We start from the raw sequence: 288358 nt of genomic DNA on the forward strand, positions 1-288358 counted from the left end.
TGATGGGTTGTACAGTTTGAGATCTGGGGGGGAGGAGGACTGCAGGCAAACCGAACGCCACACTGTCCCCACCACAGTGACTGCCATTTAGGGTCCATTTACACCAACGATTATTGTTTGTACAAGTAAACGATTACAGATAGCGGACGTGGACCCACTGTGCTAAACAACCAGTCTGGCTTTTGGACCAGACCTGGTGTGGCTGACAGCTGACCCCAGAGGTTCCTATGGTGGAACCATTCTGGGGAAGATTCAAGGCTTGTCATTGAGAACTTTCTTTGCAACGCCCCCTTGAAGAACCCCATCTAGGACCAAGCTGTCCATGACTCTGCTTTCAACGCCTGTTATGGCCAGGGGAACAGGGGGAGTTATTCGGTTGCTTGGAAGGAGTGACTTCGGAAAATCGATGCTTCCTTCTAGGTGAGCGGAGAGGAGACAAAGCATTGTCGTGATTGACTGGGGATACCGTAACAAAGAAGAATTCTCTGGCAGACCCTGGAGATTTTGAGGTACCGAGTAGCAACAAACAGGTTGTATGGGAAGCAGGCACTTAGAATGGCAGGATAACCCCCAATGTAACACCCTCCCAGAGCACCATTCCAAGGTGGGTTTATGCATATAAAGCCAGAGCAGGCCTAGAAACTGGGTACGGGTGGATCTCGGAAGAACGAAAGAAATTTTCTCTGAGCGGAGAGTATCTGCTTTCAGATCCAGCAGCTCTGTGACAAACTGAATGGTCTCGAAAAGGGTACCTCCACTCACAGTTGTCACCACCAGAGGTCTCTCCAGACGTTGGTTAGGAATCTGATATTGGTCTGCCAAGGCCTAATGCATGAAATTCCCTGCCAAACCAGAATCCAGACTGCGTACCGGAGATGGATAACATCACAGTTATATACTATTCTGGAGAGGACTGGTTTATACCTAGGATAGCCATTCCTACTGACCCTAGGCTCGAGAGTCTTCCCGATTTATAAGGACAGGTACCGACATGATACCTTGGAGCACCACAGTACATACAAAGCTTTTTAGAACATCTGCATATGCACTCCTCCTCTGTTCATTTGAGCTGATCAACCTGCATGTGTTCAGACTCAACAGATAGGAAGGTAGGCAGGACAAAAAGCAGTCTCTGGTACTTGGGTGGATTGATCTCTTCTCCTGCATAGCCTCCTTAGTCCTCTCCTGAATCCAGAGATCAATTCTTGTGGCTAGGCAGATTAACGTATCCAGGAAAGTCGAAACCTCGCGACCAGCCAACTAATCTTTGATGTGACCTGCCAAGCGTATTGAAAGTAGAAGAAACAAGAACATTTATACAGAAGGAGCAGAGCAATGCGAGAGTCCGCCCGGAACAACAAAAGGGCCGCAGACACAGCAGACCTAACACAAACGATGTCCAAGTTCTCTCGTGCAGATACATTCTTGGCTAGTTCACATTGCATCGCACTCAAATACATTGCACGCCGTGCGATACTTTGCTGGCCCCATTGAAAACAATAGGCGAGGAAATGCTGAAAGATAGGACATTAGAGATGAGCGAGCGTACTCGGATAAGTACTACTCGCTCGAGTAATTGGCTTTATCCGAGTATCGCTGTGCTCGGGGCTAAAGATTCGGGTGCCGGCACGGAGCGGGGAGCTGCAGGGGAGAGCGGGGAGGAACGGAGGTAAGATCTTTCTCTCCTTCTCTCCCGCCCGCTCTCCCCTGCTCCCCGCTGCGACTCACCTGTCAGCCGCAGCGGCACCCAAATCTTTAGCCCCGAGCACAGCGATACTCGGATAAAGCCAATTACTCGAGCGAGTAGTGCTTATCCGAGTACGCTCGCTCATCTCTATAGGACATGCCATAAAAAAATTATTGCTCATGTGTATAACCCATTCAAAATAAATTGTGTCTTACAACACATAAATCTCGCGTGATTATCTCAGCCATGCGAAAGAGGCCTCAGTGAGTGAAAATGATAGCACGATCGGTATTTAAACTGAATAAGTGAATGGGCCAATAATGATTTTATGCTGCACAAAATTATTATCACTTACTGTAGCTTGTTTGAATGAGTTTTTGAACAATAATTGGTCCATCTAAGAGGGCCTTGGGGCGGCTTCAGATGACCGTATTCGCGTATTTTTGCGATTGCAAAATATATGTACACAATACACAGAGAATAGAGCCTATCTATATCAATGGGTTGTTTCATACGAATGATTTTTTTGTGCGCATTTTGGCTGTGTGAAAAAAAGGGCTTTCTCTATTTTGCTGACACGTGCTCCATAGAAGTCTTTGAGAGATGCGCAATTCTGCAGACCAAAGAACACATCTTGACCTTATTAGGCTACATAGCCTTTTAAATCACAGTAGGGGTGTGTTGCACGCGTGTGAACTGCGCCTATATGCGCAAAAAGTACAGTTCTATGTCCCAATACACACGAAATCTACTTTATCAATCATCGTTCACTGCGCAAATACGTTGCGCTGAAGTGTGTGTGATTACGCTGTCATCTGAAACTGCCTTTAAAGGCGGCTTCAAACAACCATATTTGTACACACAAAATTTGCATGCGCAATTTGTAGAAAATAGAACCAAATTTCAATGGATTCATTGTCATTACTCATTTTTGTGTGCACGAAAAAAACTAAACAGCCAGCTGTATTTTTATACGCATTGGCATACTAAAAGTCCTCATAACAGTTTATGTACATGTAAAATACGCAGTACACATGCATGTACGTGTTAAACTTCCATAGCCTGTACAGGTGCATAAGGGCGGAATCACATGGGCATATTTGCACGCGCAATATGTAGAGAATAGAATCCCTTTTTTTTCCAATGGGTTCATTCTCATGTTCCGTTTTTATATGAGCATTTTGCGCTCGCAAAAAAAAAAATCAGTATGCTCTATTTTAGTGCGCAGTAAAAAGCCCCATAGGAGAAGTATTGCACAATTACGCAGGAAATCAAACACATCTGGTACTAATTATGCTGCACAGCCTTTCAAATCACAGCGTGGGTGTGTCCCGCGCCAATGTTAATAGTCCCTGACAATGCAAAAAGTAAAGAAAAATGTGCAAATATGCACGCATTAGCGGGACATTCACGGCACAAAGACGTCGCGCTATCATGTGCATTTTTTGCACATATGCTTGTATGAGGCCACGCTAATACGCATCAAAACAGGACATGCTGCTTTTTTTTTTTCACTCACATAATATATGGGTGAAAAAACCACAGGTGTGAGCAGGCTAATAGAAGCAACTGGCTTTTAGCACGTGTATTACGCATCAGCCATACGCCCGTGTGAGTTCGCCCTTAGGGCTCAGTCACACGGGGGTTTATTGCCGCGAATTGCGCATGCGCATGCGTCCGGCGATTTTTTAAAACCATTGCTTTGCAATGGTATCGGACACATGAGCGCTTTTTATGCGCTCGTCCGATAAATTAGAGAACAGAAATCGCAGATCGCACCTATCTGCGATCTGCGATTCCTGTTCTCTTCTCTATATGCGCTCAATGGGGCCGGCGGCAGCAGCGCCGACCCCATTGAGAACATATAGAAGACAAATCATTCTTCTCTGCCACAGCTGGAACAGCTGTGGCAGAGAAGAACGATGTTTGCCCATTGAATTCAATGGAGACGGCAATACAGCCGACTCCATTGAAAGCAATGGGCTGCCGGCGTGCGCGGGATGAATTGTCGGGAAGGGGTTAAATATATAACCCCTTCCCTGCAATGCATCCTGAAAAGTGAACAAATAAAAAAAAAGGATGTACTCACCTGCTCCCGGCAGCCTGAGATCCCCGCGGCCGTCCTGCAGTGGGTGTGAAGGGGGTGTGACTCAGGCTTGCCCCTGATTGGCTCAGCCTGAGCCAATCAGAGGCTGATCTCAGTCACACCCATTCATGAATTCATGAATGGGTGTGACTGAGACTTGCCTCTGATTGGCTCAGCGCTGAGCCAATCAGGGGCAAGCCTGAGTCACACCCCCTTCACACCCACTGCAGGACGGCCGCGGGGATCTCCGGCTGCCGGGAGCAGGTAAGTACATCCTTTTTTTTTATTTTTTCACTTTTCAGGATGCATTGCAGGGAAGGGGTTATATATTTAACCCCTTCCCGACAATTCATCCCACACTCGCCCGCAGCGCTTGCATTCAATGGAGCCAGCTGTATTGCCGGCTCCATTGAATGCAATGCGCTGGACAGCTCCGGCCCGTTTCTAATGAAACGCGGCTAGGAGCAGATTTTCGGCCGATTTTTCGGCCAATCTTTCGGCGCCAGTCACGCGATTTGCGCATGCGCATCCGTCATGCGATGCGCAAATCGCGTGAAAAAACGCCCGTGTGACTAAGGCCTTAAGCTTCTGGTCTGAAACTACACACTATCCTAGTTACATTTTTGGACAGGTTTCTCACGGGTTGGATGATTACCTTTTTCCATTTCCTCTAAATACTGGTCATGAAAAAAAGTGTCTTGAGGTCCTCTGTTCCTATAGTGCAATCACCTATGGTCTTACAGGAAAGTTCTCCACGGCTTCTGGCCATCCTGGTGGCGAAATGCCAAGGGGACACCAAGAAGTTACTGCATAAAGGGGGCATTGTGGTCTCAGAGGCAGAGCATTACCTGGTCCCACCATACAAGTCCTTCTGGCCGCCATACCCAAGATGCAAGATCTGGCCAGATATATGGGACCAGACGAGTCCTCGGCACTGTGCTGTTATTGTAACTGAAAAGTGAGTTTGCATTAAGTCCGGCTCACAGGAGCGTATGCGTATATACTCAGTGTGTTACCTCTGTGGGAGACGGCATTTTTTGCTGCATCTGGCAGCGATTTTAGACTGCGCATGATAGCGTATCTCATGCACAATGTCATACACATCCTACCTGGTTCCTTTTAAATTTCCCACTCTGTCGCTTAGCAATGGTGCATATAAACGCCGCACATACGCAATGAAATTGCATATCTACCCATTGTGAACAATAGGGCTCTATCACACGGAATACATGGTAAAATCAAACATGCTGCATTTTTTTACACAATGTATATATGCAAATGTGAATGGATCAATGAAAATCAATGTACTTGCACTGACTCCATTCACCCCGTATTATGTGCTCGTACACCATTACCCTCGTGTGCGCTCGCCCTTGTATAAACTTCATAGCACAGCAAGCAACGCTTTCTTTTGTAGCTCACCACCAGCACAGCTGTCTGTACTACGCCGCATATGTATTTCCCATTCCCGTCTATAGAGTTACAACATATCACAGGGGACTCATCTGCTCCTATAATCCCAGCCATCTGGGTGCTGCAGCCAACAGGGCATGCCGAGTCAGGACAGGGTCATCCTCTGAGAGGAGAATATCCTTTTTAAGGGCTTAAACAGATGAGCGTATATCGCAATACACTCGCTCCTGCACAATTTTTTTGGCGTTGAACGAGTAAATTTTGTGGGCGTGTATTTGCGCAGGCATCGCTTGTTCAAACGGGCAGGGGAATCCCTGATTTAAATGGCTAATTAGCATAACGCGGTGTCTGTGATCGTAGGTATGCGCAACATTTAGCGTATACCCACGCAGGCAGATGTGCGTGTTTATGCACCTCCCATGGGGTTCTTTGATGCGTGAATACGCACAAGACAGACTTATTTTTTGTGCCCATGAAAACAAGAAGTAAGAATGAATCCATTGAAATCAATCGGTTCCATTCTCTGCGTTTTACAGGCGGGATGTTCACACACGCAAAATCGCAGTAAGACACACTCATCTCTTTAAGCCCTAAACCACATGCTGAAGAGCACAGGGAAGTAAAAGTAGTTTTATTTGATTTATAGAATTGATTAAATTCATCTGATTTGGAGAAGCTCCCTCCGTGTTTAAATGTCAACAATATTTAGATATAAAATTACTATTAATTGAATTGAATTAAGTGAATTTCTCACAGTATTATAACATAAATACTGATGGCAAGCAGAACTTCCTGTCACACTGAACAATGCTGTCACTGAGCCATAATGAAGGGTCACTAACCAATGACATAGAATGCGAGGGCACATCTGTTAATTGTATCAATATCTGGTTGATATAGTAATTACCAAATAGGCTAGTAATGTATAGAAGCAGTTCTTCTACTTTAGGCCGGTATCACATGGGCATATCATCATTGCACATTGCGCACACAATTTTTCAGTGCGCAACACGCAATGCCGATAGCCCATTGATTTGTAATGAGCCACTCACATATGCAATTTACTCATACAAAAAAAATCACAGCATGTTCTATCTTGGCTCATATTGTGCACGCATACACGCCAAGATAGTGCATGGGGATTGGCAACACACAGCAAGTACGCATGTTATTATGGACTTGCTGCATGATCGTGCACAAGAGATACATGCACGGCACGCCAGCACACAATGTCGTGTGAGACGGGCTTAGGGCTTCTTCACAAGGACGTATTTGCATGTGTTTTTGCGCAGAAAATATCCACAAGCCAAACACAGAGAATAGAACCCATGGATGTCAATGGGCTCATTCTCATGAGCATGTTTTGCACACACAGTAAAAAGTAGGACCTGCTCTATCTTTCTGCATTTTGTACAGGAAAAGTTCCATAAAAGTCTATGGGAAGTGCACAAATGCGCCAAGGAAAGGGTGTGGCACTACGCAAAATGTGGAGAAAAAAAACACATCTGGACCTCATTAGCCAATAAATCCACAGAAAGAATGTGACAAGTATGCATGTGAACTTACCCTGTGCAAACAAAAAGTACAGTAATATGTGCAGAAGTACGTAAATCTACCTTAACAACCTCATCCATGCGCCAAAAACGTCATGCATAGGCTCATGTGAAGTTGCTTTTAGTGCCTGATGTAAATTCTACTATTCACAAAATGCAAATCACTAGAACATGGTAAGTGCTCCTATCCACGGGCAAATTTTCGCTGCGTTACACGCGGCGATAATCCGGCCACGGGGAACGCAGTGAACACTTTCCATAGCATTGCTATGGAAAGTGCAACCCACCTGTCTACGAGCGGAGAATATAGCGATTCTCTGCTCACGGCAGGCAACGGATATTGTAACGCTCATGGACAGGCAGCCTTAAAGTAAAGCTTGGAGATTTCAATTTTGATGTCTGCTGAGTTGTGAGTACAGCTCTGGATTCTAATAGTGCTGTAGATTGGGATCAGTACAAGCAGTGTGACTAGAGTGCTTAGAACCCACCAGTGAAAATTGTTCTGGGGCCTGTTTGCATATTCCCCATTGACGAATTCTCAAAACACTTAGGTGGAAAGGTGGCTGTATTTGCATGAGGCCAGGTTTCCACTGAATGTATGGAGAATGCGGTGGGTAAAAATTGGTGAACACTCCGTTACCCAGTAAGTAATTGGTTTGAGGGATTTGCACAACTGGAGGTGACAAGATAGAACCGAAGCATTAACCGATAATACAGATCTTTTCGAACTAGTGAAGAATATCAGAATAAAGTACAGAGAACTTTATAGACTGATTGTCCAGATCCACCCAAACCAGACTGACCCCTCAAGTGCAGCATCTGCCCCAAAAAGGGCAACCCCACTACAGGAGAGGGACAATGACCGGTCTGAGACTAACTGACAACAACTACCTTGGGCCCTAAACCACTCAACCTAACTAATCTGAAGTAAAAGACTAACTAAACCTAATAACCGAGTCCTAAAATAATTGGGTATTTTAATATCAAACTTTCAGGTACAAAGAGCATAACCAGCACCTTTTGAACTAAATACAGTAGCAACTGCTAGGCTACCTGGGTTGAGACAATCCAGCCAACCCATGAACAACAGGACCAGAGAGGGATGTTACTCCCTCAGTGTCCAGCACTGAATGACAGCGCGCATGCACCACCCGGCCAAATCACGTGGCCCAGGGTTCTGTGCTGACATCACACTGGACCCGCCCGAGGACCAGAAAGTCACAGCGCGGTCGGAGCAATGATAGTATAGTCCTGTAAGACCCCTTAAAACTCGGCTCCAAAGTTTTTTAATGAAAACCTTTAATCAAACGCTCAGCATTGACATCTGCCAATGGTATGTTCTTTCCTCTGCATATCTGCACCAATGTACAAGATACTGTAACAAATTGTAAATATGAGATTCCAAAATTTCCTGGAGGACAAGAAACTGTGTCATTAATTGGAGGATGATATTTCTTAGGGTTTATTCACACGTCCGTATATCGGCCGGGTTTTCATGCCCGGCAGATATATGGTGTCCCTTTCTGCAGGGAAGGAGGCGAGCTGGGCTGGGAGCAGTGCACTGAGCTCTCGCCCCCTCTCCTCCCCTCACCACTGTTTACAATGTGAGGGGCAGGACGGGGGCGGGGCTAAGGTCAAGCGAGTGTCCCTTATCTTATCCCCCCTCAATACCTAGACAGGGATTTCCATTCTGGGGCAATTCACCCAGTCACCCCAAATCGTGTCAAATTTCCTCAGGCATTCCCTGGCAATATATGTCAGCATGTACATTGGATTGTAGAATTTAAAAGCTGGATCCATGCAGTAATAATCGGTCTCACAGGGTGTTTCAAGTTTAGTAAAACTACTTTTTTGGAATAAAAAAACTGTAGTTTATATAAGGTGTGGGCTGCACCAGCCACAGGGTGCGTAATCCTCTTGCCCCCAAATGTGACTCCATGAATGTGAGAACGTCTCTCCAATAGTCTCGCAGGATAACTCCCAAAACATAGTCCGATCAGTAATTAAGCACTGTAGGAATATCGCCGAGGGGAGAAGACCCATAATGTGCAGTCTGGAGAGGGTATAGTATATGCAGTACAGGAACTTGACCTGGATGAGTCTGTCTCTAGTGCTAATCAAAGGAGGACCACAGCGTTTTAGAATGTCTCCAACCTCCCCGAATAGCAGGTCGGGGATGTCAGTAACCCATTTCTGTGCAGCCTTCTCACTCAAGGGGGCAAGATGTTGCATTAAATGGGCATAGAAGTTAGACAATGGTTCTACAAGGTTATGCATCTGCGCTAAGCCTTTCAGCCGTGTGAGAGACAGTGGTATGGATAGGCCACAAACTGAGCCCTGATTACATCCCGTAGCTGGTAGTACCTAAAATAGGAGTGCTCAGGCAGGTCATGGATTATCTTCAGCTGTAAGAAAGTGCAGAAGATACCCTCACTGCCAATGTCAGATAGGACATTTCAACGTCCGAAGTCTCCAAAAAGCAGATCCTGTAAAACGCTGCAGGTGCGGAACATGTGGATTTTTCCACAAGGTAGTATGGTTCTCTCTTCAGGTGTCAGTTGCAAGGCCCGGTGCCAAATTTTGCACGTTGCTAGCATAGGAGTGGGCAAGGGGACAATAGAAGAGGAGGGGCCACACATCAGAAGCCCCTCAGGCTCTGGTCAGAGCCCTCCACCCTGCGCTCTAGGCCCACCACCAGGTTATAATCTGACGAAGACATCCAACATACACCAACTCAGATAATACTAATAAAAGGGGGTAAATCTAATCCTCCCCAGATCTTCGGGGTGCACAGGGTCCTTAATCCAATACTGGGAGGGGTGCCCCTGCACGAAATGCCTAGTACAATTACATCAAGCATGGTAAAAAATTTGTTTGGAATCAGGGTATGGGAATTATGCAAGACATACAAGAATTTTGGCAATTGTTTCACTTTTAACAGGTTGATTCTGCCTACTAAAGTAATCAAGATAGAGGCCCAGCACACTGATATTTTCTCAGCTCAAAACCAGGAGGGGGACTAGATTAAGGTCGTAAAAAGTAGAGACCTCCGCTGACACCTTTATACCTAAATAAGTTGTTTGAGTTGTCCAGTTGTCCTATGGCAAGGGAAGCTCAGTTGCTGCAGAATCCACTGCCAGAAGGTGGGTTTTATCCCAATTAACCCTAATGACAGAGTGCAGGCCAAATATGTCAAAGATGGCTAGGGCGGAGTCAGGAGAAGACTCTGGTTCTTGGAGAAAGAAAAGAGTGTCGTCCACGAATAGCACTATGCGCTCTTCATAGTTATGCAATTTAAATCCCTTTACTGCAGTTGATGTCAGACCTGGATCGCAAGGGGCTCTATACCAAGGGCAAACAAGGCAGGGTATAGAGGGCAGCCCTGTCTCATGCTTCTATCCAAGGGAAACTGGGCAGAAACATGGATATTGGTTTTAATATTTGCAAACTGGAGAGTCATACAGGATCCTAACCCATTTAATAAAGGTTGGCCCCAATCCAAACCTTTGCATCACTTCCCAAAAGTATTTCCAGTTTACTCAGTCAAAGGTCTTCACCTGGTCTATAAACACCAAGGTGCTCTTCCCCCAGTTAGAGTGTACATATGTCAGATGGTTGAAAAAGTCGCCTTTGATTGATTTATGTCTGTACTTTTGCCAGACATGAAGCCAAACTAGTCAGTGTGTATGATCTCTTTAAGAACTGAATTTATACACTTTGCCAGTATTTTTGCAAAAATTTTCATGACATTATTAAGGGGTGAGATGGGGCGATAAGAACCACAGTCTGTAGGGTCCTTTCCAGTTTTAGGGATCATGACAATTAGGGCCTTGGAATTGTATCTGGCAGGGCACCCTCTCGCAGGATGGAGTTATGCACTATGAGGAGTCGGGGGGGGCAAGAATTCCATGATATTTTTATATGACTCCCCAGGAAACCTATCCACACCCACGGATTTCCTGTTGGGGAGCGATTTGTTGGCATCTATTATTTCATCTATACTCAGGGCACAATCTAGGTAGGTCACACTAGCCGGGCTCAACGTAGGGAAAGGGATATTATTAAGATAGGCTATTTGCTGTTCATCAGAACAGCTTAGTTTGGAGGTGTATAGGTCCCTATAAAATTGGGCAAATGTTTGGTAACAAGTTTGCGGTCATTTCTTAGGGCACCCGAGGCATCACGCACCACTGTAATTGGTGCAGTGACTCATCTTCTTTAATCAAGTAGGCCAGTAGGTGGCCGTTCTTATCTCCCTGGTCAAAGACCTTGTGCCAGGAATAAAGAAGCCTCTATTTTGTGTATTCAGTAAGTAGCAGTTTATATTCCCATCACAGGTTATTTAAGTCCAAGTAAGTTTCTGGGAAGGGATCTGCTATGTGCTTGGCTTCTGCTGAGTTGAGGCGGCACTCCAAGTCTAATCGGGTGGCCTGAAGGGACCCTCTATGTTCAGCTATGGTGGAGGTGAAGGACCCTCTAGTAAAAGCCTTAAAGACATCTATTACAACTAGCTCTGAGGCAGTCCCCTCATTAACCCCCCATTACATTCCAGCTTCTTGTTAAATGTACTCATGCACCTCCTTCTGCGCCAGCCACAGGGGATTAAGTCTCTACAAAGGGCGACAACCATCTACTCCAAGGTCGAGGACCAATTGAAGCCGAGAATGATCTGGTATGCCTCTGGGGAGGTAAGATTCATCATGCACCATGGTGAGACGGTTCAAGATGATGTGTGAGATGAATAGGCAGTATCATGTGGGTGTCGCAGGTGCCATATTTCCTATAGTAGAAAGGAGTTAGCTCACGTCGGCTAGCTGGAGTGAAGCTGTCCCGCACTGGATCCAGGATTAGATTGAAGTCTCCCATAAATACCATTGGGGCCAGCAAGAAGAGAACCCCCGGAAGGGAGGAGGTAGCGCAGGGATGTCAAACTCATTTTCACCAAGGGCCACATCAGCCTTATGGTTACCTTCAAAGAGCCGATTGTAATTGTAAGATTGTATAGTAAGGGCTTCTTCACACAAGCGTATTTTCAGACATAATATGCAGTGAATTTCAATGAGTTCATTCACATGACTGTATACTTTTACACAGCATGACCTATTTTGTTACATACTACGCACCCCAATAGGCCATTGAAGTGAATGGGCCACGCAAATACATGGTGAATGCGCAGGAAACCTATGTATTCACTGCTTATTTGCGCACCCTTTTTAGTGCGTTCTTTTTTTGCGTGCCCAAATATGCAGTCACAAGCCCGAATAGTGTGAACAAGCCCGAATAGTGACCCCTATAGTGGTCGCAGTAGTAATAGTGACTAGAGATGAGCGAACGTGCTCGGCCACGCCCCTTTTTCGCCCGAATACCGCGATTTCCGAGTATTTCCGTACTCACGCGAAAAAATTCGGGGGGCGCCGTGGCGGCACGGGGGGTAGCAGTGGGGAGTGGGGGGAGAGGGAGAGAGAGAGGGCTCCCCCCTGTTCCCCGCTGCTACCCCCCGCACCGCCACGCCTCTCCCCGCCCCCCGGCGCCCCCCGAATCTTTTCACCCGAGTACTGAAGTACTCGAAAATGGTGGTACTCGGGTGCGTAAGTACTCGAAACGAGTACGTTCGCTCATCTCTAATAGTGACCCCTATAGTGCTCGCAGTAGTAATAGTGGACCCTATAGTGGTTGCACTAGTAATAGTGACCCCTATAGTGCTTGCGGTAGTAATAGTGACCCTTATAGTGCTCGCAGTAGTAGTAGTGACCCCTATAGTGGCCCCAGTAATCATAGTGACTCTCATAGTGGCCCCAGTAAAAATAGTGACTCTCATAGTGGCCCCAGTAATAATATTGACCCCCACAGTGGCCCAATTAGTAATAGTGACTCCCACAGTGACCCAATTATTAATAGCGACCCCCACAGTGGCCCAATTAGTAATTGCGACCCCCACAGTGGCCCCAGTAATAATATTAACCCCCTCAGTAGTAATAACCCAACACTAATATTATCCCCCTCAGCAACAATATTACCCCCTTCACCTATATTAACCCCCCAATAGTAATATTAACCCCCCTCAGTAATAATATTATCCCCGTTGGTAATATTAACCCCTTTCAGTAATATTATCCCCCTCAGTAATATTAACCCCATAGCTATATTAACCCCCTTCAGTAATATTAACCCCCCCTCAGAAATATTAACCCCCCCCCTAAGAAATAATAACCCCCTTCATGCTGCGGGCCACATAAAATGAGGCAGCGGGCTGGATTCAGCCCACGGGCCTTGTGTTTGACACCTGTGAGGTATGGGGAAGGAAGGAGAAAGGGAGGGGGTGGTAAACCACCCTCAGGAGTTGCAATGCAAAAGAATTAGTAGGTCGGCCATCGCACAGACTTTTAGTGTCTCAAAAACATAATTCAACTTTGTTCAAGCCAATTTAGGACATCTCCCAGACTACCGAAGAAATAGGAGCGATTGTCTTTGATCACCTTCAGTCTAACAAGATATAACATGGCATGAACAAGCTGTTTTGAGCGAAGCACTTTCTTTGCTTCTGTGAACTTTTGTCTCCTCTGCTGCACCTCTAAAGGAAAGTCCAGGAAAATACAGACTATTCAGCAGGTTCTTCTCACAGTTAAATTCCATGATTCCATGATGATGGTCCTCCAAGTGTCCGGGCTCTAAATGGGATACGGTGAGCCCTCTCAATGCAGAATAGAGGTGAAAACGAGTTTGGACTGTATGCCTGCCTGCGATTCCAGGAAGTCACAGGGATTTTTGCCCTCAGCTCCCTCCGGCAATCCTATAAATCTAAGGTTGCATTTTCACAGTTGATTCTCCATATCATCTAATTTCTTCTGCTGCACTGCGAAACTGAAGTTAAGGGTCTGCACCCGGTCTGAGAGCGGTGTAGTGGTGTCTTCTAGGTTAGAGACTCGTGTCTTGATCTCGACTGTGCGTTCCAATGTTAGAACGTCTGCCCACAACAGACTGAAGTTTGATTGCAGGGCATCAATTTTCTCTGTGAGGGCGGAGCAGGATTCCATGATTGCTCTTAGAACGTCAGCAATGGTTGGGTCAGATACAGGAGGCAGGGGCGTAACTATAGGGGATGCAGATGATGCAGTTGCACCCGGGCCCACGAGCCTTAAGGGGACCTTAAGGCCTCTCTTCTCCATGTAGGAAACCCAGTACTATGATTAAAGCATTACAGTTGGGGGCCCTGTTACAGATTTTGCATTGGGGCCCAGAAGCTTCAAGTTGCGCCTCTGATCGAAGGTGAAACTGTTGCGGCCCCCTCAGAGGATGCGCCATGTGGGCTGCAGAGTTCATTAGATCAGGAGTCTGTCGAGGTGCTGGGTCAGGCGTACTGTTGAAGCTTAATAACCAATTTAGCTTGTTTAGTGGGAGCCATCTCGCCGGAAGTGTATAGTAGGAGATATCTTCAGGCTAAGATTCATAAAGTATCACAGGGGAATTCACATGTAGTTTAATCTCTAATGCATAGCTGTTAGGGTACAGACATGATGTACTAACACCAGTGGACCGTCGCCACACCACCACTAGATGGCAGCCCAGGAGAGGCCAAGAAAGAGTGTATAGGTATATATTGAGCAGTCCTTGCAGTTTGTAGAGTAAGAAAACTACAAGTGCAGATGAGGCTGGGTCTTTCCCTCTCTATCGCACAGTCCCTAGTTTTATCAGGCAAGTGATTAAGTAAGCAGGTAGTAGTGATCAGCTTCACTCCTCTGCACTGGGGTATTAAACTTTTAGGGGCATTCTATTCTAGTGTGCTTCTCCTCCTTTTCTTCTCCTACACTGCTTTTCTCCTCTTCTTGCTTCCATCTCCGAGCATCTCCTCTTCTCCCCCTCTATTTCTCTGCAGCCATGGAGTCTTGGACAAGGAATTATTCCTCCCAGTCTCCCCGCTCTAAGATGGCAGCTGCCCGACAGGGGTGGGTGGCAGGGGGGGCCTCAGATTACTTCGGGACTGCCTCCTGGTGCGGATATCGTGGCTGCCTGGTGGGAAGTGTATACCAGGGGGCCTCTGGGATTTTTACACTGCCCCCAGACCGTCCAGGTAGCGTCAGCCTCATTACGCAGTTGGGGCCAGACAGTTTGGGCCCGCAAGCCAGAAGCCGTCAGGTCGGGAGACTGCTGGAGCCGCTGCCGCTAGTGGCGACAGTGTCACTCACCCGGACCTACAGCTGTGGAGGGCAGGCAGTAGCTTCACCCTTGTGGGGTCCCCCGATTCACCCCCTGCTCCAATCTGCTGAGTGAAGAGAGAAGGGGCTCCAACCAGGCTCTTCCAGATGTATTATATTCCAAGTTCAAATCGTTGGGAGAAAGTGTAACAAGATTATAAATCCATATGTAACACATCCGTGGTATGTGCGAGTACTTTGGTCTGATTGATGTCTTAAAATTAATGATAATGTTTATGATAATCTATGAATATTTGGTTATGGTGACTGGCTGAATATGGTAATTTTTGGTAACTTATGAATACCTAGTGAATAAGGTCAATTAGTTGGCACCTATGTGTCCCTTAATGGACTGTTATTCCACATTAGGGTCCCCCATCCTTGGAGAGGTGACACTTTGATGACATAGATTCTCATTATCCCATATAGACATATAGGCTTGGACTATACTGGTTATAGTTTATTGGTGTGATCCATTTTAGTGATCATTTCTTCGGTACGTGTAACTGACTGGTCTTTATCTGCTGTTTTGTATCATAGATAACAATGACAGTATGTATCGTCACTGCACTCGCTAAATTGTTCCCGTGCATGCGCAGTGCGCTATACTGAGGGAGCCACTCAACTCTCGCATGATTTTGGCACTCTCTGACATGCGCAGTTGGTGCTTCCAGACACCACTGACCAGTCTTGAGAGTGGAGCGGGACTCGTAGGCGATTGAATACCTAATTATGTGACACCTGTAGGCGTTATGTATTCTGCCTGATGTAATCAATTTTATTGGTTGAATTGTAATTAAGTGGGTTGTGACTCTAGATATAGTTTGCACACTGTGTACTCACAAGCAGCTTGAGGGTGCATTCACACGAACGTATATCGGCTCGGTTTTCACGCCGAGCCGATGTACGTTGTCCTCGTGTGCAGGGGGGGGATGGAAGAGCCAGGAGAAGGAACTGAGCTCCCGCCCCCACTCTGCCTCCTCTCCGCCCCTCTGCACTATTTGCAATGGGGAGAGGCGGGGCGGGGCTAATTCTCGGCCCTTAGCGCCGCCCCATCCCGCCTCCTCTCATTGCAAATAGTGCAGAGGGGCGGAGAGGAGGCAGAGAGGGGGCGGGAGCTCAGTTCCTGCTTCTGGCTCTTCCATCCTCCCCCCCCCCTGCAGAGAGAGACAACGTATATCGGCTCGGCATGAAAACCGAGCCTATATACGTTCGTGTGAATGCACCCTAAGAAAGACTCTGGAAATGGAGTTGAAACGTCCCTGCTGGTCTTTTGAGGAAATAAAGGGATCCCAACTGGGGTTAAATTTGCACCTATTTTGCTGCCGGATATTCTTCCTTTCCAATATTCCATTGGATGGTATGGGAAGTGTACAGATGACCCATCCTAATTTGGCAAGGACCCTCCAAGAGCATACCAAAATGTTGCAATTACAATAATTAATACAAAGACAATTTATCTTTTGTATCCCATACACACCCAAATGCCATCGCTTTCTTAGAGGTTTCTCTTACCACATTTATAAATCAGGGCTACCATCCCACCTCAATTGATGACCAAATCACCAGAGCCACCAGGATACCCAGAAATCAACTACTCCAATACAAGGAGAAGGAAAGAAACAATCGTGTGCCTCTAGTAGTGACCTACAATCCGCAACTAGAGGTACTAAGGAAAACCGCAAGAAAACTCCACCATACCCTGCACAAGGATGACCGTCTGAAAACCATATTCCCGGACCCTCCGCTTCTGTGTTACAGGCAACCTCCTAACTTGAGGAACTTTATAATCAGGAGTGCATTACCCTCTGACACACAAAAAGGAACTTATCCCTGTAATGTAAGGAGCTGTAAGACCTGCTCACATATACTGACTGCGGACAGGATACGGATCCCCAACACACAGCAGGACTATAAGATCCCGGGGACATTCACATGTTCTACGTCCAATGTTGTGTACCTGATCATGTGCAGTAAATGTCCTGTTGGGGGTCTTTATGTTGGAGAAACAGGACAGAAACTGAAAGCCAGGATGAGATCTCATCGCCACACGATTGAACACAGAAAAAGGGAATTATCTGTGGCCGAGCACTTCTCTAACCATGGACATGACATAGGAGATATGAGAGTTTTGATATTGAAGGGTGGTTTCAAGTCACAAAACCACAGAAGAATTTGGGAATATAAATTGATAACAACCTTTGACACGCTGAATACTGGGTTAAATTATTCCCCAGGATTTATGCGTGAATGGGAAGTGTGAGACTTGATTGCACAGATAAGACCCCCATCAACAGTAATTCAGGGACCATAAACTTTCACTCCCTTATCAGTGTTTAGCTAAAAATGTTTGTGTATCTCTTGTAGCAATTCTAGCCTGCCGACCTTCCCCCCTCCAACAATAATTTAGGGACCATAAAACTTTCACTCCGCTATCAGTGCCTAGACAAAAAAAGGTTGTTTGCTGTTGCAGAATTCCTTTTAAGTGCGAACCAATCACATCCATATCTGTGCCTTGTCATAAGTATGTATGTTATAAGTGTGTATAAATATGCATGCCTCTTCAGATCCAATCCATAAGCCTGAAGAAGAACCCTGCGTTGGTTCGGAAGCTCGCTATTATTACATCATGTATTTTTGTTAGCCATTAAAAGGTATCATATCTACAAGATTACGTCGTTTCTCTTGCTGAGAACAATCACATTTTGCTCTACTGGCTAACACGGTACCAGATCTTTGTTTTCAACTTACCAGTGATTGTATTACCAGTAAAATACATACTAAACTGTTCAGAAAACTCTCAGCAAAAAATACTCTTTTACACAATACTAGCTGCCATCCTACTCACGTTATTAAAAACCGTTCACATTGGCTAGATTTTATAAAATGGATGTTATAAATGTGGTTTCCCGCTATGTGGATTATGCAAATAACCAAACTAAAGTATTTATGTCCAATAGTACAAATCAAGCGTTTCATAATAATACTTGTATAAACTGCAATAGTAGTTATGTAGTTTATTTAGTAGAATGCACTTTATGCCTTTAAAGGGGTTGTCCCGCGGCAGCAAGTGGGTCTATACACTTCTGTATGGCCATATTAATGCACTTTGTAATGTACATTGTGCATTAATTATGAGCCATACAGAAGTTATAAAAAGTTTTTTACTTACCTGCTCCGTTGCTGGCGTCCTCGTTCCCATGGAGCCGACTAATTTTCGTCCTCCGATGGCCAAATTAGCCGCGCTTGCGCAGTCCAGGTTTTCTCCTGTTCTCTATGGGGCTCCGTGTAGCTCCGTGTAGCTCCGCCCCGTCACGTGCCGATTCCAGCCAATCAGGAGGCTGGAATCGGCAATGGACCGCACAGAAGAGCTGCGGTCCACGGAGGTAGAGGATCCCGGCGGCCATCTTCACCGGTAAGTATAGAAGTCACCGGAGCGCCGGGATTCAGGTAAGCGCTGTGCTGTTCTTTTTTTCAGTCCCTGCATCGGGGTTGTCTCACGCCGAACGGGGGGGGGGTTTGAAAAAAAAAAAACCCGTTTCGGCGCGGGACAACCCCTTTAACAATATGTTGGATGCACATCTCGCAGGTTAAAAACTTATTGTAGAATACATAACAGGTGCTTCTACTACCAATAAGGGTGGTTTCACATCTGCTTTTGTCCTTCAGTCTTTGTTTTCCATCTTTTTTTTTTAATTTAAAAAAAACTGAAGCAAACTGGACCTGTAGAGAGCAATACATTTTTTTGCTCTCAGTTTGGATTCAGTTTGATTCCGTTCCATTCACTTTCAGTTTTTCTGAATGACAAAAAAAAAAACCACAGCTTGCAGCATTGTTGTTCCCATAAAAAACCACGGAAAGTAAACGGAAAGCACCTTTCAGTTTTGTTTTTTGTATTAAACTCATGACAAAGGGAAGCGAATAGAGATGAGCGAGCATACTCGCTAAGGGCAATTGCTCGAGCGAGCATTGCCCTTAGCGAGTACCTGCCCGCTCGAGAGAAAAGGTTCGGCTGCCGGCGCGGGTGACAGGTAAGTTGCGGCAGTGAGCAGGGGGAGCGGGGGGGGAGAGGGAGAGAGAGATCTCCCCTCCGCTCGAGCAATTGCCCTTAGCGAGTATGCTCGCTCATCACTAGAAGTGAACTGTAGGGCTTCTGTCTGCCATCTGTGATGAATGGATCCATTTTATCAGTACACTGTAAAGCAAAACAATAGGTGACCTCAGAGGGAGAGGGAGGTGCAGGGGGAGGGAGAAGTCCAGCCACCACCCATCAGCCAGGAATATGTATTGTGCTAGCTTAGAGGAAGACCTCCCAGAGATAAATTTGTGGAGTTTGCAGTGATCTGCATATCCAGTAATCAGTCCATATTCAATTAAAAACTAATTCGTTTTAAAAGGACTCTAAACGCAGGTGTGAAATCACCCTAAGGCTTAGGCCTCATGTCCACGGGGAAAATCAGGCCCGCTACGGATTCTCCATGGAGAATCCGTAGCGGGTCCCTCCTGCCCCGCGGACATGAGGCATAAAAATAAGAATAAACTCACCTCTCGCCCGCTCCGGATCTTCCCTTCGCCGCGGCGTCATCTTCTCTGCGTCGCGGCCGGATCTTCTTTCTTCGGCCCGGCGGATGCGCAGAAAAAGATCGGCCGCGACGGAGAGAAGATGGAGCCGCGGCGAAGGGAGGAACCGGAGCGGGTGAGTAAATTCCGATTTTTGTCTCCCGCGGATCCGGACGGCTTCCATAGGCTTCAATAGAAGCCCGCGGGAGACCCGCACGAAAATGGAGCATGGTCTAGATTTTTTCATGCTCCATTTTTTTTTTAAATCACTTTTATTGACCATCCGGGGGTATTTATCTACCCACAGGTGGTCAATGCATCCCTATGGGGTGCGGATCCGCGTGCAGGAGAAGAGTTAAAATCCGCTGCGGATTTTAATTCTTCTTTTGCCCATGGACATGAGGCCTTACAGTAGCTGAAACCTGTCAAAAACTGTGTGAATTGGTGGTTTTATGCTTTTTTATTTCGGTCTTAATAAAAGAGCTTGCTTTTCTTTTTTAAACATTAAGTTTTTTATTGAAAAAATATGAAAGCAACAAGTTACATATAATTAACATGTGAATATAGAGTTGTATACATAGGTAAATAATTGTAAAATACAATAAAATACTTTGGGTAGCAAAGCTAAGTAAAATAAGTAAAACAAATAACACAAGTAAGACAGGGCTCAGTTATGGTCAGTGTTAATAAACTTTTCAGGTGAAGAGATTGGTGGATTGTCCAGTATTTAAGAGAGAAGGCATGTAGCACAGAGTATTTTGGAGCCAGGCTGCCTAATCCTTTCTATTTTTTTAAAAATATATATTAAAGGCACTTGCGCTCATGTATTTGAACAAGCAGTTATTATTTACTAATCTGGTTATTTCATATGTGGAAGGAATAGAGTTGTTTTTCCAATGGCAAGCAATAGTTACCCTAGAAGCAATGAGAATGTGAAGCATGGGGAGTGCGGAGTGGACTGGGCAGCTGATTCATATCTATGTAAAACCATAGCAGCATTAGGATGCAGTTAAATGCTGCTAAAGGTCGACATCAGCTAAAAGACCTGCTTTCAGGGAGGTCAGAACATGCTACACCATAAGTGTAGCAAGGTACTGTCTGCTAAGCCACACCTCCAACAGTGGTTAGAGAAATGGAGTGAGATTTCATTAAGGATATGAGGAGTGTGATACCACCTATATTGGACCTTGCAGGAATTTTCTAAATGATTTGTACATTTTGAGATCGAGAGAACTGTAGCGTAGGCGTTGTACCATTGGTCATCTGAGAATGTAGTTTTTAGGTCACTTTCCCGTTTTCTATTCAGGTTAAGCATGTGGTCAACTGAGGAGGAATTTCAAATTTGGTAGCGGGTAGAGAGGCCTTTATTAGAATCCTGGAGGAAAGTCAACGAGTTACCCAGTTATGAAGGCACATTGATTCCCCCGAGGAGGAGGGAAGGATTTTAGTAGATGGCCACCTTGAAAGTATTTGAGGAGATCTGATTTAGGAATATTAAATCTGAGAGTCAAATTAGCAAAAGATATAAAGGATTCCCTATCCCATAGTCGGTGAATATGTGATAGGCCTGCATTCTTCCAGTTTGACAGTGTGATGTTCCCGATTGCAACTTCTAATAAATCTAGGTCATATTTGTGAATATGAAAAGAAATCAATGCCTTGTTATGGGTTGCCGTATTCCAGACATTTGAAATAGCCTGTAGGGTAACTGGGATGAACTGGTGATTGGATTTAAAAAAGAACTGGGCTAATAACTAAAATTTTAGTGGGATTTTTCCCTATTTAAAATTTCCAATTGGGACCGAAGCTTTAGATAGACCTCTATGGCTTGATGACCTACGTTGATCTAAAATAGTTGCTCTGTAGTAATGAGTAATTGCTGGAGAACTCACTCCACCATCTTTCCAATGAAGGAAAAGCACATCAGTTTTAATTCCTAGTTTTCTTCCCCCCCCCCCCCCCCTTCCCCTATGAACGACTGTAAAAGAGTTTGAATATTTTTAAGATATTGGGTTTGGAGTGGTATGGGAACATTTCGAAAGTAATATAGTAGTATCATTTTAGGAAGAATAATCATTTTTATTGCTGAAATTCTGCTCAAACAAGAAATTCCATAAGTTTTCAGTTTATTAATTTCTGCTTTAATAGAGTCAGTGGTTCAAAATTTGTGTCAAATAATTTAGTAGATGGTTGGGTTAGGTAAAGACTAGAGATGAGCGAACGTACTCGTCCGAGCTTGATACTCGTTCGAGTATTAGCGTGTTCGAGATGCTCGTTATTCGAAATGAGCACCACGCGATGTTCGAGTTACTTTCACTGTCATCTCTGAGATGTTAGCGCGCTTTTCTGGCCAATAGACAGGAAAGGCATTACAACTTCCCCCTGCGATGTTCAAGCCCTATACCCCCCCCCCCCCTGCAGTGAGTGGCTGGCGAGATCAGGTGTCACCCAAGTATATAAATCGGCCCCTCCCGCGGCTCGCCACAGATGCATTCTGACATAGTTCAGGGAAAGTGCTGTCTTGCTGGAGTTGCTATAGGGAGAGTGTTAGGAGTTATTTTAGGCTTCAAGAACCCCAACGGTTCTTCTTAGGGCCACATCTAACCGTGTGCAGTAGTGTGGAGGCTGCTTTTTGCAGTGTTGCACTTTTGGGGTTTTTTTGTATATCGGCCGTGCAGAGCATTGCGTCCTGCAGTAATTTTACATAGTCCAGGGCCAGTAGTGGTGAGGCAGGGACAGAAGACATATTCAGTGTATATAGGCAGTGGACCTTTCCAAAACATTTGGGAAAAAAAATCTATTTGGGCTGCCTGTGACCGTCCTCAGTGTACTGGGTCTCTGCTGGGGGTAGTTGTCCTAATTCATACGCAGCCAGCTAAGTGTTACAGCAGGCTTGCGCAAAATTCTTTCCTGGCTCTGTGTTGCCTGTTACATCACCGCTGTATTCCTGTCCACAGTGAAACAGTCTGCAGTAATTTTACATAGTCCAGGGCCAGTAGTGGTGAGGCAGGGACAGAAGACATATTTAGTGTATATAGGCAGTGAGCCTTTCCAAAAACATTTGGGGAAAAAAATCTATTTGGGCTGCCTGTGACCGTCCTCAGTGTACTGGGTCTCTGCTGGGGGTAGTTGTCCTAATTCATACGCAGCCAGCTAAGTGTTACAGCAGGCTTGCGCAAAATTCTTTCCTGGCTCTGCTGTGCGTTCCGTAAGCGAAGTCAGCCTCTAACCACAGGCCAATAAGCGGCACATTTAATTACAGTGTTCTGTTTCTGCACTACTGGTAATACAGCATGCTGAGGGGTAGGGGTAGGCCTAGAGGACGTGGACGCGGGCGAGGAGGCGGAGGCCCAAGTCAGGGTGTGGGCACAGGCCGAGCCAGTGCGGTGGCCAGGGGTAGAGGCAGGGCCAGACCAAATAATCCACCAACTGTTTCCCAAAGCGCCCCCTCACGCCATGCCACCCTGCAGAGGCGAAGGTGCTCTAAGGTGTGGCAGTTTTTCACAGAGACGCCTGCCGACCAACGAACAGTGGTGTGCAACCTTTGTCGCGCCAAGATCAGCTGGGGAGCCACCACCACCAGCATGCGCAGGCATATGATGGCCAAGCACCCCACAAGGTGGGACGAAGGCCGTTCACCGCCTCCGGTTTGCACCACTGCCTCTCCCCCTGTGCCCCAACCTGCCACTGAGATCCAACCCCCCTCTGAGGACACAGGCACGAGTGCCTACCGGCCTGCACCCACACCCTCACCTCCGCTGTCCTCGGCCCCATCCAGCAATGTCTCTCAGCGCAGCGTCCAGACGTCGCTAGCGCAACTGTTTGAGCGCAAGCGCAAGTACGACGCCACGCACCCGAATGCTCAAGCGTTAAACGTGCACATAGCCAAATTGATCAGCCTGAAGATGCTGCCGTATAGGCTTGTGGAAACGGAGGCTTTCAAAAGCATGATGATGGCGGCGGCCCTGCGCTACTCGGTTCCCAGTCGCCACTACTTTTCCCGCAACATTGTACGCGCCCTCACCAACGCGGTTACTGCCAAGGTCCACTTAACAACGGACACGTGGACAAGCACAGGTGGGCAGGGCCACTATATCTCCCTGACGGCACATTGGGTGAATTTAGTGGAGGCTGGGACAGAGTCAGAGCCTGGGACCGCTCACGTCCTACCCACCCCCAGAATTGTGGGCCCCAGCTCGGTGCTGGTATCTGCGGGGGTGTATGCTTCCTCCACTAAACCACCCTCCTCCTCCTCCAACGCAACCTCTGTCTCGCAATCAAGATGTGTCAGCAGCAGCAGCATGTTGCCAGCAGTCGGTGTCGCACGGAGTGGCAGCACAGCGGTGGGCAAGTGTCAGCAGGCCGTGCTGAAACTACTTAGCTTAGGAGAGAAGAGGCACACGGCCCACGAACTGCTGCAGGGTCTGACAGAGCAGACCGACCGCTGGCTTTCGCCGCTGAGCCTCCAACCGGGCATGGTCGTGTGTGACAACGGCCGTAACCTGGTGGCGGCTCTGCAGCTCGGCAGCCTCACGCACGTGCCATGCCTGGCCCATGTCTTTAATTTGGTGGTTCAGCGCTTTCTGAAAAGCTATCCACACTTGTCATACCTGCTCGGAAAGGTGCGCCGGGTCAGCGTACATTTCCGCAAGTCCAAGACGGACGCTGCCACCCTGCGGACCCTGCAACATCGGTTTAATCTGCCGGTGCACCGACTGCTGTGCGACGTGCCCACACGGTGGAACTCTACGCTCCACATGTTGGCCAGACTCTATGAGCAGCGTAGAGCTATAGTGGAATACCAACTCCAACATGGGCGGCGTAGTGGGAGTCAGCCTCCTCAATTCTTTACAGAAGAGTGGTCCTGGTTGGCAGCCATCTGCCAGGTCCTTGGAAACTTTGAGGAGTCTACCCAGATGGTGAGCGGGGATGCTGCAATCATTAGCGTCACCATTCCGCTGCTATGCCTCTTGAGAAGTTCCCTGCAAAGCATAAAGGCAGGCGCTTTGCACTCGGAAATGGAGGCGGGGGAAGACAGTATGTCGCTGGATAGTCAGAGCACCCTCATGTCTATATCTCAGCGCGTTGAGGAGGAGGGGGAGGAGCATGAGGAGGAGGGGGAAGAGACAGCTTGGCCCACTGCTGAGGGTACCGATGCTGCTTGCCTGTCATCCTTTCAGCGTGTATGGCCTGAGGAGGAGGAGGAGGATCCTGAAAGTGATCTTCCTAGTGAGGACAGCCATGTGTTGCGTACAGGTACCCTGGCACACATGGCTGACTTCATGTTAGGATGCTCGGGCCAAATTTCATGTTTCTATGACACCAGAAAGTGAGAAAATTAGATTCCGTACGTAAAATTTAGACGCTAATTCTTTTGCGCATAGAATTGAATAATCGAGTTGGGACCCATAAGCTTTTACTATTTATGACATAATCAATGCTCGTGCCAAATTTCCTGTTTCTATGACACCGGAAAGTGAGAAAATTACATTCCGCACGTAAAATTTCGACGCCAATTCTTTTGCGCTAGAATTGAATAATGGAGTTGGGACCTATTAACTTTTCCTATTTATGACATAATCAATGCTCGTGCCAAATTTCCTGTTTCTATGACACCGGAAAGTGAGAAAATTACATTCCGCACGTAAGATTTGGACGCTAATTCTTTTGCGCATAGAATTGAATAATCGAGTTGGGACCCATTAGCTTTTCCTACTTATGACAATCAATGCTCGTGCCAAATTTCCTGTTTCTATGACACCGGAAAGTAAGAAAATTACATTCCGCACGTAAAATTTCGACGCCAATTCTTTTGTGCTAGAATTGAATAATCAAGTTGGGACCTATTAACTTTTCCTATTTATGACATAATCAATGCTCGGGCCAAATTTCATGCTTCTATGACACCGGAATGTGAGAAAATTAGATTCCATACGTAAAATTTGGACGCTAATTCTTTTGCGCATAGAATTGAATAATGGAGTTGGGACCCATTAGCTTTTACTATTTATGACATAATCATTGCTCGTGCCAAATTTCCTGTTTCTATGACACTGGAAAGTGAAGACATTACATTCCGCACGTAAAATTTCGACGCCAATTCTTTTGCGCTAGAATTGAATAATCAAGTTGGGACCTATTAACTTTTCCTATTTATGACATAATCAATGCTCGGGCCAAATTTCATGTTTCTATGACACCAGAAAGTGAGAAAATTAGATTCCGTACGTAAAATTTAGACGCTAATTCTTTTGCGCATAGAATTGAATAATCGAGTTGGGACCCATTAGCTTTTCCTATTTATGACATAATCAATGCTAGTGCCAAATTTCCCGTTTCTATGACACCGGAAAGGGAAGAAATTACATTCAGCACGTAAAATTTAGACGCTAATTCTTTTGCGCATAGAATTGAATAATCGAGTTGGGACCCATTCGCTTTTCCTATTTATGACATAATCAATGCTCGTGCCAAATTTCACATTTCTATGACACCGGAAAGTGAGAAAATTACATTCCGCACGTAAAATGTGGACGCTAATTCTTTTGCGCATAGAATTGAATAATCGAATTGGGACCCATTAGCTGTTCCTTTTTATGACATAATCAATGCTCGTGCCAAATTTCACGTTTCTATGACATTGGGAAGTGAGAGATTTAGATTATGTACGTAAAATTTTGACGCCAATTCTTTTGCGCATAGAATTGAATAATCGAATTGGGACCCATTAGCTTTTCCTTTTTATGACATAATCAATGATCGTGCCAAATTTCCTGTTTCTATGACATTGGGAAGTGAGTGATTTAGATTATGTACGTTAAATTTTGACGCCAATTCTTTTGCGCTAAAATTGAATAATTGCGTTTTTTTCTTCAGGGGTCTATGGGAGTTGTAATGTTAAAATTGCGATCACGCAAAATAGCGATTTTAACATTACAAGTCCCATAGACCCCTACAGAAAAAAAACTGCTGCGAGTTTCGCAGTGAAAAAAAACTGTAGTGGGTAGTCACCCTTAGGGCGCCCACCCACTGGCGATTTTTTTTCCTTTGCGTTTTGCGTTTTTTCTCAAGAGCAATTAGTTTTGAATGTACTCCTGTCCACTGGCGTTTTTTTTTTCAGTCCGTTGCAATTTTTAACATAGGAACTGTCAGTTGCATATGTGTCCTTATTTTTCTCTTAATGCAGCCATGAATGTCAATGTAAATTAACGGAAAAAGCCGCGAAAATGCCGCGAAAACACCGCAAAAAACGCCGCCGAAAACGCTGCGTTTTTCACGCACGAAAATCGCAAACGCCAGTGGGTGGGCGCCCTTAGGTAGAAGCTAATTTATCCCATTATAGGGAAAAAATTATTTCCTGACTCCAAATGTGGCAATCAGAATAACTCCTTGGATCAGCAACCCATCTGAAGTAATCGGTGACCATAACATGTAATATTATTAAACTGCAAGGCATCCAGGCCACACTTAAACTATTTTAGCGAGTTCGCCATCACCACATCCGTAGGCAGAGAGTTCCATAGTCTCATTGCTCTTACAGTAAAGAACCCCCTTCTATGTCGGTGTAGAAAACCTCTTTCTTCCAGACATAGAGGGCGCCCCCTTGTCACAGTCCTGGGTATAAATACATGAAGCGAGAGATCTCTGTACTGCAGTAGCGTAACTATAGGGGATGCGGTTGCACCCGAGCCCAGGAGCCTTAGGGGCCCATAAGGCCTCTCTTCTCCATCTAGTGAGCCCAGTACTGTGAATAAAGCATTATAGTTCGGGGCCCTGTTACAGCTTGTGCATTGAGGTCCATGAGCTTCAAGTTACACCTCTGTGTTAAGGGGTTAAGAGAAGTTGGGGGTCCTCGAAGATAAACTTTTTCACCCGGGTCCATGAACCTTTAGTTACGCCCCTGCTGTACTGACATATCTATACATAGTTATTAGAGCGCCCCCTTGTTAGAGTCCTGGGTATAAATAGATGATGAGGGAGTACTCTATACTGACCCCTGATATATCTATACATAATTATTAGAGTGCCCCCTTGTTACAGTCCTGGGTATAAATAAATGAAGCGAGAGATCTCTGTATTGTCCCCTGATACATCTATACATAGTTATTAGGTCGCCCTTCAGTCATATTTTTCTTAACCTAAATAGCTCCAACTTTGATAACACCTCTGGGTATTGTAGTCCGCCCATTACATTTATTACTTCATTTGCCCACCTTTGAACTCGCTCAAGCTCTGATATGTCCACCTTTAATACCAATGTCCCAAAATGTACACATTATTCTATATGTGGTCTGATCAGTGATTTGTTCTCATCATGTCTCCTAATGCACCCCATAATCCTATTCGGTTTTGCAGCAGCTGTCTGACACTGTTTGCTCCAGTTAAGCTCACAGTTGACTAAAATCCCCAAGTCCTTTTCCATGTCAGTGCTTCCCAGTGGTTTCCCATTTAGTGTGTAATGACATGTATTTCCCTGCCCATGTGCAGAACCTACATTTATCAGTGTTTCAAGTAAACCTCATTTGCCACTTTTCTGCTCAAGCCCACCACTTATCCAGATCCTTCTGCAACGGTATACTGCCGTGTCTTGTTAATTACTTTACATAGTTGACTGTACAATTCCTCCACAATATCATAAAATATATTTAGAAGAATAGGGTCCAATACTGCCCCCTGTGGTACCCCCACTAGTAACAGTGGCCCAATCAGAGTTTGTATCATTAAAAACCACCTCTCTGCTTTCTATTACTTCGCCAGTTACTTACCCACTTACAAATATTTTTCCCCAGACCGAGCATTCTCGTTTTATATACCAACCTTTTATGTGACACAATAGTGGATGCATTGGAAAAGTCAAGATATACAAGATCAAAATGACTCCCCAGGTCCAAGCTGCATTTACTTCCTAGTAGAAGCTAATCATATTGGTTTCACAGGAGTAACCCTTGGCAAAGCCATGTTGATTTGGAGTTATACAGTTTATTTTTTTGAGGTCCTCTAGGATAGCATCTCTTAAGCCCCATTTACATGCAAAGATGATCGCTCAAAATTAGTTCAAAAGATAGGAAGAATGAGAGTTTGAGCGATCATTTTGCATAAGCTGCTAATGAGCACTAATGCACATTAGTAGCTTATTAGCTTCAGTTGCATGTAAATGAGGCTCCGTTTGCTCTAAGCAGATAACAGCAGATAGTCTGTTATCTGCATACAGACCCTTTGTTGTGCTGCAGGACTGCAGTTGGAAGCAAAGTTATCAGAGCTCCTGTGGAGAATCACAGTGTGCGGTCCCTGCTATCAGCTAGCTGGCCAAATGATAGGATTTTAAACTCAACATAAAATCATCGCTCGGCTGAAAAGCGAACAATGGTAGCATTTACACGCAATTATCATCACTCAATATACATCGTTTAAGCGAATTTTGAGTGATAATAGTCACGTGTAAATGGGGCTTTAGAAACCACTCAACATTTCACCCACAATAGAAAACTAACTGGCCTGTAATTTCCAGGTTCTTTATCTGATCCTTTTTAAATACTGGCACCACATTTGCTATGCACGTATCCAGTGAAACAGACCCTTTCACTTCTTTAAATATAAGGATCTATCACATTACTTAATTCCCTTAGGACCCAGTGGTCTTTTTAAGCCATTAAGGACCAAGCACAGTAAATTTACGGCACTCGGTCCTGGGCCTTAAACCCAGACGATAGTAAAAATACGACGGACGTTTAAAGCCTCTGCTTTTGCAATCAATCAAAAGCATGTCGGGTTGTCAGCTGTAAGTCACTAGTAAAGAAGCTAAGAGTTAAGGTCTACTATAATATATATATATATATATATATATATATATATATATATATATATATATTCTGTATTTTATTATTATACATCCCGATGTTTTGCTTAGCGATCTAAAGGGCACGTTTTAAAGCGCTCATAAAATTCCTGCATTATAATGACAAACACGCAGTGCGCCCACTCAGTGTTGACCCCAATTATGATCGCTTATATAAAAATCAGGCCAGTAATAAAGCACCCCTGAGAAAAACACTGCTGTAGATGAGTCCCTGGTGCATTTCAAAGGGAAGCTTAAACTCCACCAATACCTGCCCAGTAAGAGGGCACAGTATGGTGTGAAAATGTACAAGTTGCATGAGAGTACATCATCGTACATGGAAGTTCAGAATTTGCGAAGGGAAGGACACCAGAACCGAGCCCCCAGAATCCCTCCCTTCTTGGGAATTACAGGATAAAGGTTGTATGGGAATTGGTGTCCCCACTACTGGACCGGGGAACCACCTCTACCTGGATCATTTTTACACCAGTGTTCCCCTATTCCAGATTTTCCGTCCATGTATGGCAGACTTCTAAAAAACTGCAGAATTTGGGTAATAAACTTGCTGTGTTATACAAAAATTGGTTTTAAATTGAGAATCTGCAAAAAAAAAAGGAAATGTTCTAATATCTGATCTCCCATGAAACATCTAAACAGGGTTAAGCAATTTATTAAAGGGGTTGTCTCACGCCGAAACGTTTTTTTTTTTTATTCAATAGGCCCCCCGTTCGGCGCGAGACAAACCCAAGGGATGGGTTAAAAAAAAAAAAGTTTATTACTTACCCGAATCCCCGCGCTGCGGCGACTTCTTTCTTCCTTTACCAAGATGGCCGCTGGGATCTTCACCCACGATGCACCGCGGGTCTTCTCCCATGGTGCACCGTGGGCTCTGTACGGTCCATTGCCGATTCCAGCCTCCTGATTGGCTGGAATCGGCACACGTGACGGGGCGGAGCTACGAGGACCAGCTCTCCAGCACGAGCGGCCCCATTCACCAGGGAGAAGACCGGACTGCGCAAGCGCATCTAAAAACGCCAGAAGACAGCGAATTTAGATGGATCCATGGCGACGGGGACGCTAGCAACGGAGCAGGTAAGTGAATAACTTCTGTGTGGCTCATATTTAATGCACGATGTACATTACAAAGTGCATTAATATGGCCATACAGAAGTGCTAAACCCCACTTGATTTCACGAGACAACCCCTTTAAGTGCCATTTTGAATACTTTGAGGGGTGTAGTTTTTAAAATGTGGGTGATTCATGGGGATTTTATGATCTATTGACTTAAAATCCACCACACAACTGAATGGGCCCTTAAAATGTCAAAATGTCAGCTTTTGAAATTCGTTAGTAATTAGTAAATTTGAAAAATTACTGCTAGATTTATAAACTTCGTGGAGGGATAAAAAAAATAACACTTAAAAAATTATTACAATATAGATGTAGGCTTATGGTAAATGTTAATTAACTATTTTGTGGTGTATTATCTGTATTAAAAGTAGAAAAATTCCAAAAAGTTGAAAATGTTAAATTTTTCCAAACTTTCCATAAACGTTTTTTTTTTACTACGACAAATTTTATTGAAGACTGTCTGTCGCTCTCGTTCGTTCTGTCCGTCTGTCGCTCTCGTTCGTTCTGTCCGTCTGTCGCTCTCGTTCGTTCTGTCCGTCTGTCGCTCTCGTTCGTTCTGTCCGTCTGTCGCTCTCGTTCGTTCTGTCCGCCTGTCGCTCTCGTTCGTTCTGTCCGCCTGTCGCTCTCATTCGTTCTCTCCCTCTGTCGCTCTCCTTCGTTCTGTCCGTCTGTCGCTCTCCTTCGTTCTGTCCGTCTGTCGCTCTCCTTCGTTCTGTCCGTCTGTCGCTCTCCTTCGTTCTGTCCGTCTGTCGCTCTCCTTCGTTCTGTCCGTCTGTCGCTCTCCTTCGTTCTGTCCGTCTGTCGCTCTCCTTCGTTCTGTCCGTCTGTCGCTCTCCTTCGTTCTGTCCGTCTGTCGCTCTCCTTCGTTCTGTCCGTCTGTCGCTCTCCTTCGTTCTGTCCGTCTGTCGCTCTCCTTCGTTCTGTCCGTCTGTCGCTCTCCTTCGTTCTGTCCGTCTGTCGCTCTCCTTCGTTCTGTCCGTCTGTCGCTCTCCTTCGTTCTGTCCGTCTGTCGCTCTCCTTCGTTCTGTCCGTCTGTCGCTCTCCTTCGTTCTGTCCGTCTGTCGCTCTCCTTCGTTCTGTCCGTCTGTCGCTCTCCTTCGTTCTGTCCGTCTGTCGCTCTCCTTCGTTCTGTCCGTCTGTCGCTCTCCTTCGTTCTGTCCGTCTGTCGCTCTCCTTCGTTCTGTCCGTCTGTCGCTCTCCTTCGTTCTGTCCGTCTGTCGCTCTCCTTCGTTCTGTCCGTCTGTCACTCTCCTTTGTTCTGTCCGTCTGTCGCTCGCGTTCGTTCTGTCTGTCGCTCGCGTTTGTTCTGTCTGTCGCTCGCGTTTGTTCTGTCGCACAGTGTAACACAGTGTCAGCAGCACTCCTCTTAGGTCACACAGTTCAGACAGAACAAGATTGATAGCCAGACAGACAAACAGAGAGAAAGAGAGACAGACAAACAGAAAGAGTCCAAAAGTAACAGTGTCAGCAGCACTCCTCTTAGGTCACACAGTGGTGAAAAATTATGTTCGCCCCGCTCGGAAAGGATTCAAGTTCACATGAGTCCAGAGAAAAATAGATACGCAGGACAGCAGGTTATTGGTGCCAAAAAGACAAAAACATCCAGAGTATGTAACTTTATTTACTCACTATTATGCAGGAATAGCGAGGTTTTGACTAACACCTGTAGTCTTTGACAAGCTTGACAAAGACTACAGGTGTTAAGCCCCATTTACACAGGACGAGTGTCGGCAAACGATGCCCGACACTCGTCCCTGTGTCTCCGCACTCCTGCACGGGAGCTAGCAGATCTGTCACACTCACACAGCGCCCAGCAGGGGGGTGGGGCAGTGCAGGCGATTTCTCGCTCCCCTAGCCCCCTCCATTCACATAACATACTTTAAACTGCATGATCAGCAATGAGCTTCATTGCTGATATTTCATGCTGCATAAACATTGAGCGATGAAGCTCATCGCTCATCGTGCAGTTTAAACAGCCGCCGTTTAGTAGCGGCTGTGTTATGTGAATGGAGGGGGGAGCGAGAGGAGAGAAATCTCCTGCACTGCCCTGCCCCCCTCCTGGCAGCTCTATGAACCAGCCAGCACTGCTAGCTCCCGTGCAGGAGCACGGAGACACAGGGACGAGTGTTGAAAAGATGAAATATATTAAGCAGCAATTTGATGCTAAAGCTGAGGTGTTGAAAGCAGGAAAACTGAGCAAGTATAGAATCTAATGCAGTTTTTGCCACTGATTTAGGCCTCTCTAACACAAATGTTGCTTGGCAGATCGCAACGGAAAATGGAATGAATGGGCGATTTCCCGCAAACAAGTCGCAAGCCTCATTAACATTTTCTTGTCGATTCACAAGGCCGGGTATGACATTTTGCCGAAAAAAAAATACGCTCGGAATTCCCTTGGATCGGCAGAAATCTTCCTAATGACTTTTAAATGACTAAATAGAGCCAGATGTGTTCTTTTCCCAGTGTTGTACGCAGCTAAACTCCCTCCCCCTCCCTTTTTTGCATCTCCAATAGGAGCCCCCAGCGTTTTTCAGTCTAAAGATAGGGCAAGGCCTATATTTTTTAGCAGCATGACATTTCGGTATTATGTATTTTTTCTGGTTGGACATTTTGCATGGCAAAAAATGGTTCATCTGAATGAATACATTAGAAACCAATGCTTCAGAGGATTGCAATTTTTTTGCTTGGGTGAATGGGGCCTCAATATTGCAAAAATATTGTGGACTTGAAAAGGGTGAAATCCAGAACAGTAATTGACATACTATGTATTTAATTTATGATGCAATTTTTTTGTCAGCATGTGAATGAGATTCCTTGAAATCTCATCCCCATTACTTGTAACATGCAATGCTGTGGATTTTCAACATGTAATTCCACTGCGCACAATCCACATCATTCACGCTGTGTGTGGACGTATCATAAAAATCTCAATGACTTTGACAAAGGCCAAATTTTGATAGACAACCGGGTGAGTGGATCTAAAAAATGGCAAGTGTTCCCAGTACACAGTAGTTAGTACCTACTATAACTGCCTCAAGGATAACCAGTGGACCAGCAAAAGTTTCATGAGCGCATAAGGCTCACTGATGTGTGTGGGGAGCGAAGGCTGGTCTGAACAGTGCAATGCAGTTTGCTGTATAAAGGCCCTCTTATACGCAACAATTATCGCTCAAAATTCACTCAAAAGCCATCTTTTGAGCAATTGGTGAGTGTAAATGTGCCCGTCTTTCACTTTTATGCCGAACAACGCTTTTATTTTCGGCATAAAATCCATCGTTCGGCAGAAGAGCTGATAGCAGGGACTTCCCGCTGTTTTCTCCGTGGTGAGAGCTGACAACATTGCCTCAGCTGGCAGCCCCACAGCAGAACAAAGGGAATGCATTCAGAGAACAGACCACGTGCTGTTCTCTGAATATAGCTCTTGGTGGCTCACACGCAAAATGTTCGCTCAAAAGCCATCTTTTGAGCGATCATCTTTGTGTGTAAAAGGGCCTTAAAAGTCAGTGTATCCACAGATTGGGCGCGATGCTCACATTGAACTGTCCACCACCGAAAGTACTTACAATGGACATAGAAGCATCAGAAATGAACCATGGAAAAGGTGGCCTGGTCTTCTAAATTTTACTCAATTACACAGTGCATATATATTCTGCAGCACAATACATTACATGATACGTTATCACCTTTGGGACTCACATTCTAAATGCACCTATTAGTATTTTTTGGAGTACGGGAGGAAACCGAAGCAAACACAGGGAGCAATATTAGCATGCAGATGTTGTCCTTGGTCAGACTTGAACCCAGAACTCTAGAGCCACTGAGCCGACAATGATTCACATTTTCTTTTACACCATGCAGACATGCACCAATGGCAGTGGCCTCATACAGCAGAAGAATGTGCCCTGACGAACTGCAGAAAGTATTCAGAAAAGATGGTATTACACTATTTGAAGTGTTTATTACACAGGGAAAACACTGAAGGATTGTGCTCTGCAGACAAACCGAATATTTTTCGGTTTGATAGATCTGGAAGAGTGTTGATGACCATTCCCGCTATTGTGTGGGACGCACCTGCAAGTTCCTTTCTATGGAAAGTGAAAAGGAGATAATGCTTGGACTTGTAGTGCTCGTTTTTTCTACATTGAGCGGTGAGGTGTAATTTCTAGATCTTCTAATAAAATGGACTCCAGTTTCTGATTGCCCCTGCTCTGTGGGTATTTAAGCTATTCTGCTCCAGCTGACATGTCTATTCTACCGTGTTTCCCCGATAGTAAGACACCCCCGATTGTAAGACGTATCGGGGGTGTCAGGGGGGTCGGCCAATGTAAGCCGTACCCCGAAAGTAAGACATACCGTAGAAAAAAATAATAATTACTCACCTCCCCCGGCGTTCTGTCGCGCTCCGGCAGGATGTCGCTCGCTCCTCGTCCCCGGCGCAGCATTGTTTTCTGAATGCGGGGCTTGAAATCCCCGCCTCCAGAAAGCTAATACACACGCCGTCAGCCAGTTACAGAATGGCTGTGATTGGCTGAAGGCGCACGTGGCTTCAGCCAATCACACTATTCAATGACATCATTGAATGGCTGTGATTGGCTGAAGGCGCACGTGGCTTCAGCCAATCACACCCATTCAATGATGTCATTGAATAGTGTGATTGGCTGAAGCCACGTGCGCCTTCAGCCAATCGCAGCCATTCAATGCTGTCATTGAATGGCTGTAACTGGCTGACGGCGTGTGTATTAGCTTTCTGGAGGCGGGGATTTCAAGCCCCGCATTCAGAAAGCAATGCTGCGCCGGGGACGAGGAGCGAGCGACATCCTGCCGGAGCGCGACAGAACGCCGGGGGAGGTGAGTAATGATTTTTTTTTATTATAAGACATACCCCGAAAGTAAGACATAGTGGGGCTTTTGGGGATAAAAAGAAAGTAAGACACTGTCTTACTTTCGGGGAAACACGGTAGCACACAACTGTGTTGCCTATACAATAATTTGGGAGCACTTTTTCTTAGAGCTCTATGCTTGTCATTTCTCTCACTCTTGACAAGGCGAAAAGTGACAACCATATGGAAATTTATTTACACTTTTCCAAGAGGAATAACAGATACTGTCTGTTTAAAACAGAGAAACGGCACAATACAGAGTTCTAAAAAGATGCTTCAAAGTAATTATTTCATGGAGATCCACTTACACGTCAGGAGTGTGGACAGATCCTAAAAAAATAAACAGGAAGGTGCTAGCCGATGGCTCTTTTAGAACATTTAAGAATTTCTTGGCAAACAATTTTGAGGATAAATTGCATTAGTAGCAGCCTACATGATTTGTTACGTTGCGGTCTTTTTTTCCTTTAAAATAAACATTTTTGTACTTTCCACAGAGACTGAAGTAAAGTTACCATTAGAACAAATTTGAAAAAATATACATTCAAGTGCAAGCCTTTTGGCTGGAAAAGAGACCTTAATAATAACATTTTAATATTTCATACAGTTTCATAATTAACAAAAATATATTTATTTTTTTCTTTAACCTTCAAACAAGGCTGACCAAGATCAAAAAACAAAAATAACAATGGCTTTACAGTTTAGCACAGGACATATAGCACTACTTAGAAAAGCTCACGCACCAAGGAGAGAGGCAGCATGCTTATAAGGCTTACATCCAGCAAACAAATGTAACCAAATACAGAGAAAGTGACTGGATCATGATCTGCAGCCCAAGAGCGAGCGGTCTACACATCTCAGGCTTCAACAGTCAAGACAGTAACCCAAAAAACATACTTCTAAAGTAAGAGAATAAGAAAAACAGCTTGAGTAGAAGGGGAACTCTGGAAAGATGTTCCACTGCAGTAAGAAACATTTGTAGAAATATTTGCATTAACTTGATGCTGGTTTTTAAATCTGCTCAAACTTTGGAGGGTGAGAACACGCGGAGGAGCTTGTGCACTAGAAGCGCTAGTAGCAGTTTGTTTTCCCTTAAACATTGGTGCTCGGCAAACCCAAGACAAAAGAACCACCACAATACTGTTGTCTCTTATCTTAGGCCTGTGTCACATGGCTGAATTTACACACGGAAATTGAACCCATTGATTTCAATGAGTTTGTTCACAAGAGCATATTTTGAGTGCGCAATTGCATCACGCCGAAAAAAACAAATGCTGCATACTTCATTTTCCTGGAAATAGGAAAAGAACACATCTTGAACTCATGAAATTAATTGGCCACTTCATTGTGGTGCATTTCTGCATTTTTTTTTGCATGTGCAATTGCGTATGACTTTTGTATGCAAAAAGTACAGTAAGAATGCTGTTGCGCACACAAATACACAAACCCAATGCACAAAAAAATGGCACAAATGTGCTTGAAAACACGCATACGCTCGTGTGACACAGTCCTTAGAGGAGGAATTCATGCCGAATTTTCTGTGATGAATTTTCCACCTCTTTTAGGCACAGTTTTTGGCATGAATCAGTGTGGAGATTTAACAGTCAATGGGCAAAATCCGCATGCAGAATTCCAACATGGAAATGAGCATTTCCGCATCAAGAAGGGATATGTCAATTTTCTGCAGTGAATTCTGCCATGTGGTCATACCCAAAGACCGATTAAGCTCCCTGTGTCTCCCCACAGCTATAGGGGTTCTCCCAGAGTATCTGCAGGTAAATGGGGTCAGATGTTCTAAGAGGAGTTCTCCAGAATTGTAAAAAATTGCCTGCATTCTTCATGAAACAGCACCACTCTTAACCATTGGCTGTGTCTGGTATTGCAGTTTAGCTCAATTATTCAATGAATTAAGATTGATCAGTGACATGCAAAACAGCCCATGGAAAAGTGCATGACGGCTGCGCATTTAGACATCAAAAGATGGAAGATGAGCGAATTTTGAGCGATAATCGTTGTGTCTAAATGGGCCCCAAGTATGGCTCTGCTTCTGTGAAAGAGACAAATCTCTTACACTAATCTCAGTAATTTAAGTTCACTACTCTGATGGGGTTACTTCTACTAAAGTCAGTGTAAACAGTACCTCTATCACAACTGCATGCGCATCCACTGCTTTACACAGAGCCCAAGGTTCTGTCAGATCACTCTTGTTCCCGAGAGCTGCTGTTTTCAGCATCAACCACAATGGTGTTGTGCAATTCAGGAGCAATTTAAGATGCTATGAAGAAATATTCTCCAGTTATCATTCCAGTTATCCTCCCTAAATAACTTCCACAAAGTTACTGCAAATAAAGAAGTTGTCAGCCAAATGCTCATTTGGCCAACAGCTATTCCTGTAGATAGGGAGACTGGGGGAAAAAAATCGCTGTGGGACCCCCATGGCACCAGCTGTTCTCCTGTAGAAACAGGAGTATGCCTCCACCACCACTACTGTCAAAGGAGTCAGGAATTGGTCGCACGCATTAGTCATCCTATTCTGGTGAAATGAATGATTTTGGACAACTTATTTGTTTTCCACCTGATTTGACTATAAGAGGCTAGAAAGCAAAAAACACTCAGACAGCAAGAGTGGTCTGCATATTTAAAGAGACTATAATCTCCTATGACAGAGTCCTTCTAGTCCTCTCATTATGAGCACATGCCCAAGTAGTCTGCGGAATACACAGAGTGGCGGCTGAGGAAGGAAAGCATAAGAGAGAGATCCCTGGACTCAACACTGCATCTCCTATCAGCAGTTTATGGGGATTATGCTCTGGCTATACAGTATTCTTTACAATGGTGCTTGAAATTTGGTGAACCCTTCAGAATTTTCCATATTTCAGCTTATAGTTGACCTAAAACTACATCAGATTTTCACATGAGTCCTAAAAGTAGATAAAGAGAACCAAATCAAACAAAGGAGTCAAGAATATCAAACTTGGTCATTTATTTAAAAAAATGATCAAATATCACGTGAGTGGAAAATTTACGTGAAGCTTTAGCATTAGCAGATAATTTGAAGGTGAAATTAAGTTGTTCTACAAAAAGGAGAATGAAGTTAAAACTTTGGAATGGTCAAGTCAAAGTCCTGACCTTAAAGGGGTTGTCCCGAGGCAGCAAGTGGGTCTATACACTTCTGCATGGCCATAATAATGCACTTTGTAATGTACATTGTGCATTAATTATGAGCCATACAGAAGTTATAAAAAGTTTTATACTTACCTGCTTCGTTGCTGGCGTCCTCGTCTCCATGGTGCCGACTAATTTTCGCCCTCCGATGGCCAAATTAGCCGCGCTTGCGCAGTCCGGGTCTTCTTCTTTTCTGAATGGGGCTCCGTGTAGCTCCGCCCTGTCACGTGCAGATTCCAGCCAATCAGGAGGCTGGAATCGGCAATGGACCGCACAGAAGCCCTGCGGTCCATGAAGACAGAGGATCCCGGCGGCCATCTTCAGCAGGTGAGTATGAAGACGCCGGACCGCCGGGATTCAGGTAAGCGCTGTGCGGGTGGTTTTTTTAACCCCTGCATCGGGGTTGTCTCGCGCCGAACGGGGGGGGGGGGGGTTTAAAAAAAAAAAAAACCCGTTTCGGCGCGGGACAACCCCTTTAATGCTATGGAGTGCTGTGGAAGGACCTGACATGAGCCGTTCACCAACATAACAGAGTTGAAGCCGTTTTGTATGGAGGAATGGGCTAAAATTCCTCGAAGCTGATGTGCAGGACTAATCAACAACTACCGGAAATATTCATTAGTAGTTATTGCTGCACAAGGGGGGGGGGGGGGGGGGGAACAACAGATACTGAAAGCCAAGGTTCACATACTTTTTTCTACTCACAGACATGGGATCATTTTCCTCAATAAATGACCAAGTCTAATATTTTTGACTCATTTGATTTGTTTCTCTTTATCTACTTTTAGGACTTGTGTGAAAAGCTGATTTACAACAAAAATAAGTAGAAATATGGAAACTTCTGAAGGGTTCACAAACTTTGAAGCACCTCTGTAAAAAGAACACTAAGAAAAAACAACTGCTGTGTTATGCCAAGTGCAGGGCCTACGGTGGTGACACTGGGATTCTTTCTACCCCAGTCATGCAGTGCACCACTAGGCATAACACAATGTAGCAATTACCTGGAATGTTCCTTTAGAGGCAATGATCCATAACAATTTTAGAGGGGGTTTTCTTGTAGCGGGCAATCGTAAAAACAAGAAAAGCACATACTCTCCCTGTCTCCAAACCCAGGCACGGCATCTCATGGTCTCTCCACCGGCTCAGTTTACAAGCTGCAGTCCGTGACATTCCATATAGAGAGTGATCACTGCAGTTAATCACAGGCCTCAGCAATGTACCGTCACTGGCTACAGCTGTTAGCCTGCATAAGAGACATCACAGACTGGTGCTTGCACAACAAAGCTGGCGAGCAGAACAGGAGCTTTGGTGCTGCAGTAGTGGGGGTCCACTCATTGTTTTTCCAAGATTGCCTGCTTTTTAACCCACCCCAACCCACCGGAAAACACCTTAAAGGGCTGCGATTAACACACTTTGTGATTGGGGTAGCACACCATGTGATATAATGCGTTATTGATAATGAGATTAGTTTATGAGAGCACATTAAAATTAGAGCCACAAAAATTTCAACATTGTATTTTTTGCCATCTCAAAATCACTGGCACATGAAGTATGTACATATGAGATTTCAAGCCTAGGCTACAATTACTGGCAAGAACATGTGATATTGCAGCTATGTACTGGTATCACAAAGTGCTATAATGACAGGTCATTATATTTCTGAGGGCCTTGGGACTCAAAGGGTGGAAACCGTCTTTAAAAATCAGACTAGGACATCTCCGTTCGCAATAATTCACCTTGGGAGAACATTTTATGAAAGAAAGAAGTATTAAGACGACTGCTAAAACACACATTGAGAAGGTCACTTAGAGAATGTCAGTTGCATTAAGGAAGTCTGCTTAGCAGTCAAATCTGGGGCAGAAGACATTGTGATGAGTATTTCATGAACAAATAGTAATCTTTTAATAAAAGTACTACTGAACAGAAAGCATACTGTAATCTCTGATGGATGATGGTCCCCATCGGTGCTGTGAGAGATCAATGTACTTGGTGTTAGTGGGTTTGGTGCCGAAATAAATTAACAAACAGATAAATATTATACTAGCACACAAATAATGTGAGGTCAATTTGGAGAAGGAGAAAATGTAAGCCAACAACAATAGAGTGAGTCTATGTCCTTTAATGACAACTGTAAGTCTGCATTGGATTCCATTGTGCAGTTGCTGCAGTTAGGGAAGAAGGTGTAAGGATGCTGGTAACTGCAAGGGCAAATCACCGCCTCATGTACGATCCGTTGAGGGACTGCTTGGGCATTGGAGTGTTCATATAACCATGATGCCCAGGGTTGGAGTACATCATGTTGCTGTGAGGGCGGGTCTGCATTGACTGCTGCGCATAAGGCTGGTTGCCCATCATGCTCATTTGCATTGGGTACTGAGGGCTCTGGTATCCATGGTTGCTGTGGTACCCACTATTCATCATCGACTGAGACATTCGATAACCACTCATTGCATTTAATGTATTTACTGAGTTTACATTGTAAGCAGAAGCTGGCATTAGGTTGACACCCATGTTCATTCCATGCTGCATGGTGAGAGATCGGGAGGGCGGCTGCATGGCCACAGTCTGTGGAGGAGGAGCATGACCATACAATTGTGAGGGATGGGGGCCGGAGGGGGCTCCTGGAGACAATGCAGATACTTTGGACCGCATGGACATATGAGTTTTGCCTCCCATCTGTGTCTGCAGTCTTTGACTGTGAGCGAGACCCATCTGCCCACTGGACATGGACCGTTGAAGGAGAGGAGGTGGCAAATTCATTGGTGGTGGTGTGAGGTTTGCAGGAGATGTCATTGTGGCTTGGGATTGCGAAGTAACAGAATGTGGTGGCTGTGTGAGCTGCACCATGTTGCTTAGTTGAGAAGTAAGAGAGGCACCATTTGCATAGGATGTTACAGCCTGTGCATGGCTATAAGGCAGGGAGTGATCCATTAAAGTGTTTGTCAGTTGTTGAAGTTTGGCAAGGCTGAAGGTAGCAGAGGGTTGAGAATAGTGTCCAGATCCAAAATCCCCTTGTCCTATTCTATCATACAACCCTCCAAGGCTACCACCTCCAGCTTCAGGGATATCTGGTAAAGCAAAACCTGTGCCAGCCATTCCACAAGGGGCAAGTTGCTGCTGCTGCTGTTGTTGACCGCTAGTTGGAGGTCTCTCCACTGCACAGGCCTGTGGGGACTTGACATTGCAAGGCCGCTGGGCAGGTGGAGATGCAATCATGCTGCAACTACTGTTCATAGCAGACATTTGTTGGGTTATAGCACAACTACTTTTTGTCAAGTTAGCTGATGTCATACCTACACTGAATGAACAGCAATTTTGAGAGGGTAAGGTGCCAGCTCCAATACTAGAGTCATAACTGCTAGGGTTATCATAGTTCTCTGTAGTACTTTCAATACTACCCAAGTCACTGAACCCACTATCCACAACCTGCTGTGAATTTTCAGACACAGATGATACATCCATCATAGGGCTAGTTTCAATGTTCTGTAATGAAGGAACAGAGATTACCGTCTGCTCAGAACTGATTTGAGCATAATTGCTTTCCAGAGAGGGGGCACAGGGGCTACTTGCAGACCTGACAGAGTGACTTGGATGTGAATTAGCAGAGGACACTGGGCTGCTATGGCAGTCTTCAGAAGCAACAGCCGAAGGACTCTGTGTGTAACTCTGAAGATTATGACATGCTTCCTGTGTTTCAGAACAGCTTTTATAGGCCTCCTCTTGCTCCTCGCTTTCACGGGTGAGAGACTGGACAGCTTGGGCAGTTTCGGAATCTATGTCTAATCCGTCCCCAGCATCACCAGTTAGTTCTGATGCCAATTCAGCTCGGTGAGTTTCAACTGGAACAATGGCTTGCTCCTCTGCTTCAGTTGGTTGTTCACTTGCTGACTGTACAGTTTGCTTTATCTCAATTATTTCATCACAACTACTGCCTAAAATACCAGTCTGACATGTATTATTTTCTATATCTAGCTCTAAAAACCTCTCCTGTTCTCCTAAAGTCTCCTTAAAAGGTTGTTCGGGTAACTCCTTTTCTGAAGTATCAAAGTGGCTCTCATCTTCATCATCAGCATCATGATCTTCGTTATGAGACTGGTCTTCATCATCTTCTTCGTCATCATCTGGCACTGCAAGCTCACACACTTGTTCTGACACGGAGTTTTTCACATTTTCCAACAACTTGTCTGACTCATCTAATTCTTCTTGCACATCTTTTTCCTCCTGTAGCCCAACTTCTGTGCTCTTCTCTGTGTCCTGCTTTACCTCACCTTCTTCAAGTTTTAGATCTTCATCATCTTTCTTTTCTTCCTCTTCCTCTTCCTTTTCCTTTTCTAGATTGCTGCTACATGGACTTGGACATGGTAGCTCTACCACTGAAGTTTCAGTTTCTTCAACTTGGCTTTGAATTTCCACTTGCACAACTTTGTCCTGATGTTGATATTTTTCCTCTTCAGTCTCTTCCTTTTCCTCTTCAACTTTTATTTCCTCAGTCTGAGCCTGATAATCTGGCTCCATGGGAGTCTCTGGAGGAGTGTACAAGTTTAGTTTAATGCCAAATTTTTTGTCCACACTATGTTTTTTCTTAGAAGGCCCTCTCTTCAACCCCTTAGGCCAGCCCTGTTTTCTTAGAGCTGGTTCCAGAGTCTTTTCTTGGGCATTATGGTTATCTACCTTCTTTGGAGGAAGTTCTTCTATATGATCTGTACAGACAGAAATAATATTAATTGATTCAGTTTATTCATTGCACTTGTAAATTACTACAAGTCAATTACAGTAATATACCACATATGCAGCAGAACTTAGTTGGTGATTTCTTAATCCCTTAAAGACAAAGCCTGTTTGCGCCGTAATGAATAACTAATTTCTCAGGCTTTTTTTTATAGTCGCATTCCAAGAGCCAGAATTGATTAATTTTCCTATCGAGATCGCAATGAGGGCTTGTTTTTTGAAGTACTCTGTGCTGATTTTCAGTATCAAAAACTTAGACAGACGAGACTTGTGGACATAAAGACTTTGTAATGATTGGTCAACTATAAAATATCCTAATAAACTCGATTTGCTATGTAAATCTTAATCCTTAGATTATGCTTATTCTCAGAGAAACCAAGTAATCTTGTAGATATAAGACCTTTAAATGGCTAACAGAAAGCGATGTTACAGCAAGCTTCAGAACCTACCTAGGGTTCTTTCTCAGGCATTATACATATATATTACACATATACACACTTCTTCAGATCGATCCTATTATGCCTGAGGAAGAACCCTAAGTAGGTCGGAAAACTCGCTAGAACATCATATTTTTTGTCAGCCATTAAAAGGTCTCAAATCTTCGAGGTGAGTTTGTTTCTCTTACTGAGAACAATCATATTTTGCTCTGCTTGATAACACCATACAAAAATTTAGTTTTTTTAAAATTTACTATAAGCAAATCAATGCTTCTGAGCCATTTCAGCCAATTTGTTTAATACATCTAAGTAAACCCTATCAGCACATTTGTTTGGCTGAAAATGTGTAGCTACATTAATTTGTATCCTGCATACCAGATAAGATAATTCTATTTAGTGCATGCAAATATATCCATATACCAAATTTTCCGGTGTATAAGACGACTGGGCGTATAAGACGACCCCCAACTGTCGACTTATACCCCGGGAATACGCTGTAGAAAAAAAAAATTTATATTCACCTCCTGCGGCGCTGCTGCAGGCTGTCGCTCCCTCTTCCACGCCAACAGAGCATTGCTTTCTGGATGCGAGACTTGAATGCCTTGCCTCCAGAAAGCTAATGCTCTGATTGGCTAACTCAGCACGGTGTCAGCCAATGAAGTGCGGCACTGCGTTAACCAATCACAGCCATTCAATGAGGTCATTGAATGGTGGTAATTGGTTAACCCAGCGTCAGCTTTTATTGGCTGACACCGCGTTGAGTTAGCCAATCAGAGCATTACCTTTTTGGAGGTGGGGCATTCAAGCCTCGCATCCAGAAAGCAATGCTCTGTCGGCGTAGGAGGGTGCGACAGCCTGCAGCAGCGCCACAAGAGGTGAGTATTAATTTTTTTCCTACAGCGTATTCCCAGGGTATAAGACGACCCCCGACTTGGGAGAAGATTTTCCTAGGTTAAAAAGTCGTCTTATACGCCGGTAAATACGGTACTTCTCTTCGCCAAGAGATTTTAGAAGTGTCTTACAGGCTCTGGCCAAAAACAGAAAACCTTCAGAATTTTAATATATTAAAAGTCATGCCTGCCATAAAAAGAGTTAATTATCTGAATTTATCTGGCTCCTTAACTTGGTGACAACAAAAGCCGTTACAATTTCTAAAACAAGAGTCTCCCTAACTTGTACACTGTAAAACCAGTAAATAACGAATTTGGACTGTATACAATTGACATACTTGTATTAGTCTCTTCTTGTTTGCAAGGTAACTCTGCATTTCTGTTAGCTGCATGTTTTTCTTGAGGGTCTCTTCGGGCATCACCTTTTTGGTTCATACTGTTTTTAGAGAGCTCAGTGTGGTCTTGGTCAGAATCTTCAAATGGCTCATCTAGGACTTCAGTGGTCTCCGAGATAGTTTCTGTAGTGACACTGCTGTTTAGCCTCCGGCGTTTTCGTCCACACCTTCTCTTTAGTGCAAAGGCTTTCTGTCAAAGGAACAACATATTTTTAACCTGCACGGGTTGTTAATGAATTTTGCAAGTTTTGAAAACTAATAATCCACAAATAAAGAGGAATACAGATAAATCACTTTAAGGCCACCTGCACACGGGCGGATTTGCATTGTGAAATCTGGAGTGGGGTTCCGAAATCCAGCCCATAGCATGTTCTGACAATATGTAATTTCCTGCCCATGAGCAGAAATCGATTGCGATTTTACACTCGCAAGGGAGAAATCGCAGCACGCTGTGATTTTGTGCGGGCTATGCACGACCAGCTTACATTGAAGTCAATGGAAGCCTTGCGTCCCGTGGCCATTCTGCAATCATCATCATTGCAGAATGGTCGCGGCAGCCACGTCATGTGCCAGCCGGCACATTAGCAACAAAGGAGAAGACGATGGAAAGGTACACTGCGGGCACCGGGTCGAACTCCACTGCGGGAATCGCGCATACGGGGACCGACCCGCCCGTGTGCAGGCGGCCTAAGAGGAGAGGAAAGCTAGAACAAATGTACGTAAACATCCTCAACATGTAGGAAATTTATAATTCAGTTGTAGAACATAATATGGCATATAAATAATCAAATCATGAAAAAATTATTTTATAAACCAAAACAGAAATATTAACTCCGCTTATTAAGAAGTCAACTGTTAGGATGAGCCTTCAAGAGATGACATAAAGGCTTCTAACTACATAAAAGAGGGATCGAGAATTCCTTAAAATAATTCTGAGCTCATCATTGGCTTTTATCCACCCCAATTTGAAAAAAACTCTCACTAGACTTCATCAAAAGCAAATTCTAGACTACAGACAATTTGGCTACCAAGAAAAAGTAATATATTTTCTCCTAGCTTTGAGAATATTGAAGATAGGAGCGTTCAAAGGAAGCAGTTTATGATTTTTTTTCCTGAAATTAACTCCAGTAAACGAAAGCACAAGATGATAAATATGAATCCAAAAACTATATATGTTCAGGCATTCGCACAAACATGGAACATTGTCCTATTTCTGCATTTTTCTAACACATATTGGAAAAGCTGTTAAATAAATTTGAGAGTCCAGTGGAGACCAAGTACCACGTCAATAAAAGCTTTCAACATGCTTCTGCTAGGGACATAAAGAAAGGTTTGCTGTGGATAGAGCCAAAGCCCAATCAGAGCTTTCTACTGTTGTTTCTAAAACAAATTCCCACTGATGCCTGTATGGTGAATTACCAGAGTGATGAAAGACTGCAAAACAAAGAAGAAAGTGAACCCCTACTTCCCCACTGAACTAACACAGATTCAAAAGGAAGATCTCAAAGTGATGCTTGTCTGAAGGCAGCAGAAATCCCCAACATAATAACTTATTACAGATGAAAAAAGAATTAAAACAAATTATTAAAAAACATTAGAATTTTTTTTTTACCAAAGTTGGATCTAATTGATATTCCTTAGATCGCTTCTCCCACAATGATCAACAATTCATGGGAGATAAAAATGGGTTTAATTGATGCTCTTGATTTTTCCACCCCATAGTGAATAACTTTTGGGAAATAAAACTATAGTACCTCGTGTGCTATACGTGTGGCAGTGAAATAAATGCAAACAACTGACATTGAACTTTGGCAAAACGTTTAAATATTTTTGATAAAAGTTGTGCTTTAAAAATGCTCTTTTCATCTGAGTAATTACTGAAGATTAGTTACGGCACAGCCTATCCCTTACCAAAAGTGGGGAAATACTAGGATAACACTGCTGATGGTTTTTAAACAGAGCTCCTTTCACTCCTCTAACCCACAGTAGGCAATCTCAGATTGTGCCTTTCCAGCTGCTGTGTGCCGTTTTCCACGACAGAGAGGCCGGCTAGTCGGCGCTGGCTCACACAAAGTTGATAGGTGTAATGAGCAAATGTTCCAGCTGGACAGGACTGTTTGAGCTTTACACCCGGCACTTCATCAGCTCTGTACAGAACAAGGTTGGCAGAGCCCATTTACATAAAAACCCACAGGTTGCCCAGTTATCTCTGGGACAACCTCGGCCACCAGTAATGTATCCCACTATGTGACCTACATCTTCAGAAATATGTGAAAGGTTAACCTAGTTATCTTAAAAATTCGGATCAGCTCATTCAAGAATTAAGTGTACTGAAGTGGGAAGAGGACTACATATATTTCTAACTCTGGATGTGGTTTCACTTTCTATCAATGACGTACTGTACTGACCTAACAAAGTGCCCGGCTCAGAACATGAAACACCCTCTCCAGCTATGGCTTTGTACTTCTACATAATAAATAGGATATTAGCCAAAGTAAATAATGCCTAAAGATGTCAGATTTAGGACATAGAAATATTTGCGGACTGCAAGAAATGGCATTTTATTCCCTTCCTGCCCCATGATGTACATGTACATCACAGGAAGGAAGCAGTCCCTGAAAAATTAGGTAGATATACGACATATTAATAACGCGGAGCCCATGATACCCGCAGCGAGAGCCGGCTGTAACTGACACCTGGGTTTTGCTGCAATGGCTGGGGTTGGAGCTAACCCCTTACGTGTCACGATCAAGGTTTACTACAGCATGTAAGTGGTTAACAGAGGGAAAGAGCTCCCTTTGTGACATTGACCCTCCACTATCCAATCGCCGAGGGGCTATGGGTTGTCATGGCAACTGAAGGCCTAACAGTGGCCTCAGTGTCTCCTAGGGCTAGTATTAAAAAAGACAGACAGATGGTACTTTGCAGAAGAATGGTATATACAGTATAGTATCTAAGGGATCACAGGATCGCAGGTTCAAGTCCCCCGCAGGGACACAGGAAAAGGTACTTTCTCCTTTGTAAGCTGTTTCTGCACTTAGAAACCTATTTGAGGACACCACTCAGTTTTCTTTGTCCTCTGATCTCCTGCTGACATTACAGCTTCACACATGGCTGCCACCTACTCACTGTCATTTGTAATGAGTCACACAAAGAAGAGCCTTGCTCCTGGCACCCGGCCTCATGATCATGAGTATACTGGTCTGGATATCAAACAGTATTTCTGGTGCGGCCACATAGCCACTTCTCGGATATGCTTAAAGCAAGGTTTCAGGAGAGGGTGGATTGCTACACCACAGAAATAAAGCTACCTATTCTTTCAGAAGAGACAGCCAAGGCCTAAGCTGAACCCTTTTTCATGGACCATATCTTGGATACTGAAGTCCATGTCTCCTGGCAAGAGTCTGCGCCCTGATGATTTTACTCCTTGTTTTTATAAAACAATTTATTTATCAACTTTCCCCTATTAAGCTCAAGGTTTTTAATGGTGTCTCTAACAAGCCCTCTTACTTGTCAGGTCTTGGAGGTGTATATCACCATACTCTCCAAACCAGGGAAAGACCTAGCTACCTGTGGAAGTTATCGCCACATTTTCCTTAATAAATGTGATGTTAAAGTCTACTCCAAAATAATCGCTGATCACCTGCTTACACGACTGATCCATAGGACCAAGTTGGTTTTATTAGAAGGCAGGGAGGCAAGAGACAATACTTCTAGACCCTTAACCCTGGTTTCCCATGCTAAAACTGTAGAACACCTTTTGTCTTTTTTTAATCAAATGATCATGAAAAAGTGTTTGATTGGGTGCGCTGGGGGTTTTTGAAGGCCACCCTTTGGCAGATCGTGCTGGGAGTCGGCTTACGACAAAGATACCTCAGTATTAATGCTGTATAAAAGAGTAAGGGGTGAATGAGGGGGTAATATCTAAAGAAGAATATAATGCCATCAGCAGAAACTGTAGGGCAAGTGTCAGAAAAGCTAAAGCGAATAATGAATTGAGGGCTTGCAACATAGGCCAAAAGCAATAAAAAAGATTTGGGGGGTATGTCAAAGGCAGAAGAAAAGTCAAAGATGCTATTGGATGAAAATGGTGAACTGGTTAAGAATGATGTTGAGAAGGCCGAATTTTTAAATTTCCTATTTTGTATCTGTTTTCTCTCAGAAAGTAGATGGAACATCAACTGATCTTCCCTGTGCTATTGGGGGAATAAAAGAATGCAGGCTATCTGTAAGCAGAGAGATGGTGATGGGACGGTTAGCTAACTTAAATGAATTCAACTCTCAAGATCCAGATGAATTACATCCTAGGATACTAAAGGAAGCAGCAGAGGTAATTGCTGAACCACTCGCCATAATCGTTGAAAATTCCTAGAGAACAGGAGAAGTCTCAGAAGATTGGAAAAGGGGAAATGTTTTCCCTATCTTCAAAAAAGGGAAGAAGGTGGATCCAGGAAACTACAAGCCTGTGAGCCTGACTTCTATACCAGGAAAGATATTTGAACAAATTATTAAACAGAATGTATGCAAGTACTTGGATGAAAATGGAGTAATTAACCAGAGCCAGCAGTGGTTTGTAACATATACATCATGCCAGACTAATCTAATTTCCTTCTATGACAGTATCACCAACTGGGTTGATCAGGAAAATGCGATGGATATAGTTTATCTTGACCTTAGTAAAGCATTTGACAAAGTATCTCATATTATACTTATTGAAAAATTGACCAAATATGGGATTGACAAGGCAACTGTTAGGTGGATTGAGAACTGGCTGAGTGATCATACACAAAGAGTGGTCATAAATGGCAGTACATCCAAGTGGACGAATGTATCAAGTGGGGTACCACAAGGCTCTGTCCTGGGTCCAGTGTTGTTCAATATTTTTATAAATGATCTGGAGGAGAGAATTGATGGGAAACTGATCGAATTTGCTGAAGACACAAAGCTAGGAGGGATAGCTAACACTAGGGAAGAGAGAGAGAAAGTATTCAAAAAGATCTAGAAAAACTTGCACAGTGGGCAGTCAGCGACTAACAGAATAGTATTTAACAAGGAGAAATGCAAAGTCCTACATCTGGGCAAGAACAATGAAAAAAGCATATACAGAATGGGAGGAATTGAGCTAAGCAGCACATGTGAAAAAGACTTGGGTATACTAAAAGATCATAGACTGAACATGAGTCAACAATGTGATGCAGCAGCCAAAAAGGCAAACACAATTCTGGGATATATTAAGAGAAGCATAGAGTCTAGATCATGTGAGGTCATTATCCCCCTCTACTCTTCCTTAGTCAGACCTCATCTGAAATACTGTGTCCCGTTCTGGGCACCCCACTTTAAAAAAGACAGACAAACTGGAGCAAGTTTAGAGAAGAATTACCAAGATGGTGAGTGGTCTCCAAATCATGTCCTATGAAGAACGGTTAAAGGATCTGGGAATGTTTAGCTTGCGAAAAAGAAGGCTGAGAGGAGACTTAATAGCTGTCTACAAATATTTGAAGGGTTGTCACAGTGCAGCGGGATCAGCCCTATTCTCATTTTCACAAGGAAAGACTAGAAGCAATGGGATGAAATTGAAAGGGAGAAGACACAAATTAGATATTAGAAAAAAATTTCTGCCAGTGAAGGTGATCAATGAGTGGAACGGGTTACCACGGGAGGTGGCGAGTTCTCCTTTAACAGAAAGTGTTCAAACAAAGGCTGGACAGACATCTGTCTGGGATGGTTTAGTAAATCCTGCACTGAGCAGGGGGTTGGACCCGATGACCCTGAAGGTCCCTTCCAACTCTACCATTCTATGATTCTATGAATGGAGTATTACCTAATCCTATTCAGACTAGAAAAGGGACTCTATAGGAGTCCCCACCCCTCACCCACCCACCCCTTAGAAGTAAAAAAAGGTAATCAAATCTTTTCTACCTTCTTCACCCTTCAAGATGGACTCTGTTACTGCCATTGTCGAGGCAGGTCTATTTTGTCTAATTGAGATATCTTATAACGCACAGGATTGGCGCCTTTTCATCGAAGTTTTACCAAGAGCCTGAAAGCAGTTCTGCTCCACAATGGAAATCAACTTCCATCCCTTCCACTGGCTCATTATGCACATCTCAAGGAGGAGTACAGTAGTGTCAAATTCCTGTTGCAAGTTCTGAAGTACAATCAGTATGGTTGGGAGTTAATTGAAGACCCATTAGGAAAGCAACCATCTTGAAGTCTTCAAGGTGGTTCCACAGAATTTCCTTGCTATATTTGTCTTTGGGATGGCAGAGCCAAAACTGAACACTACCATCGACGAGACTGGCTTGAACGTACTGACTGTCGGACGAAGCAACGTCAAGTGGGAACCTCTAGTGCAGTGTTTCTCAACTCCAGTCCTCAGGACCCCAAAACAGGCCATGTCTTCAGGATTTCCTTAGTATTGCACAGATGATGTAATTATTGTCAGTGCCTCAGACATTGCTACCAGTGTTCTTACTATAGGCCATCTTGAAAACATGACCTGTTGGGGGTCCTGAGGACTGGAGTTGAGAAACACTGCTCTAGTGGATCCTAAGATGATTCTGATGCCAACTCTTCACATAAAACTCAGGCTTATAAAACAGTTTGTCATAGCTCTAGATAAAGAATCTACAATGACAAAACATCTACTAAACTTATTCCTGAAGCTGACTGAGGCAAAGGTAGAAGCTGGCATCTTAGTGGGACCACAAATCAAGAGGATCATAGAATGGCAGAAATTTCCTGACATGCTCACAGAAGTACAGAAAGCAGCTTGGAACAGTTTTGTTGCCTTGGTTAAGGGGTTCTTATGAAATCACAAAGCAGACAACTATGTGGAGTTGGTGGTAACGATGGTGAAGAAATACCACGCTATAGGCTGCAGGATGTAGCTCAAGGTTCATATCCTGGATTCTCATCCACATAAATTCAAGCAGAACATGGGAGCATATTCTGAGGAACAAGGAGATATGTTCCACCAAGGTATGGAGCAGTTTGAGCGTCGCTATCAAGGATAATACGACGAGAATATGATGGGCGACTACATCTGGGGCTGGTACATGAAAGTGACCAAATACACAATCGTCAATCCAAAAGAACCAGACATTTTTATTAATTTAGAACCGTATGGATATACTCTGTGTTGTATAATAACTTTGGCTCATGATTGTAAGCAATTTCTTTTCTCACTGTTTATGTCCTTGAAATGAAAATTATTTTCCAATATATTTTTCAAATAAGCTAACCGGAGCAAAAAATCTTTTCTTTGACACAAAAATCGCATTGCTTAGTAAAATGGGAAAAAACAGAAGGGCTGTGTCCTTAAGGGGTTAAAGAGTTGAAGCGGTTTGGCCATGTTAGTAACTTGAAGGTCAACTATTCCAAGACAGAGGCCCTTAATCTTTATTATTCTAGAGTTATTGGTATCCAACTTTCCGTTTACATGGCGTTTCTCCTATTTTATGTATTTGAGGGTTCAGTTCCTATCAGATTTGGGGTCTCTGTAGGGCCTTAAAGAGAGTCTGTCAGCTTAAAGGGGTTGTCTCGCGGCAGCAAGTGGGGTTATACACTTCTGTATGGCCATATTAATGCACTTTGTAATGTACATCGTGCATTAAATATGAGCCATACAGAAGTTATTCACTTACCTTTCCTGCGCTGGCGTCCCCGTCTCCATGGCTCCGTCTAACTTCAGCGTCTAATCGCCCGATTAGACGCGCTTGCGCAGAAGGGTCTTCTGCCTTCGGGTCTGCCCGGCGGCAGCAGCGGCGTTCTGGCTCCGCCCCCTCCTACGCGTCATCGCGTAGCTCCGCCCCATCATGTGTGCCGATTCCAGCCTCCTGATTGGCTGGAATCGGCACACGTGACGGGGCTACGCGATGACGCGTAGAAGGGGGCGGAGCCAGAACGCCGCCGCTGCTGCCGAACCGAGCCGAAGGCAGAAGACCCTTCTGCGTAAGCACGTCTAATCGGGCGATTAGACGCTGAAGTTAGACGGAGCCATGGAGACGGGGACGCCAGCGCAGGAAAGGTAAGTGAATAACTTCTGTATGGCTCATATTTAATGCACGATGTATATTACAACGTGCATTAATATGGCCATACAGAAGTGCTTAACCCCACTTGCTTTCGCGAGACAACCCATTTAAGCATGCTGTCCAAGCTGCAGGCATCATATTATAGAGCGGGAGGAGTTGAGCAGATTGATATATAGTTTTATGGGAAAAGATTCAGTAGAACTTGTATTTTATTCATTTTAAACTTTGTGGATTCTGAACTGAACAGTCCAATCATATCAGTGATTGTGTATGACTGTACATACAGTGGTAGCTGTCACCGTCTACTGGACTGTTCCGCTTAGAATGAGCAGAGATATAAAAAATGAACATATATAGTTTTATAGGGAAAGATTCAGTGTTACTTGTATCAGTCTGCTCAGCATCTCCTACTCTATGAAATGTCTGCAATTTGGACAGCGTGTTTGAGCTGACAGATTCCCTTTATAAGGTAATCTGTAAGCAATGTTGAGCCCCATTAACTAAGTTTATGGGCTCCAAGTACTTGACCCACAGAGTCTAGGCATGTAAGTTTTACACTTGTCTTCCCCCCCTGTCAGCCCTCAAAGCTGCCTGTGAATGCATTGAGCAGACTACACGGCGTGTGCTAAGTAGTCCTCTTAGTCTATGTGTAAAATGGGAGGAATACTTGGCGCTCACCATGTAGTCAGCTCAATGCGTTCTGTGACGGATTAGAGTGCTGACAATGGGGAAACGGTGGGCAGGTTAAGTATACAACGCACATCGCCGGACTCAGTGGATCATCTACTTTGAGACCATAAGCTTCGCTTGTAAGGCTTAAAGCAGCAAACAAGAGTCTCTAATTTTTCCCCCTTTACTGCGTAGGTCTTTGGGCGAGCTGGAAGGGTATCAAAAGAGGTTCGAAAGAATAAATGTACTAAAGATGGAGGTCCTGTCAAGACTTTGTTTTTGCTTCAGACACTTACAATCGCTCTGCCCTCCAACTTCTTCCAGCAATTGTCCTCTACCTCTGTTAGATTCATTTGGGGTAAACACAGACCATGTACGGCTATAACAAGACTCACGTGTTTATCTAGGGGAGGTACTGGCCTCCCGAACCTGAAGCTATATCACTAAGCCTGTTTCCTTAATCAGTTGTACATGGTCCTTCTAAACAGTGGATGTCCTTGAAAGAAGATATTAGCCCGATACCCCTACGCTCCCCTTCATGGTTGGATGTCTCTCACAGGCCAGAATCTTCTGTCTTGCAGTTTCTGGTGCCTCCTGTTCTGCATCTCTGCACCAAGATCCTTAGAAAATGGCCTCTCATAGACCCAGCCAGCTTACCCCTTTATTTAATAACCCTAGCTTTTCCCCTGGAATGCATGCTTTGCGATTCTTGAGCTGGGAATCAGGAGAGTCAATTCAACTTAGACATATTATGCCTAATGCTACCCTCAATGACAGGACTCTCAATCTCAAGCTGACCTACAGTTATCATGGCTGTCCTATAGCCAGCTCTGATCTTTTCCTCTACTCCTTAGACACCTGAGCTCACCATGTTCAAAATGTTCCTCACCATATCTGACTAGGTATTTTATTTGGTGTCCTTTTTATGGTTTGCTTCTTCCTCCAACAGTCCTGGAATACCCCCAATTCATAATAAACGGAATAGTGGTTTGGAGGTGCACATAGATGATTCTGTCAAATAGAAGATCTGTACGATCTCGCATTTCTTGATGGCTAATTGCCAAGCTCAGGAGAAAAAAGTTTCAAATTGCTGTCTCGTAGGAATCGTTGCCCAGTTAAAGTTCATTTGTTTGCTTCCATGGCTCCCCATATTTGTGGCACTGTAATATGGAGAAAGAGACGCTTCTACAAATGTGCTGAGACTGTCTTTTGATTTGTGCCTTCTGGAACAGGGTTTTGTAAACATACCACAGGGTTAGCGGAATTGAAGTGTCCACTACACGAATGAAAACAGTCTTTTGTGGTTTTTCCTCGCTGCAACTCATGCTGCGATTTCTTGACACTAGAGATCTAAAGATGTTCCCTCTCTAAAAGAATGGGTGCAAGAGCTAAAACACCAATATGCAGATGGAAGAACTTTTGTCAGAGGATCTGGATGCTCAGGAATGCTTTCTGGACATCTTGGATTTTATTTAGATCCTTTGATGGCTTTCTGGTCATCCTTTAATTCTGCCCTGGATTTGCAGTCAATGGGTTGTTGATAGGAGATTGTTACAGTCTTGATATATCTGGTCTGCTTGCCCCCTCCCCCCCAATACGTGTTTATGCAGATATGTATATAACCCCCCCTCCTCTTTTTTTCCCCCTCTTTCCCATCTCCTTTCTTCTCTATTCCTTCCTTTCTCCATCCTGTACCCATGTGGCCCTTCGCTGTTAAACAGTCTCGAGGTCTACGCTTTAAATAGCAATGCTGCCGACATTTAGATAATTTAAGAATCCTTTCTTTTTTATTCGGGTTCATTGATTTTTGGAGGCATTTGCTCCCTTGTCTGCACTTTGTCCTCTCTGTTTTGAAACTTTAAAGGGCCACCCCTATGCAGCTATTTCCCATTCACTATGCAGCTATTTCCCAGGATATATAGGTGAGCTGGTGTCATCTTGCTTACATTTGTCTTTCTATCTGAAACTCCCAGCGTTTTTTCCTTAGATGGTCATGTGATCTTAATTGTGGCCAGCTCAGATTTACTTGGGGTTATGGACTCATTACTTTTCAGTCTGTTTGATGCAATTACATGGACCTCACCACAGAAACTACCTAGGGGGGATGCAGAAACTCTCATCATAGTTACTGATGATGATCACACAGCTCCCGTCAGTTATAACAGAGGAGATCACAGGTCATCCTCCTGACTGCATATTTATGGTGTGTAGCTTATTTAGGTGAATGTAAAAAGGTAATGATAATTAAACAGTGGGTCTAGCAGGCAAGAAAATATAGCCACTAGCTATGCATCATGGGATTGATTTGAAAGTGAAACTAAAATATCTCATCATCAAGAAGATGCCTGATAAGCACCAGACAGGGGGCTACAGTACATGGAAGTGGTTGCAATATACAGAGGAGATTTCTAGAGAGTGACAGGTAATCAGATGATGAGAGCAGAGATTGAAAAATGTGTTTTCATCAGAGTGGCCCTTTAAAAAAAATTGATTACACACAAAAATGTGATGTTAGGAATGTATCTCTATGTATTCTAATAAGAATCCAATAATGAAAAAAAATATTAGTTACACTAATTAAAGAGTCTTCCTCTGCAAATTTCACAATAAATCCACACTGAAATTCCTATGTATTAGGCCGCCTGCACACGGGCGGAAATCCCGCGGCGGGATTTCCCGCGGGATTTCCGCCACTGAAAGTTTGCATAGGAGTGCATTACTAAACGCACTCCTATGCAGACGGCCGCGGTTTGGCCGCGCGAAATCTCGCGCGGCAAACAAACCGCGGCATGTCCTATTTTTGTGCGGGGCACGCACTCACCCGGCCGCCGGCTCCGGTCTGCGCATGCGCCGGCTGCGCGGCAGCCGGCACATGAAAGAGCCGGGGCCGCCAGGCATGGGTGAGTACGCGCTCGTCTCTGCAGGCGCTCGGGTCGGGTCCCGCGGCGAGAATTCTCGCTGCCGGATCCGACCCGCTCGTCTGCAGGCAGCCTTACACAGATTTTGGCATAGATCCTGTTGGGGATTTGCATTGCAAGGTGTGAAATCCGCTGTTAAAATCTACGACATACTGACATGATGTGGATGAAGAATTCCACAGCGAGCTTTTAATCCTGAGCCGATTGTTTTCTGTATATATGAACGCGGGTTTTAAAAGTCCACACACATGTAGTGTGCTGTAAACTGCTGCGAATTACCAGTTGGATTTGGCAACAATGCGGCAGTGTGTAATTTCACCCAAAAAACACTTAGTTTATAATAGGCTTATGATTTTTAAAGTGCCATTGCCTGAAGTCCAGAAATACTTCTAGGTTTTAATCTTTAGGAACCAAATCACGTTAGAGTTACATGTAATGTTAATAGTATTTATGCTGCTAAACATCATAAAAATACCAGCTTTAATCAGTAGACCCTCTGGGCTTGACTCTTCACATCTGACGCAACGTGGGTATATTTAATATCTTGGTGAAAACCTCCTTCGTTTATGAGAGGTCGATCATGTCAGACCAATTTGATCAGCTTCTACAATGAAGTAAGTTCTAGGCTGGACCTGGGAGAGTCTATTGATCTTCTATATCTGGATTTTTCTACAGCATTTGACACCGTGCTGCATAATAGGTATATGTATATAAAATGAGACAGCTTGGACTGGGTGAAAAGTGTGTATCTGGGTAAAGATTTGGCTCAGAGATAGAAAGCAGAGGGTGGTAATAAATGGTTCATACTCTGATTGGACAACCGTTGCTAGTGGGGTACCACAGGGTTCAGTATTAGGCCCCATTCTGTTCAATATATTTATCAACAATGTTGAAGTGCTTGAGGGGGTTCAAAGAAGAGCAACTAAATTAATAAACGGAATGGGAGAATTGGAATACCCACAGAGGTATCAAAATTGGGATTATTCACACTGGAAAAAAGACGGCTAAGGGGTGATCAAATGACTATGTATAAATACATTAGGGGACAATACAAGGATCTCTTCCATGATCTGTTTAGTCCCAGGACTGCGACGGTAACAAGAGGGCATCCTTTACTTCTAGAAGAAAGCAGGTTTCATCACCAACACAGAAGGGGGTTCTTTACTGTAAGAGCAGTGAGACTGTGGAAATCTCTGCCTGAGGACATGGTGATTGCAAAATCAATAGAGGAGTTTAAGAGGCGACTAGACGCCTTTCAAGAGCGCTATGATATTACAGGATATGGCATTAGGCAACCAGCGAGGTTGTTGTTCCTTTCCTTTGAGTCAGGTAGGAACTCAAACGTTGATATGGGCATTATTCTGACTGCCATTATGGAGTTGGGAAGGAATTTTTTACTCCAAATGAGCTAATGTCTTCATTCAGTCTAACATACTATGTTACTATGTGTAAAACAAGATCAGAGGAAGAGCCCTGGATGACCACACCGTCCATCCGACCCGGCACAATTCTGTGCTGGTTGGAGCAATTCATCACAAATCGTTTAGTCGGCATAGCAGCAGAAAGTTTATAACTGCAAGGATGAGTGTGTGATGTACTGGTAGTGGCACACTGCAGCCAGTAGAGGTCACTCTTTACTTGAGTAACGTTTAACAAGTAAGACTGGCCTAAAACATATCATGCAACTAAATGCATGGACATTTTCAAAAATCGTATTTATGTCATAAGAATTCCAAGCCACCTAACACAGAGCTTAACGTCACTCATTAATCAACTGTCTTTGCTAGAAGCTAATAGGATAGGAGGGGGTCACATAACACTAATTTGACAACCAGTGTAAGAGATAATTATGCACTTTTATTCCTGCAACTTAATATAAGTTTTTACTTTGTCACTGAGCATTGAGTGAAATACAATATCCCTGCATTTCCTATCAGTCTGTTACCTTTCTCTTCATTGTGAATGTCTGGGGTTTGGTCTGCGCTGGCAGTGAAGATTCAGGAGACCGTTCCTCATCTTCCTTCTCATCACCGTCTTTTCTTTGCTCTGTCAGGTGTATCTCAGCAGGTGGTAAAGAGGTAACGCTTGTAAGAACTGGACATGCGGCAGCAACAATATCCTCCTGGGATGGCGCCCGCTTGGGGTCAGTTTGGGGGGAGTGCTGGTGTTCCCTCTCTGGACAGCTTGTCTCTTCCTTAAGTTCTGCCTGTTGAAGTAAAACTAAATCTTGCATGACTGATGTACAAACCATAAAGCAATCTCTTTAATACCGGATTTTACTAAACTGCTGCACCTATGCAGCTTCCTTCTTCCCTTCCCAAGTCCATCATCAAGTAGTAACTACATTTCAAGGGATTAGCCCACACATGTGAAGACACACAGTGGAAGGATATGGATGTACCTGCCAGCTGGAAAAGTACGCAACTTCAATCAAACAATTCAATATTCACTAAATAGACAGAGAAAACACAAAGTACCAGCAAAAAGGAGAGTGAACCCTTTATTCCTAAAAACACAAAACCACATGTACCTTCAGGAAATCTTCTGAGAAAGTAGACCCATCTACACCTCAAGAAAGAACTTTCTTTGAGCCTCCAGTTACTTACCTTTTTAACCAATAATTGTACATTGTTTAACTCCTTAACGCTTCAGGACGTACATTGACGTCCCGGAGGTTCGGGGTGTGTATGAATGGGGCCGATCCTTTTTCATATGATGTGGGTGCCGGCTGTTTCTTACAGCTGACACCCGCTTGCAGCAGCTCCGATCAGAACTTCCGCCGATCATAGCTGTTAACCCTTGGTGTTCAGGGGTTTCATTTGGTTGCCATGGCAGCCAGAGGCCTTATGAAAGCCCCCAGGGCTGCCATTGCAGATTGACTATCAATAGCATGGCTTAATAGATTGACCATCAGATTGCGGTATAATGTAATACTGTGGTATTACATCAAACTGCAGGAGCAATCAAACTATTGCTAGTTGTTGTCCTCCTATTGGAACTAAAAGAAAAATGTAAACATCTGTTATTTATTTTTTTAAAAAAAGGCACTAAAAGTTTAACCCCCTCCCTTTTGCCATACTTATAATAAAAAAATCTAAATAAAAAAAAAGCTAAAAAACATATTTGGTATTACTGCATTCATAAAAGTCCAATCTATCAAAGTAACGCATAATTTACCCCGCACTGTGAATGTTATCATGTAGAAGAAAAACAAAAAGCCAGAATTACACTTTTTTGGTCACCCCATGTAAACTAGTACAGCAAAAAAAATAACTATAAAAATTTGTTATTGTAGTAATCTTACTGACCCACAGAATAAAGTTATGTCAATTTTGCCACAGTGTGTACAAAGTAGAAACAAGATCCTCCCCTAAAGATGGTGGATGTTTTTTTTCACTTCACTTTTTTTTTAAGTTTTTCAGTGCATTATATGATACATTACATAACACAATTGAAGAATAGTACTCGTCCTGCAAAAAAACAAGCCCTCATACAGCTACGCTGATGGATAACTAAGAGTTACAATTTTTTTTAAAGTGGGGAGGAAAAACCAAAAATGAAAAAACAAAGCAAAAAGGGGCGGACCTTATGGGGCTAAGGTCTGTGGTCCTCTAAACAAGACTTGGGCTGGGTTAACACAGAGCGGAATTGCCGCAGAATTTCTGTGCAGACTCTCCACACAGAAATTCTGCTGCATTTACAGTAGCAGCAAAGTGGAAAAGATTTTAAAAATCTCGTTCCCATGCTGCAGAAATAACCAGCACAAAACTCGTGTGGAAACTTCCCTCCACCGAGGAATTCAAATCCGCAACATGTCAATTATGATGCCGTCTCCGCTGCGGAACTCACCCCCTCTCAATGAGGGGGTGAATTCTGCACAGGAATTTGCGATGAAATGTTCTGCAGCAGGATGTCCGCTGCGGACATTCCGCTGGAAATCAATCCCGTGTGAGCGCAGCCTACAGTTTATGGTGCCAACTTCAGACTTCCTATGTTAAAAAGGTTCAAACCGTATCATTAAAGAGGAGCCACCAGCTCTCCTGACGAGTCTGCTTCAATAAATACTAGTATTTTCTATTACATAATTCTATGATCTCTGTGTTGAGCCTTTACTCTGTTAATCCTTAGAAATGTATTAATAAACTGACAACTGGGTGTTACCCCTTTGTAAAGGATAATGGTGTGTCCCTACACAGTCTGATATGGTCAGCTTTGAATGGACAATGGCAGAATTTACACACACCTTACTGGTAACACCCAGTTAATTTATTCATACATTTCTAGCAGAAATATAAAAGAGGATAATCTATAATTCTAAGAAAAGATGCTCTGGAATTGTTAGATGATCTTTAACAGCTGATCATCACATATACAATATGTCTTACCCCTTTTCCATCTGGTTATTTGGCCTGACTTCATGATTAGGCACTCTATAAAATATGAAAATCCGGCTACCTATTATAAGCAGCATGACATTTAAGCATTTATGCGACTCTCACAGGGGCATTTTTTTCTGCGTTTAACGCTGTCAATCACTACCATTATTTAAATAGGGGTTCTCAGGCAAGTGTTAAAATGCAGCATTTTTAACGCTGCAATTTTTAAGTGCTGTCTGTTCTATTTTCATGCGTTTCTGCATTTTAAAATGTGATCCTTTGCCCACTGAAATGAATAGAGTGCATTTTCAGTGCTGCTGAAAACACGGTAGAATGTGGTTACAGCATTTTTGACTGCGTTTTCAGTTCTGGCATTATCAGCTTGCTTGGCTGCGTTTATAACTGTGCTTAAAATGCAGTAAGCACAGCATTAAAAAAAAACACAGAGTTTCTACAAGCACATGTGTGAGAGTGGGCTTTTGTCAGTGTTATGTCAGAGTTATGCAAAAATACTTTATTATTGTAACATTTCTGCTATTCTTTGTTTCGACAACTCCTAACCACTAAAAATCTCTGCTGGTAGTCTGTGAATGGAAACTTGCAAAAAAAAGGACCTTTCTGACTTCAGCATGAAATGGCTCACTTTCAGGAATATCAGATATTGGGTTTGAAACACCTTTTCAACAAACTGAGTATGGCCCATTTGAGTTCTGCTGCTGGCTTATACTGGTGACCTGTGATTACATGGTTTACAGAGTACAGATGATTGCGGCTCCCTGCTGCTTCATCTACCCTCTGCTGCCGTCTTCTTACCTATTGACATTATTGTCATCGTTGCATTAAAAGTTGGCTCTTATATCTAATAAAGTATGCTTTTACGGGATGTAGTTGGTGCAGCGATCTCTTGATATGAAAACATTCCAGTAACCTGTAAGTGAAGGTAATTGAGTTTTGCTGCACATCGTGAGCCATGGAGCCCTATGCTGAATATTAGTTTTAGTGTAACAGAAAATAACCACATCAGAAGAGGCTACCTATGAAGTAAGAAATCATTACCTCCTTTTCCTCCTCCTGCTCTTCTTCAGACAATGCAGGGTTTGATGAGATAACCGGTGTCCACCTGAGACACTCTGGATCCACCTCATTGATCCGAGGGCGAGACTTCACTTTTAACATGTAACTTTCCATGAGTTTTTCCCGCCGGATAATAACAAAGCTGTAATGAAATATTTATATTGCATTAGAAAATAAAGAATTGTCAGACCGTCCCACCAATCCTATACAGCAGTTTCCTAGCGTCTTGCATCCCTACGCCATATGCTGCTCTCACGGTCAAATCTCCTGCCCAGTGGACCAACGAAGGGACAAGGACACAATGATGTCCTATAACCAAGACCAATAGACAGGCAGCCTCAGCCGTCTCCAATTGACTTGGTACACCCATTAAAAAAAGTAGGTTGAGCCTTTGCAAATTTCCGAGCTTTTTGAGCTACATTAGCAAGGTTCAGACTATGACAGCTCCTTAATCCTCTGCCTGACCCCGCTTTTTCCCTCAGACTCTTCTTGTTCAGTTATTTTCCATATGTCATCTCCCTCTTGGTTTAAAGGGGTTTTCCAGTCACATATTCTAAAATCAAAAACCCCTCCGTTACCTCAGTTCTGCCCCATACATACAAATACCTCTGACCAGCCCCACAATCACTCTATTCAGCTCTTCATCTATGTGGTGATCACTGAGCTTGTTTAGGAGCCAGCACTCAACAATACCAGGATATATGGCTGAGATGGATACATGCCCAGAGCCAAACAAGAAATGATAGACCAAGCATATAGGGAGTGGAGTGGTGAGCCGTGTGGGTTGGCACCTGTAAACTGGGGACTTAATGTGGGAGAGGAGTAGAAATAAAAAAGATATAACGAAGCACGTACTTGGTATATATAAAGTTTATTAAATAAGATAGAGTCATTTACAAGATTGCTATGCTGAAAAATAAATTGGAAAGGATTAATGGGGCAGGATAGGAAAGGATAGATTGGAGAGAGAGAGGCCAAACAATGAGCAAAGGTAAATGGCTGCCCCTTGTAAGCAGCAATAACAACTACCCCTGAACCAAAAAAGAAGACAGAAAGAGAACACAAAAGAAGACAAGCTACAAGAAGACTAAAGAATAAACGTTTGTTCCAGGAACCGTTACTATTGTTCATGTTGAAGGACTGTGAATACGCAGGGACCTGTCATTCAAAGGACTAAATGTTGAGAGAGAGACCTCAGGGGCCGTGTGGGGGGGGGGAAACAGTTGTATGCAAAAATGCTATAAAGATATGTAAAAGGTGGAAAAGCTCAATAAAAAATACATTTAATTAAAAAAAAGAGCCAGCACTCTTCCTTTGTGATGCACCGTTCTGAGACATGACAGGAAGAACGGCACGTCACTGAAAGAAGAAACAAGGGAGAATGGGATCACATGACGAGGTGCCTGAACAGGGGGATCAGTGTGTATAAGAACGGCAAGTACACTTATGATCTGTCAGCTTCACCAAGTGGATGAGAATTTTAAATAGTGCAAAAGTAAATGGGAAACCCCTTTAAACTTCCCTGCATTTAAAGTTTGAGGGATGCTTGAAATGCTTCCTTATATTAGGCTCCCTATTTTCTCTTGTTTTGTATTACAAGAGATGTTCTCTACTGATGAGTTAAGGTACCTTTAGGGTGGCTTCATACTGGTGATAGCCTATCTTGCGTTGCAAGAGTGAGTAAAAACACATGAAAATTAAACCAATGATTTTTCAATGGTTTCATTCTCATTTGCGATGCTATCGCCCATTGTGAAAGCATAGGGAGTACATCGCGCACCCCTGACACAGCTGTGACAGCTATGGCAGGGGATGCCTTCATCCCCGCGGGGACCAGGTCTGCGATGTTATCCAAATGCTTTCAATGGAGCCAGCGCTGCTGCCGTCCTATTGAAAGCAATGAGTTGCAGGCAACCCCCGCAGCGATGATTTTTTGGGGAAGGGCTTGAAATTTAAGCCCTTCCCTGAAAGTTATCCCTATCTGTAAAGAAAAGTAAAAAAACAAAATGTAACTCTCCTAGACGAGCTGTATGTCTCTTCTGTCCGTCCCCGGCAGTCATCTCCTGTCTTCTGGAGGCCGGGGATTAAAAAATCCCCACCTCCAGAAAGCGCTGCCTCTGATTGGCTGAGCACTGTAACCAATCAAAGGCAATGCCCAACCGCCATTGAATGACAGCTGAGTGCTGCCTGTGATTGGTCACAGCGCTCAGCCAATTACAGGCAGCGCTCAGCAATTCATCGATAAACGGCTGAGCGCTGCCTGTGATTGGCTTAGCGCTGTGACAGCAGTCAAGTGTCATTCAATGATGGCTTTTTTTCTTAGCACTGTGAGTATGCAGTGAAGGCATCGCAAATGAGAATGAAAACATTGAAAATCATTGGTTTCATTTCCATGCGTTTTCACTCACTCTCACAACGCAAGACAGGCTATCGCCAGTGTGAGGCCGGCCTTACATGGGTAAACGAGTGATTTTAGGTGACTGTCGGCCCCTGTACATCCAGCCAGCGACAGGGCATTGAGCGAGAAGTCGTTCGCTAGTTGCTTATTTTCTGCTCCCTGAAACGCAACAATTGCTGAGTGGCTTCTCGCTCCATGCAACAGGAGTCGCAGAATACATGAGCGACTGCCTCTTCACAGTGAATGGAGACGGATGGACCGGAACGATACCCAACTCACTCCACTCCATTCACTTGGACGACTATCACTCCTGTGTAAAACACAAGAGTGATAGTCGCTGGTTCGGCTGTCACATACTTTTCATTGTGAAGACATTCTCAGACTTAAAGGGGTTGTCCCGTGCCGAAACCTAAAATTTTTTTTTTCCACAGACCCCACCTTAGCAGACAGTTAAATTACATCCATTTGTTATTTAAAAAAAAAAAATTCACTTACCTGGATCCCCGATCTGCAGCTTTGAAGATTCTTCTTTCAAAGATGGCGCCGCTGGTCTTCTCCCACGATGCACCGCGGGTCTTCTCCCATGGTGCACCGTGGATGTTCTTCTCCAGTCTGCGTTCCACTGCCGATTACAGCCACCTTATTGGCTGATCGGCACCAGCTGAGGCGGAGCTACGATGAAGCGGAGAAGAGGGAGGAGCCAGGACGCAGCTCGTGAGCCCGGACACATCCAGCAGAGGATTCCTCACTGCGTAAGCCCGACTGTTTGTGCGACCAGAGAAGAGGTTTGATCGTCGCCATGGAGACTGGGACGCCAGCACCGGAGGGGGTAAGTGTATAACTTCTGTATGGTCAATATTTAATGCACGATGTATATTACAAAGTGCATTAATATGGCCATACAGAAGTGCATAACCCCACTTGCTGTCACAGGACAACCCCTTTAAGGTACCTTTACACTGCATAAGCACCTGACAGCTGTACTGGCGACTATCGTTCATGAGTTTTACACAGGAGCGAAAGTTATTAAAATAAATGGAGTGGAGTGAGCTGGGTATCGTTGCGATTGTCCGCCTCCCTTCACTATAAACAGGCAGTCGCTCATATATTGTGCGACTCCTGTTACACAGAGCGAGAAGCCATTCAGCAGTTATGTTTCAGTAAACTGAAAGGGGACGACTAGCGACTTCTCACCACGGCCAACAGTGAACAATTATTCAGGCTACTGCATGTGTAAAAGTTATCTTTACTGAGTTTTGTAAACCAATACTGTCACTTTGTAGCGATTCCCTGTGCCAATATACATAGATGCTTGTATTTGTTCGTGCACATGATTACAAGCAGCATTGCCTCAGTTTTCTGAAGCTTTTTATTGTACCTCAGTGGGTTGGAGATCTATTTTTCTAAATTTCAATAAAAAGAGATTACAGAAAGAATGGGAAGTGATACATCATCTCTACCCTTGTCAATCACCTGTCTTCCCTTCTGTGTATCATGTTGAGGTGTTGCAGTGTAGTAGTGATGTCATGTGGACACATTCCGGTTGCCTGACTCAGACCTTTCATGCTTATCTGCTTCTCGGGATGAGTAGACAAATAATCTATGAGAACGCTCTTCCAGTAAGCCAGATAGGATAAACGCCCCAAATCTGATAAGGGTTTTTCAGGAGAGCCGGCTTGTCCCTCGCAGCGGGATAATAAGTAACCTGCAGAAATATTGAATACATGAAAAGTACAGTATTAGTTACATCATTCTGCCTCATAACCGGCTAATATCCCTTCCGATTTCATTGTTTCAAGGAGAATTTTTACTGCCATCAGAAAACTCCTTAGAGTTCAGTGCATCCTGGTTTTAGGCCAAGGCAAATAGCAGGGAGCTTTCTGATAAGAGCAATTCCTAATGTGCTATTAGCAATATCAAATCATTGTCTACTTCATTGACAACATCCTAGGGCACTCATGTTGAACTGTCCGGGCTGGGTAATGATAATCTACCTGCAGAATGCAATAAAAGGGAACTCCAACCCCCCTGCGATTGGGCCTAAATGTTCTGGAAACCATAACATGGCAAATTCAAAATCAGCCTAACAGCCTTAGGAATATATTACATTATTATAAGGCATTACAAAAAAAAGACGACTAAAAATTACATTATACAAACAGATCAGTCCTGGTAGCAGTCCAAATATAAAAGTGAAGGACTATTCCAATCTCAAAGTGGTGGCAAAACAGTAGGCTATGCCCTCAGTTTATGACCAGTGAGGGTCTGACCTCTGAGACCACAACTGATCCTGTGTAGGGCAGCGGTCACTTCCGTTTTTTTCCCCTGTACAACGGTGCTCCTGCATACCCAGCTGCACAGAGAATGGCGGCCTGCGCCATTCATTTGACTGGAGCAGTGCTGTAGTTCCCCTACTCAGTGGGCTGCTGAGCCGCGACTACACTGGATAAAGGCCCCTTTAGATGTACTAATTATCGTTGGAACAATTGTTATAGCGACCAAAAGCACGTGATAATCATTACATCTAAACATGAACGATCGTGCATTTCTCGTTCATCATTCAGTTTCAGCCAGCGTAAAAATAAACTGCGTCTTGTTCTCATTATATTTAATCTCTCCTTGCCCATTGTTTCACAAGAATATGAGCACTGAACGATTCTCAACGATGATCAGCTTGTCTAAACATTCTTCACGGGCGCGAACGATTGTGAATAAGTTAGCGGTGACGTCACTCGCTCATTTGGGCCATAAGCCTCTAAAATGAGCCACAACACTGAATCCGTGCTGTGTCTCCATTTTTAGGATCGCGGGGGTTTCTAAAAAAAGTTAGAACCCGCTAACCATAAATGACTATCCGTTACAAGATGGTCATTTATACGATGCAAGTTTTCCTGATCTTAAGTAAAGGTAAAGTCCCCTGGTGCAAGCACTGCGTCATGACTGACTACTAGGGTTTTCTTGGCAGATTGTTTTTGCGGGGTGGTTTGCCATTGCCTTCCCCAATCATCTTTTATCCCCCAGCAAGCTCATTTTATTTATCCTCGGACGGATGGAGTGAACCTTGAGCTGGCTACCTGAACCATGCAGGGGTTGAAGCCACAACCTCCAGGTCATGAGCGAGAGCTTAGGACTGTATTTCTGCTGCTCTAACACAATCATCTTTTATCCCCCAGCAAGCTGGGTACTCATTTTACTGACCTCGGAAGGATGGAAAGCTGAGTCAACGTTGAGCTGGCTGCTTGAACCATGCACGGGTTGTATCCACAACCTCTAGGTCATGAGCGAGAGCTTAGGATTGCATTTCTGCTGCTCTAACACACTGCGCCACATGAGGCCCTTGATCTTAAGTGCCATTTTTTGGTTCAGCAGAAATTAGCTTTCTGGGTCAAAACTTAGCAGTATATTTGAAACATGAAGTCCTCAACCATCATAAGGTTGGCAGCGTAACTCCTGCCATTTCCAGTCCCCAAAAAACTCTACTGCTGCTTACCGCCATATACTGCTATTTATATGTACAACCATTGAATGCCAATGTCTCTATACATGGAACACTGGACATATCCCTCAAGGAGGCTATAACAGTGAAGAGCTTCAGAAGACCATCTAGAAGGATTTATTCTCTTCTACAAGCTGCACAATAAGAAAGTGTAATAGGAAAGCATAGCTCCCATCGATTTCAAGTGATTTGAAGCTACTTCTCCCACTTCCTCCCAAGATCAGTGATGATGATATCCGGCCCGCTGTCAGACGATAGGTCATCAGTTAAGAGAAGCCCAAACAACCCTTTTGATGTCACATGCTGATGAGAAACCGTTGGACCTCTTCAGCAGAACATCTGCTATAGTAGATTCTCCAAGGTAAGCATAACTAAACTTACACACAATCATACCAGCTACCTGAAAACACATTCTATTATCTAATGAGATAAGCCCCCCCCCCTCGCCCCCTCGCATAACAATGCTTTGAATATCGCCTTTGTTACTCCACAAGTTTTGAGGTGAGAAACTTACTGAAGTCAATGAGCAACCTTCCAAATCCCTGCCGCTGGTACTGAGGCAATATCATAATGCAGGACACATTGTATTTCTGCTGGCAAAGTTTCTCCTGTAAAGAAAATAAAGCAAAAATCACGTTGAGGCCAGTAACACAAATGACCGCCGACTGCATTTATGCACCTATAACATGGATGAGTGATCTAGATGAGTGCCAGCATCCCGGCTCAAACTTTGGACATGGTAAATGCCTATGGAACTTGGGGTACGGGTCAAGATACCCGCAGTCAGCCATGGACACGCATCCAGTAGTATGGAGACGTAAATGCAGCCCTAAGACACACGTGTCACCGGCCTAATTTAGTTGAAATTGCTTAAGATCATAGTGGAAATCTGCTTAAAAACAATAAATTTAACTCTTATTTTAAATGCCCCTCAATAATTAATGGTTCTTAAAAAATCATCTGTTTTATTCATATTTGGGAGATATTGTGGTCAGTCATTTACAGAAAACAAGGAAGAGTAAAACGCTGGCATTGATATTTCATGGCATAGTAAGTGCGTCACAGCGCAATCTCAGAAATAGCGAAACACGCGTGGCAAAACTAATGCAATTTCTGTCCATTTGCCATCCGTTCTGGTCTTCTAGCCGTATGCGTAAAAAATGCAGCAGATTTGCATGTACCATCCGTGTTTGCGTCTCCCATAGACTTTGATGGCCGATTTTAGTCCAAAGAAGGTCATGCTGCGATTTGTTTTGCATGGAACATTAGTCCACATAGAAAACGCACATCCGCATACACCAGATTACTTTAATGAGTTTGTGTGCTGTCTGTTTTTAGCCAGTAAAATCTACAGACAGAAGATCTTCCCGTGTGAACGGGACCTTATAGATGAACCAGTTTATCACAGCGGCTCACACTGCATGATACACTTGGTGCATCTTAAGACATTTCTAACTTTATACCGCATTTCAGTTGGCAGAGTCCATGTCAATCTGTGCACACAATGTCATTTAGGCCACACACCCTTTCCAATGAAGCCGCACCCCATTTCAGACATGGCAAAATGAATTCCTGAAAGTATCTAACACACATCATAAATGTGATGCAAAGTGTGCACAGATGAAGCAGTCATTAACATGACAGGAGCATCACGATAACTACAATGAATTGCAATGCTGTAAATGGGGTTACGTTCAGAGCGCATTAAATATGAAGTGAACATTTGCTACCAATGTAAGGCAGCTTTCTAATTCAATGTACGACAGAAAATTGGCGTATTTTTAATAAGTCTGCCCATTGAAGGATATTGTCTCTGCAAAATATGCCACATTTTTGGAACAAAATAGTGTTTTTAAAAAGTGCCAGAAGTATTGTCTTTGGTTTTTTTAACTCATTCAAAAAGACTTTATGTAATGTGCTTACACAAGGGGTACAGGGAAAAAAAGGGGGGGGGGTGATGGGGGAGGAGAATACTAGACAATACCACAAGCAGGATTCACACAGATTTAAAAAAAAAATTCATGACATTTCCATGACAAAATCCTGACTTTCAATGACACTCGAGGAACTCGAAATACACAGAATCAAAGGTTTGGGGCTCCTTCAAACTGGCATTCGCAATATCGCTGCATATAAATCGATTTTTGATTGTCAGAGTTGCTTTTTCTTGCAAAAACATGGCTGCCCCTTTGCAATTTTGCCGCAATTCTTTAGTGCGAAAGTCAATAGGACTTGCTAATGATGAAAACGCATTGCACGAAAATCGCAAGTTCCTGCTTTGCGATGCAATAAAAAGGAGGCTCCATAGGGAACCATGGGGAAAGAAAAAAAACGCGAAATGCACAAAGATAGGGCATGCCGTAATTTTTTTTTTCTCGCAAACATCGCAAATGTGAAGGAAACCATTAAAAATCATTGGGTTTATAATTTTGCACTTTCACTCATTCTCGCATTGCTCAAATAATGTGCAATTTTTTCGCAAGTGTGGAGGCAAAATAATAAAAGACACACCCTGCTAAGTCAAGCTATTTCCAGTTAAATTTATTTATCTATCCATCTATCTATCTAAAATTCTTTTTTATAAAAAATCCCCAACCACGACAGGCCAGTTAAGAACAAAAACTTCAAAATCTGAACATTTTTTTATATTTCAGGGGATATGGTGAAGTAGCAGTCTATTTTTTAGAACAAAGAGAGGAATCAAACTACTAAAGACGACTTGTCGGTTATATCTATGTATGTGTGTGGGTGCTTCTCATGCTCCACCCCTGGTGATGTCATCGCAGGTCCTACAGCGTAGTAGAGCTACGTAGTAGAGTTGTGTGTGTAATTTGTGGGAATCAGCATGGATGTAGTAGAGCTGTGTGTGTAATTTGAGGGGAATCAGCATGGATGTAGTAGAGCTGTGTGTGTAATATGTGGGAATCAGCATTATGTAGTAAAGCTGTGTGTGTCATTTGTGGGAATCAGGATGGATTTAGTAGAGCTGTGTGTGTAATCTGTGGGAATCAGCATTATGTAGTAGAGCTGTGTGTGATGTGTGGAGATCAGGATGCATGCAGTAGAGCTGTGTGTGTCATTTGTGGGAATCAGGATGGATGTAGTAGTGCTGTTTGTGTAACATGTGGGAATCAGGATGGATGTAGTAGAGCAATTTTGTGTAATGTGTGGTAATCAAGATAGATGTAGTAGAGCTGTGTGTGTAATGTGTGGGATTCAGCATGATGTTATACAGCTGCGTGATGTGTGGGAATCAGCATGATGTAGCAGAGCTGTGTGGGAATCAGCACGATGTAGCAGAGCTGTGTGTGATGTGTGGTGATGAGGATGCATGTAGAAGAGCTATGTGTGTCATCTGTGGGAATCAGGAGGGATGTTTTAGAGCAGTTTGTGTAAGGCGTGGGAATCAGGATGGATGTACTAGAGCTGTGTGTGTAATGTGTAGGAGGGAATCGGCGTGGATGTAGTACAGCTGTGTGTAATGTCTGGCCATCAGCAATGATGTAGTAGAGCCGTGTGTGTAATGTGTGGGAATCAGGATGCATGTAGTAGAGCTGTTGGTGTCATGTGTGGGGGTCAGCATGGATGTAGTACAGCTGTGTGATGTGTGGGGTAAGGATGGATGTAGTAGAGCTGTGTGTGTGATATATGGGGATCAGTATGGATGTAGCATGTAGCGTAGCCACCAGAAACACTGGTACTATAATTTCCTAATAATTACTAGTAAGATCATATATATGTCCTGCATACAGGAGAAGATGTAAAGTCTATTTATGGTAATTCTGCCATGTGATAGTATGTGCCACCGCCAAACCTTTGACTTCTGCTTCCAGTTTCTTCTGTGCACTGCAGGAAATGTATTTCTATTAACCAATCTGTAACAGTGGGAATGCAGGTACTTTTCGAAAGTCTGGGAAGCAGAGAGCTCTTTGTAGAACCTTTAGTGAGCCTGGCAGCATAGTGGGTAATGGAGGTGGAAGGTACTCAGTAGTAAGTCACCTCTAACAAATATCCACTACTGACCAGAATGTATAAAGAGGAGGACATTCCCACCATATATGTGTCATAAGTTCTCCTAGGCCAGCCACAGAGTCAACACAGATCTGAAACAGTTGGCTAAAGTGTGTGGAGTCGGGTTAGGACACTATAATATTTGGTCAAAATCTTGGCTTTTTTTTCTTGTGCCTTGAAAGAGAGAATATTTTTCGCATAGGAGGTATACAATAGTCCACTCAGAATCTGAGAGAGTGTGGCTCAGTTATGTCTGCCAACTAGTTTAATAGGAGGATGTGGTCGCATATGAAGATCGTAAGAAAAGGACAAATATTAACTATATGGTGTTAGAGGATGATCTCTCACCAATACCTTCTAGATTGTGAGCGGTCTGGGAAACTGCAGCAGATGGTGGTATGTTTTATAAGTGCTGCAGCAAGCAATATTGTAGGATCCTAGTCAGGCCCCGGTGGGCTCGGAGACTACTTCAGTAAAAGGTTTTAAGGAAGAGGTATTAAGAATTTGGTTGATAATGTAAGGTTTGCCAGGTGGGACAGTGAGGAATAAAGTATTGGACACACTAAAGGGTGAATCCAAATTGCCTACTACTGGTATAAAGGGACCATTTGTTGTGGTGACATAGACCATTAGGGGCTATGTCATTAGGCGGACTCTGGTCCAATGCGCTAGCTGTGTTCAGGAGAGGGCTGTGAGAAGAAAGCAAGAAATGGAGGATTCTAAACTGACCCCATAGCTTATCATTGCCTGTGGTGAAACCAGTCAACTATTCTGGCAGCAATGTAGCGTGAGAGGGCATCTGGCAGAGCCAAACAGACCATCGATTTAGGTCACATAAGGAGCTTTGTTGCTGTTCTGTCTCATTAACAAACCCAGATAAATTGAGAAAAGAGTTGGAAAAGAGCTATGAAAAATGAGTGAGGTATTGATAGGGAGATAGCTTGAAATAGACGTAGAAAGTTCATTTTAATTGTGTTAATCTGTTCTATCCATGAGAACGCTTTATATTCCCATTTCCATAAAGTGGAATAGAGGGGTGAAATTTAATGCTTAAGTGTAAAGTGGTTCAGAGGGGTACTGACTCACAGATACTTGAAAAATTTTGTTCGCAAGGTGAATGAAAAGTTGGAGCGACTATCAACTGCTGATGGTTCCATGGAGATGTTGAAGGCAACACTGACAGGCTATTTTGAAGCTTACCATCTGGACGGAGATGTGGTACTGCCAGATACATGGTCTGATAGAAAATGTTCAATTGAGGATTTGAGCTCTGATAAACAAAGTCTTGGAGAAGGGACTCATTTGGTCACCAAGTGAATTCCCTGTGTGAGCTAGTTAGAAATGTTAAATAACTGTGGATAGGAATGTGGTCTGAGTGCATACTGTCAATAAATGAGGTAGAGGGATGGGGATGGAGAGCGTGTTGCATGAAGATTTAATCAATTCTACAATGTATTCCATGTGCTTGCGAAAAATTAAAGTGTAATCCCTATCACCAGGGTGCATTAAGCACCACAAATCACATGCTTGCATAGATTTACAACAGTTTCTTGATTTTCTTGAGTTTGTTATATACCACCCTTATTATAGTGGCCTAAAGACATGTCTAAGAAGGAATGAAGTACTAACTCAAAATCTCCACATATTAGGGATTCTTGCACAAAGCAAGTACAGTACGTTCATTAACCAAAGTAGGAAAGGAAGCATTCTCCATTTAGGGGTGTATACTATACGATGGCAACTGTATATCCACTTGAAGTGAGAGAATCAAGTGGTGGCGCTAGAAAGAAGTATCTAACATGGCTAGTGGGATTTGTCAAATTTATGAGTGCAACATTGTGATAAATTTGGCATAGCTTCTACTTGACATTTACGGGCTTGATTTAAGACCGCATTAATAACAGGAGTTAAGGATTGGTGCAAGATTTTGTCTTTGGTGTTCTGTAACTATGGTCATGCTCCACTGCAACAGGCCTTGTACTGGATATAATAGAGAGTATGCGGTGTACCTGGATTTGCAACCCTACCTTTGAGAAGTATCCAACCAAATGACAGCCCTTCTTGTCATTTTTGGTGAGGACATAGAAAAGGAAAGGCTCAACATCATAGTAGAGTGTTTTATGATCCAGGAAGAGCTTGGCTAACAAACACAAATTTTGGCAATAGATTTTGCTGATGTTCCCATCAACCTGAAGGGAAAAAAAAGGACTTTATTTCAAAATGTGAAATTGTAGTAGTTACATTGCAATATATTGCATCTCCCATGAACATGTCCAAAACACAACTGCTTTGCTTTATACCTACTGTATGTAATAGCATTTCTTGATTAAACGGTCACTGGTACAATATAAGAAATTTTATAACATATCTCATTCCACTTATTCATCTTTGTCCACTTATCAGGTTCCTCTCTCCATCCCCATTCCCTCCTAAACTGTCCAATCACTCAGGAAAATGACTAAAATCCATCTTAGTAGACAAGATGGACTAAGACCTCACTGACTGATCAGATTACATGCTGCCTAGAGAAGTGTATGGAGACACGGACAGACAGACTGCTGCAGTTATTAGTAAATGATTAGCCGTCTCACAGCTACTAGAATTACATCTACATTGCTCCATACTTCTATATAAAGTGCTTCATGCTGCTGCTGCTTCTCTGTATATGAGACGTAGGGCTTGAACATCCTCACTTTTGTGTGTACTGTGTATAATAGACATCACAGCAGCTAGTCTCCATCCACTAGCCTAGGAAAAGACATATCAGAGCTTGAGCGGGTTCAAAGGTGGCCAATTAAAGTAATAAATGGAATGGGTGGACTACAATACCCAGAGAGGTTATCAAAATTAAGGTTATTTAGCTTAGAAAAAAATATATCAGGGGACAGTACAGAGATCTCTCCCATCATATATTTATGCCCTAGACCAGTGGTGGCGAACCTATGACACGCGTGCCAGAGGCGGCACGCAGAGCCTTCCCTGCTGGCACGCGCCACATCGGCCGCTCACCACTTGTGAATACCAGCAGGGGCCGCGGCTCCCCTGCCGGCATTCACAAACGGCACTGCTAGCCGCGCTGATCCCAGCACACAGTGACTTCAGTGTGCAGCTGGAATCCCTCTCCCCCCTGCCCCGACGTCTCCTACTACTTGGTTCCGCCGGGAGGGGGCGGTGTCCAGCAGCGTGTGTGTCAGAATGTGTGCCGGGAGCATATTAACACTTTCTTCCCCACTTCTGCAGCAATCAGCAATTCCCAGCAACCTGATTGGTTGCTTGGTTTGGCTGATTCATGAAACAACCAATCAGGTTGCTGGGAATTACCTATTGAGGCAGAAGTGGGGAAGAAAAAGTTAATATGCATGCCGGGACCATCGCTGACCAGAAGAGGAGCTGAGCTTACAGGAGGAGGGGGAGGAGGAGGAGGAGGAGGTAAGTATGTGGGTCTCGGGAGGGGCACTGTGGGGTGTCACTAATGCACGAGGGGGCCGCTGGGAGGGTGTCACTAATGCACTGGGGGGCCGCTGGGAGGATGTCACTAATGCACGGGGGGGCCGCTGGGGGGTGTCCCTAATGTACTGGGGGGCCGCTGGGGGGGGGTGTCACTACTGCACTGGGGGGCGCTGGGGGGGTGACTATTATCGCTGTGGGGTGGGGGACACGATTACCGCTAGGGCCGCTGTGGGGTGGGGGTCACTATCACCGCTGGAGCCGCTGTGGGGTGGGGGTCACTATTATTGCTGCAGCGTGGGGGTCACTATTACTGCTGGGTGGGGGTCACTATTATCGCTGGGGGTGCTGGGGGGTGTCACTATTACCGCTGGGGGTGGGGGTCACTATTACCGCTAAGGCTGCTGTGTGGTGGGGGGGGGTCACTATTATCACTCTGGGGGGGGGTCACTATTACCGCTAAGGGCCGCTGTGCGGTGGGGGTCACTATCACCGCTGGGGCTGCTGGGAGGGTGTCACTATTACCCCTGGGGCTGCTGTGTGGTGGGGAATGTTTACATGTGGCGGACATGGGCAGGGCCGCTTCAAAATAGACAGCGTGCAGATTTTGACTACTTTTTGGATGCGGAAATGCTGCAGAATTTTCCACAGAAATTTCCCCTGAGGACATTCTGCAGTATTTCCGCATCCAAAAAGCAGTCAAAATCTGCACGCTGTCTATTTTGAAGCGACCCTGTCCTTTTTAGAACGACGGGGGTAAAATCATACGTCGTGATAAGCCCCGCCCCCTGACGTATTGGCACTTTGCGATAAATAAGTGGGTTTTAGGTTGCAGTTTGGGCACTCGGTCTCTAAAAGGTTCGCCATCACTGCCCTAGACTGTAACAAGGGGGTGCTCTAATAACTATGTGTACATATATCAGGGTCAATACAGAGATCTCTTGCATCATCTATTATACCCAGGACTGTGACTAACTATGTCTGGAAGACAGAAGGTTTCTACACAACATAGAAGGAGGTTCTTTACTGTAAAAGCAGTGAGACTATGGAACTCTCTGACTGAGGATGTGGTAATTGAAAACTTGATAAAAGAGTACAAGAGGGGCCTGGATGCCTTTCTTGATTGTAATATTACATGCTACTGTTTACTAAGAATGGTTGTTGATCTGGGGATTATTCCAATTGCTAGATTAGAGTCAGGAAAGAATTTTTTCTCCCTAAACTGAGGAAAATTGGCTTCTACTTCATTTTTTTTGCCTTTCTCTGGATCAACAATGTGGGGTAACAGGTTGAACTGGATGTACGTGTCTTAAGGCCCATTTACACTAGCAGATGATCGCCCAAACGACAGTTGGAGTGACAGCTTTGAGCGATCATTTTGCATAAAGTATTAAGTAGCTATTCCTTTACTAAAGTACCAATTAGGCATGCAAATGAAGCCTTCCTTGAAGGGAGTTAATAGGGCTATTATCTGAGCTCAGATCCTTTGTTCTCCATGGGGAAACAATGCTATCAGAACTCCCCGTGGAGAACTGCTGATAAGAGTATAGGATGATTTTTAGGTTAGCTTGAATTTAACGATCAGCTAGCAGTGCCCGAAAAGCGCGCATTTACACGCACCGTTTATCGCTAAAACAATCAGCGATTTTTTTTTTTAGCGATCATCGGCTGGCGTAAAAGGGCCTTTGCACACTGTTATATTACTATGTATAGTGGACCACAACTTCCCCACTGAAAACTTTTTTTGCTTAGAGTTTTTGTCTGTGAGACAATGTACATAAGACAATTAATTTAACACATGTTTAATTGAAGTAAAAATGTACAGTGTCAATGGATAACAATTTAATATAATTATTGTAAAATAAACAATACTTAAACATATTGCAGTATATTTTTGTAACAGCAAACAAAACATTAAATATGATAAAAAGGTACAAAATGAAGAGAATTACTCACTTCAAATACAGACAGGTCATCTTTCCGGTAGATCTCATTGGCAGGAGGATGGAACCAGCCACACTTCTTTAAATGTCTCAAAAGGATAGTCTTACTTTTCATATACTTCAGACAGAACTCACACAGGTAAAGCTTAGGCAATCTAATGAAAAAAGGGTAACATTCTGTGTTTTATATAAATCAAAAATGCACAATATCAGCCATTTGTCTTCTAACCAGGCCTTGGCCATCAGAAATGCAGTACATTAATAGGATGCCTTTTTTTCTCATTCTTTGCATGCTCCTTTAGAATTCTGCCCCAATATTCAATATACTACTATATGATCACTGACAAAGTGGCAGTAATTCACTAAGAAGAATCTGAAAATGTAAAATATATATTTTTTTTAATTTTAAAAAAGGTGTTATCCAAGTCAAAAAATAAAAATAGAATCCCCCATGGCAAAAAATAACAAACAAGTTTATACTTAAATTTCCCAGATTCCCGCACATTCTGTGTAGACAGCTCCAGGTCCCCCTGTGATGCACCGTTTACAGGCTGCTGCAACCAATCACAGAGCTAGATGAACAAGCGCTGAGTTCTGCAAATGACTGCAGCAGTCTGTGACATTCCGCATACAGGCTGCTACACGTAAACAGAGGAGACCTGGAGCTGTCAGTGCAGGGTCCTAGTACAGTATAAGCTTGTTTATTTTTATTTTTTTATTGCGAACATCCCCATTAGGTCTCCACATGCTTCAATCATCAAAATCAGCTTAGGGAACCATTTAACTTAAAATTGTATTTCGAAGACCTCATCTCTGATGGTTCAGTGGGTCTTGCATGTGAAATCAATCTTTGCAAATATAAAACAATTTTCTGTTATGCGCTGTTACATGGAACTGCGCCCCATAACCCATGCAAAGTCAGTGTTGTCACCTGGTTGCTACATGACGGGTCTTCAGTAGTTCTTTACTTGGACAATTGAGCATGAGTAGTTCATTCACTACTTGTCTAGGGCAGTGATAGTTTGTGCATATGTGGTTTTCCCATCCTCACAGCACAGGGCAAGCATACACACAGAAGACCGCTATGTCTTTGTGCTTTCCTTATAAAACACAATCTCCTATATTCACTCTGTACCACCTGGTATACATTATATACTTTTACTGAGAAAATGCAAATGAGCTATTCTACCATGGCTATAGTCCTCTCTGCACTGCTGCCATTGCCATTAAGTTCAAAGAAAGATATACAGGAGTGTTAAAAGTGAGCAGAATTTAATTGATCTCAGTAAGGCCACCTGTCCATGGGCAGGGCAGATTCTCGAAAGTGGATTTCCGCAACGGGAGATCATTTAAAGTCACTGCGATGAACCTATCATTATGATAGGTTCATCGCGAAAAATCACGTCATCCTGTGATTTTTAGACATGAGTGGAAAATCCTGATGGATTTCCCACTCGTGTACATCGGGCTGCGCTTTCCATAGTTATCCTATGGAAAGCGTTTCAAGCGTAATCTGGGTGCGACTTATTGCCACGGCTCACATTATGAGTCATCGCCCGTGGACAGCTAGCCTAAGAGAAACCAGTAAAACCTCTACTAGCATTGACATATTCTAAGGCCGATTTCGAGCAAGGCTGGGTTTTTTAGCCCAAATTTTGTCTCTAGTAACATTGGTTGCCTCTACCACCACCGGTGTGTGCCGGCCCATGTGACTTTGCTGCTGAACCCACGTGATCCCCTGCTCGGCGTCTCCTCCTCCTGCTGCTAATGCAACCCACTCATCATCATCGGCGACGGGTAATACACTAGTACAGTAAGTACTGTACAATTGTACTCCAATGTAACAGCACAGAGAACACAGTGAAAACGCTGAGGACAGATGATGTACTGTAGTACAGCAGATGTCACCTGCAGTCCTATGTAACAGCACAGAGAACACAGTGATAAAGCTGAGGACAGATGATGTAGTTGATGTGACCTGCAGTCCTATGTAACAGCACAGATAACATACAGTAACATGTTCAATGTGTATTTATTCTTTACAATAGGTAAAAGGTATCATATCTTCATGATTATTTGGTTTCTCTTACGGAGCACAATCACATTTTGCACTACTGACTAAACACAGTACCAAACCTTTCTTTCGTTTTACCTAAAAGTGAGCAGTGCACAGAAGAAAACAGAGACGTCAGAAGACGACACTGGGCGTTTCTGGAAAATGTACATTTTCCAGTATATAACAGGAGCCACATGTGCTGATCATTGTGAAAAAAACGCAGAAGAAAACCGCATTGTAAAGTGATATATAGATGTAGAAGTATATTTCAAATGTATTATGAAGGTACAGGGCTTTAAAACAAAGGAAAAAAGGCGGGCTTAGCCTAAATGTTTTAATCCAGGCAGCGGATAATGGCTGGAGAAAGACCATAGATGTTTTGGTCGAAACGTCGCATGTTGATTGGACTACAATAAAGATTTGATTCCTTTTTATGAAAAATTACTGGTAAGAAGACTGATTCCCACGTGCTGCCTTACTCCTGTTTTTGGACCTGTCTATATATTGATGCCTGGAGTCTGGCGTCTGGATAGGCGTGCACAGGTGGACTGTTGTCTCCCTCAGCGATTGCTGTTTTTCTATGCTGTTGATCTTCCATAATTATTTAATCCAGGCAGTGGTCTAAATCACTATATATAGAGATCATTATTAATTTTATGTGAGATCAACGTACGACAGTCTAGTGATAGTAGTAAAAGGCTCACCTAATGTCATCTCTTTTTATGGGAAACAAAGTAACAGCTACAATTAAAACTGTGAGATGAACTTGAGGCATCGGGTAGAGTTATTTCAATTCATCGACACAGAAGTGAGGGGATGTTTAAACCTGACTCTTTGCAAACTGCACCATGGTTTTAATGAGAACCAGTCACCAGGCCACATAAATTACTGGCATTAACAGTGAAATATACAAACATATTTCAGAATGGATGTCAGTCAAAGAAATAAGAACAACTTTCACAAAATAAGAATTTTCCTTCCTCCTCCGCTAAGATCAGTACTAACTTTTGTCCTAATACAATATTTATACAATGGATGTTACTTAATCTGTTAGTCTGATCCAATTCTCATATGTACAGTACTGCAGTATGTCACATGGTGTAGCATTGAAATAATTGGTTTAGCCAAGTAAATTGCATGCCCATTGAAGTCACACCTTGCATATTCCTGTGGGTAAGGCGAGGAGTACCATGTCTGAATTTCATATTTTCCAAATTCAATGACTGATGGATATCGTCCAGTCTGGTCACAGAAAGCTTTGCATCCTATTTTCTAACCAAGATGGAATAAGAATAAATTAGAAGGTCATAAAAGATAAGTAAATGCATACAAATATTGCAGTATGGAACAGTCATTGCTTCTCTAAAGTATTTTCGTATAGCAAAGTTATAACAAAAGCTTGGTGTTTAATAACCCTAACACCTTTGCTTTGGCCTTCTCTCCTTTGACTTGTCTTAGGTCTGCCTGTACCGGTTACTAAAGTCCTCTTATTAACAGGGCATCCGCTTACTCGATGTCTACTTTTATTTTCCAATGATATGTTCGACATATATTGTGATATACTATTCTGTTTCTTTTCCCCATTTGTCTAAAACTGGAAGATTCTCTTTTCTAGTTTTGGAAAGTTTGTTACTCTGCTCATTGACATGTTAAAGTAAAACATGAAAAAGTAGATATATGTGTACTATGTTAGAGGAAAAGCCAAAAAATGTTTTGGAAAATGTTAACACCCAGTCAGAAAATCATTAATATTTATAAAATTATAGGAATTTTAATGAACCCCCCCCCAACCCGCAAAATCAACATTATATCAATTACGTGCGTACATGTCATATGATATCCGCCCATATACATGGCTAGTTAGAAACACACAGTATAAATCATCAGCAATAGCGAAACAAATTGGTGATAAAGGCACAGGGATAGAGTGTGCCTGGAAAGATTAGAAGGTCATAGCGAGCTCTTCATTAACATAAGCAGTTTATCTCAAGTTTCATATTCCAATGGGCACTGCAATGTCTTACAGCATATAATATACCGCTGGTGAGGTGCTTTGTGGAAAAGGGTAGTTTTGTAAATTGTATTCTGTATTTGACGGGCAGCCAGTGCAGTGACCGGCACAGGGCAGAGGCGCCGATTAAGCGACTGGACAGGAGGATAAGACTGGCTGCCACATTCAGGATGGATTGGAGGGGGTAGAGTCTGGAGCAGGGGAGGCCTATCAGCAGTGAGCTGCAATAATTGAGCAGAGAAGGAGCGTTTTAGCATGTCCACGGTGAGAGAAGGGTGTATTCTTGCGATGTTCTTGAGGTGCAGCTGACATGTTCGGGCGAGAGATTGGATGTAGGGGGTGAAGGAGAGATCGGAGTCGAATATAACCCCAAGACAGCGAGCATGCTGTCTGGGAATTCTGGTGGTGCCACACACTGAGATGGAGATGTCAGGATGAGGTCAATTAGTAGAGGTCAGTTTTTGAAAGGTTCAGTTTTAGGTAGAAAGAGGAGATAGTGTTAGAGACAGCAGACAGACAGTCGGTGGCGTTCTGGAGGAATGTTGCTGTGATGTCACAAGAGGAGGTGTATAGCTGGGTATCGTCAGCATAGAGATGGTACTGAAAGCCAAATCTCCTGATAGTCTGTCCAATGGGGGCTGTGTAGATGGAGAAAAGGAGGGGGCCGAGGACCAAGCCCTGGGGGACCCCAACAGCAAGGAGAAGAGGAGGGAAGGTAGAGCTCCCCAACAATGCTCTAAGTTATTGAAACTGCCAATTGGTTTCACGACTTCAAAATGTTCTTTCCCTCCACAAATGCACAGGAAAATGGAAATGCTGTGTATTTTTCTGCATGACCAAAATGTGCACACAAAATACTTGCATGTGAATGAACCCGTTGAAATCAATCGGATCTATTTTTTGTGTATTGTGCAAGCAAATACGCTTGTGTGAATCCAGCCTTAGAGTTCGAAAAGAAGGAATTACTTACCGGTAGTCTTTTTTATGGGAGTCATCACGGCAACCCCATTACATATAGAGTATGCCCTCTGACCTCCATAGGCACAGGAAGAGCTTTTAAAAGCACCTCCCCTCTACCATCTCCTCAGTGAATTTCAAATTATTACAGTGGACAATGTATACTGAACCAAAATTTTCCATTTATTCTGTATTATTTTACATTGAGAAAAATATTCTATAGGGGAGGGAACTATGGGCCGTCATGATGACTCCTGGAAAAAGGACTACCGGTAAGTAATCCCTTCTTTCCCCAGTCGTCTTCACGATGGCCCCATTACGTATGGCGCAATACCAAATTATAAGTATTTTTAGGGTGGGGCTACTGCCTGAAGGTCTTTCTGTCCATATGCCAAGTCTTTTTTAAATTGCACATTGACCCTATAATGCTTGATAAATGTGGGCAGACTGCACCAGGTAGCCACTTTACAAATTTGTTCAGTGAAGGTCTGTGCTTTCTCTGCCCACGAGGAGGAAAGGGATCTTGTAGAGTGGGCTTTGATATTTTCAGGAGGATCGAGGCCCCGGGCTTTGTATGCCTCCTGGATGGCAGTCCTGATCCATTTTGCTATGGTACCCTTAGACGCTGCCTCTATGCCTCTGCCCGGCCCCTGGAATTGGACAAAAAGGTTATTGTGTTTTCGGAAGGATTGGGTAGCCTTTAGATATGCTAGAACAGCCCTCCTGACATCCAAATTATGTAATGCTCTTTTTTTGTCATTACGGGGATCTTGGTAGAAAGAGGATAGGGTAATTGCCTGTTCTCTGTAAAAATTAGAGCCGATTTTCGGAAGGAAATCGGGGTCTAAGTTAAAAACAATTCCATCATCTTGCACTATCATATGGGGTTCAACACAAGATAACACCTGTAATTCTTCCACTCTCTGTGCTGAGGTTATGGCCACCAGGGGAGAGACCTTACGTGTGAGTAATCTTATGGGAAGTTAGGAGAGTGGTTCAAAGGGTGGCTTACAGAAACTGTTTAGGTCCCAGGTTGAAAAGGTTTCCCTGATAAAAGGCCGGAGTCTGTCAGCCCCTTTTAGGAACCTGCGGACCCAGCAATGTTCTGCTAGGGGAAAATCCAGACTGGGCCCCAACGCTGCAACTTGCACTTTTAGGGTTCTTGGGCTTAAATCCTTCTCCAGGCCTGCTTCCAGGAAGTTAAGAATTATGGGTATATCTACGCTTACTGCCTCTCTCAGATCTAGGTTGCAGTATTCTGAGAATTTCCTCCACCCTTTGCTGTTTATAGCTGTGGTTACAGGTTTGCCACTTTTACCCAGTGTTGTAATTACTTTTTTGTGAGAGGCCCTTTCTCCGAAGTATTATGCCTTCAGCATCAAGGCTGCTAACTTCAGCTTCTCGACTCCTGAGTAGGTTAGTGGACCCTGGAATAGGAGATCTTGTTCGAATGGTAACCGAAGCGGACCCTGGATTGCTAGGGTTTTCAGTAAGGATACCAAGGCCTTTTGTCCCACATAGGGGCGACTAGAATTACCGCTGCTCGACTGACCTGAACCTTCCCGAGGATATGAGGGATCAGAGGAAAAGGAGAAAGGCATAAACCAGGTCTACATCCCAATTTTGAGACAGGGGGTCTATCCCGCGTGGATTGTCCCTTGGATTAAGGGAATGAAAGTCCTGGCATTTTTGAATTTGTCCTTGAGGCAAACAGGTCGATTTGTGATTGCCCACACTGACGTGTTATGAGATTGAAGGACTGTTGACTCAGACACCATTCTCCTGGGAGGACGCTTTGCCTGCTGAGAAAGTCCACAATGATATTTGTAGATCCCTTCAGGTGGATTGGTGAGGGATAGTACCATAGATTCTGCCATGCGTAGTATTGTTGCCGCCAACTGTTGAAGGTGGGTATGCCGTGTACCACCCTGGTGATGAATAAATGACAGGGCTGTCGTGTTATCTGTCAGGATTTTGACATGCCTTCCTCTGAGGTGGAGTTCTGCCACACAAATACTCTCCCATATCGCCCTTAGCTCTCTATAATTGCATGAGCATGAAGCTATTCGGGAGTCCCAGGTTCCCTGAAAAGTTAGTTCAGCTAATTATGCTCCCCACCCTCTCTTGCTCGCATCCGTCGTAACGGATATGTAGGGTTCTTATGACCAAGGGGGGTACCTTTGCTAAGGTTGTTCTGGGAAGTCCACCAGCATAGGGACTGTTTAACCTGAACGGACAGGCTCACCTTTTTATCTAGCGAGGTCTGCCGTTTGTCCCAGTGGGCAAGGATAAAGCGTTGCAGCTGAGTATGAGCTTGGGCCCATGGGACTATCTGTATACAGGCTGTTAGTAGGCCAAGAAGTTTCATTGCATCCCTAATGCAAACTCGCGTTGCTTGGCATAGGGACGATACTGACTGGATGAGGTCCTTTCCCTTGGAAGGGGGGAGCCGCGATTCCTGGGTGTGGGAATCTAGGAGTACTCCTAGATATATTTTCTGTGTATCTGGCATCAGGTCTGATTTTTGTCTATTTACTATCCACCCCAAATTGGAAAAGAGTACGGAAAAATCTGTGCGCATAGTTTCCACTGATTTTAAAACCAACAAGAAATCATGCAAATAGGGGAAAATAAGGTAGGCTATCATTTCTACAAATACTTTTGTGAATACTCTAGGGGCGGTAGAGATACCTAAAGACAGAGCCCTAAATTGGTAGTGATGAATTACATTGCCTATTTGCAAAGCAAATGTTAGGTATTTGTAGTGGGCGGCAGTTATTTGGATGTGATAATACGCAGCTTTAAGATCTATAGTGCACATGACGCTCCCGGGATTTATTAGGGATATGATGGACTTAACGGTTTCCATTTTTAATTTTCTATAGGAGATAAATTTGTTAAGGGCCTTGATGTTAAAAATAGTTCTTATAGAGCCATTTGTTTTGTTTTTTATCAAGAAAAGGGGGGGGGGGAATAGAAACCTCCACCCCTTTCCTGTTCAGGGAGTTGCATAATGACCCCCAGGTTATTTAGTTCCTGAATGCACTTTATCAAATTTTCTTGTTCTTGAGGGGATCCCGGGAAGGTTAAGAAGAATCTTTTGGAGGGTAGGGAATTAAACTTGATCTGATATCCGGTTTCAATTATTTGTAATACCCAGGGGCTGGACGTTACCCGCCGCCACTGGTCTATATATCGTGATAGTCTACTCCCCACCGTTGGGTCAGAACCTTGTTGTGTTGTCTTACGCCAACCTCCTTTGGGGTATGACCACTTCCGTTTTCCCTTTGGTATCTGGAGGTGGCTGCAGTGTCCTTCTTGAGGAGGATGGTCTTCTGTACAACCTTCTATCCGGAAGAATTTTATTCTTATACCCCGCTTTTTCGAGGACTTTATCCAGGACAGGGCCGAACATGTACTCTCCTTGAAAGGGAAATGCACAGAGCTTATTTTTAGATGTTATGTCTGCCGACCACGATTTCAGCCATAGTGTCCGTCTTGCGGTGTTGCTCAACACTGCATTTTTTGCGCAGTATCTCACTGATTCCACTGAAGCATCTGCTAGGAACCCCATAGCCATCTTCAGGAGGGGAAGGCAGCTTCCTCTCTGGGAGCCCACTCTTTTATTGAGGCCTCCATTTGATTTAGCCACAGAACCATGGATCTGGCTACTCATGTTGCCGCAATATTGGCTTCTATGGTGAAGGAAGTCGCTTCCCACGATTTTTTCATCAACCCATCAACCTTCTTAGGGGTCTGAAAGTTGTGATGCGTCCTCAAAGGGTAGCAGGTTTTTTTTTAGCTACTTTGGCTATCTGCATATCCACTTTCGGGGTTTCCCTATACATGTAGACATCTTCTGGCGCGAACACCAGTCTGTTTTTGATTTCTTTTGCGACTACAAGCCTTTTCTCTGTATCTTGTCATTCTGAGACGACTTGCTTTAGGGTTTTATTTATTGGAAAAACAGTTTTCCTTCTGGACCGAAGCCCCCCAAACATTTTATCCTGGATGGTTCTTGGTGGGCGGTCCTCTTAGACGTGCATGGTCTCTCTTACTGCCTTAAGGAGATATTCCATGTCGTCAGAAGAGAAATAATATTTTTTTTGGTCCCCAAGTTGTGGCAATTGATCCTCTAATTCCCCTTCTGACAGGGGTTCCAGAGATGCTTCTGAGATTGAACTCAGCGACTCTGCTGGCCTCGACCTTTTAGAGGGTCTTGACGGACCAGGCTGCGTATGGGGGAGGGATGCCCTGGAGACTTGTAATTTCTCCTTTATCATACTCCTAATGTCCGCCTTAAAGGCCGCTCTTCTGCCAATATTTTCCCCGTGCATTTTTTGCATAATGATTATTTTTAACTATCATCCAATCTTTTATTTCAGAAAGCGCATTTTTTGTCCCATTTTTTGGGGTCCATTTTAACCTTCAGACCCTCTTTATCAGTCTGAAAAAACATATGCAAAGAATGGGGAAAGGAAAAAGTATGCATTTAAATCAACAGTGACATTTTTGGCTTACAGCCACTCACAGTTTGCAGGAGGTCCGCCTCTCCTTCACATGCTGCTAAACTGTCTCGCGCTGACATGCTGGAGCATTTCCTCTGACTGTAGGATAACCTCCAGCAAATGTAAAGCCTGTCAGTGGAGGCAGATTTTTGAATTTTGGTGCCATTTCTGAGTCCCTGGTAGCCACGCCCCCGGCGTCGTGCGTGTGACATCACTGCGTAGTCTCCCGGGTGACGTCATCGTTGTGCGCCCCGGGTAAGATGCCGGCCCGCCATGGAGACCCGCGCTGCGCGGCGACTGGCGGCTGCATGGCGGTGCAGGCAGGGGATGCAGGGACCGAGCGGTGTGCAGACCCGGCCTCTTCCCTCTAGGGGATCTTCGGCACGGAGCGCCTCGGTGAGTATTGTCCCCCGGAGCTCGCTCCTCATCTGGCCACCATAGTGACAGTAAGACACTGAGGAGATGGTGGAGGGAAGGTGCTTTTAAAGGCTCTTCCTGTCCCTATGGAGGTCAGAGGGCATCCTCCATATGTAATGGGGCCGTCATGATGACAACCGGGGAAATAAAGGATTATTCAAACATCACAACCAATATGACTGTATTTCCCCTTTTGCACAAAATGGGAACCAGAACTAAATAGCAAAAAATGACAATACCAATGTTAAAAAAACAATTACCAAACATTGACCATCAGACTATTGGGTTACTATTCTATGGCCATTCTACACTGTGGATGGCAGTCTTCTTTAACACCTTAAAAACAAAAGTTTTTCGGTCCTAAAAGGAACAGACATTTTAACGACTTTACCGACATGGTGGTTTTAAGGCTCTATTTTAATCCTGACCTGCCAAAATGATTTTTGCTGCCGTTTTTTTTCCGTCACATATAGGGCTATTTTTAATACCTTTTTTCACAGATTTTTAAAAATGTTTTGTAGGTTATTAGAGATCGTGTATATAAAGGTTTCCAATGTTTTGATATACAATTTATATAATCTCGGGTTGCGGGGCGAATACGGTGACTGTTTAGGTTGGCGTCGGGTCATTTTCTTTAATAAATATATTTTTATTTAATTCTGTAATTTTTTATAACTTCTTTTTTTAATATCTATGTGCGCCATCATGTTATTATAAGACTTCAGTTTGACATTCATACTGCATTTATTTTAATTTCACACTTTTTCCACTGTAATTAGAGCATTCACAGGAGTTTGACTGTAGTCACTGTCAAAGCTGGTCAGGGCTTTGCCAAGACCCTACAGCTCTGACATGCTGGGGGTCGCTGGGTCCCGTGTATGAAATGGCAATGGTGCTTCCTGCATTCTCTGTAGCTTGCAAAAGGAGAAGTCAGAAGCAGTTAAAAACCACTCCAGTCGTTTCGTTCGGGTCCTCGACTGTATCTGATAGCAGAGGACCCGACCTGCTCCTGTTAGATTGCAAAAGCTTTAATTCGTTGACGTATATTTTCTTTCGGCCAGGAATAAAGCCCAGAACCATAATGGGTTAATGACATGGCTCAATCAGCCAGAAAAGTTACCTATGCTGAAGCAATGTAATGTAGATTGTAATGCAAGAAATTCTCACCTCGAAAGACAACTCCCGAGCCTGTCTGAATGTGTCAACATCTTCCTGGGTGACAAAGTCTGGCCTTTTTGGAACACAAATCAAATCCCAGATGTCTTGCTTCATACTCATTTCCGGGTCAGTATCTGATGTACAGAAGGAAAATGATCACTGAAAAACTAGTAAATTAAAATCCTTGCATTGAAACAGGTGAAAATCATTCTGACAACTAAACTAGCACTTCAAAAACAGATCTAGACCAATTTACACGACCTGTAGTGGAACGCCGGCTGCAGACAAAAACACCACGGAGCGACAAAGTAGAATGCACAACTCAGAGGTCTTATGTACAAAAAGTACTAAAAATTACCCAAATACTACTAATAGGTAACGATTCAGACTACAAAGCCACACACTTCTCTTCTCCCCTAATCTGCACTCCATAGAGGAGGAAACCATCATTTGTCGCTCTCCATTGAAGATAATGGGTCTTGGGAAACGTAGGCTGCTAACTACCCGTCCCATAAACTACAATGGAAAGCTGCGTGCATAGATGGAGACGTCCGATTCATATACTCCTTCCTACAGAGGTCAAAGAACCCCGTTCTTCTGCTACACGGGGGCTCAGAGATAGCTACACAGTGCACCATTAGTACTTGCCGTCCCTGCTGCCGAGCGGTGCGCCAATCCTCTTCTCGGGCATGGAAACTACAAGTGAGAATACTTGTCACTAGCATTTCTGTGTCCAGATGGTTAGGGGCTGCAAAAAATGTCATCACGGGTTGCACAGAGCAGGTTGTGCCCCCATGATTTATAACATTTGGAGGCTAATTTCTTCTGGAAAAAACAATTGTAAAGGGAATATCATCACACTTGGGCATTGTCCCCGAGCAGTAAGCCAAAGCTGTTAAAATGACAGGTGTAATACTTCAGACTTTTCTCCCAAAGTTACACTTACTTGAACAGCACTGTCTCAGGCAGCAGCATAACAAATACTCCAACTGTCACCTATAGAGTGAGGCTGCTCCTCCGCTGCAGCGCACGGCAATGCTCCTGCCGCCATGTTGTCATGGCCAGTACAGGCTTCAGCTGTGCTCAACAGAAGATCCTCATTCACAATTGTGTGAAACTTTGGATGAAGAGCTCCACAATGCAACTGAATTTTGATTCAAGTAGAAACTGAAAGGTCAACATTTATCCAAATTATCCCAGACTACAACTGTGTGTATATATTATATAATATATATAGCTAAAGATATTATCCAAGTGCTAAAAGAGTAATAAGACCACAACAAATTCTATTTTTTATCATTATATACATAAAGTCTCAAATGCTGCCGTTTCAAAGGGATATCCTCTCCTAGGAGCCAAATCTCTAGAGGTGAATAACTCTATAAGGCACATCACAATAATGACAATACAATCGGAGGTCTACGGAGCTACAGTAAAGCTCCAAAGAAGGCTACGGATGCCGTGTTGTGGCTCTGTCCAATCTGGAGGTTGTAAAGTCGTATTATGGTCCTGTGCATTAGCAAGTAATAGTAAGATTAAGGAAGAAGGCAGGACAAGAGAAAAATGACAAATCTACACAAGATAATGAACAATGTATACATTAATAAGTTACATACAATTAGTGATGGTGTTAAACACAAAAATATATTGGAGATGAAACTGCTAAACAATGGAAGAGAGTAGAGGCGGAGGGGATAAGAAGCAGAGGTGGGAGAGGCACTACCGATTACATAAATGGACCAGCCAGTGGAAGGGGTGAAGTTGACTAGACCAGCCATGCCAAAGAGCCAGATGAAGAGAGCTACGAGGTACTAAGAATTGGGCTAAAAGGATAGGATAAGTGGAAATATAAAAGTTAACCTGTTCAGAGTTTAAGTAATATATGAAAAAGGCCAAATGTATGAGTCAAGGATCAGCACTTCTTTCTATTAAGAATGTCACAGAAGGAAAGCCAGATGAACATTTTTAGCAGGAAGATTCTACAGGACATTACTATTGTAAGGAAATCAAAGGATTAGGGTTCAAGCGTGCTTCAGTTATTACTGACAAACACAGAGGATGATTGGACATCCAACCTCTATAGTGGACATACTGATGGGAAATACTTGAACAAAGTGGATTAGTTTAACTGTACATTTGCAGGCAATATTTAACCACCTCTATACATACTACTTTATAACAGGCTCACACATACAAAAATGTATCTGTCCGACGCAAGGAAGGATATGTTCACATTGCATTTGGGCAACAAGTCTGATGTTTCATTTGTACTCCAAAAACTTAAGAGGAAAACTTCGGGGGGAGGGAGGAGTGGCGGGGGAGAGTATGCAAACATATAGTAAGTGGTCTATATCTGCACAACAAAAAAAGTTCATTCCAGCAATTGCTTAAAAAAAATCAATAATAATGATAGAAGGAATGTATAACCAAATTTTTTGCTTATGGAAAACCCTTCTGCCTCTACAAGGACGACTAAGGTCAGAATTATAAACCGCTGCTATATACTCTGCATTCTAGCACCGTGGTTCTTAAAGCAAATATTTGAAGGAAGTCCGCCTTTAAAAATAAATATCTGATCGGATACACCGGTTAAGTGTTGTCCACTAAGGAAGTAGGATAGAGCGCTCTAAAATTTTACTCTAATAATGCTGAAAGTGAAGGAATACTGTCGCTGCAAAGATGGTAATCAGGGGTTTAAAACTTTTTTTTTTTTTTTTAAATGTACATACGTCTCTCTACTCAGTACGACTTCAGCGGGGCTGCCTGGATACACAACACTTCCTCACAGCCCTGGCTAATTAGAGACAAGATAAGTCCTGTCTCTAAAGGCCCCTTTAGACGGAATGATTATCATTCAAAAAATTGTTAAAACGAGCGAAATCGAATGATAATTGGTCAGTCTTAACGCAGCCAACGACCGAATGATAATGGCTCGCTTTTTGATAGTCATTCGTGCCCTATTTTCTTCCTGGTTTGCCAAAAATATTGCTGCTGTGTTTTTTTCTCCTATCACATACTATATTTTAATACCTTTTTTTCACTGAAATTGCAAAAAAAAAACAAAAAAAAATCTATTTTTAAACTTTTGTTTGTGTTAAAATAAAGTATAGGAATGGGTTTGTCATTTTGTTTCGGACTATTAAAATCTAGGATTACAGGAGAGTATGGCGTCTGTATATATTGAGGTCAGCGATGGGTCGCTTTCTTTTTTTCTTATATATATATTTTATTCTGTAATATTTATTTTTTAAGATCTATGACCCCCAAGACATCATATAAGACCACTGGGGGATATTCACACTTTAATTATTTTACACTTTTGCACTGTAGCTGGGGCGTCCATAGGAGCAGCATCCACAAGAGCCCCAGTTACAGGGGAAAACCTCGCCGTAGTGCGACAGTAGTTACTATAAGAGCTAGTCAGGGGTCTGCTAAGACTGTGCAGCTCTGATATGCCGGGGGTCTCTAGCAATCACGTAATCGATAGATCCCATTTCCTGTATTTTCTACATAGCACTCACTATAAAGCTTGTAAAGGAAAAGGCAGAGGTGGTTAAAAACCCCTTCTGTCTAATCCTTCGGGTCCTCTGCTGTGTCTGACATCCAAGGACCTGACCTGCTCCATCGAAGGAACTATAAACCTACGCTGAATTTTTACTATCGACCTGGATTTACGGGGCTTGGCCCTTAATAGGTTAAAGTAAACTAATCTACGGGGACAATGTGTTGGTGTTACTTTAAGAAGTACCATGTATGCAGCCTGCAAGTTGTTTTTAATCTGACAAGACACGCTGGATTTTACAACAGTGGTAAGATCATTAAAGATACAAGCAAATTTATCTGAAGAAATACTAAAGTCTTAGAGCAAGGACTGAACAAGACGGGCTACGGTGATTTATCTTAATCCTGTGCTTACCATCATCCTGGGTGGGCTTAGTCTTGCTGTCTGCCAGATTGATCTTTTCTGATGTCATGTCTCGTGCCCCTACAGATCCTGCTTTATACTTTATCCTACCTAGCATCCTGTGCTTTATAAGGAACGATGAACGTTTGAACTGAGCAAATGCTTTAAAAGCTCGACCTTGGGACAATGCCAAGCCGGACTGGTTAGGGTGCGGGAGGAGGAGTCTACTCTTAGTTTCCCTTTTGCCAAAGTAGTGACTTGAATGGTAGAGTCTGCCTTTGCGATGAATGCGATTTGGTGGTGCATAGCTTGGGTGGCTTTTTTGGCGTGGCTGGCCCTGGGTGGCATAGATGTGGGACAGTCCATCAAAGAGCCCCTTCAGTTGGCTGCTACTGGGGAGGCTTCTGAGGGAAGGGGCACTGGAGTGGCTTGATGAACTCTGAGGGGAACTGGAAGTGGTAGAGTTGTTGGATTTCTGGGAGCCTGGGCTATAGCCAGGCATGGAGGTGATATGTGAAAGAGGAGGAGGAGCAGCTGGTGAAGGCTGCGAGGGACGGCTTAGCTTGTGTGTAGCACCCATGTCATTAAGTTTCTTCCTAGGCCGATAGTGCACAGAGAAGTCTACAATTCGCCTGCAAAATCTGCGTCCTTCGGGTGATGGAGTGAAAAACTTAGTAAGGCCATCAATAAGCCCTTTAGTTTTCTTGTTAACTTTGAGGGGAGAGCAAGTGGAAGTGAAGGTGGAGCAGATGGAATGGGGGCCAGGCAGAGCACGGTCAGTCGCAGCAAGGCTGCAGATGGGGTCCTTCACAGATGCAGCATGACCAGATGGCAGAGTGGTGGTACACATCTTAGTTTGACTCCTACCAGATGGCCCCCTTCTTGGGAAAGAATTCAGAGGAAATTCTTCATTGGACAAACCCCTGCAAAAATTATAAAGTTGTTAAAGGTTGATCAAGTAAGAAGGAAGAACATTTCTAGTACAACAGACATAGAAACTGGAGATCGTTAAATCAGACCTGACACTTTGAAAAATAAACCTTCATGTTGCATTCACAAATGCGCAATAAGCAGGAGGTGTAGCTACTGGGCTGGTGGGAGTGGGGAGCAAACGGACAGCCGTCCGAACACACTCGCATGATGGGGTCCAGTGTCCCAGATCCCCAGGTAAGCACCACATTGTATTAGCACCTTGCTTTATCATTTTGTAACCTGCAGTCAGTTTCAGGTCAGTGAACTAAAAGGAAGCCAGTCAACACCATAGACCCTTCAGTGTCCTAATGCAGGCAGCCTGATGTTGTTATTGCATTGTGTCGCAACAATGGCACATACAGGAGGCATCATTATTTTCAAGGCAAGATTATTACTTTCTAGGGGGCTATCACTACGTAGTTCTGCCCATCGTTGTAAGCCTTACAATATGGGGACAGTAAATGTGTATTACTACTTTGGAAGCACAAAGGGGCAATATTGTGAGGCACTAAGAGAAGCAGTGTTACTGTGAGATGATCACTTGTTTTGAAGCTAAGGCTTCACACTTTCCACAAAAAAAAAATGTTTCATAATAAAAAATTTAAGTTCTTAATTTCAAGGTCAAATGATGTAAACTTCAACCTTGAAAAAATGGACATTGAATTTTTGGTGGGAATATAGTGTAATATAACTAAAGCTCTCCTTGGTGTAAATTTCCCTTGTACAAAGCAATCCCCAAATGAAAACTATTTTTTTAACGCTTTTGACCTAGCAGTTCAAAGCACATAAATCACATACATTTTACACCTGTTTTCATGCTTGTATCCCAGCTGCAGAGTAAAGGGGCATTTACATAAGACGTATGTTGGGCAAACGATGCCTGACACTCGTCCCTGTTTGTACTCGCTCCCGTGCTGATGAACAGGAGCATGTATCGCTGGCTCGCTCACAGAGCAGCCAGCAGGGGGGGTGGGACGGCTGGAGGAAATTTCACTCCTCACTCTCCACTACCCCTGTCCATTCACTTTAAGCAGCGGCCGTTCAGTACTGAACCGCTGCTGTTTACACTGAACAAAAATTGTCCAAGATTTTATGCAGCTTAAAATCCTGAACGATGATTGTTCAGTGTAAACAGCAGGCGTTCAGTACTGAACGGCCGCTGCTTAAAGTGAATGGAAAGGGGTAGGGGAGAGTGAGGAGTGAAAACTCCTCCAGTCGTCACGCCTCCCTGCTGAGTAAGCCAGTGATACTCGCTTCTGTGCGGCAGCACAGGAGCGAGTGCATGCAGCGAAAAGTATCGGGCATCGTTTGCTCGACATTCGTCCCATGTAAATGGACCTTTGCTGCACTTTTAAAAAAACTTTTGACATGTCAAAAGTTTTGATTAATGAGGGACCGGGTGCTGAGAAAACGGTGCCCCCTTGGCTGTCCTTGCCGCCTGTTAGCTCCTCTCAGCGGTTGAAGACTGACGTCTGGACTTTTATAGACATCTATATGGCTCCTCTCGGCGTCTGATGACTGACAACAGGGACCTAAGACAGCTGAAGGGGCGCAGCACTTGATTGATGCTGCAGCCCCACGATTTCAGTGATCAGAGGGGATCTCAGCCCAAGGACCCCCACTGACCAAATAAGTTTTAGCATGTCACTCTGGCATGTCAAATAATTTTTTAAAAGTGCAGTTAGGGCTCCTTCACACTGGCGAGGGAGATATCGGGCCGTGAATCAGTTATTTGCAGTATTCAAAACTGAATTATTTTCTGCTAAGGGAACTGCTAATTCAATTACAGTCAAATGTATCTGACAAGAGTTAAGTGTTTATCCATGTACAGGTCATACAATCTCTCCCAAAACAGGCTAACAAGGCTTGAGCTCAGGGACCCCATCAAGCACTGCCGAGATGAGGGAACTACAATATATTTTCTCTTGGAACGTAATTAATATTTCTACAAGTAGTTTAAACAAGAAAATGTAATAATCCCAGGAGTTGTTGTAAATGTAGCAAAGACCCAACATAGTTCTAATATTAATAAGTGGTTGAATACTAAATTGGAAACATACAGAAAGTCAGCTGACAGATCAGGTAATCACATGGGAGGTGATGACCTAGTCCCAGCTGTTATGAACATACAACTATACAGTGGATATAAAAGTCTACACACCCATTATAATGACAGGTTTTACTCATGTGAAAAAAATCCCCCAAAGATGGATTACTTCAGATTTATTTCCGACCTCCATGTGACTCGTTATCTGTACAATTCCATTGGAAAACAAACTGAAAACTTTTAGGCCCCCTGTCCACGAGTGTTGCGGGAGCCGCCGCCGATTCTTCACCAGTCACCCCTATCTGATAGGTAGGCTGACCGTGGAGAATCGGGGCAATTCGCAGCATGCTGCGAATTCCCCGCCGCGAGCGAGAATTGCAATGATTCTCCGCTCGTGGAAAGTGTGAGGGCGCTTTCCATAGCAGTGCTATGGAAAGCTTCAGAGGGCGTGATTCACTGGCTGTTTACCGCAGGAGAAATCACGCCCGTGGACAGGCACCCTTAAAGTAGAAAAAAAAACAAAACCAAAAACGTGTTTGCATAAGGCCGCTCTCACACATACATTCCCAAAATGCCACGGTCGAAACCACAATTTCACGCAGCATTTTGTAAACGCATTCCACAGCGTTTTAACGCACCCCATCATTGTGATGGCTGATGAGGTTTGTTAAAAAGTGCTAAAACGCACGAAAAAAAGAGAAGACGGCGCTTGACAATTGCTCGTCTTCGAGGCCCTATTAAAATCAATGGGAGCATTCTACATTACCTAGCGCAGCGTTTAAAACGCCGTAGTAAACATTGTAAAAAGCAGGCTGTATGAGAGCAGCCTAAGTGTGAATACCCAAAAGATATGTTTGGTGCAAAGGCAACACAGCACATCACTAGAAGACCACCAGACCAGTGAAGATGGTGCGGGCAGCATTATGTGGGGGGCTGTTCTGCTGCTGGAGACGGGGCTTTGGTCAAGGTGGAGGGAATTCTGAACAGTTTCAAATATCAGTCCATTTTGACCCAAAACCTTCAGGTCTCTTCTAAAAAGATAAAGGGAATTTCATCTTTCAGCACGGTAACAACCCAAAGCAGACCTCCAAATCACCGAGAGAATTTCAAAGTTTTTAGAATAGCTCAGCCAGAGCCCAGGCCAGAATTGTAGATCTGTGGGTAAACTGAAGAGGGCGCTACACACCAGATGCCCTCACAAACTGACAGATTTGGAGCGATTTTGGAAGGAAGCGTGGTCAAAGTTTGCCAAGTCAAGATGTGTCATGCTGATAGACACCGACCCAAAAAGACAGAATGCTGTCATAAAGTCAAAGGGTACAACAACAAAGTATTAGGCTGGGTCTACAAGGGCGGATTTCCAGTGGAATATCAGCACCGGGCATTTCACGACAGATCAACCGTGGAAAGCCTGCCTCCAAACTCACACTATTTGGTGTGGGCTTCATCACGAAGTCCTGTGCAGAATTCACCCCCATCATAAAGAGGGGGTGAATACCGCACAGGAAACAACGATAAAATGGACATGATGCAGATTTAAATTTTGTGCCGAAAGTCAATTTCCACATGGGTTTTGTGCAGGTTATTTCCGCAGCTTGTGGACGAGATTTACAAAATTTCATCCACTTTCCTGCTAATGTAAATGCCGCAGAATTTCGCTCCGTGTGAACCCCATCTTAGTATTAGGGTGTACATATTAATTCTGTTTTTCTTAAAATCAGAAAAGACTTCAGTTTGTTTTTCAATGGAATTGTACAGAGAACGGGTCACAATGTAGGTGGAAATACATCTGAAATGATTCATCTTTGCTGCAATTTTTACCATGACAAAAACATGGCATTATACCAGGGATGTGCAGACCTTTTATATCTACTGTAGATAAATTAATGAAGGACAGGTAAGGGTACAGACGCAGATCTGCAAGTATCAATCCAATACTTTTCTTAGCATAATTTCTAGCCTGCTGTCTTTGATTAATTATGTTTTAGCCATTTACTTGTCAAGATTCCTCATAGACATTCTGGTTGTGAACTGAGTTAAAGGGGTCAGCTCATTAATCCTATCCCTGGCGAGGATGCATTTCCTTCATCCTTGCAGAGTCTCACATCAGTAACCAAGGTTGTGCAAGATATGTCATTGCTTTAAAACAACTGTCAGGATGTATTGCAGATAGCTTTGGCTGTAGTCCCGTCTTTAAGCTCAAAAACTTCATTTTAAAAAAAAGGACAAGATCAAGGCTCTATCTGCACTACAGCCCAAGATACAGCCCTTTAACCCCTTAATGACGTGGCCCCTTTTTCTTTTCCATTTTCGTTTTTTCCTCCCCCCTTCAAAAAAATCGTAACTCCTTTATTTATGCATCGACGCCGCTGTATGAGGGCTTGTTTTTTGCGGGACGAGTTGTATTTTTCAATGGTGCTATTTAAAGTACCATATAATGTACTGAAAAGCGTTAAAAAAAATTCTAAGTGGAGTAAAATGAAAAAAAAAGCGACATGATAACTTTATTCTATGGGTCGGTACGATTACAACGATATCAAACTTGTATAGGTTTTTTCTTACTATACTACTCTTTTTTTTCAAAGACATTTAATTTTTTTCAATTATTTTCTGCGGTCAATTTGTGCGCACAATAACTTTTCTATTTTTCCGTCAATGTACTTGAGCAAGGGATCATTTTTTGCGGGATGTCCTGTAGTTTCCGATAGTATGAATTTGGAATACATACAACTTTTTGATTGCTTTTTATTGCGTTTTTTTCTGGGAGACAGGGTAACTTACTATACTACTCTTTTTTTTTTTTCAAAGACATTTCATTTTTTTCAATTATTTTCTGAGGTCATTTTGTGCGCGCAATAACTTTTTTATTTTTCCGTCAATGTAGTTGAGCAAGGGATCATTTTTTGCGGGATGTCCTGTAGTTTCCGATAGTATCAATTTGGAATACATACGACTTTTTGATTGCTTTTTATTGCGTTTTTTCTGGGAGACAGGGTAACTTAAAAAGTGCATTTCTGGCGTTATTTTTTTTTTCGGACGACGTTCACCGTGCGGGAAAAATAATGGGCTACTTTGATAGATCGTACTTTTACGGACGCGGCGATACCAAATACATATTTTTATTTTATAATTTAGATTTTTTAATAAGAGAAATGGCAAAAGGGGGGTGATTTAAACTTTTATAACTTTTTTTTTTTTTTTTTTTTTTACAATTAATTGATTTTTTTTTTTACTTTATTTTAAAGTCCCCTTGGGGGACTTTAACATGCGATGCTTTGATCGCTTTAGCAGTATGACGTAATGCTATAGCATTACGTCATACTGCAATTTAGCAGGCAGTCTATCAAGCCACCCCACAGTCTGGTAAGGCATCCCTGGGGCCTTTCATTAGGCCCCCGGCTGCCATGACACCTGACTAAGACACTGCAAGAATGGAGGATCAGGCAAGTACGAGACGCAGCTCCCCGGACTCCCACACCTAAACTATTAGCACTATAAATTTATCATACATTTCTAGAAGGTCTGGAAGTCTGCAAGCTATTGAATGCTACAAGACCACAACGCTGACACAAGTCTCTAGTATGATAAATATGTTTGAATATGAAGAAAACAGTGGCTTATTTTATGAAGGTTAGTAATAGGTAGAAAAGTTCACATACTTTTAGCTAGGAATATTAAACAGGTAGAAGCTATTTGTTAAAATGTGAAAAGACTTACAACATTCGCTGTTTTAGTTTGGTTTTTGGCCGGCCCATTGGTTTCGCATATCGCCTCTTGATCTGAGCAGCTTTTTCTTGGAGGATCTTACAGCCCTTCTTTTTTGGCTGGCAAACTTGACAAATCCATAAACCTACCAAAGACAGATACAGAATTACGTCATTGTGTAGATAATCATTGGCATGCAACTTACTGAAGTTTAACCTATAACTGTCATTTAGAGGGGTATTCTGTGTAGTGGGGATTAGACCACTAGTACCCCCACTGAGCCCAACATGGTTGGGGCCAGGGTCTGTTTGTATGCGGTTTCAACGGTGTGGATTTTTTGGAGGAGTTGAGATATTTGAATTGCCCCTTCTTTCTTGAGTTTCGTACCATGTTTTATTAAAATGCCCTAAGGACGTACTTCAGAGCCTCCCATTGTGTGGGTATATGTACTATCTGAAGAGTGAGTGGCAATAAGAAGATTGATATGTGCCTTGCTGTCCGCAATGCACACAGTGTCATTCAAAAGGTTATTATTTAATCGCCAAGACCAATGACGATCCATCTGGTCAGGGAGTGAGACTCAAAAATATCGGAGAATGGTCTGGCCAAACTATATCCCCAATAGTCTGCCTAGACAAGGCCTAATGGCCAAGCAGGAAATAGTCAATATGGCTATACAAATTATGTGGGTGTGAGTATAAAAGTATAATCCTTGTCTTAGCGTGTAGCACGTGCTAGATGTCTACTAATTACAGGTAGTGAAGCAGATGTTTGAGCGATCTTCTATGTCTAGTAGGGACTGTGCCGCAGCCCGTCGAGGTATCAATGATAGAGTTCAAAGTAAGGTAAAGTCCCCTCTGACAACAAGCACCCCCTCAATGAACTCAGCCAGCTCATGCAAAAACGAATGGCAAGCTGCAACCGGATGTTGTTTTGGGGAATACCAGTTAGCTACAGTGAGCTTGGTTGATCCAATAGTAAATTTAATAAATGCAAAACAACCCTGTGTGCCTAAGTGTTTATTAATCAAAAACCCTCTTTTTTGCAAACTTTCCGCTATTAGCATAAAAAATGCTTATTTTGTTCATTTTGCCTATAAAAGTGATTAATAAAAACCCGATGTACCCTAAAATGGCAGCAATAAAAACTACAGCTCCTCATGCAAAAAACAAGCCCTCATAGATCTCTATCGATGGATAAAGAAAGCTATGGGACTTTGAATGCTACAATGTTTAAAAAAAAAAAAAATGGCCCCAAAAAATTTATTGTGCAAAATTGCTAAGACCTAAAACAAAAAAAATATTTTGGTATCGTTGTAATCAAAAAATATCATGCCACATGTGCTACATGATTAATAAAGATTGTCATTTTTGCTAATTATGGCGAGCAATTCACACCTATGACTCTTTGGTCGGTGTTATAGGCAGCCGGATTTATTCTGACAAGTGGTGTCAGCCTAGGTTTTTGTGTTCTCTGTGTTTTTATGAATGTATGGTAAGGAATAGACCAAGTTGAACAGACATCAGATGGATAATGTAAGCACTAGCAACACCTCTATAAATTATAAAAGCATTTTATAATTTTTACATCGCATTGAATGGCTGTGATTGGTTCATCGAGCACCGCAGTGATTGGCTGAGTCAGGGAGCTGGAGAACCAATCAGAGCAACTGCTTGCTGGAGGTGGGGTTTACAAACCTTGTTACCAGCAAACGATCATCTGTCGGCGCTGAGAACTGCAAGGAAGCCTGCTGAAACTGCAGAAACCAGCGGGGGGACACCTGGACCGCGCCTGCTAGGCAAGTATTTTTTTTCCATGTAGTGTAACTAGGGTCTTATTGTATCTTATTTCCAGGGAAACACGGTATGACTAATGTGAGTAGTAGTCTGCGATAAGAAGTTACACAAGAGCTCAGTATTCTAATACTCCTGACAAAGCCCTTAAGGTGCAATACGTGTAGGATTCATGGCCCCTCTGGAGAGTCAGAAGTGCCTTAGGCCGGTTTAACGCAGCAGAGATTCTTGCGTGAGACTTGTGGTTGTGAGACGCACAAATACGAAACCATTCTGTTGAATGGGGTCACACACGAGTTATTCCTCCCCCCATCACATGGTGGGAATAAAATCGCAGCGTGCCCTCACATCACATCGCCCATTATTTTCAATGGGGCAGGCGGCAGCATCGCACCCCGTTTTAGGTGCACACCAATGTGACTTGAGGTGTCCCCATTGAAAACAATGGGAGAATCTCTGCAATCCTCCGTAGGATCGCTAATTCCCAGGTGCGATTGTCTACTTATGTACATTTTATGTTACTTCTGGGGGGCAAGAGAGTTGCAATTTTGTGCAATTTATACATTTTAGACTATTTCAGATTATTATTTATTAGAAGCAGCTCCTCTTGTTAGCCATTTTTATAGTTTCCTTAAGAGGTTTGGCGCGTACATGTGAAAGGGGTTGTCTCGCGAAAGCAAGTGGGGTTCAGCACTTCTGTATGGCCATATTAATGCACTTTGTAATATACATCGTGCATTAAATATGAGCCATACAGAAGTTATTCACTTACCTTCCCTGCGCTGGCGTCCCCGTCTCCATGGCTCCGTCTAACTTCAGCGTCTAATCGCCTGATTAGACGCGCTTGCGCAGAGGGGTTTTCTGCCTTCGGCTCTGCCCGGCAGCAGCGGCGTTCTGGCTCCGCCCCCTTCTACGCGTCATCGCGTAGCTCCGCCCCATCACGTGTGCCAATTCCAGCCTCCTGACGGGGCGGAGCTACGCAATGACGCTTAGAAGGGGGCGGACCCAGAACGCCGCTGCTGCCGAACCGAGCCGAAGGCAGAAGACCCTTCTGCGCAAGCGCGTCTAATCGGGCGATTAGACGCTGAAGTTAGACAGAGCCATGGAGACGGGGACGCCAGCGCAGGGAAGGTAAGTGAATAACTTCTGTATGGCTCATATTTAATGCACGATGTATATTACAAAGTGCATTAATATGGCTATACAGAAGTGCTTAACCCCACTTGCTTTCGCGAGACAACCCCTTTAATTGTAATTTTTGCAACTTCTGTTTGGCGGCACAGCCGTGTTCAGAAGGAACGGAGCGCAGATTTTGCTAGTATAATGTGTAACACTATTTTATGGGTTAGATGTAATCTGGATTTTTGATATATGGTACCTTTTGGCATTCGTGCCAGTGGCGGGTCGCAGCACTCCATATGGAATCCTCTATCACAGGAATCGCAAAAAAGCATATTATCCTGAAAGACATAAGGCAATTTTTTCAAATAAATAGTGAATTTAGTGCATTCCAATTTTCTTCTCAGCAACGGCGCGGGATAAACTTACGGCATTCTTCCCCTGGATCCTACAGGCACTGCAGGTTTTGCACTCGATGCACTGCCACCTCAATGCTTTTACATTGCTGGTGAGCTCCGGGCAAAACTTCAGACAGGATGGATGACCTGCAGGGAAAAAACATGTTTGTAGTTAAGAAAGGAAGCTTCACGGAAGTGTGCAAATATGTTTGGGCTGACGGTAACCTAAAACCAAGCTTTTTTTTTTGTTGTACTACTTTGAAATACACAATTTAAAAAAAAAAATACTTTCTGCTGTCCAGTCTTCAGACTAGCATATTTTTTTTTAGTTTTCTGTCAATTTTTTGTACTACTTTGGGGTACTTTCAACTTTTTGGTCGCTTTTTATAACAAACAAAACAAAACAAAACATGCAATTCTGGCATTGTGCTTTTTTCTTACATTTAAAAATAACTAAATAAAAAAATATATTAAAATGATTGTCCTGTTTTTTCGGTCCTTGTGGGACATTTGAACTTGTGATCATTTGAATCGAGGAAATTGTATTTGAGCAGGCAAGGTTTACCTAATAGACAAACATCAATGGCAGCTCCGGACCTTCAGAAGGTCACAAGCCATGATGGATGAATGTCCTCCCTCCTTCGGCCCATTTAAATGTCACTGTCAGAATCACCATCAACATCTGTATAATTAAGGCGGGTGACCCTGCGTACCTCCCTTTACTGTACTACGGATGAGTGCGGCGGCTCGTACAGCACAGTTTTGTGTTTATTTGTATTTCCCACATTCGCACAGGTGTGAAAGGAGCACAATTTGTACAGTGTATCACACCTTTTTGCTGTGTGTGTTTTTTAACATATCAATAGAGTTAAACCCTTAAATATAAAAGTTATAAGATCACAAACAGTATATGAAGTGGGCTCAGGAGCGGGGCCCATCCATACCCAGCTGCATTTAACTCTGATTAGGTGCCATTAAAAGAAAAAAAAGTTTACAGCTGCAATCTCTGAAGAAGAAGTTAATGAATAGTGATCAAAAAGTTGCATTTACCCCCAAATAGTAATGCCTTATTGATGGCAAAAGAAAATAAATATGGGTGTCAAAATATAAGCCATAAAATAAAATTTGTAAAAGATTTTTTTTACAACATATGAAATAAAAAAACTATATACATTCAGCATCATCATAATCAAAGTGAACCATAGAATAAAAGTAAACATTTTTACTACACCATGAGCATCATAAAAAGAAAAACCATCTCAAAAGTTGTATTTTTTTTAAATAATAAAAAGCTTTTCAGTACATTGAATTGTTACAATAAAAATACAATGCATCCTGCAATAAAACAAGAACTATATAGAAAAATAAATTCATGGCTGTTTGGAGACTATGAAATAAAAAAATAAAAACGTAAAAATCTCTGGTCTTGAAAGGCTAAGGTCACGATTCTGACATGGCCATTTTAAAGCAGAAATCATATTTTTCAACTTTTGCTGATTTGTCTGCTTCGGGCCATTGTCATGCTACATTACCGGATGTCTCTTCAGCATAAGGTCATGGACCGCTGCCCTTACATCCTCTTGTAAAATGATTTGATATGCCTTAGAATTCTTTGTTCCCTCAATGATCTATAAGGCCTCCAGGTAGCTAAGCAGCCCCAGTTTATGATGCTCCGCCATGTTTCACAGCTGGGATGAGGTTTTGTTGTTCGTGAGCAGGGTTCTTTGTCCGCCACATGTAGCTTTGTGCTATGCTATTTGTGCTAAGTTCCACTTTTGTCCCATCAGTCCATAGAACATTTTCCCCAAAGCATTGTGGGGCATCCAAGTAGTCTGGGGCACATTCGAGAGGAGCAGGGCCAGCTCACTGCCTGCAATAAACCTCCATTCCCTCTGGTGCACAGACTCCACATAGACAAGATGAGAAACACCAAAAGTAGAGAAGTAATCCAGCTCTTTATACGGTATATAATTGAACTTGCAGTCGTGAGACCCCCAACAGACCTGCAGCGGCTTCCTTCGTGGTGCTCTTCTTGTTCAGTATTTTTCTTAACAGCTGTTTTTGCAGTTTGCAGACTCTGTAGGTGTTTTGCTGTTACCCTTGGGTTCTTGGCTTTGAGGAATGGTTCACAAATCCATCTTTCTAGAGAACAAATTTATCAGAAACCAGGCTGAGTCTTTATTTAATGAGCAAAGCACCTGTCAAACCCACACTTGCAATCTATTCTCCTTACTTGAAACCCCTTTTGCTTATGAGCAAATCATTACAGGGGCTGTATGGGGAATAAAAAAGCAATTTCAGTGAAAACATTTTTCCATCTATACATCTGATTGTCACACTCCGTGGTATACTGTGCACACTTCCATGCAGTGCGGTCTACTGTCTGATGCTTATAAGGCACTATCTTTATGCTGAGATTCCTGCTATTACTATTCTATACCATCAACCCCATGATGCAATGATTCCCAACCAGGGTGTGGTGAATTTTTCTTTTTTGAAAGGGTGCCATTGGAGACTTTTTGGGACGAGGTGTGTCATGAGCCGAAAAAGTTTGGGAAACACTATTACGATGCATCAGCACAGCATTACATGAGCAGATAGGGACTGTACCATCTATGCTGCAGGGAAAACACTGCTATTACATTCTGTATTCCCCTAAATAAGCTACAGACCCCAAATATACAGTCAATATAGCTGTGTGACAGGAGTCACTAATCATGAGCTGTAACTGCTAGGAATGTCTCTGTCCCTCTGCAGAGGTTCTGTGATAGGCTGTAATATCACCACTAGAGATGAGCGAACGTACTCGTTTCAAGTAATTACTCGATCGAGTACCGCGATTTTCGAGTACTTCAGTACTCGGGTAAAAAGATTCGGGGGGCGGGGGGAGGCGTGGCGGCACGGGGGTAGCAGCGGGGAACAGGGGGGAGCCCTCTCTCTCTCTCTCCCTCCCCCCCCCCCCCCCACTCCCCGCTGCAACCCCCCACTCACCCACCGCACCCCCCGAATCTTTTCGCCCGAGTACGGAAGTACTCGAAAATCGCGGTACTCGGGCGAAAAAGGAGCGTGGCCGAGTACGCTCGCTCATCTCTAATTACCACAGAAATTATGCTGAATGAGAAAATGACTGGTTTGAGAATACATAAACCCAAATAAATCTGAGCCGGTCAGAATTGAGATCGCATGACCCACCTGAGAAAGAAGCGAGGAGTCTCCAAGAGAAAGGAACAACTCACCAAAGGTAAAGTCAGCTGATTTACATATACTGGGGAATAGTAACATAATGTTATGTACATGTTCCTCTATCATGCTCCATCATTCTAGGGGATGGCGGGAGCTGATCACAATCGGCAGACTGACGCCTTGAATCAATACTGCACATTCAGATACAGGACTCTTGGGTGCAACGAGGAACAGAGACTGTAGTCAAATTAAAAATATGGGGCAATGTTTTTGTGAAGACACAACACACAGAGGTTAACTTACCTTTTCTCCCTGCACTTTGGATGTTTGCCCAATATAAGACAAACAGTACAGCGGTTTGTGTGTTATTACGGTAGTTTACTTATGCCGGGCTCACACTGTCGTAAGCGCAAAACACAGCGTTTTATAGCTCTGGAGGCAAAATTGTACTGCACAAGACAGCGCATCTCATGCACACAGTCATGCGCAGTATACCTGCCTTTTGTTTATATGTAATTGTGTATGGGCGTGTGTATATACGTACCCATAGAGAGCAATGGTATCTATCTCGCGTATATATGTGGCAACATGCTGCGTTGTTTTTTATTAGTTTATCTCGCTTGGAAGATGAGGAACTGTAGCGCCGATCAAGAATGACCATGACCGAGAGCATTGTTCCATTCAGTGTTGATGTCGGAGAAGGTACAGTTGCCTATCTGCTGCACCCACGAGCGCCGCGGACGACCAGGAGGCCTCCGCCATCCAGCAGGGGGTCATCTCTCGATTTTCCTAGCAATTCCTGCAGTTAGAGCACCTTGGGCCGAAACAGCTTCTGACAAGCGTGCAACATGACCAAAAAGTGCAAGTAGTCTCCTTGTTATTGCTTTTGTGATTGACTCAAGCCCAGTGCAAGCCTGTATCTCACTGTTTCTGATGAACTCAAACCAACGGACACAGAGAATCTGGCGTTGGCATCGCAGGTGAAAGGATTCCAGACGCTCAGTGGTTTGTGACAGCAAGGTCCAGGTCTCCGGGCCGTACAATAATATTGGCATTACGCAGGTCTGGTAAAATCGAATCTTGGTCCTGAGTGTTATGTTCTGCCTCCGCCAGAGTTTATCCAGGGACCTTATCGCCGAGGCTGTCAGCGCCCTCCCATCTGTGTGCTGAACACTTCCGAGGTACATGAATTTACTGACACAGCGTTGACTCTCCGGCCGTTTACGTCTAGGTCCAGGGGGTTGGTGCCAGCTCCTAGATTCTGCAGCTTGTCTTTTTGCCAGGAGATGTGAAGCCCAAGACAGGACGCCTCAAAATCGAACTGTTCCAATGAGTGTCTCAGATTATTAGATGAGACATCCAAGAGTGCAACATCATCGGCGTAGTCCAGGTCAGTGAAGCGGTACTCCAGAATAGTGATCCCATTACATTGGTCAATACGCTGAAGAATCCAGTCCATGGCCCTGCAGAAGAGTGCAGGAGCCAAGACGCAACCTTGTCGAACACCAGACGAGGTCTCAAAACTAGCAGAGGTTGAACTGTTGATACAGACTTTGGCTGATGTACCTGGATGCATGTCTTTTAGTAGGTTTAGAAGGGATGTGAGGATGCCAAAACCACGCAATGCCTTCCAGAGGGCTTCTCTGTCGACCGAGTCAAACACCGCCTTGAGATCAACATACGCGACGAGGAGCGGTTTGTTAAATTCTCTATGTATCTCTGAGAGGAGCCAAAAAACAAGTATGGCATCTATGGTGGAGCGGCCTGTCTTGAAGCCTGACTGCTGGGGTCTCCGCTTGGAGGTCAGGAGTGGTTGTATCCTTGAGAGTAGAAGACCTTGCCGGGAACCAAAAGGAGCGTTATTGGCCCTGCAGCTAGTGCATGCTGTTTTTGGGCCCTTCCCCTTGTACAGGGCGAGGATGATGCCCTCCTTCTATTCGACGGGGACTTTCCCACAAGCAGAAATAGCTGATGTAAAGCAGTGCTTATCGGCTCAATTGCACATTTCAGCAGTTCAGGTGGAATGCCATCTGAGCCGGCGGCGCGTCCGTATCTAATTTTCTGAATAGCAGAACGGACCTCTTCCCGTGTCAGAGCATCCGTAGGCGCAGAATGGTCATCAAGGTCATGGCACGGATTAGCCGGTGAATGGTTTAGGACGGATGAGAAGTGTTCACGCCAGCGTTGAAGAGTCTCGTCATGGTTGGTACAAGGGCTGCAGTCAGATTTGTAGATTGGCGTATGCCGGCAGGTCCCCAAGAACCCTTAGATTCTGGCGACTGCTTTGTATGCTGCTCTTAGATTGTTTGATTTCAAACCCTCCTCAGCTTCATCAGCCACAGCATTATAGTACTGCTCCCTGTCTTTCTTGGCCTTTGCCCGGAACACACCCTTTAGCCTCTTACATTCTGCTTGGTAGTTTTTAAGGCGGGCTTTTGCCTTCGCTTCAAGGACCTGCATAGTGTCATCCGTTAGCCAGGGCTGCCTACGGGGATGCCGGTATCCGAGAACGGTCTTTGCGGTTTCATGTATAGCATCTCTTGTGAAATTCCAAGCTGCTTCTGGTTCATCTGGGAGATTGCCCAGAGCGTGCAACTGGTTTTTGATTGCGATATTGTATTGACATTCGAGTGCTGGATTTTCCCTCATGGAGTCAACGTTTAATGGAGGTTGTGATCTGGTCTTATGGGGCGGACGGAGTGGAACTGCTATTTCGGCAACAAGTAAACGATGGTCTGTGTTTGCTGGAGCTTCTTCCCCACGGTATACTCGACACGATTTAACAGAATTGCGATGACGAATGAGTATATGGTCTAGTTTCTTTTTTGTACGTCCATCGTTGGATATCCAGGTAAACCTATGAATGCTACGTCTCTGGAACCAGGACCCCGCCACTGTGAGGCCCATTGAGGCACAGAATGACAGCATCTGGTGTGAAATGTCGTTGGTTGGGCCTTCGCCAAAGGGTCCAACGACGTCTTCGTAGCCAGGAGTCAAGAGACTTGGGTTTGCATTCAGGTCGCCGAGCCCGACGAGCTGGGCATAAAAGGCATCTTTGTCTGCAGCTGTATGTTCTTCAGTTAGTGCATATGCCACAATGATGGACATGTAACCATGACGATGAACAAACCTGGCGTACAGCAGACGAGGAGAGATCGGATGTTATTTTTTATGCTTGCGTATTATGCAATTTTGGCCAAGAGGGCTGTTGTCTCTCCTTAAGGAGAGCACCCAAAAAGTGTGTGGCGACACCTAGGGTATGAGTGGGTCGGAGGATGGCAAAGTCTCTCCCCAGGTAGAGCACCCAGAAGGGGTGTGAAAAGGTGCCTGAAAGGTGAGTAAGGAGACTTATACGGCCATGCACGCTCCTCTGGGTAATTTATGTGATTTCGACACGCTACGATCAGGACTGCGTTACCGTGCATCACACAGGCATACTGTGCCCGCACAATACATGGTAATTATACACCCTGCCTTAGATTATGATTGTCTATAATTCTGACCACATTTTATTAGAAATAAATACATACAAAGATCCAAGTAATTCCAAAAAAGTTCACTTAATTTTTCTTGTGACTATATGTGAAAGTTGAAACATGTCACTTAAAAGATTTTACACAAGAGTTAATGGCAGTGAATTAAGAGGACACTTCTGGGTCTTTCAAGTATCTTATACACTCTTTATAACAAAAAAAAATGCAGCCTCTAGAAGAAGTTGTCATTTTGCGCAGTTATATCTCAGGCAGAGATGATGCAGAGAAGAGATTTCACCGTTAGAAGCTGGATGGTTGTGCCGAAAGAATTGTCCCCATCTGGGCCATTCTGTCCAGACTGTTAGAGGTGTTGGGACCAGTGGATATGTGAGGACACATACGGCAACCGGGCTCAGGACACCCCCAACAGACCACCAGTAGAGAGAACCATCTGATCGTCCGACAAGCACAAGCAGCTCTAACTGTCTCATTGTTCGCCATCCAGAGAAAGGTGGCGCCATTGTAGGTGCTTGGCTAAAGGACATTTGGTGTCATGGCGCCCATTACATGTACGGCCTCTGACCCACACTGATGTCTCCCTTTGCAGCGGTGTCATGAACGATGCAACTGGACGCTGCGGAGTGGAACTGGGTTGCCTTCAGCGACGAATCTAGGTTTAGTTTGTGTTGTCTCTGATGGTGGCTTCCAAGAGGGAGCAGGATAATGTTCGGCTGCACACAAGAAGATCACAGGAAGCTCCTACAACATTGTCACACGTCTGTGGCTGCTCGGTCGTCAGTTTTATTTCCAATAGAACATGTCTGAGATGTAAACTTTGATAGCCAACGAGTTTGCACAATCTGGGGCTCCAGCAAATGTGTAGCACTATGCTGCAGGATACCATATGGAAGCTGTGGGTCTCTACGCCTTTCCATATCACATCTTGTATCCAGGCTAGAGGCAGTCCAACAGGGTACTAGAGCCTTCATGCCTGCCTGTATTACATCTTGTATCCAAGCTAGAAGTAGTACAACAAAGGTACTAGAGCCTCCATGCCCACCCGTATCGCATCTTGTATCCAAGCTAGAGGCGACCTAACAGAGTTCTAAAACCTCCATGTCCACATACCTCACATCTTATATCCAAGCTAGAGGAAGTACAACAGGGTACTAGAGCCTCCATGGCTGCCCCTATCACATCTTGTATGCAAACTAGAGGCGCCCAAACAGGGTTCTAGAACCTCCATGTTCACATATCTCACATCTTGTATCCAAGCTAGGAGGCGGTACAACAGGGTACTAGAGCCTTTATATCCATTCGTATCACATTTTGTATCCAAGCTAGAGGCAGCCCACTAGAATAATAGAGCATCCATTCCCATCCATATCACATCTTGTATCCAAGCTAGAAGCAGTACAACAAGGGTACTAGAGCCTCCATGCCTGCCTGTATCACATCTTCTATCCAAGCTAGAGGTGGTGCAACAAGGTACTAGATCCTCCATGCCCTGTCGTATCACATCTTGTATCCAGGCAAGTGGTGGTACAACAGCCTCCATGCCCGTCTGTATCGCATCTTGTATCCAAGCTTGAGGCGGCACAATAGGGTACTAGAGCCTCCATGCCCACCTGGATCACATCTTGTATCCAAGCTAGGAAGTGGTACAACAGTGTACTAGAGCCTCTATACCCATTCGTATCACATTTTGTATCCAAGCTAGAGGCAGCCCACTAAGGTAATAGAGCCACCATGCCTGCCCATATCACATCTTGTATCGAGGCTAGAGGCAGTACAGCAGGCTTCTAGAACCTCCATGTCCACATATCTCACATCTTGTATCCAAGCTGGAAGCAGTGTAACAGGGTACTAGAGCCTCCCTACAAGTGATCAGTTCTCCACAATAAATAATCCTTTTGCTCTGATATTGTAATCACTTATATCAACGTTACAATCACACAAAGTTTCATCTCCTCCGACTACTTCTGGGGTGGGGAATCAGTCTTTAGACAAGGAGTGGATAGATCTGCTCTCCTGAGACTTCTGTACAGCGAGTGCTTATTAAGGAATAGTGTGACCTGGTGGACTCGGAGACAGCTTCTACAATGTTGGGGCCCTCTTACATAAAACGATCAAGGAATCGTTGAATCGTGTGAGTTTGAACGATAAATGTTCAGAGTAAACACGGCCAGCGATTGGAGGACAAACAAGAATTCTTGTGCTTTTCGTTCAACTTAAGTAGGCATGTCAATAAATCGCTCATTCGCACATCGTTGCATGTGAACAGCGATCATTTACCGGTACAGTGAATGTAACAATTGAACGATTTGTGATAGCCATACTTAACAATATTGCGAATGATCTGCCTGTGTAAACAGGCTGCACAAGTTAGCGAGAACTCTGTCATCATTTGTTTGTGCGAACGATTGAGCACTCCGTTTCGATGGAGCCTTAGTCAGAGTCCCAGGGGGTGAGGAAGCTCCGTAGGATGGACTTCGAGCTACTCAGTAAACTTGTCTTCGGAAACGTTCTGATCTCCCCAGGAAGGTCAGGCATGTTATATGCCTCCCATAAGAAGTGATTACCGCCGCATGATTATCCTGAAGCTGCTGCTTTACAGCATATTACTGGGACATCGGAGGAGCTAATTAAAGATAATTTGATGTTAATGAGGCAGAGCGAGGATCAGCTGCTAATGGGGAGGGAGGCTGATCCATGAAAGTCCCAGGGAGAGGGAGCTATAAAATAGGCTGTGTTTCAGCACCTCATACCTTAACCCCTAAGGGCTGCTTCACATGGGTGTATGCAAATTTCAGCCCGTGAATATATGGCATATTCACGGACAGCGTGCATTTCAGTCCCTGTGGGTTTTTTGTACACTAAATATACTGTATATTTACATGTGCCAAAAAAGCATAAGAAAGCCCATTCATCTTTGGTGTGAATACGCATTCAATATTCAGGTTTCATGCGTATTCATTCGCACTAAAATAGGACATGCTGCTTTTTTTTCATGCAACTGAAAGTTGTGTGAAAGATACTCTTGTTTGAAAACCCCAGTGTAAAGTCAATGGGCTTTTAACCCCTTAATGACGCGGCCCCTTTTTCTTTTTCGTTTTTTCCTCCCCCCTTCAAAAAATTCGTAACTCCTTTATTGATCCATCGACGTCGCTGTATGAGGGCTTGTTTTTTGCGGGACAAGTTGTATTTTTCAATGGTGCTATTTAAAGTACCATATACTGTACTGAAAAACTTTTAAAAAATTCTAAGTGGAGTAAAGTGAAAAAAAAAAAAACGACATTTCGCCATCTTTTAGTGTGTCTTGTTTCTACGGCGCACAAACGGCAACAATAGCGACATCATAACTTTATTCTATGGGTCAGTACGATTACTACGATACCAAACTTGTATAGGCTTTTTCTTACTATACTACTCTTTTTTTTCAAACACATTTAATTTTTTTCAATTATTTTCTGCGGTCATTTTGTGCGCGCAATAACCTTTTTATTTTTCCGTCGATGTAGTTGAGCAAGGGCTCATTTTTTTGCGGGATGTCCTGTAGTTTCCGGTAGTATCAATTTGGAATACATACGACTTTTTGATCGGTTTTTATTGCGCTTTTTCTGGGAGACAGGGTAACTAAAAAAGTGCATTTCTGGCGGTCTTTATTTTTTTTTTTCGGGCCACGTTCACCGTGCAGGAAAAATAATGCGCTACTTTGATAGATCGGACTTTTACGGACGCGGCGATACCAAAAACATATTTTTATTTTATAATTTAGATTTTTTAATAATAGATATGGCAAAAGGGGGGTGATTTAAACTTTTATAACTTCTTTTTTTTTTTTTTTTACAATTAAAAAAACTTTATTGATTTATTTTTACTCTACTTTGAAGTCCCCCTGGGGGACTTTAACATGCAATGCTTTGATCGCTCCTGCAGTATGACGTAATGCTATAGCATTACGTCATACTGCAATTTAACAGGCAGTTTATCAAGCCACCCTAGATAGACAGTCTGGTAAGGAGGATTTAAGTGCCACTGTCAGAATTGACAGCAGCATTTAAATGGTTAATAGCCGCGATCGGCTATTGCTCGCGGGTGTCAGCTGTTATAAACCTCTCTTCATACTATAATTTCCTAATAATTACTGGTATTGTTATGTAGAGGAGAGACTGTGGTAATGTATGCCATTTATCTTTACTGTTTATGGATACATGTCAATGTTCATACTTTAAGACTTCAATAAAGTCTTTTTGAACAAATATACATTTTTTTTATTGATAATTTATTTATAGGTGACAACTTTTGGGTTGTTAGCTCATCAGATCGCCATCTTTCCTCCACCAGATAGATCGTCGCACACTGGTAAATCATGTCCATGCCAGACGTTTTATTGTGGTAAATCAATAGCAAACATAGCATACTGCTACTACTCACCATATACACAAATACATACTATCCCTGGCCATCTGCTGCTAAATAACATAGGCTTAATCAGGTCTATCATTTAGGCCTAGCACCTTAATGCATAGCATCAGATTCCATCACATCATACCCATCCACACTGTCAACCTAGCAGCAGGAGCTCTCTCCCTAGTGATCTCCAATGAACCTGGATAGAACCTCTCCAGAGACACAAAGTTCAGGAACTCAGAGGTATTTCTCTTGCAGTCGCACCCATACCTGTGTCTGCTCATTAATTAACTGAAAGAACCCTTTACTTGCTTGAGATCTTTATGCAACCTGCCTATAAACGCCCTAATGGCCAACACTGACAATCCATAGCTACATATCTCCTCCTCTGATAAAGGCAGTAGGACTTTTCACTTTTATGCCCACCTCCTGGGTCAAAGCTTCTACTCTGGGGAATTCTGAGCCCTGAATACTTAAATAGGTTTCTTGGTACAGCTCAGCTATGTTCCATCTATCTCGCTCCGCCTGCATTGTCTGGAAGACTTAGGCCTTTCCTTGGCTAGAGCACCAGCGACTCTGTCCTTATACTTTTACTAGAACACAATCTGGGCGCTTCTGCCTTTTTTCTTTTCTTTGTGACTTCCAGGCTTCCCTTTGTCTCAGGGGTTTCCACTTCAGTCCTTGCCACTTTTAAAGTCACCCGCCAAGTCTTCTCTGTTCAACTTACAAATAGCTTCTATAGGATTTTGGCTTCCCACCTTCTTCCTGGCATCTGCATATGGCCTAGTCACTGCCAGCACATGATCACCGTCTTCCAGACTTTGTAATAGGCATTTGAACAGCGAGTTTACCGTTACTGTAATCTCTTCTCATAAGACCGTCACCTTCATCTGTATGCAACATTTTAGGTCTCTGTCTGCAAAGTCCACATGATGAAAGATGTTGGTCACTGTCGCATCCGCATAAACTGTAACATCCGCATAACTTTATTCAGGAGTAAGAACAGACTTTAAGCCTTTCGGTACCATGAACATGCCTGCCTCGCCTTCCTATCCACAGGAATTTGCTTAGACCCTTAGTTGCGAAGCCTGTTTGTGCTTTAATGACCAATTAACTTACTCGAGTATAAGCCGACCCGAGTATAAGCCGAGTCAATAAGTTTTACCACAAAAAAACTGGTAAAACGTATTGACTCGAGTATATACGGTGTGTGTATATATTATATATATTTATACACATATATACATACAGACACTGTCTATACAGGAATATGGGGTCTGACACATATACTCTCAGATATATATATATTATATATAAAATTTATACACACACACAAACATATATACACACACACACACACACAGACTGTACAGTGTAGTATACAGACATATATACACACATACATAGTATACAGACATATATACAGCCATATTCCCCCCATATGAACAGACTACACATATATACACACATACATAGTATACAGCCATATACCTTTGATATTGACAGACTACATACATACATACAGCAGGATGAATCTTCCCTCCTTCGGGCGCAGTAGAAGCTCACCATTATCTTCTCGGGCAGTCTGTCCGGCGGGGAGGAGGACTGGCAGCAGCGCTCAAGCGGGGGATGGGAAGTCCCGGCAGCAGAAGGAGAAGACCGCCCGCTACTCCACGGCTGTGACTCAGGAGAAGCAGCCAGCGCTGTGACTGGATCGAGCGCCGGCCAATCACAGCCAGTGCTCGATAAACCAATCATAGCCATTCAGTGACATCACTGAATGGCTGTGATTGGTTTATCGAGCACCGGCTGTGATTGGCAGGTGCTCGATCCAATCACAGCGCTGACGGCCGGGGAATTGAACGAGCCAGGGAGATGACAGCAGGGAGAAGAATGAAGTAGCTTGCCGCACCGCCGGGGAGAGCATCACGCCGGGGAGAGCGACGCCGGCTGAGAGGTGAGTATTGCGGGGTTTTTTTGTTTTGTTTTTTAACACCTTACTCGAGTATAAGCTGAGGGGGGCTTTTTCAGCACATTTTTTGTGCTAAAAAACTCGGCTTATACTCGAGTATATACGATGTGTTTTTTTCTTTGTCACATTCCAGGAGCCACAACCTTTTAATTTTTCCATCAACAGCCATATGAGGGCTTGTTCTTTGTGTTTTGTAATGGCATAATTTGTGGGTACATAGAATGCATTGTATAACTTTTATTACTTTTTTTTGGGGGGGGGGGGGGGGGATTGGCTTATATTTTTGTTTTTTATTTTTACAGCATTCAAAATAAATAATGTTATAACATTCTGTAGGTCGGCATGATTGCTTGCGATACCAAGTTTATATAGTTTAATGTTTTGCTATTTTTGTACACAAACACTTAAAAAAAATAAAAATGGGGGTGGGGGGGTGTACTAAGGTGAGGTTTTCACTTTTTTTTTACTTACTTTTTCCATTCTCATAGTAAACTACTATACTTCAGTATAGCAGTGTATTATAAAGCCCATCAAGCTCAGCCAGAGGCTGAACCTCATAGGTCACTGTAGTTGGCAGACCCGGAGGCCATATTCAAGCCTTTGGCTGCCATAGTAGCTCACCGTGACACCACATTTTCTCAACCATTGCCAGGTATCACCTGCGTTTACATGTGCCGCCTGGTAATTGTCGGTAAAACACGAGCGCTAGCGTCTTACTCTAATAGCACCCTTAGGCAAACTCTGGTACCATATCAACAGTCAGTAGCCACTTAAAACATGAATGAGCTGCAGCTTTTAGCACACAGCAGTGAATCGCTTGGTGGTGCCATAGTTAGTACTTTTCAGTCAGTTCAGAAAAAAATTAAATACAAAGATTAAAATTGAGAATCATCTATAAATTTGAGAAAAATTAAGATTTTAATTTTAGACAAAACCGCCCAATCCTACTACCCCTATCTAAAAGTATGAGTGATAAGTATGTGATGAATAACATAACTTTATTAATACTCAATATGACATCATCCATAACTTGAAATGGTTACAGGTATTGAAAAAAAATGACAGCGCCTATCAATTTCTATCCTTTTAATCATATATCCCATGACCCACTTTCCATTGAAGTTGCTTGGATGGAATCCAAGATAGTGACCACCAAAATGCCCGACAGGCTCCACCATAGTGCCAAAAAGTTTTCTCCTACCCAACAAAGTATCCTACTTGTATGTCTTTTCGTTCAGAAGATATTCTGCGTGGCCCCGACTTTTGAGTCACGCTATATTATATGAACCTGAACAATTTCTTAAAATAGATACATTTTTGGGATTTCACAAGCCTGGCCAAAAATGCCTACTTACCACTGCTACCACAGTCTGCACATGATATAAGCTCTTCTGGCTTTTTTTCTCGATTGGATTCCTTGGTCCCAAGACAAAAACTACAGATGGGAATAGGATCAGCTCGAGGCTGCAAACAAAGACACAGCAATACCAGAGTTCAGTGTAATATATACAGTGGAAGCCATTACTATTACAGTCATTTAGAAAAAAAGTGTTATTTGCAGTACAGTCTTGTATATCAAACAATTCAAAATCTACTATTTACCAGGTGGCAGCGAAAGGATTTCAATGATGTATATAGTTGTGAAGGAAAACCTCAAACCAAAGCTTATATTTAAGGTATCAGAATGTAACAATGGAGTAATCAAGGTAAAGAGTTTAATAGTGGTATTGTACACAGCAGAGTCTTGTGTGACGCAGAGTGTTAAGGTAGCAGAAATGCAGTACTAAGCTCTCGCTCATGACGTCAGTGTTCAATCCCCATGTGGTTCAGGTAGCTGGATAAGGTAAAGTTTCCTGGTGCATGCACCAATCATGACTGACTCCTTGGGTTATGTCACATTGTGACATTTTCTAGGCAGACTATTTGTGGGGTGGTTTGCCATTGCCTTCCCCAGTCATCTTTTTACCCCACCCCCCCAACAAGCTGGCTACTCATTTTACTGACCTCGGAAGGGTGGAAGGCACATGGAGTGGAAAATTCAGCGATAAATCCACACCAAAAATCTGCATCATTTCCGTGTCAAAAATGGAACTACTGGTGCAGATTTGGACATGGATTTTGGTGAGGTTCTGAAGCCGATTTCATCATTTCAATAAAAGATGGAAATCCGCTGTGGATCTGCAACAATGGCACGGATTTTGACATTGTTTTTGAGGCAGAAATGGTGCTGCTTTTCCACTGTGGAAAATCTGCTCCATTTTCCGCTACATGTGAATGTATCCCAAGGTTTTATTCACGTTGTTGTCAGCAGCATTTGTAACACAAAAGCAGGAGTTAAATATTGACAGAGAAGAAGTATACTCTAGAGCAGCGGTTCCCAAACCGTGCTCCACGGAGCCGTTAGCGCTCCGCCACCGACAGTCAGGGGCTCCGACCGAGGGTGCACACGTGCCGACGGCTGCTTACCACTGTAGTGATTACCAGCGTGGTGCCGCAATTCCCTGCCGGTAATCTTGCAGCGACACTGATCCTGGTGCATACTATGACGTCAGTGTGCACCCAGCATCTTCCTCCCGAGTCCTCTCCTCCTTGGTTCCACAGGAGAGGACAAGGGATGAAATATTCCGGCTCACACATGGACGTCCATGGGCACCAGGGATCAGTGCAGAGCAGAGGAGGAGCGGCGCTGACTGCAAGGAGTAGGTAAGTATATGGGTTGGGGGGCTATTGCTGTGGCTATTGTGGGGTTAATATTACTGGGGGGGGGTTAATATTAATACTGGACGCAAGAGAATAAGACTAAAAACTGGCAGTGGAGAAGGTGCAACACTCCAGGTTAAAACAAGTAGGAAGTGACCAAAGGTGTGGAAAACGTCTCCTTTTATTTATTAAAGTACGTAATTAGCTTACGAAAACGTGTTTCAGGGATAACCCCTTCATCAGTTTAGCTGGTGTTTAAAATATACAAGCTATAAAGTACACATTAGAAGGCAGAGTAGGAGGTAAAAGAGAGTAGAGTATCATATTTTGGAACTTTAAACTTAATACACTTACACCCATAGGCCTTAACGAAAGCCTGAAAAACATCTTTGAAGGTTAATTGCGCACTCCAGTCCCTGTTAGCTACCCCCCTTTTAAACCCTACCCCCCATATATCAATTTTTTCCCCCTTCCCACATGCCCTATTATCATATTACTCCTCCCTCCTAACCCCCGTCCATTCCTTCCTTCGCAAATTTCACCCAAACGCCAAAGCAGCCAATGTTCCAGTTTTTATGCCATTGTAATTTTCAGATTTCCCTGCCCTTACACTCCTGATCTTTCAACCATTCTGGTTCTTTGTTTCCCCAATAGCATTATCCTTCAGTTCACGCTCCACACTTTCCCCACATCCCCTTCAGCTTTTTTTTTCCCTCCTTTCATTCAATTCCTTATATCCCTGCCCCTTTAGATCCAGGACCAATTAGAATGCAGGGACCCAATTCCCCGCCCTCTTACCCAGCATATATATACTCACTGTCTCCCTGCATACCAGAACTTCTCCTGCCCCTGCCCTGGCTGACCCTCACTACACAGGTAAACTACTAAGTAGTCTTATTTAATCTCTACCACCTCTCCTTTTTCCTTTCTCTCTTTCCAGCTCCCCCATGCAGGCATATGACATTCCCAAGTTACCCCCCTGCTCGTTACTGGAATAATTCACACCATCCATCCATTCCCTCATTTTCTATCCAGATACCCTACAGTGGCCCCAGTAGTAATAGCGACCCCCACAGTAATATTAATCCCCTCAATAGTAATAACCCCACATTAAAATTATCCCCCTCCGCAATAATATTATCCCCGTCAGTCATATAAACCCCCCCTCAATAATAATAGTTCCCCCCCCCAACCCATATACTTACCTCCTCCTTGCTGTCAGCGACACTCCCCCTCTGCTCACGTTGATCCTCGGGTGCACACCGACATCACGCATATTAACTTTTTCCACAACACTTCTGCCCTATTCAGAAATTCCAGCAACCTGATTGGTTGTTTGGTGAATCAGCCAAGCCAAACAACCAATCAGGTTGCTGGAATTGCTGAATAGGGCAGAGGTGGTGTGGAAAAAGTTAAAATGCGCCCGACACGCTTCCTCCCAGAGTTCTCTCCTGCGGAACTGAGGAGCAGGGGACTCAGATCCCGGCTGCACACTGACGTCAGAGTGTGTGCCGGGATCAGTGCTAACAGTGATTACCAGCGGGGAGCTGCGGCACCCCAGCTGGTAATCGCTTCAGTGGTGCACGGCCGTCGGCATGCCGCAAGCCACATAAAATGAGCAGCAGGCCGGATTCGGCCCGCGGGCCTTGTGTTTGACACATGTGCCTTATAGTGAGCACAATACACAGCCACAGCAGTATTCCCTGCCCGGTACAGAGACCCCCAATCCAGACTGCAGCCTTGATTACAACAGGTACATGGGAGTAGTTGACCTGTCAAGATCAAGTCCTCAGGCAGTATAATGTCATGCGGAAAACAAGAGTGTGGTATAACCAATTGTCTCTGTATAATGCCTACGTGCCACATTGGCACTTTCTTTAAATTCCAGGTGGAGGTCATCAAGGCCCTAATATTTGGGGACCAGGAAGTGGGGCTGGGGGGGGAAGGTAGTCAGTACTTCTGGAAGCGAGGCCACATGTATTGTACCAGGGCAACACTTTCCTAGTGAAATTCCCTCCACTGGGAAGGACCCAAAATTGGTGCAGAGTCTGTCAGACTTGGGACAAAGGACACCATACATCACTGTGAAATCCCATTGCGCCTGTGCATAAGATTGCTTCACAATATACCGCTCGTCCTGGGATTATTATTAATGGCTTGGACCGCTGTTATACGATTTCCCCGATGTTATCCATATAGTGTATACATAAAGCCATGCACTGCTCCTTCACTTCTGAGGACGCCATGTGCCCAAACAGCAGTTGACATCCATATATGGGGCATTTCCATGCTTGGGAGAGACTGGGAGACTTTTTCTCCTTTTGCCCCTGGCGAAATTATAAATCTGGGGCTAAACCTCCATAATTACTGGAAACATTGATGTTTTTTGTTTTCAAATAAAAATTATTGAAAAAAATCCAAAAAAAGGAAGAAAAAGAAAAAAAAATCACATCACCTGTGGGGTCTAATCACTCAGTACACCCCTCAATGAATTTCCTCAGGGGTGTAGTGTGCGTCTAAAATGTCAGTTCTTCTGAAACCACCTGTCAACATGATTTCTTTCACAAGATGATTTCCTGGTGATTCTAGTTTGATTTCACCTCCTGAATTCAAATATGTAAGAATTTTTATATCAGGGTTTATTAATGACACATTCATGTTTTATAGAATTAGTTCTGTAAGTTGACATTATGTGACATCCAGTTTACGCAAATTCTACGCTGATGTTTAATGGAAATATTCTGCTTGTGTAAAGTTGGTGATACGGATAAGAATCAGGCCGACAATTATGCGGTTATCATGCGTTACTTAAGGCCCATTTACACGGGACGAATGTCGGGCAAACGATGCCAGACACACGTCCCTGTGTCTCCCCGCTCCCGTGCATGGGAGCTAGCAGAGCTGTCTTGCTCACGAAGCAGCTAGTGGGAGGGGGGGGGGCAGTGCAGGAGATTTCTCTCCTTCTCGCTCCCCTGGCCCTCTCCATTGAGATAACACAGCTGCTGTTCAGTGCTGAATGGCCGCTATTTACACTGAACAATGAGCTCATAGTTTCTAAAAGATCAGCAATGAGCTCATTGTTCAGTTTAAACAGCAGCCTTTCAGTGAACGGCCCCTGTGTTATCTCAGTGGAGAGGGGCGGGGGAGCGAGAGGAGAGAAGTCTCCTGCCCTGCCTCGCCCCCCAACAACCCACTGCGCTAGCTCCTATGTGACAGCACAGGAGGGTGAGCACACAAGTTTCAGGCATCGTTTGCCCGAAATTCGTCCCGTGTAAATGGACCCTTATTGGTTCGGAAGCCGGTACACATAATCTGCCATGCCGATGATTTGGAGGGAACCGAAAGGAACACTTAACAGATTGCCATTTCTGATTAACTGATATTAAAGGAATCACATCCAAAATAAAATGTACAGTTAATTATCCCAATTTGCAATCTGCATTGAGGCCTTAGGTTGGTCATTGTTGCAGGGTTGTTTCACATTGGCGCAGGGATTCTGCTTTCCTTCTCCGTTCAGGAAATCTCCACAGGTGAGCAGTTCTATCTTTGGACTGAACCGAACTGCGCTGGACGGACCCCATTAACTATAAGGGGATCCGCCTGCTTTTCCCCAGCTACCTGGCTTTTGGGTGGAAGAAAAAGAGCTGCATGCTTTTCTTCCGGCATTTTCAGCCACATCTGTGACCAACTGGAGACAGAAACGCAGATGTGAAACCGGCCCTACATAGTGAAGGTTATCCGGTACCAAGTGTCCAGAATTTGTGACCGTAAGTGACAGCTCTGACTGAGCTCATTCATGCAGAAGAGGAGACATACAGCAATATGAGAGGTGATCCTACATTTGAAGTAAAGTCCAATTTACACACAATGAGTATCGCTCAAAATTCATTCAAACGAACCAATTTGAGTGATAATCGTTTAGTGTAAATGCGCAAAAATATCTCACTGGTCATTCGTAGTAGTTTTAAGTGGACTTTTCAGTCAGCTTTTTAAAAAAAACTCATTTGCTTGCTGGCTTCTTGTTATGGGAAGCGCTGGGCGTTTACACGTAGGAGGTGGAGTGCCGAGCGAGAAGCCCGCAAGCTGCTTGCAAGTCTCTCTGTGTTAACGCTCTGCACAAGTGCTGATGACCTTAACGGGGCCCTCAGCATTGCTGCAGTCGTTTGAAAGACTGTCCGCCCGTGTAGAAGGGACAATAGTTGTGGATCCCAATCTCACATCTTATCTCAAAAGCTTATCCGGGATTTAAACTCATCAACAATCAGAAATTCTAATGTCCGACTTAGACGGGACTAGTGCGGACGTCACCGCTGGTCATTGGCGCTTGCGCAGAGCGTTAAGACAGGCAGTAATCGCCACTGGATCGCAGGCTTCTCGCTCAGTGCTTCATCCTCTATATGAGCAGGGAGCATTTGCACAGAGTGAGAGGCCCGCCATCCAGCGACAAAGAAAAGTGAATGATTTATTTGTATTACACTGGACTAGTATTGCTCAATTTAATTTGAACACATTTTGAGCGATAATCGCCCCCTTTAGTTCCAGGCTCAAAGGATGGAATCTGCTCCACAAACTCTTACAAATACGCAAATATTGCAGTCGCGAGAGTGATTGTAAACAGTACGTTTCTGAAGACAGGGGTGTAGTAATGTTTCTTCTCTTCTGGAGGCCCTTGGAAATCAGCAGCGGGCAGAGGAGTGGTGATTGTTCATAGACTCATCAAAATAATAAATATTTATATAGCGCCAACATATTCCACAGTGCTTACAAAACAGGGGAGAACAGATACAAAAAACACTGTTACATGTATTAATCGACTGATGGAAACAGTAGGGTGGGGGCTCCAACGAGCTTACATGCTATAAATAATGCGGTGATACAGAATGTAAAGGGGCTGGAGATGTGCACAGTATGGCAAGGTGAGAGTGAGGGATGCTATACACAAACAATGGTCAGGTTGAGCGGTAGAGTGGACGAATCTGTATAACTGCATAGGGTGGTTGATTGCGGCTAGCAGGAATTGCAGTCAGTAGGTCAGGGAGCATGTTATCAGGCGGAATAGAGGGGTTTGGTTTAGGAGATGTGGTATGCCTCCCTGAAGAGGTGCGTTTTTAGAGCACGTCTGAAGTTGTGGGTGTCTGAGATGGCCCAGATAGTTTGGGGTAGTGCATTCCAGAGGACTGGTGCTGCTCTAGAGAAGTCTGGGAGGTGGGAAAGAGGTTTGAATTTAAGGGACACAGTCTGATTTCATTAGTGGACTGGGTGGTGGATTGAGATGAGGGAGGCAATGTTGGACGGCGTGGTGCTGTGGAGAGCTTTATGGATGAAGGTAGCGAGTATGAATTGAATTCTGTGCTTCTGCATATTGCTAACCAATGGTGTCCAGTCAATCCGTCGCACATGCTGCCGATGTGCAGGAGACATCCGGAACCATGAAACTGTTAGGAAAAGAATCCAGTATGAAAAATAACTGCATGCAAAGCGATGACCCTCAGATATTCCAGCTTGGGTTGTTGAATTCAGCAGTTTCTTCTGTGAACGGGCCAGAGTGACAGGAAGTCTCCCTATATTCCAAAACAACGGCATAAACGCGATTCTCTTATCCCTGGACAAAAAAGTGTCACATGTCCCCGTAGTGAATCCTGAAAGTGTATTTAGCTCCTCTCTGAATAAAATTGGGATGATGAAACAACTTGTAAGAACAATTCATAGAAATTCTGAACCATTTCTGAATTTGAAATCCAAAATTGCCCAAAGTTAAACTGGTTTTACATGTGGGAGATTTGTGCGAATATGAACCCCATTCTTTTGAACGGAGTCATATACATGAGCGATAGCTTTCAGTAAAACACATTCTCAGTGGCAGACTGCATGCGGGTGACAATGTTCTCTGCATTAGCAATAAGCACAGTATCCCGTATGAGGAGAATATAGTTACTCAGAGAACCTCTGCAACACTATCTGAGCAGGGCAAAAACCAGACTCAGAGCTAGTCTCCGCCGGCCTCTGTAAAGCAGTTCAGTTAGAGGGGCAGAGAAATGGGAACAAAATAGAAACATTTAATTCAGTTTTTATTTCCATTTGCTTTCAATTGCTTTTTATTAAAAATGGAAGGATTTCTGTTTTGCCAACAGGACCAATAGCGCAGTCAGGCATTTGGTGAATTGATGTTCCTCTTGCTAGACCCCCAACAACAGTTAGTGTAAGCCATTATCATCATGTTGATTTACAAGCTGGTGTGCAGGGTATAGGTACACAGGAACAAATCTGCATCTAGACAGATATATTAGTGCTTGTACAGTTCAGTATCTGAAGGAGGACTGGCTTCTAACTGGTCATTTCTGGACTGAAGGAAAGTACTAGCTCACTTGACCAAATCCTTTATAATAGTCAAATAGTGATCTGTATATCTGTGCACTCAAGATCTAAGAAATGTGTTCTCCAGAAGAAAGTCTCAAGGTCCAGACATTAAGCTGGCTGCCCGTCTTCTTGGCTCCGTGCCACTGATGACCGCAGGCTGCCAGTTGTCCTACAGGAGGCAGTCTGGGCCGCCTTGCAGATGGCAGAGAGCTGGGATGGAGAATGAATTATGGCGAAACCTTTGTCATTCGTCCTTGTTGTGAGTTGGCAGCTGCTCTCTCTACAAGTCTGTTATAAGAGGTTCAGCTTTTGTTCACTAGAGATTCTGTGATTCCCACAATGAATGTGGTGGCAAGATGAGGAACCATCCGTTCTACTCCTGTAGCGTCACTACATGATGACAGTAAACGCTTCTGTTTAGAAGAGCTCGGAACAGAATGTCACCACAGCAGACACCCCCGAGAGTCCAGGGGGCTGGAGAGCGCACTCCAACCAGGCTAGAGGGGTCTACACAATGCTCCATACTAACTGAGCCCTTCACACCAAATCAAATCAATCTAAAATGAGACGCTCTCACTTGCCAAATGTAAAAAGGGACATGACAAGTGGGTGTGGTCTAAGGGGTTGCTCCAAGAAAGCCTGAAAATAGTGTAACATGACAACTCTACATCTGCTCATAGTAGGTGCCAATTTGATTTTCTGACTGGCAGACAAACTCAACTGCAAGAATAAGGCCGCCTGCAGACGAGCGGGTCGGATCCGGCAGCGAGAAATCTCGCCGCGCGATCCGACCCCAGAGCCTGCAGGGACGAGCGCGTACTCACCCGCGCCTGGCGGCCCCGGCTCTTTGATGTGCCGGCTGCCGCACAGCCGGCGCATGCACAGACCGGAGCCGGCGGCCAGGTGAGTGCGTGCCCCGCAGAAAATTAGAACATGCCGCGGTTTGTTTGCCGCGCGAGATTTCGCGCGGCCAAACCGCGGCCGTCTGCATAGGAGTGCGTATTGTAATGCACTCCTATGCAGACTTTCAGCGGCGGAAATCCCGCGGCGGGATTTCCGCTCGTCTGCAGGCGGCCTTACACGTGTGTTTTTACAGACCTTGCATTTATCCCTGTTAAATACCATTCTGTTAGTGGCCACCCACTGTGCAAGATTTTTTTCTTTTTTAAACTCCTTTCTTCTTTAATGTTACAAGGCTAGGAGGAATAGTAAACACTAGAGAAGATAGAAAGAATTAAGAAAAGCAAAACACCTACACAAGCTTGAACAGCGGGTGGCAACTAACAGAATCGTATTTACCAAGGAGTAATGCAAAGTCCTACATCTGGACAACAGAAATGAAAAAAAGCACATTACAGAATGGAGGGAATTGAGCTAAGCAAGAACACATGTGAAAAAGACTTGGGAATACTAATAGATCACAGACTGAATATGAGTCAACAGTGTGATGCTGCAGCAAAAGAGGCAAACAAAATGTATTAAGGAGAGGCAGTCTAGATCACGTGAGGTAATTATCCCACCCTCTACTCTTCCTTGGTCAGACCTTACTCGGAATACTGTGTCCAGTTCTGGGCACCACAATTTAAAAATAACAGACAAACTGGAGCAAGTTCAAAGAAGAGTTACCAAGATGGTGAGCCGTCTGCAAATCTTGTCCTATGATGAACAGTTAAAGGGTCTGAAACCAACAGGAAACAGCCAGCATCCACGTTGTATGGAGTGCGATCGCCCCGAAATCTCCCTTTATACATACCTCAAACATGCAGGATGTAACTGTATGTCCTATAGCGTTAAAGATTAAGATCATGCTCCCCCACTCTCTCTCCTACAGCCTATACAAACTATATTTCTTAAGTCTTACCTGATAGGTCTTGAGACCTCCCTCCATTTCTGTAGCCCATCCTTGGACTTGTTCTATCTTAGCAGTAGATAAAAAGTCTTCAGAACTGAACACAGTCTTCCAAAGATGGTTTTACTAGAGATCTATACAGCAGGATCACAATCTCCCTCTTTCTACTGGTTAGATTTCCCACTATGCAGCCGAGTGTCTTACTTGCTTTCCTGCTGCCTGACCGCAAAGGACTCATTTTGAGGCTGTCAGAAATCAGAACCTCTAAATCCTTCTCTTCTGAAGTCCTGGGTAATGCTGAAGACCCAATAGGATACTCTATGCAAGGATTTCTTCTCACCAAGATGAGACTGCAAGGTGCCATATGGTTGCCATGGCAGCTTGGGACCTTTTGAAGGCAATCAGCCATGGAGGCCTATGAAGCTATTGACATGGCTTAAAGGGGTTGTCCCGCGATGACAAGTTAAGTTAAACACTTCTGTATGGCCATATATATGCACTTTGTAATATACATCGTGCATGAAATATGTGCCATACAGAAGTTATATATTCACCTTCCCTGAGCTGGCGTCCCCGTCTCCATGGTGCCGTCTAATTTCAGCGTCTAATCGCCCGATTAGACGCGCTTGCGCAGATGGGTCTTCTAACTTCTGGTCGGTCCGGCCACGAGCGACGTTCTGGCTCCGCCCCGTCACGTGTGCCGATTCCAGCCAATCAGGAGGCTGGAATCGGCAATGGACCGCACAGAGCCCACGATGCACCATGGGAGAAGACCCGCGGTGCATTGTGGGTGAAGATCCCGGCAGCCATCTTGGAGGAAAAGAAGGAAGAAGTTGCAGAGAGGGGATTCGGGTAAGTAAAATTTTTTTTTTTAATTTCAACACATCCCTTGGGTTTGTCCTGCGCTGAACGGGGGGGGGGCCTATGCAAAAAAAAACAAAAAAAAACATTTCGGCGCAGGACAACCTCTTTAATAGTTTTATCCTGCAGTATAATCTGACAGTCTATCGCACATTCAAGTCACTTGTTGGAACTAAAAGTAAAAAGTTTACAAAAGTAAAGTTTACGACTTTATTAGAAACTTTTTTTTTTTTAATTTTTTTTTTTTTTTTTTTTAAGTATAATTAGTATTTTAAAAATCTATTCCTGCCACCCCCCACCATAAATGCCATACATGTAATATCTTGTGTTGGTGCGCTGTGCAAAAGTGTCTTGTTATTCTGTTATGTGTATTGCACAGCTGCAGCAAGTGAGGAGTTAAAGGGGTTGTCCCGAGGCAGCAAGTGGGTCTGTACACTTCTGCATGGCCATAATAATGCACTTTGTAATGTACATTGTGCATTAATTATGAGCCATGCAGAAGTTATAAAAAGTTTTATACTTACCTGTTCCGTTGCTGGCGTCCTCGTCTCCATGGTGCCGACTAATTTTCGCCCTCCGATGGCCAAATTAGCCGCGCTTGCGCAGTCCGGGTCTTCTGCAGTCTTCTATGGGGCTCCGTGTAGCTCCGTGTAGCTCCGCCCCGTCACGTGCCGATTCCAGCCAATCAGGAGGCTGGAATCGGCAGTGGACCGCACAGAAGAGCTGCGGTCCACGGAGGAAGAGGCCATCTTCAGCGGTGAGTAGAGAAGTCACCGGAGCGCGGGGATTCAGGTAAGCGCTCCGGTGAGCTTTCTTTACCTCCCTGCATCGGGGTTGTCTCGCGCCGAACGGGAGGGGGGTTGAAAAAAAAAAAAACCCGTTTCGGCGCGGGACATCTCCTTTAAGTGTTTGTATGAGCCTGGGAGATGCTTGCAATGTATCAATGTGTCTTGTCCCATGGTAGGAGTGAGAATATAAATAGTGTGTGAGAGCGAGAAAGTGGCCATTCTTCTGGGTTCCTGAGAGAGAGTGCCAGCCACATGGGGGTGCCTTCAAGTCCCATGTGGTGAAGAATTGAGGAAGAGCGGTTCCTGACTACCTGTGTGACAACGGTCGGGTGGGGTTTGGGGAGAGTGTGAGAGAATAAAGCCATGCCTATTGCAGAGGTAATAAGTGATTATTTTTCCTACGCGGCCATCCCCTGAAGGCCTGAAATCCCCGCGTTGAGGTACACCCACTTGTTTTCACATCCGGCCGTCCTGAAGTCTGGGAGCACCGGCTGGAGGTACTCTCAAGTCTTCTTTACCTGCACTGCCAATGTGTGTAAATTGTACCATCTTCTGGAACAAATGTTAAGTAAAGTTTTGCCAGGCCCTGACTGTTCCCAGGGAATGAGGTACGTTACTCTTGTTACTCTTGTCTGCGGCTCCATTATTTACCACCGAGGGTCATACCGGTGGATAACTGAATGGTGGCGTCACCCGTGACACCCGCTATCCCTATCCTAGGGGTGTCCGGAAGAGGCCCAGTGCTGCTCTGGCCGAGGCTACGTGTGTCCCTCTGGGCAGGAGCCTGGTAAGTGCCACTGTGACAAGTGACCACTCTATCCTCCCAGCTCCTCAACGTGTGCCTTGTGTCTGGGGTCACCCTACGAGATGCTGCAAATCCATAAAAGTCCGCTCTAGTAAAAGTAATGCATTATTAATCCTGCACAGTGAACATGGTCCAGAAAAAAAAAAAAAATACACAAATAGTGAAATATTTTCCATTTGAATTTCCTGACTGCAGACGTTTTTATTCTGTTGTCTGGACATGACTGTAGGGGCGGCCATCTTTCCGGAGCTACATTTACAGCATTTACACAGTGGAGAGGAGGCCCGCTGACTTGTATGGGAGACTGTATTTGACATGTTCATGCAACCTGATAGATGGGATCCACTCTTCACAGGAAGTGATCAGATGTAACAGTTATCTATATATAGGCGTCACCTCTCAGTGTAATCCTGCCTGTGATGTCAGTAAGAGGAAAACTGAGAAGTTTTGTCTACAGACCAGAAAGAGACAGATTAGTATTCAGCTTTATGGTCAGTAGGAAAAAATGTCATTGCAATTGGACAGCTTGCGTTAACTTCAATGGAGGAAGTCTGCGTGGAATCCGCGCTAGATTAGAACATGCTGCAATTTTTTTTCCTTCGTGAATGGAAAGTCGCAATTGACTTCTGCTCATGGACATGTAAAAGCGATTTTGCATAGCATGCTATGGGCAGCATTTGCTGTGGTATCCGGAGGCGGACGCCCGCGCCAGATTCTACAATGCAAATACGCCCGTGTGCATGGGCCTAACACAAAAATGTGATTTATATAAATAGCTTATCTTCTGATGACACCTTCCCCATAAACCTTCTCCGGGTGATAAACCTATTAAAAATGACTACGCCCCCAGGCAGACCCTTGTGGTCACCACTTGTAACGCCTCTCTGTAACACCGCTGATATATCTTAGTGGACTGAGGATCCACCGGTTTATCAGAGGATGTAATACAATTTTCAACAAATTCTATAAACTTTTCATGTGGAAGTGTAGCAAAGCAGGGCTTCAGATGGTAGCCAAAATAGTTGCAAGTGCCACCCAGATTTTACAGTTGGCATCATATTGTGTCACTAACTGCGACTAGCAGCACTGCCATGTTCTATGTGGAAAAAAAATAACACAAGCTCTCAGCCCCGAGCAAACCCTGTCTGCTAGAAGAGCCGCCTCCAACACTTCCACAGCCAGTCGAAGGGGTCCAAGCAGGTACCACTGAACGTGGCAGCAGTACAGCCACGCAGATCCTGCTCATCGCTTTGGAGCTGCAAGTGAGCCTCTGAGCGCTGCCCAGGCTATTTCTTCAATGCCAGCAATGAGATATTGCTGGCAGAGGCTCCACCCACAATAGGCATCAGTAGCCATAGCTTCAATGGGCAGCTGAATGAGTGACTCAACAGCAAAGTATGTATGCTAGCGCGTAGGAAGATAAAAAGCAGGATGCTCAAGGCACGGCAAGATGATGGAGTAAAGATTTTATTCAGATGAAGGGTTTCAGTGCCGAGTGGGAGGAGCCTTCAACAGATCATGAACAATAAGGAGGAGCACTAAAATACGGATACATAATATAAAACGTCTTGAACGGTCCTGACTTTTCATCTTCTTAAAGGAGATTCCACACAAGTAGAATATTTTCGGAATCGGCACCTAAAGACGCTGCTGTGCATCCCCATAACCTGCATGCATAGACGGGGATGTTTGTGCATCTTTCGCAGCGGATTGTGGGAACAGCGGCCCTACTGCCCTGTTGTCACAGGGTTTCTCTCAGTCTGTTTCCAGGACAGGTAGCAGCTGATATTTACATTGTCCAGGCGTGGCACGGTTGTCCACAACTATGGCCATATTCTTATCCGCCACAGAAGTTCTATTTGGAGACTCGTGCGCCGATCCAGCAGAAAAGGGTCAATGAGATAGCGAATCATGTAGAGCAGTTTCATCCGGTACAATGCCAGTGGGAACGGCAGAAGGATCTCGTTACAGTCAATGGGTTCTATTCAACACTGTTTGGCTCCGCCTATTTGTTACTCAGCCCAGAGAACAGAGCCAAACAAAAAATGTTGTATTTTGAGAGAGTGAAACCTTTGCCGCTACTGTAAATGCAGCAGAACTTCCATGTGGAGCGTTCACTTGGCTATTCCACGCTGTGGGAACCCAGCCTTATTGGTTGCATAACAAAAAAAAAAAAAGTGCAATTCTGGTATTGTGCATTTATCTTAAGGCCTTCATCGTATGGAATAAATAATGCATTATTTTAATAGATGGACACTTTTCATTATAACAACTAAAATGAAGCAGGGAAGGAAAAAAAGTTGTATTGTACATCATATAAGAGCTTGTTAAGTGGACGAACGCTTCGAACAAATCTACAGTTCTGGTCCGATTTGAGTGAAATTTTGCATGAGCGTTCTTCAGCATCAGGCGACGAATACTGGTGGGATTAACCCTTTCCAATCAACTGTCTGACGTCTGAAGACATTAGGATTTAAGGCTGTACAGCTCTGATGTTGGAAGATGTCTGTCGGGGTTCTCTTACTGTATATTGCCAGCCTCTCTGCTGTCGGAGCCTATCTAATGTGTCACCTCATGCAGTACTGGCTTTAGCCAGCCTATAGCACCATTGTATAACAGCAGAAAAATAGTAAGCCCCCCTAGGAAAACCAGGATACAAATTGGATTGGAAAGGGTTAAAAAAAAACTCAGACTTCCCCTGTAATTTGTTTTCAACAGCAACCAATCATAGCTCAGCTTTCAATTCTTATACGAGGTAAAATGAAAGGTGCGCTGTGATCGGTTGCTGTGGGCAACACAGATTTCCTTTTGGACCTCTTTCACAAGAGTGTGGTGCTCGGCTCATTTTATTATGTAAAAGAATGAAATAACTTTGAAAGCCCAATTTTCAATAACCAATCCCTGCGCTTATAGCGCCGTACAACGCACGGATATATCCCCTAGTAATACATAAAATATGAAAAAAAAGACACCAAAGCACACTGCGTCACAGTAGTCATCCACCACTGCCGCGCCATGCTGCTGGAAGCTGCCCCCGATGTGTTGACACGCAAGAAAGTGGGAGAGCTTTCTTGGACCCCACACAACCAAACATTGTGCTCTATGAAATAACAACTGGTCAGGAGACTGTATAAAGTGTGAAATTATATATATCAGCCTTGATTGCCTCATCTACAAACATAATATTTTGGTTTTATAAGTTGAGGGTTATATTTTGGGCCAACCTACAGAACCACCGGCCACATGTGCCAAACAATGTTCTGCCGTCTGGTGTCGTCAGATGTACTTCAATAGAGGTTTTCCTTCTGTCATATTGGAAAGAACGGAGACACTTAGCATGTAGAGCCACCGGTCGGCAGCAGATTCTATGGGGCATTCCACCAAGCCTGCATCAGGCGACACTTGGCTACACAAGCAATACCTGGTTTCAGGATAGCAGAACAGGTGGCGTTTTGCTCATCCCTGTTCTGACCACTATAATGAAATTCATATTCCATGGGGTAGAGTTGTAGGGACATGTGCCAATGTGGCTGCAGAAAAACCCATAACCCATGCCACACATTTGTTGTCAGGGGCTGTCATGTAGGACATGTAGTCATCCTGTCAGGGTTATTTTCATTGCAGGGTAAGTTGAACCCCAAGGCCCAGCGTCCACGGCAAAATATTATAGCTATATTCTGCTGTGGAGGATGAGCGGCAGGGGGCGGGGAGAGCAGATGCGCGATTTAGGTCCCCCGAGCGGCGCTGCACTTTCCATAGATCGCCAGTGGATCATTGCCCGTGGACATGCAGACTTAATAGGACCTATGCATAATTTTAAATAAAATCTCCCTTGATCGTTCATTAATAACACCTTTTCAAACCAAAGTCCATTCTTCCAGAATTTTATTACAAATATCCCAGTCAGGTACAAGTTTGGCCAAGGTGTCTAGGGTAGCGGTTGCCCTCTTGGTGAGGGAGTTCTTGGAGCTGCCAGTATAATGAGGTAATTATGACAGAGAGAAAGCCCAGTATTTCATTGTTTGGCAAACTTAGAGAAAGAAGTAATAAAGAACAATCTAGAACCGAGAAATGAGCGTAGTTGTAAAACGAGGAAGAGATGGGCCTTCGTAGCCTAAAATGAGAGACCATCTGTGTAGGACTTCCATCTTTTTGCATTAAGTTTTCGGTGCCTTTTATACCCTTTGCCGACGGCTGCTGATCATGCTATGCAGCGCTCCCCTCCCCTCTTCCGAAGGATTCCCACTGTCAGCGACCCCCGGATTCTGGTTCCCAGCAGATTTTTCAGGTGATGCTGCTCAGGTTCAGCACTGCTGGTTAGGGGAGGCCACTACAGGCTATTGGGAACCAGAAGCCGGGGAGTGCTGACAGCAGGAAGCCAACAGAGGTGGTGAGGGGAACGCCCCTTAGTGTGAAATCAGCTGCACCAATGGTACTCCAATGCTCCAGCTAAAAAAGAAAAACACAAAAGCATTCCTCAGGTATCCATTTTGAAACAGCCCTGTCCTTTTTATAAGGACGGAGGTAAGAAAAAAAATAAATAAATCATACGTCATGATAAGCCCCGTCCCCTGACTTGTTGGCACTTTGCGACAAATAAGTGGTTTTGGGGCTGCATTTTGGGCACTAGGTCTCAAAGGTTTGCCATCACTGCTTTACTACATCTCACATCAATGTGTCAACAAGATCAGGATTGGTTGGAGCGGTTAGAGCAGTTTGGGGAAGGTCAGCCTAGATTCTCCCCCCTCTGTAATTCCCATTGAGTCTTTTGGAGTAGAGGGTGATGACTGGGTCAGTAGACCATTAGGTGTATGGCCCATTTCTATATTTCAGCTCACTACGTATGATTAACCAGGTTTGGTGATAGAGACCCCCAGCTGAAGCTTCGGCGATGCTGCAGATGCTGGTTTAATTCTAGCATTTCACTTCTTGAGGCATGTATATGAAAGTCTGGAAATGATCTGAATCAAACTACTAACAACCACTTGTCCGTGAGTATGTGTGTGGGTGCTTCACATGCTGGTGACATAATCACAGTTCTTACAACATGAAATATGCAGAGCATGATAGCAGCAGTGTGCTCACAAGCACTTAGCTCTGGCCCCTGATCACATGGCGGTGATGTCATCACAGTTCCTACAGCATATATAAAACAGAGCCTGCCAGCAGCAATGTGCTCAGAGGACCTGTGGTGATATCACATCATGTGATCAGTCACCTGTGTGGGAGGAGTCCAGGGGGCATATTTTCAATTTCTGCTACAGCTCTGCCCTAACAACCAATCAGTTTGAATCAGCCAAGCCAAACAACCAATTAGGTTGCTGGAATTGTGAATCAGAACCAATCTGGTTGCTGGAATTTTTGAATAGGGCAGAGATGTTGAAGAAATTGATAATATGTGTCCAGGGGTCACATGTAAGTGACGTCACAGATCCTACACCAGCAAAGGCCGACAAACAATGTATGTAGCACAGCTGTGTCGGTGAGGAGCGCATGTCATGTAGCACAGCTGTGTGTGTCTGTCAAACACCCATGTAGCAGAGCTGTGCATGTGTGATGTGCATGTAGCAGAGCTGTGTGGTGCATTGCGACACCAGAAACACTGGTACTATATAATTTCCTAATTACCAGTAATTGTATATGATCTAACGTTTGCTTGAGATTCGCTTGGGGGTTACATGGAAATAGAATATCATCTACGAATATCTTAGTAGATCAAGTCTGGTCAATGCAGGGAAATCTGTTTTTCCATTTTTGTAAAAAAGAAAAACAAATTATACATATACACACACACACATATATACATATATATATATATATATATATATATATATTAGTTACTATTTTTATTCTTTGTAGTAATTTAAAAAATCTTTACTGAACCAATTTTTTAAAACTTTTTTTAGCTATTAGGCTCCTTCCAATATACTGTATTTTAAATAGGCAATCTAAGCCCTGCCACATGCAAATCTAGTTCGGTGGGCCTACAGAAGACCGCAGGCTACCATGGTGTACAAACAGTTGCCCAAGATCTCGTTGAAGGAGAGCAATTTGGTGGACTGAGGGAACTCTGGCACAAAAAAAAAAAAAAAGGCGCGCTAAACCTACCCAATATAAAGATTTGACTTCAAGTAGTAAGTAGATGCTGTTGCCAGCAGCGCGGCTTAGAGGCAGCACTGCTACACCATAGGTTTGTATTTGACCAATGAGACGCACTAACCTTGTACATTCTCCACGTGTTCGCAGGTTTCCTCTAGATGCTCAAATTAATCAGCTTTCTTTGAAATTGACTTCAAGGCTAACTTTAAATGGGCAAGCGCGATATAGGGCCACGAATCCCACCCCAATATCGCGCTCGCCATCCATGTGAAATCCCCGAGGATGCAAGGTGTTTTCATGGGAAAACAAACAGTCTATCACATCACTGCGGGGCTGAAGGGCATCCCCACAGCGACTGTCACAGTACCGGCAGAGGATCACAGAGCTTTTCCCATTGCTTTCAACGGGGCCGCTGCTACGAGATCACGGAAAATAGACTATGTCGTGATTTGTTTCCCGCAGCACGGTGCAATGCAGGAAAACATCACTCGTGTATGAAACCAGTCATTTGAATGGGTTCCTACACACAACACACAAATCTCATGCGATTTTATTGCTCATGTGAAGACCGACTAAAGGCTGATTTAGACACAATTTTTTGCTCAAAAATTGCTCAAAGCCATCTTTTGAGCGATAATCGTTGTGTGTAACTGCACTGACATCGTGAGGTTGTCATTAAAGGGGTTGTCTCGCGGCAGCAAGTGGGGTTATACACTTCTGTATGGCCATATTAATGCACTTTGTAATATACATCGTGCATTAAATATGAGCCATACAGAAGTTATTCACTTACCTGCTCCGTTGCTAGCGTCCCCGTCTCCATGGATCCGTCTAATTTCGCTGGCTTCTTGCTTTTTTAGACGCGCTTGCGCAGTCCGTGCTTCTGGCTGGTGAATGGGGCCGCTCGTGCCGGAGAGCTGGTCACCGCGTAGTCATCGTAGCTCCGCCCCATCACATGTGCCGATTCCAGCCAATCAGGAGGCTGGAATCGGCAATGGAACGCACAGAGCCCATGGTGCACCATGGGAGAAGACCCGCGGTGCACCATGGGAGAAAACCGCAGTGCATCCCTGGGAAAGGACCGGCAGCCATCTTAGGGAGAAGATTTTTTTAAAGTCCTTATTTCGTCGGATCGGTGAGTAGCAAGCGGTTTAAAAACCGCTTTAATTTGCTATTTTATGCCAGTGGGGTGACAGGGGGAATGGGGTAATGTTAAATTTTGATGCTTGCTGCGAGACAACCCCTTTAAGCAGTCGCTGATCGTGGTCTTTCAGCATGCTGAAGGACAATGATCATCCTCATCAGGAATTCACAGCGGGATACAGCTGATACTATTGTTTCAATTGTATACCGTTCTCTAAACACAGGCAGTGTATGAAGCGCTCCAGCTGTGTTCTGCATACCCCGCTCAGAGCGCTCAGCTGTATTATAGCCGGGCGCTCCGAGCACAGAACAGCTGGATGGAGAAGACAAGCGGCCCAGCTTGTCTTCTGCATCCCCCGCTTGGAGCACAAAGTGATCGCTCAACGTTTGAGCGATCACCTTACGCGATAATCGTTGTGTCTAGACTAGCCTTAACAAGTATTTGAGATAAGGTGATGATGTAGCTCTCCCCCAGCACACACAAGTCCACTAGGGTTAGCTCATCATTTCACTCTATCTAAACCTCCAGGCCTCCTTGTCTTCTCAAATTAAATTAGTTTCTAATTCTATATGATGTTGTTACATGCACCTACCGCACAGGACCTTCCTGTAGGGGGGACACAAACCCTCCTGTCACAGTTACCGATGATGATCACAGCTCATCCCCCTGACTGTAGCTTATTAGCAGGCAAAAGTATAGCTGTGCTGATGCATTATGAGATAGATGTAAAGGTGAAACTATGAACCAATCAGAGCCACCGCATTGAATGACTGATTGGTTCATAGAGCGCTGCAGTGATTTGTTCTTGAGCGACGTGGCTCAGCCAATTAGAGTCAGCACTTGCAGAAGGAGGAACCCCCTAACCAGGAAGCCCCGGCTTAAAACTACAAGCAAGTGCTGCCGAACTGCCAGAGAAGAAGTGAGGCAAAGAAGACAGTGCCTGTTTTTTGTTTGTTTTTTTAATACAGCCAGGGCTTATTTTAGGGACAAACAGGAGGATTTCCTACTGAACCAAGTTGCATCGCACCTCACTAAAACCACAATTTAGTGCTATGCAACACAAAGGAAGGCTCCATAGGGAAACCGGAGCTATAAAACATAGAAAATCAAGGCAATACTCAGCATGACGCAAGTTTTTTTTCCTTGCAATGTAGCAACCTACAAAACATCACTAATGTGAAGGAACCAATAGGAAAGCATGGGCTTCACATAAATGAGATTTGTAGCACTGTTGCATCGCCAGAAACTTGTGTGATTTTGTCACCCGTGTGAAAGCAGCCTTAATAACAGACTCATAACAGAGTTTCCAATGCTTTCCACCATATACAAGGACGTGTAGTTATGTGAAGTCATCACTTTACTAATGCAGCCACCAAGCAAATATCAATGAGAGAAATCTGTAAATAAATATAGTTTCAGTACTATGAACCCAATCAATATCTATAGAGCACCTGCACTTTCACGTTGGAGCGCTCCTGCGCCGTCGACTGTTTTAGGTTCCTTTCATCAGCTGAAGACTGCCCTATATAGCACTACATAGGGCCATCTTCAGCTGCCGGGAGGAGCCAAAAACAATGCGCTCCAACGTGAAAACACGGGTCCTTATTAAGGACACCATGAGCCAGCCAAATAACAGAAAGCATCAAGTTGTTTAGTGAGACAGACAGACGACTGCGTTTTACAGAAGTGCAAACATGAATTCTACTCATGCACTTACTTGGTCTTTTTCATGAGGGAGAAGGCCGACCAGCAGGAGAATGGAGGTGGGAGAGCTGTAACATCTGGAGGACCCTTTCCTTTCCAATCCTCCATAGTTAATCCTATACTGAGGACCATCTTTTAGCAGCCTTCCATTGTTAACAGCCCTTTTAGCTGCAAGACGTAAACGCCTTTGGAAAATAGGATTCGCAATAATTCCAGTCAAATCACTCTGGCTACGCAAATACTTCTCGATGTTCTTCAGTGATGACCCATTAGATTCCTGCAGTCCTTCCAGTGCCCTACGAAGGAGTTTATTCCAATCCACACTTCGCAGGTCTGCAGCAGCGGGAGGTCTCCCCTTCATTAGTGTGGTGGTTGTAAGGCGTCCGGGGTGTTCGGGGTCCTTGTAGGAGGCCGTGCCTTTGTTAAGAACTTTGAGCACAGAGCCGTCCTGTACGCTGAGCTCCAGCTGCTCAAGGACAAGCCTTTTATCAAGCCCATGAGAAACACACACAGCATGACAAATCCGCTCCTCCGACGGACGTTGCTTTTGCCTTTTTACCTTTTGTATGGCTTCTAAAATCCACTCTGTGTACAGAGGGTTGGCAAGTTTTACCATGGCTGAAGAACTGTATCCAAGGAGCAGCAGCTGCCCATAGAGGTCATCCGCGCACCGCCAACATCCCACCGGCAACAATGTATCCCAGGTCCTACTCCAGTAACACACATCCGTCTGCAGAAGGGCTCACATCAAAAGGAACAGCTGCAACGCACTAAATCCCCCTCATAAAACCAAATCTGAGGAAAGAGAGGAAACAGATTTCATTGCAAGGATCAAAGAAAGGGACGTATTACTGAAGGACACAACTACCAAACCGGAGCCCCAAGATGGGCAAACTAACCCGGGAATAGGACATACTGCAGAGGTTAACAGAGTATTAGTGACGAAGAACTTATACAGGACACCAAGATGGCCACATAGGCAATTATCGGGAACACGGCAGGTTAACCCCTTACTGACCACCCATACACCTTTTTACAGTGGTCACTAATGGGCTTCATTCAGCTGCATGTGCTTTTTTACAGCGCTACATGAGAATATCAATACAGTTCTCCCATTCATTGAATGGCTGCGATTGTCTCATCAAGCGCAGGCACGTAAAGCCGCATCCCTCCAGCTTTGTAATAGGAGTCATCACAATACATTGCAAAGTTATCGCCTTATGAAGCATATGACTGTGAATTGCTGGAATAACCTGTTAAAGGGGTTTTCCCCAGGTACTAAATGGAAATTCTGAAAAGGCTGAAGTCTAAGCGGTACAGCTAAGTGGCGGCAACCTATACCTGTTATCCGCCGCTCTGGACCCTCTCCTCCATCCGAGCAGCCGCTGATCTGCCGCTGTGTTTATATGCATCACTTCCGCAGTAAACACAGCAACAGACTTACCTATAACTCCCAGCATGCATAGAGCTTGCTTAATGACCAGCACTGTAGCTCCGCCCACAGCTCACAGGTCCTACAACTTACCAGCATCAACCCACCTTTAAAAAGGTGCATTTACACATAAAGAGGATTGTTTAAAAGATGGCTTTTGAGTGATCGTTTTTTTATAAACTACTCATTGGTACTAATGCCTATTAGGAACGTGCGAGCCGCCAGGGCTGAGAGATGAGATAATGAATTTAGCGCTCCCCGGGCAGAACACAGCGGTACTGCTCATCAGCTATTCTGCTGAACGATGGATTTCAAGTCGAACTGAAAATAATTGTTCGGCAGAAAAGTGGAAGATGGGCACATTTACACCCAACGATTAACGCTCAAAAGATGTTTAAATGGGCCTTTACTCAGAGTGCAGAGAAAGCTGCTGAAGCAGACAGACCGGAGCTTCCAGCACTCTGAACTGCACATGAGCCATACAATGCAATGCTTCTCTGCAGGTTGTGAACCCCGACAATCGTATTATGTTCCACTATGTTGATGCTGTAAAACGATTTGCTGTCTGTGAAATAAAAGCTTCCAGACACCAGAGTTGACGTAATTCTGTGGTCTTCAGCCTTTATGTGTGTAGTGTCATATTCATATTAACTAAAGTCAAAAAACCCCACCTTTCGCCCTCTACTATGTAAAAAAAAAAAAATGAAAATCCCCACAAATTTGTTATTGCCATATTCATAGCGACCTACGTAAAACAGTCAGTACAGTAGTGCCATGCTGTATCAGGTAAGTACTGGTTGCTAAGAATTATCCCACAATCCAAAATTGTGTGTTAACCCTGTAACGCTCCAGGGCAATCCCATCTGTTACAGCTGACACCAATGCACACAGTTATTGATCGGAGCCATTAACCCTTTAAATGCCAATTCTGACAGTGGCATTTAAATGCCCTGATAAGATTACAAGGTGCCGAGGGAGGAAAAATCTGTTTAAAAGAAAGTAAATTAAAGAAAGAAAAAAAAAAAGAAGTAGATCCCGACCCCGTTTAAGAGTCTTGGCCAGGAATTCCCAGTGGACCCCGTCAAAGGCTATCTCTGGGTCTACAGAGAACAGGTTGTTTCGGACCCATTCTGGGCCTTGAATGTCAGAAGTGGAGTTTTTCTGATATTAGCCCCTAGTCTCTCTCCCTTTCACAATGCCCAGCTGACCCGTGTGTATAATGGAAGGGAGACGAGGAGAAAGTCTATTAGCCAATGTTTTAGAGAAAAGTTTTATATGGACAATTAATAATATGGGTCTAGAATTAGTGGAGATTGTGAGATCTTTGCCAGGTTTTGGTAAGATACTGATATGTGCCTCTAAAGATTGTCGTGGGAAGATCGTGGAAAAGATTCCAGCCAAAGAAGGGGTAAGCTGCTGCTAAAAAATTAAAAAGTAGGTGTAAAACCATCGGGGCTCGGGTCCTTCCCTGCCGGAGTGCCCTTCACAGGTAAAGACTAGAAGAATATAGTTTATTAGAAACTCTTAAAAACATATACGGGCTGACTAACAGTACTAACATAAATTAACACAAAAAAGAGAAGATATATTTAGGTGCAAGTTTGAATTATGCATCCAATGTCTCCAATGTAGATAATGGTCACAATAGCATGGTCAGTATAAGTGGATAACTTTAGTGCATATACAGAGTTCCTGCACTGAATGACTGGTGACAGTCGTATGTAGAGGTCGCAGAGAACTACGGCTCTGAATGACTGGTGAAGTCACAGAGAAATACGGCTCAACGCGTTTCTCCGCTCGCTTTAGAGCGGTTCATCAGGAGCCACAGATGTATATTTGACCAAAAAATCTTTAGTGGGATTAATAGCGTCAATCATTTAATTGACTAAGCTATCTTCCTCTTTTAGGATATATAATCAGTAGGATTAAATTGGCAAGAAAGTGGGTTGTCTGCGAAGATGTCGCCAACAGGTGTGTATGTATATATATATATATATATATATATATATATATATATATATATATCAGACACCGTTAGACAAAAAGCCAGCAGGGTACGATGGTATAGTGGCTACGTTGGTAAAGAAGGAAGGAGGACTCGGATAAAGAACTTATGCACTGACAGTAGTCACAAGTCAGATGCGTGTTCCCTGCCGGAGTGATTTCAATAACCACCTCTAGCTTGTCTTCTGTAATATCTGTGTAATGATCTGGATCAGGGTTAAAGTCCCTTTGTCATAACCGATGCGGATTGGTAGCGTAGACAAGAAAGCCAGAGGTCGGTACATGGGTAGGCATCAGTTGCAGTACAAAAAGAGCAGGTGGATAGTTAGGTATGTCAGGTAGCAGTATGGAGGAGCAGCTGGTGGGAAAGCTTGACCACTGGCTGGGAGCACAATAATCACACACCGAGGGAGAGACAGGTTTATATAGTCTAGCTAACCAGTGCAGGTTGGAGCTGGGTTGCAGGCGCAAGAACTGGACAAGGCTAGGCAGGGGAGCTGTCCAGCTCACCAAGGAGAGATGCCGCCTGGAGCATAAGGCCTCATGTCCACGGGGAAAATCAGATCCGCTGCAGATTCTCCATGGAGAATCTGCAGCGGGTCCCTCCTGCCCCGCGGACATGAGCGCCGAAAATAGGAATTTAAAGTATTTACCTATCCGGCGCGGGCGGGGAATGTCAGCTGTTCCTCACGGCCGGATCTTCATTTTCGGCCGGCGGATGAATTCCTGACGCCGGCGGCACGTCGCCGGCACGTCGTCGACGTGCCGCGCGCATGCGCCGGGCACATCCGCCGAGCCGAAGCAAGGAAGATGCGGCCGTGAGGAACAGCTGACATTCCCCGCCCGCGCCGGATAGGTAAATACTTTAAATTCCTATTTTAGGTCTCCCGCGGATCCGGACGGCTTCCATAGGCTTCAATAGAAGCCCGCGGGAGCCGTCCCCGCGGGAGACCCGCATGAAAATGGAGCATGGTCCAGATTTTTCCATGCTCCATTTTTTTTAAAATCCCTTTTATTGACGATCCGCGGGTATTTATCTACCCGCGGGTGGTCAATGCATCCCTATGGGGTGCGGATCCGCGCGCGGGAGATCCGCTGCGGATATTAAATCCTATTTTCCCCGTGGACATGAGCCCTAAGAGTTCCCATGTTTAAACCCTGATACTGGGTTCCCACACGGCGTATTCCCGGCGGCAAAAACCCCCCACGAGATTGCAGCTGGGAAAGCGCTGCTTCAAAACCTTCTGCACATAGCTGCGGGTTTTGAAGTGGCTTGGCCATATGCTTTTCCGTTGCGACTGGCGCTCCCATAGAGGGGAGCACGGCCGCAGCAGAAAAAAAAAAGAAGAAGAAGACAATGGACATGCTGCGGACGGCGAACCCATGCCGCACTGCCGGGCATTGGCGAGACAGATTCGCCATCCTGTGTGGACAAGATTTCTGATTAGCGGCCGCAAGCCAAACAGAAGTTCGTCGGCAAATCCGCAATGACAATCTGTCTCGAGCGTCTCCCTATATTCAGCAAGCCTGTCTCTGCTATGTACCCAGAGATGTGTTCCTGTAATGCAGATGGATTCAGATCTGTTAATTGTCCCTTTTATGTCGTACAGTTGAGAATAATAGTTCTGAAGTATCTCCAAAGCCTCGTTAGCATTGTGGATGTTAATGCCTGCCGCGTTCTTCTTGCGGGGGATGTAGGTTTGTGTGGCTCTTGGGTTTATCAGACAAGGGCTTGCCTGCTTTATTAAAATATTCGTAGTAAAAGGTTTGCGTTGGTCTCCAAGGCCACTTTCACACGGCCAAGAAAATCTCACAAGATTTGCGTGTTGCGAGACACATGAGCGATTCGTTCCTGCATCGCAGTATGGGAAGAGAAAAAAAGAACATTTAAAATGGCAGCATGTCCCATCTTTGGGTGTTCCTGTGGAATGCCGGAAAACACACCGCGCCGGAGGATCAGAACTGTACTGACTTCTAAGATGGAGTTCAAGACATAGTAAAGAGTTTCCTCCAAGTTTTGTTGCTCAATTTCTCGAGAAATGACCTGTGTTCTAAGGTTTCTCCTCCCCATCCAGGGGATCCATCATATATTGTATTTGAAATGGATGAGCATATAGTCAAGATTCCTGTGTGCTCACTATTTACTAGATCAGCCGGGGAAGTCGTATCTCGGTATGAACAGAGGCCCGCTGTGTTCTAGGAGTTCTCCAACCTAGAGCTATAAGCCTCCATGTCCTCCTTTGTAGGTATAGCCTTACTATGTGAGCTAAGAGCCCTAACCTCTGCTAGAGCTGGTTCACCTCATATGGGAGGAGGGGTGTGCTGGTGGCCATGTTTAATGCAATCTCCTTGCCCGAGGTGGATGGTGAGGAAGTAGTGAAGGCCGGGGTGGTAGGAATTGGTGAGTTGGAGCATACAGAAGAGAATCATCTGGTACCTGTAGCAGAGCGGTCACAGTGTTATCAGTGGGGCTTCCCACTGCAGTATATTGTTCCGGCAGGCGCTTTGTCGTGGGCACCATGTTTGGCAGCGTTCGCCATTCCTTCATCTGCTGCCAGCTGGCGAATATACCCTACAAGGCTAAAGCTCCTGCCGGGGAGGAGGTGAGCAGGGACACCTTCCTCCTGTTTCCTATATGAAATGGTTGAAATGCCTTCCGGTAGTGTGAAAATGGCCGTTTATACCAAAGTAGATGGGAGGAGATATGGGACAATAAATATTACCGCTGTAAAATAGAACTCTAGCAGCAAAAAAACAACCTGCAGACAGTTAGGTTGATGGATAAAAGTTATGATTTTTTTTTTTTTTAAAGGAGGGGAGGGGGGGGGGGTGCATCCTTCCCAACATCACTAAGGAGAATTCCACGAGCCCAATTGGGTTTACTGTGTGCCTCATTATGTAGTTGGACCGTTACTCCTGTTAGCTATGGTTTCTTCACTGAACAAATGGGGCGGTCCTTCTGCTCAGTCACATGACCAGCAATTGTAACATGGAAACTACAGTTCCCAGAAGCACCTGCAGCACCTCCCACCTCTATACTTACCAGTAACACTACTCCACCTGTGTACTGAAAGGCAGTGTGTACGGGTCTCAGCGGTGGTAAGTGGCCAGGTGATGAGTCATTTCTTGTACAACCCCTTTAACCGTTAGTCAGAGGAGGGAGGGCAGAACTTACTAAAGGAGACAGCAGACACAGGTGGAGAGTTATGGAACAGTCTACAGCACGAATGGTCTGTCGCCCAAATCAACCAATCACAGCTCAGATTTCATTTCTCATAGTGCGTTTCATTCGAAAAACGAAAACTGCACTGTGACTGATTGCTACGGTGAACAAACACAATTTTCTTGTAGGGCCCGTTCACACGTAGTAGATTTCATGCGGACTGACACGGATCCGAAGCAGACTTCACCACTTCAATCGAAAAGGAGAATCCGTAGCAAAATACACCTAAAAACCTGCACCAAAATATACGAGGATTTATTTATTTAGTTTTTCTTTCGATACATGTCCGCCTCCATACGCCGACTGTCTGTCCACACAGCGGACTCCTTTAGGACGGACACACACACGTAGGTCATAAGGAGCGGGCAGGGTCACCCCGAGTACACTGCGTGCGCAGAGCGTCGGCTCTGTGGGCGGATAGCAGGGGGACGGGCCAGTATAACCCCTCTAGCTTATAAGGCTCCAGATGACATCCAAAAGGGTGGCCAACGTGACTTTATAATTTGCAGATGGCAACAAGACTTTAAAGTCTTGTTGCGAGTTGCGCCTAGCCCTGCTGCGGATCCACCTCCCTCTCATCCACCCGCAGACGTCCCACATGGCCCTTCAGGCTCTATATGCAGAGGACGATCTGCCTCCCTGTCTCCGGGCATAAGGCCTTGTTCATACAGGCGACACGGCATCGCTGCGAGAAAATAAATAAATAAAAGAAATTCTTAAAATTTTTTAAAAAACGCAGCAATATCGCATCGCTGGCCCATGTGATATCGCCACAACTTAGCACAGTGCTACTGTGACTTTGTAGCGCTACATGCAAGGATTTTTGGGGGAGACTTGAAATATAAGCCCTTCCCTGAAAATAAGCCATAGCTGAAGAGAAAAAAAAAACAAAACACACACATCACCTCTCCCGCGCTGTCAGCCCAGCCATGTCTGCTCCCCGAGTCCCCGACAGCGATCATCCACAGCCAACACTCGATGAATGGCTGTGATTGGTTCAATCACTGCCATTCATTGAGTGCTGGTTGTGATTGGCTAAGCATCAGCCAATTGTAGCCAGCGCTCCCAGAAGGCGGGGATTTTTGAATCCCTGGCCAGAAGAGAAGATGATGATCACTGCTGGGGACCCGGGAAAGATGCGGCCGGGCTGACAGCGCGGGAGAGGTGATGTAGGTTTTTTTTTTTTTTGCAGCCAGGGCTTAAATTTTAGCTTTGACAATAGGATTGCCTCCTGTCAAAGTTGCATTGCACTGAACGAAAATCACGTTTTCATGCGATGCAACAGAGAGGAAGGCTCTATAGGGAAACATGGGCTATAAAACCTCACGTGTCGCGGGCATATAGCGGGACCCGTGAGGTTTTTCAGTCTGATTGTGGCATGCTACAAAACATTGCATGTGTGAAGTAACCCATAGGAAAGCATGGGCTTCTCATACATGTGATTTGTAGCAACACTACAAAATCTCGCGACTTTGTCACCTGTGTGAACGAGGCCCAAAGTACATACAGAAGAAGGGGAGGAGCCAGGATTTCCTCAGCAGACCGCTGACGAGCTTCATACTAGTGTCTGGGAGTGAGACATCACATCCAGAGGAGAGGGAGACTAGGCCCAAGTGATCTAATGTGGGGGAACCACTGTACTAATTGGGCCACAGGGGGTACTAGTACTAAGAGGAGTCACAGAGAGGGCATGCATTTAGCGGCAGCAGCACTACTATGGGGGCACAGAGGAGGAGGGCATCTCATCGTGGGGGATCTATACCAAGTCATTCATTTTAAGTTTTAGATTCATTTCCAAATTTGGAGACCAAATACGACTCCACAGTTATGTGCAGGCTTCTGCCGCTCGTCGCCACTGAAATCATCACCACCTCTTTCTGGGGCAGATCTCTGCCGTAGCAACACACTCACCATTTACTAGCAGCTGCCAGGCTGCACTTAGACCGGGTACACTGCAAGGGTCACACTCAGCTGTGTATTAGCACCCTTAGGACCAATTCACAGGCCCATATCACAAGTGCCCATGTGGTTAGCCTTAGGGCGGTACTACACAGCTGCTGACAAGGTCTGCTGGGCCGCACCGCTAACAGCTCTACACTGCAAGTGCCAACGGCGGCCACTAGCAGAATTCACACAGGCAAATGCAAGAAACGCGCCCTGATACCACGCTTGCCAACGTGCGTTTTACATGCCAATGCCAGGAGCTTTTCATTCAAAAAAAATCTCCTATCACTTCTAAAAATGCTGCCCTCCGGCATGCAGGGACGCATTACACGCACTTCTTCGGCAACTCACAGAAGTGCGTGCAAAGTAGCGCCCTCAGGCACAGTCACGGGGACGTTTTTTCTTTTTTAGCGTATCACGTTCGTAATACACAGTGAGCGCCGCCCGTCCATCTCAATGCTGCGGATTGTTCACACAACTTTTGGTCGCATAATAAAACCGTGGCGCGTCCGTCCTTGGTGCGTATTCTGTGTTACCTGCATGTTTAGGCACTAAAGACTGCCGATCAGCAGAAAAACCCAAAGCGACAGCGCACATCCGCCCGTGAATCTGCTGCGTGGTCATGAACCGCCTACACTCGTGCGGATGTACCCATATGTCAGCTCACATGGCTGTATGCGGAAACCACTGTGTAGGTTTACCGCTGGGAGCCACCGGTGGGTCATCTATGGCAGCGAGTCTGCATCTCACGCACAGCGCCATGCGCAGGCCACCTGTTTGTAGGTTTTTTTCTTGTTTAAATCTCCCGTGCCAACCCTTCACAACGGTGTGTATGTACACCGCCCAAACGCAATGTAACACTGCCATAGACAACAATAGGCTCTTGCGTGTAATGCACCACAAAACAGAACATGCTGCGTCAGGCAATGCATACACGCAAATGTGAGCGAAACAGCGTGAGGCGATGTATGTGAATTACCACATAGCGCACGCGTAATACATGGTCATACACGGTCATCTTACTCTCGTGTGAGCCCGACCTCAGGCTGCCTACACACTGGCGATACAACCATGCGATGCGAGAACGCAGAATTACGAAGCCAATGATTCTGAATGGTTTCATTCTCATCTGCGAGGTTTTCACTCATCCCATCATTCTGCGCTTTGACATTTTCTTTCTAGCCCACGTTTCCCCATGGAGCCTTTTCATGGCATTGCATCGCACAAACTCGTGATTGTCGCACGATGCGTTTTTAACATTAGAAACTCCTATTTACTTTCACAGGAAAATCATGAGGAAACCGATCACGGGCGGCCGCGAGGCATGAAAAAGACACGCTGGCGCTCAAAAATCACCTAAGCAAAACTGCGATTTTCTCATGGTGATAACGCAATCTCCAGCGTGAAGGAGCCCTTAGAGTGATGTGGTACAGCTTATCAAGACGCTGCCCTCCTGTGGCTGTATTGTGTAACTACACGCTCACCATCCCCATAGCATCTACAGGGCGGCCACGGACAAGTAGAGGACACCACACTCTAAGGAAAGCTAAGATCTGTACTTGTTGCCACTAGCAACCAATCACAGCACAGCTTTCATTCCTTGTACTGCTCAGGTAATATGAAAGCTGCGCTGTGATTGGTTGCTAGGGGTAACAGCTGTTCTCTTAGATGGCTTCCCTAATAGAGTATTGGTGGTAGTGGACTCCTCTGCGGTGCGACTATTACTAGTTCCATAACTTCCCCACGCCGGAGAGTTACAGGCCGCAGCCACCTGCTAGTACGGAATAACACTGACCGCCCCCAGAATCAGGGCCAGACGATGACCCACCACCAAGAGTGCCCCCCGCTGGTCACCAGTGGACAATGCTGTGCAGCAGCTTCACCAACATGGCGGGTCATGCCCTGTGCAGCGGCAGACTAGGTGAGAAGTGTCCGCAGACGGCGTTTCCCACAAGTCACGGTTTGCACGGACGTATTTAAGTGCACGTCAAACAGTCAACAAACAATTCCGCCAGTGCGACATTTACATCCCAGCGGCCGCGCTGCGTCCACCGACGGATGCTGGCGGTAAAACGTCACATGAGGCCGGCTGGCGCACAGCTCCGTTATCTGTGATCGAGCCACATGGGGGGCATCCTCTGAGGCCGCTCTCACACATCCGTTTTCATCCGCAGGTTGCGGGGCACGACAGCCAGTTTTAGCGCCCCCATTATCGTTATGAGTGACAAGGTGCGCTTGAAAATCATGGGGCTAGAAACGCCGCGTCCGAGCGCGGTCTGCGAGGCGCCATTGAAAGCAAAATGCCGCAGAAAAGAAACGGGTGCGTGACAGCGGCCTCACAGTCTTACTTCCGTAACGCGAGTAACCAGCGCCAGATCACCACCTACATGCTGCTGTCGCACAGACGGGCACCGCATCCGCACCCCGCTCCGCACCGACGCAGGAATCGCTGACCGCTTATCCGCAACAATTTCCAAAAATCTATTAAAAAATAAATAAAGCGCTGCAGTCGCCAAAACCTACAGCAGCACCAGACCGCCCGCTGCGCTGAGGGATCGCTCCACTGTGTCAGCTCCCATTCACTGACAGCAAGCAGAGGTCTTCGGGACTGACTACTTGCAGAAGTTCCGGGAACTCCCCGGCGGAGCGAACAGATCTCCGCCGGCGCCATAGTGACAGCACAGCGGCCGGGGAAGGCTTAACGCCGCTCAGTGGCGCCCCCAAGAGGCGGGGCTGGCAGGTGGAAGGATGGAGTCGCAGAGGGAGGGACGGCAATCCCAGCCCCCCCGCATCCCCATCCCGCACACCGGCGCCTACATACCGGACAGACAGACCGGTGACGTCACCGCCGCATCACCTCGTCATGACGTCATACGCGACAACCCTGGCACTCCGGCCGCAGCACCCCAGCCAGTGCCGGCCGTCACTCACACGCCTCTCCGCTGCACTCACCCGGTCTCCAAACCATCATTAAGACTACCGCCATTTTGTTGCGCCGTGTTCCGGTCCGACATGACACTGATTACACCGAGCCTCATTACACCTCACCTACCTTGCCGGCCCCGCCTCTCGCTATGCTAATTGGCCCAAGTGCCTGTCAGTCATACATTTCCATAAATCCTTGCTGCTTTAGGTGGTGGGGGCGGGGCTAATACGCTAATAATGCGCCCGTTTGTTACCGCCTTCCCTGAGAGCTTGTTGTGGGATTGCGGCGCTGTGATTGGAGCAAGCGCACGGCGGGGAGGAGCTAGGTGGGAGGCGGGGCTGAGCGGGGAGGATGATTAGTGGGGAGTGCGGCGGTTTTGTTTGTGTTTTCTGTCACTTTCGCCGTGACGGGCGGGAAACCGCGGAGACGTCAGACGACGGGCGGGGCTGGAGAGTGGCGGCCGTCCTGCACCCAGAAGCACGCGCTGTGCGGGGGCAGCAGAGCCGTCACGTGTCTTACCACTATGTCATTGTATAAGCGGTCAGGTGACACGCAGCGAGTCCCGATAATATAGATATATGCGTCCCGACAGGAGGCGCTGCCTGCAGCAGACCCGGGCTGGCTGTAGTGACCGGTCCGGCCGCAGCTCTCCGGGGCTCCTCTGGTGGACAGCTGTGCAGCTCCCGGGGCGCCCCGGCGGGACGGATCGGGTAACCTGCCTGCGTTCCTCGCCGCTCACGGGGTTCACCTATTACCAGCGCTGGAGCCCCGCGTATTTCCGTGCGGTGCCTCACACTGGCGTATTGTAGGCATGCAGAATCTCACACATCGCGCTCTTTTTAGCTTTTTGACACATTTTGCGCACTAAATCTCCCCTTGACATGAGCCGCAGTAATTACACCAGTGCGCACGTTCTACTACATTTTTTCCACAGCTCACTGCGTCACCAGGAGGGGATCACGCGGTGACATCATCGGCCGGCGCACCTGCAAGACTGCAGTATAAACGCAGGCGACGGCGCTCCACAACGCAGCGCTGCTGCAGACACTTGTGTGCGGGCAGCCAGTACCGGCCGAGGGGTGTGACTTACGTAATTACTACCCCGATAACCGGACGCGTTCCTGCCGGTCACCGACCGCACGGCCCCCACAACCGCACCTTCACCTCCGCAACGACCATTTTAGTTTTCACTGTGCTGTTTTTGGAGCAGAGAATCAGGATCAGGCCGGGCGCACAGCGGGTCACCGCAGCGAAGACCTGCCATCAGTCGCGGAAAATAATTGCAGATGCGTTTTTTCACATGGACTTATGCTTTGCCCAGTGTATCAGCCGCGCAGAAGAAACGCTCCGGCCGGCTTTTCTCTTGAAGTTGTAAACGTTTCCGTAAGGCCCAGTGTCCACGGGCCGGTCGGATTCTGTGCAGGGAATACCGTGCTGCCCGCGGGCGGTGAGCCCTGCTTACCTGATTTCCACGGCAGCGCCGTCCGCGCAGATCCCTCCACTTCTGGGTTCGCTGTACTGCACATGCTCCTCACGGCTCGCTGTCGGACCTCCGTAGTACAGTTTGGTTTTTTTAAAATCTGCTTTCCCGCAGGATCCGTGGCCCGTCTGCGTTGTCAGCTGTGGTCAGGCCGCGGATCGCACCGCTTCCATTGACTTCCACACAAAGATGGGGCATGCTGCCATTTGTTTTCCAGACCAAAAGGTCCGCAAATTAAATCCGCATGCTTAAATTAATACGTGGACGCCCATGCCTCCCTACGGGTGGCTTGATTCGTGGATCTCCTGCGCATTGGTCCGTACAGATTCTGCATATGAAATCCGCCCGGGATTGTTGGCACAAGCAGGAAGTCCCATGCCCCTTATAGGATGCCCTCTTCTTAGTTATGTTTTCTGCTTTACTCACATTGGAATATGGGAAGGAAATGGAATAATTTTTCAGGTTTTCCATATTTTTGAGTCTAATCCTTTAAAATGGCTTCTGTATTTAGAAAACCCATGTTCCTATGAAGGCATTAAGAGTCCTGAGCGAGGGGTCCTCTGTCATCTCCTATCTGGAGGGGGACACAGAGAGGCTGCACATGGGTGGGTCACATTCCACATGTGGGATCCCGCAGCGGTGCCCAAGCCCTGGCAGCAGCGGCGTCCACATGTACCTGCTTTCATCTTCTTTCTGTATTGTGGATGGTTCGCGCGGCTCGCCGTCGGACATGTGCAGTTCAGATTATTATCATTTTTTTAAATCCTGCTTTTCCTGCGGAATCCGCAGCCCGTCCACAATGTCAATTGCAGACGGGCAGCAGGTTGGACGGCTTCCATTGGCTTCAATCCCGCACTGACTGCTTCCATTGAAGTCATGGGAAGCTGTCCGATCCACCTCACACCAGCAGCTGACACTGCAGACTTGCCGCATGAAAGCAGGGGAGAAAAAAAAAAACTCACGCAACCGCTGTGCTGAAGAAAGAAGATCCGGCTGGGATGCAGAAGACCCACACGGGTAAGAAAATGTCCATGGGCAGGGTAGGATCTTGCTGTCGGCTCTTGCAGGCGGAATCCAACCCGCCTGTGGACATGAGACCTTAGGCTGGGTTCACACGGGGCAGAATTTCCGCCTGCAATCTTAAACCCGAACCTAAGCAGCAAAGTGGACAAGATTTGCAAGCTGCGCAGAAACTGACATGCGGCGTGGAATTCAAATCCGCGATATGTCAATTGTGTTGCGATTTTCGCTGCAGCCTCTCCATGGAGAGAGATTCCCGCAGTGAAATACAGGCAGACAAGCCGTCTCAAATCCATGCTGAATGGCGTGGGTTTTGAAGCTGGCTTTCTGTAGCGCAAATCTCATGGAATTTCCCTTTGGTCCTGCTGCAGACATTCCACGTGATTTACGCCACGTGTGAACCCAGCCTTAGTGATCTGCTTATTGTCAGGGGATTCTTTAACTAGTGGAGCTTGTCCAAGGTGGAGAACCCCTTTAATCTTTATTACTAGTGGAACCTCATGCTGCAATCTGATTTGCTAAACCAAAGTGCAGAGTGTAAGGGATTCCCCGGTATTTACCCTTTAGTCTGAACACCGGGATCTGGAATTCGCTGCAGGGAATTCTCAAGGCGCAATCCTTGCAGTAATCTCAGATTGGCAGCAGTAGCACAACGTAATGGTAAGATGTAGTTAGGGGGAAAACAAGAGTTGTTGGGGGGGATTCAGCAACATAACATGAACAGAGGGATAAAAATCAGGAGGAAACCAAGGTCAGTGACAGCAGAAATTCGAGCGAGTGGCCCCTCCATTCTCTTTAATGGGACTGCTGGAGATAGCTAAGAGCCAAGCGCTCGGGTACTACCATCAACTATACTGAAATGAATGGAGTGGTAGTCGCACATGCTCGGTCGGCGCTCCACTCATTCTGAAGCGATCTCGCAGTGACAGAGGGAGACACGGGATCTCCGTTCTAGAGATCGGTGGATGTCTCAGCGGTGAGACCCCTAATGTGCTACGCTATCCTGTGGACGGGGGATAACTTGTGATCCTGCTGCAAACCCTCTAAAAGTAAGAGCAGATGGCGGACGAGTTACATCTGAAAACCAAGCAGGCAAAAATGTTTTTACTAATAGATCATTAAAAATTGATTGCTAAAATGTACTGTTTATTGCTTGTAGATTGTGAACGGCAGATTTGTAGGTGTTGATGCGGCACTGCACGGCTATTAGTAACGGACAAGCCATGAACAAGTTTTGACAATTTATTAGGAAACCCGTGGGATTGTACAAGTCATTGCCTTCCACTGGTAGGTCGATTCTAGCAGTAGACGCCTCAAAGCCGGATAAATGCCCACTGTCAAGCGTTAGAATCAAGTTCACTCAGAAAGAGGAACTCCAACTGGTATTTCAGGGAACTACAGGAGGTCCCTATGGGACTAATATCACACATTAGCAGGAGAAAGTAAAGGAGATAATATAGTTTTCATTCTATGTAAAGTACAAAACATAAAGGTAATGACAAAATGCTGCAGGAGCCGCAGTATATACAAAGTCATTACATCCCACAAATCATGTTTCCCTTGTGGAACAATCAAACTTGGAGGATTTTTCCAGAGAGGAGCAAGAGCTTTAAAAAAAATGAGTCAATGTAGAAAGATTTTTAAAAAATGATGTTGAGTAAGGAGAGTCGGCAGAGGGTGAAGTAATAATACCAAAAGAAGGGGTGGGGGGTTAGAGAGGCTCAAAACAGACGTGTAAAATTTAATGGATATTACATGACGTGCAAAACATCTGAAATTACTAGAAAAAAAAATGAAATTTGATCCCAGTGTACACCAAGAAATTTGAAACGTATCAATATACAATGTGATCACAAACTTGTGCAGGGCCTTTACACGGGAAACACATTCTGAGGAAGCCAGTTGCTGAAATCTGAAGATTTGGACGGAAGATCCTGCATTCTGGTTATGGATAAAGGGGTTAAAGGATATATTGTAAGCGAAATGCAAATTGGACTCCAGCCTCAATACAATTTATCTACAAAAGAAATGTTAGCATTGAAGGAGTTAAAGCTGAATAAAGACGAGGTAGTGAAGTCAACAGCTAAGGGATTTGGAGGGGGGTCATTTAAAAGAAAATATGTGGAAGTGATGAATTCCTTTTGAATGACACTTAAGATTCAAATCTAATCTGACTGATCAGTGCCGAATGTTATTGCCTTCCCTATTGGAGAGAGGCTGGTCACAGGGAGGTTTTACATACAAGGACTTTCACTTGTTGTATCACAAGTACCTTACAATTCCTGTGATTTTTCACTTACTTAAAGGCCCTTTTACAAACTAGTATCGCTCAAAAGCCATCTTTTGAGCGATTAATCGATGTGTGTAAATGTGTGCCCATCGTGCACTTTTCGTCCATTGCTGAGTTCATCGCAGCTCAGCTTAAAATCCATCCGGACTGATAAGATGGACCGCACACTGAGTTCTCTGCGGGCAGTGCTGATAACATTCTTTCAGCAGCTGTCCCGCTTGAGAACAATAGCAATGTATTTAGAGAACAAACCACCTGCTGTTCTCTAAACACATGAAAATGAAGCTAGTTAGCTACTAATGCGCTGATTAGCCCATTAGTAGCTAATGCAAAATAATCGCTCGAAACTGTCAGCTTCTGATGAATTTTGAGTGATCATCTGTGTGTAAATGAACCTTAAGGTTAAAACGTTTCTCCTACACCCATTGTATTAGGAATTAAAGGGTATAAGGGTGCTTCCACACTGGCGATAGATTTTCCTGTGTTGCGAGAGTGAGTGAAAACGCATGATTTTGAAACCAATGATTTGGAATGGTTTCATTCTCACTTGTGATGTTTTCAATCACTGCAAGTTGCGATAAAATAAATCTGCGATCTTGCCCATTATTTTCAATAGGGCCAATGGTAGTAGTGCCAGCTTCATTGAAATCAATGGGAGAAAATCGCGAAAGAGCTTTGGAATCCCCCATAGTCAGGAGAGAGAGGAGGGCGGAGCTACAGGGGATCTCTTACATATCTTCCCATATTTGGAGAGATAGGGCATGGCTAGAGGGCTTTCCCAGGGCTTCCTGGGATGAGGGGGTGCGACTAGAGAGGGGGGGCTAGAGGGCAGATCTCTCGAGCCCCACCCCCTCTCTTGGTTAGAGAAGAATCACTATGAGAACCCCTCTAGCCCTGCCCATGCTCTCGGTAAAGCTCTCAGGCCCCGCCACCTATCTTTCCAAATATGGGGAGATATGTAAGAGATCCTTTTTCGCGATCTCCCATAGTTTGCAATGGGGTCGGCATTAAAAACAATGGGGGATATCGCAATTTTTTTTATTGCTACTTAGAGTGGGTGAAAACATCGCAAAAATGAGAATGAAACCATTGAAAATCATTGATTTCAAAATCATGTGTTTTTACTCACTCTCGCATCGCAGGAAAATCTATCGCTAGTGTGCAAGAGCCCTAAGTCAGTAAAAAAAAACCCATATATTAATGAAAGCAAGATAGAGAGAAATATTACATTTTTCTAATCTGTTTTGATGTAAAAATTTTTATCCTGTCGTCTGTACATCACTATAATGGCGGCCATATTGCCTGACCTGCATTTAACAGCATTTAGAAGATCTGCTTTACAGCAGCCTCATGGGCCGTTCACACAATGAACAGAAGGGGACCCAGTGACTTGTAAGGAGACTGTTCTAGACATACTCTACAACCTGTGCAGGGGTCATTTTGTGGGGGGGAGTAGATGATCAAAAATGTAAAAAAGGAACACCAAAAATTCTTAAAAATGTTTAAAACAAAAATGTGATTTATTTAACAGGTCATTTTCTGATGACACATTTCCTTTAAATCTGTTTGCAAACTTAGGTTAAATGTTGATCGATTTCTGCAAAACGGTTAAACAAATGCCACTCATTCAAAGGATTCATCTCATCAGATATGTAAGCTAAGTCAGACTGAATATAGTACCGAATTTGCAAATCTTATCTACAATTATTCTCCATGGAAAGAGAATTAGTGCTGTAGAAGAATTCTTGGAGAGAGACCCACAGATGTATGTAGTGCCAAGGCAAATACATACAGACTATAGCTGTTTTGCACTGACCCACAACTACAGTACTTCTGGTGGGAGGGACATTTTTTCTGACCACAGGAAAATTAACAGAACTAGCGTACTGAAATTACCCACTGAGTGTATGACTATATCCACTAATCCATAGGAAAGCTGACAACGCACACCAACCAGGGTAGCTAACACTCAATATCGGAAAAGGCTCAAGGGGACAGACGGGTACCACAATATAATTATTATTATGACGGAAAGAGTGCTATTCTTTTGAATGAGGGTAAGCTCAGTGCCTATTAAACAGAACCCTGAAATGTCCAAGATCGCAAAACCGCACCTTGAATGAAAATGAACCACAAATGTCCTCAAATATAACCGTAAACTACAAATAAAAAATATTCCCAAAGAATTTTTGGCTATTAATATGATGTACCCCTTCCTCAGGAGTAAAACAGTCGGGATATCCATAAAGTCTCCTGCCAATTCAGCAGTGCACTCCCGGGGTGGGGACACCACACCACTAGAAGTTGTTGCAATCCAGGAATGGAATGTTTACAGGCCGCATGCGCTAGCCAACCAAGGGCAGAAATCCATCCAACTGTCGCACTGCGCCCGTACCAGAAATGCCCATAAGGAAAGTGCCCAACCAGATTTGGATTGTGTTCCATGGCTGGAGTGCAAAAACGGGGAGGGCACTCATAGCGAGAGCCTCTCAGGCCAGTTATAGAAAGCATTGCACCTGCGGGATGTAAATGAAAACTAAATCTTTATGATAGGAAAAAATTATAAGAAAACAAAGTTTAAAAATGCAAATATAGAATTAATACACGCATCAAATATTATATATTAAATAATAACAATGATCATGTAAATGATATATAGAAATATTTATATAAAGGATTAACCCCTTAGTGATCACCCATATGTGTTTTCATGTCCTAGGTGTCTGGGATTTAATCCCCAGGGCCGTAAAAACATGCATGCTCTGTAGATTAAAGGCACGGGGTCTATGCAGGTGACAGCTCCCTGCTGTCGGAGGTAGCCAAAAGACCGGAGCTGTCATGGGGGGTGGAGGCGCTGTGAATGACTCCCAGTCACATGATCACTGTTATCCAATGGATAATGTCGACCACATAAAAGTAAAAAAAAGTTGAATAAAGTTAAAGTTTCATCTCCCCTCATGGATCGGATCCATGAGGGGAGTTGAAAGTACTCACCTCTGTTCTCTGCGATGTCCCGTCTTCTGTGCATGGGCGCTGGACGTGAAATGTCGGGCCTATGCGCAGAAGTCCGGGGATCCTGAGAGATTTAAAATCTTCCTGCTGCCGGCATGAGTGGCAAAGAGCAGGGAGATGTCACTGGGGGCCGTGGTATGTGGTCCCTGGTCACATGATCGCTGTTATCCAATCGCTAACCGGCAGTGTGGGAAATATAAACAAAAAAAGGTGTACTGTGCATGACCCTCTGCATGAGTACGCAGCTGTGCACAGTACATTACATAGCAGTACACAAGGCCACGGCCAGGCTTACAGCTGGGATCTGCTGCGGGCCTCCACAAGCGCATTCCGCATACAGCCGTGTGAGCCCGGTATTATTCAGATCATTATCTGTAATGCCTACTAAATTTACAAGAAGTCCCCGGGAACGCTCGCCTTCCTGCAATTCTATGAGCAGCTTGTTTAGCACCTTCTGTGTCAGACCGCCACAACTCAGCAAGCTTACTAAGCCTCACAGAGCGCCACTTTTTACACCACATCCTTGCCACTGAGGTCAAAAAATACCCACCAAAAAAGTGTTGAATTTTGCAGCAAGCAAGGGGGGAAGAGGGATACCTGGTTTTATTGCCCCACGTTCCCATCCCAACTAAGTCTCCGTAATTACCCCTGTTTCAGACATACCACACAGTTTTACATTATTACTTTTATCTAAGATTTAGGGGATGCCAAAAAGGGCAAGGGATTATTTTTAGGGAGTCATTTTTTTACTGCACAAGTAAAAATTGGGTGCACAAAGGGTATGTTTCTGATCACAGCACAAACAGAGGTATCTATTTTGGGGTGCAAGTCTTCATTCATAGGTGTTCTGTACAAACGTAAACTTTTTAAAATGACATAATTGCCAAAGAAAATGAAAATCCTCATTTTTTTCCTACTGCTTTGCTTAGATTCATTCAAAAACTGTGGGGTCAAAATACACAGTACATCCCCTAGATGAATTCGTTAAGGTGTCTAATGTTCAAAATGGGCTCATTTTGGCCGCTCACTGGCTCTACAAATGTGCAATGGGGCCTTAAATCACCTTCAAGCAAAATTTCTGTTCTGAAAGCCACTGGCTGCTCCTTTCGGTTTGGGCCCTGTTGTGCATATGGACATAATATTAGGGCCACAACGGGTATGTTTCTGAACATAGGACAAACAGGAGTATTCATTTTGGGGAGCAAATCCTGATTTTCATATGGACTTTAGAAAAAATAACCTCTCTTTAAAACAACAAAATATAAAATTTAATTTTTTCTCCTTTAAATTGCATTAACTCCTGAAAAGAAACTATGGGGTCAAAATTTTGTACATCTCCTAAATGGTTAAAAAACCTAAAGTTTTTCCAATGTGCTTCCACAAGAAGGTAAACATTTAAAAATATATATTTTATCCAAACTTTTTATGGTATGTTTACACATATTTGACATATTGCTGTTGAAAATGTGAAAAAATTTTTCAAAATTTTTCCAATTTTGGCACTTTTAATAAATATACACAAATTCGTCTTATACCCAAATATCGGTCTAATCGGGAAGGAAAAAAAAGGAAGAAAAAGTAGAAAAAGATTAAATATTAGTTGTGTTCCACTGATTCATTGACACCTCATGAAAATAAAGAGTTAAAACGATATATCCAAAACATTTCTCTTCTACACAATTGATTAAAGTATGCTCTAACAATTAACTGAAAGTTGTGAAAAATCGCCCAGGTGTACATTGTGAAAATGATGGGAAACACTGTGTAGTGACAAATGCTTATTAATAAAAAAAAGGTTTGGTGCCGTGTTAGCCAGTAGAGCAAAATGTTATTGTTCTCAGCAAGAGAAGCCATGTAATCTTGTAGATATGATACCTTTTAATGGCTAACAAAAATACAGTGAGCTTACGAACCTACTCGGGGTTTTTCCTCATGCCTGACGAAGAACCCAATGTAGGCTGGAAAGCTCGCTATATTAGGTCGGTGCTTGTTCAGATGTTCCTTCAGTGTATGAAGAGCACGACCTATATATTGTAGGTTGCAGGAAATCGCACTAAATAGATAACATTACTGGTAACAAGGTCTATATGTTGTTTTAAGTAGACTGTTTCTTGTGAATTGTGTATCCTTACATCTCATTCATTATGTAGTATAGAGATGTATAACGTTTGTATCTCAATAGATTACACCTGAAAGAACCAAGTAGAAGGGAAGACTCTTTACCTGTAGTAGAAGGATTATTATAAGTATTTGCGCAATTGTTTTTATTATTAATGTTCTTGCGTTTAGGACAAGGAGCAATTTTATTTTGAAATGTAAAACCCCTCCTAAATGTGACCTGGGCTTTCTTTTGCAGAGACTTCCCCAGTATGGGATCACCCAATAGGATGAGCCAGTATTGACAAAGTGTTTTCTTCTTGCAGGCAGTTATACTCAGTGATAAATCTGACAAGTGTGTTGGAGTGATTGTGGCATTTTAAATCAAGATTCTTCCTCTTTAGAGCTACACTGTAAATGAGATTCATTAAGTATTTTTCATTGGAATACTGAATCAGCTTCCCGTTGTTTAAAAGCAAGCACATACGAAAGCCAACTGTTTAGGATCAGAGTAGCAGTTTCTCCTAATATGCTTCATCTGCACATATGATAAGTTGTGTTTCCAACTGCGATGATGACAGCTAGTGAATTCTAGATAAATATTGGCATCAAAATCCTTGAATTGTATTCTGGTTTAGATCCTCAAATCTCCTACATTTCATTTATAGTAGTACAGTTTATATATAGTGGACATAAAACCAACACCAAAATAGATTTAAAATGTCAATAAAATCCTCCAAAACAGATCTTGGACTGCTTCAAACAGATAAAATACCGTCTATAAATCTTATGTTTAAAAAATGATATTGGCATGATTTAAGAATCCCCTCCCTCATTCAAAAGTCTCCATAAAAAGATTGGCATAGCTGGGCTCAAATATTTTTCCCCATAGCCGTACCTTTTATCTGGAGGTAAACAGAATCCTCATATCTATATTTATAAAAGTGAAAGCCCTCACTAACTGACTCACTGACTGACTCGCCACTAACTCTCTAACTTCCCGGTGTTGTGCAAACATGAAATTTGGCAGAAGCATTCTTAAGGTCCTAAATAGGAAAAGTAAAGCTGTCACAACTTGATTATTCAATGCTAAGTGCATAAGTATTGTCATCCCTGTGTAATTACCTCATCTAATTCCCTAACTTCCCGATGTAGTACAAACATAAAATTTGGAACGACCATTCTTTAGGTCCTAAATAAAAAAAATTAAAGGGGTCAAAACTTGATTATTCAATGCTAAGTGCAAAAGTATTGGCACCCCTGTGTAATGTACCTAATCTACATTTTGTAATAGGGTAATTAGATGACCAGAATCATGTAGATAGGAGAGGAAAATATCTTATTTTCAGATTTTGGAAACAAAGTATCGCTATACCAAGAATCACATGGCTAGAGGCATTGGATCACCTAAGATACATGGAGGAGCTTAGATGCTCAGACCAAGATGAGGACCTAGGGGGATTTCTCTCAATTTGAATAGACTTTAGAGGCTTGCCCTCTTTCTCTGATTGGTTATTAAACTGTTACGATCCATAGAGGGGTTGTGCTTCGCGAGGTGTGTGGCCTGCTTCCTATGGGTACCCCATATTTACTTCTCTTATTCTGCACCCTTCTCTTACCTCCCTCCTATAATTTCTTACTAACTATTCCTTTCCCTCCCCCTCCCTTTTTTTCTACCCCCTTGCCTTACTATTCCTTTCAGTTGTTCTTACTTAAGGAGTTCAGTAAGGAACCACCAGGTTTTGTCTTCTATGCTCAGAACCAATATGGCACTTTATGCATTACTTAAATACTTTCATTCATCTGGTACCATTTAACCCGTCTGGAATATGCTAGACAGAGATGATTTTCAAAAGAGACAGCAAGGCTTTGTTTTGTTTCATGGTTTTGTTAAACTTTAAAATTTAGGAGAACCTGTTATTGTACTACAATAGAAGAGACAATGTGGAAAGTGTTATGACAGACAGTTATTATGTCTCATTTTGAAAAACTGCTGAACTCGGCTTTTAATAAAAACCTTTTAAACAGAAAACACAAATCTCTGAAGTAATGTATCAACATATGCTGAAAGGTTGGCCATAAACGAATCACTACCTGATATGATAGGTCTTCCTGTTTTTTTTGTTGTTTTTTTTTCAAGATTGGTTATTTTTAGGTAAAATATAAAAAATATGGTATGAACAAGTCAATGGTCTTCAGGAAATTCTATTCATTTGTATCTAAAGTCCCTCTTCTTTTTCCCTATGTTTAATAAATTATCCAATTGTTTTGTTTTGTCGGATCATCTTCAAATACTCTATAATATTGATCATCAGAATATGCAAACACCCTTTATGATAACAGGAATTGAGTATAACAGTCCCTCCGCACTAGTCTGCACTTTTAATAATAATGTCAGAATTAGATGCTAAATTAAGGACAGCATTTTTCTTTGTATTGAAAGATTATTTTTATATTTAATGGTAGGTGCACCGAAAGAATGCAAGAAAGTGGTAAAAATGGTCAGTTGAGGGCGAGGAGTTTTTGCTTGAAAGAGTGTCGGAAGGGGTGATGATTTTTGTAAATATGAAGTGTATGCTGAATAACGATTAGTATTAGGACTAGAGATGAGCGAACGTACTCGTAATGAGTACTTACGCACCCGAGTACCGCCATTTTCGAGTACTTCAGTACTCGCGCGTAAAGATTCGGGGGGGGGGGGGCGGGGAGAGGCGTGGCGGTGCGGGGGGTAGCAGCGGGGAACAGGGGGGAGCCCTCTCTCTCTCCCTCTCCCCCCCACTCCCCATTGCTACCCCCCGTGCCGCCACGGCGCCCCCCGAATTTTTTCGCCCGAGTACGGAGGTACTCGAAAATCGCGGTATTCGGGCGAAAAAGGGGCGGGGCAGAGCACGTTCGCTCATCTCTAATTAGGACTATGGTTGGTAGTGAACTCGGAGAAAAAAGAGGCAACGAGGCTTTATGGCCCACTCCTAATGATCCATTGCTCATAGAAAGCTTTTTGATGGAAATGTCAAATATATCAAAACTTTCAGGAGATCTTTGGGGGCATTTTTTACTATCATAACTTGTGTTATTGGCAGATACCACCAGTGCCTGATGTACGCAATGGGTTTTGTTTAGAGCGTCTCTCCTTTTAATGAAATTACTATTAAAGAAGGTTCTTGTTTTATTGGTTTCAATTAGGTCAATTGGTTTTATTGTTGAGTTCTCTTTCCTTTGATAAGAGGATTTTGAGTCAGATGTTTTTTGCGATCCCATAATCTATTCACTCCTTGTTTACAATCATTCATATCATATCTCTAATAATCTTAGAGCACTTTCTTCTAACTTCATTGAATTAATATTTCCTCAGTGTATATCAGGTTTGTATATATTGATTTTACTATTAGATCCCCCTTTATGTTCCAGAACCTAATTTTTAACTAGAGATTAGATATAATTTGCTAGATTTTGACATATGGAACTCTGTTTAATAACACGTGTCAACAGTGAAAATCTTTCTGACTTGAAAATAGGTATTTAATGGAAGAAACGAAAATGACATTGAAAACTTTGAGTTAGCTCTTGGCTCTGACATGTAGCCCATTTAGGTTAAATAAATGTATATACCATTATTCAGATCCACAAGGTTAGATGAGGAAAACATTAAATATATGAAAGTATATATAGTGAAATAATTGAAAAACTAAAATGTAAATCCGATATCATAATCCTTAAATCTTAAAATTGATATGTATGTATTACAATAAAAAAATGCAAGTAAGTGTTCACCAACTTGTTTTTTTTCGTAATTTCAGGTTAGAATCCCGGATGTCACGTAATTGTAAAAACGTTTCTGAAAAACTGTTACGTGTGTGGTGAGGTGACATTTTCTGCCCAGAAACGTCAGATTACTCCAATCATAAAGACTGCATTTCGCCAATATTTTGGTATCGACTTAGGAGATCAGGACAAGCACTTTTATTTGAAGTTAGTGTATCTATAAAACCAGAGTTAGGCCTACTAAACAAAATATAATGTCACATTCATTGTCCTCAACCCAAAATTATGGTAGTTTAGTTATTTTGAGAAAATAAAAAACTTCAAAGCATATTTTTAGTATTTTGATTTGAGATTAATATATCTTAAAAACCAGAGTTAATAAAATCTAATATTCATGTTTCTCAACTCAAAATTAGGGTAGTTTAACTATTTTGAGAAAGGAAAAAAGTGCATTTTTGTTGTCCAGTGTAATTAACTTTTTTATCATCATCATAGTGTTCCAATTGTCAGAAGTTTCTTTTATTATTTAAAAAAGGCAGACTTAAAATGTAACTTTAACCCATGTGGTATAATACCCCAAAACAAGCACACGTCAAAAAAAGGTCCAATTCATTTTCATATTGGATGTAATCTTTGCATAGATTCTCCAGTTTTGTTAGTCCAGATAAAGAGACACATTGAAATGACTCATTTCAGGCTTCACATCTGAAAGGTCAAATAGTAGAAAATGAAAAATCAGACCATAATAAGTTGTTGCATATAGGTAAATGATCCATCTACAATCAAATGATCACACACAATATTCCATTGGGAGGGCTACCTTGGTCTCAAAGAGAAGTAACAGAATATATAAATAGAAATGAGATTCAAAGGCGCTCACTCACATAGGAAAATTATCATAGAAGCGTGGTACTGAAATTACCCACACTGTAATCCAATAGAGCCTTCAAAGTAATTACCGAGAAAAGGATCAGGATGTCTACTAATTCATGGGAGACCCGCCAACTGCATACAAACCGGGTCATTTTTATCTGTAGTTTACTGTTACATTAATAACATCCCTGCCTCTTTCTGTGGATGTTTGAGGTTTACCTATTTTGAGGTGTGATTCAGCAGACTTGGACATTTGGGTGCTCGGTTCAATAGGCACTGAACTTCCCCTAACTAAAGTGAGTAATCATTTTATTGTGTAGCCCGGCTGTCCCCTTGAACGCCCTCTTTTTCTATATTGAATTCTCTAAAGAGAAGACAGTCAAGAGTTGTTGCTAAATTGTCTGTCTAGAGAAATGGACAACTGGAATGTGAAATTAACATGGGGATTTAGCTCTTTCTTCATGTAAACAAAATCTATTAAACTTAAATAAGTGTAAGGTTGCTATTCCATGGCAGCGTAAGGCCGTAAACGACGGCATCAGCAAAAAGCAGCGATTTTTTTACTGTCGTTTTTTAACTGCTTTCACAGCGCTTTTTAAAGCACCCCATCATTGTGCAGACAGCGCTTAAAAATCTCGGTGTTAGAAAAGGGCACATTCGAGCGCAAGTCTGCGGGGCCCCATTGATATCAATGGTAGTGTTGTACCGTGATTACCACAGTGTTCAAAACACCGCAGTATTCACGCTAAGAAGCATATGTGTGAGAAAGGCCCTAGGCACATCGCTTTTTTCAGTGTTTAATGCAGCGCTAAACGTTGTAAAGTGCCTCCATTGATTTCAATGGGGCTTCTCAGATGAGCATTTAAACGCAGCATTTTTCAAGTGCTGTGTGTTCTATTTTTGAGCGTTTCAGTGTTTTTAAACGTGATACGTTGCCCATTGTAATGAATGGGGAGTCTTTTCAGCACTAACAAAAATGCATGTCAACGTGGTTGAAAGCACAGTAGACGTGGTGAAAAATGCCTTAAGCCACTCTTACACACAGTGTCGGCAAAACTCGCGATTTTTACAGACATTTTCGAACACAGGTTACTGTGTTCGACAGCGCTTTTTAATGCACCCATCATTGTGGTGGGTGATGAGGTGCATTAAAAAGCAGGAAAATGCACCAGAATAGAGCAGACAGCGCTCAAAAATTGTAGTGTTGGAGCGCAGGTCTGCGAGGCTCTGCAGTAAAAAGAGCATGTCTGAGAGTGGCCTCAGGTCGGCATCACATGCGCGTATGCACATTTGCATGCACCTCAGTGCATCTTTTTTGTGCACTGAATGGGGCTTTTTTGTGTTTGTATTTCACTGTACTTTTTCAGCCCACAGGGCATGTTGATTTGCGCGTAGCGAACAAAGACACACCAATTTAAATCGCTAATTTGTCCGAGTTCCAGATGTGTTTTTTTTCTAATAAAGTAAAGCAGCGTTTTATGCATATCCCTTCATATCGCGACCGCATTTGCGCACCCCCATTGACTTCTATTCTATTACTCAATTTTGGTGTTTTTAATAAATTAACAAAAAAAAGTATCGCTCTACTTTTACCACCTAAATAAGCTACAACTTGTGATGCACCATCTTTTAACATCAGCTGCATCAGAAGCCTGGCATTAATCTCCTGTGCCAGGGGGAACAGGTCCTCGGCTGTTGGATAACAGTCTAGCACAGCTCAAACAGTGGGGACAAGAGAAACCTTCAGTCCCCGCTGTTTAACCCTTTGCATGCAATGGTCAATGCGACTGCAGAGTGTAAAACACTGACTGAGCAAGGGGCTTTCTCTGTCATCTATCAGACCCCTGCGATGTGATCACGGGTCCTGATGCTATGGCACCTGGAGGCTTGGGTAAAGCCTCTGAGTCAGGCAGCTACGCTGGCCTCTGGCTAAGCTTCATATGCTTTATAATACACTGCTATACTAAAGTTTAGTTATGTATTAGAAGAATAATAAAATGTGGTGATATTCAAGTTATCTAGTGGGAGAAGTAAAAAGTAAAAAAAGTATTTAAAAAATATTTTAAAAAAAACAGAAAAATAAAAATGTCAAAACATCTTTTCCCCTTTACTATGTAAAAAAAAAAAATGGCCTTCCGTCCTGGACATGGAGGGAGCAGGATGTGTTTTACAGAGTTCCTGGCCGCAGCACTCCCCGCAGACATCGGGACCCTCTAGTGCCCTAAAAAAGCAGCTGTAGGGGAAAACCATCCCCCCTGCGTCCCTGGTGAAAGCCCCGCATACCAAAGAAGAGAAGCCTGGAGGTCTCCTCTTACACCCTCTGACACGGCCTACCTGGACTGGAAGACGGAGCGTGCGCAGTGCCAGGGAACCGGGACCTGGCATCTTCCGGAGATTTTGCCGCCATCGGAGAATCCCGGGGGGCTTTATCCAGCTACAGTTCCCCGCCCGCACCCTGCTGAACGACCACCGATGCACCACGGCCTAACGGCGCCTAAAGCCGTGGCCTAAATTTCCGCCCGCGAATACCCGCGTTACACCATACCTGGTACTGCGAGCAGAAAGAGAAGCCTCAGCATGTCTCTGGACCGCCGGAGAGGCTGCCGCTCACCCCCGGTGCCAAGACATCACTAGACGGCAGCCAGCACACCGCTGCCAAGCGGTGCCTGGAGCCGTGACCTGGATTTTCAGCCGCGATACCCGCAGAGTACCCTGCCCGACGCCGTGGGGAGGTGAGAAACCACAAAACATCTTTGGACTGCTGGAGGGGCCCCGCTTACTCCTGGTACTGCGTTTTGGAGCCCCAGTCCCTGCAATCATTATGAAGGCTGGGGAGCTCCACACAAGGACATTCTGACAAGACAACAGGCCCTTGGTGGTCTCTGACCCCTTGCAGCTCTTGACCCAGACCCAACAGCACTATAACTCCCACGGTGCAGTAACAGGCCTACTAGGGCCAAGGGGCAACATATACCGCGGCTGAGGTTCTCGCGCATCTGGACTGGCAGGGGAGATACCTGCGACCTGTCGCCGTCAAACACCCCATGAAAAGGGAACAAAACTGAATCAATAAAAATGCAGGCCGCGATCCAGGCTAACGAGATATCACGAGTACGAATGGAGGTTGAGTAGTTACCAAATGAGAAGCCACATCCATAATACTAAGCTGCAGCAAAGCTATTATTGATCTTGGAGACTGGGCAAAATTTTTGATCTTGGTGTGCATAACCCGCATAACCGCCAGATTCAAAGAAACTCAACTATGGACAAATATTTAAACCAACGCAGCGCGGGTACCTCACTCAGTTACATGCCAGCTAGACTCAGAAAAGGCAGCAACAGGAGGAAAGCAAAGGAATAGGCCTACCAAAGCCATTAAAGGGGTTGTCCCGCGCCGAAACGGGTTTTTTTTTTTTTCAACCCCCCCCCCGTTCGGCGCGAGACAACCCCGATGCAGGGACGTACAGACAGCTTACCGGAGCGCTTACCTTGATCCCCGCGCTCCGGTGACTTCTATACTTACCTGTGAAGATGGCCGCCGGGAACCTCTTGCTTCGTGGACCGCAGCTCTTCTGTGCGGTCCACTGCCGATTCCAGCCTCCTGATTGGCTGGAATCGGCACGTGACGGGGCGGAGCTACACGGAGCCGCTCTCTGGCACGAGCGGCTCCATAGAAGACTACAGAAGACCCGGACTGCGCAAGCGCGGCTAATTTGGCCATCGGAGGCCGAAAATTAGTCGGGCTCCATGGGAACGAGGACGCTAACAACGGAGCAGGTAAGTAAAAAACTTTTTATAACTTCTGTATGGCTCATAATTAATGCACAATGTATATTACAAAGTGCATTATTATGGCCATACAGAAGTGTATAGACCCACTTGCTGCCTCGGGACAACCCCTTTAAGGAAAAAGAGTGCAAAGGGTCTCAACAGCCTTTATCCCCCCCCAAGGACCGCCTCGCCTCGTGCTGTGGCTACACCAGATATTTACTCTAAAACAATGGACACTTCCTCCTCGCAGCCCCCCCCTGCTGACAACTGACAACAGCATGGAAGTAACGCAGGCGACCCTAGTGGCGCAAAAGGGATCAAAATTACTTCTCCCCCTATTTGACAGCAGATTAGAGACACTGCACAAATCCATAAATTTGGCGCTGCCACAAATTACAGATAAGACCCAAAGATTGACAGAACTGGAGATGAAAACCCAAAACACGGAACATAGCATCATTACTCTAGAGGCCTTGATGCAAAGAAGCCGGTCAGAGACTGAAACACTCAGAGAAAAAAATCAACGACTTGGAAAATAGACACCGCCGCAACAACCTACGCTTTGTCGGGATACCGGAGTCAATAACAAACAACCAACTTATAACATACCTGACCACAGATCTCCCACAGGCTCTCAAGATCAATATGCCCAATGACCCTTTAACAATAGAACGGGCTCACCGCATCTGACCACCTGGAGATAGACGCAACAACGACAGAGCCCGACCTCACCCGATGATAGCCAAATATATGCATTGGGCAACAAAAGAAGCTATCTTACAAGCCTACAGTTGCCTGGGGGAACTACAAATCCAAGGGGCGAAGATTCTTGTGTTCCAAGACTTTTCAGTGGCTGTGTCACAAACACGCAAGCTGTTTACCCCAATTTGTCAAATCTTATATGAAAGAAACACCCGCTTCCAACTGCTGTACCCAGCAAAACTCTGGGTCCAAGACGGCAACAGATCCCTACTGTTTAATACCCCAGAGGAAGCGAGAGGGCATATGCATCTGGAGGAAGCGGGAAAACAGGGTTGAGACTGACGTATAGAAGAAACTTTGTTTCTGCCCTGTACTTAGCCCTCGCTCAAAGCTATGTGGATGTGGCAATCCTCATGCAAAAGAAACGATAATATTCATGTTATTTGTTTATAAGTTTTTTTTAACCCCTTGAGTGGCAGGTTTCCTACCACCCTGTCGTGCCCACCAGGGCAGGTTTTTTAAAATGGTCTAATCATTGAATTTCAACTAATTTTGCAGTTGCGTCTCAAGAGCCATAACTTTTTCATTTTTCCATTGACACGGCCATGTGAGGGCTTGTTTTTTGCGGGACAAGTTGTGATTTTTTTTAAACGGGGGAGGAAAAAAAGAAATGGGGGAAAAAAGAAAAAAAGGGGCCATGCCATTAAGGGGTTAAATAATGTATTAACTTCCTTCTCTGGGTCATTACGACGCATGGATACCACATGTGTGATTGTATTTTTGATTTTTTACAAAGTAAAGGGAGACAAGTGTTTTTATTATTTTTTTAATAATTTTTTTACTTTTTTATTTTTTATTTTAATTTTTTGTCCCTTTAGGGGACTTCCACAGGGACCCATCAGGACCCCCTGATCACATTCCGGGGTCCGATGGTGACAGCCCTTTACATGCAGCAGTGACAGCCCTTTACATGCTGCAGTCACATAGATTGCAGCATGTAAAGGGTTAACACAGCAGAGATCGGAGGTTTTCTCTGATCTCTGCTGTAAGAGCTAGTACCTAGCTGTCCTCTGACAGCCAAGCACCAAGCTCTCCCTGCCACAGAGACCATCGGCTTGCTTCTGACAAGCCGATGGTCTCTATGGCAACCTGTAAACAAAGCAGTAGATTGCCGGAACATCGGCAATATCTTCTGCTGGTTTTTCAAAGCCCTTGCTTTGTTCTCTGTGGGTCTGTGCAGGTAGAGCACACTGCCACAGCTTGTGGCATTGTGCTCTGCAGCTCCCATAGTGATACATAGCCCGGAAAGCTTCCGGGCTATGTTGTTATGAGCAGTGGAGCTCGTCACGGAAAATTTCCGGGCGTGCCACTCAAGGGGTTAAATATATTTCACGCTGACCTGTTTGATTTCCAGAAAATGGTCTGGTAGGGAGACTTGGGAGCCCCCGAAACGGCACGAATATTATTCAGTTGTGCCTGTGGCTCACTGGGACCGGAGCACGCGACAACGACAAAGAGGCATATATCATGGTATTTATGATCAAGTACACATACTACCATGCCTATAGAAACAGAGCTAGAAGACTATCAAACACCCACATTACAATTTCTGTCCTGGAATGTAGCGGGACTTAACACACCCATTAAGCGGAAAAAAGTAATCACACCCTTAAGGCACCACAAGCCAGATATCATTTTTTTTACAGGAAACATACTGGAAGAAGGGAGCAGGGGGTGAGCTGCAAACACCATGGATTGACACATGCCATACATCCTCAAACACATCAGCATCTCGAGGAGTAGCTACCTTAGTCAGGAAAAACAAACCATACACGCTACTACATACTATAGCCGATCTGCAAGGCAGGTATCTTATACTGAGAATATGTGTAGACTCTATGCCCCTAATGTAGATCAACCAATATTTTATGCCACACTGATAGAACTGCTACAACCCTATTTAAATGAGTGTTCAACTATTGGAGGAGATTTTAATAGTGTGCAGGATGACTCTCTGGATAGGATGGCCCCTTCTGCTCAACCAGCCCTAACCACACACGCGTTGCTGACTTTGGTAGATCAGCTTCACCTACGTGACCCATGGTGACTGCTCAAGTCCACGGGTAGGGAATACACATGCTGCTCCAACGCTCACCATTCAGTCTCGCGCTTTGATTTTTTTCTTAATATCCAGCAGTCTTTTTGACCAGCACCATCAGTCTGTAATCCACGGAATATCTCTTTCTGACCATGCGCCAGTGACAATGAGACTACAGCTGGTCCCTTCCCAGAGGCTGTCATGGCTGTGGCGCTTCCCCCTTTTTTGTGGGAATCGGGGAGTACCTGAGACTCCACTGGAATAATTATGCAGATGATAATACGGAGCATGCGGTGATGCGAGGCCATATTATAGGCTATGTATCCCATAGGCGGAAAAAATTCCAAAAAGAATTTGAGACATTACATAATTCCCTGCTGACGGCACAAAAAGAACACATAGACTCTCATAGTGATGATTCATACCAAATATTTCTCACTGCCAAATGTCTATTAGATACATTCGTGCTTACCCACGCACATTGGCAGACCAAACTAACAAAAAATACATTTTATACATGGGGTAATAAGACAGGACATCTATTAGTCAATTTGGGCAAACAGCGACAACCACACAAACCAATACTAACCCTGAGATATCCTGGTGGTGGTGGTGGGGGTTGGCAATCTAACAACGAAACAGACAAAAGTGGCCCAAATACTACATGATTATTTTGAAAACCTTTATAGGGCAGAGCGGGCCAATGTCCAGGCCATAAACATTTTTTTGGAAACAGTGGGTTTAACGAGACTTTCTGACGAACAGACATCCCTACTGGATGCTGCTATATGGGAGGAGGAGGTGCGAGGGGTGATTGCGGCGGCAGCAGAGGGAAGATCGACGGATTTTCAGCGGAATAGTACAAAACGCTTACAACAGACCTAGTGTCAGTGCTGACCCAACTCTACAATTCAATTTACATAAATGATGCCTAAGTCGAGGATTTGTGGATTTCCAGAGGTATCTTGCTCCCTAAACCAAATAAGGACCCGATGGACCCACGCTCATACAGACCAATAGCATTGTTAAACTGCGTTTACAAATTTCTGTCCAAAATATTAGCTGATAGGCTTCAACTCATTCTCCCTTCCATACTTAACGCATTGCAGAAAGGTTTCACACAAGGACGAAGTGCCCTGAAGAACATTAGAGCTGCCATAGCGGCGACGGTTGCTGCATAGAACCCTGACAGCCCGGTGACAATGCTTTTGAGTCTGGATGCTGAGAAAGCTTTTGACAAAATGGCTTGGCCATTCTTGAATACGATACTGGGAAGACGTAGTTTTGGACAGATGCTTGTAAATTATATCAATTCAATGCATACAAATGCTACCACTACCCTTACAGTAATGGCCTCAATAGCCCGAATATTGATTTATTCAGAGGAGCTCGCCAGGGCTGCCCACTTTTCCCGCTTCTTTCCAATCTATCCATAGACCCACTACTTAGATACCTAACGCACACCACGCTCTTTGCAGGAGCGCACTACGCAGATTTGGAAATTACAGTAGAAGCATTTGCAGATAATCTACTGTTAATAGTTAGCAATCCCAAGGAGACACTATCACCCTTGCTACAGGAAATTAAGAGAATTGGTAGGCTCTCAGGCTACACCCTAAATCTAGATAAAACTGAAGCTTTACTGCTCAGGGGGCCGGCTAAGCCTCTATGGGCAGCGCAATATCCCTTCTATTGGGAAAAGCATTCCATACAATATCTGGGGATCCAGATCACAAGAAACCCTTTTAAACTATATAAAGTAAATATCGAACCCTACATTAAAAAACTGGAAACAACCCTGAATCTATGGAAAAATTTCACGCTGTCCTTTTTGGGGAGAGACAGTCGCCTAATGATGATAGAATTTCCAGTTAGTATGAAACAGAAAAAAGGAGACGACATACAATTTGCAGCTATAACAGGTCTAGATTTTATTGTTGTTTTTGTGTTGTGTTTATTTGATTATTTAACCCCTTGAGTGGCGGGTTTCCTACAACCCTGTCGTGCCCACCAGGGCAGGTTTTTTAAATGGTCTAATCATTGAATTTTAACAAATTTTGCAGTTGCGTTCCAAGAGCCATAACGTTTTCATTTTTCCATTGACATGGCCATATGGCTTGTTTTTTGCGGGACAAGTTGTACTTTTTGATGGCATAATTTTTGGGTATATATAATGTATTGCATAACTTTTGTAAAAACATTTGTAGGGAGATTGGGGGAAAAAAAAGAAATTCTGCCATTTGTTTTTTGGATTTCATTTTTACGGCATTCAACATGCAGAATAAATAATGTGATAACATTATTCTCTGAGTCACATGATTCTGGCGATACAAAGTTTATACAGTTTTTATGTTTCGGGGAGGAAAAAAAGAAATGGGGAAAAAGAAAAAAAGGGGCCATGTCATTAAGGGGTTAAATAATGTACCAACTTCCTTCTCTGGGTCATTACACGCAGGGATACCACATGTGTGATTTTATTTTACATTTTTTACGAAGTAAAGGGAGACAAGTGTTTTTATTTTAATTTTTTAAAATAATTTCTTTACTTTTGTTTTTTTTTTTTACTTTTTTTTTATTTTTGTCCCTTTAGGGGACTTCCACAGGGACCCATCAGGACCCCCTGATCACTTTCTGAGGTCCGATGGTGACAGCCCTTTACATGCTGCAGTGACAGCCCTTTACATGCTGCAGTCACATAGACTGCAGCATGTAAAGGGTTAACACAGCAGAGATCGGAGGTTTTCTCTGATCTCTGCTGTAGGAGCTGATACCTAGCTGTCCTCTGACAGCCAAGCATCAGCTCTCCCTGCCACAGAGATCATCGGCTTGCTTCTGTCAAGCCAATGGTCTCTATAGCAACCTGTAAACATACCGGCAATATCTTCCTGCTTCTCAATGTCCTGCTTTGTTCTCTGTGGGACTGTGCAGGCAGAGCACAATGCCACAGCTTGTGGCATTGTGCTCTGCAGCTCCCATAGTGATACATAGCCCGGAAATCTTCCGGACTATATCCCTATCGGCAGTGGAGCTCGTCCCGGAAAATTTCCGGGCGTGCCACTCAAGGGGTTAATACAGTTGGGATAATATCCTTATTTTTGTTTGCCAACAAACAGCCACAGACGGTTTATGCAATACTGTGATATATCTCTGTCCAGACGCTGGGCAGTGAAACTGTTAATAATGTTTGTAATACCATTGAAATGTCGGATGTATACCCCGATTTGGTTAATAAAAACATATTTTAAAAAGTCACACGTACGTCGCATAATTACTGTGGCTAACATCTATTCTCTCAATACAGGTCAGGCATCATTTGGGTACCGTGTCCTCGGAGACCTGGCACACTTCGCCTCAGGCACCAACATCATCCTGGGAGGAGACCTAAACCTCTGTCTAGTACCGGACCTGGATTCGTCCTCGGGTAAGTCCAGCTCGTCCCTGGGGGCCATACGTAGACCACGGAAAAGACTATCAGATCTGAGACTCGTTGATCTCTGGAGAATTCTACATCCAGGGGTCAAGGACTACAGCCATCACTCCTCCGCACATAACAGTTACGGGAGGCTAGACTACATCTTTGTTTCCCATGGTCTCCTGGACTTAGCTCCACGAAGCTCAACGGGCAATTTCATATGGTCGGACCATGCGCCTGTCTATGGGGCACTCCTAGGGGGGGAGACAAGAGGGGGACAGAACACATGGCGACTTAACGATAATCTCCTGGGGGATGCTCTATGCCTGGCTGAAATTAAAAATGCCATTGATACCTTCACGGAAGTTCATAAAAAAGACACAACACCCCCAACAATACAATGGGAAGCCATGAAATGTCTCCTACGAGGTATCTTTATCTCCCATGGGTCTAGACTAAAAAAGGAAAGGACAGGAAAACTAACAGATCTAATAGCCAAACTAGACAAAAAGGAACAAGAGAATAAATCCCAAGCTTCCCCAGCGTTAAATGCCGAGATATCACTATTACGTCAACAGATCTTGGGCCATATGGACCAAGCCCATCTGCATATAAGGGATAGAATAAAAGGTGGCTTCTATGAGTATGGAAATAAATGCAGCGCATGGCTAGCGAGAGCCCTAAACCCTCGGGAGAACCAGACCTACATTCTCGCAATAAATTCAAAGGAAAGGGGGAAAGTGTACGCCACAAATGACACATTGGAGTGTTTCCAGTCATACTATAGCGATCTCTATAATATTGGAAGCGAGGGGAGAGGCATGGATGGGGTCACCTCACCAAATATTGAACAATATTTACACAATCATGCGCCACCACCAATATTCACAGAAGAGGCTGAATCACTAGAACAGGATATATCGAAAAAAGAAATCCTGGAAGAAATTCAGAATTTGAAAGCAGGAAAGAGCCCAGGTCCCGATGGCTTTACGCCTAGGTTTTATAAGATATGCGGAGAGATGGTGGCCCCCATAATGAGTAGAGTGTTTAACGCAGTGTCAGCGAACTGCCCATTCCCACGACAAGCATTGCAGGCCATCATCACAATCTCACCTAAACCGGGCAGAGACCCCATGGTGTGCGGGAATTATCGCCCAATTTCCTTGCTAAATGTGGACACAAAAATATTCACGAGAACCATAGCCGTGCGCCTGAAAACGATCATCCCCAAAATCATTCACAGGGATCAAGTAGGGTTCGTCCATGGCCGAGAAGCCAGAGACAACACCATCAGAACACTTTCTATGATAGAAAGGGCCACAAATAATCCACTATGCCTCTTAACGGTAGATGCCGAAAAGGCATTCGACCGAGTTAGCTGGGCTTTTCTAGAAGCTACACTTCGGAAGATAGGCGTAGGCGATAGGCTAAGAAATTGGGTGATGGCCTTATATAACGATCCCACAGCACAGATACGGGTGAACGGGAAACTTTCCAGGCCAATCAATATTAATAATGGTACGAGACAAGGATGCCCGCTCTCCCCAACCCTGTACATGCTGGTCATGGAGTCATTGGCCAACGCCATCAGGGCAAATAAAGAAATACAAGAATACAAAGTAGCCCAAAATGAACACAAAGTAGCGTCTTTTGCGGACGACCTCCTAGTATACATTACAAATCCCCAAAAAGCTTTGCCCGCTGCTCTGCGAGAATTCGACAGATATAGCAAAGTTAGCAATTTCAAAATAAACCTCCACAAGTCAGAAATATTAAATATCACTCTGCCGTTCTCGGAGGTCAGACAGCTCAAGGGACAGTTCCTTCTGAATTGGAGGGAGGACCACATTAAGTACCTGGGAGTGACTCTCTCTCCCTACCCGGGAAAGCTCTACGAACTGAATTTTGAGCCTATTTATTCTACGCTGATGAGAGACTTTGAGAAATGGAAACCGTTAACCCTCTCTTGGTTTGGCAGAATAAATACTATCAAAATGAATGTCCTCCCCAGACTCCTATATTTATTTCAAACACTACCCATTCAAATCCCTAGAAATTATTTCCTTAAACTGAGAAAGGCGGTAACATGCTTTATATGGGGGGGGGGGAGGGGGGGGGCCACAGACCGCGCCTGAGCTACAAACTACTTACCCAACGGAAGGAAAAGGGAGGAGCTGGACTTCCGGACTTAATTCTATACTACAGAGCCGCAATAAGCAAACTAGTGCTGGATCTGGTCCATGGGGAACCATCTAAACAATGGGTTGAAATGGAACAGCACCCAGCCCCAGGAAGGATTCGGGGACTCTTTTGGTTAAAGGGGGGCTTGGGGCGGAGAGGCATAGGGGTTTCCCCCCTGGTAGCTTCAATACTAAAAATTTGGGATAGATTTGCACAAAGACACCACTTAGTATCCTCACCGGGCCCATTTACACCCCTAGTGGGGAACCCAGACTTCCCTCAAGGAGACATGGGGCTACCTCTGCTAGACAGAATGAATCTAACAACGCCTAGAATAAGGGACATGGTGGGGGAGGAGGGTCTACTACCAATGAGCACAATAATGGGTGAGGGGGGCCCCCCTGACAGGCGCATGGTTCCAATATCTGCAGATAGGCCATTACATTAGAACTTTGGGACCAACCTCGGTTCTGACTGCACCACCCACGCACTTCGAGGCGCTCTGTGAGGAGCCACGACGGGTGAAGGGAGAGATATCCGCTGTCTACGGCATACTGGTCACCGAGGAAGACGGGGACGCAATAGGGCGGATCCAGAGATCCTGGGAAAAGGAGCTGGCTCGATCACTGACAGAGGATGAATGGGATAAGGCCTGGCAAATGACACACAAGATGTCAGTATCAGGCAACCACCAAGAGCTGAATTATAAACTTATAACGAGGTGGTATCGTACTCCAGTTAGATTGGCCAGGTTCTGCCCAGGGATCTCGGATGTGTGTTGGAGATGCCTGAAGGAGAGGGGTACACTCACCCATATCTGGTGGTCATGCTCCCGGCTCTCCAGATTGTGGTCGGAAATAGAGGATCTATACAACACTCTGACTAGAGGAGCTATATCCTTGACACCATAAATAGCTCTACTATCCCTACTAACAAGACCAATATACTAAGATTCTTTCTGCAGGCCATGAGACTGGTGATTCCCAAATGTTGGAGATCACAGGACCCACCAACCCGACTGAATTGGGTAACAGCGATAGATGAGATTGGCCGCATGGAAGAGATAAGAGCCAGGGATGACGCCCAATATGCATCTTATTTCAACACTTGGGAGGCTTGGATGACATTCCGCAAATCCACGAGGTTTGACCAGTGGCTGGCTAGCGGAATTATGCCTCAGTGATGGCGCGGGGGGGGGGGGGGGGGGCTAGACCCGGTGGTGTGGGTGGGAGGCACATGTTTTCTCTCTCTTCCCTTTTTTTTTTCTTCTTTCTTCCACTCTTCCTTTCTCATTTCTTTCCCTCTTTAATCACCTATCTATCTTCTTATTACCCAACACTTCACCTCATATTCTTCCTTCTGCTCTACCACCCCTACTTGGGATAACAATGACACAGGAACAGTCATTAGCTATGCTAGGGAATTGATACTCCCGTCACAGTTGATAACACTTTACAGTTTTCAGGATTGTTCTATAGTTTAAGAGTTTGAAAGAAGAAAATATAGAGACACCTGCAGGTAATACTTTATCGAACAAAAACTATTTCATCCACGGAGATGTTGTCGTGGATGGTGTTGTGAACATAATACAAAAATGAACAATATTGAAAGCGTTGCTATTATTACAATCTGTATTGTACAAGTCTCTAATAAAAACATTTTTGACTAAAAAAGTCACACGTGGTGTCGCTGCATTCATTATGACCCGAAGAAAAAAAGTTAGTACAGTATTTAAACCGCACAGTGCACTTAATGAAAAAAAAACATGGCGAAAATAGCTAATTTTACTTATCTCGCCTTACAAAAAATCGAATATAAAGTGATCAAAAAGTCGCATGGATCAACAAATTATACGATTAAAAATCTCATCCCACAAAAAACAACTCCTTAAAACAGCACCATTGGCAGAAAAAAATAAAATTTGAGAGTTTTTGAATGTAGTGATAAAAAAAAAAAGTTTTTGAAAAAGCGTGAAAATGTTCCAAAAAACTATATAAATTTGTATTGATATAATTGTACTGGCCTGTAGAATTAATTTAACCTATTTATACTGCACTGTGAATGCTGTTAAAAATAAAAAGCATGCCAGATTTGCAGATTTTGTTAATTTTGCCTCTAGAAAAAAATGTTAACAAAAATCAACCAAAACACCATATGTTCCCAAAAATTGGAAAAATGAAGACAAGAGTTCATTGTGCAAAAAGCAACAAGCCCTCATAGAGTGTGTCGATGGAAAAATGCTATGGCTCTTGGAATGTGGATACACAAAAACAAATCTTTAAAAAAAAATGTTATACAATATATTATATGTACCCAAATATGATGGCTTAAAGGGGTTCTGACATTAAAAAAAAAAAATTTTACTCACCTTGCCTGGCTAGGACCGATCGCCAGGCATGTCCCCTCCAGCCGGCATCTTCTTCTGTGGCTTGTAGAAGCAGAGCAGGAGCGGTCAAAAAGATCGCTTCCGGCTCTGCTCCGTCCGTCAGTCACTTCCGAGGTGAACGGACGGGCCGCCCACAGCAAGCACGTCACAAGCAGTGCTTGCTGTGGGCGGCCCGTCAGTCCCGGCCGAACTCCGAGATTCTGCGCGTGCGCAGTGGAGACGCGGCCCGTCCTGACTCCTGTCAGAGGGCACCTCTCCACTGCGCATGCGCACGATCCCGGAGCAGCGTGGCTCGTGGAGGAAGAAGAGGAAGAGCAGCACCTGCTGGGAGATGACCCCCCCCGATGTCAACAACAACAGGAGACAAGGTAAGTATTATGTTTTTATGTTTTAGCAGCCATTAAACCGTGGGTTCCCTGTGTCCATTAGGCAGACCAGGGAACAATGGCTGCTAAAGCATAAAAACATTATTCATGTCAGAACCCCTTTAAAAAAATACAACTTGTCCTGCAAAAAACAAGTCCTCATACAGCTATATCGACACAAAAATTAAGAATAATGAAAACAAAGGTTTGGTACCATGTTAGCCAGTAGAGCAAAATGTGATTGTTCTAGAATTTAAAATTTCACTTTTATTTAGAATTAATATATAAAAAGGGTCAGGGCCTACTAACAAAACAAAACATAGAACATATAACACAAGACAGACAGATCCACGCCAGTGGAGTCCCGGGGAATATAGGGGAAGGAGAGAGGATCTCAACAACTCCCGTATATTCTTTCCCAGAAAAGCACCAAGAGTCTTTATTTAAAAGACTTTTATGTGTAAGAAGTTTAGATGAATGTCTTTTGGTGTATTACACTTTATTAAATGGTGCGTTTCTTGTACTTTTTTTCACCATTTCTCACATGAAAACTCTCCAAGACAATAAAGTGAGAGTTTTATTGGTATAGCTCATGTACAAGAAATTTCTGTTATTACGTAGATATCGTTGTTGCTCAAAGGATGAGAGCTTTTTATTTTATTGCTCATATAGAAAACTTCTGCTTTTGCTCAACAATAAGAGCTTTTTTTAGAGTTTGTTTTTGCTCGTATAGAAAGCTTCTGCTTTTGCTCGACGCGTTTCTGTATCGGAAATGACCGATAGTTCATCAGGAGCTGGGCAAAAAAATATGCCCTTGAGTGAGCAGAGAGGAGTTTACTAACTGAGAAGGTATAACAGAAGAATAACTCAAATGTGTCTGTCAATATTTCATAAAGGGAGATGCTCCCAATTGCCTTATTATAATATATTGCTTGACCCTAACAATATTCGGGTTCACCAGCATACTCTACCCATCTATAGATCAATACACCTGGATCTAAGTTAGCTCGCAATTAGAAGCTGAAGGTAGACATGGGGGGTGTGTCACTCTGGAGTGAGAAATCTTAAATATGCACTATGTGCATCGTGTGAGGATAATGCACACGATCCGTATAAGTGCTACCTGCATCTGTACGGAATAACCAGGTTTTACTTTGGTATTTAGCATAAAACCATGAACCATACGCTAGGGCTGGTGGCTACTAAATGAACAGCCACCAGGTTAAATACCTATTGGCCCAGCCGGTTAAAGGGATGTGCGCACAACATATGCAGGCACTATCAGAGTAGAATCTATCTTAGGTAGCCCCCAAGGTCTCTGAGAGGTCAATCTAGACCAGTGAGTCGTCTGCCAAGACTAGTAGCTTCACATGAATAGGCTGCCAGATTGTAAATTCATTAATTCAATCTGGGACAATGCCCAAGTCTAGCCTAGCTACTGTTAGTAACTGCCACAATGGCACAAAGCAATTTTAGGCTAGCTATACTAGTCAGCAGAGCGAGAGAGGTAGAGTAGAGTAAGGCAAAGAGAGATTTTAGGAGTAATCTCCAGCAGCGCCTGCGGCTCTGATGGTGAGCTTTAGGCATCTGTCTGTCTTGTGTTATATGTTCTATGTTTTGTTTTGTTAGTAGGCCCTGACCCTTTTTATATATTAATTCTAAATAAAAGTGAAATTTTAAATTCTATATCTGTGATGGCCTCAACTTTGGACTAATATAGATATTACATACCACTGTGACTTCAAAATGTGATTGTTCACAGCAAGAGAAACCACGTAATCTTGTAGATAATCCATAAGCCTGAAGAAGAACCCTGCGTTGGCTCGCAAGCTCGCTATTATTACATCATGTATTTTTGTTAGCCAGTAAAAGGTATCATATCTACAAGATTACGTGGTTTCTCTTGCTGGGAACAATCACAAAAATTAAGAAGTTATGGCTCCAGGAATGCGACAATGAAAAAAACTGAAAATTAGTTGGTTTTAAAGGGACAAACAGACTTTGGCACTAACACATTAAGATAAACCAGCACAGATGAACAATACAAAGTATATGTGAATGTAGGTATGTAGTGTAGGTATGTAGACACTTTAGTAAAGAGTATATATGTTGGGCTTGAGATTACACAGGCATAAGTTCGCCAACAGACCTGATGGGATGCCAGGGACCTTTACCCCATCATAGATGTGACTTCTGTCTTAACTGAGATCAGCGGCTTCTCCCATTTGATGCGCCGACTAGAATGTAGAGATTACGGCTGATCAGTAAATTATTCTATTATGTTTTACTAGGTATGTATTCATTGTACTTGTATGATTATAAGTGTTTGACACATCGTTTCTATTTGTATCCTGAATTTGTAAAACAGAGGTTGCTCCTCCTCCTCCGCTGACCCATCACCGCCCACACAGCAGGGAACAGCGCAGAGAGCTAAGTCCCTCCTCCCAAAGGAGCGACAACCTTCTGCCCCCCCCCCCCGACTCCCGTAGTGGAAGTTCCACTTTCACTTTTCAGTACACAGGGGAAGGAGAAGACAGAAAGGGCTAAAAAAAACCCTCCTGCCTTCTCTTACGGTTTATCAGCTGTTACTAATTGATTGTCTCTGATTGATTGGAGGCTTAAATTCACAGCTGGGCTTTAAGCCCGGGACCAGGTGCCTTATATTTACCGCGCTCAGTCCTTAATGGGTTATAAAAACACTACTGCTCTGGGAAGAGAGGGAAAGCCCCACGTGGGGCTGGAGGGACGTTCCTAATAGCGGCAAGCCCGGGGTTCGCCTGCAGGGGAGAATTAGGGATTCCCCGGCTGGTGGGGATTTCTTTATTATCCCCTGCAGGTGAACCCCAGTCTCACTGCTGCAGGGGATATCTCTCCAGCCCTGGTGAGATGAAGGGAATCCCCGCAGAGGAGGTTCCTCTGGGGCTTTCCTTCATCTCTCTCCCCGCTATGGGGTGATTCCCCTGTACTGGGAGAAAAAGGGGGAGTGCTTATAGGGTTTCCCTGAGAGCGGGTGGGGCTAGAGGGAATCGCCCTCTAGTCCTGCTCTCTCTATTTGCTATGAGGGAATCCCTGGGAGAGCTGATCCCTCTACACTGTGACAGCCCTTCAGATATTTGTAGACATATATTAATTCTCCTCTCAGCCTTCTTTTTTGCAAGCTAAACAGTCCCAGAGCCTTTAACAGTTTCTCATAGGCTATGATTTGTAGATCGCTCACAATCTTTGTTGCTCTTCTCTGAACTTGCTCCAGTTTGTCAATGTCTTCTTAAATTGGGGTGTCTAGACGCAGCAGTCAGGATGAGGTCTGACTAAGGAAAAGGGGGATAATTACCTCTCGTGATCTAGACTCTGTGATTCTCTTAATACATCCCAAAATTGTTTGCCTTTTTTTTATGGTTCAAAAGGATTTTATTGGTCTGCCGTGCTTACATAATGTATACAATATTATGCGGAGATATCAATAGACAAACTATATAAACAATCTAAACTTCTATTCTTTTCTTGTCTTGTCTTGTTGTCTTCTTTCCTGTAATGTAATCTCTTGCTATAAGGCAGTTTATTTTCTTAACTAAACATTTTTAAACAACTCCAAAATATCTGGTTCTTATACTATATTTAGATATATTTTTCCTAAATTAACTATAACATACAACTGGAATTGGTAATTGGAGTAAGATAGAATATAGAAAAAATAGAGAAGAGAGGTGAGATGGGGCGGGGGTTAGCGGTGGGGGGAGGGGGGAAGGGAGGGGGGGAAGTAGGGAGTGTTGTGTGGGATGAAATCCGGTCTAAGTCCCATAAAGATTGCGTTGTATTTACTGTTTTTTGGGGTTAATGATCCGTTGGTTGTGGTATAACTACGGTCGTGTTCGTGATTGGGGGGGCACCGGTTTTCAACCAAGTGGTTAGGTCTGAAGAGTGTCGGAACTGATCCCAGATCATCCAGGTGCCAAAATGTTTCTCATGCCTTAGTTCATCTTTAGCACATAACTCTTCCATATGTTTTATCTGGTCCATGGCCTCCAGCCACATTATTCTAGTGGGGGGTGACGTAGATTTCCAAACTCTGGGTATTATTTGTCTCATGGTCAGAACAAAGAATCTGAGTAAGGATTTTTTAGCTTGTGTCACTGGTCCGGGGAGCATAGATAGTAATGCAATCTCTGGTGTAAATAGAACGTGGTTTCTACTGACCGCCGTGTAAAGGGCATTGACCTCCTGCCAAAGGGGTTGAATGCGAGGGCATGACCACCATAGGTGGATAAATGACCCTTTTTCTGTTGTGCATCTCCAGCAGGTATCCGGATACTGGGGGAATATCCTGGCTAATTTCACTGGGGTCTGGTACCATCTTATTAGAATTTTATAATTTAGCTCTTGTATTCTGTTAGAGATAGTAATTTTGTGTGATAGGATGTATGCCTTTTCCCAGGACTCCTCTGGGGGGATGCCAGTCAGGTCTTGTTCCCAATTCCTTATTATATCTCTCCCACTGTTTTGGGTGTCTCTTTCGATCAGCATCCGATACAATGCCGATATTGTTGATTGTTCTGAGGTGGGTGAGATGCTTATTTTCTCGAAAGAGGTAATGGGACGGCTTAGTTGTTGGGTGGTTCCTAGTGACCTGATGTAGTGTCTAAGCTGTAGATACTGGAACCATGCTCCGGGCTGGGGTCTCCCATCTCCCTGTATGTCGTTCAACGGCCTGAATCCCTCTTCCGAGACCACGTCCCGGACTCTTATCATGGTGTTTGGTGAGTTCTGTATCAGAGGTATGCCTCTGAAAAAGTCAGGGCACTTGGGGTTGCCTGTCAGGGGGGTCAAGGGACCGGGTTTGTTAATTAGGCCTTTTGTGGTCGTGTTTGCCTTTTTGCTGCTGCATCACACTCTCGACTCATGTTAAAGGGGTTGTCTCGCGGCAAACATCACAATTTTACATTAGCCCATCCCCCCTGGCACCCCCCTGGCATAAAATAGCAATTTAAAGCGGTTTTTAAACCACTTGCTACTCACCGATCTGATGAAATATGAAGTTTTAAAAATCTTCTCCCTAAGATGGCCGCCGGTCCTTTCCCAGGGATGCACTGCGGTTTTCTCCCATGGTGCACCGCGGGTCTTCTCCCATGGTGCACCATGGGCTCTGTGCGTTCCATTGACGATTCCAGCCTCCTGATTGGCTGGAATCGGCACACGTGATGGGGCGGAGCTACGATGACGACGCGGTGACCAGCTCTCCGGCACGAGCGGCCCCATTCACCAGCCAGAAGCACGGACTGCGCAAGCGCGTCTAAAAACGCCAGAAGACATCAGAATTAGACAGAGCCATGGAGATGGGGACGCCAGCAACGGAGCAGGTAAGTGAATAACTTCTGTATGGCTCATATTTAATGCACGATGTACATTACAAAGTGCATTAATATGGCCATACAGAAGTGTATAGCACCAAGTTATTCTGCAGTACATATCTGTTGGTATACCCAAGTCTCTTTCACATGTGTTGCTACTTAGCCCAATTCCTCCCATTCTGTACGTGCTTTTTAATTTTTTCTTGCCAATATGTAGGTCTTTTTATTTCCTCGTTAAATACCATTGTTAGTCGCTGCCCACTGTTCAAGTTTGTCTAGATGTTTTTCAATCCTCGCTTCTCTAGTGTTAACTATCGCTCCTAGCTTTGTGTCTTCAGGAAATTTGATAATTTTCACCCTCAATTCACTCATCTGAATCATCTATAAAAATGCTGAATAACACTGGGCCCAAGACAGAACCTTGTGGTACAGCAATTGCAGTTTTACCTGGCAATATTTAATTGGTGCTTCACCCCAGTTTTTTGAATATTCTCCAAATGTCATCCATGCTCCTTTCCATAGTGAGGCAACATCTTAAGGTGCATTTAGACACAAAGATGATCGCTCAAAGGATGGCTTTTGAGCTATCATTTTTGCATAAACTACTACTTGATACCAATGCCTATTAGTACCAATTAGTAGTGTGTGAGCTGCCAGGAGCTGTAGTCAGGGAACAGACCATCTGCTGTACTCAGAAAAATTTCGCTTTGTTCTGCCAGGGGGCTGACAGCTGAGACAATTTTATCAGCTGTAATCAGCGCTCCCCGGGCAGAACACAACATGCGGTCCTTCTTATCAGCTGTTCTGCTGAAGGAGGGATTTCATGCCGAACTGAAATCCGTCGTTTGGGCAGAAAAATGAAAGATGGGCACATTTACACGCAGTGATTATCGCTCAAGAGACAGCTTTTGAGCGAATTTTGAGCGATAATCTTTGGCAGAAGTTCAGCAAATTATTCTGACACCATCACCTACAAACTGTTTGGCACTCATGCCACTGCAAAAAGAGGTGGAAGTGGGAGCTCCACTATTGCTCTTCTGGAGTTCATGGAATTGTACAAGAGCAGTAGGCTGGTTTTCTAACATTCTAAACAGCCTTTTATGTTCAATCATTTTATTAACATTTTCAATAATAACCATCAGCATTACAATAATGTAAGTCAGACTGGGTAAACAGCCTTTTAAATCTTGTTTGGATTCATCACATACATCAGTAAGCTGCATACGAGGGCGTTCACTTGTTTAAATATTCCCTTTGCATTCGTGCCCAAAGTCTATTTTCTGATGCAACGTGCCTATAAGCCTATCATTTTCTTACATGTCGTTATTTGCCAACTCTGCAACAGCACTTTATGTTGCAAGACCTGCTTGCCTGTCAACTGGCAGCATTTGGTACACAAGTGACTTTTTGCAACCTTTTTTTATTCATTCAAATTACGTAAACAAGAAATGCAATAAACAACTTGGCAAGTAATACTAATTACAAAATTTACCAATTGGATCTGCTGCTCCTATTTCTACCTACTTTATGGTTCAAAATGTATTTATTTGTTTTGTATATTATTATAAAGCCAATATCAACAGGGCATACAGTCCAGGCCAACTTACAACATTACATCAGTCTTTTACTTGTAAGTAAATATGCTAAATAAAACTTCTTTATAATTGGTTCTTGTGTTCTGTTCTTTGTTAACGATTAACTTAACTCTTACGAACCATTTTCAATATACGTTAACTAACAAATCAATTGAATGGACCAATACCCCTCCAGAAGAGACTCAAGGTGTATTAGCTTGAGAAGAAGGAGAACTAGAGATAGAAAATTAGTAGGATTGGGTTTGAAAAGAAAGATGGGGGAGGTCAGGGGATGGTAAAGGAGGGGGGAGGGGAACCGACCTGCCTTTCCCCACTAATCCAGTTCGCGCCCACTGGTTCCAAATATAGTTGAGTGGTATGACCCCGCGGGGGAGGGATTGACCCTCTTTGGGCCCAGATGGGTATCGCCGCTGCCTCTTTCTGAGAGATCCATACGCTCCAAGTCGCTAGGTATTTGTTATGTCTCAATTCATCTCTGGCACATAATTCTTCCATGTATCCCATCCGATCCATTGTTTCCAGCCACATTAGTCTAGAGGGTGCCGACGTAGCCTTCCAATTTCTCGAGATTACCTGGCGGGTCGCTAATATGAAAAATCTTAGCAGTGATTTTTTGACGCTTGCTAAGGACCCAGGGAACATTGAAAGTAGGGCCCCCTCAGTGTCAGCCAGAGGGACCTTCCGCTAACCCAAGAATAAAGAGCTCCCACCTCCTGCCAAAGTGGACAGATCAGTGGACACGACCACCACATGTGAATGTATGTACCTCTCTCCGACTGGCATCCCCAACATGAATCCGAGTACTGGGGGTAGATTCTGGCAAGTTTCTCCAGCGTCCTGTACCATCTGATTAGGATCTTATAGTTCAGCTCTTGCGATCTGCTGGATATACTCAGTTTGTGTGTGAGGGTGAACGCTTTTTTCCAGACCTCCTCCTGGGGTAAGTGGCCCAAATCTGCTGCCCATTCCCTCTCTAACGCTATCCTACTTCTCTGCGTGTCCCTTTCTACCATGAAGTGGTATAGGTCGGATGTACTTCCCTTCGTTGATGGGTTAAGGACTAGAGATGAGCGAGCGTACTCGGTTCGGCTGTTTTTGCACTCAAGCACCGCTTTTTCCGAGTAACTGACTACTTGGACGAAAAGATTCGGGGGGCGCCGTGGTGGAGCGGGGGGGTAGCAGTGGGGAACAGGGGGGAGCTCTCTCTCTCCCCCCAACCCCCCCATTCCCCTCTGCAACTCCCCACGCCCCCCCCCCCAAATCTTTTTGTCCAAATAGTCAGTTACTCGGAAAAAGCGGTGCTTGAGTGCAAAAACACCCGAACCGAGTACGCGCGCTCATCTCTATTAAGGACATATTGACTTTCAAAGGGAGTTGGGTCGGCCCCTAATAGCTGACTTCCTCCTAACGATCTTATGTAGTGGCCCAGCTGTAAATACTGATACCATGCTCCGGTCGGGGACCCCCTTCCTGCCAAGATCTCCTCCAGGGTTTTCAGACTACCCTCCTCAATCATCTCTCACCCTGGGGATGTCTACTGGTTGACCCTCTTTCAGCATATTTACCAGAGGAGAGCCCCTATAAAATATTGGGATGTCTTTGTTGCCCACTTGCGGCGTTAGTGGGCCAGGTCTCCTGATCAGTCCCGTTCTTGTGGCCCATCCCATCCAAGCTGTGAATATCCCTTCTATAAATGGGGATAGGCCTACATCTTTGTATTTCCCATTTCCCGGAATCCAGATTAGGCCGGTCACACAGTGATGAGCTGCTTCCTGCTCCATGGTCACCCACCGCTTTTGCGACCTGCCTTGCCTCAGTTCTAATATGCGTCTGGTCAGCGTAGCCCAATAGTATAAAGCAATGTTCGCGACCCCCATGCCACCTTTCTCTTTGTGACTAGTGAGAGCTCTCCAGTTCCGTCTGGGCCTCCCCGTGCCCCAGATGAATCTCATCACTAATTTCCTAATTTTATTTAGGAAGGTCCCCGAGAGGAATATTGGTAACGTCTGCATGACATACAACAATCTAGGGAGGACGTTCATCTTTACGGAGCTGATTCTGCCAAGCCAAGAGAGGGGGGGGGGGGGGGGGGGTACCGCTCGCCACCTGTCTAGGTCTTTTTCTAATTTTGCCAGGAGTGGTTGATGGTTTTTTATGAAGAGATCCTCTGATTCTACCTACCTTATGGATTCCTGCAGATGGCGGGACGGACCCTGCATGCAGAATTCCCAGCAGTGGAGTTCGTCCCAGTGCCCGGCCGGTGACCACTGCGTACCTGTCCAGTGGCTCTGCAGAGCGCTGCGGATGTGCGTTCTGACACAGTCGCACATCGCATTAGCTGCGGACGCCCTGTGGTGAGGCGTATCCCGAGATACGCCTCACTAGGGAAGTGTCGCGGGACGGCCGGCTTTCATTAACTTCAATGTAAGCCGGCTGTGCGTAACCCACACAAATTCACAGCTTGCTGCGATTTATTCTCCATGAGTGGAAAATCGCAATCGATTTCCACTCGTGGAGATGAAATGGCATTTTGCCATTGAATACTTTGGGCTGCAAATCTAACGCTTGTGCACCAATTCAGACGGGATGGACCCTGGCGCATATACGCCTAGGCTGCCATGCTGTTGAGCCTTCCCCTTCCCACCTCCGCTCTTCTCCCCATTGGCTGATTGCAATGGGAGGGTAAAGGGGCAGAGCTAAGCGTTGCCCCGTCCCGCCTCCTCTCATTGCTGGCTACAAACAAGGGGCGGGAGCTTAGCTCTGCCCTTTGTCCGCAGCCAGCAATGGGATGAGGCGGGACAGGGCTTAGCTCTGCCCCCTGCCATTGGAATCAGCTGGAGGGAGGAAAGAATAGGGAGGGTGTTTTGCAGTCACGTTGCGAAACTTCCTCCCACCCCCCTTCTCCGGCCACTGTCATTAGCTCCCATAGGAGCCCATGCAGCGACCGACGTATTCTGGCCCAAAAGATAGTGCCAGGACTAGCTTTAGGGCCTGACGTAAAACCGCCCGGCGCTATTACATCGCGGGAACACGGCCATGTGATCTGATGCATTGGAATCCAATGCATCAGATCACAGCGTATAGTGGCCGACTATGAAAATGATGGACCGATATACGCTCGTGTGAAAGAGCTCTTTAGGTGGATCAGGGTGGGTTATTGACTGTGGGACAGGTAGATGTGAATGAAGTAGGAACGGGGAACAGCATATAAAAGAAGAAGAAAAAAATAGGGAGGGGTGAGGGGAACCGGAGCGGTCAGTTAAGTCTAGTCGCTTAAGTGAGATTTATACTCGGCTGTATATTGAAATGTTATCCACAGAGCCCATGATGAGACGAAGTATCGTGAGTATCCTGGAGTGACGCGGTGAGATCTTCCATCTATCTCATTCACCCTGTGTATCCAATGGGACAGTGTTGAAATCATGTTGAGCCCATGCACACAGACTCAAAGTGAGTTAGCTCCTTGGTAAAGTCTAGAGGTGGGAAAAGGGTAGTGAGTAAACGTGAGAGCTGCATGGAGCTCCAGAAATCTAGAGATGGGTCTGGTAAGTCCTGGAGTTTGGCCAGTAATGCCTATCTGTGTCCTGCAAAGAAATGTGTGGCCCTACACCTACCGGCTAGTCTCCATGTGAGAGAGGGTCCTTTTTCTAACCCCATTGGAAATCGTGTGTTACCAAGTACCAGGGGTAATGGGGAGGGGGATGGGGTTATATTTGGCTAGCCAAAGAGATGTCTGCAGGTATGGAAGGTTGGTACTATTGTAGCGCATGTGGTACGGTTCCCAGGAGCCAGGGCAATAGGTTCAGGGAGAACTAAGAAATATCTTGCTCCAGATGGACCCACAACTTGAGAGAAGCATGACACCATGCCTCATAATATTTTTTAATGTCTGGGAGGCCTACACCACCTATGTTTTTAAGAAGGAAGAGGAGAGAGCGACTTAGATGTGGTGGTTTGTTTTCCCAGATAGAATGTGTAAATGCTGACTTCACTAATTGAAAATATCTGTTGGGTACTTTTATTGGGAGAGCCAGTAAAAGGAAGAATAACCTAATATATATGTTCTAGAAAACTGCCTCTTGCTTCACTTAAATAGCATTCCTCCTCCACCTCCTTAACTGTTGGTCTCTTGAGAGATCAGATTACAGTTGCTCATAAAATTCTGTTGGGAAAGGGAGGAAGGAGCACGAGACAAGTTGATATGTTGTCTCTCATACAAGACACACAAAAAGGAGAAATCTTGCTCCCCCTAATGCTCTGTAGCAAATCTTCAAAAACTGCTCAGAGAAAATTTATATAGCACTAATGAGCAGTATCTATGGCTTGAGCTCTAGGGTGAGAAAATGTAAGCATCCTCAGTAGCAATGCCCCCTATCACTCCTCCTCTGCTTCCCCCTCTTCTTTTTTCTATAGATGTTTTGTGAGCAGCATGGAATCTTATCTCTCATTAAAGATGAAGTCATATTCTCTTACAAGATATTTTTAGCAGAGATTTCAAAGTGAGTGAACCAACATAGAAGGGGGTTCTTTAGTGTGAGGGCATGAGACTGTGGAACTCTGCCTGCGGATGTGGTGATGGTGATTTCGATACGAGCGTAAGAGGAACCTGGATGCCTTCTCGATTGATAAAATAGAACGTTATCATTAATAACTTCAGAAGGGCCGGTGATCCGGGGATTAATTTGACTGCCAGATTGGAGTCAGGTAGGAATTTTTTCCCCTTAAATGGGAAAATTGGCTTCGAGCTCATTGGAGTTTTCTTTTTCCTTCCTCCGGATCAACATTAGGTGGTAATGGGCTAAACTGGATGGACATATATCTTTTTTCAGCCTTACATACTATATTACTATGAAAGATGTATAGGAGAACTTCATTTTGAAGATCGTACAGAGCCCAAACAGGTGGTGTGATTATGTAGACCATTTTGAAAGGTCCTTTTTGACTGTGGATGAAAGTTGTTGATAAGTGAGAGAGAATAGAGAGGGGAGGTGCTTCAGGATTCATACACCCAGATATTTCAGAGCCTCTGAGGACCATCTGAAAGGGAAGAATCTGGCCAAATATCCTATGGTGAGAAGGATAGGGTGATAATTAAGCCCATGGATTTAGCAAAATTAATTTTAAAGTTGAGATTCTCTGGAAGCAGCAGAGTTCCGCCATTAGGACTGGGAGGGTCACCTGCAGGGAGGTTATAAAGAAAAGCAGATCATCTGTGTAGATAGTATTCAGTTTACTTTTGTGGAGGCTGTGGGGGATTTGTAGAGGGCAGAAATCCAGGACAGCATTACTGGGCCTAGGTTACTCCTTTTGAGGACAGAGAAAAAGGGCCACCCCACCTGCTTTTCTGCATCTGTTGAGATCAGGCACATGGGTATATTATTTATTTGGGCAGTTAAGTATTGTCTCTTGCTCCCTGGATGGTATGAACCAGACCTGATCTGTGTGTATCAATAACACCCCAAAATGGGGCTAGACGAGAGGCAATAATTTTTGAAAATAATTTCAGGTCTAGCTTAAGTAGGAAGATGGGGTGATAGCTAGCACAAAGATTAGGGTCTTTACTCTCCTTATGGATGACTGTAATGTGAGCATGCGTCATGTCTGTGGGAATAGGTAGTCCATTGGCTATGGCAATAAACACATTGACCATAAAGTCACAAAGCAGTTCCGGATATCAATTATAATAGGGGACAGTGAAGCCATCTGGCCATGAAACCTTGCCAGATGGCATTGAGGTTTCAGTTTTGACTGAAATTGTCACAAATTGTAATTTTCCAAGTTTTTGCAAATCATAGAATACCATGTGGAAGACTGACCTGTAAAAATTGATAGCAAGATAATGCCAAGAACACTGCTAGTGCAGACCAAGAAATACTTATGGGACAATGAGAGCTGCTGGTGAAGAATGGACTGTTAACCCTGCAGTGCCAATGCAGCGTTATTACATTCTTTATTACATGAGTGAACAGCACAATGTGTATCCCACTTCTATAGCTGCCCATCCACTTTAGAAGTCTGCTGAGCCTCTGATTAACATGCTTTAAACAAAGGATGGAGCAAATGATGCTCAGGATGCAGTCGCTTAAGGTATCTTTACACAGGGCAATTATTGCTGTAAACAGTGAATTTGGGCGATAATCATCTCGTGTACATACGGCCACTACCAAGGCACTGAGCGAGAAATTGCTCACTTGTTGGAATCACTTGGTTTTTAGGAGAACTAAAAACCAAGCAATTGTTAAACAATCTGCGGCCTGCTCACCTCCCTTCACAGAACAACTATTGCTCATGAAGTGATAGTCTGCAGTAGTCCACTTACGTGCCCAACATTCGGTCTGTGTAGAGGCACCTTTAGTACCAGCAGGTCCTTGTTATGTGGGTATTCTCCCATGCAAAGGAATACGTCTGAATGCTACTGGTTGCAAATACCTAATGGTACCTAAAGTAGTTCTTTAGCAGATCACACAAAGGACACAAGAGGCGTCTCCTTTTTCCTCCAGAGGGGTTTTTGTATACTACAGTAAATTTGTTAGAAATCCTGCATTTCACTGCTTAGCATCCACAAATAACATGTGTTAGAGTAACTGCACCATTTACAAACATTTGATATGTCAGAGCAACATGTCACAAGTTTTGATGGTGTCCCCACGGCTGTCTTCGTTGCTTGTTGGCTCCTTTCAGCAGCTGAAGATGGACATATAGAGATCCATACAGTCAGTCTTTAAAGACCTCTATGTGTCCATCTTCAGCTACCAAGAGGAGCCAGCAAAGCAATGCAGACAGCCAAAGTGGCAAAGTGCTCGAGTAAGCACTGCATCCCTGTTTCAGCGATCACCAGGTGTCTCCACAGTGGGACGTGTCAAAGGTTTGTAAAATGTGCAGTCACTCTTTTAAAGACATCCCTGCACCTTGTTTGAGGCAAAAAAATGTGTTATGTAGGGTCTGCAGTCCAAGTAGACCACCACCTGCATTACTGAAGAGAAAAATATGGTGGTATAGGCGCAGCTGACCAAACTATAAAGTTCAATACAAGAAGCTCAGCTTCTCAGTTTTATTTTATACCCAGCATAGACAGACACACTTTGGGGTAAAGCCCCTTACTCAGTTATAGCTGGAGATACACATTGTGTTAGATGGTAGTATGTGCATGGTGTACCAGGCAGAGCATTCTGGAATAAAGGGCAGCATAATTAGAACTGTAATAAAAAAAAAATTAAACCCTGTCCTCCTACAGCTAGTTAAACAGGAGTATGGCACATGACAAGATGGCAGCCTGCAGACATCACCGGAGGGAGTTTACTGCAGTCGAAAAACTGAACTCAATAACTGTACGCAGTAAGCTCCCTCTACAGTTAGTTGCAGGCACCCAACATGCAGCTTCTAGAGTCCAGTGACAAAAAAAACGGTGCCAAGACTGTTTTAAAGTACGTTCACACGTAGCAGAAATGTTGCAGAATTTCCTGCTGCGAGAAATCTGCAACATTTCTGCAAAAGACGCAGTCAAGATCCGCACCATCGGATTTGACTAGAAATTAACTGTGTTCCCATAGCAGATTTCAGGAGCCAGGGCACTCCCCGATTATTCCAAATTCTTCATGCTGTCAGTGCAATCGGCACCCGGTGGCCCCCAGTGAGTGCAGCTCTGCTATTCAAGTGATGGAGAAGTGGCATCACCTGACCGACGGCACTGTGCTCACTGGACGCTGCTGAAAGTGCAAAGAATTTGGAAGTGAGAGGGGAGCACTCTGTGTCAGGGCTGGACCCAGGAGCTCTTATGCTCCAGGTGGCAGCTTCCCTGCTGGACCTTAGCTTAGTTTCTGGACTACTGATCCTATCTCCTGTCCTCTATCTTGGCTGCGCCCTGCTCTTAATCGGACGTATTATAAAAGGCCCGCCCTTCCACTGCATCATTACTTGATCATTATGCCTCCCAGCCCATAGTCCAGCTCCACCTGCCTGCTCCTCTTAGACAAACCAACCTCTGGCTTCCTGTGACTACACTGTCTACTCGGATTACAACACTGAGGCTCCAAACCAGATCCAGACCGTGACACTATGGCTGCTGAACATGACTAAATAAAAAAACACAAAAACTGCAGTTGTACCATTTGGGGGGGGGGGGGGGGGGTGTTATTTTTACAGCGTTCATAGTGCAGTAAAACTGACGTGCTGTCTTTTATTCTGCGGGTCAGTATGATTAGAGATATTAAAAAAAGCTATATAAATTTGGTAATACTTAAAAGTTAAAAAAAAACAAACACAAGAAACTTTGCTTTCAGCCACCATATTTTGACCTCCCAAATCTGTAGTTTGTATCGGTACCAATTTGTGGAACATATGACTTTTTAATAGAGTTTTATTCAATTTTTTACTTGGAGACGGAGTGACCAAAAAAGCGCAGTTCTGACAGCGTGTATTTCTTTTCTGATAGAGTTAACCATGCAGGACAAGTAATGTGATATTTTAATAAATTTGGACCTTCCCGAATTCAGCGATACCAATTTTTTTTTATTTCAATGGCTGGGAAAGATTTGTCTTAATATTTTCTATTGTTGTGATAATTAAAAAAAATGTTTATTTTAAGCAGCATTTCAAAAGGGTTAACAACCACAATCAGAGATCTCTCCGATAGCTGTCACGGGTGGGTATTGGCTTTCAAAGACAGTAAAAACCTGCTACTGTGTATGGGGCAGATTTGGTTCAAGAGCCCGCTCTGTACACAGCATATGCAGTTACCAGCTATAGGCGTCTTACCTGCATGGGGTATGTGCAGTTAGGATGTATAGCTGTAGGTGTCACATGAAGAGGTTAAGGTCAAGGGAGGCAAAAATTCCACATGAAGAACAAAGGTTTGGTACGGTGTCACCAGTAGAGCAAAATGTAATTGTTCTCAACAAGAAAAAAATAATCTTGTAGATCTGAGACCTTTTAAGGGCTAACAAAAATATATGATGTTATGTAGATAGTGAAGAATATAAAAAAATCTGGAGCACAGATAACACTCTAGCCTGGTGACCTCCTAACACAAATTGAGAGACCATAAAACTTTCACATCCCTTATCAGCAGACTATTTACTCCTCTACCCATCTTGTACTGGTATTATTTTGTCTGTACCTTGTCATATGTATGTATAAATGCATATTTCTTCAGATCTACTCCTCTATAAGCTTGAGGAAGAATCCTGCATAGGTTGGAAAGCTTGCTGTAACATCATGTATTTTTGTTACCCATTAAAAGGTCTCATATCTACAAGATTACTTGGTTTCTCTTACTGAGAACAATCACATTTACGAAGTTCACACCTCTTAATAAATTAAGCACATCTTTCGGCAGCGCTGTTTATTACAATTGGCGAATGAAATGCCAGTCTGTCACATCAGTCAAAATTTTCTTTGACTGCATCACCCAAACATTGCATGACAGATTAGTTGTTCATATGTCATCCACTTCAGACCTGGTTTACGGTCATCGTTAGGATACAAGGATCTATAAGGAATGCCTTTTCAGTTCCATGGACAGATGAGATTATCATGTATGCAAAAATAAAAAAAAGCTACCTTTATGTATACACTGGTTAGAAACTTTGAAGCCACACAGGCAAATCTTAATATAGTACGTCCTGTAAGAATTTGCAAGTGTCAGGTAAAAAAAAAAAAGGAGCGTAAGAGTAATTATACAAGTAAATTCTGGTTTATTTGTCAGTATCAAATTACACATTGTGTCACAGAGACTGCTAACATCACATACTAATACAATGGGGGAGGGGGAGGAAAAGAGAAAAGCTTTCTTCCAAGTTGTTAATTAAGTGTGCGTTGCTATCCAATCACTGCAACAGAAAACTAGCAAACATCTCTGACCACACGAGTTTTGCTAGTGTTCGTTGACCATGCTTGGATTAAATACATTTTGGCATACCGTATTTAATTCTGTACCTGATTCTGGCAGTATGTGCACCATCATTAAAGAATATCATCATCTATAGCTTCCATGGAGGTGCACAAGTACAGGGTGAAGGAAAGTAATCCAATTACACACGCTCTATAGGCTTCTGCACTATGTGTTCATAAAACGGCAACTCAGCACCAGAACCGAGCAGCAGAATGTAGAGATGCCAGCTGTTCTAGCAGTGAGGGTGTGCGCTTAATTCCACTTGATCCCTACATCTGTACAGGGGGCCTGAGGACTTAACTTGCCAATATGTGGACATATGATCTGATACCAAAAACTGAAAGACCTACGTATTAATACCTTTTTCCCAAAATATTCAAAAGCAGCAGTAAGTAATTCAGAATTGGGTAATTTTACAGCAAAGTCTGGCATTGTATTATATATATTGTATTATTTCATTAGTCCATTAGGTGAGCATCTCACCTCTTGGACCAATCACTCATCCAGAGAACAGGTCCCAGGACCCCCGTTTTGCAATCCAAGGTGCTGCTACAAATACAAAATGTGTATAGCTGTCCACCCCCAACTCTTTTAGTCTTCTTTATTTGCTTGCCACCAGGGGTTGCAAAATTTGGGTCAAGGTTTCATGAGAGGTGGGGGTCTCAGAAGTGGAGGTAATAGACATTTATGGCATGTGCACAAGATAAGCTGTACATGCCTTTCATCTGAACATCCCTTTAATAATACAATTTTAAAGGTTAGTAACCTAAATATTTTAAGTCACATTATGGGAATCGTTTTTTGAACCTTTCCCTCCCCAAATAGTGGGCAACAGTCGATGGTGCAGAGGTAGAGAGGTATGAGCGAGGGTACTTTTTACAATTTTTGGAGGAGACAAACACAAGATATGGGTTTCTTTAATCTGTCTGTGAAAAGTAGATAGTAAAGAGGAAGTAGGAACCTCGGGGGCGTGGCTCAAGGGTTTTCTCACTTTTATTATTTGAAGTCTGGTTTTTCTGGGAAAGTACAGCCAGACCGTCGGATAACCACATTAGCAGAATAATGACCAGCTCGGATGCATTCTTCCATGGGTTTGTCTGACACCAATTGAGAGAGGAAACCTGTAAACAAAAAACACAATTTGGTGCATAATTGATTATTTGCTATTGAAGGAGAAAAGCTTGCAATGAAAACAAAGGCTGTGGTCTTCAGAAATATTTCATGAAAACATAATGGAGGCTGCTAACATATACGTTCTGCCCATTATATGACTTGTATTCTGTGTTTTTGTACAGTATTCTGTACTCAGCTGTCTGAGCAGGTGGGAGGAAACTGCTGATATGTCGTCTTCTATACACTGCACATTGAAGAAAAAAAGCTAAATTCTGAGCATACTGAGAAGTACTGTAGTATAGATGTGGTTTCTGTGATTAGAGACTATCTGCTTTCATATACTACACACATAAAATAGGAGCATACTGGTCTCCTTCCACTCTATAGTACACCATTGGAAGCAACAGCAGCATGGAGGACATTATACAGCATTACTGAGCAGCACTGGGTTTCGAAAAACCACAAGAACATTCAGCAGCAGCATCACGGTGTGTCTGTATGCCTCTATCTCAGTCCACAGATACTCCCTCTTGCCCTCTCCATAAAGCTCTATATGCAGCTCTCAGTTAGCTGATCCATTTTGAGACAGATTTTAGCAATAATTCAGAATGAATGACCCTTGCAGGAAGCACAATAAAAATGTTGATACTTCGGTTAATAACTGTTTTAATAGTATTGAATTGCACGATTTTCTATTTTTTAATGGTGTAGTATTGATGCAGTTCATCAGCTAAGAAACCTAACTAATTACTATTAGAAAGAGGCTGCTGTGCACTTTTAGAGAAAAGTGTTCATTCCAGGACTCTGCTTGCTAATGTGAATGAGAACCCAAAGGTCTCAGAGACAGTCTATGCGGCTCCTTAGTACAGAGTTTCCCCCAAAATAAGACACGGTCATATTCATTTTGGCCCAAAAGAGGCACAGTGTCTTATTTTTGGGGGTGTCTTATACCGACCTGGGCTGCGGCATCCAAGTCCCTCATGCTGGTGTCCGGCAGGCGACCGTGTCCTCAGTGTTGACACAGCACTCATTCTGGTGATGGGGCTTTGAATACAAGTGAATGCTGTGATTAGATCACAAGCGCCGCTGGCTTAGCCAATCAGAGCTGGCGCTCGATGAACTAATCTCAGCCAGTGATGTCAATCACTGACTGATCGAGCGGCGAATCTGATTGGCTGAGCTAGCGGCGCTCATAATCCAATCACAGCACTCGCTTGCTGGAGGCGGGGTATTCAAAGCCCCGTCACCAGAAAGTCAGTGCTGTGTCAATGCTGAGGACACGGCAGCCTGCCGCAGACCAGCGTGAGGGCTAGGTGAGTATTGCTTTTTTTCCCCCATGTAGTTTAGCTAGGGCTTATTTTTTGGGGAGGGCTTATATTTCAAGCCTCCCCCGAAAACTGGGCTAGGGCTTATTTTTGGGGAAACACTGTAGTACGGTCTCAGAGCACTGCCTTCCCAGAGAGCAATGGTTTTTTTTAAAAATAGAATACCTACATATATAAAGAGTATTTTCCCTTCTGTTGGATTTGCAAGGAAACAGATACCAAAAAACTCTGAACATGGGCTAATTCACACAGGCGTAGGAGTACAATGCTGCGAGTCTAACAGCGCTGTACGCATTGCAGCCCATTTGCTCTGCTGGCAGAGATCTGGTACGGCTGTGATTGGCAGGGTGACTCCCCCCCCCCCCAAATTTCCCACTCTGCGCAGATGCCTGCAAATGGATAGCGTTTAATACACAGTCCTTCAAGAGCTGCATATGATGCACAGCGAAATAGAACATTCCAATTTATGTCCCCTGCGGATCATAGGCAGTGTCCACTCACAGTCCAAACGCAGGTGCGAATGGAAGAATGAAAGTCCATATACATTCATTGCCTCCATTCACCGTGTGTTACATATGGGAAATATGCATGCGTAATACGCAGTGACAATATGCCCATGTGAATGAGCCCTAAAACAGGAGGCATACACAGGGCATGCAACAGAGGGCTCATACACCTTTATGGCAGCCCTACTGCAGCACTGTACAAAACAGCTACAATATGGCCATGTGCAAGAGTCTGTATTTGGGAAAGATCCCGTTAGGCCATTACAGTCAATAAAATCTATCCTTTAAGTATTGCCACAAAAAATGAATTTACCTCCAACAAACGCATCCCCTGCTCCATTGGTGTCTACAATTATACTCTGGTCAATTTCTAACACAGGGAATGACACAACGTCATCAGCTAGGGAAGAAAAGGTTAAATTAGTACAATATTTCAATATGATGATTGTGTACAGTATTAGGATTACACAGTAGTACAACAAAAACCAATTTACAAACAGTATAAAGGATGACGTGTACTTTGTAATGTGGACATTTGAACTACAGCAAATCTAGATAAATACAATAAACCCATTGAAAACATTCTTTAATTCAGATCGTACCAACCTTTAGAGAAAACTAAAAGACACCAAACAAAAAACTACAATAAAAACATGCTTTTATAGTTAAGCTCCATTTTTAGTATAGATTTTAGGTCAAGTGTAATTTAGGTGTATTCATGACCAATATGGAGTGATCGCAGGTCTGCTGATCTAAACTCAGACCATCACAGATTCCTATGATGCTAGAGTTTGCATTGGTAGACTCGCCATCAGTCCGGAACACTTGTGTGTGCAACCATGTGGAGAGACATGGGGTCTGTCTAGATATGCATTCAGTAACTTTTAGAAGGAGTTGCCACAATATGGTAAAAATAGAGCCTTGAATAAAGGTAAACTCTGTATGCACGCTCCTAAAAAAATAAAGAGTATATGGGGCATATATGTATATAGAATATACTCATTGCCAAAAACACCCCAAAAACAATCCCTCCTCTAGAAGTTGTCGGATGGATGAAACTTTCTCTGTGATTGCAACGTTAAAATAAGTAAGTGATTACATTATCAGAGCAAAAAGGATCATTTATTGTAGAGAACTGATCCCTTGTAGGGAGGCTCAAGTATCCAGTTGAACTGCCTCTACAAAATGCAATACGGGGAGGGGGGGGGGGGGGCATGAAGTCATGAAGTCTCTAGTACTCTTGTTGCACTGCCTCTAGCTTGTATACAACATGTGATACAAGGGGCATCAAGGCTCTAGTACCCTGTTGTACCACCTCTAGCTTGTATGCAAGATGTGATACAGGGGACATGAAGGTTCCAGTTTCCTGTTGTACCGCCTCTAGCTTGGGTACAAGATGTGATACGGATGGACATGGAGGCTCTAGTACATTGTTGTCTGATGACCCTTTTACACGGGACGATTATTGATCAGATTATCGCAGTCCAATGGGAATCTGAATGATGGTCGTCCCTTGTAAACACCTGCAGTGACTAAACAATTCTCGTTCCGTGTAAACAGCTGTCGGTCACTTCCGAATGACTGTTTACTGTGAATGTAGGCGGCGGGGTGAGAACGCTCCTCAGCCCGCTGCGCCTCCATGCCGAGATACTCGCTCCTGTGTAACATCATAGCAGTGAGCATCACTGGGGTGAGTGTTGCACAGTTTGCCGGACAACTCGTCCCGTGTAAAATTACCATAACTCATCACTTGCTCGACATCTCTTGACATTGGAAAAGACTCAGCAACTTCTGAAGCAGCCCTCCACCATACCAGGGATCCCTCCACATCCCCAGTGGAGCAGAACGGAAAGCAAAACCGACCATGTGGGACAATTACTGAGATGGACATCGTATAGGGACAGCAGGTGGCGCTATTTTAACAGTCCTGGAATATCTGAGGATAGAAATCTATTTTTCAGTAGACCATGGGGCTACTTAACAAATGTGAGCGAAAATGTCAGATACTGGAAGGTCCTGTATCACGTCAGACAGAGTCTAGCAGCAAGATATTTGCACTTCCTAAGGGCATCTTCACACTGGCAAGAATATGAAAGATTAGTGCGTTGCGAGACGCACAAATCTCGTACAAATATGGAACCCATTCTTTTGAATGGATTCATTCACACTTGCGATGTTTCCCTGCATGGCAACATGTTGCGATGCGGGAAAGAGCGCAGCATGTCAATTGTTTTAGCAATATCGCCCATTGTTTCTCAATTGAAAGCAATGGGAGAGCTTCGTGATCCTCTGCTGCAGCTGTGACAGCAGTGGCATGGGATTCCCTTCATCTCCATTGCAGCTGTCATAGCCACTGCAGAGGATCACGATCTACTCCCATAGCTTTCAAGCCGCCAGCCCCTTCGAAAAAAATGGTAGAATATAGTGATCCCCTGCCACGGCTGTGACAGCTACAGTGGAGATGGAGAGAGCCCCCACAGGGATGCACGGTTGTTTTCAAATGAAAACACCTCGCATCCAGGGGTTTCCATACATTTTCAATGGGGCCAGCAGTAGCAGCTGCAGCCCCATTGAAATCAATGGTAGAAGATCGCTATCTTCTGCTGTGGCTGTGACAGCCAAGGCAGGAGATTCCTTCAGCCCTGCTGGGATGGCAAGGCTGTTTCCCTGTGAAAACGCCTCGCATCCAGGGCATTTCAGTAGCCTTGTGAGGGCTATATCGGGCTGTGAATCAAGGCCTGATATCGCTCTCTCGACAGTTTGCAGGAACCCTAAGAAGTAGGGTAATAAAGCTGCTTTAGATTATGAAGCAGTCGGAACACATCTCCTTTAGAGGTGATAAGACGGCAGCCCAATAGCAATAAGAACAACAGCCAAGTTGGAAATCAATGACTCTGCCCCAGTGAATAATTAACGAGGTCTGCCATAACCAGATATGATTGAGGCAGAATTGCACAGCACCACTAAAGTCGCTCCTAATGAAGAATAATGTTGTTGCTGCTGTTGGTCACGATCGTATAGACAGGAGCGTAATCAGAGTAACGTAATAAGAGACTTCTTTCGTAGGAGGGGGCATGCATTAGTGACCTGTCATGATGAATACAATGTCTTCTAGAACTACCATCACTCCCCCATGAAGGGGAGGCATCAGGCAGATGACTTGTTAGAGCTGCATAATTATGGTGATAATGGATACTGAACATTACTTCTCTTCAGTAGGGGGTAATGAGAGAGTGTAGTCGTCAGACTGGATAGTGGAACATGAAAAACACAGAGTCACAGAGCACTATTATTACTCCTCCTATAGAAGGGGGCATTGTGATGGATGATGGTAGGGACAGTGACTTTACTACCATTACTTCTCCCAAAGGGGGGAAGATAAGATAGTGGATAGATGTCATGAGTGACTGGTCATGTGTGATAGAGAGATACAAAGTCGCACAGTCTATTACTCCTATGAAAAGGGGGTAATGGGTGGAAGACAGTTCTTGAGTATTCATGGGCGATACTGAGACTGACCCTATTACTACTACTACTCCTATTAAAGGCGGTAATGACAGAGGATGGTTGTAATCATTGACTGGCCATGGACGATACCAAGTCATGAAACATACTCCTCCTATAGAAGGGGGCAGAAGAAGAAATGACTTTTGCCGTAAATTGTATAGTCATGAGAAATGCAGGGTCTTGCCTCAATCAAATTACTTCTCCTATGGAAGGGAGTAATGGTGCAGTTTGATGCTTGCCATAACAGTGTAATTCATACCAGGCGTAGACTGGCTGTACAATTATTACTGCTCGTATCAGTGAGGGTAAAGTTTACACTTAGTAGCCCATGTACAGGCACACCTGCTTGCCAAACCCCAGGCTTGTGTGATGGTCCACTGTCTTTGCTAAATTTGAAAAAACAAAAAAAAAAAAAGGAGAGGACTGATGCAGTGCTTAGGGAAAGGAGGTAGACCTGGGCAAGTGGAAGGTCCGCATGAAGGCATTGATTAAGTGATAGGCTAATGGTCACTGCATCAGCCGTAGGAACCCAAGTTGCCATTACCTATAGACATTACATGTCTAGGACACTATGTCAAAGACTGGAATGAAGGCAATAATGGTTACCAAGCGCCATACCAAACAATGTTTTTATTCCAGAAAAAAACACGCTGAAGCACAATAAGTGTCATTTCTTTACAGGGAGAAGAAAAAGTAGAATACCCTTCATGGCAAAGGTTATCTAGTCCAGGGATGGTGAGCAAGGTGATGAAAGGCTGATTGGAAGCAGCTCCGTAGAGCTGTAGTAGTTGGAGGGAAGTTCCTGGAGCTGGTTGGGGATGGACAGGGCAGTTGGCAAAATCGCTCCGAAGAGGAATTCCTGACATCCCCATGCGCTAACCAGAAGTCCCGCCTCCAGTTGCGACCTATACAGGCCTAGAAGCTCGGGGCTTGATTAGAGCCCTAGCCCAGCTGGAAGTAGCACAATCTGCGGCAGTGCACTGAGGAGCCCGACCACAGAAGAAGGCGGAATGGGAGCTGGAGCCACACCACCGTGTGTAGGAGACATCACAACTGCCGATTGCAGTCCAGAGAGGGGGGGCACCGGTCCGACTGGGGATTCTGGGTCTCGTGAATGTGAGGAAACCTAAGCTGTCCCCCAGCACAGGTGCGGATAGCAGGGCGGATGGGGAGTGAGAGGGCCACGGCTGCAACAGCAACTGGGCTGACACGGTGGGCGGGCCAAGGGTAAGAGAAGGGGTGAAGAGGGCAGCCTGTTTGTCAGCACAGGAGCCCCACGGATCGGGGTGGAGAAAGGGAGGGGGTTAGAAGGGGCCACAGAAGCACCTGAGGACAATCAAATAAAGAGGATGGTAAGGGGACAAGGCAGGAAGTGGAGAGGACGGTAGGTGAGAAGGGGTGATGGCGCTATACTCGCCCAAACTGTATGGAGTTTCATAAAAAGCAAACTTTAAAAATCTGCTCAAAACAGAGCTTTAAGTCCTAGGGGTAAAGTCACGTGGGCTGGACCTCGCTGGACTCTCCCCACCCAAACTGCCAAGACTGAATGGTCACTCCCTGTTTGAGAGGGCTTTCCTTATGCACAGTCTAGGTCATCAGGGTGGGGAGAAGCCAGCAAGGCCCCGCCCCCAGGACTCCAAGCTCTGTTCCTAACATATTTTCAATGCATTTATTTTCTGAAATGCCACACAATTACTTAATAACTCCTACATGCCTGCAATGTGTGCACTTGTCTAGAGTCTAACATGTCTGTGGTTTCGGCAGGTTCTTTAAACCAAAGCAGATGATGCAGAGAGGGGCCTTGCTCATTCTTCTTTGCCATACACTCACAATTGCAGTTCTCGCACTCTCAACGTTCTTCATCAACTGCAGTTTGTGCTAACAGTGCCCCAGCTGCTGCGGATCATCATTAAACACACTTATGCTACCACTGACTGAATTTTGAAAAAAATGTTGGCTTTCCATATCAATGTGTAAAGGAAATGGTAAGCAAAAGAAATTCTACATCAGCTTAGGTGTTTTAGAATCAGTAATGTACTGATGTGATGTCACCCTAGGAGTCAAGGCCCTTTTACCCATGATTATCGCTCAATAGCCATCTCTTGAGCGATAATCGTTCCGTGTTAAAGGGGTTGTCTCGCGAAACCAAGTGGGGTTATACACTTCTGTATGGCCATATTAATGCACTTTGTAATGTACATCGTGCATTAAATATGAGCCATACAGAAGTTATTCACTTACCTGCTCCGTTGCTAGCGTCCTCGTCTCCATGGTTCCGTCTAAATTCGCTGGCAGCTTGCTTTTTTAGACGCGCTTGCGCAGTCCGGTCTTCTCCTTTCAGCACGAGCCGCTACAGTGTGCTCCCCGCTACAGCTCTTCTGCGCATGAGCAGACGAGCTGTCACTGCTCGGGAGTGCGCTGGAGCGGCCATTCTGTGCAGAGCAGCCCAGCTGTCCCGAGAAGCCGCCCAGCTGTCCCGCCGTCCAGGTAAGTGATGGGCCGGGGGGGGGCTGCCGCTGTGCCGGGGGGGGGGGGGGGGGGCTGTCGCTGTGATGGGGGGGCTGCCGCTGTGACAGGGGGGGGGGGGGGCCTGCCGCTGTGATGGGGGGGCTGTCGCTGTGATGGCAGGGGCTGCCGCTGTGATGGGGGGGGGGGGGGGGGGGGCTGCCGCTGTGATGGGGGGGGGGGGGGGGGGGGCTGCCGCTGTGATGGGGGTGAGGGGCTGCCGCTGTGATGGGGGGGCTGCCGCTGTGGCGGGGGGGCTGCCGCTGTGATGGCGGGGGCTGCCGCTGTGATGGGGGGGCTGCCGCTATGACGGGGACCTGCTGCCTGGCGGTGGGTGACTGTGTGCCGTGGTCGGCCGCGTTCAATCCAGGGGTCCGGTCGGCGGCTGTGGGGCGTCTGGTTGTCAGGGAGACACAGCTGGTAGCGTCTCGGGAGCGCGCACGTCGGGCTACAGCAAGCGATGGGGAAAAAAGCCGGCGGCCATCTTGGGAAAATTTTTATAAGTTGCTGAAACGCTGGAACTGTAAGTACAAACCAGCTAGAAAAAAGTCATTTACAGGGGGGCTTAGTAATGTATGCTTAATTAGGGGGACTGGGCAAAAAAAAAATTCACTGCTTCCTCGAGACAACCCCTTTAATGTGCAGCCATCGTGCACTTACCGTGCACTTTTCGTCCATCGCTGACTTAAGGTCCGCATGAAATACTCGTTCCTCACACAATGCTGTGTTCTCCACGGGCAGCACTGATAACACCTGTTAAGGAATGTTAACAGCCACTGTAGAACAATAGCAATGTATTTAGAGAACAGACAACCCGCTGTTCTGTAAATACATGCAATGAAGTACTGAAGGGCTGATTTAGTTAATTAATACCTATACAAAATTATCACTCAGAACTGTCAGATTCTTCAGAAACTGTGTGTGTAAATGCACCTTCAGTCATGACTTGGTGCTTGCACCAGTGGACTTTAGCTTTACCTACTGTACACCCCATTCCCTGACCTGTGTAAATGTATTCGAACTGTGAATTGGAATATTCTTATAACCACCATAAAAGTTGTGTTAATGCTATTCACAAAGTTAGTCTTGTTCCTGCAAAATTGTAACTTCTATATACTCTGGTCTGAGTCACAAAGATGAAAAAAACTGGAAGACAGAGTGCAGAATAATATATTCCTCTGAATTTCGGAAACCAGAATAGATGTGTCAGTGTTTTAAGTAACTTATCTGTGCATCTTGTGTAGCAAGGAGAAGCCTCGTCGTCTTACTCTCCATGGCAACTAACATGGAATTTCTGCAAGCAGCTGGCTTGTCTGTTACAGCTGAATTTCTGGGCGATGCAGTATGGGGAGCTGAGAGGTCCAGGACAGCCCCGCTACTTAAGGCTACTGCTATTCATTATGTCAATAGAGTCTGCAAAGCCAAGACAAAGCCGGCCTGCGAGAACCTCCTAGAGCATCACGCAACAAGAGTTCCTACAAGAGCATCTGTAACACTGACAGGATTATGAGGGGGCGGCTCACCATTACTCTGAAGACAAGTAATAATGAGAACATTAACACTACATATACTTATAGAAGCTCATTATTCTTAGGAAATTCAAACAGCTTTCAGAATATGGAGGCAAGGAGGCCAAATCAGTCATACATGCCCACAGACATAACAGTGGGGGGGCCTAAGGCTATGTTCTAGGGTACCCCCATGGACAAGCAAATTCAGCCCAGCGAGGTAAATATAAGACTTCAACTATTGGCTGATAAATAGCTGCCAGACCCCTCTTGTCCAGCCCATCGCCAACAATGGAAATTAAAAAAACAAAACAAAACTTCTGATAATTAATCCGTTAAGGACACTGCCTAGTTCAGGACACAATTTTTTTTTAGATTTTCACCTCGACTTTTCAAAAGCCATAATTTTTTTATATTTATGTCAACATAGCTATATGAGGGCTTGCGCACTGCATATCAAGCTGTAGTTTGAACCCCCTAATGATGCGCCCCCCCCCTTTAAAAAAATCGTAACTCCTTTATTTATCCATAGACGTTGCTATATTAGGGCTTGTTTTTTGCAGGACGAGTTGTATTTTTAAATGGTGCCATTTACTGTATCATATAATGTACTAAAAAACTTTTTTAAAAATTCTAACTTGAGTAAAATGAAAAAAGAAAAAAAAAAAAACATGACATGCCGCCATCTTTCAGTGCGTTTTGTTTCTATGGCGCCCAAACTGCAACAAAAATGACATATCTTTATTCTACGGGTCAGTGCGATTACGATAACAAACTTGTATTGGTATCTTTTTTTCAAAGACATAATTTTTTTCAATTATTTTCTGCCGCCATCTTCTGCTCGCAATAACTTTTTAATTTTTCCGTCTACATAGTTGTGTGTGAGCTCATTTCTTCCGGGATGTCCTGTAGTTTCCGTTGGTACCAATTTGGAATACATACAACCTTTTGATCGCTTTTTATTGCATTTTGTTTCTGGGAGACAGGGTAACTGAAAAAGTGCATAACTGGCGTTCATTTCATTTATTTTTTTTCCGGATGACGTTCACCGTGCGGGGAAAATAATGTGCTACTTTGATAGATCTGACTTTTACAGACGCGGCGATACCAAATATGTATGTTTACGTTATGATTTTGATTTTTTAATTATAGATATGGCGGGGGGGGATTTAAAATTTAATTACTTTTTTTAAAGGGTTGATAGCCGTGATCAGCCGATTGCAGCTATTGCCCACGGGTGTCAGCTGTAATACCGCAACGCTCCAGGACGTACCTTTACATCCTTGGTTAAGGGGTTAAACAGGTACCATTTTGGGACAGAATACCTTTTTGATTACGCTCATGTGAGGCGAAATGGACAAAAAAAAAATGCATTTTGGCTCCTTTTTCTTTTTTATAACGTATGCCATGCAGGATAAAATTATAGCACAGGTCGTAACAGAAGCAATGTTAAACGTTTCTTTTCTATATCCCTTCATGGGACTTGAACCTATGATCACTCAAGTAATACGCATCTATAATAGTTCACATTGAAAGCCAGGTAGAACTGGAGGTCCTAACTGGCATCCAGTTACCACAGCAACCAATTGGGCCCTCTATGATTACATGGCAAAACATCAGAGGGAGCTCCCTCCCTTTTAACTCCATATATGCAGTGACCATTACTGATGGCAGCCTGTAAGGGGTTAACAGCAGGGCTTGGTGTTCTCTCTGATCCACACCGTTGCAGTCACAGCTCGCTCCTGCTGCAGATAGTGTAGACTTGGCTCCCATGCCATCTACATGCCATAAATGTATAGCATTTCCCGTGAACCCCTCTCCTCCCATGAAGTACATGTATGTCAGTGGGCAGGAAGGCTTACTATCCAAACTGATAATTGTTGGTTACCCAACAAGAGAAAAAACTGTCAGGATGACCCCTAAAAAGTCATAAGGTTAGCGATTCCAATTAAAATCACTAATGGACAACATACGTATGACCACTTTACCGTCTGCTAAATTGGATTTTTTCCTCTTAGGCATAGCTGAATGCGTGGTAACCGACAGCCCTCCCTCTCAAAATCCCCTACATGTGAATGCTCAACTCAGCCTAGCATACATGTTCTATATGGCCATTAGACATAGATGCCCGAGAGTTGTCTCAGTGATGCTCTTTCCCGTGCTTAACACAGGAACGATCATTACTGATTGAATGAAGGCGGAACTGGACGGGGATCATTCTGCACCCGCCTCCATTCACAGTAGATCGATCACAGATAAACGACTGACCGTTTACCCGGGCCGATCCGTCGTTCAGCTTTTATACATGCAGAAACTGAACAACAGACAAATTTAGCTAAGCAGGGGTCCTACATGGGAAGCCTAGAAAAATACAGGGTGGCCACGGAATAGCAGCCCGTCAACACACTCTTCTAAAAGGTCTCAGTGTTGTCAAAAGCACCCAGTCATAGCGCAGCCATTTGTTATTGTGCCGGGATAAAATGTAAGCTGCGCTGTGATTCGTTGCTATGGGCAACCAAAACAGATTTTTCATTTAAACAGCTTCCATAAGAGTGTGGTGCTGAGCTACTTTTTCCTCAGCCCCCCTCTAGAATATGTGTTGGGTCAGGTATTGCCGCTGGATTAAGCCCTCTCTGTACTGTTGAAGTAATCTGTGAAATAGGCTAAATATGAAAATTATCTACTTAATTGAGGCTTGATCTTCAGCAATTGCTCAACTGAGGTTAACCCAAAATGATAACCACCAAAACATACATGTAATTATAAGCCAAGGGAATCCCAGACAGACGTTTACTGAAGCAATTAGGGTCCTAATTATCTCATCCTCTCAGAGATGCCAGTTTCTTGCAATTAATTATCAAAGAACAGGCAAGTAATTTAAAATTAGCTGGAGTAACCCCTCCTCTCTCGGGAGATGACAGTTATTGCGTTTTTCTATTACAAATAATCAGGGCATAGACATAAAACTACTATTTCCAGGGAATACACTTCGCCACTTCCGTATCTTGATAGTTGCCTTAGAGAGTAGCAGCATGTTAACAGGAGTCTGAGAGCAGAACACCGTGCACTCATTAACACAAACTAATTGGTGAAAGGATGGCTTTACACAGGACAACTGAATAGTCGCTCAAGCATACGAATGACCGACTGCGTGCTTTACACAGAGCGATCATTTACTTTGGGGTTACTGAGCTGTAACCTCTCTGCAAAGTTACTGGCTACTTAAAACACAAATCGGCAGCACTACCCCAACTAGTACCAAAATCCTAAGGTCGCACCGTTCCGACCTCCAGAAGTAGAGAAGTTTCACATTTCCTGAAGTTGCAGAAGTTCGAGTGCTTTTATTTTAGATGTGGTGTTGTAAGCCCGTTGAAATATTGAAGCGGTGTTTGCTGACCCCAACACGAAGGGTGTTAATGGTGCGCCGCATGTATTTACGGCCACATGGGCATTCAAGGAGACAGACTATATATTTACAACCACAGCTGGGAAGATCTTTATTCTATAGCTTTTATTTTGCTCCTTCAAAAGGCATTTCTCTTCTATTAGGGCAAATATTTGAACAACATTTGCAATGGTTTATACCACATTTAAAGGCGCCACAAGTGCGCTTATCCTATAATAGTTTACCTGGCGCCTCCAGGGTCCTGAAGGGGCCAGAATATTCCCAAGAGTTTTATTCCTCCTAAAGAATACTCATAGCTGATGTAGGATATCCTTAGAAAGGAATGGGTTCCCTAGAAGGGTGTCCAAAAGCTTGAATAAAATATTTTTTATAATATGTTTTGTATTGTAACAAGTCACAAATATAGTGTTTCCATTGCGTTTTCTAGTAGTAGGAGGATAAGGATCAATGAGTGATTTTTTTGGTTGGGCTTTAGAGATTGCTGAGGCCTCCAACATCTCCGGGTATCCTTTCTGTAAAAAACATTTCTTTAGAATATCCGATTGCTCGATGGAACCATTTCTCCTTCTCATACAAAACTATCCGTTGGGAATGTCCATTCTCCATGTATTAGCATGGCAGTTTTTGAAATCCAGAATACTGTTTGCATCAACTGCATGGAACAACCGCCGCTTCTATTCGCTCTAGTGAGCAACTTTTAAGACGATAGTTCCCCGCGTGTAAAGTCACCCTTAGGCTGCCTTCACACAAGGGTATATAGGCAGCTATTTACCTGCGTAAATACGCCGGGTCATCTGAATGTATTGAATCCAATGCATTCTTTCTGATGGCCGGCGTATTTATGCGGATAAATAGCTGCGTATATACCCTTGTGTGAAGGCAGCCTTAGATTAAGAGAGTGAAATTACATTTCTAGGCTGATCAGATTTCAATCCAATCTGCCAATAATAAATTCACACAAATTACCATTTTTTAATGAGGTTGGGGAAGTATATGAATATATAGCAAAAGAGTTGTAAAGGCCTTCTCGGGGAATATTAGACTGTTAAGGCTCCAGGATACCCAAGAATCAGAGCAATGATGCTCGCATAGGGACTGGCTCCATACGAGCGACTGTACCTCCAACTGAACTTCTCAGACATGGAGAATCCCTTTAGAATACCAGCCATGTGTGGATATGAAGACAGTAAACTCAATGCTATCAAAATTTGAAAGATAGGTAGACAGCATGCTCAAAAGTAATTACTACCTTTCTGTAACCTTTTGTGGCCCTTTGCAGAAAATTAAATCTAATTAGGAGTGAAGTCTTACCGTAGTACACTTTCTACTTGTTAAAGTGAACCATCACCGATGCATCTAGGACAGATATGCTCATTGTCCCCGTGTATTAATTATTCTGAAATGCTGCGGCATTTCAGGACAAACACATTTTGAAGTTGGCCTCTCACTACCTTGGGGAATGTTGACTTTTGTGTGTAGGAAGAAAGCGGTCAGTCAACATACAGAAGGCGGGTAGAGGGCGATGCAGCCCACCTCTGTGACTCGGAGCTCCATTCCAAGTCAAACTTCAAAAAGTTTGTTCTGAAATGTCGCAGCATTTCAAAATATGACATACATGGGGGCCAATGCGCATACCTGTCCTAGGTTCATGCTGTGTGCCAACAGGTTACCTTTGATTTTTTGTGGACTCCCACTAACATAGAAAATTTACAAAGGAATCACTGATGACCTCTGCAGCATTTAAAAGCTAACAATTTTTACCATGGAACTCTCTCCTCAGGACGTAATGATGGAGAATCAATAACCGAGTACAAGAGTGGCCTGGACGCCTTTCTTGAACATTACAAGATTACATGTTATATCACTGATTACTTCACTAAAATTGGCTTTTAACTCGAGTTTTTGTTTTGCCTTCTTTGGATGAACATTGTAAAAAGGAAAGGGTCGCATAATAGGCTCAATTAGGTGGACATATGACTTTGTGAGCCTCACACACTAGGTTACCTGTACATAGTCTGTTAGCAGACAGGAATTTACAGGGGTTATCCAGAACCTTACTACTGATGACTCATCCTCAGAATAGGTGATCAGTATTTGACTAACAGGAGTCTGGTGCTTAACCCCTTAGTGACAAAGCCTGTTTGAGCCTTAGTGACAGAGCCAAATTTTGGAAATCTGACATGTGTCACTTTAACATAGCATAACTCCGTAAAGGTTTTGCATATCAAAGTGATTCTAACATTGTTTTTTCGCCACATGTACTTCATTTTGGTGGTAAAAAGAGACCGATAGAATTTGTATATATTTATTAAAAGCGCCAAAAATGGGAACATTTTGAAAAAATATTATTTCAATTGCAATATCACATGTGTGAAAACATACTCTACAAACTTTTGATAAGGTATAAATTTCCATCTATTTACTTTATTCTGGACGCACATTTGAAAAACTTTAATTTTTTTAACCATTTAGGAGACGTAGAAATTTAACATTGAATTATTAACATTTTGAAGATCACTGTTTTCCTACACCAAGCCAAAATTGCAAAGGCTCATAGGTGTCAGAATGATAGATACCCCCACAAATGACCCCATTTTAAAAACTACACCTCTTAATATATTCACTGAGTATTTTTACCCCACAGTTTTTTTTCAGGAAGAAAAAAAAAGAGAAAAAATAAAATGTCATATTTTTTACAAATATGTCATTTTATAGCCAGATTTTTTTTCTACAGTGCAAATGAAAATGAGGATTTACACCCCAAAATGGATACCCCTGTTTGTCCTGTGTTCAGAAACATACCCCTTGCGACCCTAATATTATGTCTGTATGCACTACGGGGCTTAAACCAAAAGGAGCAGCTGGTGGCTTTCAGAACAGAAATTTTGCTTTTAGTGGTTTTAGGCCCCATTGCACACTTGTAGAGCCCTTGAGTGCCCAAAATGATAGAGAACCCCCACAGATAACCCCATTTTGAAAACTAGACCCCTAACAAATTCATCTAGGGGTGTACTGCGTATTTTGATCCCGCAGTTTTTGAATGAACTTAAGCAAAGCAGCAGAAAAAAATTACGATTTTAATTTTTTTTGCAATTCTGTCATTTTAAAAACAGGGTTTTTTGTACAGCACACATATGAATGAAGATTTTCACCCCAAAATTGACCCTTCCTGTTTTACTCTCCCGGCATGCGCAGAACCCGATTACTGCAGGACTTCACGCAGGACCAGGGTGAGTATTTTCAGCTTCCCCCATGGATCCAATCCATAAGAGCAGCTGAAACTAACTTTTTTTTTAACTTTTCCGTGATCGCCGTTATCCATTGGAGCGGTGGACCCCCACCAGTCAACTATTGGTATAACCTATCCTCAGGATGAGTTATAAAGAGTAAAGTCCCAGACAACCACTTATTCAAAGTTGTATCACATCAACAATTGCTGTGCATCATCAGCTTCACTTGTATGGGAAGAAACAAACCTGTTGCCATGATGGTGTCCTCATGTCCCTGTGTAAACACAACAATCCGTGGCCTTTTCATGTTAACCTTTGGCAACTCCTGAGTCTTTCTGGCAATCTCCTTGATATCATCGGTCTACAAATTGGAGGTAATTTATAAAACATGGATAAATCACTGAATCTAACCAATAACAAGGCAAGGGTTTGTAGGTTTAACTGATAAACTTATTTGACGATGAACTTACAAGGTAAATCAAGCAAACATTGGCTGACAGTCCACTAACTTCTACTGAATGTAACTTAACCCTTTCCAATCCAATTTTGGATTCAGATTTCCTAAAAAGGTGCCATCTGCTGGCTAAAGCCAGTGTGTGTGCGCCAGAGAGGCTCCGACAGAGGAGTGGCTGGCAATAGATGGTAAGAATACCCTGTCTGACGTCTTCTGACATTGGAGCTGTACAACCTTCAATCAGAATGTAGGAAGACGTCAGACAGTAGATTAGAAAGAGTTAATGCATCCATTAGATAAAGTTGAAAGCGAAATTTAAAATGGGTTCTCCAGGGCGAATTTTTTTTCAAAGCTGCTCAAGAGTGGTGGCAAAATCTAAAGAGACTAGAGATGAGCGAGCACGCTCGGATAAAGCAGTTACTCAAGCAAGCATCGCTCTTCTCGAGTAACTGCTTACTGGTCAGAGCGTGCTCGGATGGGGGTGAGCGGCAGGCGTTAGAGAGAGATCTCTCCCTCCCCCCCCCCCCCGAGCACGCTCGGACCAGTAAGCAGTTACATGAGAAGAGCGATGCTTGCTCAAGTAACTGCTTTATTTGTGTGTGCTTGCTCATCTCTAAAAGAGACATATTTATACCCTTATTTCCGCCAATGCCTGGTCCTCTGCGCAGGAATGTCACAAGAGTATGTGGCTGCTGCAGCCAATCATCAGCTCACCTTGGCTACAGCACTCAGATTTTCCTGTGCTGTGACATCACCACTGCTGTAACCGAGCGTGGGAGAGCGAGCGCCAGCGGGGGGGAGGAGAGCGAGCGCCAGCGGGGGGGGGGAGAGCGAGCGCCAGAGGGGAGGGGGAGAGCGAGCGCCAGAGGGGAGGGGGAGAGCGAGCGCCAGAGGGGAGGGGGAGAGCGAGCGCCAGAGGGGAGGGGGAGAGCGAGCGCCAGAGGGGAGGGGGAGAGCGAGCGCCAGAGGGGAGGGGGAGAGCGAGCGCCAGAGGGGAGGGGGAGAGCGAGCGCCAGAGGGGAGGGGGAGAGCGAGCGCCAGAGGGGAGGGGGAGAGCGAGCGCCAGAGGGGAGGGGGAGAGCGAGCGCCAGAGGGGGGGGGGAGGGGGAGAGCGAGCGCCAGAGGGGGGGGGGGAGGGGGAGAGCGAGCGCCAGAGGGGGGGGGGGGGAGAGCGCGAGCGCCAGAGGGGGGGGGGAGGGGGAGAGCGAGCGCCAGAGGGGGGGGGGGGGAGGGGGAGAGCGAGCGCCAGAGGGGGGGGGGGGGAGAGCGAGCGCCAGAGGGGGGGGGGGGGGGGAGAGCGAGCGCCAGAGGGGGGGGGAGGGGGAGAGCGAGCGCCAGAGGGGGGGGAGGGGGAGAGCGAGCGCCAGAGGGGGGGGGGGGGGGAGAGCGAGCGCCAGAGGGGGGGGGGAGGGGGAGAGCGAGCGCCAGAGGGGGGGGGGGAGGGGGAGAGCGAGCGCCAGAGGGGGGGGGGGAGAGCGAGCGCCAGAGGGGGGGGGGAGAGCGAGCGCCAGAGGGGGGGGGGGGAGAGCGAGCGCCAGAGGGGGGGGGGGGGGGAGAGCGAGCGCCAGAGGGGGGGGGGGGAGGGGGAGAGCGAGCGCCAGAGGGGGGGGGGGGAGGGGGAGAGCGAGCGCCAGAGGGGGGGGGAGGGGGAGAGCGAGCGCCAGAGGGGGGGGGGAGGGGGAGAGCGAGCGCCAGAGGGGGGGGGAGGGGGAGAGCGAGCGCCAGAGGGGGGGGGGGGGAGCGCGAGCGCCAGAGGGGGGGGGGGGAGAGCGAGCGCCAGAGGGGGGGGGGGGAGAGCGAGCGCCAGAGGGGGGGGGGGGGGAGAGCGAGCGCCAGAGGGGGGGGGGGGAGAGCGAGCGCCAGAGGGGGGGGGGGAGAGCGAGCGCCAGAGGGGGGGGGGGGGGGAGAGCGAGCGCCAGAGGGGGGGGGGGGGAGAGCGAGCGCCAGAGGGGGGGGGGGGGGGGGAGAGCGAGCGCCAGAGGGGGGGGGGGAGAGCGAGCGCCAGAGGGGGGGGGGGAGAGCGAGCGCCAGAGGGGGGGGGGGGGGGGGAGAGCGAGCGCCAGAGGGGGGGGGGGGGGGGGGGGAGAGCGAGCGCCAGAGGGGGGGGGAGAGCGAGCGCCAGAGGGGGGGGGGGGAGAGCGAGCGCCAGAGGGGGGGGGGGAGAGCGAGCGCCAGAGGGGGGGGGGGGGGGAGAGCGAGCGCCAGAGGGGGGGGGGGGGGGGGGAGAGCGAGCGCCAGAGGGGGGGGGGGGGGGGGGAGAGCGAGCGCCAGAGGGGGGGGGGGGGGAGAGCGAGCGCCAGAGGGGGGGGGGGGAGAGCGAGCGCCAGAGGGGGGGGGGGGGGAGAGCGAGCGCCAGAGGGGCGGGAGAGCGAGCGCCAGCGGGGCGGGAGAGCGAGCGCCAGCGGGGCGGGAGAGCGAGCGCCAGCGGGGAGGGAGAGCGAGCGCCAGCGGGGAGGGAGAGCGAGCGCCAGAGGGGAGGGAGAGCGAGCGCCAGAGGGGAGGGAGAGCGTACAAGGTGAATATTCTGTGTGTTTTGCCACCACTCAGAATTTTTTCTCTCCTGGATAATGCTTTTAAACTGGCCATACATATTAGATGTAGTCTGTCCATTTTGGAAGAACCATCTAATGTGAATGGAGACCTCCTTACTCTCTCGACAGGAAATGGATTTCAATTTACCCAATTCTTTTGTTCTTAGGGAGATAAGCTGCCGCTTGAAAAGTCTGGCATTGGCTTATGACCATTTTACACAGGGCAATTATAATTCAGAATTGTTCAGAGCCCAGCGCTCCTGCAAGAATTTGAACAATAGTCGTCCTGTGTAAACGCATGTAGCGACTCTACAAGAATTGTTTAGTCCTTTAGTTTTTGCAAGCAGAAAACTGAGCGACGAGCCGTTCAGTGCAAACAGCGGTCGTTCACTTCTGCAGGACTGTCTGCTTATAGTGAATGAGGCGTTGCAGCGATAGGTCCTCTTTAATCTTACACCTCAATATTCAGACGAAAGGAACGTCTGCCGTACGTAACTCACCTCAAATCCTTGCTCTTTGGCAAAAGCAGCAGCTTCCTGAAATGATAAGGAACATTAACAACTCTCGTATAAATCAGACTTTTCATAGAAGGGTAAGTACCTGTGCGCGACCTGCCGGCCAGAACTGCATGCTAGCGGTTCCATAAGAATAGTAATAGCATATTAATCTTGATTGTAAATGCAACACTCAGATCACACTTGACAAAAGTGGAAGGACTGTAACCGAAGACGGCTATAACTACAGAGAACTGGTGCAGTTCGCTTGAAGAGCTAGGGCTAAGAACAGCCAAACTTCCAGCTGAGATCTCCACTCACATATATATTGTGTTAAAGGTAATCTGTCACCTGCTTTCAGCCCTGTGAGCTAAGCTTATTGGATGAAAGTAGGTGACCCGCTAAGTCCAGGGATGTAAGTGTTATACTTACCTGCCCAGTCGTTATCCCCCAGTGTGAGCGCTCAAAAAAGCCCCTGCTGAATGCGTTGGGCGGAACTGCTAAGTAGTCCGTCCATTATGAAATTAGAATGAGTGGACTACTTAGCACAGCATGCACACTGGGAGAACAGTGAAGGCAAGTATAACACTTACATACCCGGACTACACGGGTCACAATCTCACACCCATAAGCCTAGCTGATAGGAATAAAAGCAGGTGACAGATTCCCTTTATAGAGACACTCAGATGATTTTTTTTTCCATTCATTAACATTACTATCCCCCCAGTGTGTATGTGTATATGTATGTGTGTGTATAGAGACTCCTGGCCTCTTTCTCCTCAGTGGTCATGTGATCTCAATTCTGAGCAGCTCAGATTTACTTGGCTTTATGTGTCTCTTAAACCAGTCAGCATAACTCCTGTGTGATGGACACTACCACACAAACTCTTTAGAGGGGGACACAGGTACTAGCACAGTTGTAATAGAGGAGATCACAGCTCATCCTCCTGATTGTATACTTATGGTTTGTAGCTTATTTAGGTGAATACAAAATGTAATGGCAGTGTTTTCCTTATAGCAGAGATGGTACAGACACTATCTCATGTAATGTGGTGCCGATGCAACATGGAATTGACAACACAGAATAATGAAAGTAGAAATCTCAGCATCAGGGGCTGCACTGCATGGAAGTGACTGCAATGTACAGACGAGACCTCCACAGTGTGACAATCAGGTGAGGGGTGCAGGGATGGGAAAAGTTGTTTTTGCTCAAACACACACGCTGTACATTGGAACGTAGCGCTCATTTCTTGTCATCGTATGACATCACTCGGGAGGCATGCCTCTCGGAGGACGTTGCCCAAGTGCCTGGTATGTTTTGGAACACATGCTCTGTACTGACTACGCAGTGCAGTGTTCGTTTCTCGGTGCCATGTGACGTCACCTGGGTGCGCCCCATAAGGAGAAAGGCTGTAAGCGGCCTACTATATAAGCGTTTTCCCATGAACCCTTTATGCTTGAGAAAGGGGTCATTCTTACCCTGAAACACGTTGCAATTATGTGTGAATTACCCCGTATACTGCCCAGTTGCTTGAATAAAACATTCGAAATGTTCCTATCTTCTGGCTGCTTCGCTTCATACTAGGAGGGGCTTAAAGACCTGAGACCCACCCTCCTAAGTAAGTTATTTAACATTATTTCCATCTACTATTCCATTATGAGTGCTGGATTTTTTACACGCTATTTAGTTTCATTGATCCTGAATTTGCTCATTGTCATTTGGTGAAATCCCGGACGTTCTTCCTGCCGCGTGGATTTATTGGTATACGCAAGGACTGGTTGTTCTACTTGCTTCCAGTGATGGTCAGGTGTTGCAGATGTCCTATTCCCTAGGTCGAGCTGCATACACCAGGTGAGTCCCTTTTCATTTTATTTAGTCCCTTTTCACAAGGAGCTGCCCCTTATTTTAATTAGGGATTTTTGTCGGGAAACAAGTACCCCAGATGGGCTTGCTGGGTTCTGAACTTATAAACGCACAGTGACTGCAACCTGCACCATCATTTATTCACATGAAAGTGTCAAGACATGTAAAAAGTCCAGACATAATTTGTAATTATGCTAGTTTATATTAAGCTTAAAAAAGGGGAAAGTTTTTGTACTTTTAATTTCTTCAAAATAATTTTGAAAATTTTATTAATTTTTTTTTTCTTCCAGTTCCACTACCTGACTTTACCATGTAATCACTGGTAGAGGGCGGTTCTCCTGCTAGGAAAGCCAAACATTCCTCCATAATTGTAATTTTTGTTTCCTAGTAAAATTCACATGACTAAAACTATGGAGCAGATTTATGAAAACGGTCTTTGCTGGTTATAGTAAGCAAAGCTCAACGGTCACTCTACATAGTGCTCCTGAATGAAAGCTGCTCTGTGATTGATTGTTGCTAAAAGCAACAATAACAGGTTGTGTTTTAGTTTCATAAATCTCCCCTTATGTCTATCTCACCATCACACCTCTAAACAAAGTGCACTGTACCCGTGACGTTGAGACGCTGAGGCCAAAACAGGCATTTGACTTAGTGGTCCACATACATATATACATGGTTTGTGAATACTGGTGAATGAGCTCATTTAAACAATTAAAAATAAAGTTATTTTAGTGACTAATTAAAAAAAAAACAAAAAAAAAAACAACAACAAAACTGTGGCGGTAAAGATCCCCGGACCCAACGCCACTTTAGGTCTTCCTGTGTGGTTTACTGAAAGGCCATATATAAGCCGTAAACTATTGACAAGACATGGCGGGAGGCTGCTGTCATTACTGTTACCACATTCACAGACATCTTCACCAATATGCAAACTAACATACAACAACTGCCATCTTCAGCATGTGATCTAGATGGACCTGGTTCTACAACATACAAGGCAAATACATAGCAATTTTCATAGGGAACTGTACAAAAATTAAAAAGTTATTGCAGAATGTTTGGGTTTTGCATCAAGAGAATCACCCTGTAAAATTCAATTAAATTCTTCACTGCACCGGGCAACGGACGCACCAGTATTGTGCCCGTTAGTATTATCCTATTACTCCTTAATAGGAGTACTAAGATGGCAGACCTGAGGGCTTTGGTTACACACCCAGCTGACTGATCGGGAGACAGAGGAATCTAACATTTCTCAATAAATGCAACATGTGGGGAATTAAAAGGCGAGGATCGGAGTTATTGCACGGCTGGCACCTGCCATGCATGGAGCGAGCTCAGTCCCTACTCTCCCTGTGGGCATACAACATGAACTAAGGGGTTACAGAATTGTTTTCGTCATAGCATGTTATAGCGTATTGCTAGGATATGCCATAACATTGTGAAGTCTCTTCGGCACGGTCCTGTACAGCGGAGCTCCTGGCCACCCACTTTGCAGGGAATTACAATACCGCCCTATTTAACTAAACGTGTCTGTGCGGCTGTTTCCTACAATATAGATGGCAGGAAGCATTGTGCAGTGAAACACTGTAAGGCAAGGCCTATTCATTGCAACATCAGAGGGGCTTCTGGCAGATGGTTGCCCAGTCAGTGATGGCAGCAGACCTTCGCAGCAAAGCCATCACTTGCCATGGTCAATTTTTCTTATAATCTCTAAGTCACCGAGTAGAAACATTATTCTTACCGTCTCATTTCCAAACAGAATATCCACATAAGGCATGGCTTTCATGAGAGGCTCCTTGAAGAACTGACTAATAAAGGGGGCAGACAGGTTCATACAAAACACCTTGTTGTTTTCTGAGGCCTGCTTGGCCACTTTGAGGATAGATTCAGGGGAGACAGTCAGGAAAAAGCCCTGCATGAGAAAAAGGTGAACAAGTGATTAGGTCTACAGTCGTCCTAGTAAACAGAACACATTTGTCTTGGGAGGCTTAACAAGCTTTCCAGCACCAAGACTAGCAGAAAGGATGGATGGAAAGGCACCATACCAAGCACAATACACACTCCTGGCTGGTGGGTGGTGGTTGGACTTCTCCCTCCCACTCCTCTACCCTCCCTCTCCCTCTCCCTCTCCCTCTGAAGTCATCTATTGTTCTTTGCAATGTACTGATAAAACAGATCTGTTCAACACTGAAGGCAGACCAAAGCCCTTCAGTTTGCTTCCCTCCGTCATTGACTTTAATGCTATTAACAGAAAGGTGCTTTCCACTTTTTTGTTTGGGAACAATAACACTGCAAGCTGCACTTTTTTCCCATTCAGAAAAACTGAAAGCGAACGAAATGGAGTCAAACTGAACCCAAACAGAGCAAAAAAATGTATTGCCCTCTATGGATCCAGTTTGCTTCAGTTTTAAAATTAAAAAGAAAAAATTAAAAAAAACACGGAAAACAAAGACTGAGGGATGGATGCAGCTGTGAAACCACCCTAAACTGATGCCTGCTTCGTACGATATGTGCCGTATGTATTGATTTTTCATGCACAAAAGGCTTCCCCAGCCTTTAAACACTTGTTCAGATGCTGCATTAGGTTCCATGTTCAGGATTCCCATCTAAGTGCCACATCACAAAGCCGCTAAAAGCAACTCCCATTCCAAAGGACACAGCCTGGGGTTGGTCCACATCATTTTGGGCATAATGTTACTAACCCGCCCCTGTTGTTGTCCGATAAAAACAGATTTTTCATGTAATTTTGCACACAGATAGCAGCATAAACCCAAACTACAAAAATCATTGCAGCTATTGGGGAAGAAATATTTTTCTCCCGGCTAAACCGTTAACAAACACACATTGTGTCTAATGATACCAAATAGTCCCATCTAGCAGGGTAACACCCAAAATACTTCCTGGAGACCTCGTCAAAACCAATCAGAATGTTTCAGTTATTTTAATCTCTGTGAGCTGGAGAGAAGGCCGCGCTTCTGCTGCCCGCACTGCAACACACCTCACAGCACACCAATCTCACCTGCAAACACTTCCATCAATTGTAATACCACAGTTTATCTCAGAGTTTCCGTGTTCTCCCTGCTACCTGTGAGAACAATTGCAAACAAAAAGAACTATGTGCGGATTTTGCGTGCGCATTTCAACTGCATTTGTTTTCCGCCCACAAGAATTAACAAGCCCTGCTGGCAGAAAAGGTACAGTGAAGTATGGCGGTGTGTGCAAAAAAGCCTCGCTCATAGTACAAAAAACATTGAGCTACAGCATGCGCAATTGCGCTTAGGTCCGTGTGAAGCAGGCCTAAACCCCACAGACAACTACAATTTCTATGCAGATCTAGGCCTCTTGCATCACCTGAACAGTGGCGCAGCGCTCACCACTGGCAGCCGGGTACCAGGAGAAATGCTGCACCAAAAACTAAAAGTATTGGGATGTGAAAGAAGCTCTCTATCTGCTGAAATTAGCCGATTAAGAGTCAAAATCCGTACCAATGGTGTGGATTTTGATTCTGTTTTGGATGTGCAGCGGAGGTTTGTGGAGTTTCTCCCATTTTCTTCAATGAGAATGGCGGCAGCATCACACCACGTGAAAACAATGTGCTGCGATGCAAGAGCACGCACAAGAAAGAACATACCATGATTTGATCACGGTGCCATGTGAGAGAAAAAAACAAACAAAAAATTGCTCATGTGTACGACCCCCATTCAAAAGAATGGGGTTCATATTTGTGCCTCACAACACATAAATACCACGCAGTTTCGACTAGCTGCTGTGTAATCTTCCACACACAGAGAATATCCTGCTCTCCTATCTCTCTGTAGCACACACTCAGAAGCTGGGAAGACATTATACAGATCACATCTGTCCGGATCAGTACTGTAAACACAGCATTGGGGTGAGACAAAACACTTAGGTCTCGTGTCCACGGGGAAAATCAGGCCCGCCGCGGATTCTCCATGCAGAATCCTGCAGCGGGTCCCTCCATGCAGAATCCGCAGCGGGTCCCTCCTTATCCGGGGACATGAGGCTGAAAATAAGAATAAACTCACCTGTCCTGGACGCTGCGGGTCTCCCCTTCATCGCGGCCGGATCTTCTTTCTTCAGCCTGGCGGATGTGCTAGGCACGCTGGCAGCGTGCTGCGCCCATGCGCCGGGCAGATCCTCCGGGCCGAAAAAAGAAGATCCGGCCGCGACGGAGGGAAGATCCACAGCGTCCGGACAGGTGAGTTTTAATTCAGGTACGGGTGTTCCGCGGATCCGGATGGCTTACATAGGCTTCAATAGAAGCCTGCGGGAGCCGCCCCCGCGGGAGACCCGAACGAAAACGGAGCATGTCGCGGTTTTTTTCCCGCACGCGGATCCGCGGCTGAAGGGAAAAAGGACATCCGCAGGTATTTAACTACCTGCAGGTGTCCAATGCAAAACCGCTGCGGATTTTAAATGTAAATTATCCCGTGGACATGAGGCCCTACTAGATGCAGCAGCTGCATCTCTGTATCCATCCCCCTCCCCTCCAAAGACTTTTATGGGCTGCAGCTGTAACCTTATTTTACTGTCAACGTATTGCTGTGTACGAATTTCAACCAATGAATTCAGACGGTGATTGGTGGTGGTGAGAAGGAGTCTGATAAGGTGGAAAAAGAAGCCCGTGAAAGACCATGCTATGTGGGGGAACACTTTGCACAGCAAGGGATTTGTGAGAAATGGCCACTCCAAGGCTTTCTGCAGTGATAGGATCAGCACATGGTCATTTGTAAGTTCATGAGGGTCTTACACACAGTCTATGGAAAATTTAAGTCATTGTTTACTACAGTCACTCCATGTTATAAGTAGTAAAGGATAAAAATAACCTGTGATGTTTCTGAAGGGAGAAACATTATTACAGAGAGCTGAATGACAGTGTGGGGCGATGCTGATCATCTCACCAGCCCCTATGCTCTAGTATCCTGCACCTTGTAGTACTACCGTACTATTTTGTCATGACCTCCCTCTGCATATATCTATATTACACTCAAGTTCAGCACTAACAACCAATGAGGTTGAATCAGACAAGCCAAACAACCTATGAGGTTGCTGGAATTGTGAATCAGAACCAATGAGGTTGCTGGAATTGTGAATCAGAACCAATGAGGTTGCTGGAATTGCTCCATAGTGCTGAACCTGAGTGTAATATAGATATATGCCCTCCCCCCACCTACCCACAGGAAGCACAAGGCTGTGTTTTTAGCCTAGCTCATTTGCAAATACTTGTTCATTTGATCTATAGATAGCACAGTGTTGTAATCAACTGCAGCCTGCTCCTCCACTATCAACTTCTATCCAGCTAAGAAACAGTAAGTATTGTGTAGCATGGAGTAGCCGTAGCTGCACAGCTTCTAGGAGAGGGGAGCTTGTACTAGTTCATGAAAAAGTCCAGCTGATCAGTGTGGGGAATGCGCCCCCAGTTACAGTTCTCAGTAGATGACGGGAGGCAAATTAAGGGTTATGTGCATCAGTAAAAAAAAAGTTAGGACTCTCGCATGAAGTTTTTACCGTACATTACGTGCGTGGGTTTTGTGCACATAATTAGCAGTAACAAACTTTACATTATTTTCAATTGTGCGCCTCACACACGGTGCACGAAATAGATCGCAGTATGCTTGATCTTGGTGCATGTTACGTGCGTATACACTCCAAGAAGCAAATTAAATTGGGGTTAAACAAATAGATTATTAGATAGTGTATGGGATTGTCAGCATGCATCAAGTACGCAATGCATTCTGTGCTTCCACCTGGGAGATACGCCTAGGGCGCAAGCGCTCATGTGTGAGAGCTCCTCAGTGCATCACTTCTTTCTGCAGGGTCTGAGTAAAACACATGTGTATTGATTCTTCGCGCACAAAGGTTTCCACAGCCTTTAATATAATCGGAGCGGGTTCTGCTGCGCGTCTGTTTTGCTGTATTCATAGAACTTGCCAGAGTTGCAAGGGACCCGTAAAACATCCCTATAATCCCACAGTTCCTGTGCATGAATTCACTTTTCCTTACAAGAGCTGGTTTTGCTGCCAAAAAGTTTATTTTGTGATATTGAGGGAGAATACCAGAGGTGTGATGTTATTTTAACAGTGAACAGACCTCGCAGCAGAGCTGCTGAAACCAAAGAATTCTTCTCAGAGCCAATAAACTGGCTGCAAAAACATCAACATTAAATGGAAGCAGAATGCATGGAACGGTGTAAAAAAAGGGGGAAAAAGGAAAATTAAGGTGAGTGCAGAACCTGCCCAAGGCAAAAGAGGAGAAGGAAGTATGGAGGGGCTGAAAAAAACCATCAAAAGTATGAGGGGGAAGTGCAACTAACATGGCACAGGCACGCAGCAAGCTAGGGATGAGTTACATCACGTCACACTATGAAGTACACTAAAGTCAGAGTCCCATTCCAAGGGCGACCCCCAGTTGTAATATTAGTCCCCTGTGGAGTACCAGAAGTTGTGGGCAACTCCTAATGGTCATATAAGTGTATGATTATTGTGACTGCCTTCTCTCATAGAAACACAAGAGGTTGTGACGCGGCAGCGTCTACCTTGGAGTCCAAATATTGCCGGCCTTACAACTTGATGACCAGAGTCACGCAATGCAGTTGCCATCTTGTGTGGAAATGTACGAATCAGATTTAAATTCAATTGCGCCATTTTTGATGGGTTTAGATCTTTCAGTACAGTAAAGATGACATAGGGACTTTGTTCTACACGTTAGTACAATTACAGTGATACAAAAGTTGTGTTTTTTTTTTGTTTTTGTAATTTTAAAAAGTAAATACATTTTTTCCTAAAGAAAAAAAAAAAAAGTGCTTTCCATCAACATATTCTGATACTTGTAGCCATTTTATTTTTTCGTCGATTGGGACTTGAACTTGCGATCATTTGATCTCTTGTACTATACGCTCATTGGCTATCTACAGTGCGGTGCGGTACTACATGTCCTGGAATACTCCTTACCTGTAAAACACCAGTAGTACTCATATGCCCGCACAGATATGCCGTCTAGTAGCACATCTCTACAATGCGGCACTACAGATCTACAGTGTGGCACTACATAATCAAATTTGCCGACAACACAAAGCTAGGAGGAATAGCTAACACTAGGGAAGAGAAAGAATATTCAAAAAGATCTAGAAAAGTTGGAACAGTGGGTGGTGACTAACAGAATGGTATTTAACAAGGAGAAATGCAAAGTTCTACATCTGGGCAAGAAAAATTAAAAAAGCACATACAGAATGGGAGGAATTGGGCTAAGCAGCACATGTGAAAAAGACTTGGGTATACGAATAGATAAAAGACTGAACATGAGTAAACAATGTGATGCAGCAGCCAAAAAGGCAAACAATTGTGGGATGTATTAAGAGAAGCATAGATCACGTGAGGTCATTATTCCCCTCTGCTCTTCCTTAGTCAGACCTAAGAATAGTGTCCAGTTCTGGGCACCCCACTTTAAAAAAAAAAACAGACAGACAAACTGGAGCAAGTTCAGAGAAGAGTTACTAAAATGGTGAGCGGTCTGCAGATCATGTCCTATGAGGAACGGTTAAACGATCTGGAAATGTTTAGCTTGAAAAAAAGAAAGCTGAGGGGAGACTTAGTAGCCGTCTACAAATATCTGAAGGGCTGTCACACTGCAGAGGGATCAGCCCTATTTTCATTTGCACAAGGAAAGACTAGAAGCAAAGGGATGAAACTAAAAAGGGAGGAGACAGATTAGATATTAGAAATAAACTTTCTGACAGTGAGGGTGATAATTGAGTGGAACAGGTTACCACAGGTGGTGGTGAGTTCTCCTTCAATGGAAATCTTCAAACAAAGGCTGGACAGACATCTGTCTGGGATGATTTAGTGAATTCTGCACTGAGCAGGGGGTTGGACCCGATGACCCTGAAGATCCCTTCCAACTCTACCATTCTCTGTCCTGTACTGCTCCTTACCTGTAAAACACCTGTATTACTGTTATGCCTGACCTGATTGTCCGTCTAGTAGCACATCTCTACAGTTCGGTACTACATGTTCTGTACTGCTCCTGACCTGTACAACACGTGCATTACTAAAATGCCTGCACTGATTAGCGGTCCAGTAGCATCTCTCTCCAGTGCAGTGCGGTACTACATGTCCTGTACTACTCCTCATCTGAAAAACACCTGTATTACTGATATGCCTGCACTGATTGGCTGTCTAGTAGCACATCTCTACAGTGCAGTACTATATGTCCTGTACTGCTACTTATCTGTGAGCAACACAGCCCCAAATTTGTGTGTGTGAACATTTGTATTTCAATCAAGAGTGGTATCCTCTCTGCATTTGTATATTATATATGTGCCCCATCCAAACCAGTTTCATTTATGCCTGAGGAAGGGTCGATAGAACATCCGAAAGCTTGTTAGCCATTAAAAGATATATCTACAAGATTACTTTGTTCAGTGAGAACAATCACACTTTGCTTATCATCTGTAAAACCCCTGTATTACTGATATGCCTGCACCGATTGGCCGCCTAGTAGCATCCCTCCACAGTGTGGTGCAGTACTACATGTCCTGAGGAACCACTGAATAGATACCATGCCCCACTGCTGAAGGTCAGATTATAAAAGTAGGCCAAGAAGAAAAACATGATGTAAGGCTGGGTGCATACTAGATGTAAGTGCAGAGAGACTTGGGTGTAACTTGTATTGGACGGCCACTACATGTTGACATGTCTGGGAACAGATAGGAATAGGACACTCCATTAGTTTTTTTCAAGTGGAGTGTGTATAAAACACAAAAGGGTATAATGGGGGCCATGTGCTTCCCATGGACAGCGCACCGCCTGAACATGCACCAGTGTGCTGGAGGCCTAACAGATGAGGAACATACCTTATGTGACGGGGATACAGTTACACGGTTTTACTGATCGACGACGCAAAGAATTTTTCCAACTGTATAATTTGTATGCCCCAAACAAATGACATTTCCTGACCAATGATCGATAAGAAGGAGCCCCCAAGTGATATCTGTGCAAGCCCCATTTGTGGAGAACATGGAGATGAACCTGTTGGGGAATAAGGAGTTAATTTGGCTCCTTGTACTCTGTAGGGTAGTTATTTGTGCACAAGTCTACACACCCCAAGGCAGTTGGAAGCTTGCTGGAGCCAAGACGGATATGGAGCCTGCGGAGTAACACAGGTCTTTATTATACTAGTTAGCATCAAGTTACAAAGACGTGCCGAGCGAGAGCAGTAAATTCGGCACTCGCGGACGGTCCAGTCCAGGGAGGTCATTCAGTTTATGCAGATGAAATATCAAGAGGTCATTCTGTAAAATAAAGAAGTAGATTTTCCCTTACACTTTAACATCTTTAAGGCCAGGTTTAAACACCGCAGTCAACCAGCCGAGAAACCTGCAGCGTGGTCTGGGGAAAAATCAGACTACAATATGCAGCTTGTGTTGTGCACTTTGGTGCGGATACAAGGAACCCTGAGCAGATATGCAACAGATAATAATGTACGGCTGAAGGACGCTTAGGTCCTGAAGTTTCATGGGATATGAGCGAGACCTGGGTATGTAAGGGTTAAGAGTATCTGAGGAAAGAGGGGCGTTTAATGCTGTCTCTAGTTTTACAGGTACGGCAAGAGAAGAGATGCTGAAGTAGGCCTTATCTAAGGAGAAGGTGGCAGAGGAGTCTCTGATTGGTTGTGAGTCTCGGCGGGAACAAGCTGTGAAGTAGTATCTATGTTCCCCCACAGCAACAGGATGCGGATTAGCTGTCAAGGGGACAGTAGGAGTTGATATATGGCATCGCTGACAGGACGGGATTCACATTCCTGTCAGCTACCTTGGATTGTCCCTCCCGCCCTTCCATAAGTTGATCTGTTTTTATGGACCTATCGCGGGCATGTTCTTTAAATGGGGTTGCCGCCTGCCTCCTGCAGGTGGGCATGGACTCATCCGCCTCCCCGTTTTCTTGCTGTCGGTGCAAGAAGAGCATGCTTTTCTGTGCATCAGACACCTCATTTAGAGCTTCTGCAGTCACACACAGAATGGAGTGATGAGTCCACTGAGTGCTGACAACAAGGGAATCGGGAGGTAGACAAATTAAAAAAAAGAACACCCCTGACCTCTACAGCCCCTGTCCTACCAGTCCATAAATTCAGTTTATAGTAGTCCCTATAAAAAGGACCTGTCACCATTCCAGACATATCAGTTTTAGTTAACAGGACCTCATATTAAATCTCTGTACTGTTCCATCACGTTAACTGCTTTAGGGGTGTAGTTAGAAATATATGAACAAGTTGGCAACTGGGTGTTAACAGAAAGCAAGGGGACGTCCCTACAGAGTCCAATACTGTCAGCACTAATGGTGCAATGTGAGTATGCAGCGACACCCCAAATGGTAAACCCAGTTGTCCTTGTATTCAAAAGCATCTAGTAAGAATAATACAGTAACTTTTTATGGCCACGCAAGTATTTGCTTAGACATTTGAGGAAAGCCAAAAGGTTTTCTTTACTTGCCAAGTGTCACCATTCTAGCAACAAACATGATCTTGTGTCGAGCGATGGCACACAGTTCTCTCCAGGGGCACGGGGTATTCTTGCCTCCATTACGTCTCATAAGCATTATGAATAAGATGTAACAATACAGAGAGACAAGACGACTGGCCGGCTCCACCAATCACACCAAGTACAGAGCTGCAGCAGCAGTCTCTCGTCTCAGCAGACAGGCTGCTTCGGCGTGTGATCAGCAGTGTGCGCTGTCTGACAGAGAAGCCAAGAGATCGTGTCAATGCTATAATGATGCAGAGCGATTACACGGCATAATCACGGGTCTGTGCCTTGTACATCACATACATATCACCTGTACGGTGGGATAACTTATCTACAGATTATGTGCTTTACCTTGTGAAAAAACAGGCACATTACATCAATTGGCTCGCAAGAAGCATCCACACGCACCATCCACAGACCCTGTATCCTACACACACCACCCAAACCCACGAACCACCTTACCCTACACGCGCACTTCCCCTTGTCCTACACGCACCACCTATATACACCCCCCCGTCCTACACGCACCCCCCACACCCTCCCCATGTCCTACACACTCCCACACATGCACCACCTACAGGTTCTCCCCTGTGTCCTACATGCACCACCTACACACACCATATCCTACACGCACCACCCACCTTACCCTACATACACCACCCCCCCATAACCCCTTGCCCTACACGCACCCTTGACACCCCCTTGTCCTACACACACAGCTACTCCATGTCCTACACGCACTCCACCACCCACCTCCCTCGTGTGTCCTCCACGTACTACCCACACAGATCCCGAATCCTACATGCACCACCAACACACATCCTGAATCCTAACTTCTGTAGGTAAATTTGCAGATCCCCATTAGAATGTCCTCTATGCTTGGCAATGTCATCCAGTGTGCTACTTTTGCAATGTACGCGGTCCTTTATCAGCCGATCGAGGATGCATACGGTTGCGCAAGATGCATGCACTTCGCACATTTGGAAGCCCAAATCCTGGCTCTAAATGAGCAACTGGCAACACAGAGATCCACTGACAAAATGGCAACAAGAGAAATAGGGGGGTAGATAGACAGCGACCTGGGACCAAATAATGGGACTTGGGGTCGAGCAGGAGGTATTGTTAGTACAGTTAGAACTGGCAGTATAGCTAGTAGGACCAAAGCTAGAACAATGAAAATAAATAACACCCACTGTATAAATTGTATGGCAACGAATGTAAGAAGTCTGATCAGTAAAGTGGGTGAGCTCGAAGCGAGAATGTCTGAAGAAAATTACGATATAGTGGGAATAACGGAAACATGGTTTGATGATAAATGCGATTGGGCGGTGAACTTACAGGGTTACAACTCTTCAGAAGAGACTGTGGCAACCAGTAAGGGGGAGGGGTGTGTCTGTATGTTAAATCGTACTTAATGCCGATAAGATATAGGTGTAAGTGATGAACACATGGAATCTCTGAGGGTAGAAATACAGGGTGCAAAGAATAATAATAAAATCCTGATAAGGGGTTTCTATAGGCCACCAAAAGCAACAGAAGAAACTGAAAACTTGTTAAGACAAATCGAAGAGGTGTCAAACAGCAATGAAGTAATTATTATGGGGGACTTTTAATTATCCGGATATAACATGGGAAAACGAAATCTGTAAATCCAGTAAGGACGATACGTTTTTGGGAACAATTAAAGATAACTACTATAGATGAGCGAGTATACTCGCTAAAGGCAATTGCTCGAGCGAGTATTGCCTTTAGCGAGTATCTCCCCCGCTCGAGACTGCAGGTTCGGGTGTCGGCAGCGGGCGAGAGCGGGGCAGAACGGAGGGGAGATCTCTCTCTCCCTCTAGCTCCCTACTGCTGACAGCCGCTACTCACCGCTCCCCCGTGGCGGCACCTGAACCTGCAGTCTCGAGTGGGGGAGATACTCGCTAAAGGCAATGCTCGCTCGAGCAATTGCCTTTAGCGAGTATACTCGCTCATCTCTAATAACGACCTTTCCCAACTTGTTCAGCAGCCAACTAGAGGGAGGGCCACCTTGGACTCAGTATTAACTAACAAAATGGACCGACTTGGGAAATAGTGACCACAATATAATTAAATTCCAGCTGTTATTCAATAGGAAGCCTTATTAGGGAACTACAAAAAAAAACAAAAAACTAAAACTTCAGTAAATCAGCTCAAAATTTTTTTCAAGGAAAACAACAGCATAACTTTTCACCAACATGGGTTCACGAGGGGTCGATCATGTCAGACCAATCTGATCAGCTTCTACGATGAAGTAAGTTCTAGGCTGGACCTGGGAGAGTCTATTGATCTTCTATATCTGGATTTTTCTAAAGCATTTAACACCGTGCCGCATAATAGGCTGATCTATAAAATGAGACAGCTCAGATTGGGTATCTGGGTAAAGAACTGGCTCAGAGATAGAAAGCAGTGGGTGGTAATAAATGGTTCATATTCTGGGCCACAGTCGCTAGCGGGGTGCCACAGGGTTCAGTATTAGGCTCCATTCTGTTCAATATATTTATCAACGACCTGATAGAGGGACTGCACAGTAAAATATCAATATTTGCAGATGACACAAAATTATACAATATAATCAATGTAAAGGAGGACAATAAAAGGCTACAAATGTACCTAGATAATCTGGGGGCTTGGGCAGAAAAATGGCAACTGAAGTTCAATATTGATAAATGTAAAGTTATGCACATGGGCAGGAGAAACGGATGTCACCAATATACACTAAATGGGGTACTGCTAGGGAAAAGTGATATGAAAAAAGGGGGTACTAGTGGATTGTAGACTTAACTGGAGTAACCAATGCCAGTCAGCTGCTGCAAAAGCAAATAAAGCCTTGGGTGCATTAAAAGAGGTATAGGGGCGAGGGATGAAAATATATCTCTTCCGCTATATAAGGCACTTGTCAGGCCCCACATGGAATACTGTGTACAGTTCTGGTCACCGGTGCTCAGGAAAGATGTTGCAGTGCTTGAGGGGATTCAAAGGAGGGCAACTAAACTAATAAACGGAATGAGAGGACTGGAATACCCAGAGAGGTATCAAAACTGGGAATATTTACCCTGAAAAAAGGACGGTTAGGGGGCGACCAAAAAACTATGTATAAATACACGAGAGGACAAAACAAGGATCTCTCCCATGATCGGTTTATTCCCAGGACTGCAAAGATAACATCCTCTACATCTAGAAGAAAGCAGGTTTCATCATCAACACAGAAGGGGGTTCTTTACTGTAAGAGCAGTGAGACTGTAATTCTCTGCCTGAGGATGTGGGGATGGCAAAATTGACATAGGAGTTTAATAGGGGACTAGATGTCTTTCTAGAGCGCTGCGATATTACAGGATATAGACATTAGGCGACCAGCGGGGTTGTTGATCCGGGTCTTGGATTGAGGTAGGAACTCAAATATTGATCCAGGGATTATTCTGAACAGGCTGAACTAGATGGACATTGTCTTCATTCAACGTAATATACTATGTTACACGCAACACACACACACGATATGTACTATATACACACAAACAGTAGATTGAAAATATAGAAGGCTGTGCAGTATAAGCACACTAGTAACATAATGATCCCAGGTCAAGTTAAAAAATGTAATATATATTATAGTGACAATCGTGTCATTTAGGAGTGAAGAAATGGTAACAAATACACAATCACACAACGCCTTAACGAAAAATAGCTGTTCAGAAATTGCATCTGACGCCATTAACAAATGACACAAGGCAGAAAGCAGCACAATCCTCCTCTCTGCGTGCGGGATTACGTGGATGTAGTGATTATAGGCGTGGGAAAGCTGCGACAGATACATGGTATCACCCACCAATTATAGCCAGGAGGAGGGGTGGAGAATGACTATTTGTGACTGTTCTCCCTCACCCCCAGCACTAGAGGTCTACAACACATTTCTGCCAGCACTCAAAGGGTGTACAAAGAAGGGAGCCGTAGCTTTTTGTTATGCTTGCCGTGTCATTATGTAGCGCTCAAATCTTGATTCCTTAGCAACAGACTTCCACCAAATATTTGGCAGTGTTTCAGGGTTCTCCCCGTCCCATCCCCCACACTTTCCATCACTTTTGTGCAGCATAGCAGGGCTCCCACATTTGACACACAAGGGGGTCAACGAAACCAATCTGGAAGGTGGTGAAGAGGAGGCACAGAATTCTCTATTCATAGATTTAACTAGCAAACAATGCGAAAAACACAAACATTTAGCACCTTTTTAATCTATAAGACGTTCAGTGTGCTTACTAATAGACAGACCAATCACAGGGCTAAAAAGGCTCAACATTGTAGTTGTACAGAAAGAAAGCAGCAATTACATTATAGGACCACTTTGTACATCTTCCACTAGTGCAGCAGTCCAGATGTCGGATCCCTGACGGCCAGATTCAGACCCTTCATCGTAGATGTACTGGGACATGCAGTGGTGTTAACCCCTCAACGATCAGATAGCTACCCCCTCAGGCTCATTCCACACGGACGACAAAGTCGCACGATTTTCTTGCGTTGCGATAATGCTACAAATCGCATGATGTATGTGAAGCCCATGCTTTCCTATGGGTTCCTTCACATTTGCAATGTTTTGTAGCATGCAACACTGCGAGTCAAAAACCTTGTGGGTTTCGCAATATGCCTGCGACTTGCGATATTTTGTAGCCCATGTCTCCCTATGGAGCCTTCTTTTCTGTCGCCACCCCCATCCTAAAAATGCTCAAACGTGGTGCTACAAAATCATGGTATCGCAGGGAGAAAATGCAGTGATATCACATAGACCAACAATGCGATATCGCCGCAAGAAAAATCGCAGCGGTGTTGCGTCGCCAGTGATTAATAGGCATTATCCGGTGGACCGGAAGGAACCTCATTCTGTGGGGCAACCCCTTTACGTCAAAATGATCCAGAAGAAAGATATAACCTAATAAAATATACCGCCGTAGCCAACAGCCTCTCCGAGACCCCAGCGAACCCAAGTAATGGATGTACATTACTGAACAGGCTGAACTAGATGGACATTGTCTTCATTCAACCCAATTCTAGTGGGTTCTTCATGCAGGGTTAGACGGTTCAGGGGCGTCTGCAGATGCTAAGGTCTGCAACTGGTAAAATTTAGAGAATGTTTGCAGAGACTACCAGGTCGCGGTTCTACAGATCACATTTGCAGAGGCCCAATATGACTACTATTGCTGACCAAAATCCACCGCACTATGGTCCCGTTGGACGCAGTGAGACTTCGCCTCGGCCCGATCGGTACTATGAACAATGATCCAGAGCGCCGCTGCGTGGCTGTTCTAGACAAAAATACAAAGAGCCTGCACAAAATCCAATTTATGCAAGGCCTGTTCCTCTGGCCGGACGGCCTCGGGAAAAAAAGGACGGAAACACAATTTCCTCATTAAGATGAAAAGCTTAGTTAAGAATGCCGAATTAGGATGCACCACCACCTTGTGTTGGTGGAACACCGTGAAGGGAGGATCCGCGGTGACTGTGGCCAACTCTGACACCTGTCGTAATGAGGTGACCACCACCAACAAAACTACCTTGAAGGTCAACAAACTCAAAAGGTATAGTCTCCAGAGGCTCAAATGGATGAGCCTGAAGCGCCCTTAATACCAGGTTAAGGTCCCAAGGAGGCATTAGGGACCAGAAGGGAGGAGCAACATGTGCCACCCCTTGCAAAAAGTCCGACTAAATCCGCACAGGCAGTCCTTCCAATAGGGGGCGAAATGAAGCAGGGAACGGAGGATAGCCTGTAGCTCCATGATGTTGATGGACAATGAAGATTCCAACACTGACTATGCCCCATGAATAGACAGTCCCTGCAAGGTCCTTCCGCCAGTTATCAGCACCTGCCAAGACAGAGACTCGAGAGGACGGCGCAGCAAGGTCTGAGGGGAGGTCAACCACCATCGGAGCGAGTTTTGGAACACGCACTCGCCGGTTGAGAGAGGCTAAGGCCACATCCCATCTGGATAGGATGAACCACTGAAGGGGGTCAAGCGTTAAACTGACCGAAGGGCACAGCCTCCCGAACACACTCATGCAGTGGTGCAGTGTCACAGAACCGGGCCCCATCAATGCAGAAGATTGGCTCTGCGGTAGACGCGGATTTGCTGGTGGGAGACAAGCCTGTGCCAGGCCTATGTCAAATAAAAGTCCCAAAAGAACATTTTTTTATGGGCCGGTGTTAGAGAGGATTTGCGAAAATTGATTATCCATCAGAAGTCTAACAGGGTGTCCAGTGCGACCAGCAAACTGACGATTGGCCGCACGAGACGGGCCCTTTATCAGGATGTAGTCTAAAAAAGGTACTGCCACTATGCCTTTGGCTTGAAGCAGAGCCATTACAGCAGCCAGAACCTTGGTGAAAACCCTCGGGGCGTTGGCCAAACCAAATGAAAGCACCACAAATTCAGTATGGAGAGTGTGAACAGCAAATCTCAGAAAACGGTAGTGCACAGAATGAATGGGGATATGTAGATAAGCATCCGTGATGTCTATGGTAGACAGAAATTCTCCTTGCTCCATAGATGCAACTACCGCCTTGAGGGACTCCATACAGACCTGACCCTGACTTGCTGATTTAACCCCCTGAGGTCCAACACCGGACACACAAAAAAGTCCTTCTTGGGGACCATAAACAAGTTCGAATAAAAACCTTTGAACTGCTGATGGTCCGGAACAGGAACTATCACGCCCTGCAGCAGAAAGGACTGGACCCCCTGAAAAAAAAAGCCTCAGCCTTGCAAGGCGTGTCTGGCACCCTTGAGGAGAAAAAACGATCAGGAGGGGGCGAGAAAAACTCGATCGTGTACCTGGAACTGACAAACTCCCACTCCCAAGCATCTGAGACTTGGGCAAGCCAGGTCTCCTTGAACGGGGACAGATGACCCCCCCACCCCACCCTGGAAATAACAGGTGAGGGCCCATCAAACTGAATACCTAGCTTGGGCAGCCTTGGAAGAGGGGAGCTTTGGGTGCCAGGCCGGCCACGGCTTAAAGGAGGGACCCTGAGACCATGCTATACCCTCTGAAAACCGTGGCACCAACCTCTAAAAAGACAGGAAGTTTGACCTCCGCTGAGGGGGTTTCACTCCGTTGGGCCTGTTCTGAGGAAGCACCGAACAACTGCTCCCCATAGCTTGTGAGTTAAAGGGGTTGTCCCGCGAAAGCAAGTGGGGTTCAGCACTTCTGTATGGCCATATTAATGCACTTTGTAATGTACATCGTGCATTAATTATGAGCCATACAGAAGTTATTCACTTACCTGTTCCGTTGCTAGCGTCCTCGTCTCCATGGAGCAGTCTAATTTCAGCGTCTAATCGCCCGATTAGACGCGCTTGCGCAGTCCGGTCTTCTCCCTTCTGAATGGGGCCGCTCGTGCCGGAGAGCTGCTCCTCGTAGCTCCGCCCCATCACGTGTGCCGATTCCAGCCAATCAGGAGGCTGGAATCGGCAATGGAACACACAGAGCCCACGGTGCACCATGGGAGAAGACCTGCGGTCCACCGTGGGTGAAGATCCCGGCGGCCATCTTCGCAAGGTAAGTAAGAAGTCACCGGAGTGCGGGGATTCCGGTAAGTACTATCCGGTTTTTTTTTTTAAATCCCTGCATCGGGTTTGTCTCGCGCCGAGCGGGGAGGGGGGGGGGGGGGGGGGGGGGGGCTATTGAAAAAAAAACAAAAAAACGTTTCGGCGCGGGACAACCCCTTTAAGCTCATCAAGCCTGGATGGACCCAGTAAACAGTAGCCTGATCAGAGATTTCTTGGCCTCCCTGGACCTGAGCCAGAGAATCTGTTGCAACACAACAGATGTTGCAAAAATGTGCGCCAGGAGCCTGGCACAATCCAAGGAGGCCTCGCAGATGAATTCCCCCACCTGACCGGTTAGGTCAGCAAAAGAAATCATCTCCACCACCAAAGCTAAATCGCAGACCTTTGCGAATTAGCCTTGCCCATTCAGTTGACACCTTTCCTACCCAGGAAGAGGCAAACACTGGTCTAGGGGCCGACCCGGCCGCCTCAAACACAGCCTTGGCTAGGAAATAAACCTTTTTGTCCCGTTTGGTCAGCCAGCACTGCGGACTTAGCCATGGGCAGAATGGTTTGCCTCGATAAACGCGACACGGGTGGATCGACTCCTGCGGATACAGATCATTTCTTCACAAGATCCTCAGAAAAAGGGTATAGTGTGCTAAACTGACTTGGAAGCACCCCACTGCTTCTGGATAAGCTCATCAAACTCGAAATGGGGAGGAAAGGCTTTGGGAAGATGTCGCGTTGTCTAAAAGAAAGGCCGGGCACCGAAAGTAGCAGAAGCCCGATTGGATACATGCAATACTTCAGAGATTGCAAAAATCAGACTATCCACCTTGGCAGAGAGCCCTGAAGACTGCTCCTCCTCCATGTCAGAGTTGGAAGTTGAGCCAGAGAAGTACTCATCTGCCACGCTGCTCCGCTAGCTAGAAACTGCAGCTGCGCACTGCGTAGGGAACTAGAAAACAATGCAGTAGAACCTAAAGACTGCCTTGAATGCGAACGCCTGTGCCTCTTAGGAGGCCTGCTGTGAGAGAGTGGTCAGGACCCCGGGACGCTTCCTCAACGGATACCAGTCTACCTCGGGGAAATCGCCAGGTGATCCAGTTTATCCACAACTGTGGCTGGTGGGCAACGTGCTGAACTCAGCCGTACCACCTTTTCTTCCTCAGGTAGGGCAGACAACAGAGAGCAATGACTGGCCGTTCGCCCTCCTGCTTCGGGGTAGAAAGGAGAGTAATACTACTCCGTCAACCTGTAGAATGGCCTAAAGAACTGCATGTCCGCTTGACCGTCTCCTACAGACACTAAGCTAAAACTAAATTACCTGAGTGCCTGCAGAGAGTATATATAGCAAGCAGGAGAAGCCAATTCATTTGTCTGCTTGGTGTCTGCCTTAGGGCAGTGCTATATACCCACTGTCAAGCTGTGTCCCCCAGTGACACGAGCGAGAAAAAGTATTTTTCGCTTTATAAGACACATTTTCCCTCCCCCAACTCTACTCTTCTAAACCTGCCGAAATTCAGACCATCACACAGCTACCAACAGGGACCGCATAGATAGCAAGGGAGGGGAGCCGCCCGTACTAACAGCTGATTGGTGGGGGAGCAGCAGCAGTTCCCTCCAGCTTAGTGATCGCCTGTTCCTACAAGCTTCTCTTCTTCCCTGCTGTGTGATAAGGATCACAGGTCCATAGCAGCCGCCTGTAGAAACTGCTGAGCTGGAGGGAACGGCTGTAGCTTCCCCATCAATCTGTAGGTTTTGACTGCTCTCCTCCACTCCTTATCACCTAGCTGCTGTCTCAATAGCTAGGGGAAAGGAGGAGAGCCACCCATAGGTACAGCTGATTGGTGCCTAGTTGTGCTGAAATGTATACCTCACCATAATCAGTGGTGCCAAGCAGGGTTCCTGAAAAGTTGGGTGACAACTAATGGAAGAATTATTACATTGTCACTCAGCTCTTCCAGGATCCTGAATGCCAACTGTAGGGTAATGCAAGCATTTATACAATACACATCTCTATAACTAGTTAAACAGGGGATTTAGAGCTCCTGGAAAGCTGGGTGACAAAAATAAGACCACCATTGCATTTACACTTAGCTGTCCCTGGATCCTGAATGGCAGGTTGCTAAGTGTTATATACGGGATTCCAAGGTGGTATTACTGCTCTTTATCCCTCCTGTAATACCTCCCTCACTGCCTGGACTGGGGGAGTTGAAAATATTTTTTTTCCTATTTTCCTCCTCTAAAACCTAGGTGCATCTTATCATAAGCTGTGTCTTATAAATCAAAAAATATGGTAAGTGCTTTTTGTGTACAAAATAGAAAGACATAAAACAAAAACTGTATATTTAGTATCGTTGGAATCGTGCTGACCTATAGAAGAATACTAGTAATTATTAGGAAATTATATAGTATCAGTGTTTCTGGTGGTGCAATGTGCCACACAGCTGTGCTACATGCAACACGCACACACACAAGGGATGAAAAGCAGCACAGCAGAGTCCTGCACACACTGATTAACCCCTGGTCCTGTGACCCTGGACTCCTCCCACACAGGTGACTGATCACATGATGGTGACATCATCATAGGTCTTGTAAGCACACGGCTGCTGTAGGTGTTGGTTAGTACTCCCATTTCCTACAAAACCCCACGGACTCTGTTCCTATGGAATACTAACAAACACCTAGCCAGACAGCAGCAGTGTGCTTACAGGACCTGTGCTGACATCACCGTCATGTGCTCAGGCGCGGAGCGTGTAACTTCATTGGGATGAAGGGTCTTTAATGACATCACAGACATGTGATCAGTGGTGGAGCATGAAGAAGTGGTCGTTAGTACTTGATTATCACATTATTTTGGACACTGAATGCTGTAAAAATGAAATCCAAAAAACAAACTTGCTGAACTTTTTTCCCCAAACCACCCTAAAAAAATATGTAATAAAAAGCTATACAATACATTATATGTACCCAAAAATGATGCCATTAAAAATACACCTTGTCCTGCAAAAAACAAGCCTGCATACGGCTATGTTGCAGAGTAAAAAAAAAATGGCTCCAGGAATGTGACGACGAAAAAATCCCCTGAAAAACGTGTTCATTAAGGTGCAAACCGGCTTCATCACTAAGAAGGTTATACCTTATTTTTAGCAAAACATATGTTGTATTAGTTAATCCAACAAGAAAAAAAAAAAAAGCTAATCCCCCGGCCCCAAAAAAGTCACTTAAAAAGTGTTGTCTGATAGTACCTCATGTTTTTACTTCTGCAATGACAAGTTATAAAAAGAGAGCTGAGGACTGAACTCGCCACAAAGCTCAGCTCTCAGCCCGACACACTACTGGGACTCAGTACTATTCCAAAGTAGGAGTTTAACATGGAAGGATAGAATATGTTTAACAGCAATAACTTCAGTTTATTAGCCAACTGTCCTAGACAATTCTTGCACAAAAAGAAGTGCGTGGCCAGAACTTTAGTGCAGTGCTACACAGCAGCCAGCGTTTGTGGCTCTCCGGCGTGGCTTAGAAAGGGGATCCCCAGTGAGAGACACACTATGCGATACCCATTAGCCCTATTGACAAAAACTATTTATAAGGGCTCATGTCCACGGGCAAAATGTGATTTAAAATCCGCAGCGGATCTCCCGCGCGCGGATCCGCACCCCATAGGGATGCATTGACCACCCGCGGGTAGATAAATACCCGCGGATCGTCAATAAAAGGCATTTAAAAAAAAAAGGAGCATGAAAAAATCTGGACCATGCTCCATTTTCATGCGGGTCTCCCGCGGGGACGGCTCCCGCGGGCTTCTATTGAAGCCTATGGAAGCCGTCCGGATCCGCGGGAGACCTAAAATAGGAATTAAAAGCATTTACTCACCCGCAGCGGGCCGCGAAGCTCTGCTCTTCCTCACGGCCGCATCTCCCTTGCTTCGGCTCGGCGGATGTGCCCGGCGCATGCGCGCGGCACGTCGACGACGTGCCGCCGGCGTCAGGAATTCATCCGCCGGCCGAAAATGAAGATCCGGCCGTGAGGAACAGCTGACCTTCGCCGCCCGCTACGGATAGGTAAATGCTTTTAAATTTCTATTTTCAGCGCTCATGTCCGCGGGGCAGGAGGGACCCGCTGCAGATTCTCCATGGAGAATCTGCAGCGGATCTGATTTTCCCCGTGGACATGAGGCCTAATAGAACATACCCCTTATTTACAAAATAGATTTTTAAAAAGCGAAAACAACAAACAAACACTTACTGCTATATAGTAAACTTTCGCCTTCTCCACCAGCTGCCAGTTCTCGTTCAAGTCAAGGTGCTTTGCTTTATCATAGCAATTAGCAGCTGCCAAGTTTGCTACCAGAGACCTGGAAACGGCACAAATGAAGCAAGATTGTGGCGTTATGCTGCTTTGTAGAAAGAGTTGGGTGTGCAACAGTGTTCAATCACCCCCAGCAATGTACAAAAACCTTTACAGCCACCTTAAAGTGCGTCAGTGAAAACACAGAGTACATCCAATCCAAGCATGTGACATACCTGCATTTCATGCATAGCAAACAGAGCTGTAAGACAGAAATATTGCTGGTGTTGCTAAGTGGCAGATAATCTCAGAAATTAATTGCCTAAACGTCTGATATTTTAGCAAAGATTGGTCACATGATGCAATTCTTTTTCAGAAGGGTTCCTTCACTAGTCGGTCTCAGCACCCAAAGTTAGAAGTGAGGTTACCATACGAAGCCCAGCACATCCTCTACAGCACTATACTGGCCGAACGCTCCATGATTTAAAACTTGATCCGGGAAACTTGGGGAGTGGTAAATGATAGTGAGCTTTTAAGCAGAGCCCATTTTAATACGCATTGCAGCTCAGATTTCTGCAATATCTTGTCTACGTGACTTTACTATGAGATGTAATACACTGCAATACCACTACTCTATTTGCAGTGTATTGTGCCAACAGCACTATTCTGCCTATGTCAGAGTTTCAAGGGAGGATCAAGATGGCAGACCTGGTGACCTTTACTAGGTCCCCGGCTGCTACGATAACGCTGTCGCACCCAACAATCGCACAGTGTGGGGAAGGGGGTGGGGCGACAGTGTCATGATCACTATTGACCATATCATCTAGCTGGTTAAGAGGCCTAAGGGGTTTATCACTTCTCCATGGGGCTAATGGGGACGTGGCTGCTGGGACCCACACTATGGTAATTAGTAACTGCTCAGCTCAACTCAAAAAAAAAAAGAAGATTAATTTACAGCCGTGTGGCTTCATGTTTGGCCAATACAGTGGAGATTATTACCAGGGTATACATTGAACATAGCCTCTTAACACAATGTAAAAATGACTGAACATCGGCTGAACATGTGATCAAGTCGCCTCTATGCTAATCATTAAATAAAATCCTGCAAAGAACAAGGCTAGTCTGAGTGTGCCGACTGACCTGCTTTCCCCGGTGATGCATGCTGCGCAGGTGCCCGTTGGCTGCTCGCTCTGCTCATAGTAGTGGGCATCCACGTGCGCCTCTTCAGTTTTCTTTTTCAAGATTTCTCCAAATTTGTCTTTGCCAATGCACCCAAAAAATGTGGCTACCTTATAAGGCTTCTGAATCATCCACTGTAAGATAGAAGGGTAGGATTGTCACATTTACTATGTAGCAAAGTTTCTACCACAGAATTAAAGTATATTAGTTGAAGAAGAAGAAAAAAAGCCGAATTCAGATGTGTTAACGGTCTTATGACTAGCGTGTGTCCAGAACAAAATTTCCCTTAGAAAGCGATTCTTCTTTTGCATCTTAGGCCTCCCTTACACTGGCGCTTTTTTCCGCGATTGTGGTATACCCAGTTTCCCTGAAAATAAGACTGTCTTATATTAATTTTTGCTCCCAAAGATGCGCTAGGTCTCATTTTTAGGAGATGTCTTATTTTTCAATTAAGGAGAATTCACATTTATTGTTTAACAAAAAAATAGGGACATTTGTTATATACTGTACAGTAGTTGTCGTCACAAACCAGCATAACCAGACAAACTGGGAATCCTATCAAGAATTTCTTGTTACTACCATTATTTCCATGTACATCAATCTATTGTACATTTACCAATCCTGATATTTATGAACACAAAGCAAGATTTGTTCAATGACAGTCATGTCATCATCTTCTGGAACATCAGAACAATCCAAACCCTGAATTTCCTGGTGAATTTCTGGTGACTCCATTTCTTTCAGAATCATTGGCCCAAATCTCTGATGTCTAGCAATAGCACCGTCCCTAAATGAGTACTTCTTGTCTTGCCTGACTCTCACACAGGGCCACAAGAAATAAGGGCTGTAAAGTACATGGCTCCCACACACTGTCCTGGAGACTGTAAGGACCACCCACAGCAGGTCCTGGACTACTTGTACCAAAGGGACGGTATTGCAGCTTCCGGCCACCAGGGGGAGCTCATCACAGCAGACTCGAATAGCAGGGGCAGTGCTAGGTCTTACTTTCGGGAGGGAGGGGCTCATTTTTAGCACTTCAGCAAAACCTCTACTAGGTCTTATTTTCAGGGGATGTCTTATTTTCGGGGAAACGCGGTAACACTCAAATTGCTTTCAATGGAGTTTCTCAGACAGCTGCTCCGATCGTGGCACTTTCCAGCATCGTGTTTTTTGAGCGGAGTCGGTTCTATTTTTGATATTTAGCGCAACTCATTCATGATGAGGTACGCCAAACTCCGCTGTCAGCCGCAGTAAAAGTAAAATTGCGACGAGAGAGGCCCAAGTCTACATCAAAATGATTTGTTCCTTTTTTCCCCCCAAAATGATGCTTTTAACAATCACATTTTACTACTGACTAACACGGTACCAAACTTAAAAAAAATTATGGTGGATATTAATTGTCTTTTTCTTTTTAAAGGGAAATAATGGTCAGAAACACAGGGAAAAAATTGTTATCTTATTTTTCCATGTTATATTTTAAAGTGTCCCTCCACTGTCAGGTCAAAACTTTGTCCTAGGACCAGAGGAAAGAGTTCTATTACCAGCTGTTGGTCTTCTATGCCAATGCACCTCTGATCTGGTGGCTCGATGCCCATTTCCAGACGTTCAAGACAGCCAACACAATTTTCAGACTACCCAATCTCCACAGTGCATTGGTAGTTGTAGACTGCCAATGTACTATACCTGCTCTCTGAATGGGCAGCACTGTGCAAAGGACATTAGGTAGCTGGAAAATTGAAATGGCCTTGGTCAGCTGAAAGCAGGATCCCCAGTCAGCAGGTTGGAGGGACAGCAGCAGAGAAGACAGGCAGACTGTTATATACCCTCACCCTTCCATCAGACAAAATTTTACCCTGAAACTGGTGGGTTGCTTTAAGGTAGTTTGTTCAATTAATATTTCCCCCCCAAAATAAACCCTCCAATTCTCCTACGCTTAGGCCGTATTTATACAGTGGATAGGAGAGTGGTGCCTGAGGTTCTTGGACGCCCCCCATCTGTGCCCTGTGTGAGACACCACACATTGCAAGTCCTATCCTCACACAAAGAATAGGCACTGTGTTTGTACTATCAAACCAGACTGCTGCCGGTCTGCTGTCTGTACTGATGATCGGCAAGGATCCTCAGTAGTGGGACCACCACCGATCATCCACTGATCACCTAGCAATGGAATAGTTTATAGGGATTTTCTCTTAATTATTTTTGGTTAATTGCAGGAGGCTACTTACCTGAGCTCATGCAGAAGAGTAAAAATGTAATCCTTCTACAAATCTCTATGTGTCACTGACGATCCTATTAGACAAATTTCAAGCATTTTAGCAGCTAAAGGTATGCAAATAAGAGATGCCTCCGTAGTAGTATTGCCTATTGGAAAGTAGCTTCCTTACCATTAAGTCATAGAATCCTAGAATGGTAGAGTTGTCCAGGGACCTCCAGGGTCATCGGGTCCAACCCCCTATTCAGTGTAGGATTCACTAAATCATCCCAGACAGATGTCTGTCCAGCCTCTAAAGACTTCCATTGAAGGAGAACTCACCACCTCCCGTGGTAACCTGTTCCACTTAATGATCCCCCTCACTGTAAAGGCTCATTTACACCAGCCAATGATCGCTTTAAAAAAAAAAAAAAAAGCTAAACTCGGCGATAGTTTTAGCGATAATCGTTGCGTCTAAATGTGCGCGCATCGTACGCTTTTCAGACACTGCTACCTGATCATTAAATTCAGTTCAACCTAAAAGTCATAGGACAGCCTTATCAGCAGTTCTCCAAGGGGAGTGCTGATCGCATTGTTTCCCCCTGGAGAACAAAGGATCTGAGCACAGATAATACCCCTCGGGCTATTAAGTGCATTAAGGCTTCATTTGCACATTTAATTGGTACTAAAGTAGCTGAGTAGCTACTTAATAGTTTATACAAAATGATCGCTCAAAGCTGTCACTCAAACTGTTTTTGAGTGATCATGGGCCCCTGTAAATCAGCCTTAAAGGGGTTGTCCCGCGAAACAAAGTGGGTCTATACACTTCTGTATGGCCATATTAATGCACTTTGTAATGTACATTGTGCATTAATTATGAGCCATACAGAAGTTATCAAAAGTTTTATACTTACCTGCTCCGTTGCTGGCGTCCTCGTCTCCATGGTGCCGACTAATTTTCGGCCTCTAATGGCCAAATTAGCCGCGCTTGCGCAGTCCGGGTCTTCTGCTGTCTTCAATGGGGCCGCTCGTGCAGAATGCCGGCTCCGTGTAGCTCCGCCCCGTCACGTGCCGATTCCAGCCAATCAGGAGGCTGGAATCGGCAATGGACCGCACAGAAACCCTGCGGTCCACAGAGAGAGAGAATCCCGGCGGCCATCTTCAGCAGGTGAGTATGAAGACGCCGGACCGCCGGGATTCGGGTAAGTACTACCCGGTTTGTTTTTTTAACCCCTGCATCGGGGTTGTCTCGCGCCGAACGGGGGGGGGGGGGGGGGGGGGGGGGGGGGGGGGGGGGGGGGTTAAAAAAAAAAAACCGTTTCGGCGCGGGACAACCCCTTTAAGAAAGTTTTTTCTAATATCTAATTTGTGTCTTCTCCCTTTCAGTTTCATCCCATTGCTTCTAGTCTTTCCTTGTGCAAATGAGAATAGGGCTGATCCCTCTGCACTGTGACAGCCCTTCAGATATTTGTAGACTGTTATTAAGTCTCCTCTCAGCCTTCTCTTCTGCAAGCTAAACATTCCCAGATCCTTTAACCGTTCCTCATAGGACATGATTTGCAGACTGCTCACCATCTTGGTAGCTCTTCTCTGAACTTACTTCAGTTTGTCTAGAATTAATCACAAATGCACCGTCTATTTGTGGCCATTAGTTACATAAAAAGTCATCTCAAGCTAAATCCTGTAATTCATGTAGACTATTCTTCCAGTTTTCATCAGTTCCCATTTTAGAATGAAAAGAGAAAAAAAAAAAAGCTACAATTACTGAAGATGCAGTAATTATAAATAAACCTCACATGACGGCAACTACTGTTCATTTCATGAGATGAAAAAATAAAAAATAAACAAGGAAAGCTCAAGACTATTTTGGTCTCCAAGAAAGAGTATACAAATGCTCATTTATTTCCCGACTGCACCTCAATTTCCATGTGCATTTTGAGGAGGTGTGATAATTGGGTAATGATCCTCCCCCCATCTTCTCACCCTGCAAGGTTACATTTTCTTTATAGAATAATGGGATATAGAAGTGCTTATTTGGCAAAATACAATTTGAAACCAGCTATAAATACAATTATCCATAAAAAGGGGATTAATTTTCCAGAAACACCAACCTGTCCATGTCAGTGTTTGGTATTGCAGCTCAGCTCTTGATGTGAATGGAGCTGAGGTGCACACAACCTGTAGAGAGGCACAGACTATTTTGGGAGAGTGTGGAGGAGGGGAAAGCATCCATGTTTTTCGATTCCTGTAAAACCCACAACAACTTAAAACATACCTATCATTAGTATTAACAGTATTTATGACCAGAGTGTTACCTGTAGGATGGATTTTTTAACAGTTTTTCCCCAGTGTAGCATCCATTTCTACAGGTATGAAAGTTCTTGGGTTCTTCATTTCTACATATGAAGAACCCAAAGCAGATCTGCACTAGCAGAAAATCCCCAGGGAAGAATCTACACTGAGTGGTGCAGATTCTGGAGTGGACTTCGGTACAAGGTTGCTGCGAATTCCTTAACCTATTTAGCGCTGTGTACTCCAAAAGTGGAAGTGTAACTTCCACTACGGGAGCCCGTGAATCATGTAACCGCCAGGATTCCCTGCAGAGCTACAGGGTGGTACTAGACCCTGATCAGCTCTGCCAGTGACTAATATCACTACAGGGGATGTTTTCCCTGGTAATTGGGGCTCCTATGGATGCCCCTGCTACAGTGGGAAACTGGCAAATAAAAAAAAACACATGTAAATGTCCCCCAGGAGGTCTTACATGACGTCATGGGGGGCATAGATAGTAAAAAAAATGTCATTACATACACAAGTAAAACAAAATTACAGAATATAAACATAAAAAAAGAAAATAACCCAAAACGGACGCCAACTAAAACAGTTACTGTAAGCACTATAAGCCTGTAATTCAAAACCATATTATATATCAAAACGTCCAAAACAAAATGAGGAACCCGTTCCCATACTTTAATGTAGTGTAAGTATACTAATTTAAAAAAACAAAAAAAGAAAACAAGGAATGTTAAGAAAAACTTTTTTTTTTTTTTTTTTTTTACCTTCAATAAAACTAAAGAAAAAAAAAAAAAAAAAAGTCTGAAAGAGATTTTAAAAAATAGCCCTATATGTCACAGGAAAAAAACGCAGCAAAAATTATTTTGATAGCTAAAAGGAAAAAAAGTAGGACAGTATAACCACCACATGGGTAAAATCCCTAAAAAAGTGTTTGGTCCTTAACCCCTTCCCGCCTCATAACTTAAGGGTACGTCATGGCAGGCTGGTACTTCCCGCAAAATGACATACCCTTACGTCATCAGTGATAGCCGGCCTCCCGTTGCAACAGCGCGCGGGGGGGGGGGGGGGAAATCGGTGATGCCCCCCCCCCCGCTGTTAACCCCTTCCCTGCTGCGATCTATGTAGATCGCGGCAGGGAAAGAGTTCACAGAGGGAGCGCACTCCCTCTGTGTCTCCAGCCGGCTCGTGAGAGCCCGGCCTGTCGCCATGGTAACAGGACGCCAGACACTGGCGTCCTGTAGTGCCAATGCCTATGATCGCTGTATAAGCGATAAGGCATGGCAGGGCAGTAGCCCTGCCATGCCTTATCACAGCGATCATAAGTGCTGTGCTGCTCAAATAGTGTAAAAAAAAAAAAAAAAATGCCAAAAAAGTTAAACCCCCCCCTTTTTTGTGCTTTCTAATATTCGCATTAAAAAAAAAGGGTAAAAAAAAATTTAAATGGCACATATTTGGTATTGACGCGTCCGTAACGACGTGTACAAAAAGTTGAACACGCTTTTTATTTTGTACGGCAAAAAGCGTAAAACAAAACTCTAAAAAACAGAGGTAAAAATGCAAATTTTTAGCATTTTGCCTCCCAAAAAATGCAATAAAAGTGATCAAAATCGTCTCACAAAAAATAAGCCCTCATAGAGCTCCGTACATAGAAAAATAAAAAAGTTCCAGGACTTTGAAAGCAGCGAGAGAGGGGGAAAAAAAAGAGATTTTTAAAAAAAAGGGTTTTTTTTATTGCAAAAAAGTGGAAAAACCTAAAAAATAATATAAGAATTTTGGTATCGTTGTAACCGTATCGACCCGCAGAAAAAATGTATTGTGTCATTTATGCTGCACGATTAACGCTGTAAAAAAAAAAACCAAAAAAAATCTATGGCAGAATTGATGCGTTTTCTCTCCGTTATAAAAAAAAAAATTTGTAAAAGTTTTACGATCTAGTCTATGTACCCAAAAGTGGCACAGATAAAAACTACAGCTCGCCACGCGAAAAACAAGTCCTTATATGGCCACGTCAACGGAAAAATAAAGTTATGGCTTTTGAAAAATGGAGATGAAAATCTGCCAAAAGTCGTTGCGTCCTTAAGCCCAAAATAGGCCATGTCCTTAAGGGGTTAAGGTACAAAACAGCCTGGTCCTTAAGGGGTTAATTTGATGGAAATAAATCTGGGGTGAAAGGCTGCAGCATAGATTGACCTGTTGCAGATTTAGATCCCACAGTGTGTGGATGGGATTTCTACATCCCAACCAAAATGCTTGTACTATAAATGCTGAGGATTATTGTGCAACCAATTCTGCTGTGGAAGATCCTCAGTATATCCGCCCCACATGACCGTACCCAACTGCTAGCGTTTCCTGAGCTCAGAGTAACTACTCGCTACAAGGAGCAGTGAACTCCCAAACACACAGGGGTGTCTACTTCTAATGAGACAACACAAGTTTGATCAGTACCCGCCGTGTTCTCCCAGCCTTACTGTCAGATCAGCAGCTCCTACAACTGAACCAAATGTGCCTGCATGTAAGCATATCCGTGCTGCCACCCTGCCAGGCGGGTACAAAATACCAGTAAGAAGCAGACAGCACCCTATGCCTGGATAAGAGCATATAAACTAAAAATAAAATAAATATTTGGGAAAGACTCACCTAGTGTTTCAATCGTACTTTATGAAAGCCCCCACCCCATCACACTACAGCCTGTGTCACAAACGTAGATTAGCCAACCTTGCCCGCTACGGACATACACTTCAGAAAATGCTAGTTTTCTCCGCAATGTGCCAAGTGGCTTGGTATGTAAGAATGAACGTGACAATTATTCTAGCGCTCACAGTTGATGAGGAAACATGTAGAAATTAGTGGATACACAACACCACAGTTACTTGGTTGAGCGAGTGGTCCTCTACCCCTTCCAGGCTCAGCACAGGTACAATCTGGTAGGAACTCCCCACAATCATAGAATGGTAGAGTTGGAAGGGACCTCCAGGGTCGTCGGGTCCAACCCCCTGCTCAGTGCAAGATTTACTAAATCATCCCAGACAGATAAACACGTCCATCCTTTGTTTGAACACTTCCAGTGAAGGAGAACTCACCACCTCCCGTGTTAACCTGCTCCACTCATTGATCCCCCTCACTGTCAAAAGTTTTTTCTAATATCCAATTTGTATCAATGGCAGATGATACAGACAAGACCCCCTCCCCGCTCTTTCAGCTTTGGGCACGATTCTTCAGTAAGAAGGAAACGCTCTGACAACTTTCAAGTCTCAAAGTGCTCTTACACAGGAACAATCATTGCTAGTGAATGGAGGCGGAGAAGCCGGGGATCGGTCATAAGTGTCAATTCTTTGCTTTTCTGCATGCAGAAACTGCACAACCGAGTCGTTCAGTTGGGGCATGTATTTACATTGAAAGATAATTGTTACAGGTTAGGGAGGTTACAGAGCAGATTAAAAGTAGTCTATTTAAAGGTAATCTGTCACCTACATTTAGTCCTGTGAGCTAAACTTATGGGCTGTAGGTAGGTGACCCATTAAATCTGGGGATGTAAGTGTTATACTTACACCCCCCCAGTGTTTCCCTGGTGAGCGCATTGGAAGCAGTCTCTGAACACATTGAGCAGCACTGCCACCTAGTCCGCCCATTGTAAAGTTTGAATGGGTGGTCTACATAGCGTACTGCTCAATGCACCGAGCGGTGGCTTACACTTCGGGAGGCAAGTATAACCTTTATGTCCCTGGATTCTGCGGTCACCTACTTTCAGCCAATAAGCATAGCTTACAGGACTAAAAATAGGAGACGGTCTCTTCAATATGACAATTTCTTCTTCCGAACTAGGAGGCAATTCCAGCAGTTCCTTTACTGGGGAGTTGTCATTCTAGCTAGAAATAAAGAAGTTTTTTCATATACCAATATAAGGGGTTAATCAGCACTGGCATATGAAAAAAAAAATTTTTGAAAAAGTGCCTGTCCTAATGCGGCTTGTCTGGTGGAGTAGAGCCATCCACCTACGATCTGTAATGGTCAGCAGAAAGCCTGTCCATTTAACCGCACCAATGCCACAAGTGCGGTGCGGACCACAAGGCGATGCAGCACTGGCAAACACTTGCTTTCTGCTTCTTGGTTGACATTAATTTCTATATTGGAATCTTCCGAGCCGATTTAATGCACTTCCCAGCCAATAAATGTAACATCATGCCGGCACCTTTCAGATAAGATAATGTGTCAATCCTTTCTCTCAAATACTGTATTAAGACTAAAGAAGAAAAAAACGGCATAACAAGTAAACCGCTGCCCAATAAACCTAAGCAAATCAGAGAGAATGCCTAAGAAAGGATGTAGTTGGAATGAGCTCACTCGCCATATGTCCCACATTTATGGGCTCCCCGAGATGCAGAGTAGAGACCCCCTGCTGTTGACCGTGGATGAAGCTGTGGCGATGCAGATATTGACCAGATGTTTCAATTTCTGCAAATAGCTTGTTATTTGACAAAAGAGAACACAAGGAGAAGGTTACAAAAAAAGCAAAGCTCCCATCTTACAAATTTGAAAAATGTGATTAACCCATACAGTTCAATAAAAATTGAAGGCAAAGAATTCTAAAACAGTCATTCACAAACTATTAGAGAAAGGAAAGGCCTTCATAGCGATACACAGGTCGTGGTAAGCCCTCAGATCGGGAAAACTCACAAAAAGTACTAACACGGTTCAAAAAGGTTTGTGGTAACCGGTGGTTACTGTGTTCAAAGCACACATAGGCCTCCTGCAGACGGCCGGGTCAGATCCAGCTGCAGTGGGATGCGAGCCCCTGCAGTGACCTCCGCAGCTCACCTCCCCCGCTCTATGTGTCGGCACATATGCAGAGCAGAACCGGCGCGTCAGCTGTGACGTTTTTTGTGCGGGTTCGCACAGAAAAAGGACATGCCATGATTTGTTTATCGCGCGAGTGTTCACGCAGTCAATGCAATCCTATGCAGACGGCTGCAATTTATCTAATGCAATCCTATGGTAGTGTGCATGGGCAGAAATACTGCGGAAAAACCCGTGTGCATTTACCTATACTCATACATGCAGTACTGTGGAAAGGTTTTAGGCAGGCAAGGGAGAAAATGCTGCAAAAGTTTAAGAGTGCTTTCAAAAATATCAAAAACAGAAGGGTTAACAGTTTAGTTAGCATTTGGTTAATTGACAATGATAAACTATTGATTTTAGATTTCCCTTTTGTTTAAGTGCCCTTTAGGCTGCCTGTCCACGGGCGACTGCTCATTGTGCTACCTGCGGGTAACGCAGTGAACGCTTTCCATAGCAGCCGCGGCGTCCACGAGCGGAAAATCATAGCAATTCTCTGCTCCCAGAATCTAAATCGCGGCATGCTGCGATCCTCCGTGGTGAGCCTGTGTCCCCCAACCCCCCCCCCCCCCCCCCGCTCCTCCACGGCAAAATATCGCTGGCGATATTTCGCACCGGCTGTGGACAGGGGGCCTTAGCCTCAAAACAACATCAATTCTTCTAGGTACACTGGCTTAAAGTCAGGAATTTTGCAGGAGTATAGTCCGGTGTATGATCAATCAAATTATACGAAAAAGTAGAAGTGTTGAGAATTCAGGTTCGGGGAGGGGGTTCTGGACATCTAGTCTGTACATGACTGGAGGGGTGGGGTGGAGGCACCTTGCCTAAACTACATTTAACAGCATTTAGTAGATATGCCTTACAGCAGCCTCATGGGTCATTCATACAATGGAGAGGAGGGGACCTATTGACATGTATAGAAGACTGTTCTAGACATGTTCTGTCACCTGTACAGGGGCCATTCTGCAAGGAGGGAGAGTAGATCGTTACACCTATTGAATGGTGACTCCTACGTTATCTGCATATAGGTGTCACCTTTCAGTCTAAACCCACCTTAATATCACAAGCAGGATTAGACGGAACAATTATTCAAAAAATCGTTCAAATAAACAAAAGTGTACGTTACTCGTTATGTCTTAATGTGAGCCAAATACTGGCCAATGGACAAAAATCATTTCGTTTTTGCAGGACTAGGGATCATCGTTAGCTTGTTCACTGGTCGCTCCATTCAAACAGTGCTCCTTTACCATTTCACATAGGAATGTGAAAACTTAATGAAAAGTGAATGGCTTTCATTGCACGAGTCAATGATAAATCTGCCTGTAAACAGGCTGCACGAGCGAACAAGCTGGTTACGTTATCACCAGCCCGCTTACAACAATCGTGCTGTCTAAAAGGATCATAAGATGAATGGCAAATAGATTTCTCTACAGACAGGAAGCATCAGCCGAATAGGCTTTTTGGTCCATGTGAAAAAAAGCGCAGATTTTTTTCTTCTTTTTTTAATACAGATCGCGACCAAAATTTAAAAAACAAAAAAATGATTTCTACAGCAAGTTAATTTCTGATAACATTCTCTTTACATAGTGCAGGAACAGCTTCCCAGTGTTTCTTTTAGTAAGTCCCAAGCCTTACAATCCACTGGATCCTTTAGCTGCACGTACATTTAGTCACCTTGGCTGCTGATACATCCACCGGGGTTACTGTCCAAGTCACTCAAGGCTTTTTCTTTTACATATAACAATAAATTGTTCGCCCAAGCAAACGATGTCGCAGTTTGCTCATTTGCTTGGGCGCTCAGCTTAAACAAAAATAGATTTAGGGCGCCTGCACACGAGCAGAAATTCCATGGCGGGATTTCCCGCCCCTGGAAGCTGCCATAGGATTGCGTTAACAAACGACTGCGATTTGGCCGCGCGAAATCTTGCGCGGCAAACAAATCACGGCATGCTCTACTGTGCGGGGCTCGCAGAGCCCTGCACAGAAACGTCACTCATCGGCCGCTGGCTCCGCGCATGCGCTGGCTGCCCGGCATCCGGCACATAAAAGAGCCGGGGCTGCGGAAGAGGTGAGTGCCCGGGCTGCTCTCTGCAGACGCTCGGGTCGAATCCCGCTGCGAGAATTCTCGCAGCTGGATCCGACCTGGCCGTCTGCAGGCGGCCTTAGAAGATGGTTCAGTTTATTGTACCAGTGAATGAGAACGACTGAATGATCGGTATTTAAACCAAACAAGCAAACGATGATTTTCATGTTTCCACAAAATGAATTGAGAAATAATAAGCAAACAAATTATTCATCATTCGATCGCTGGCCAGGTTTACACAGAATGATTACCGCTAACATTCTCATAATTCAGTGATTTTTTTTTTCCAATGACGCTCCCCTTTTTCTGGTTTAGGTCAATCTGTTCTGATGGGTTTTTGGATGTCATTATGAACCAGGAAGACATAGAATCATTGAGTTGGAAGGAACCAACCACCAGGATTATCAATCCACCTGCTTTAAGCAGAATTCACTAAATCATCCTAGACAGATATTTGTCCAACCTCTGTTTGAAAACTTCAATTGAAGGAGAATTCACCACCTCCTGTGGTAACTTGTTGCACTCATTGCTCACCTCACTGTTAGAAAGTTTTTTCTAATATCCAATCTGTGTCTCCTCCCTTTCAGTTTCATCCCATTGCTTCTAGTCTAGTTGTTCAGGCTAAACATTTCTAGATCTTTTAACTGTGCCTCGCAGGACATGATTTGCAGATCGCTCACCATCTTGGTAACTCTTCGATGAGAAACTGGCGCAAGTTCAGAGAAGTACTTGCATACATGCTGTTTAATAATTTGTTCAAAGACCCTTCCCGCTATAGCAGTCAGTCTCACAGGCCTGTAGTTTCCGGAGTCCATCTTATTCCCTTTCTTGAATATGGGAACAACATTTGCCCATTTCCAAAAATAGTTCTAATGCTCTTCCACGTTTAAGGCAGCCTACACCACTTTAATGTCCTCAGAATTGCAAAGGAACATGTCACAATCCTTTTCATTATCCTCCACTGTTTTACTTGCAGAGGGGATGGCACTTTAAAGGGGTAGACCAGTTACAACTAAATGTTTTAAAATTACAGCCAAATAGGTGAAAACAATAATAAAAGCTGGCACTTATCCGCCTCAGCCCTGGTGATCCAGGCTGCAGCACTGCAATTCTCCAGGTCTATATTGACAGCAGAAGTCTGGCTACTGCTGGCAGCCAGAGGCTGAAATGTCACAGTTTGGAACTCCTGGCATCATAGCACCCAGGATGTAAGTGAGATATCAGCTGAAAGAATGCTATCAACACCACCTGCTGAGAAAATCAGCGTGTGGCGCTGATCAGAGTCATCATTGATTTCTAGTTTGCTAAAAATCAACGATGAACAAATTGTACGCGATGGCAGCGCATTTAGACAACGATTATCGCTCAAAAGATGGCTTTTGAGTGAATTTTGAATGATAATTGCTGTGTCTAAATGGGCCTATAGTTTAGATTTTACTTTGGCAGTGTTGGATGTTTCCTTGCCTCCCTGATAGCACAAGGGGGAGACGTCTCGGACACAGAAAATAAGAAATAAGGGCAAACACAACCTGACGTCAGACTACTAGAACCCTTGACAATGGAAGTTTTGGTTGAACAAAAGAAAGTGTGTCATAGTATTGGTCTGGTCCCCACTTTCCACTTTGCATCAGATCAGTCATGGGCCACCAATGGGTGAATCTTCGGACACTGCCGTGGAGAGGTTTCTGCGAGAGTTGCAGCCTGCAAGGAAAGGAGAGATGGACACTGCCAGCTGACTCCAACCAAGACTACTGATATGAGAACAAAGAAAGAGCAACACCTAGCCAGGAACCCAAGCACTTCTCCAACTTGCCCGCTGTCTGACCCAACAGGAAAACCCGCTGCAGGTGGGAGGATAAGTGCGGCCTTTAACCTGCAGCTGTTTGCTGTGCCATCAGATGTGGCATTATAGAGATTATTAGGGAAATGTATATTTTTATGGGCTCAAATGTGGCCGTATCATGGCACCATACAAAACTCCATCCAGAATGCCTAGCGCAGTATATAGGGGAAATGTATTAAGCAAAATTGAGCAAAACAAATAGAAAATGGTGTGAACAAAATGCATGTGCTGAAGTTGCAGTCTTAAACTGTTAAACATGTCTAGCGAGCTGCGCCACCTCATTTTGTGTGCAGCATTAATAATCTTGCAGTAATTTTGAACAGCACGGAATCCTGGACCATTTCCTGAAGCCTAGAACATTGTTAATGCAGATCTAGCTAGAGTGAATGCTAAAGCCTACATACACACACACACACAAAAAAAACAAAGTTAATGTGAAGCATCCTACTAGAACATACTTAGTGGGGTTGTCCAGCGTTAGAAAAACACGGCCGCTTTCTTCCAAACACAGTGCCACCCTTCTCTGTGGATTGTGAAGATATTGCAGCTCAGTCTCATTCACTTCCATGGAGCGGAGCTGCAATACCACACACAAACCTATGGACAAGGGTGGCGCTGTGTTTGGAAGAAAGCAGCCATGTCTTTCTAATTGTAGACAACCCCTTTAATGTGTTATTAGAGAACAGCACATACAACAAGACTGAAAGTCGCTTGCTTTTCATTTACAGAGGTTGCCAGAGGATAAAATACATTTTTAAATGGCTGGACTTGCAGTAAAACTAGACGCAATACTTGCTGCTCCTCTCCCCACGGGAAAAAGCAGAACTGATGAAAACCCCACTGTCAGCACGGAACAGACGTCAGGTGACTGCTGCAGCCAATCAGAGGCCACAACGTCACCATTCTAAACTCCTGGCATTATGGTGCCTAGCATGTGAGCGCTGATGCCAGGGGGAAAAGGCAGTGAAGCTGCAGCTGTGACTGGCTGCATGGTTGTGATGATAGATATAGAGACGGTTAGGCCACCAACCATTTTGTTGACAGGTTTAGCAGCTTTCCCCCAGCCTAATGCTATTTGCATGTAAAAAGGCATTGTCTCACCTGGCCTGGACAAGAGCTGTGCAGTGGGGTAAATGAGCCCCCATTCTTTCTCTCCCGCCTGTATTTGGTGGTATCAGCATGAGGATACAGAGCTGTATTGACCATGCATTTGTTAATTAAGCTACAGACAAACCATTCTTTTGTTAGGGGGCTGGATCCATCCTCTGGCAGACTTGCTGGAGCTGAAGGAATTCATATTAGGGAAATCTTTAATAAGAATATTTAGTCACGTGACGGTCCCAGCCAGATATGAATCACATTTTCAGAATCGGGCAAGCCCAATAAACAAAACACATCCACTCAGGTTGCAGTAAGCACTCAGGAACCCCCTCAAACTACGTAACCCCATAACTGGTATTGATTTCTGCCTCATGCTGGATATCCATGTGTAGATAAAACCATTACAAGAAATATGGCAGGCATATCTTCACGATAGGAGGGCCTCGCGCCGAGCTAGGACTCAAAATGGGCAATTAGGATTTTTCAGAGCCAGGGAGAATCCCACCAACCTCTCTCCAAATGACATCAGAGGGGGCGAGGGGAGGTGTGTTATGGGAAATGGATAAAACAAAGGGTCTCAGAGAGACCTGGGGTCAGATCCTATAGAGATATGCTTCAGCGTAGGACGATCCGATTCACTTCAGTGACATTGCACGTATATAGGAACATTGGACCGATATCCAAATCCGGTATCTTACTTCTACTTTGTCCTGTTCATTTTGAAAACCTGTCTTGTTGTATATTCATACTGTATTTTCTTATTCTCCAATGTAACAACCTTTTTTTGTATATCTTTGTACTATATATATATATATATATATATATATATATATATATATTATATATTTTCACTGCTAGAACCTTTCTAGATTAAATTTGCAATTTAAAAGTCAGCCTTGTCCGTTATCAAAACAATCTTCGGAGTTATAGTTTGTTTTTAAAATTCATAAATTCGGTTCCAGTTTACAAACTGGTGGTGGCAGCGTTTTAGGCCTCATGTCCACGGCATAAATGGATTAACAAAATCTTAGCGGGGGCTCCCGCGCGTGCGATTAGCTAATCAGATACGGGCGGATGTCATATTTCCGCCGACGTGCAGCTTGCACGCGCAGGAAACCAGCTCCAGAATGCTCCATTTTTCCACATGAACGGCTACCCCGGCCTCCATTGAAGCCAATGGAAGCCCTCCGGGTCCATGGCACGGACGCAGAGGTCACTGCATCCAGACCGTGAAAAAGCAGGGGTTTAAAAAAAAGAAAAAAAAGAAGAAGACGGCACAGCGCATGCGTGTGGCGCGCCGCTGGCGTCTCGAACGCATCCACCGTGCAGAAGAAAAAAGATCCAGCCTGCACGGGGGAGAGCCCCACAGTGTTCGGACAGGTGAATATAATGTATTTTCTGGCCTCATGTCTGCGGGCCGGGTGGAATCTGCTGCAGGATTCTGCATGGGTAAGCTCTGCGGGCCCGTGGAAATGAGGCCTTACTTTTAGGAGTATTGTAGAGCTCTGGAGTGCATTAGAGCGGATCAGGTGGATGATGTGAGCTTTCGCTCCACATGCGTGTCCGGAAAAGATGGGTACAAGTCAGCCTATATGCTAAAGACTTTAAGCTTGCAATACCAGAAAATGATCGAGAACAGAGGCAGGATCGATAAGTATCGTCCCTTCTCCTCTCTCCTCCTGTCCTCGATGCAGGACAAATTGGTTTGCAGTGCAGGGCTAGGCAGATTGCTGTAGAATTGTGGCCATAGGTGATGGTCGTTTGTCCGATAGACTTGCAGAGTCGGAGAGTTGGGTACCAGTCACTCCACAATCTAAGCCTCCTCCTCGCTCGCCTGCGGTCACCTGACCTGAGCGGGATCTTCACTGGAGCAGCGCAGCTATTCCCCCATAAGAGAGGCAAGTACAGCTTCTTGTGTTATTTTATCATATTGCTGGCTGCTTAATTTTTTATTTTTTTTTTACACAGACAACCCCTTTAACAATTAAAAACACCCCAGTAACTGCACAATAAAATATGATAATGGATAAAGAGATGCTATAAATGTGCCATCAGAAGGGGAAGAACCTTTTGTAATGTGCGAGTGTCCTACTTAACGCAGGGCCCCATCTGCTGAAGATAATTAGACAATTATTTGAGATGAGCTCATTGCCTTATCTTTTGTGTTGGGCACAATTGTCTGAGTGCAGGGGGACATTATACTAGTAACAGATGTAATATCTCAAGAGCCTTGGACAAGAGGGAAGGTAGACTTGTACTGGTGTGCGGTACAGACTGCCAACGTGCTCAACATTCAGAATGGTGTGGGATAAAAACCACTGACGACAACTGAAGTCCAGCAGTTCACATTATGTGTGGAGGTAGACTACACACAAGGTCCACTATATAAGGGAGCTCCTCTATAGACGCTCTCAGGACTATTCTCCATACTGCATTTCTTTTTTTTTTCTTTGTTAAACACTTTGGCAGAGCTTTAATATTTAAGAATCATTTCTTTGGCAGACGTCCGAGATCAAATTTGCCGCTTTTTGACCGCTGTTGGCGGCCAAAAGCCTATAAATTTATAGTAAGTGATTTTTAAAGGACACTTGGTTTGTGGTCCTCGGTTTGTGTCCGATTCGGACCATCTAGGCTCTTTTATGCAGCACAAACACTGCAAATTTTGCAGTGGATACGCCTGCAGAAAACCCAAAGCCGTTTACATTGCAAGTCCGGTAGTCCTTTCACACGGAACGAGTATCGTTGTTAAAAAAATGGTAATTGGTCAGTGTAAACACGGCCAAGGACTGAACGACAAACGGGAGTTTGTTTGCTTCTCGTTCATTATTCCTTTTATGCAGGCAAAAAAAAAAAATTGCATGTCTGTGCGTGTTAAGTGCGATTGTTTAGTTATTTATGACAGTAATTGTGTTCACACATCGCTCACATGAAATTGCTAGCGATTTATCTGCCTGTAAAAACCGTGCTGCATAATTAAACGCCGTCATCACTCACTTGTGCAAATAATTTATGGTTCTGTATAAAATAAGCCTCATCCACAAATTGCGGGAAAAAATACGCAAGTAGACAAATATACGCTCAGATACTCCAATCACAAAGCTGCCTCATCCACACCTCACTAGCGCTTCCATTCAGAAAAAAAAAAACACAGACAAACTGACTTCTTTTTGGAATTTCTGATACAATTGTAGTCTACTCAAGAAGGGAGGCACAATACACTTTGGTTCCTAGACAACCCCTTTCCAATCAAACCCCCCGTGAGAAAAATAATACACTGTCAGTCCGATTTGCTGATGACGTACCTGTAGGATTCTGCAGAGTCTTGCTCTGTCATGATGCTGATCTGGACTCTGCGGAGTCACCAGAACAACAAGGCATCGGCTGGCGCACCTCTGAGGAGATTGTACGTTCTCATGGAATACCTGGAAGAGTTATATGCAGGAATTGTTACCCCTGCCTCTTAACAGTAGAGGAGTTTCCTGATCTGCTACAAGGAACCCACAACAGAGGATTAATTTTCAGTTCATTTCATAGTAATGGCTGTTTTTATTGTGCAGCTTCACTGACATTTCTTGACCTGCCTGGTTACGATGGTTACCATAATTTTCTGCATTTTTACTATGTATACAGACAATACTGATTTCAGTGAAGATTACAGGGGGTTCAGTCACTAAATAAACGAGAAAAAAAATTATATACTTGCCTATTCCTCCCCCGTCAGTCTACTTACCTGATCTTCACCTCCCCTATCTTCTCCTGTCTCCTGCAGTCTGGGTGATCACCTCACCTCTAGCTGGCTGATTTCACTCCTTTCTCTGAGGTTACTTACATTCACAGGCAGTCTTCTTCCTGCTAGCCAATGTACATTACTTCACAGACCAGCAGCGGGAGGGTCGATCTACTGCAGAGACTGCTCATGCATGCTGTCTCTGCAGTAGATCAGTATACCTTCCTAGCCAGTGAACGCTACATCACAGAGGCCTGACCTTCACTGACCCAGCCGGAAGAGAATGCGAGGAATGCAGCCTTCATAACAAGTCGGCTAGCATGCAGTGAGGTGACCCTGGGGGCACTGCAGCAGCTCAGCCAGTAAATGATGGGGTAAGTTTGAAAGAAGAACTTTCCGTTCTCAGTGCCATAATGTAATCTTAAGTGTCATACTTCACTTCCCAGGAAATAGTTTACTTGTACCAAGATTATTGTACTTTCTCCAGTTACTTCAGTTAACAAAATAATTTCTTTCCCAAGGCTGACAAGTGGAAGTCCGAGTTGTTCTTAATGATTACTTAGCATTAGTACTATATAGTAGCATCATCTTGATAGGGGAGATGAAGATCAGGTAAGTAGACTGACGGGGGAGGAATAGGCAAGTATATAATTTTTTTTCTCGTTTATTTAGTGACTGAACCCCTTTAATCTTCGCTGAAATCAGTATTGTCTGTATACATAGTAAAAATGCAGAAAATTATGGTAACCATCGTAACCAGGCAGGTCAAGAAATGTCAGTGAAGCTGCACAATAAAAACAGCCATTACTATGAAATGAACTGAAAATTAATCCTCTGTTGTGGGTTCCTTGTAGCAGATCAGGAAACTCCTCTACTGTTAAGAGGCAGGGGTAACAATTCCTGCATATAACTCTTCCAGGTATTCCATGAGGACGTACAATCTCCTCAGAGGTGCGCCAGCCGATGCCTTGTTGTTCTGGACTCTGGGGAGTCACCGGATCAGCATCATGACAGAGCAAGACTCTGCAGAATCCTACAGGTACGTCATCAGCAAATCGGACTGATGGCGCCCGTCCCCAGTGCTGTACACAGCTCGAGGAATGTGAAACTTGGGCTAGGAATTGCAAATGGCAGATTCTCTCTCCAAATTTAAAAATTCTACCTACTGATTTTATTAGTATTACATCCCAAGTAAGGGCTAGACAAAACAGCAGCTTTAGGCCATTGGTGACAGTATTGTTTGTACCACAGAAGCACTTTAATAGCAACTCATAATAAAAGAATGTTACGCCTGTTACATCATTTACTTCTGAATTAGTAAGTGTGGAAACATTAAGATCTACTCTGTATCTCAGTGTCACAATACACAAGTCACAATTTGAAATGTTTCTACTCCTTGATTGGAGTCTCCGGTGGTAAATTCAGCTGATTGGACATCATTTGAAAGGAAATTTCCCCCATCTATACAAGGTCTCACTGCTCACAATACATATCAGAGCCAAAACCAAGCCAAGGAGGAGAGAACTGCTTGTAGAGCTCAGTCACAGGATAGTGTGGAGGCACAGGTTTGGAGAAAGCTACAAAAGGAAAATTACAAAAAATACAGGAAAAAAAAAAAAGTAACACATCATGGCCAGAGGTAGGAGAGAAACACCCTACTTACACCCCTATAGATACCATGCTTCTTCTGTGGTTTGGATCAAGATGATCTGGGCGCTGAGTATTGTGCTTATTATTTTGCATGATCACTCGAAAATAGAGTTGGATGGAGTCCCTCTTGAAATATGCGTGCTCACTCATCTCCTGGACTTTTTCTCCAGCTTTTCCTGCAGTTGCTGACACCATCAGGTCACTTCTGCCAGATCAAAAACTCTGTTCTGTAGCAGGGCCATGGTGTCCTGGCATCTCAATATCAATCTCCCAAGGGTCTGTATGGGAGCCGCCCACTTAAGTCATGTCACCAGAGTAGGAAGGCGCCTTTTCCAATCAGCCACCCAGGCAGCCATCCTGCAAGGCAGGAAAGGGCTATTGATGAGAGAATAGGCCAGCTCAACACCCGAGGAAAGCAGAAGACAGCTACCGGGCAAAGTGAAAAACGAACATTCAGTCTTATACTGCCAGTAGGGTCTTGCCCCCTTTTAAAGCGAGCTGAGTGGTTTTCGTTTCCTGTCCGTGGAGGATGTCTCTCACTGCTGATGTCATGAACATAAGAGAATGAGTGTACCCTGAAGAAACCTTCAATTGGATGGTAGTGATATGTGTGGGATGTTTATCCCTTTCCACTTACTCTGCCCTTCCTCTCATCTACTCTGTTTTTTATTGCATATGTTCTGCTATTGCCCTGAAACTGTAAGGCCTCATGTCCACGGGGAAAAAGAAGAATTAAAATCCGCAGCGGATTTTAACTCTTCTCCTGCACGCAGATCTGCACCCCATAGGGATGCATTGACCACCCGCGGGTAGATAAATACCCGCAGATGGTCAATAAAAGTGAATTTAAAAAAATATGGAGCATGAAAAAAATGGACCATGCTCCATTTAGGCCTCATGTCCATGTGGAAAATCAGGCCCGCTACGGATTCTCCATGGAGAATCCGTAGCGGGTCCCTCCTGCCCCGCGGACATGAGGGCTGAAAATAAGAATAAACTTACTCGCAGATCTTCTCTTCTTCGCGGTCGGATCTTCTTTCTTCGGCCGGCGGATGTGCTCGACACGCCGGCGGCGTGCTGCGCGCATGCGCCAGGCCGAACAGAAGATCTGCACGGTCCGCTGCGGGTAGGTTTATTCCTATTTTAGGTCTCCCGCGGATCCGAACGGCTTCCATAGGCATCAATAGTTGCCTGAGGGAGCCGTCCCCGCAGGAGACTCGCACCTAAATGGAGCATGTCCATTTTTTTTCATGCTCCATATTTTTTTTAATTCACTTTTATTGACCATCCGCGGGTATATCTACCCGCGGGTGGTCAATGCATCCCTATGGGGTGCGCATCCGTGTGCGGGAGAAGAGTTAAAATCCGCTATGGATTTTAAATCTTCTTTTCCCCGTGGACATGAGGCCTTAGGTGCGGGTCTCCCGCAGGCTTCTATTGAAGCCTATGGAAGCCGTCTGGAACTGCGGGAGACCTAAAATAAGAATAAACTTACCCGTAGCGAACCGTGCAGATTTTCTCTTTTCGCGGCCGGATCTTCTTTCTTCGGCCTGGCGGATGTGCCCGGCACCGAAGTGCCAAGCACATCCGCCGGCCGAAGAAAGAAGATCCGGCTGTGAAGAGGAGAAGATCTGCACGGTCCGCTGCAGGTAAGTTCATTCTTATTTTCAGCCCTCATGTCCGCAGGGCAGGGGGGACCAGCTACGGATTCTCCATGGAGAATCCGTAGCGGGCCTGATTTTCCCCATGGACATGAGACCTAATGCATCTTAGAGAAAGATGCCTCTTTTTCCACTTAGAAGGCTCCCAATTAACTGTTCATAGTTAACCATGTTGATCCAGAAAAAGGAAAAAACACCCAAATAAGGGAGAAGAAAAAACACCCAAATAAGGGAGAAGCCGATTTTCCGCATTTAAGGGAGGAAAAACTAAATCCTTCCTGACTCCAATCTGGCAATCAGAATAATCCTCGAATCACCGACCCTTCTGAAGTTTATAACGTAATATTGTATCAATCAAGAATGCATCCAGGTTCCTCTTACACGCTTATCGTTTTTACCATCACCATGTTCTCTTACAGTAAAGAACCCCCTTCTATGTTGCTTCATGCTCTTTGAAATCCCTGATAAAAATATCTCCTGAGAGGATATGGCTTTTCATCTTCAATGAGAGACAAGATTGCATGCTGTACACAGAAGTCTAAAGAAAAAGAAGGCAAGATGCCACTGAAGACCCTTACGTTTTCTCACCCTAGTACTCAATCCATAGTTCGTGCTATATAAATGTTCTCTGTGCAGTTTCTGAAGATGTGCTACAGAGTTAGGCCCCCTGTCCACGGGCGTTGTGGTATCCCGCAGACGAATCCCAGCTAGTCAACCTAATCTGATAGATAGGCTGACCGTGAAGAATTGGGGCAATTCACAGAATGCTGCGAATTGCTGGACGCGAGCGGACAATCGCAATGATTCTCCGCTCATGGACAGGGGGCCGGCGCTTTCCATAGCAATGCTATGGAAAGCTTCAGAAGGTGCGATTCACCGGCGGATTACCGCTGGCGAAATCACTGCCGTGGACGGGGGGGGCAAGATTTCTCGTGTGCCTTGTATGAGAGACAACATAGCAACCTGTTGTCGGCTGCTTCCTCCCCTTCTTCACAGAATTGGACAACTGTAATCTGATCTCTCAAGGAAGCTGAAAAGCAGCAATTCTTTATGAAGATAGATATTAATCAGTGAATCCAGAGTGACCAAACATTAGGGAGGCGGGGGGAGTAATGCTCTGTTAAGTGGAGAAAGAGGCCGTTTTCTAGAACATATATTAGGTTATTCATTTTTACTGGGTCTTTATAATTGGAACACCACAAATAAACAAAAGGTGTTTTATGAATGTAAAGCACTGCAATTGTGTAGTTCTACAATCATGGTGTGGTTTATTATGTAGGAGATAGTGTTGCTATAACAGTTTGCCTTGTATAGTGTGTGCTTTCATTACATTTGTATCACTCCAATTCTGGTGGTTTTCTGCAATAACTGATCTTTTAACAGGTAGTACGTCCAAGCGGCTCTACATGGACAAATGCATTTTCATGCAATTTTCTGCAGTTGGATACAAGCTTGTGTAAATCTTTAACCACTCACAAAATTCCCAGATATTTCTAGTAGCACAAAGTTAGCGGCAATCACACTGGAATGATCAGGCTTTTATTTTACACGGTGAGATTGTGCTAGAAATAAATAGATGCTGAACACACAAAGTCAAAAGCAGTTTTGTGTATGGTTCTTTAAGATCTGAGACTAGCAGATTAATTCTATGCATCTCAGTTTCAACCATTCGATTAACTATACAAGGCTTCAAGTAACTGGTCTCCGCACAATTTAAATGCAATATTTTTAATTTGCCAGGAAAACCACATTCAGCATTTTATTTCATACCATGAAGTTATAGAACAAATGGCAAATGTATCCTAGTAAGTTTAGTTGGCAGGATGCCCGCACGTAAACCCAGAGCGGAAATCTATATAAACTTATACAGCTTTTTCCCATGACTACAGACAGCCCCAGAATGGCACGGTTCCCAGGTACGAATGCTTCTAGAACTGATGTGTGAGTGATGAAGGGGGTGCGGGGAACAAGGGGGGTGTGGGTGATGGATAGAACGAAGGAAGAACTGAAACTCCAGCAGGAATGTAACAAGACAGACATGAAATAAATGGATAGGAATTCCAGACTTAAAAACACACAGTCAGCGATCCCAGACACAGCGAGTTGGGACTACTGACTTATGAGTTGCATAGATACTGGCACTAACACAGAAAAAGGGCATGGGCGGGCACTGGGAAAAGATGGAGGATACTTGTTTTATATATTAAGTATTAATACATCAAGTACGCTGCTGTCTATTATTGAAAATACAAGTATTTAAAAGAAAATGTAAGCGGGATGTTCAACAAGATCCCAGTGATAGTCTGTCAATCAGATGTGCTCAAACCTCTGGGACCCTCATAGTTAACAATTCGAGCCAATTATAGGCTTACGTATGCACCGCTGCATGGCATAAAGCTTAATGGGGCTGCTGGAAACAAGGCACAGTCAGCTGCCTCGGACGCTCCCTGCACTGTGAACCACTTTAACAGTCACATTAAAATTGGAAACAAAAACGTCCTGAAAATGCCTTTATTGTAAATTTGAATTTAGGTCTCATGAAAATATGTTTGGCGACTCTGTCGCTTTGGCTGTATTTTTAACCCCTGCGGCTAACTTCACACAGGTTAGTGAGATATGTGATGAGAGGGTGTTAAAACCGCCTCGCATCACTTCAGAGAGGTAGTGATCCTCCAACGCAGCTTTAGCAGCGGCGGATCACAAAGTGTTTCCCATTGTTTTCAGGTGGTAAACCTCGTATTGCATTGCGCTCGTGTGCAACTTCCACACTGTGCGATGCTACCGCCAGTCTCATTGAAAACAATGGGAGATGCCACGATTTCTTTTCCCGCACCGTGGAAAAAGATAAACATCTCACGTGTGTATGACCCTATTCTCACGCCATTTTCTCAGTTGTGGGAAGCCGGCCTAAGTGATATAAACAATTTTAGCCTTAATAACTCGTAATTCACTTCCCCTTTTGCGTTCCAGCAGACGATTATTTTTTTGACAATTTAGCTGTAGGAGACCTTGTATTTTGTGGGACAAGTTCTAGGTTTTATAGAAACTAATTTCAGGTTTATATAATGTATCAAATACTTTACAATAGGTTACAGAGTAGACTAGATTCCTATATCTTAGAGTCATCTCTGCCCGATGTCAATTAGGTATGCTTAGATCAATACCACATCATAAAGAACAGTCAAATGTAAGCCAGCATGGGGGGTAAAAAGGAAAGACCTTGTTTCAAAATATACGACTATGCCTCACTAGGTGAATGTCAAGACAGGTTAACATTTTGAAAGTGATTTGATGACATTTCACAATTCGGCCTACATGCTCTCCATCTCACGTAATTACATGGAGGTGAACGTAAAAAAACTGGACCTATAACTGAGAACTTCTGACCGATGCTTGAGTGGGTGTGGAGGTCAGGCCCACAATTTGATGTAGATGCAACTGATGTGACTTAAAGATGGAAGATGGGAAGGGGTCAGATTCCCTGTAGGCGGTATTGGTAAAATGAGCTATACTGGACCACTAGCGGTCTTCAGTATGGTAGGATCTTGTAAATCTCCCAACTTCTTCCCACTAGAGGAGGATTGATGTGCATGGGGTTTTAGTACGGTGCTGTGGTCTTATTTCTAATCTTTTCGTCTTACCCTCGTCCGATTAAGATTGGTCAGTATACTTATTCTGCTGTTGGTGAAAATGTATTTTCAAGAATATCTGCCCAAACAAAATCCCTGCTGTCCCTCATAAATCTGCCAGGTTTATCTTTGATGTTTTTTGGGTTCTGCTTTTTTTGTTTTTTTTTGTTCTGGGACATTAGAGTCTTCATCTCATACAGACTTCACAAGACTAGATCTCTTCCTCAAGCGGACCGGTGATGATAATCCAGAAGATATTCTATAAATCAGAGGAAGCTTTCAGTTCGTATCCCTTTATAACATTTTCATCACTCTGATGAGTTTGGTATAATGTTGATCGGTAGACCCCTGTATACAATGTTCCTTTGGAGGTAAGTTTCCAGCTCGGGCAGTGCCCACCAGGATTAATTGTGTTTGTATGCTTTTGAATAACTCTAAACGCTGTGCGAATATTTAATTGATCAGATAGGAATTTAAATGGTGAGAACACTTTAGCAGCTTCAAGACAGATTTGCTCCAGACTGATAGCTTGAGAGAGAAAACCTGCCATAAGGGTAAATGGCACAAAGGAAACAGATGAACCCTCAGATAAATATATAATGATGGATAAGTAAATATACCAAAAACTAAAAGTGGGGCAGGAGCAAAAGTGATTAATCCCAATGAGAACCAAATCAAAGTTTGCCCCAAGATCAAGCCATGCAAAATGCAAGGCAGAAGACCAAAGGTCATGTGATCCCATATTAAGACATAGGCTTTAATTAAAAAAACAAAACAAAAAAAAACCAACGAAAAACCCCACCACAAAAAAGGGAGGAGCCACAAAAGGACCAAGAGGCCATTTTCGATAACACCTTTTTCTTACAACTACACAATGAGAACGCCCTGTGCTCCAACTTGTTTACACAGAACATTTAAGCTGGGCTCACACGGGACGGAATTTTTTGTGCAGAAAGGCCAAACAGCAATTCCTCCCGCGGCTCCTAATCCCGGGATTAACCAGCAAAAAGGACGAGAGTTTGCAAAAATCTCGTCCACTCACTGCAGCCAAGCCACACGAAAACTGACATGTGGCGCAGAATTCAATTCCGCAGCAGGTAAATTATTTTCTCTTTTCTGCAGCGGCCTCTTTCCTCTCTAGGGGAGAGAAAGCTGCAGCGGAATGCCAAAGGTGAAACCGCTCCAAAAACCGCAGCTAAAGGTTGAGGGCTTTGAAGCTGCGCTTTTCCAGCGGATTTCTCACGGCTTTGCAGTGTGGCAATTCAGTGAGAATTCCCCTGAAATTCTGTCTCGTGACCCCAGTGCCTTACTGTTCAAAAATTTTTTCTAATTGAGCAAAATTGAATGAGAATTATAATCAGTTTAAACGTGAACCAACGAGGGATCAATGAATGAGAATCTTGTGGACCAAACCGGTTGCTTAAGAGTGGATGAGCCGTTGAGGATGTCACCAGCTCGTTCGATATGGCAACTGAAGATTGCGAGATTCTTCGGCCAGTGTAAAAGAGCATTTACACAGGGATTTTCCCTAGATGGAGGGAAACTCTGGTCTTCTTTGAAGATCTGTAGGATTACAACAAACACACCCTCTTCTGGGGACACTGACGACATCATCATTTGGGATGGGGTCGTTAGCATTTAAGACTTTCCTAAAATTGCCACAAGATGTAACACCATCATGATGAAATTTACATCAGAGATCCACAAGACCACCATACATTTCCTGGACCTCACCATCCCCTTTGATGAGAGAGTTTGATTAGAACTAATATTTTTAGAAAAACCACTGCTACCAATAGCTTATGGGATAGCCATCACCCAAGTTCCCGGACAAGAGGTATTCCCATTGTGCAATACCTTTGAGGCCGACAAAATTGTTCTGATTACTATCCCTTCCAACATGAATGCAATGTGTTATTTGACAGATTCAGATAAAGGGGTTACCAAGTTAAAACCTAAGAGCCCACTTACTGACTGACACGAGCTTTTAACATCCAAACCTGCATCCCACTCCCTTAAAAAAAATAAAAAATTAGAATGTGCATCGGTACTTTTGATGACTGTTCTCAACAAGTTTCAGGCATCTTGAGAAAACATTGGCAGATTCTGACCTGAAGAGTGTTATCACAAAAAAGGTGTCACTTTTAGAAGGGATCCTGATTTACGTGACATACTCATACACAGCCGCTTTAACAGCTCGCCTATGGGGACCATTCAACTCTGTGGGCTCTTTACAATCTGCCTGCCAACCTTGAGGCAATTGCAGCTTTTGTCCCCATCCCCACACACTGACCTCATTCGCATTTGTGAACCCCCTTGATGACAAATCCCACTCAATATGGCATTGACTTTAACTGTAGAAGCAGAGGGGCGATTTATGCCACACTGTCATAATGTGTATGTGGGCAACACAGCCCGGAAACGAAGAAAACATTTCAGTACTATTAGAATTGGCATGGACACCCCAGTAGCTACAGTGTTTCCCCGAAAAGACGACCTATGCGGAAAATCATTCCTAGCATGATTAGGCTTGAAATATAAGCCCTAAAAAACACAAAAAAACAAAAACAAAAAAAACCCCACCACATTACCCAGCAGGCTCAGTCCAGGTCCCTCCCGCTGCGCTCCAGTGCGACTCTCGCAGTAATTGGCCTCTCATACAAGATCACATCCTGGTTACAGGATTCATAAATCCCACCTTCAGGAAGTGGCTGTGATTGGTTCGAGCGCCGCCGATCAGCCAAATCACAGCCATGTTGCGGCTCTACCAATTCATAAATCCCGCCTCCACGACATGATTGCTGTGATTGTCTAAACAGTGCTGAAAGAACCAATCAATGCAGCACTTGAAGAGCCAAACACAGCCATCACTTCGTAGAGGAGGGAATGGATCAATCGAGGAATGCAGGTACGCCGCCAGAGCTCTGGAGAGCAGCGGATGGGACCTGGACTGAGCCTGCTAGGCAGGTATAAGACACCCCCGAAAAGACGACCTATTGCCTCTTTTGGGGCAAAAATTAATAAGGTCTTTGAAGTTCAGGGACCGCTTTCTTCTCAAGCAGAGATCATGTTGTGTCGATTTGAACTCTAAACTTTTAGGAGGCAAAATGGGTTTTTAGACTCTACTGTAACAGACCTCTAGGACTCAGAGGGCTTATCTTTTTTACACCAGCTAGGGATGATTTTCAGGGAAGGGCTTATATTTCAAGCCATTCCTCGAAAATTGCAGCGGGGGTTGCCTACATCCCTTCGCTTGTACTGGGGCCAGCTACAGTGACGGCCCCATTAAAAAAGCAATGGGGGAAGATAGTGATCCTCTGCCACAGCTGTGACAGAGATTCATTCATCCCCACGGGAGGGGGTCCCCTTGTCACTGAACACTGACAGTGCTGTCAGTGTTCAGTGATGAGGGGACTCCACGCGGGATATTTTACGTGCAGCATGGACTTTACCACTGCACAGTGTCTTATCTTTTGCAGGTGCGAGTGTTTTTCGCCTATCAAAGACAGACATATGAACACTACATAGGTATCTAATGGTTCTATCAGACGCACTTTTTTTGCGCTGATAGGCGCACGCTAAAAACTCATCTGACTTCACCCTAATACGGACTCCTGAGATTGTATGCGATTTGCTAATCTGGATTAAAATGTTAGACCTACATAAAAATCCCAGCAATAAAGATTCTATTATTGTATCCTGGGACAGAGAGCCATCCAACTAACCTGAGCCACCTTAACGGAGTTCTGAGTAGAGCCACCAGCGTGATAGTCAACCTTGAACCTTTTCACCAATTCTTCAAACCTGCAAGAGAGCAAACAGATGGGTCAGTCGGACGGCAGTTCCTGCGGGAGGACTTTAGAAGCCGCAATGTAAAATGTGGGTCAGCAGGATACATTGCACTCATTAGTTTCTTTACAAGGTGTGAGCTGAGAAAACCAAGGCTAGAAAGCACATTAAGAGACTAGAAAAGCACGGCCGGCACATAAACTGCGCTGGCACAGAGACAAGAGGTCTCCGAGAAGAGGAGGACGACGTTCCTGCCCACAAAGCACATTACACATGAAACTAGACTATAGCAGAGCAGTAATAATGTACTCTACTCCTGAGGGACGTTCTAACCTCAAGCACTCTCATTTACAGTCATTTATTAGAACATGATTTTTATATTCCGCACTATATACTGTAGAGCCGCAGTGCTTCACTTTAGATTAAGTCAGTCTGACTGCTGCGTCTGAAGCCCCCCATAGACATTACATGTATACCAACCGAACACAACAATTTCATCTGACCATGTAATGTGGATGGGGGTACGGGGGCTTCCACCTCTCCCCACATGGTATATATTGGGGGAGATATGGGCTCGGCTGTTAGATTTCTACTTGTTCAATTCTCCCGCTGAATTGTGGGGAGAAATGATGCGGCCAGAGCTGACCGGCATCGACTTCTCTCCCTCCATCCCCTATAGATCTATGGAGAAATTATGGGAGATGGAAGTCACTGGAGGGGTTTAGCTGACACCATGTGTATGTCTAGAGTAAGAGGGGGTACAGCCAATATTAAAAATCACATAACATGCACAGCATTGGATAGACTGTCTGACCCCATGGAAAATTAAAGAGAAAAACTCCAGTTTACTGCAGTTATCCCCTAAAATTCCACACTTAAATACCAGTCAGCTTTTAAGGCTACCTAATAAATGTATGTGTATGGGTACAACGCCTGGACCTCCTACTGTTATACAGAACTGGACTTGTAGCACTATAGAACCAAACTGATGTGAATCTGGTTATGTAGAGCCGGTGGTTACACCATTATTCTGGGCCTTTGATAGCAGCCTACGGCTCAGTTCATTTCTGCATTGGAGCCTCCATGGCAGATTTAATCACACTTGTTAAAAACAGAACTGCATGCAGAACTCTCAGGCCCCCTGTCCACGGACGGGATTTCGCCGTCTGAAGCTTTCCATAGCATTGATATGGAAAGCGCCAGCCCCCTGTCCACGAGCTGAGAAGCATTGCGATTCTCTGCTCGTGGCCGGCAATTCGCAGCATGCTGCGAATTGCCCAGATTCTCTGCGGTCAGCCTATTAGGCTGACCGGCGGAGATTCGTCTGCGGTTCCTGCTCCTGGGCGGAAGCTCCCGCAGTGGGATACCACAACGCCCGTGGACAGGGGGCCTTAAGGCATCTCTTATAATGAGAGCCCCTAGGCAGAACCCAACAGATTCCACTATGAAAGCCAATGCGGTCTGACCGATACAGGTGGTATTTGTTGTGCAAGTTTCTTGCACTCTGTTTCGCTCATGAGAAATGTAGACTCCGTAACGCTCCTCCACCCCCACCCAACACACACAAAGCAAATTGGAGGTGCCGAAAGTCAAAAGTTAAAATGTGCTAAAAGATCATACTAGTTTTATAAAAATTGGCCCTTTGTGCTTTGTCCAGGTATGAATTACTAACAAGTTAAAAGGGAACATTCCACAAGGTCTGCTCCATTAAAGGGGTACTCCCATCTCAGGAATCCTATTTCAAGGTGTTCAAAAATCACAAAAGAATACATTCACTCTTAAGATGTTCATTACCAAAATGCTCCGTTCTCCAGATATTAATTCCATTTCCTGTTTACTGCTCGTTGTCAGGGAAACAGATGTTCTCTTCTATAGAAAGGAATAGCAGAGGTGGTTGGAGCTTGTACACTTTTACCAAAAAGTCTGATGGCCAGGATGTCAGGAGTGCACATGCTTTCAGCACAGCCACCAGGTCTGCCATTTCTGTCCATAGAAGAGGTTGTCGATTTCCCTGGCAAGGAGCAGTAAACACCCAGAGGAATCTATCTGGAGAACGGAGCGTTTTGGAAAGAAATATCTTAGAAGTAAATGCAAAGTTTTGAGATTTGGAAAACATTGAAAAAGTGTTCCCAAGATGGGAGTACCCCCTCAAGATAAGTTGGGTTCACACAGCATTTGTATGCGCCGAGCCACAGGTTCCATCTGAAGAGATAAGATCTGCAATCAGACAGAACTGCAGGATTTCATTAGTCAAATGGAAACCAATAAGATACCGTTGGACATGGTCCTCCAAAATAGACAACAAGGAACAGAAATGATATCAAGAGACTACCAAAGTGGTTTACACGAGACGCATCACAGTCTACATCTAAATACAGCTTTCCACAACTCAAATGGAACTCCGAGATGGAATCCCACACAAAGGCTCACTCATACAAGGGTAATACACAGTGTTATTAGGTTTACATTAAGGCATTCAGACCTGCGTATTACATGCATGAAAAAACATGGCATGTCCTATTGTGGTGTATAATATACATCATTATCATAGTCTGATGCATAAATATACAGTATATACATGTTAAGTCACTGGCTATAGAAGGCCACTGCTGTGGTCAGTGATTGGCTGCAGCAGTCACATGTCCTGGTCAGCAACAACCAGGAAGTACAGAGCGGTTGTGAAGCAATTTTAGATAGTGTGAAAACCCCTTTAAGACATGCAAGTTTATTTGCCCGAAATGTGCAACCAGGGAAAAAACTGCACACAAATACGGTGTATGTGCTGTATATAATGTATAGAAGATATGCTGTTATTTCCATGACAACCGGCAGTGAAGAGCGGCTCCGACAAAGATGGCAATAAGGAATCTAACTCCAGGGCAGAATCTACCGAACACCGCGCTCTTCACGAGCGGCTCCGACAAAGATGGCAATAAGGAATCTAACTCCAGGGCAGAATCTACCGAACACCGCGCTCTTCACGAGCGGCTCCGACAAAGATGGCAATAAGGAATCTAACTCCAGGGCAGAATCTACCGAACACCGCGCTCTTCACGAGCGGCTCCGACAAAGATGGCAATAAGGAATCTAACTCCAGGGCAGAATCTACCGAACACCTCGCTCTTCACGAGCGGCTCCGACAAAGATGGCAATAAGGAATCTAACTCCAGGGCAGAATCTACCGAACACCGCGCTCTTCACGAGCGGCTCCGACAAAGATGGCAATAAGGAATCTAACTCCAGGGCAGAATCTACCGAACACCGCGCTCTTCACGAGCGGCTCCGACAAAGATGGCAATGAGGAATCTAACTCTAGGGCAGAATCTACCGAACACCGCGCTCTTCACGAGCGGCTCCGACAAAGATGGCAATAAGGAATCTAACTCCAGGGCAGAATCTACCGAACACCGCGCTCTTCACGAGCGGCTCCGACAAAGATGGCAATAAGGAATCTAACTCCAGGGCAGAATCTACCGAACACCTCGCTCTTCACGAGCGGCTCCGACAAAGATGGCAATAAGGAATCTAACTCCAGGGCAGAATCTACCGAACACCGCGCTCTTCACGAGCGGCTCCGACAAAGATGGCAATAAGGAATCTAACTCCAGGGCAGAATCTACCGAACACCGCGCTCTTCACGAGCGGCTCCGACAAAGATGGCAATGAGGAATCTAACTCTAGGGCAGAATCTACCGAACACCGCGCTCTTCACGAGCGGCTCCGACAAAGATGGCAATAAGGAATCTAACTCCAGGGCAGAATCTACCGAACACCGCTCTCTTCACGAGCGGCTCCGACAAAGATGGCAATAAGGAATCTAACTCCAGGGCAGAATCTACCGAACACCGCTCTCTTCACGAGCGGCTCCGACAAAGATGGCAATGAGGAATCTAACTCCAGGGCAGAATCTACCGAACACCGCGCTCTTCACGAGCGGCTCCGACAAAGATGGCAATGAGGAATCTAACTCCAGGGCAGAATCTACCGAACACCGCGCTCTTCACGAGCGGCTCCGACAAAGATGGCAATGAGGAATCTAACTCCAGGGCAGAATCTACCGAACACCGCGCTCTTCACGAGCGGCTCCGACAAAGATGGCAATAAGGAATCTAACTCCAGGGCAGAATCTACCGAACACCGCGCTCTTCACGAGCGGCTCCGACAAAGATGGCAATAAGGAATCTAACTCCAGGGCAGAATCTACCGAACACCGCGCTCTTCACGAGCGGCTCCGACAAAGATGGCAATAAGGAATCTAACTCCAGGGCAGAATCTACCGAACACCGCGCTCTTCACGAGCGGCTCCGACAAAGATGGCAATGAGGAATCTAACTCTAGGGCAGAATCTACCGAACACCGCGCTCTTCACGAGCGGCTCCGACAAAGATGGCAATGAGGAATCTAACTCTAGGGCAGAATCTACCGAACACCGCGCTCTTCACGAGCGGCTCCGACAAAGATGGCAATGAGGAATCTAACTCCAGGGCAGAACCTACTCTACATGTCAGGTGTTGGAAGCTATTAATACCTGTATAACCTCCCTTACTGGGAAAATAGAGGACGTCACAACTGATGTTATTCTGTAGATCTTGTTGGAGAAGAGTATGTGAGATTGAGTACGGGAGGCAGAGGACCGCCTCTCTTGCGCAGAAGTTATGCTACATCCTCTCTCAGATTCTAGTCAAAAGATGGCCAAAGAGACAGATCTATACCAATCCAAAGCAGACAACCTAGAAAACCACCTCCGACGCAATAACCTGCACATTGTTGGTCTCTCTGTTAATTGCGTATTGGCTGCGGGTCGGACACCCTCCATTGACTTCAATGGAAGCTGTTAATGCGGAGTCCGCAGAAAAATAGAGCATGCTGTGATTTTTCCTCCGCTCGCGAAATACGCAATTTGTATCTGTAAACAAAAAAGCTATTTGGCAAGCTTTACAATGCCCATGTTTTGTCGCGGATTTCATAAGTGGAATATCCCTGTGCGAGCCTGGCCTTAGACTTTCTCCACCAATGCGAACAATGACTTCTTGCTTCCAACCACATATTTTCATTTGATCTGAGCTAAACCTCCAACAAAAGTACAAACAGAATCTAAGAGGCTACGTTACCTCCGTGTGAGCCGCCAGAATTAGATAAAGAATGGAAAGGTCAATAAAAAGGAAAAACCAAACTACTAAATACACGGATGTCGTGTATCAGTATGTAGAAGATATCTAGGACTGGGGAAAGCCTATATACATATTCTCCAAGCGACACCAACATATCACAAGACCAGAAACATAAGTGGAAAACGTGTTTGTGTTTAAATGATATTAGAACATGAAGTGAGACGGGAACGGAGCCACCAGCTCTACAGTAACAAGTTCTGTGGCTCCATCATACATCTGGCACGTGCGGATAACGAACGTTACAGGGCGCCAAAGACGTACATCAAATAAACTTCATTAACATGCATTGTGTTGCTTTAAATCTTCATTTTTTCAAACGAGATGATCTTTACAAATAAGGTGGGTTCAGCTTGCGGATATCCGCGATTTATTGCAGAAATGAGCTGCGAATGGTTGCGTATTCATGTGGATTTTGCTCTCCTCTTCCCCAGCCGGAATTCAGACTTTTCTACCTGGTCTCCTAGCAATTTACGAGAGATTCCGCCGCCCATACGCAATGTTGAAGAGCGATCCCCTTCCTGATCCAGTGATGAACTACAATTATTGGGAGGAGTGTGCCTCAAGTTTGGCGCTTTTTACTCCCAATACTTTGGTTTGGGAGTGGGGTATGAAATGCCCATCTTGGTGACATTTTTTTTCAATTCCTCATGAAATCTGTACTGGCAACCAGCATGTTAACCATCACAGCTCTCCGCACACCACAGACCCCACACCAACCTGTTAGCTCTCCGAGACAACGGTAATTACATTGTAGCATCTATAGTGGAGCAGTGATTGAGAAGGTCTTGTATAAGCACCGCTAGGCGCTATAACAACCAATCATATACTGCAGAACAAATCACAATGAAATTACTAGAAGTGCGAGTGTTACACAGTACGGCACTCGCTCATCCTCCTCGATTCACAAAGCTTCAGCTATTAGTCGGGGCATCTCGTGGAGTTGAAGGGGTGATTAGCTGACATGCATCATGAAAGTAGGGACCGGTCTTTTCCTGATGACTCATTAGGAGCAGAAAGGCGTGCTCTTCCCTTAAATACGAAGCACTAGATATATCACTGCGGTCGCCATCACTTGCACACCCTCCTCGCCATCTCCAGGATGTTATAGATTAACTACAACACAGCCAGCTTCCATACACAGAAAAATACAAAAACAAACTACAAATGACGACAATAGTAGTAGAAACAAACGGACCAGAATACAACTGCAGAGTGTAAACGATTAGGAGAGAAAAGGCAGCGAAAGCACCCCATGCTGTACAGAGGAGTCCAACAGGAGATCAACTAATCCATATGCTGGATGGCCTCAATCTACTCCATCAAAAGCACCTTCATTACAACCCTTCCAGGACCTTTCTAACAGGGATTTAGTAGTTCATTGGGAGTCTGAATGCTTCAGCCAATGAAAGCCCCCTGTTAGAGACCCCCCCCCCCCCATAAAGTTCTCTGCCTCACACATTTGCTTCCCAAGGTGGCTACTGAGACCTGTCTGTGCTGATCAGCAACACCACTGGACCCAGGTCTGTAACAGTGACAAGTAAATGTCAGTGACTGGCAGACAGAGGAAAGGCGTGCATCCCTAAGGACTGGCGAATCTGCATTGAGGTCTGTAATATGTCAAGTTATCTGTTTCTAACCAAGGAGGCGAAAGGCTTCCTACAAATGGCGGTCTTGTAAGGGAACTCTTGACAGTTCCAGTAAGTGGCCGGGCTGCAAAGTGTTCACTTTTGGCAGAAGCTACAACTAACTGCATGAATGATGGCAATTTGGTGAATCCCCTTACCACCTGCCTGCTGAGAATTCCAGCCCCCCCACCCCCATACGTCAAAGTGAAGAGACACTTTCAGCAAGTGTAGGACATTTTTCAGCCCTCTTTGCAAGTAAAGAAAGAAAAAAAAAGCTAAACAATTTCTCACAATGAAAGTAATAAACCTTGTGCTCGGAACGTCATACTTGTATTTCTCTCTTTGTAACACATTGCTCCCCCCACTAACTATGCATATAATAGTGATGGATGAAATATATGACCATTAGTACTACTTCTAACCCAGTAATAATGGTAACACTAAGCTTTGTTGTTCAGTCCGAGACGAATACATTGTGTGACAAGAAGCAGAGCCAACCAATTACGTGTATCTGAGAGGACGGACGCCCTTTATTAGTTTATGAAACCACATCCTACCCGGCGGGCAGCAGATCCGTGGTGCAGGGCAGGAAGGAAGGGGCCATTAAGAGATCAAAGTACAAAAAGGACGTCAAAGGGATATGATCTGTCAAGATGATCCGCCACTAATAAGCCTAATAAAGAACAGCCGCCCTTAGAAGAAGTCACAGACGCCGACGTACCGTGGCTCTCATCAATTAACCTTTCAGAAAATTAAACCAGCATTCTACATTTTCAGCCCCTTCGCTGGCACTTATTTAGGCTCCGCTCACACCACAGTGCCTGCATACTGCATGGATGAAGCCTGTTGTGTATGTAGATGGATTTAACTCCTTCCCATCGCAGCGACGTCTCCCCCTCCAATAGCCATAACTGTCTCTCGGCCATTAGGTAGTAAAGACGTTGCACATAACGTCCACAATGCGCAGTTCATGGGGAGTCTTCTGGCTTAGTTTGTGCTCACTATACATGAAAGATCATGCTAAGTTTTCTCTGTGGGTCTTTACAATTAGGCCTCGCTCCAACGTGCGTTGTGGAAAGCGCCGTGATATAAATCGTGGTGCCTTGATGCATTTTACTTCCAGTTTCTGCGGCAGGACTCAAAAATAGGACAGACTCTGCTCGAAAATCGTGGTTCTGAAAAGGGCCACATTCAAGCGGCTGTCTGAGAGGCTCCATTGAAAACAATACAATGACAGTGTTTAGCGCTGCGCTTAAAGTGCTAAACGCTGTAGAAAAGCAGTGTGAGTGAGGGAGGTCTTACCAAATTTATGAAGATTTTTTTTTCTTTTACTACTTAAAAAACAAAAAACAAAACCAAGCATACAATCTGCCTTTATGTTGCCACAATCTGACCTAGAGCTTAATGCCGGCTGTCCACAGACGATGCGGTATCCCGCGGCGAAGCTCCGCCGCCGAATCTCCGCCGGTCAGCCCTATCTAATAGATAGGCCGACAGCGGAGAATCGGAGCAATTTGCAGCATGACGCGAATTGCCTGCCGGGAGCGGAGAATCACAATGATTCTCTGCTGGTGGACAGGTGAATACACTGCCGTGGACAGGGGGGCCTTATGCGTCAGTTGCTAAGTGGATGGGGCTGTGTGAGGGCCTGTTTTAAGGGAAGATTTTCCTGTATAGAACTCCGTATTCTTCCATCTATTTAAGGCGCTGCATCCTAATACAGCAACCAAAACGGCCCGTCAGGCGGATAATGAAGTTATAGACAAAGTAGGATATTCAATATTGTATCCCTTTGTCACTGTATATGGACCGTTAAAACCACAAGGGGCTTCATTTATCAACACTGTAGTCTAGCAGGACTTCCCAGAGAGATGCAGCGACTAATCAGATGACCACGGGGAAAGAGGTCACCCGGACATACATGCAATAGAAAAACAGTATGAAGGAACGTGGCCGCCTGCAATGTCAGCTGATTATTGGGAAATTCCAAGAGAGAATGCCGGCGGACAGAAGACAAGCGACTTCTACAAACATTGCATCTAGCTTCCCGTACTTTCATGTCAATTCTTTGCTTGAAAAAGGCAACATGGTATCAGCAAAAGGCGTTACATTTGTACTGCGTATACTTCTACATTTATATTCGTTACATTAACTGCGATTCTATCCCCACTTCTTTAAATTCTACTGTTAGGCTAGGTTCACACGGGACAGATTTGCCACGGAAATTCTGCGTGGCAAATCCGCCTGCTGGTCCTAATCCCAGGATAAGCCAGCCATGTGGATGAGATTTTGCAAAAAATCTTGTCCACACAGGGCGGCCAATCCGTCGCGGGAAAGCTAGGCAGAACCGGCGATGCAGCACAGAATTGACAGCCGCAGCATGTCAATTTTTTCTTCTTCTCTGCTGCGGCCTCACTCTTTTCTATGGGGCAGCCGAACCACTCCAAAACCCGCGTCGAAATCTCGCGTCTTTTTGGTGCGCCGAACCGCGGGATTTCCATCCTGTGGGAACCCAGACTGAAAGGTTCTTGTCTGTAACATGATGGGACAGAGTCAAAATGTCCGCCACCCCCGCAGAGATAATGTCTGGAAGCACAAGCTCTGTACTGCAAAAAAGCTGCAAGTTTTCCACAGCCAAATCTACTTTAGAAAATCTGCAACATTTGCACAACGTGTGAACCTCCTTACATGCCATTTACATGGAGCAGTGATCACGGTTAGCGTGATTGCTTGGACACTGGCAGCACATGTCTGTTTTCTGACACATGAAATGGATTTCAATCTCACCAATCAGGAATCCCACGCACCGGCTTAGATCTGACTGGAGAGCGACCGGTCAGATAGCTGCAAAGGTAAGCGCCAAACTGGGAAACCCATTTCCTGCCAATAACGGCTCTGGACATTAACGAGCGTGAGAGGTCAAGTAGCAGAAGCGCTGGGGATCAGCATTGCAGACTAAACAGCTGCAGAGCGTTTCATCTACCCCACTTCATCTGAAGCTGCTAAGTCCATCACAGCTTTGAAAGTCAGGTAATTCTTCAAGACAACGGCGCCTCCAAGAGGTGAGACAAACAAATGCACAATGAAAGTCTTTGTGTTTTGAGAACATTACAAGTCACTGGTCAGAGGTTTCTATGCAACATAGAAGGGGGTTCTTTATTGTAAGAGGGGTCTGGATGCCTTTCTTGAGCAAAACAATATTACACGTTATATCACTGATAACTTTAGGAGGGTCAGTGATCTGGGGATTATTTTGACTGCTAGATTGGAGTTGGAAATGAGCCCCCCCCCCCACTCTAAAATGAGGAAAGAAGATTATCAGTAATTAGTTGAGCCCATAAAGCCCCATTTACACGCAATGATTATCACTCAAAATTCGCTCAAACTGTCTTTTGAACGATAATTATTCCGTGTAAATGCTACCATTGTTTGCTTTTCGGCCTAACGATTTTTAGTTCAGCATAAAAACCATCGTTCAGCCGGCCAGCTGATAGCAGGAACCGCACGCTTTGATTCTCCGCAGAGGAGCACTGGTATCATGGTTTTCAGCTGCAGTCCCACAGGAGAACCATGTAACTGTATGCAGATAACAAACCGCCCACTGTTACCTGCATATAGCGAATGGAGGCTCATTTGCACGCAAATGAAGCTAATAAGCTGCTAATGGACATTAGTACTAATAGTTTATGCTAAATGATTGCTCAAATGGTCATTCAAGCTATCTTCTGAACGAATTTTGAGCAATCATTTTTGCGTGTAAACGGGGCTTAATAGCACCAATGAGAGAGCGCCTCCAGACAGGACAGAGGAACCTACCAAATCTCTTCAAAAGCCAGGAACACCCTCCACCTCCTCAGTTTTACAATAAGATCTACAGATTTGAGGCATTTTTCTATTTTAGGAGTAATTATTAGTGGTGCTGTCATAGGCTCATGGAAACCGGATTACCCGTAAGTAATTTTATGTCCCTTACGGCCATAAAACCTAATTAAATAACTAGTTGCTGGCCTTAAAGGAACTCTGTCAGCTAAATTTGGCCTATGAACCCTATCTACTGATATGTATATGCAGTTACGAGGAACCAGGTGTTACCTTTATCTTCTTCCCATGTTTTTTTTATGCCAAGATATTGGGCAATAACTTTCTCCAGTGCCGTATGCCCTGAGCCCCAGTTGTTTTCTCTGCCAGCAATCTGCTCTTTTCCAGACTTCTCAGCTAAAAAGCACCCATTTTTTTATGAATGGCACCTCCTGCTCTTCCTACTGGAGAAGTCATGTGTTTCTCCTCACATACGTGTGTGCTGTACTGATGGCACATGCACATGACTACTATCTGGCTGGGAACAAGCCACAGCACATGCGACCAATCCAAAGTGGAACGCACGATATTCCTCCACCACAGACATCCAGATGACTGCCTTCTTTATGGTTCCTAGATGAGAGGGAAGGGGGGGACATGTGACACGGGGACACTGCACATGGGACGATACAGCCACACGACAAGCCTGAGCACAGGCTTTAGCTTCAGCTCTAAACTGGGAAACACAGGATTCACGTAGATTGTTTGTACCAACTGAAGTCAAAGTAAGAAGAACCCATCGAAATGATCAGTAACAGAATGAAAGTAAAGAGTCACTGGTAAGAGGCCCCTACAGCTACTGGTGGTCTCAGAAAGGTGGCTTCTTACGGTGTGTTCACATGCAACAGAAATGCTGCACATTTTCTGCAACATAGAACTCTGCAGCACTTTCACTACTTGTGAACACACCCGTATACAAACTTTGTGGGGGGTAACATTCACTGTCTTACCCAACATAACTTCCACATACTAAAAACTGGACGCCAGGTTCTTCTCACCTCCTTCATATACAACCACTGAGGATCACAGGCTAGCTCAGACGTCATGTGTCAGCAGCCAAGGCTAGAGGTCCTAGGGAAAATCCCAAAAGAGCATAGGCAACGCTCACAAGCTATACCAGCCATGGCCCAGCGCTGAGGCTATGCAGCCGTTGGCCATAAGGCAAGTAGTGAAACAGGGCGGCCGAGTGTGTCATCTTGAATTCCCGTGCCTGAACCAGTGGCACACACGGACCACCCACCGCACCTGCATTCTGAGGCCTGTCCACTACTTGAGCACGATTAGCCTCCCACAGGGTATTGCTGGATGAAACAGCAGAGGGGACTGTGTGAGGGACCTACCTGGCACTATGTCTTAACTACCGCTGACCCTGGAGGTGAGCCATAAAAGCCACTTCAGAGAATCCCCACCCCGGTACACGGACCACAACATCGGTGGGCTGCACCAATAGAGGTGGGCCACAAAGTGCCAGATGCGGACTCCCTACCATATTTCACCTAGTCCTGCCAGACCTCTATACTAACTATATACAGCATTTCTTCCCCTACAAGTCTTCTCAAACTACAGATCAACATGGAAACATCAGCATTTGTCTCCACCTGGTGGACACTTTATGTCATTACATCTACAGTTAACTTCTTAGAAAAGCCCCCCTAAATCCCAAGAATTGATTTCTGGCCTCATCATGCTTCATCTGAATCTCACTCACTGATTTAATACTCCATTATCATGGACCTCCCCGCCAGAGTACAAAATTTCGGTGGACCTCCAAAATCATTCCTGGAAAGAGCTGTAGTTTACCTTTTCCTAATACAACTGTCAATAACATTAACTATTTTCTGGGGACAGTTCCAAGACTATGCCCTCTTGTGGATGTATTATGTAACTACACACTCATCATCCCCATAGCATCTACAAGGCGACCATGGAGGAGTAGCAGACACCACACTCTAATGAAAGCTAAGATCTGTACTTGTTGCCCCTAGCAACCAATCACAGCACAGCTTTCATTTCTTTTACTGTGGAGGTTTAACGAAAGCTGCACTGTGATTGGTTGCGAGGGGTAACAGCGGTTCTCTCAGATAGCTCCCATAAGAGTGACAACAGGACTAATTTCTAGTATCTAGTGCCCCATTGTACCACCTCTAGCTTGGATACAAGATGTGATATGGGCGGGCATGGAGGCTCTAGTACCCTGTTGTACCACCCCTAGCTTGGATACAGGATGTGATACAGATGGGCATGGAGTTTCTAGTACCCTGTTGTACCGCCTCTAGCTTGGATACAAGATGTGATATGGGTGGGCATGGAGACATACAGGTTCTGTTTAGTATCCTGCAGCATATTGCTCCCCATTTGCTGTAACTGAGCCTCAAGATTGTACAAACTAATAGGCTGTTAATTTTGGCTTACCAGATGGTCCCATACATGTTCTATTGGCGATACATCTAGTGACTGGGCAGGCCATTGAAGTGTGACAATGTTGTGGGGGCTTGCTGTGACCATCTTGTGTGTGCGCGGCCGAGCATTATCCTGCTGCCTCTTGGAAGTTGCCATGAGAGGAACACAGGTGGCTGCAGGATGTCCTGAACATATCGCTGAGCTGTCATTGTCCACCGTACCACTACTAGGGGTGACCGACTGTCGTATGCAATGGCCTCACAGACTGTTAGACCAGCAGTGGTGGCAGCGTGCACACACTTTTTTTTTTTTTTGCAGTCACCATCCTGTGATAGGATTTCTACTAGTAATTTAAATATTCACCAAAACACTCCCTGAAGACCCGGAAGGGGAAATAAAAGCTCCTTGCCAATGCCATCCTAAATTCCAACACATCAACTCAAATCCTGTTGAGACCCCAAACAATAAGGGTGCCTTCATATCTGTGATCAGGGTCTCACTTTCCTGCTCTATTCAGGGAGCGGGAAAGGGGAAACCCCTTGGCTGAAAGTTTCCATCTCTAGAAGACCGCATTTAATATAAAGGGGTCCGCCCGCTTTCCGCCCAGCTGGCCAGCTTTTGGATGGTATTTTCAGCCGCATCTGTGATGGAGCCTTCGGACGGAGATGTGAAACCACACTAAGCTAACCTAAAACAAGCATCTGTCCCCGAGAATGCCCATAAAGACTTATGGGCTTAGCAAACTTGTTGGAGAAGCAAAATGTGTTGGAGTTTGCTTCTGTATTCTATATCCGCACATGGGTGTATTCTCTTGGATACGGACAGATGAGGACCCGCACTGCCAGGCGCTATGCTTACCACCACCACCAGGTGCTCCACTGCTCCTTCTGAGGGTGCTTTTACACGGAACAATTTGTTCACCCGAGCGAAGAGTTGGTCGATGACCGTTTGGTTGTTGGCGCAGTCAGTTTAGACACAAAGATGAAGGATTTCCTTTTACAGGCCGGTTCAGTCTCTGCACCAGTAAAAGGACAACAATTCACCGAACAATTAGCAAATGAGCCAAAGATTTTTTTTATGCTGCATGAAATGAACGATGAAAGATGAGCAACAGAACCGTTGCCCATGTTGAGGCTGAACGATTACCGGTCACTTAAACTATTTCTTAGAACAATAATCGTTCCATGTAAAAAAAGAAATAAAAAAAGATTAAAAATTAAAAAAATTTCCATTATTGATAGAACCTACCAGAAAATCTGTAACAACCCTCGATCCGCAACCACCAAATTCCTTCACTTCTTGACTAAGAAATACATTCTCCGAAATTACTTAAGTCCTGGAGGTCATTAGCTGTATAATCTTAACCCCTTAGTGACAACCTGCACATACATCTTGTTAAGGCGGTGCATTGGCTGACTATTGACAGCCCGGTTCCTGCTCTACCTGCCAGCAGCCTCAGATCCAGGTAGTTTAACCCCTAATATGCCACAAATAGCAACTGCAGCATAAGCAGATAACAGGAAGAGGGAGTTCCTACTGTAATATATGGACACCCCTCAATGGGATCACAAGGTGCCAATGAGTTACCATAGCAGCCCGAGCCCTGACAAAGCCCTCAATGTCTGTCATGAAACTCAGCCTATGAGACCATCTATGGAAGGGTCCAATATGCTGCCATCATAAGCATAGCACAACACACTGCTGAAGTAACGCAGTGTACTATCCTAGCCATTGAGTCTTCAAATAACCTTGTGGGGCTAAAATGTATAATGTTAAAGACGTTTACTCAGTTTATTTAATTCATAAAAACACAAGTTTTCCCCACAAACATTTTTTTTAATGTAGGATGCACCAAGTTTAAAAAAAAAAAAAAAAGAAGTTTTTTAGTCCTCCCACTCCTCCGAAATATTAAAATAAAGATCTACAACACATTATATGTAAACCAGAGTGCATCCAGCAATACATAACGATTCCAAAAAACAAGCTCTCATACGGCTAAGTTATGGCTCTCTTAATGAGAATCGTTTGGTCCTTAACCACTTAGTGACCAAGCCTGTTTGCTCCTGGTCTTTTGGAAATCTGCCATGTGTCACTTTAACATAGAATAACTCTGTAAAGGTTTTGCATATTTAAGTGATTCTGATATTGTTTGTTCGCCACATACTGTACTTCATTTAGGTCGTAAAAATAGACCAATAAAATGTATATTTATTAAATGCACCAAAACTAGAAACTTAAAAAAAAAAAAAAACGGGGGGGGGGGGGGGGGGAGAAGGGTTCTCACGTTTTTAACAGCAATGTCAAATATGTATAAACATACTCTACATTTTTGACGAGATATACATTACCAGCTGTTTACTTTATTCTGGAAGCATATTTTAAAAGCGTTAAGGTTTTTTGTTTTTTTAATCATTTCGGAGACCTACAAATTTAGAATGGAGGAACATTTTGTTTTGCTGCAACAAGCCAAAATTACAAAGGCTCAGAGGTGTCAGAATGATAGATGCCCCACAAATGTACTTTATGTATTCACCAAGGGGTGTCGTGAGTATTTGGATCCCACAGTTTGAGTTAATGCAATTTAGAGGAGAAAAAAAAATTTCATATATTTGCAAATATGTTGTTTTTAAGGTTTTTTTTTCCTATAGTACACATGAAAATGAAGCTTTGAACAACAAAATGGATAGCCCTGTTTGTCCTGTATTCCGAACCATACCCTTTGTGGCCCTAATCTTACGTCTGTATGCACAAAGCGAAAGAAGCAGCCAATGTCTTTCAGAACAGAAATTTAGCTTGAAGGTGTTTCAGGTCCTGTTGCACACTTGTAGAGCCCTTGAGCAACCAAAACCATAGAAAACACCCACAAATGTCCTCATTTTGAAATCTAGACCCCCTTAGCCCATTTATCTAGGTGTGTACTGAGCACTCAGACCAGACAGCTTTTTGCAAAATTATAAAGCAGGTAAGAAATAAAATTTCATTTCACAATCACTTTCATGATTTTTCTCAGTTTCAAGCAGGAAAAACTGGGAAGACGCACCCCAAATTATATAGCAGTGGTCTTAAGGTGTTCAGCTCTTTCTTATTCAAGAAATCCATTTGCCTGAAGGGGCTCTTAGCGTGAACTGCATTAAAATATCAAACTTTTAGAACGTTGTCTTGGGTGGACGGCCCCTTTCAGTAACAAAACAAAACCAGGAATTGGTCAGCGCCTGTCTGAGCGCATGTTATTGCAACAGAAGCCACCATAACACTGACTCAAACCAATGTGGTCATTATCCCCACATCACCCAAAACCACGAAACATTTTGTAATTTCCTCTGCTAAAACATGTATCCTGTAGCAAGATGCTCACTCCCACTTTGTTTTCCCCACTATGAGCAATTATATTCATGGAGTCAATACTGAAGTCATCCTTCAACTTGGAAGACATTCCAGACCCTCCGGAAAACCATGTAGGCTGAAAGGGCTTTGGTGTTGGAGCCAAAGTCACAAGGGAATCCAAAAAGGTGGTAAAGAGTCATTATTTTCCGATATCTGCATCCACTCCTAGTATGAAAGCGACACTGTAGCAACTTGTGTTAGCAATGTCTACGGTCCAATATCCACGGACAGGTTTGATTTTCGGAATCTGCGCAGGGCACCCGCAAATCAAGCAGTCCATGGAGATGCATGGGCGTCCGCAAATGGATTAAGACATGCAGATTTGATTTGCGGACATTTTGGTCTGGAAAACAAATCGCACCATGCTCCATTTTTCTGCGGATCCCTCACAGACGGCTTTCATTGAAGTCAATGGATGCAGTCCAATCCATGGCACACCGGCAGCTAACACTGCAGATGTGCCACACATCCCCGGAAAAGCAGGAGATTTAAAAAAAACTGTACTGCGCATGTCCGACGGTGGGCCGTGAAGCCCATGCGCAGTACAGCAAACCCGGAAGTGGAGCGATCTGTGCAAACGGCATGGAAGTGAAGGAGCCCCTGCACATAATCCACACGTCCCATGGACATTGGGTCTAATACACTCTTCACAGTCCAAGAGCAGCTGGCTACTTAACCCCTTAAAGACCAAGCAGGGTAAATATACAAGGCTTGCTCCTCGGCAGAAGCAAAAGTCCAGCGCAGGATTAAAGCTTACGTCCCTGAAATCAAGCAGGAGCAGGTTGATTTAATTTTTTTTCACATGTGTGAAATACAAGTGAAAAACCGTGTCTGAATACCCCAATGCAAATCAATGGGGATTAAGCGGTCTGTATCACGCATTTAACAGTTACATGTGTAATATGAGCGCAAAAGGCCCTGTCCTGGCAACCACAATGCTGATGTGGCCCTCGCCCCTGCTCTACACCACTACAAATACCACCATACTTTGCTGGAATTGTGGTGGCTGGTGACCCCCCCCCCCCCTCCCTCCTCCGCCCCTGACCTAACGCTCAAAAATCAGTTCTAATATAACATTGCTTTAAGAGAAGCTCTTCAGACTGCTCTAGTAATTGTGTTCACCGTGAAGGAACCCGCTCTGGGCGTCTTCTCTCTGAACTTCATGTCGTTCCTTTTGTTTTTTTCTGGAAATGCGTGAATAAATTGCCAGAAGTTACCAGTTGGGGGAGCTCCGCTATATAGTCCAACACTGGCTGATGCTATCACTGTAGGAGCACACCCCTTTGTCAAGGGGAATAGTAATACCCAGTTGTCAACTCAAGGTCCAGAATTATTTCACAGGGAAACCCATTATTTACCAAAATAGGTAAGTATGGAGTAGTGACATGTGCTATTTAACCCCTTAAGGACCAGGCACTTTAGGGATTTTACCTATGTGGTGGTTTAAATGCCCTATCTTACATTCTGTTTAATCCAGCTGCCAAAAATTTTTGCCGCATTTTTTTTCCTTGACATATAGGCCTGTTTATTTTTAATGTCCTTTTTTTTTAAACTTACTTTAAGCTTTTTACCTCCAATAAAATGTAAAA

The 288358-nt window shown here is 44.5% G+C and overlaps 2 protein-coding genes across 5 annotated transcripts in view; both read right to left on the minus strand.

Annotated features, from left to right (window-relative positions):
• Positions 1-39999: 39999 nt before the first annotated feature.
• Positions 40000-149351, minus strand: KAT6B (lysine acetyltransferase 6B). Of its 3 annotated transcripts, none has more exons than XM_066600392.1 (17): positions 149267-149351; positions 137725-138506; positions 116760-116868; positions 102395-102510; positions 102225-102306; positions 99066-99198; positions 93197-93252; positions 88435-88559; positions 80531-80646; positions 77332-77473; positions 73956-74117; positions 68432-68525; positions 65895-66126; positions 62006-62165; positions 58519-58779; positions 44894-45140; positions 40000-43200 (listed from the first exon to the last, which is right to left on the minus strand). In XM_066600392.1, exons 2-17 carry the CDS (start codon positions 138325-138327, stop codon positions 40712-40714), a joined length of 5127 nt encoding a protein of 1708 aa, XP_066456489.1. In that variant the 5' UTR covers positions 138328-138506; positions 149267-149351; the 3' UTR covers positions 40000-40711. The 3 variants fall into 3 exon arrangements, with proteins under 3 accessions (XP_066456489.1, XP_066456487.1, XP_066456488.1); XM_066600390.1 differs by having other exon boundaries at positions 92342-93252; XM_066600391.1 differs by having other exon boundaries at positions 92342-93252; positions 149246-149343.
• Positions 149352-195301: 45950 nt separating this feature from the next.
• ADK (adenosine kinase) overlaps positions 195302-288358 on the minus strand; it is a 115615-nt gene continuing 22558 nt past the window's right edge. For both annotated transcript variants that reach the window (XM_066600393.1, XM_066600394.1), the window contains exons 4-11: positions 270268-270346; positions 241491-241663; positions 240309-240417; positions 219703-219873; positions 216104-216139; positions 212865-212979; positions 198776-198862; positions 195302-196639 (exon numbers count right to left, since the gene is read on the minus strand). In XM_066600393.1, coding sequence (XP_066456490.1) covers positions 196515-196639; positions 198776-198862; positions 212865-212979; positions 216104-216139; positions 219703-219873; positions 240309-240417; positions 241491-241663; positions 270268-270346 — 895 coding nt within the window. In that variant the 3' untranslated portion in view covers positions 195302-196514. The remainder of the gene's footprint in view (positions 196640-198775; positions 198863-212864; positions 212980-216103; positions 216140-219702; positions 219874-240308; positions 240418-241490; positions 241664-270267; positions 270347-288358) is intronic.

Source organism: Eleutherodactylus coqui, chromosome 4 (genome assembly GCF_035609145.1).
Source record: "Eleutherodactylus coqui strain aEleCoq1 chromosome 4, aEleCoq1.hap1, whole genome shotgun sequence".
NCBI classification, from domain to species: Eukaryota; Metazoa; Chordata; class Amphibia; order Anura; family Eleutherodactylidae; genus Eleutherodactylus; species Eleutherodactylus coqui.

Coding starts and splice junctions, on each gene's coding strand:
- KAT6B (XM_066600390.1), bottom strand. CDS start 138,327: ATGGTAAAACTTGCCAACCCTCTGTACACAGAGTGGATTTTAGAAGCC. Junction 93,253..99,065: donor AAACTAAAACAGCGAATGTT/GTAAGTCTTTTC, acceptor TAATTTTTGCAG/GGGTTTGTCCAATGAAGAAT. Junction 62,166..65,894: donor ATACACAGAAGGGAAGACAG/GTGATTGACAAG, acceptor ATTTCATTACAG/CTTTGTTATTATCCGGCGGG.